We start from the raw sequence: 288,358 nt of genomic DNA, 5'->3' as shown, positions 1-288,358 counted from the left end.
TACATGCCATATACTTTGTAATGAAACTTTATCCCCAGGAAACAAAATTGCCATCACTGCAGCCAACACTTATAGCTCTGAGAATGGTCTTAAGAACTAATAGAAGATAATAATAGTATTAATAATACCCTGCATGTGTTGAGTGCTTTATAGTTATAAACCTCTTTTGCCACTGTTTTATCCATTATCTTCACTATAGCCCTGTGGGACAGATAGAGCATCTGAGACTTGGAGAGATGACCTGATTTGCCCAAGGTCATAGGGCTAATAAGAGGCAAACTTAAAACTCAAGTGCAGTCTAGTTTTTTCCCAGGATGACTGAACTATTACTCTGAAGTTATTGCTTCACTTCAGGGATAGGAGATATGCAAAAAGAGAATATTGCAATGTAAACCCTCATAAGGTTTTATTTGAACTATTATAAAGAAAAAGAAGGCCACAATTCTTTCACTATTTACTGTTTCTGCAAATGATCTTCCACAGATTCAAGATTTCAATCAAGCAATTTTGTATAAGAATACTTATAAAGTAAAAGCCTTCTTATTAAATACAGTCAGGGCCAGTATTAGATTGTTGATTCAAGAAGTCAATGAAAGTATGAAGCCATTAAGATATAATAAATACTTTAAATATTTTATTTTGGTTTAAAACATATAAATGCACAGTTTTTACCAGTATTTTAATGTGGAGCAAAAAGCATGCGTCATCCTAACTGTATGCCTTATAACAAACCCACCTATATTTATCACACACAATTTCCAGCTTCAATACATTCAATTGGAAGCAAGAACTGAAGGACTTAAGGGGGAACTGGATTTGCCTAGGCTCAAAGTATTTCCCCGAGAAATATATTACCTAGAAAGGAAGGGTAGAGGCTTCTCAGTGGAGAAAGGCCACAGACACTACTGATAACAGTACCAGGAGTTAAGATACATGGACATCAGGCACCCTGGATGTAATGCACTAAGCAGGGCATTATCTCCTCTGTGATATTCTTGCCCCAAATACATAACCTCAATTAATTACAAGAAAACATCAGACAAACCCAAATTCTACATCCTACAAAAAAATCTTATCAGTTCTCTTTAAAAGTGCCAAGGTCATAAAAGACAAGACTCAGTAACAGTTACAGGTTGAAAATTAAGGAGAAATAACAGCTTAATGCCACATGGGGTCCTGGATTGGCTCCTGGAACAGAAAAAGGAAATTAGTGGAAAAATTGGTGAAATTCCAATAAGATCTGTAGTTTAGTTAATAGTATTGTACCAATCAATTTTAATTTCCTGGTTTTGTTCATTGTACTATGGTTATGCAAGATTAACACACTTAGAGGAAGCTGGGCAAAGAGTGTACAGGAACTCTCCATACTATTTTTATAAATTTTCTGCAAGTCTAAAATTAGTTTCAAAATTAAAAATTAAAAACAACAAACAAAACACTTGCAAAGCAATCTGATTGCAAACCAGTGAAAGGCCAAAATCCCGAAAGAAGAAGAGGCAAAGAATAGGAATAAGCAAGTCATAAAAGGAAAGGAAAAACATGGATAGCAGCAAAACATCAAAGAGGCTCACTAGTAATCAAAGAAATGCAAATTAAAACAATAAGATATTCTGCCTTCGAAGTGGCACATTTGTTTTAATCTATACTGTTCAGTACTGAGGACATGGGAAAAGGTACTCCTAACCACTACAAAATTGGTATACACTTGTTTCAGAGAAATTCAAAACACTTAAATGTGTATATCCTTAGAATCAGCATTTCCACATCTGAGAATTAATTTTCAAGAAATAAATAGGCCAAGAATACCCGGGTTGTTCACTGCAGTATCATTTATACTCGTGGAAATTAGAAACAACCGAAATGTTCAGCAGTAAGGAATGGTTACATTTATTATGATGTGCACATAGAATATTATGCAATGATTTTAATAATTTACATTCATTGGCATGAATAGACATTTCCAAATTATTATTCTGTGAAATATGGTTACAGGAGAATATTTATGGTAAATATCAGCTATAGTACAATTTATAGTATAAAAAATGTATGTGTGTATATGTAAATGCATAGAAAATTGTGAGGAATAGGTATATTCTGGGTTAATTTTATTTTCTTCTTTTTTCCTAGTTGTGTATTCTACATTTTTTACAATTAACATACAGTGCTTTTGCAATAAGGTTTGTGTTTTGTTTTGTTTTATTTACTTCATGCCCATCCAAACTTCATTTATACTTCAGAGTGCTCAGGTTGTATGAGGAGGGTCACTAACTCCATTCAGTGAAGGGATGGAAGACCATCTATGGAGCAAGACTGCATTCTTGGGAACTGTCACTAGGTGGTATATACTGCTTCTCTGGCAGATATTCAAGAATTTATTTGCTACATACACTTATTGTTGTGACCCCAGAGATGATAACCGACTCCCATATTTTTTCTTCCATTTAAAAATTATTTTATCTTCCCCAAAAACTCTATTAATTTAATAACCAGATTGGTTCATTGCTTTACAGTACTTTAAACACCACAGGCATCAAGAAATGTGTCTTGAGTTAATAAGGCATAATTAAAATGGAAATGACAGAAACGTCAAAAACTGAACAGCTACTTGACATCATTTTGTTACCTCTCTAAACAAAGGTAAACTGGTTTCATGAGGGCTTTTAATATCAGACTCTGCATTGTGAATCTACGTAAAAAGGAGAGAGGGGGAAGCAGATGTGGCTTAAGTGATAAGGCTTCTGCCTACCATATGGGGGGACCCAAGTTTGATCCCTGGGGCCTCCTGGTGACAAGAAGAAGAAAAAGCATGCCTGCACAGTGAGCCAGTGCCTGTGCAAGTTAGTCACACAACAAGATGATGACACAACAAACAAGAGACAAAGGAATCAAGGTGAAGCACAGCAAAGACCAGGAACTGAGGTGGCACAATTGACAGAGAACCTCTCTCCACATTCGAGGTCCCCAGGATCGAATCCCAGTGAATCCTAGAGGAGAAAAAATGAGAAGACCAAAAAGAGAAATAGATACAGAAGATCACAAAGGGAATGGACACAGACAGCAAAAACAGCAGAGGAGGGGGAGGGTGGGGGAGGGTGGGGGAGGGGGGAAGGGAGGGGTGGGGGAGGGGGAATAAATAAATAAATCTTAAAAAAAAAAAAAGGAGACAGGATCAGCATTTTCCAAGTGTATCCAGAGCCCTTGTTTAGAAAGCATCTTTGAAGGAATTGCATTCCAAGGAATAGGATCTGGGGAATGCTGCCCTAAACATCTGCCTGTCTGGTTCAAATGTAATCACCCTAGGGTCAAGCCATCTGAAGTTTCAATCTTCTTCCCTCCTTGCTGTGGACTTCGTCTTTGCTGTGTTCCCCACAGTTTTCAAATTCCCCTGTTGGCAATCGCTATGAAGTTGCCAGCCATGTGCTGAGGTCTGTCAAATATGAACTCACTGTACTTAGAGCCCTTCTCTCTGAATGGCACTAGTCTCATTGCCGGTGTTGATTCAGTCGATCCCTTTCCTAGTCACAGCTGATTCCAGTCTGAACCAAACAACGTAAAGGTAAGAACACACCTACTCTCCAGCTTCTCAGTTTTTCTGAGGTAACAAAATCCCACTTCCCTGGAATGCCTATGAAATAGAGCTAAGTTGATTTACTGCTCATCAAGGCAACGTTGAAAATGTCCTCGTTATCTAAAGAAAAGAAAAAGTCAGTCAGAAAGATAGGACATATCTTACCATTACTGAAAAAAAATGGTGAAAACAAGTCATTGTTATTGTCTAGGTTCCTATTTGTTTCTTCCACTAAACTGTGAACCCTTTGGGAATAGGAAACCTGTAGAGTTCATCTCAGTTCCCCCCATATCTCAAATGATACCTGGAACATTACAAGCCTTATTAAATGTTTGGAGAATGAATAAATTAACCCTTGAAAAAAAGAGCAATGATCTGTTAGTAAAATTTGTTTCTGATAACATCAGAATTAAAATCCCTGGATTCATATATGATAACATTAAAATGACTTGCTCATTCATTCATTCACTTATAAAATATTAAGTATGTTCTGTTTTTCAGACTCTGTGAGGATACAAAGATGAACAAGAAATAATTCTGTCCTCAAGAAGTGCACAGTGCAGTAGATAAAAATAACTTGCCTTTATTTAATGCTCCTTCAAATCCTATCATTTGATATTCATAATAAACTAGTGTGGCAGATACATTTCCTATCTCCTAATTTTTTAAAAGTAATGGGTAGATTCAAAATAATCCATATAAAATATGTATAAGGTGTAAAGTACAATGACACAACAAGTTCCTGTATAGATACCACCCAATTCAGGAACAAGAATATAAGCATTATATTTTAGGTTGTCTGTTTCCCTTTTCCTTCCCTCTAAAAATTTTGTCCCTTGTTTTTTATTTTTATTTATTTTTAATCATGGTTTGTTGATAAACAATATTTTTTTGTACTTGTGCATGCTTTTGTACTTTGTTCAAATGGAAACATACTGGAAACATTACTTCCGCTCCATGTTGTAGTTTTGCCTTCTACATGTAAGTCTTTAATCCACATGGATTTGATTTTTATGTATGGTGTGAGATAGGGGTCCAATTTCATCCTTTCCCATTTAGATAACTTAAAGTTTCAGCATTATTTATTAAAAAGCAAATCCTTTCTTAACCATTTCCAGTGTCATCTCAGTCATAAATTACAATTTCATTTTTGTCTTGGTCTCTTTCTGGGCTCTCTTTTCTATTTCACTGGCCAATTTCTGTAGCCAAGCAACTAATTCCAGACTATCTGAAGAAACAGAGCTTTATAATAAATTCTTAATTTCTGATAAGGAAGAAGTCCATCCTATACTTCTTATTTAGGATTGCTTATCTAAGTCCTTTGCTTTTTCATATAAATTTTAAAATCTGTTTGTCATATCTCCTTTTCATTTATGATTGAATTGAACCTCAGACTGTCTCATGGTGAACTGTGGTGAAACCCAGGTTTAAACTGTGCCTTCTAACTGCAAAACCAGGGCTCTTCCTATGTAGGACACTGCATTTCAGATAATATACACTTTTAAACATCCCTATCAAAAATAAATGCATACAACTACCTCAAAATCTATTATGCAATTAACTCATCCTCAAAGACACATCAGAATGTAACATTCCTTAAAATAAGGTGTTCCATGGGCCCATGCAGAAGTTCTTTGTATTGTATACTTGTGGCAAGACTGCTAGATGTTCATTCAGTATCTATTCATTCTCCCTTACTGACAGAACCTTTATTTTGTTGGGAGGAGAGGGTAAAGTACCTGGCTAATAAAAACCACATTTCCCAGCCACATTTGTAGATAGAGGTATCCATGTGTCACAGTTCTAGCCAAAGATATATAAGCAGGTGTTTAGAAGGAGGGAAAGAAAATTTCCTTAAAGGGGGATGGGCAGACTTAGCTGTCATGTACTCTTTTTACCCTTTGCATCTTTGTATTTTCTCCTTCTTCTATCCTGAAATATAGATGTGATGGCAAAAGCTGCAGCAGCCACTTGCATTTGACCACAAGTGAAAGACCAAAAGGCATTGCAACAATCTTGGAGACCTGACATCCTTGAGCCTCTGTATCATTTCTGCCTTCCTCAAGACTTTTTTATCTTGGGAAAGAAAAATAAACCTCTGTCTGACTCACGCCACTGTTATTTGGGTTTTTTATTACACACAGACACATTCCATCCCTGCTTGATATAAGAGCAATCAAATAGTACATTTGCCCTAAAACTATATTAGCATATGGTTATCTCTTTCATGGTAAATAGTGCAGAATTTTAGGGTTCAATTGGCCATGAAGACAAGGCTCTTTTCCAAGGCAGAGAGGAAGCTCTACCTATAGGTTCCTGCTATTCACAGTCATGCACAAATGGGTCAGCCTCCTATTGAAGTGCAAATATATGCCCCATTCAGACCTCCACCGTTATCCAACCCACACTCTCAATTTCAACCATGCTTGAGTTTGAATTATGTGACTCCATTTTAATAAAAACATATCAACATTCACATGCTTTTCAACATACTCAAAGATAGGCAGAATAATAAAAGTCAGTTAGCCCAATTTCCTTTGAAATACATGTATATTTCACATGTATTTCAGGGAAATACATGTGTATTTCATATGTATTTCAGGGGTGCTGATGCAAAGTACCAGAAATCTGTTGGCTTTTATAAAGGGTATTTATTTAGAGTAAGAGCTTACAGTTACAAGGCCCTAATGAGTCCAACTCAAGGTGCCATAAAAGGTACTTTCTTACAAAAGTTCTCTGTCATGTGTTAAAGAAGATGGCAGGTGATCTCTGCCTGGTCTCCCTTCCTTCTTCCTCTTAAGGCTCCACGGACCCAGCTTCTCCCGATCTCAGCTGTAGGCTGCCGTAGGGCTCATTTCTTCCCAGGCATTCTCAGCTGCTCAGGGCTCTGGTCTCTTCAGCTGCTAACTATCGACCCAATGGCTTGACTCTCCCCAGGGCTTTAGCTGTTTAAGCCTTCTCCTTTCTGTTACACGGCAGAAATGAAATGACCAAGTTCTCTCCTCTTCCATGTCTATGGATCTCTCTCTCTCTTCCTGTATCTTCTTCTGTGTCTTCTTCCATGTGTCCTCTTGAGTGAGTGTCCATTTATATTAGCCTACCAAGGGGGTGGGGACTTAACCGGAGTCATGCCCTACTGATGTGATCAAATCAAAGCCCTAATCTCAACATAATTTAATAAAAGACATATTAGCTGGATCTAATACAATCAAAGGGTATCACACCCAGAGGAATAGATTCGTTTACAAACATGATCTCTCTTTTGGGGATTCATAAATAATCTCAAACTGCCACAACATGCAAGCACACTTGTCTGTCATTCTGCAAACACTGAGTGAGCATCTAGCAAGACTTCATGCTAAAGGTTGGAAAGGATTCAGAGACAGAGACAAAACTCTATTTCCTGTTATGAAAGAGTTATAATCTAGTAAAGAAAACAGGCTCACTTGATGATTCCTCCTTCTGATGTCAGGATAAGAGACTGAGTCAATGGGAGCCTGTTCCTTTCTCCCAACTGCCACAGGCCCAGAAATAAAGAATTGTGGCAATATTTTGCTTATCTCAGATACCAGAGAGTATCTATTTCTTGAGTTTTATGTAAAGGATCTCTGTTCTTTTTTATTCCTATGTGCTTTATTTTGTATACTGTGTATCCCCATTTAACATGTAAGTCCCCAAATCCTTTAGAAAGAAGAGAGAGAAAAAACTAATTTATATGATATTGTGAAAAGACTATTGGTTTTGGAATCACAAATATTGGTTCTAAGATTCAAGAGCTATGCACTTTGACAGGTGATATAAACTCTCCAAACATCAAGGTTTTGTTCCCCCACAAACTGAGTTTAAATTCACTCATTATGCAGGGTTAGTGTGAGGATCAAATGATAAAAATGTATATAAATTTTTAAAAAACAATTCATGGAATGTGTATCAGGTACAACCACTGTTCTAGGTACAATGAACAAAAAGAGACATTCTCTGCCCTCATTTAGATATACCATAATGGATGAAAAATAATAGACATTTATGTTAGTGACGATAGTGAAAATGTTAAAGGAGAAAAATAAAGTAGGGTCTGCAGCTGTAATTATCATCTGAATTGTAGATAGGGAAGTAGGGAATAGGAAGTGCCATTTTTGATAGGCTGGTCAGGAAGGAGTATCCTCTGAGCACAATTCTGAATGAACTGAGGGAGTGACCTTGTAGATAGTGGAGGAAGACTTTTCCAGACAGAGACAGAAAGACAAAGCCCTAGAGGCTGGATTGTGTTTGGCCTGTCAAGTACCCAATAGGTGTCCAGAGCATGATAGTTCCTTTGCAACAGTAATATTTCCAACTTCCTACTCTGCAACAAAGTTGCACCAGCACTCTGTCTCCTTTGTTCTGAACTCCCATACCACAGACCTCTCTCTCTTTCATCCTTCTTCTAGCTTAAGCCTAGATTCACCCCACAAATGCTTAAAGTGTCCTTTTATTTAACTTAACACATACTGAGAATTAAATATGTGTTGAACATTTTATTATAAACAGTTTGCTCCTCTTACATTATTTCATCTTCGTGAAAATCCTGGGACATAGTTATTATGTTACAAATGCAGAAACAGCTTAGCGTGGTTAATATGGTAAGGTTCACATCAAAGGCTGAGTTGGAATGTAAACTAGGCCAACTTATGTTTATATCCATTAGATCAACCACTGTCCTATGCTGCCTCCTTGTTAACTGAAGCAGGATTCTGAAAACTTCTGATGAGTCACCTTATAATATTCTTCTTTAGGGAAAATCAATTTTCCTAATGGAGTGATTCCCAGCCCCAGTCTTCCAGAATTTCTAGGGTGCCAACATTCCTCCTTTATTCATTCAAACTCATTGAGCATCAACCATGTGTAAGGACTGCGCAAGGTTCTGGGGATAGAGAAAGCAGCTAAGAGAGGGTACAGTTCTACTGAGCCAAAGGATATCAAAATACTGAAAAAGAAATGTATTTGCTACACTTTAAGAGCAAGGGGTATCATATAAATAGAATAATAAAAATAACTATAAATAGACCATTAACTACCAAGGAACTCCATTGCAAAAAAAATGAAGTTGTAAATCACCTAAGGAAGAGACAGAGTCTAAAGCTAATGTTGTAGGTAGTCTGCTTCTGTCATAATCAGATCTCATTTACTGTCCTCAAGAAGAGTTCTCTCTACATTGGATCTTCAAGCATCCTATCAAAAGAACTAAAGAGCATTAGATCCAAATTTGTCTTTATTGTATGAGGGTTTCCACGCTATGCACATTTTTATTGCCTGGGGTTTGAGAAGTTGCAGACTAAATCTCATAACCTATAAAATGTATAATGTATTTAACTTAGAGTGAACTTACTCTTTCACTTCCTGCCTGCCTCACCCTTACTGAAGTTTCACCTTCCCCCTTTCCTCTATGTATACTGGGCTCTTTGTGCCTTTGTGAGTGAGCAGTTAGCAAGCACCAAGATTGTATTAACACTGTTCTTATGTCCCACAGAAGATTAAGTCTTGTCCTTCATCTGCAGACTGCAGGCTGGCAAACCAAGGAACACTCAAAATATCATACTGTTATGCAATGAATTTTATGGAGTTTAAATGATCCCTAATGACTTTGGAGAAGGGAAATCTGAGCTAACACGACCAGTGCTGTGGGATAGGAAATTTTGTCATGATGGAAATATTCTTTATCTGTGCACTCTGATACAGTAGCCACTAGCCATAGCTATTGTGTACCTGAAATATGGCTAGTGTGGCTGAAGAACTGATTTTTAAGTTCATTTAATTTTAAGTCATTTAAATTTAAAACCCGCGTATGGCTGGTGGCTTCCATATTGGTCAGTACATACATACGTACAAAATAAGAAAGACTTCCATTACTTTTAAATATTTTAACAGCATTACAAGTGCTAGAATTCTTTAACTTTTTTCATAAAACAATAATTTTGTAATCTCCTCTTAGGGCTTCTACTGCTAATAAAAGTGGCAGTGATTTGAGTCATTGTAAAATTGCATTTTCTTCTTGAGTGGCAATTGCAGATTTTACAGCCTAGTTCATTAGTGCCACCAGAGCTAAACACTGTACTTTAAAGTGTTTATATTTACTTGTGCAAGATTTTGTGGCAGGAAGAGCTTAGTATTCAAGGTGAGGCTCCACCTCAAAAGCAGAAAAAGCATCTCAGATGATGAGCTTTTACAGAGCAAATCAGACATTACATTGTGGTCAACCCTCCATCTGACCAAAGTTCATGAAGAAAAAGAATAGCATGATACAGCAAACAGTAGACAATCCAAGATTACTAATAGCTCAGACATGCTGCTTAATTTGTGAATGTGCAACTAGGTAATTTTTGCTTTTTGTCCCAGAAAACTCTTCATCAGGAAGATTGCCTTACACAAATATTGAATTGTCTGGGCACATGCCAACAACATCTGGGTAGAAGAGAGATTCTGTCTAACCTAAGAACTTCCAATGAAAGAATGTACAAAACATACAAACCACAAGTTGATAATGTGGAGGAAGAGAGATCTGTCACCATAACAGCTTATTTGATTGTTTACGGGATATGTAAGTGGTACTCAAAGTTGCAATTCCAAGACTTGACACATGCCTTTATGTAGTAGACATTCAATAAACGTATTGATTGAACAAATAAATGAAAATAATGAATAAGTGGAATGAATGAGTGACTGAATAGATAACCAAGGGATTCCTGTTTCAGCCTAAACTGGACCTCCACCTATTTGGGCACATCAAGAAAAGTTATGGGATATTACTCCAGAATTCTATTTATATGAGGGCTTGAGAAATAATTCTGCTAAGAGAAGTGTCATGCACATCAATTTGATTCAGTAACAATGTTTCAGTCATCAGGGAACAGAAGAATGATTTTGAGTGCATCAAGGTTTTGTTACTCAGAATTGTCTTCCATCCTAACCCTCACAGGCTTACTGTGAGTCCTAAGGAAAGAAGAAGCTGTGTGAAAACACTTGATTCATTAAAATGTCTGTTACATATTGAAAGCCCTCATTAGTGTTTAATAAGGACCAAAGAATTGAGGGTGGGCTGATCTTTATGACATAGTACGTTGGCACTGGTGGCTTTAGTAGGTACCAACAGCTTTAGCATCAATGACAGGCAAAAGGCTACACCAACAGCTTTGTAGCAATAGCTTTGAGACTGACTAGAAACTACACTTGACACAGACTTTAGTGCTTCAAGGTAGAGACGAGTGGAAACATCAGTTGTGAAACGCTATAGTTTCATGGATTTCCAAAGTGCCCATAGCTGAAGACCAAAAGGATGTTCACAAAGTTGAAATGCAAACTAAAGAGTTTCAGAAGTATTGGGGGGAAATTTTGTGGAAGTCCATAGATAGATGGAGGCAAAAGATTAAAAAATATTGTCTGTTATTATCATTGTGCCCATATGTTGATGTTAACAAGGAATGACACACCTAAACACTGGCAGGGGCTATTAGTGGCAGTTACAGAATCCCCAGGGTTGAGCTAGGCATATAGTCATAAGGAAAAAAAAAAAAGACTACATCTCCCAGTCTCCCTTGTAGCTATGTATGACTATGCAACTTGTTTCTAGCCAAAGGAATGTGAACAAAAGTGAAATATGCTCCCCAAAGACATTTGATAATGATTGGAGACATTTTTGGTTGTTACAACCAGGTATGTGTTGGTGGGGGTGAGGGTAAATGGTGCTATTAGCATCTAATGGGTAGAAGCCAGAGATGCTGCTAAATATTCTACAATGCACAGGACAGCCCCCATAGCAAAGAATCATCCAGCCCAAAATGCCAGGAGTACCCAGATTAAGAAATCCTGGTATAGAGGGAAGAGACATCTCCTCCCCTCCACTCCCCCTTCTGATTGGATGGAATTAGGACATGGTAGTGATCCATGTTGGACCATAGAGATGGACACCACATCCTAAATATGTTAGAGCAAGATTTAAAAAAGTGCCTGGTCCTTATAACTTCACAGTGCAAAGGCACCATACCATCTCACACTTTAAATGTGAGTGAAATAACCTCCTATCTTATGAAATCTACTGGTTATTTTGAGTCTTTGTTCCATGTGCCTGAACTTGTATTCTAACCAACATAGAACCTAAACTTTACTGTAAAAAGTCATAGTCCTTCCAGATGGACTGCCAAAAGAGAAAGAACCAAGAAATCATGGATGGCAGACATCTTTTGTTTCTATATAGCATCCATAACTGCATTCATCTAGTAGAACAATATATTTTGGGTAGCACCATTCTTTGCATGTCTACTGCGTGGAAATGACCCCACTCTATGGCTCTAGGGTAGATACTGATTGACTTAAACTAAACATCACACCCTCACCTCCAACTTTCTTACTGTGGTGACTGAATCTGGGAAAGAGAAGAATTCACTCTCCCACTGGATTTTGTAGATGAAGATTTAAGGCTTGGAAATGCTGCAACATTTTGTCTCATTAAGGAACCCAGCCCAACGATGAAGCTGACACACAAAGGAAGAGTGTTGAGAGATGATGAGAAGTCCATCATTTGATTCCCAGATCAAACTGCATCTATGACAAGCCCTACCTCTGGTTCTTTCAAATACATGAATCAAAAGAAGTTTTGCTTACACCAGTTGAGTTAGGTATTCTGTCACTTGCAACTAAAATATTCCTCACAAACAAATTTTTGTAGTAGAAAAAAAAATCTGATAGGAGAAGGTTCACTTTTAGAACATTTTCATTTCACACAGGGGTTAGGACATCACCTGAAAAGGTTCCTGCAGCAGGAAAACAATAACAGAAGTTTTGCCATTGCCTGATGTATATGTATTAAGGGTAGTGGGTATGGAGAGATTTGAATCATGTATGTTTCTTAGTATATGTCTCTTAGACTTTAGAAGTGCATTAGTGCCTTCATACATGACATATCCACTTCTATTCACCATATCTAACTGACCCATGCATTGAAATAATCAGACTGAAGAGGGATTATATTTTCCTTTTTATTGTTATTCTCTGTGATTAGTTGTTAGGCAAGACTAGAGATATTTAGCAATCATTCTAATTATGTTCAATTGCTCAATTTCCCTAGCAATCCATCATAAACTTGTCAGTCCTAGTAGATAGACGCTTGTGTTTGTGTTTCTAAACCTCCACTTTAGTAGCCCTTTTCTCCTTGACTTCAGGTTCCTCTTTTCTCTAATCATTGACTAGGAATTTATTTCATGCTCAACTAGGTACTGTCTTCAAGGAAATCTAGAAAACGACACATGATTTCAAGACTCAAAGCTATACTTCTCTAATAGAATGTTAGCAAGGAGTCATGGCAAGTTATACTGGCAATGACTTCAGGCTGGAACCAAATCAGACTGAGTACATTCATCTCAATGACAGAGTTTTATCTATCTCACTGTCCTGTATTGTTTTAAGTATTATTCAGCCTCTGGGGCTATTCTTGATATCCATGTATTAGTGTCATGTTGATCCTGCTCTAACCTATACTCCATGGTATTTGCACAACACCATCTATTTTACTGAATGATTGATCAAAACAATGAAAAAAAAAAGACAGACATGAGATGAGGCAGAATCTAAGAACTTCCCAACTCAGATAGACTATTATGCTCTTTGAAAAATAGACCCTTTATATTCCAGAACATTTCTCTATAATGTGAACTACAAAAGTCATATAGTGAAGGTCCACGTGTGAGTTATATAGGGTATACTCTGAGTCACAGTGAGTGGGAACTTCAATCCAGCCCAGACTCTACTTACTGAAACCATTAGACTCAACACAGGGCTGTACCTGCCCAGAAGAAGAGGCATTTTTTTCCTAATTCATCCAGTCAGCAACCATCTTTTCCTAATTCATGCTAACTATATCTAGTTATCTTACTATTTCCCAAATAAACAAATGATTCTAAATTGCTTTTAACAAATACATGCTAGAGGAAAGCAGGTATTTTCATCTACTATCATGAAAATCCTTTTTCTTATTAAATTATCTTAAGCAACTATTTAAAAGTAACACTAGACTGGTGTTTAGGATACCTAGATGGAGTCCCAGCTCTGCTATTTAATAGCTGTGTAACCTAGAGAAATTTACCTAATCTCTCTGTGTCCCAGTTTCTACTTCTTTAAAATGAGAAGGGTTGGGTATATTGGAATCGGTTGTATTGATAATTGTGGTGTTTCAATTCAAAGTTTGTCTTTTAAAAAAAAATGGGATCTTAGTTTATTTCTCCAAAAAGATGGCTTGTTAAAAAAACAAAGAGAACTGATGGGGATGGTACAAATCAATGCTCAGACTTGAGGCAAAAGAGTAACTGCAAATAGATATACCTCACACCCTTCACGCATCAAATATTTTTATGGAACTGGAGAACACATTGTTCATAAATAATTTGAGTCAGAGCTTCTCACTTGGCAGAGTGCTGCCTTGAAATTTTTGTTGAGTTACGTTTAGTCTTGCCTCAGGACCTTTACATACAATATTCTCTCTACCAAGAGCATTCTCTCTCTTCTCTTTGTCTTGCTATTTCCCCCAGATCCTTCAGCTCTTTGCCTAGATGTCACTTTTTGTGGAAAACCTTCCCTAACCTACACCACCCAATCCAACCATCCCACAACTCCTGATTCTTCTCAATGATAGCCTTTATCAATCCAGACTTAAATTATTGTATATTTACTATTTATACAATGATATTAAGTTCCATGAGGATAGGAATCATATCTTTTTATGCTAATATTAAACACTTAGTATATATTTATTGAAAGAAAAGAGGCAGACATGGATGGATGGATGTACAGGAAGAAGGATGAATAGATTAGTACAATGATTCTCCTTATGGTAGTACTTTGCAAATCTGAAAGACGGCAGGCTCACCTACAGTAGCATAGCATTTTTATTTTTTTGAAGTATATACACATCTATTAATTTATTTTTTTGTCTTTATTTTTTTCACATCTATTAATTTATATTACCTTTTGAAGTGAGAAAGGAAACAAAGGAAGATGCCTCCTTTAAAATATGAGTATAAAAGTTGTTTCAAAGACAAGAAAGTGCAGTTTCAAGTGACCTAAGCAAACAGAGCTGAAACAGTAATCTGGCTTTCTGAAATCTAACTCTGTATCCTTTCTGTTAATCCACACTGCTTTTTAAAAAGGCTTTGAAGCTCAAGGGCTCAAGTACAAAGGAAAGCAACTGAGAACCCAAGTAGTACAACTCTCCAACTACAATATAAACTTAATCTACTTCCATCCTAAAATCTTTAGTCGTTTTCATTAGTAAAAATGAAGATTTACTTAATAATGTTATCAAGCAAATAAATTAAGTAATTGACTATGACCAACCTGTAAACTAATATGATTGCTTGGATGATACACAATTGCCATGTGTTTCACATATGATTGCTTTCTAAAGGATTTTGGATTGTACTTTTGATTAATTGTACTAATTCTTGGACTTAGACTCAAACTAAGAACTGGGTTATTCTTAGGGCCCTTTCAAGTCCTTTATAAACCTTCTTTGGAGGTCTTTAACATGACTTTCAAAACTGAAATTAGTTTTCTGCCTAATCCCTTAGAGACCAATGCAGTGAATTTTATCATGCCATGATGATTAAAAATGCTGAAATGAGTCATGATATAATTAGGGATTTCTTTGTCTAAGTCAAGCCCCATGAACTACATCTAACTCTGGTCCATTTTATAAAAACCAGTCCATTCTTTCTTATGCTTGAGACAAATTTTTGCAAGGAGCCATGAGAATCACATAATTTCAGATACATTTATTATTTAAGCAACTTTTTTTTAGGTAAATGGTGGTAAAGTATCCCAGGCAAATTTGGCAGCTTTTGCAAAAACATAGTAGGAGAGAGCAAGGAATACTCTGCAAACACATAGGAAAGCAAGTACAAATGAAACACATGTAACAAAATGAAGAAACTTTTACTCTTTTAGCAGCTGGTACAGTAATTCTTCTATGAGAGCAACAATAAAATATTTTTGAAGAAATATTTGAATAAATTACTTGGGATGGGAGGTGAGACCCCAAAAGACATGTTCAACTTATAAATGATGGTCACCGAACACCATCTAAGAATGGGATTTGTAAACAAAAGGACCTCTTGTTTTGTTGAGCACTTCGATGTTTTGGAGCATGTACATTTATTAACAGGAGTTGGGGCAGAGCCAAATTTCTCAGTATGAAAAAGAGGTGACTGTGAAGAACTGGGGACTAACAGACTAGGAAGGCTACAGTAGGGGGAAGATAAAGACAAAAAAAAAATCGTAGGAGTGCCATAGCTGAGAAGGAACTTTGGAGAAAAAAAAGGCCATTGATAAATTGGGGGTTGTTACTCTACCATGTGTGATAGAATATCCCTACTAATCTTCCATGAATTCTGTGTTGATTACTAAGATTTTTGTGCAAGAAGGGAATGTGAAGAGATGCAAGAGTTCTATGTTTACATGGGTGTAAAGTAAAAACAAAGGCTGCTTTTGTAGAGAGGGCAGCTGACATCTGGGCTATACAGTTGCCTTCCTTTGTACTTGAGGGGAAGGTACCAGGGCAATATCAAAATTTACAATAAATACATTGACCAACTATATTGACAGAATAAAAACCAAGAGAGTTCATTGTCTCACTAGTCAAGAAGAGACAATGTTTGAAGGAGGATGCAGTCAGTGTCACCTGTAACAAAGATATCAAGTACGATAAAGTCTGGAAATTATCCTTTCGAGTTAACAACTAGGTCATTATTGATCTTGATGAAAGCAGTTTTAAAGAAATAGTAGCGGGAAAACAGATGAGAAATAAATGGAAGATAAGAAAACAGAGATAAAGAATAACAACACTTCTTTCAAAATGTTTCATAGAAGGTGAGATATAAAAGGAGTAGAATGAGGGAGATGTGGAGTTGAGTAAAGAAATTTATGATGAATATTTTACCCCAGGTCCTGTAGAAAGCAAAGCCTGAAGCAAGGATTGAAGCACTGATTCTTTATTTGTGAGATGCAAGCCCAGGAAAATGAAGTTGAGGAAAAGAGGAAATGATGCAAGGAGAGATACAAAGCAATGACAAATTCCATTAAAGCACTGATTGCCACTTCATAACGAGCCACAAAGAAACACAACAGGTGGCTCTACAGGCCAGTATTTGCAGGCCTTTTTCAAAGGGCTGTAAGACTAAATCACATGGCAAGGTAGACTGCTAGACTGCACAGGGGAAAATATTTGGAAATTTATCTTACCCGTTCCTACTCTCCAATCTCATTGGCCAGTGTTCATCCCATGAGGAACTTACTCCTTCACATTTTCAGGCTACATCTTCTGACTGCTTGACCAACATCAGGAAGTCAAATTCCATGCACTATTGTTTTGTTGTTCTTGTTTTAAAATCCGAATCTGAAAACAGAAGGGCAACCTGGCAGAGAGGGCTCAGTGCAGGCGCCTCAGGGGCCATGCAGACCTGAGGCTCTAATTCAGACTCCAGATCATTCAAGTAGCTCAGCAAAGTTGCTAGCAATGGCAATCCTGACAGCACAGTCCAGGGGCAGACAGTGCCTTGGTAAAGAAAGTAATCAGAGGAATCTGAGAAAGTATCTAAGGTTTGTGGTCAATACAGTAGAAAATATTTAGCACATTTAAATGCCTTGGGAATGGGATCACTAGAGAGAAAGAGGTTGAAGGTATGAGAAAGGATGGAGAGGTTTAGGTGATAAGGAAAAAATAGGTGTAGATAAAATTCTATGTTTATGCAAAAGTAATTGCGGTCTTGCATTGTTGAAATTTGCCGTTTGATATTGGCATACATTCTTAAATAAATGTGATTATGTTATAAATTCATTTTAATGTGCATTTATTGCTCTATGTTATTTTGCTAATGACATTACTTGCTGTTTATTTTTTATTTATTTTAGACAATGGAAATGATAGACAAAAAGCAAATTTGAGCAATTTTCTTATTTGAGTTCAAAATGGATCATAAAGCAGCAGAGACAACTTGCAACATCAACAATGCATTTGACCAGGAACTGTTAATGAACGTACAGTGCAGTGGTGGTTCAAGAAGTTTTGCAAAGGAGGTGAGAGCCTTGAAGATGAAGAACATAGTGGCCAGCCATTGGAAGTTGGCAACAACCAATTGAGAGCAATCATCAAAGTTGATCCTCTTACAACTACATGGAAAAGTTGCCAAAGAGCTTAACGTCCACCATTCTATGGTCATTTGACAATTGAAGCAAATTGGAGAGTGAAAAAGTTTGATAACTGGGTGCCTCATGAGCTAACAGAAAATTTTTAAAATCATTGTTTTGAAGGGTCTTCTTCTCTTATTCTACAGAAAAACAATGACCCATTTCTCAATCAGATTGTGACGTGCAACAAAAAGTGGATTTTGTACGACAAACAGTGACAACCAGCTCAGTGGTTGGACCGAGAAGAAGCTCCAAAGCCCTTCCCAAAGCCAAACTTGCACTAAAAAAAGGTCATGGTCACTGTTTGGTGGTCTGCTGACAGTCTAATTAAAAACAGTTTTCTGAATCCCAGTGAAACCATTACATCTGAGAAGATGCTCAGCAAATCAATGAGATGCACCAAAAACTGCAATGCCTGCAACCAGCATTGGTCAACAGAAAGAGCCCAATTCTTCTCCACAACAATGCCCGACAGCCCGTCACACAAACAACGCTTCAAAAGTTGAACGAAATGGACTATGACATTTTGCCTCATCTGCCATATTCACCTGACCTCTAGCCAACCAACTACCAATTCTTCAAGTATCTGGACAACTTTTTTTCAGGGAAAATGCTTTCACAACTAGCAAGATGCAGAAAATGCTTTCCAAGAGTTTGTGGAATCCCAAAGTATGGACTTTTATGCAACAGGAATAAGCAAACTTATTTCTCATTGGCAAAAATGTGTTGATTGTAAGGGTTCCTATTTTGATTAATAAAGATGTGTTTGAGCCTAGTTATAATGATTTAAAATTCATGGTCTGAAACTTCAGTTTCTTTGTACAAACCTAATAATTTGAGGGAGTGGATGTGGCTCAAGCAGTTGAGTGCCTACCTCCCACATAGGAAGTCCCAGGTTCAGTTCCCAGTACCCTCTAAAGTAAAAAAAATAACACAACAGACCACAAGCAGGCAATGAACAAAAAACAGTGAGCACACAGATGAGAGAGCCATCTCAGGGCTGGGGAGGAGGGAGGTAATTTGATAGGAAAAGTAAAAGGAGATTACAGTTTCCCCTCATAAACTATCTCAAAATTCCTTCAGTTCTTTAGTGCTAAACTCCTTCAAACTATCTGGGGGTGGGGGAACCAAGAGAAAAATCTACACTCTGTTACACTAAGCTTGAGCTTCCTCTCCCTTTAGAAATCATATGAAACACAAAGGACTTTTTGTGCAGGGACAGGGATGTAAAGTGGAATAAGGGCTTATAATCAAATTCCTCTGAAAAATAACAACCAAGATAACATTTTTAAGGGATAAGGAATGGTATATTCCAATTCCCTGGAAGTTTTTCCTTTGGGAAAATAATTGGAGAAGCTAGAAGTATGCCATGAAGTAGGCCTTTAGAATTTCAGTCAGACGTGGGTATTTATCTTATTTTGTCTCATTTGGCTATATCTGCTAAAACTACATAAGCTTTTGAGACATGATTTCCTCATCTGTAAAATGAAGATAATAATTGTTTCGGGAAGCAGATGTGGCTCAAGCAGCTGAGTGCCTGCTTCCCAGATGGGAGGTCCCAGGTTCGGTTCCCGGTGCCTCCTAAACAACAATAACAACAAGCGAGCAAACGAAAATACCAACTCAGGGCAGCCAATGTGGCTCAGTGGTTGAGTGCTGGTTTCCCACATACAAGGTTCCGGGTTCAACCCAGGCCCCCAGTACCTCAAAAGTAATGATAGTAATTGTTTATACTTCTTAAGGTTTGTAAATTCAATGATATATGATATGAACACATTTAACATAGTACCTGAAGTGTCCTACCCATTAATGTTTATGGAGCCTAAAGCTATGTCATTGGGATATAATGATGAACAAGTCACAAATCTCTAAACTGGATAATCTCATTGTAGAGGTAAGAAGCCAAAGAGGTGCATTCCCCGCTTCTGCCCCAGTCTTGCCACCCTAGCTCTAAACACATAGAAATTCTGGACACAATTTAACAAAAATATTTTAATGCGTAACTAAATTGCAAACAAGAAAGGAGATTTTCTTAAGTGTTAGAAATAAAGACAAAATTCAAAATAAGAGCAATGAATGGCGATTAAGGCCTAAAACCTCACAGGGTAATTAGAAGAGGATAGAAACCAGAAGTCTGGGTTTTAATACCTGCTTAGAGGAGTGGGTTCCAGGTCACAGGGAGCTGGACCTGAGCTACCTGAATGAAGCTAGGAAGACTACAGGAGGTGTGGCATAGGGTCTAAAACAGGTTCAACAATTAGCTAGGGGATCAGTGCACTCTTTGGGGCCATTGATAGAAATTCTCTCCTAAAAGATATTAAGCCCTGGGTCTAGGCTACATAGGGGCATGTGGTCTGAATTCTATTACCTTAAGTGGTAAGGCAACCTAGGTTAAGAAATTGACATTAAAAACTTGGTCTAAAGCAGATGGAACCCTTAAAGCTTCAGCAAAAGCAAAATTGAAACTGTTTATAGGAATCCTTCCAGGAACCTGGACTCCCATGAAAAATATCCCACAGGAAGAAGCAATTCACATGAAAAAAAAAACAGGATAATTTTTTTCCCTCAAAGAAGTAAAGAAAAAAAACAACTGAGGGAGATTTCAAAAATAGTCATATTTAGAATTTTCAAAGAGATAAAGAATATAAATAAGGCAAGAAAAGGAGTTTGTTTTTTAAAGAAAGAACATATATCTTTTAAATAATGAAACAGAAATTCTGGAAGTGAAAAATATAATTACTAAAATTAAATAAATAATGAATGAGTTGTATTGCAAATAGACACAGTTAAAGAGATAACTGATGAATTTAAAGATATAACCTAGAATACCATAATGCAGCTTAGAGAGAAAAAGATACACAACACATAAAAGCTGGGTTAAGAGTTGATAAACAGGAAGCAGACATGGCTCAAATGATAGAGCATCCGCCTACAATATGCGAGGTCCAGGGCTCAAACCCACAGTCTCCTGGTCCATGTGGTGAGCTGGCCCACGTGCAGTGCTGCTGCGCGCAAGGAGTTCTGTGCCGTGCAGGGGTGCCCCACACGCAAGGAGTGCACCCCGTAAGGAGAGTTGCCCAGCGCCAGAAAATCACAGTCTGCCCAGGAGTGGTGCTGCACATATGGAGAGTTGACGCAACAAGATGACACAACCAAAAAGAGACACAGATTCCTGGTGCCACTGAGAATACAAGTGGCCACAGAAGAACACACAACAACAGGGGAAAGGGGAGAGAAATAAATCTTTAAAAAAAAAAAAAGAGTTGATAAACTCCAGTATTCCAACTAAAGGTAATGGAAATGTCCAAAGAAAGGCCAGTGAGAATGGGAAAGAGGAAACATTTGAAGAGAAAATGGCTGAAAATGCCCTAGACTTGAAGAAAGATCAATGCATCAAACACTTCCTAAACATGACTTTAGTGTGTATCTCAGACCTACCTGTCTCAGACTTACCTCATTCTTTCCTATCATGTTCCAGCTACTGCTGTGGCCACGAACTTTATTCATGTACACTTTATTACACCTCCCCTCATACCATGCCACACACCTCTCACCTGCTGCCCTGGGCTTCCATGTTGATATTAAGGCACTAGATGCTATAGTACCCTGCCTGGCACCCATAAGTGCATTACCCAGAAATGTAGGGGAGTTAATACTCCAACAAGTGAATATTTGACATTGTTTTTCCTCCACCATCCACTTACTTTCAGGGCCAGGAACCCAAGGACATATTTCATGGTGATAGACCTCTAGCCCTGCACCCTCCGTCACATCACCAAATGGCCAACACAGTAGGCAGGGAAGTATTGCTGGAAGCCATTCCCATACTGGGATGGCTAGCAGTAACTTACTATACTCAGAAATGGCTGTAAACTACACAAATATACCCAACTAACTGATTACCCAACTCAACTTCCTCTTAGCCAGATCCCCAAGACACCTACAGCATCACCCAAATAGAGGATAAATGTGAAGAAGTGGAAGTCAAAGCAGAAAGACATAGTGATCCTAACCAACTGGAATTAGCACTCTACCTTTTCAGATTTCACAAAAGCACATGACAATGTGGCCACTTTGAGGACCCCATGCAAGTGAGAACTTAAGCCTCATTAGTTTCACAGTGCTGATGAGTGACCTAGTTAGTGACCTTACATAAATACATACTCTCAATACACAACATCAAAAACGAGCACCACAAACACCACCAGGCAGCATTTTTTCTTCTGAGGTTTAGGTTTTATCCAGTAATCCCAATACATCCCATCCCACCAGAGACCAGGGCTACCATACCCATGTAGATCATGTCAACGGACATTTAACTATTTCAGTCATTCTTCTTTTTGTACTATCTATTACAATAATTGCTGTAAACCCCTCCATTCCACTTGAGACAAATAGTGCTCCTTGAGCTTTGGGGACTATACAGAATTCCTGATCTTGATCAGAAAGGGAAAAAAAAAGGATACATTCTTTATTACTTGATTTTACCTTTGATTGAAGAACTTTCTGCTACACCACAAGGGTGTTACAGTCTTCCATGTTTTCAATTAAACATGATTTTATTCTCAAAGGGAAAGTTTATCATGATTTCGTATTTTTTTTTCTTTTTTAAGCTTAAATTATTTCCATGAGATCAACTATCAGTGTACTGGAAGTCCTGATGCTCAGTATGCAAAGTCCTGGGTGAATCAACTCCAAGTCCAGCATTGAACTAGGAAAATCCCCTTCCTGTTGGTTTTCAGGGTCTGAGCTTTGCAAGTTACCAGAAGTAGGAAGGGAGGTGGGAATATGCTTTTTTCTCTGTGAACCTTAGAGAAGACAATAGGGAAGATTTCTTTTCCTTCTAAATCCATTAGGGGGAAGTGTGTGTGTCTCAAGTGATAGAGTTTCCGCCTACCATATGTGAGGAACTGGGTTTGATCCCTGGGGCCTCCTGATGAAAAAGAAGAAGAGAAAATGTGCTGGCACAGTCAGTCAGTGCCCGCGCGAGTACTGGCGTGGTGAGGGCAAGTGCCCACATGGTAAGCTAGTGCCTGTACAACTGCCCTCATGGTAAGCCAGTGCCTGCATAAGTGAGTCATACAGCAAGATGATGACACATCAAAAGAAAGATAAGGGGAGAGTCAAGGTAAAGTGCAGCAGAGACCAGGAACTGAGGTGGCACAATTGACAGGGAACCTCTCTCCACAGCAGGGTCTCCAGGATCAAATCCCAGTGAATCCTAGAGAAGAGAAAATGAGAAAAGAAGACGACACAGACAGCAAAAAAAGCAGGGTAGGAGAAGGGGAAGAGGGAAAAATCAATCAATCAATCGATTAATCAATCAATCTTTTAAAAAGAAAATAAATAAATCCCATTAGGGAGTGGATGTGGCTCAAGCAGTTGCGCACCTGTTTCCCACATGTGAGGTCCCAGTTTCGTTCACAGTGCTTCCTGAAAAAACAAAAACAACAAGCAAAACAAATGAGAAAAACATATCAGGGAAGTTGATGTGGCTTAGTGGTTGTGTACCGACTTCCCACATTCACAAGGTAACAGGTTCAATCCTTGGCCTCGGCACCTAAAAAGAAAGGGAGGGAGGGAGGGAGGGAAGGAAGGAGGGAAGGAGGGAAGGAAGGAAGGAGGGAAGGAAGGAAGGAAGGAGGGAGGGAGGGAGGGAAGGAGGGAAGGAAGGAAGGAAGGAAGGAAGGAAGGAAGGAAGGAAGGAAGGAAGGAAGGAAGGAAGGAAGGAAGGAAGGAAGGAAGGAAGGAAGGAAGGAAATCAATAAAATTCAAATCCACTGAAGATGCTGATGACCTGGTAGCCTCAGAAAATCTATTTAAAAAGCCAAAAATTGGGAAGCGGACTTGGCCCAATGGATAGGGCATCTACCGTCCACATGGGAGGTCCATGGTTCAAACCCCGGGCCTCCTTGACCCGTGTGGAGCTGGCCCATGCGCAGTGCTGATGCGCGCAAGGAGTGCCCTGCCATGCAGGGGTGCCCCCTGTGCAAACAGTGCATCCCATAAGGAGAGCTGCCCAGCACAAAAGAAAGTGCAGCCTGCCCAGGAATGGTGCCGCACACACGGAGAGCTGACACAATAAGATGACGCAACAAAAAAAGAAAGAAACACAAATTCCCGTGCCGCTGACAACAACAAAAGAGGACAAAGAAGAACATGCAGCAAATAGACACAGAGAACAGACAACTGGGGTAGGGGGAGAGAAATAAATAAAAATAAAAAATCTTAACAATAAATAAATAAATAAATAATAAAAGTCCAAAAATTCTGCATGGAATCCCAGTCTTTATATTCCCAGTGGAAAGTATAACTTGGAAAAAAGGGTTACAAGACAAAATCCCCAAGGAGGTGCCAAACCAAGGCACAAAACAATTTTTCCTTTATATCCTCTACAATCTCTATAGCAAGAAGCCTCCTCCCTTTCCCAACAGAAATTAATCCCAGAAATTACTTTTCCTATGGTACTGAGATATTTCCATCCCATAGTCCTGTTTTTTTCCCCTTGTTCCTAGGAAAAAAAGAGAAAAAAAGGTTCATGTAAATGAGACATGAAGAGATGGGTAGAAGTGTAGAGTACTAAAGTAGTATATTAAACTCATAGAGGCACCATCAAAAATGAACTTTTTCTGGTGAAAGAAACTGAATTGTAGTCATTTGTTTTTCCCCAAATCTTAACTGACTTCCTGGATTAACCAAGGATCTTCATTCCCTCTCTGAAACATAAGACTTATGTAGAAGGACATTGAACCACCCTGACTAGTAGGTTATATTCTACTATACCCACACACTTTTCCCACTGGGGAAGTTTGTGCTGATCACAGATCAGGTGTGGTATGTTTCCATTATTCTAATTGTTTTATTGAGTTAAAATATTGTATACGGGAATGGTTGTAGCTCAGTGATTAAGCACCTGCTTCCCATGTACATGGTCCTACGTTCAGTCCCTGGTACCTGCGTAAAAAATTTGTGTAAACTAATGAAGTATGTGTGAGAAAAGAGAAATTTTCTCAAATTATGAAATTTAAGCTGAATGCTTTGTTAAGACTAATCAAGACAGTCATTTGTACAAAGCTGTCAATGTAAGTGCAGGTAAAACAAACATAAAAAACTAGGAAACAATCTCAAAGGTTACTACACTAAGAGTACTTTGCAAGTATATTTAAATTTTTGTTCTTTGAAGAGACCAAAGCAGGAAATCATAGACAACACATTATGGTTATGGTTGAAGCAAAAAAGACAACTTAGAACACCAATGAGTAGATGCATATTTAAAAAAATAAAACAAGGTCTCAGCACAATGGTAACACATTGGTGTATGCATGCACATTTGTAGGTTTGAACATAAAATAAATCGTTTTAAACTCACTGATTGATTACTAGCCTCAAGGGGTTTTCACTACACATCATTTCCATGCTGTGTTCCTTCGTTTCCCATTGCCTACCCAATAAACTCTAAATGCAGAAGTGTAGCAGATTCTACATTTCTACCCAACCTAATTTTCTGTTTTTATTTTCTAGCCCTATGCCCAATTGGATTTATCATTCTCTAGACCCATGCTGTAATTTTAAACTCATGCTAGTCTCTTTAATTGGAAGAACAAAGGAAGGAAGGGAAGGAAAAAGGAAGGGAGGAAGAAAAGGGACCATTGGACGGCAGGAAGAATCTCCAGTGACTGGCTTGAGGTGCTGGTGGTTTCATCCAACACTGCTGCCCCCAGAGCATCTGTCCTCCCACTTAATTTTAGCTACTCCACTTACGTAAAACTCTATGGATTCACTGTGACACACTACAGTGCTAGTTAGTAAATGTGGCAATGTAGAGAATGCATTACTACATGAAAGAGTTACATAAATTATAGCATATGGAAAAAAGCAGAATTCAAAATACTGTTAGTAAAACATACACAACTAACCTTAAGAAGAACTAAAAAGAAAATATGTAATTTTGAGTGATGTAGATAGCTGGAGTTCGTTTGACTCATTTTATAAATTTGCTTAAGTTCACAATAGAAAGTTATAAACATATACAAAGTATTCTACAATAGGACATTAGTTGTAAAGCTAATATAGGGAAACTAAAGGGTGCTGCACAGGAAAGGAAAAGACAAGACCCTCTATTCGTTGGCAACCAGCTGAGTTCCAACCTGGGAGTTGGAGAACAACCTACAGACTGTGTGATTTCATAACAATATTCTAAAATAACAAATGTGGAGGTGTTTTAGTCTTCTTCACTTCTCCACTCCTGATGCAAGAGGGAATTAATAATTTGGTGATTTTCTCACTTGTTTGCATTACTTTTCTGCCCTAATTTTATTTTTTTCATCTATTCAATTTCTTAAAATTCCTTTAAAAAATTAGTTATAAAAATCCCTAATCTAGAAAAGACCATGAATGATTATCTTCAATCTCCTTCTTTTTAAAAACGTATTACATAATGCTATCCCAGGCAGATGAAAACCTATGTTATTTTTAAAATCTCTGAAAGAAAAGTTTCTACAACCTCCCAACTCTCACTGTCAGGAAATTCTTCCATGTATAATCTAAGTCTCTCATGCTGCTGTTCAAATCTGTTGCCACTCTGCAGAGCTAAGTCAATGTTGAGAACAGCTGGTCTTCAGACTCTATGTAGAAATTCTTCATTTGACGCCACAGTATTAGGGGGAGATTGAATTTTCATTGTAGCTTTGATTTGGTCCTTAATTTATATCCTTCACCAAACTGATTGAGCCCATTTCCCAGAGAGTTCATTCATACCCTTATCTGTACTCCCACAACACTTTGTGTCTCTCCTAGCACATTATCCCAATTTAGTGTAGTTATATGTTTGCATGACTGTCTCCGCACACCTCTTCCTGTCTTATTTGTGTGTCTACCTCTGTAACTGACAGTAGTTCTGCAATAAATAACTGCTGAATGAATGAGTGAATGAAGTAGCATCCAGGTAATGTTTTTATTCCCCTAACCATTCAGACATGGTTGTGGCTATCGTGTTAGCTATGTTCCTTTGGATAACAACTAACAGAAACCAACTCTATTAGTTTGAGCAAAGACAGAATTTATTGGAAGAATACTGGAATATCTTATAGAATCTAAGGAAAAATTAAGACTCATATTGCATATTGACTAGAGCAATTCCTTCCCTCCAGAGCATTGTGATGAGTCTCAGATACCAACAACTCCCAATAACACTGTTTCCTTCTTGCAACATTTCCAGTTCATGAGAGAGAGAAACTCATTGATCCAGCTTAGATCAGGTGACAGACCCAAACCAATAAGCCATAGTCCAGGGGACAATTTCCTGGCACAGAGATGACTGTCAGGGCAGGGGTGAGGAAAGGATATAATTGTATATGTGGGCACTCCTCAAAGAAGGGGGACCATGCTAGAAAGGGCGACCCCAAGAGTTGCTTCCTGCAAACTGCTGTTGATCCCTCAGGCCCAAACGGATGATTTCTTGTGAGGATGTCACAGAACTGGATAAACAAGATAATTCAACCTTACTTTTTTTTTGTTTATTTTTTCTTTAGGCCGTCTGGTACCAAGATTTAAGAAGATAAAACCTGTCTTACTAAGTTGAAGTATAAATTTCCTTTCAACTATAGATTAGTGCATAAGCTAATGACAAATATTATAACAAGATTTTCAGTACACAGAAAAATCTTTCACAAGTTCAGTGCACTTTGTATGTTGTTGAACGGATAGTGGGAACTTAAGGGACTGAACTGCAAGAAGCAGACAGGTGGTGACCAAACCCCATTCTCCTTATTCCCCCTAACAATTGGCTCAGGATGCTTGCAGCATCCTGTCATGAACTTCCTCAGGAGGACACCTGCCAATAAGACTCTGAAGAAGAGAGAGGAACAATAGGTCATCTACATTAAAATACTTTGCAATAACTCAGCCGTTTTCTATTTAAGTTGGATTATTTCATATGACTTCTCTCATTTCGTAATTGAGTTAAAATTGATAAATTAAAATGGCCACAAATTCTTTATAGGTGTTCTTATTAAGAGGAGGAGTCGATTTTCCCACCCCTGAATCTGGGCTGGCCTTGAGACTTGTTTTGACTGAGTGGGGAGGAAGTGACATTGTGTGAATCCCAGGCTCAGGCCTCAAAAGACCTTGTGAACAGGCCAAATAAGAGAGAATCTGGGGAACCCAAAGTTTCAAGATCTTTGTTGCATAGAAATAGATAATTGTCAACCTACCCAGACAGCAGGTTTCAGGCTCTAATACGGGGATAGGAAAACAACAAGGCATTTATATTAAGTATATATCTCAAAATATTCCTTTCTTTTTGTTTGGTAAGGCACACATCTATCATCTTTTTTTTTTTTAAGATTTATTTATTTCTCTCCCCTCCCCCCCCCACCCCGGTTGTCTGTTCTCTGTGTCTATTTGCTGCATCTTCTTTGTCTGCTTCTGTTGTCAGCGGCATGGGATTCTGTGTTTCTTTTTGTTGCGTCTTCTTGTTGTGTCAGCTCTCCGTGTGTGTGGCACCATTCCTGGGCAGGTTGCACTTTCTTTCGCGCTAGGCGGCTCTCCTTACGGGGCGCACTCCTTGCGCGTGGGGCTCCCCTACGCAGGGGACACCCCTGCGTGTCAGGGCACTCCCTGCATGCATCAGCACTGCACATGGGCCAGTTCCACATGGGTCAAGGAGGCCCAGGGTTTGAACCGCGGACCTCCCATGTGGTAGACGGACGCCCTAACCACTGGGCCAAGTCCGCTGCCCCTATCATTTTATTGCTTAAAAAATGTTTGTTTTTTTAATAAGTATATTTATTTAACCATTAAATTTATAAGCAAGTTTAGTTTCCTAATATGTGGGACTAATTTTCATACTTAGAATGTGGCTAATCCAGGCTCACTCTTCTCCATTTACTTAAGGCATTCAGGCAGTCTGTAAAATCTTCCTGAGAAAATGGAAGACCATTTTCAAAACTTCTGCTACTATTTTTGCATCATTTATTAAGAGAAATAAACTTATGTTTTATGTTTCCAGTTCTGTTCTCCTGAGTGAGTTATCTGAAAGTTAAGTGGGTAGTTGAAATCTATGTACCATCTTGCTGGATGTGGAGATTTGGCTTTGTTCCACTTCATCTTCCCAGACTTCCTGATTTGGAGATCTGTCACAGGCCCCTGCTGTGAGATCTTCTTTATTCTGTTTTCTTTTTATCTTTACCCAGAGACTTTCAAGGATTCTTCTTTGTTCTCCCATTTCCATAGTTACTTTGGTATTTGAAAATCTTCCTATGCCTCCTCCTGAAGTTCTTAGAGAGAAGAGTTTACGGATTCTTAGTTTGCATATAGAATGAGAGCTGGGATATTTAATTAGCACAGAAGCCAGTCTAGAAATTCCCATAGCTGCCCGTATCATATGCCCTTCTACACTCATTATTTTTACTATATTTTTTCTGTTTCTCAAAGACTAAATCAGTCACAATTTCTTGTCTAAAAAAAAATGTTCATTTTTTACGGCTCTAACCTTTTATTTACTGTTATTCTAATACACTTATTGTTCTTTGGTCAGTTTCCAGTTTCTGATTTTCTCCCCTCCCATGTAGGTTTTCTACACCTGATTTATTCCACTCCCCTTCACTAAGTGTAGCCTCTCGTTTTACCTCTGGAAAGAGATAGTGATCACTCTAATAAACAGTAGGCAAAAAAGCCAAAGACTATGGAACAAGAGTTATAATGTATTACTTTAAGAGCTTTCTTTGGTTCCTACTGTTTCTCCAGGCACCAGCACACCACAGAACCAGCTGCCTCTAGTCACACTCACCACCTGACATTCTAAAAGAAATAATGCTGCCCTGGTATGAAGGCAGTAGGGTGGAGGGGCGCTTCAGGAGAAGATGGGAACACTATTGACAAAAAACATGAAAAAAGAGGTCTTCTTGTTTTTTTGTATACAGTTTACATGGGGGAGGGAGGGGGAAGAGACAAGCCTTTGACCCCATTCAGTCAAAATGTACCTACTGAGCACCTTGATAATACAGTTTACATCTGCATGTCTTAGTCTCCAAAGTGTTTCACATAAATTATCTCATGTGCCAGGTAGATAGGCAGATAATACATGAGTTATTGTACACAAAAGAGCTTAAGCTTTAATAGTTATATAAATATAAGAAATCATTATTTCCATTTTACTTACAAGGAAATGGGGTCGCCAAGATAGACCTGTCAAATCTGATCTGTCTGGACTTCTGACCATTCTGAAACTTTGCACCGCACAGCTGGTCTGTGAGTCTCCTCTGTGCAAAGCAGGAGGAATAGATGGCATTTTTTTTTAACTTGAAACAGTTTACAAATCAGCTGTGTAGAAACGCCATTCACATAAATGAATGAATAATATTATATTATCACCATCAATATTATTTCCAAAGGTAACACTTACGTAGTACTTGCCAAATGTCTGCCATTGTTTTATATGCAATAACTGATTGAATCCTCTAAGCAATCTTGTAGATAGGCATTTTTTTTTTAAATCCTCAAAGTTACATGAGGAAATTAAGGCACAGAGAGATTTGGTAACTTGCCCAAGGTACCCAGATAGTAAGTGGGTTTGAACCCCTGCCTGGCTCCAGGTTCTATATATGTGGCTACTATAGTCTACTGCCTTTCTACAAAGCAATGGAATACATTCCATATTCATGATTAATTATATAATGAGTGTGATAGGGTGTCAAGGAGAGTTTTAATCAAAGAACTAGTATAGAACAGAAATCCAGGGTAAGAGTTACTAACTGTAAATATGGAAATATAGAAAAAGAAAAGTTGTGCTTGGCATTTTCAGGAACTGCCAATAAAACCAATCTGCCTAAATCAGAAGATTTATCTAGGGGCATAAAGGATGTTAAAACTGTAGTTTTAGGTACAGAACCAATTGTGGCTGCTCTACAAGGAAAAACTGAGTCTGGACTCAGTAATGAAGAATGGGAACCATGGGAAACAATGAGACCCAAAGACTTTTCAGTAAGGGGCTGAAGTCCTCAAAACTTTGTTTTCCTGTTATAAACAGAATAGAGAAGGGAAGAAACAAGATCTGAAGAGAACTATTAAGAAACTATTGCAAAGTCCCAGCATGAGGTAATAAGGGACTGAATTAGAGTAATCTGGAGGGGGAAGGAAAGACAAAAGACTCTAACCAACATGTACAAAGAGAACTAACAGGACCTGGGGACTGACAGACAAGGAAAACGAGAGCAAGGGAAAGTCAAAGATGACTAGAAGCCTAGAAGCTTCCAAGACTGTTTTGTTTTGTTTCAATCTTCCAAGCCTGTTTGAATGAGAAAATAATGCCATTTATAAAAACAGGGATGCTTGGAAGGAAGCGGAATTGGACAAACATTCAGATTTCAGCATACTAAATTTGAGGTGACCAGAAGCCATTTAAGGTGAAACATCCATGAGTTACTTAAATATTTATCGAACCCCTACTTTGTGTGATGGCAATGTGCCAGCACCTTGAAATACTGCTGTTATGTGACACCCTACCTTCATGGAACTTGGAGTCTAGCCTGGGCAGTTAGAGGATTAAACAGATTAGAAAAAAGGTCAGAGACAGAGTTGAAGATTTGGAAACCAACAGATTAGATGTGGTAACTAGAACCAGAGTGCTGGCCTATAATTGCTCTCTCTTTTTCTCTTCCCCTCCCCCATCCCCAGTGGGGCTCTTTTTAAATTTAACCTTCTAAGAGATTTGGTTATTTCCATTTAGTCTGTCACCCCATTCAAATGAATTACCATGCACAGTTGTTTTTCTTCACAGATAATTAAAATAAAAAATGCTTACTTAGGAACCACAAAGAAGCAAGAAAGTATTGCAAGTCAAGCTCTTGTTTGAGTTTGCTAAAGCTAGGAATGACCAGTCAGAGCCAGCATCAAAAAGAGGAAAAGAGACAGAAATAAGAGAGTTTTTAAAAATTCTGAACAACGTTGCATTTGCTGGTTGATGAGATGTGGCTTCTGGTATTGGCCATGCAGGCCCGCAGGCCAGTGACAACGATGGGCAGTTCCCACCTGTGCATGTTGTTGGGCCTGGGGCTTAGTGTCGAGCAGAGCAACCAGAGACTTGACAGGCTAGAGGCTGCAAACTGGGGCCTGAGGACTAGATGTGACCCAAAGGTTTGCTTTGCTTGGCCTAAACAGTCTTCTTTTAAACATTAAGCCAATATATAAAATTCAGGTTTGGAATTTGGAGGTTACACCTAAAATCAAGATTTCGGGTTGTTCTTGAGAAATCAGAGCACCTGTCAACACTAGGTCGGCTTTTCTGCCTGGAAACATTGGGCTGGCGTTATCAGATCTCTCCCTTTTAGACACTACCCACCCGTCCCTCACACAAAAAATACTTGTCTACCTCGAGTATCTTATTCCTTTATGTTCTGTTTGGCCCCTGCAGGTATTTGAATTTAGAACCCCTCAATTATGTGGTTCTCTAAGGAAGCTCAGCAAAGGTGCTTGCTTGCAGGAGATCGTAGACCAAAGAACTGTTGTCCCATCTTAAACCTCACATACCAGGAGGAATAAAAATGGAAGTAACCAAGAAGGGGGTCCTTTCCTTACTAGGGGAAAGGGATTTGGCCGCCTTGATACCATGGGAAAGGTATTTACATTTCTGAACCTCATTTCTTTTGTAAAATGACGCCAATAGGATCTATCCTGAAAAGTTGTTGACGACATTTAGATCATGCTGTGTAAAACCCTTAGTACAGTGTCTGACATTTAATAGCTGCTAAACAAATAATGAAAATTATTATTATATTTGTGAGTCTTCTTTCCTGAGGAAACCACAAACTTGAGGTGCAAATACAAGCTGTTTATTTCATGTATTTTATTCATGCCTGTCTATTGAACACCTACTATGGATTTAGCATTCTACAAGCCTTAGAATCATAAAGAAAAATCAACATTGCTCACGTCCTGAGGAATTCCTAGGTAAGAAGTAAAAATGTTAAAGAAAAGTTTATTAGAAGAAGGAAAGTGTTTCCGAATAAAGTAGAAGACACCATCCGAGAAGAAAAATTAGAAGTAAAATACTGAGAAGAGACACAGGAAATATAAGACTCAAGTCAAGAAGAGGGTATATGGGGGGGGGGGGGGGGAGTTATAAAAAGATGAGAGTGAAAGAATAAAGTCTCGTTCCTTAGATTATGTGGAAGTGGGCTTTCTGGAAAGATATATTTCATACTCTGTGGAATAATGAGCATCCACAATATTACTGTAATAACTAATTCTTACATAGCATTTGCTTTGTGCCAGGAACTAGTCTAAGTGCTTTACACATATTGGTTGCTTTAATTTGCAGACAACTTTTGAGTTAAGTTCTATTATTTCCATTTTACAAATGGAAAACTTTAAACTAAGGCTCACAGAGGTCAGTAATTTGCCCAAAGTTTTTCAACTATTAAATGTTGGAACTGGGATTTAAAACTAGGCACTCTGGCACCATAATCCATGCTTTTAAGCACCTGAGGTATGTTTAAGGGGAACATGCAACTGAATCTTGGAAAACAGGAGGTTTTTTTCATACCAGAAGGCTATATATGATGTAGCTCCAACATGGCCAACCCAGTGTGTAATCTCCCGGAATATGTATTCAAGTAGACTCATGGAATCTCTCCTTCAGCTTCTTCTGATCAATTTAAATGGGCCAAGATTTCCTATCAGGAAAGACTGACACCAAATGACAGTTTTCAAGTTCTGAGGAGGAAATTAGACCAGGGGCAAACCTAGGAGCAACACATTTCTGCTTTCCAGGTGAAGGATGAAATTCTCAGAAGGAAAGCAGATTTTGGAAAGTGAGTGACTGACCATACATACTAAGTTTCAGAAGTTGATTTGAGTTGCTGATACAACTTATGATATTGCAAACAAGAGGGAATATTTCACTGAGACAGGGAAGCAAGATTCCCCAATAGCTTGCCAAACCGATACTTGCCTCTTGGCACAATTCAATTACACACCAAATCAACACAAGGAAAACCTACAAGTATACAAAATGAAATAAAAATAATAGTAGGAAATTTTTATTGAGTACTTATTCTGGGTCAGCTATTGTTCCAATTGCTTTCCAAAGAGTATCAAACGTAACCTCAGAGTTCTGTGAAGAGGCACTATTATTTTCATTTCATAAACGAGGAAACTGAGACACAAAGGTCACACAGCTGATAAGCACTGGTATTAAGATCTGAACTAGGTAGCCTGACAGAGAGTCCATGCTCTTAGTCACAATTTATTAGATTCAGGTACACATGTAATCTTGATTCCTAAATATCTTTTGATTGACTAGATTGACATTTTGCACCCAACTCAGAGCATTTTTCAGGTTTTAATAAGGCCTGAGTCAAAAACCCATGCTCTCATCATGGTGTTTGTAACTAGCAGAGTTATTTTATGGGTATGAGAGTGGTTGAAAGGGAAAGTCTAAGGTCATGTGTATTACTAAAAGGGAAGCTAAAAACTAACATGGGACTGTATAAGATAGTAAAACCTCATGTAAAACACAAATAGTGGTGATATTATATACATAAGACTCTTTTTACAAAATATAAATACAAATATACTAAAAAGAAGGAAAAATAATAGCAGCTATGTACAGCAGGGGAAGGACAGAGAGATTAAGAGGTGATGAGTTTGGTTTTTGCTTATTATAATTATTATTATTGGAATAATGAAACTGATTGAAGTAATGAATGCACAAATATATGATTACATCGAATACCAATGATTATACACTTTGGATGGATTTAAGCTTTATTAATATATATCAATAAAATTGATTTGTTAAAAAAAACATGATTTTATGAGGAGAGAATTCTGAAAGCTACAAGAGAAAAGCAATGTACAAGGAGTCTTAATTAGGTTGAGTACAGATTTCTCATTAGAAACCTTGGAGACAAGAAGATAGTGGGTTGAAATACCTAATGTGTTGAAAGTAAACACCGTGAGTTAAGAATTTTGTATCTGGTGAGACTATCAAATATGAGGGAGAGATTAAGATATTCTCATATACACAAAAGCTGAAGGAGTTCATTACCACTGGACCTGCCCTACAAGCAATGCTAAAGGAAATTCTTCAGACTGAAAGGAAGGGACTCTAGACAGTGGTTCAAAGCATCATAAAAAAATAAAGACCTGCAGTAAAGGTAACCGTTTGGGTAATCATAAATGCCATATTATTGTAGTATATTGTTTAGTATGTAACTCTACTTCTTACTTCTTACAGGTGGTAAAATGTAAATGTATTAAAAGTAAGGACAAACCTATGTTTTTTGACATACAGTGTATAAAGATATAAGTAGTAACAAGCACCAAAAATGGTAGGGCTGGGAGGTCTAAGTTTTGGTTCCTGGTGCCTCCTAAAGAAGACAAACAAACAACAAGCAGACAGTGAGGAGACATCAAGCAAAAAATAACATAAAATAAAATACAATGAGCAGACAACAAGAAAAAACAATGAGCAGAAAATAAGCATACAACCATCAAAATAAATAAATAACAATGAGCAACACAATAAGCAAACAATGAGCAGACAATGACCAAAAGCAAAATAAGTAGGGAACAGATGTGGCTCAAGCAGCAGAGTGCCCACCTCCCACATAGGCGGTCTCAGGTTCAGTTCCCAGTGCCTCCTAAAGAAAAAACAAAGACAATGAACAGACAACAAGTACAACCAATGAGCAAGAACAATGAGCAAACAGATGAAGGAGCCATCTTGGGGGGGGGGTGGAGGTGGAGAGGGGTATAGGAAAATATATGTGCATCTTATTGAAGTTTAGCTGGTATCAAAACAAATATGATTGTTCTATAATTAGGATGTTAAATTTTAACCCCATGGTAACCACAAGGAAAACAGATGAAAAACATACATGGATAGAAATGAGAAGACACTCAATATAATAAAAGTGGGCATTAACAGACGTGAGAAGCAAAAAAAAGTATAAGACTTACAAAGGTTAAATAGCAAAATGGCAGAAGAAAGTCCTGTATTATCAGTAGTGACTTTAAATGTAAATGGATTAAATTCTCAAGTCAAATGGCAGAGACTGGCAGAATAGATTAAAAAGCATGACCCAACTTTAGGCTATTTGCAGGACATTCATTTTAAATTCAAAGGTACGGGTACCTTTAGGGTGAATGGATGGAAAAAAATATGTGATGAAAGTAGCAACCAAAAGAGAGCTAGTCTGGCTATATTCATATTGGATAAAATAGAATCCAAGTAAAAACCAGTAATGAGGGACAAAGATGGTCACTATATACTGATAAAGAGGACAATTCAGCAGAAGATGTAACAACTATTAATGTATAGGCACCTAACATTAGAGCCCCAAAACATATACCGATAGAATTTGGAGGGAAAAATTGATAGCTCTAAGTTACTACTAGGAAACTTTAATACATCACTCTCAATAATGGATAGAATATCTAGACAGAAGATCAATAAGGAACTACAGGACTTGAATGGTACACTAAACCAATTAGAACTAACAGACATGTACACCCAATGAAAACAGAATACATATCCTCCCCAGTACACATGGATCATTCTCTAGGGTAGACCATATGTGGGTCACAAAACCAGTCTCAATAAATTAAAAATATTTAAATCATACAATGTATATTCCTGGGCCACAGGGGAACAGACCTAGCAATTGTTAACAGAGGGGAAAATGGAAAATTCACAAATATTTAGAAATTAAATAATATACTCTTAAACAACCAAAGGGTTAAAGAGGAAATCAGAAGCAAAATTAGAAAATCTTCTTGAAGTAAATGAAAATCAAAATACAATTTTCCAGAACATATGGGATTCATTGAAGGCAGTGCTGAGAGGAAATTTATAGCTCTAAATGCTTTCATTTAAAAGAAGAAGAAAGACTTCATTCAAAGACCTAGACTCAAAACTGGAAGAATTTGAAAAAGAAGAGCAAGCTAATCCTAAAGTGAACAGAAGGAAGGAAATAACAAAGATTAGAGCACAGATAAATGAAATAGACAATAAACAAACAAACAAAAAAACAATAGAGAGAATCAACAAAACCAAAAGTTGGTTCTTCGAAAAGATCAATAAAATTGACAAACATTTACCTAGACTGACAAGGAAAAACAAGAGATGATAAAAACAACTAAAATCAGAAATGAAAAGGGGAACATTACTACCCACCCTACTGAAGTAAAAAGAACTGTAAGAGGATACGATGAACACCTGTACACCAATAAATTAGTTAACCTGGATGAAATGGACAAATTCTTAGAAACACACAAACTACCTACACTGACTCTAGGAGAAATAGATCTCTCAACAAGTCAATTACTAGTAAAAAGATTGAATTAGTACTCAAAAGTCTCCCAACAAAGAAAAGTCCAGGACACAGGGTAATTCTACAAAACATTCCAAGAAGACTTAACTACAACTCTCCTCAAACTCTCCCAAAAATTGAAGAGGAGAGAATACTCCCTAATACATTCTATCTGGTCAACATTACCATCATACCAAAGCCAGAATAATATACCACAAGAAAAATAAAACTATAGGCAAATATCTTTTATGAATATAAATGCAAAAATCCTCAACAAAATACTAGCAAACCAAATCCAACAGCACATTAAAAGAATTCTACAACACGATCAAGTGGGATTTATCCCTGGTATGCAAGGTTGGTTTGTGATAAGAAAATCAATTAATGAAATACAACACATTAACAGAATAAAGGAGGGAAAACACTTGACCATTTCTATTGATGGAGAAAACTCATTTGACAAAATCTAGCACCCCTTCACGATAACACTGAGAACACTAGGAATAGAAGGAAACTTCCTCAATATGATAAAGAAGGTATGTAAAAAGTCCAAAGCTAAAATCCTACTTAAGTGAAAGACTGACAGCTTTCCCTCTAAGATCAGGAAGAAGACAAAGGTGCCCACTGCTATTCAAAGTTGTACTGGAAGTTCTTACCAGGGCAAATAGGCAAGAAATAGAAATATAAGTCATCCAAGTTGGAAAGGAAGAAGTAAAACTTTCCCCATTTGCAGAGATTATCCTATATACACAAAATTCTGAAAATTCCACAGCAAAGCTCCTGGATTTAATAAATGAATTCAGCAAAGTGGCAAGGTACAAGATCAACATCTCAAAACCAGTAGTGTTTCTATACACAAGAAAGGAACACTCGGAAGAAAAAATCAAGGGAAAAAATTCTATTCACAATAGCAACTAAAAAGAATCAAATATCTAGGAATAAATATAACCAATGATGTAAAGGACTTGTACACAGAAAACTACAAAACATTGCTAAAAGAAAGCAAAGAAGACCTAAATAAATGGAAGGACATTTGGTGTTCATAGATTGAAGAGTAAATATTGTTAATATGTCAATACTATCCAAAGCAATTTATAGATTCAATGCAATCGCAATCAAAATTTCAACAACCTTCTTTGTAGAAATGGAAAGTCCAATCATCAAATTACTAGCAGTTGGGAAAATGCAAGTCAAAACCACAATGAGATCATTTCACACTTGTTAGACTGGCCACTATTAAAAAGTCAGAAAACTGTAAATGTTGGAGAGGATTTGGAGAGGTAGGAATGCTTATTCACTATTGGTGGGAATGTAAAATGGTACAGCCACTGTGGAGGACTGCTTGGCAGTTTCTAAGGAAGTTGAATATAGACTTGCCATGTGACCCAGAAATACCAGTATTAGGTATATACCCAGAAGAACTGACAGCAGTGACACAGACATCTGTACACTGACGTTCACAGTGGCGTTACTCACGCGGCCAAAAGTTGGAAACAACCCAGGTGTGGCAGTTTGATATTATTTATGAATCCCCCCCAAAAAAGATTATGTTTGTGAACTGCTCTGTTCCTCTGGGTATGATACCCTTTGAATACATTAGATTCTGCTGACACGCCTTGATTTAATGGCCTGTTAAGATTAAGGTTTTGGTTTAACCATGTCAATAGGGAGTGACTCAGGGTTGAATCCCCACCCCTTGGTGGGCTGATATAAACAGACACTCACTGAAGAAGACACACAGAAGAAGAGAGAACTTTGTCAGTTTTGATCCTAGAGCCCCAGGGAGAGAAGAACCACTTACCTGACAGTTTGCAGCTGAAGAGAACAGAGCAGCTGAGCAGCTAAGAAGGCCTGGAAGGAAATGAACCCTATGCCAGAGAGTCATATAAGAAGCCCTGAGAAACTTTGAAATTGTCCACCATCTTGCTTCAGACGTGGCATGACTTTGGTGAGCAAGCAAGAGTTGGACTCTTTAGGGCCTTGTAACTGTAAGCTTTTATCCCAAATAAATACCCTTAATAAAAGCCAACAGATTTCTGGTACTTTGCATCAAAACCCTTTTGGCTGACTAATACAACAATGTCTGACTAATATAACCCTTTTGGCTGACTAATACAACTGATGAATGGATACGCAAATTATGGTATATATACACAATGGATTATTATGGCGCTGTAAGAAGGAAAAAAGTCGTGAAGCATAAGACAAAATGGATGAACCTGGAGGACGTTATGTTGAGTGAAGCAAGACAAAAACAAAAGGACAAATACTGTAGGATTGTTCTATTATGAACTAAATACATTGTGTAAACTCATGGAGTTATAATTAGAATATAGATCACCAAAAAATAGAATGAGGGTAGAGAATGGAAAACAGAGGGTTAATCTGTACAGAATTGGTTAAAAGGTTGCTTGTAAATTTTTGGAAATGAATGGAAAAGGTGAGAGCACCTTTATATAAGAGCAGAGCTATTATAAGGGTATGACTGGTTGAAAGGCAAGGCCTGAGGACATGTGTATTACTAGAAGGAAAGCTAAAAAATGTAACTAGGGACTATTTAACATAGTGAAGCCTCATGTAAAATGCCAATATGGGTGACATGGCACATGTAACAATATTTTACAAAATATAAATACAAATATACTTGAGAGAAGGAAACAGAATAGCAACTATGTACAGAAGAAGAAGAAGCATAGAGAGATTTAGAGCTAATGAGTTTTGTTTGTTTGGTTGGTTAGTTTTTACTTATTATTATTACTACTGTAATAATGAAAATGCTCTAAAAATGATTGAAGTGATAATTGCACAAATATGTGATTACACTGAATACCATTGACAGTACAATTTGAATGGATTTATGCTTTATTAATATATACCAATAAAATTTTTTTGTTAAAAAACAGCATGGCATTGGCACAAGGGCAGGTATATAGACCAGTGGAATAGAATTGGGGGCTCAGAAATCAACGCTCACATTTATGGCCAACTGATTTTTGGCAAGGGGGCAAATGGTGCTGGGATTTCATTTGCTAAAAAGCCCCTACCTCACAACACCATATACAAAATCAAATCTAATGGATCAAAATCCTAAATATAAGACCTAGAACTACTATCAAGCACCTCAAAGAAAACATAGGAAAGCATCTTTAAGGCCTTGTTTAGGCAATGGTTTCTTAGATTTTGACACCAAAGCACAAACAATGAAAGAAAAAATAAATGGGACATCACCAAAATAAAACTTTTGTGCCTCAAATGACTTTATGATTAAAATAGAACTATGACCTACACTGAGAGAAAATATTTGGAAACCAGATATTCAATAAAAAACTAATATCCAAGATATATAAAGAACTCCTTCAACTTAACAACAAAAAGATAAATAACCTAATCAAAAAATAGGCTGAAGATTTGATAAGATATCACTCCCAAGAAAATGTACGAATCGCCAGAAAGCACATGAAAAGATGTTCATTGTCATTAGCCATCAGGGAAATGCAAATCAAAACCACAATTCGATACCATTTCACACCCATAAGAATGACTGCTATTAAAAAAACAGTAAATAACAAATGTTGGAGAGGATGCAGAGAAATAGGAACATTCATTCATTGCAAAAACAGTGTGGCAGTTTCTCAGAAAGTTAAGTACAGAACTATCACATGACTTGGCAAATATACTACTAGAAATATAAACATCCAAAAGAACTGAAAGCAGGAACTAGAACAGGTATTTGCATACCAATGTTCATAGTAACATTATTCACAATTACCAAAAGAAGGAAGGAACCAAAGTGTCCCTCAACCAGTGGATGGCTAAGTAAAATGAGATATATATATAAAATGGAATATTATTCAGCCATAAAAAAGAATGAAGTAACGATGCATGTAACAATGTGGACGAACCTTGAAAACATCATATTGAGTGAAACAAAAAGGCCAAATATTGTATCATCTCACTGATACGCAAACTTACAGTCAGAATCTAGAATATAGGTTACCAGGGAACAGGGTTGAGGATAGGGGATGGAAGTTATGGCTTCAAATACATAGGATTCCTATTGGGAATGATGGAAATGTTTTGGTAAGGGATGGGGATGATAGTAGCACAACATTTGTATGCAATTAACAACACTGAAATATATATCTGCATATGATTACAAAGGGCAATGTTAGATTGTATATATGGTAACAATATTTTTTTTTTAAATCCATGGAACTACACTACGTAATGAATCCTAAGTTAAACCATGAACTTTAATTAATAGTACAATTATAAAAATGTGCTATCATAAATTATAACAAATATTCCACATTGGTGCAAGGGGTTTGTGGTGGGGTGGTATATAGGAACCTTGTATTTTATGCACAATTTTTCTGTAAACCCACAACTTCTCTAATAAAGAAAAAGTAATAATTAAAAAATAAAAAACACCCATACTTTTAAACATGGAATGGCGGATCTCACTATTATCATTTATCTCCTACTAAATCAGACTAGACCTAAAATTTCTTATATTGTTAGGCTGATATATAGATATGGATATGATATAAGAAATAGATATCAATGTTGATGTTATTTCCTAGACTGGTTGAGGAAGAAAAAATTATTTGAAATTTGAATTTGTTAACAGATATGACCTTAGGACTATTTAGATTTATTAAGTAGTGATGTTTCCTTTTCATGCGCAATGATTTTCCATTAATTTAAGTGACACAACAAGACTGTGAGTCTATTAAGTTTGTTTTACTAAAGCAAAATTTGAATAAAATCTTCAACGTGAAAAAGTAAAATCTCTTTAAAATCATATAATGGTTCTCCACTAGATGGAGCAACTAAATTTTAAATTTTTTCTCTCATGGCAAACTTTTAAGCTTGTTTTGAATTTAGTCCTGATCTTAGGTAACTTATTTCTTCAGTCCTCCATTATTTTTTTCTTTATCAAATGTTTAGAAGTGTGTTATAATCTCTATCAGGGAAAACTGAGTAAAAGAAAGTAACTAACAGTGCATCTGATGCTTGTAAACATAAGACTTAGTGAGGCAAAAGTAATCTAGAAAATACTGACCATAAACAAATTAGAATTCAGGATTTCAAACAAAATAAATAAGAAACTCAACTTAAATTTTAATAGACATCACAACTAAATTAGCTGTTTTCTTATCTCTTATATTTCAATCAATATTGTTTTCTTATTTCTTATATCTCAATCAATATTCAGATCAGTATTTCTTATTGATCTGCTATCTGACAAAGTGAATCATATAGTCAATCCATGAAAAAAGACCTTGGACCCATCAGAATAGGTGTCATACAGTCCATATGTAAATGGCCTCTATTTAAGCATGAAACAGCAAATATCCTGGCTGGAAGAGCCAGGATGATGCTTGATAGTGTGGTTCAGGAAATACAAGTTTGGGGCTATTGATTTCTGCACAGTAGGGGGTGTTTTTGTCGACTATAGTGAAGTTTTTTCTTCCCAGAACAATCATTCATTCATTTTTTAAAAAATGTTTCATTCATTTAATAAATATTTATTGAGACACTACCATGGGCTAGGCATCATAAACTCTGCTCACTTACATTTCAGAGATAGAAGACATAATAAATATATCACACCCACACCAAAACATCCCACAAGAATAAAGTTTTTTGAATTTCAATTCAAGCTCATGGACCCCTGGTTAAGAACCCCTGCTCTAAACTGAATGACGACAGAGACATTTCTTTTAGCCACTACTGACCAAGGATGTCACCACTTTCCAGACATAGAATATAAAAGATCAACATCAGAACCACATGGGACATTGTTTAAAATTTACCCAGCATCATTATGTCTGTGTTAATTAACTATTTGTAAGTTATATGCTCATATTCCTGGTTAAGTCATTTTCATCTAATTTTTTTTGCAGTCTCTCTGAGTACTTGAATTCAAGAACACTTTTGTAAAACATTCGAGTTTTCTGTCTAGACAGATCATTGGAATCAAGTTTCTGTTGATCAGAGCAAGCAGTTCAGGTAAGTAGGCCCTCTTAACAGAATGGTTCCTTATTAAAGCTTTTTCCTGCGGAATACGACAGCTGTTCTAATACTCAAACATTTAACTCATAAGCTAGTTAGTTAGGTATTCACTCAAAGACCATTTAAATTTTACTTTAGAGTCTGAATAAACTTGATTTTCTTGTTTCCAAGTCTTTAGCAGGTATGAAACTTTTTTAAAATGAGAAAGAAAATAAACATTTACTGAGCATTTTTATGTCACTTAATTCTCATGATAATCTTGTGAGATAAGTATTATCCATCATTTTACATGTGAGAAAACCAAGGAACAGAAAGGTTAAGTAACTTTCCTAGGGTTACATGGCTTTTGTAGGCAGTCCTGGGGTTTCTACCCAAATAGCCTGACTCCAGACTCACTCTCAGAACCTCTAGCTATACTGAAGAGCTGCTGACTGGCAGGTCCATAGATAGCAGCAAGAAATGACCATTGCTAATCTGACAGCAAAGGTGAGGTGAAATATGAAAAGTAACTGAACAAATTCAAAATATACAGCAATCTGAAGTCATTTAAAACACCATAAACTGCTCTATACTTACATACATATGTTTCCAGATTATTCAGGACACTTCAGATTTTATGTATTTACTGCTATGACCCTCTTTTGGAACACTTAAAATTATCCAACCGTTTTTCTTAAATTTTAGTACAGGAAATACAGTTACTATGTCCAAGCTTACTTGGCATTGAGTACAGTTGGAACACTTAAAATTTTCCAACTGTTCTTAAATTTTAATACAAAAAATATAGTTACTATATCCAAGCTTACTTGGCATTGAGTATAGTCTAGCAATGGTAAAAATAGAGCTCAGGGGCTAAAAGACTATGTCTGAATGCATCTATATGCAAGGAAGAAATGGCATGGGCTCTAAGTTCTTTAAGAGTCATTTGTGTCCCAGTTCCTAGGGACCATGATGTGATGTAAGGGGATAGGATTTCGTCCAATGGGAGACAGAAAAGGTACATGCAGATGGCCTCTGCTGAGGGGAAAGCTTAGAGCAAAGACACCAGAAATCTCGCTAAGATGGCAGGGCATGTGTGCCACCCCTCCAGCTTAGGGACCAGGAGAACGAGAGTGACTGGATATGTGGGTATGCCTGCTAAGGAGCCAGTTCTCACAGCCAGTCCTGTGGGTTAGACCGGACTGTATGTCTCAGATGAGGAGAGGTGAAAGCTATGATAACACAGCCCCCCCCCCCCCACACACACACACCCCTTGTGAGACAAATGGAAACAAGAGAACACTGGTGTCCTACTGCCTGAGATCAGCATCTTGAGCTAACTTTTCAGGGTGAGTCTTCCTTTTACCCAAGGTAGGAAAAGAGTTAGAAATCATTTTGGGAGCTCTGCCAACTCCCTACAGGAACAGTTCAGCATATAGCTGGTGCCAAGAGAGTGGGGTGGTGCACAAATGAAAACAGGTTTTAAGATGCCTGAAGCTAATACAATTTGAAGGTAAATTTTAAAGAAAAAAATAATACAAAATTATGAACACAAAACAATTAGGTTCAAAGGTGAATATTAATGGAGCGGGAGTAGTTAAGCAGTTGAGTGCCTGCTTTGCATGTACGAGGTCCTTTGTTCAATCCCCTATACCTCCTAAAAAAATTGAGTGAATATTAATTTAGAATGAGAAAAGAAATCAATAATAAATTACAAATTTTGAAAAGTTGACAGCCCCAAATCCAGAGAAATAGCATGACATTTTACTAATTAATTTTATAATAAATACCTTTTTCCTATATTTTTGACTGTATATTCTCTGATCCTCTCTATTACAACCATTTTGTAATATTTTCTCTAGAGAGCATCGAGAGATTTTTCCTCAGGAAAAAATCATCAAAATTTTTTTTTTCAAATTTACTGATAGATTAGAAAAGTTTCTTTCAGCTTTGCAACTCACAATTTCCAATGTCACTTTTAGGACTGTTGTCAAATTTGGAAAATCTCTATCAAGGGTCTCTCATAAATCATCTGTAAGATTTCAGGACAATTCAAGTTTTCTTGGCAGGAATTATTGTAAAGTACTCTTTCAATTGGCATTATATATATATATATATAGTTATATATATTGCTTTGGCCTTGGAAACAGCCCAGGCAGGTGGTGGGCCTTGAAGCTTAAGCTTCAATAACTTCATGATAAATTCACCTCTGTTTAAATGGACAATTTCTAATGCAAATTTGAGAACCTGTAGAAAGTTGAGTGGAAGGTATTTCTGTGATGGTGATAACTGCTAGCTGCAGTGAAATACTCCTGCAAATGGCCATTTGAAGATTTGGGGAGTCACTTCTAGGCTCAGCAACTGGGCCACACAGTATCAGCAACAACTCAGAATCTTTAGTTGAAGGTTAAATCTATGTGGCTGCAAGGTAAAAGAGGAATCATGTGAATTTGAACAACACAACTCTATAGTGATAATGGCCTGAACTATTCCAGAGTACTGCCCATAGGGAAAATGTACACATTCTATTTCCTTTCCCAAGATTTGACTCCTTAAGAAAGGCTTATTAAAAATGCAGAAGACAGAAGAGAGCATCATCATAGGTGGTTTTCAAAAATCACTTTACCCACTTTAGAAAAGACTTAGGAAATATAGCGTTGGAATTGATGGTATTTGATATCACATTGTATGGACTTTGTAATCAAGGGGACTTGGAATCAGACCTTATCTTCCAACTCCAAAATTTATTAGCTCATGGCTAATCTTGTTTCATCTATACTCCCAACTCATACCCAATCCCCTTCACCTCCAGATTATTTTTAAAACAAATTCTGTACATGAAATTCTTTCATTCTGAAATATTCTAGAACATACCTCTAAAAGGAAGGACTCTTTAAAAATAATAGTAACCATACTATCACTATCACACTTCTAAAATTAATATTGGGGAGTGAATGTAACTCAAGTGGTTGAATGTCTGCTGCCCATGTATGAAGTCCCGGGTTCTAGTCCTAGAGCCTTCTTAAAACAAAAGAAAACTAATGAAAAAATCAACTTTCATTGGGAAGCAGATGTAGCTCAATGGTTGAGTACCTGCTTGAACCCCTGGGTTCAACTCTGGTACCTCCTAAAAAAAAAAGTCAATTTTAATTCTATAATACTGTAGTCGTTTGGTATTATTCATGAATTCCAAAAATAGATATTGGATTATGTTTGTAAACTGGCCTGTTTGCACATCAGATTGTATTGGATTCAGATTAAATGACTAAGGCTTTGACTGGGTTACATCTGTAGGACCAAGGGGGCAGGGACTCACAGATAAAACTACATGGCAGGGAAGCAGACTTGACCCAGTGGTTAGGGCATCCATCTACCACATGGGAGGTCCGCGGTTCAAACCCCAGGCCTCCTTGACCTGTGTGGAGCTGGGCCATGCGCAGTGCAGATGCACACAAGGAGTGCCGTGCCACGCAGGGGAGTCCCCGCGTAGGGGAGCCCCACGTGCAAGGAGTGCGCCCCATAAGGAGAGCCACCCAGCACCAAAGGAAGTGCAGCCTGCCTAAGAATGGCACCACCCACACGGAGAAATGACACAACAAGGTAACACAGCAAAAAGAAACACAGATTACTGTGCCACTGACAAGAACAAAAGCGGACAAAGAAGATGCAGCAAATAGACACAGAGAACAGACAACTGGGGTGGGGGAGAAAGGGAGAGAAATAAATAAATAAATAAATAAATAAATAAATCTTTTTTTAAAAAACTACATGGCAGAGCAGAGGAGTTAGTTGAAGGTTTTTTGTTTTTTTTTTTTGTCCTTATTTATTTTTTTAAATATTACATTCAAAAAATATGAGGTCCCTATATACCCCCCACCCCCCTAGTTGAAGTTTTGTTGCTGGAGTTTTGATGTGGAGCCTGGGGAAGTAAAGATATGGAGAAGGAGGACACAAAGGAGTTTTGAGCTGAAGCCCAGGAAGTAAACACACAGGAGAAGAACACAGAGGAATAGAGACAGCTCCACAGACGCAGCAGAGACCCCAGGAGGAGAGATAGTCTACAGCTGACCTTGTAGAGAGAAGCAAGCCTAAACCTGGAGAGAATTGAGCCCTGGGAAGAGAGACAGAGCCTAGAAAGCCTGATGGCCTACAGCTGATATTGTAAGAAGTTGGGACCACAGAGCCTTAAGAGGAAGGCTGAATGTCGGCAGCCATCTTGCTCCAACACATGACGACAGACTTTGGTGAGGGGAGTAACTTATGCTTTATGGCCTGGTATTTACCTCAGATAAATGCCCTTTATAAAAGCCAACAGATTTCTGGTATTTTGCATCAGCACCCCTTTGGCTGACTAATACAAACATCAACGAATATCTAACCCTACACTTCTCTATTGATGACAAAAACAAAAAACAAAAACAAACACACACAATGAACTGACAGTGGAAAATATTATATTTAAGTCTTGGTTTTGCCCAGCATGTGACATTAATGGGCCTCTATCCCCCCATTTGTAATGAAATGTTTACTGGTACTAAATTAACAATAACGTTAAAATCTATCAATGAGAATTCAGGAAGTTTTAAATTTTCTGAACATAAATCTCTCTATATTTTCTCATAAAATGAAACCAAAATCTCTAACCCACAAGAAACTGCAGCCTGACTGAATGTTCATTGTAATCAGTTTCTGTTGTAATTTATAAACTACCAGAGTTGAAGGTGGTGTGATGTCCTCCAAGTATCCTTCACTTTGTGTATTTATAAGGCAAGAAGTCACAAAGTGGCTGTGGCCAATTCCAGCTGTTCCTCAAGCTCTAAGACTCCAGCACTCATTTGCTTACCTTACTCACTATTGGCCTTCTGGGTCAATGATAAGTCCTTCCCAGCTACAAAATATGTGAAAAAATTATTTTATACTTTAGTGGTTTTGTATTTTCCTTTGTATGGGTCTTACATATTTCTTGTTGTTTCTAGGTATTTTATGTAGTTTGTTGCTAGTGTGAGTTCTCCAGAGAAACAGAATCAGCATAAGAGATTTATTATAGGAATTGGCTCAAGCAACCATGGGGATTGGCAATTCTGAATACCATAGGGCAGGATAAAAGTTGGAACTCAATGAAAGTTATGTTGAATTCCCTAAGAGATGTGGGCTGATGAATTCCCTAGGAGAAGTGGGCTGACTGAATTAGAGATAGAAATTCTTCTGACTCTGAAATCATCAATTTTCTGTTTAAGGCTCCAGCTGATTGGATGAGGACACTCCTCTCATTGCTGAAGGCACTCTCCTTTGTTGACTGTAGATACAATCAGTCATAGATTAAATCAATATACTGGTAATTAAATCCATCTATGAAATATCCTCACAGTAACAATCAGGCCGATGCTTGCTTGAGCAAATAACTGGACCCTGTAACCTAGTCAAATTAACCAAGAGGTGAGATTCCTCCCCTCATGTTTTCTTAATGATTTTTGCTGGTATATAAGTAAGTTGTCACTGTAAAAACCAGGATGAGAAAATAGCAGGGATTTTCTCAAACACTTCCAGTAATGTGTAAGGTGGTATCAGAATTCAAAATGATCTCGGATGATTAGAGAAGTGTTAGAAGTGAAAAAAATAGTGTTCAGTGGGGTGGGTATAACAAAACAACAAGAACAAACCAAATTTCCGAAAAGGAAAGTCAGAAAGGGACCAGATTATACAAAAGTATGTTGGCAAAAGATATAAAGTCAAAATTAATACTTAGCTAATCATGAATGAGCAAGGAAGCATGGCACTTTTTTCTGACCTGTTGTATTAGTCAGCCAAAGGGCTGCTGATGCAAAATACCAGAAATTGGTTGGTTTTTACAAAGGGTATTTATTTGGGGTAGGAGCTTACAGATACCAGGCCATAAAGCATAAGTTACTTCCCTCACCATAGTCTATTTTCACGTGTTGGAGCAAGATGGCTGCCGACATCTGCAAGGGTTCAGGCTTCCTGGGCTCCTCTGCACTCAGTTCCTGTTTTCTCCGAAGGACAGCTATAGACTATGAGGCTCTCTAGGCTTTGCCTCTCTCCACAAGGTCAGCTGTAGACTATCAAGTGAATGGCTCTCTTTCCCCAGGGCTCCAGCTTAAGACTTCAGCGTCAAACTCCAACATCAAAACTCCAACATTAAGAGCCCCCAGCCCTGTCCTTTGCCATGCCTTTTATCTGTGAATTCCCACCCACCAAGGGGTGGGGACTCAATGCCCTAATTATGCCCAATTAAAGCCCTAAAAATAACTCAATCTGGCCTTGGTACAGATCAGATTACATACATAACCCAATATCTAATTTTGGAATTCATAACTATATCAAACTGCTACACCTGTAAAATTGGAACCTGGCTTGAAAGGACCATCAGGCATGCTCCCTTTTGTGTTCAGTGTTAGTGAAACCCCTACCTTGCCACAGTCTGATACTGGCAGCCATCATTTCAAGAGAAATGTGGAGAAAGTAGAACGTAGCTGATGTGAGGACTATAAAGATGATTACAATGTTAGAAACAAAGAATAAGATTAGAAGAAGGCATTGTAGAAAGGAAGAAAAGATTCTTTAATAACAGGGCAGTGACCAACACTGGCCATATACACAGATGACAAAAGAAGATGAAATATGCATAACCGGCAACATGAAGTCATGCCATAATGCCAATGGTTTTGGACATAGGTTTCTTCATCGTTAAAATGGGTTAACATGTGAAGCTGCCAAATTCCCTGTTATAGAAGTGCGATTTATTCATTTTTTTAATCTGCTGCTCTAAGAATACTGACAATTTAAGTGAGCTCAGGCTGTGGCTAAACTATCCCCAGCTAAGACGATAAGAATTGAACTTACTCCTGAAAGCAAACAAAAGGACTCTATAGCCCAGGTACTGAGCAGCTGGGAGAGCTTAGACTTTGTTTCTTCTTACAGGGCCTGGTGGAAGAGAGGTTCAGGGTTTTTATACCCAGAAACCATCCAGGTCTAGACTCTGGTGCCTGCTGTGTTTCAGAAAGAAACGATAAGGAGAAGTGATTTAGAAGGAAGGTAAGGCTCTTGTCAGATCAAAAACAAACCTCTTAACCAGCTCAGAGAACTGGCAAGGAGAAAATTCCAAGCAGCTGAGAAAGAATCCTCTAGGCTTTTCAAATTGATGCTGCTGTGAAAGGACAAATTCACTTAAAGAGGTTTGGGACCAAGGTATCCAAGTTTAAGGTGAATATAACCTCTTAGAAATTCAGAATTGGTGAGGAAAGACAACAGTAGTGTAAAGCCTAAAGAATTATTCCATGCTCCATTTTTATAAAAAAAGTATGCCTCTTATTTTATTAATGGTGTATTGAGAATTACTAGAGAAATGGCTCCTCAAACTTCCCTGGGTCGGTACTGATATTTTTTATTTCTTTCATTTTTAGAACCCTTTGATGACCATTACCCAATTTTTGTATTACCAGTATATATTTTTTCCTTTCCCATAATCTTTTAAGTTCTTTTATAATATGCCACAATTTTTTCTCACCGTAGACTTAATTTACAATTCATTTCATTTATACTGACTGCTTCCTATTGTCTTAAACTGAACTTAATCTTATGAAAATTGCAGCCAAATCTGTAATGGAAACTGACTCTTCCTAAATTAGTTACATTATTCTTTTCCCATTTTACTATAATATACAGTTTCAGTGGGAAGCAATGTAATTGGGAAGGCTGGATGGCCAATTTGGAATACATGTTAAAGAGTAGTCTAATACTTAGAGGAGTAAGCCATACCCAGAATAGCTATAGTAAGGGGCTTGGGTTGGTAAGAGGTGCAACAGAATTCATGTTTCCATCTTGTCTACAGAGCAGTATTACTTTTTCCCTTCCATTTTTGCTTTCAAACTTTTTAGGATATGTGCCTTATAATACCAGATTAATACTGACATGAGTAGTAGAGAGAAGCCTTTCTAGTTTATTCTTCCTGCAGAGAGAATGGACTTTCACATGGATAAATTATAGGATAAGTCAATATATCCTTTCTGCAAAGATAATGGCACAGTTTTGCTTATGTTCACAGGTGGTTCTTGGTTTGGTCTGCTTTAGGCTTTAATAGCTTTCAAAACATTTTATGAAAGCCCCAAATTTTACAATTGATAGACACTAATGAGATCTTTTCTTACGGGACATTTTTAAATGATGAAAATAATGTGACAAATGATAGATCAATGAAATCTAAACTGTTGGACTTGAATCCCAAGATTTGGCATATAATTTTCATTACTTTGAAAATAAAACTAAAATGGTCAGGTTTAGATAAAATAACAGTTACAAAATAATGCCAAGCATTTACAGTGCTCTTTGAGAAAACATTGAACACATTTTATAAGTGAAGTAAAAAGCAATATTTTGCACAGAGTAGACACTCAAGTCAGCCATATATTTGTTCCTTTATTAACCTACTGTGTCAGAAAATGTATATGCCGGTGAGACAAAAATAAACATTACTCATTTCCTGCCTTCCAGAGTTCATGGCCCAGTTAAACGATAAGCGTGTAAATAAAATAATCACATGACAATGATAATACTACCTTAGAAGTCTGTACAAAGTACTCTAAGAGCTAAGAGACTCACTGGAGTTCACAGAGAGTTTGAGAGAAGATGACAAATGAACACAAGGTGTGAGTGTTGGCTGGGTGACACATAGGCAGGATTGGCAAGAGATTATTACTCTGAAAAGCCAGATAAAGAGCCTCAGATGTCATGCAAATGAACTGAACTTTATCTGGGAGGTAATAGGGAGCTACCTTAGAAAGGGTGAGAAGATCTGATTTGTCTTTTAGAAACTTACCTCCAATGGCAGTGTGAAAGATGGATTAAAGAGGAGGTGAGACTAGAGACAGGAAAGCCTTTTAGGAGACTACGTCAATAGCCCAGAAGGGATGACAAGTATTTAAACCAAGGCAATGGCAGAGAGGATTATGAGAAGAAAATGAATATGAGAGATATTTCAACAGGACTAGGTGACTAATTAAAACATGGAAGTAAAGACAATTCTGAGTTTTCTGGCTTGATCAACCAGGTGGCTTGTGGTGCCATTAACTGAAGTAGATAGTACAGAAGGAAAGGCAGATTTGGAAAAAATGATAATAATGAGCTTAGTTGAAAGTACATGGAGTTTGAGGTACAAGTAGAAATTTCCAGTAGTTCATTTGAAAAAGTTGTGCTGCTAAGGATAAAGGGTTGAGCAGGGTATACATATGTACGTGTAGATAGTAGCTTAATTAATGGGAGTTGACAAGTGGGCCCATGTGTGGAAGACTGGTTCTCAACTGTTTTCCAAAACAGCACACATGAGATGTACATCACAATCACATTGGTAACTGTGGCAATATAGTGATTACATAGAGATGTGCTCTCAACACTCTTCCCCTCTGAGTGTTAAGAAGCAGGATAAATAACAGAATCCTGGTGAAAAGCAACACTTTAAGCACAACTGCTCAAATTTCAGCGTGTGTAAGAACACATATTGGGAAGCAGACATGGCTTAACGGATAGAGCATCTGCCTACCATATTGGAGGTCCAGGGTTCAAATCCAGGGTCTCCTGGCCCATGTGGTGAGCTGGCCCATGTGCAATGCTACCATGCACAAGGAGTGCCATGCCACACAGGGGTGTCCCCCACATAGGGGAGCCCCAAGTGCAAGGAGTGCACTCCGCAAGGAGAACCACCCTGTGCAATAAAAGTGCAGCCTGCTCAGGAATGGCGCAGCACACACGGAGAACTGATGCAGCAAGATGACGCAACAAAAAGGGACGCAGATTCCTGGTGCTGCCGAGAATGCAAGTGGACAAAGAAAACACACAGAGAATGGACACAGAGAGCAGACAACTGGGGGACGGGGAGAGAAATAAATAAAATAGATCTTTAAAAAAAAAAAAAAAAGGAACACACCTTGAGCTTGCCTAGAATGAGGATGCCTAGGTTCCACCCACAGGGATTTTGATTCAGTGGTTATGGGGTGGGGCTCAGGAAATTGCAGGTTTAAAAAGCAGCTCCAGGTGTTTCTTATGTATCCTAAAATGTGAAAACTTCTTTTGGAAAGTCTAATAAAAAGAAGAAAAAAGTTGCCAGAATTTTGCATATGTGAATTTTGCCTTAAAAAATGACCATGTGTTTAACTGGAATCAGATTATTTCTTTTGTTTTCATGTTCATGGTTTTAGTCAAAACTTAGAGATTATTTTCCCTGGCAAAGTTTGGTATGGTGGCTCCATGACTATGAGGGAGACAGGTTCCTTCGTCTTTCTGATTTGTTCTCTTTAGCATATGGTCTCCATTCTAATGGAGCAACCTCTTCCCCTTTTTTTAAATGGGGAAGAGACTCTAACAATTTGCTTCAGTTCCCATCATTCCTTAATACCTCCCAGACACTGAGTTCTGTGCCAGTTGTCATTTTTTACCAACTCACATTTCTGCCTTTCTTACAAGAGTGACTACTTCACTCATACATAACCCACATAGTCCCTGGAGGCTTTGCTATTCAGGTCCCTGATCAAAAGAGAGAGAGGGACCTCTACATCAATGCATCCCTGCTGAGCTCAAGCAAGAATTCTAACCTATCCTTTCCCTCAAAGCTGCTGGGGGTGGTTCAGGAGATAGGCTCACAAACAGTAATGTTCTCAACTTAGGGGTCACGGGACAATGTATCTACCTGTTATGAAGAATATCACAGGTAATTTCTTACCAAAAAAATAAATGTACTTCTAAAGTTTGCTAACAGTATTTTTTCTTTTTTTGAGAAGACAATGCCATCTCTATACTATCATTCTCTTCTTATATTCTTGTTTGCTTTATAGAATGGGAAAAAAATTATATTCATAAACATCACACATGTGGACTTCATCCTTTATGTGGACTTCATCCTTTATGTAAAGCAGAGGTAAGATGTTGAAAATGTAATCCCAAAGCAAATAGACATTAGGACAAAGCTTTGAATGAGATAGGGAGTGGAGACCAAATGTCATCATTAAACATACAGGTGATTTCACTATTCATGTTAAGTGCCAAATTGATTAAATTGGGAGACAACTGGTGTCCTGTGTGACCTTTAGCAGTCTTTTGGGAAAGGATGTCCCTTATAATTAGAAGAAGGGATTGAGATGCAGTTTGCAGTGTTGGAGGATAGGCAGTGGGGTGGAGGAGGGCTGTGGGCGTGGGGGGAAGAGAAGGATCTATCTCTTTCTGACATTATGGTCCACTCTGATGATTCAGAAGGAGCAAGCTATAAACAAAGGGGATCTAGGACTAAATGAGAGATCCATACCAGAAAACTTACTGCCAGATATGTGGGCTCTGCTACAAGAATTGTAGTGAGTAGAAAAACAAAAGTAATCTAGGTACCCAGGATAGCTGCTAGCTACATATAAGGAAACGATACCAGCTAACAAAAACATGTTGCTTAGAACCCAAAGAAGAATTTGATGCTAGTGTTGTCAACATTAAGTAGATCCCAGCAGTAGAAAATGGTGCAACTGATTTTGTAGCAGTAGCTCATCAAGACATTCTAAGTGATTCAGGAGAATAATTAGTGTGATATATTAAGAGTCGAGAAGATACCTGGGCCCTTGACTGGCGAAGTGGAGTAAAAAAAAAAAAAAGGGATGGATGGAAGAAGTCCTAATGATGTAATTACCAGACAGGACTTGGCAATTGGCAGTGAATGAGATGGGAAAGGGAGTAGAGGTAGATGTCAAAAATCACTTAATCATTCTGAGCCTTGTTAATTACAAGAATTAAGATACTCTTCATAGAAAAAAGGAAACTTGAAAGACTAGCTGAAGAGGAAAGGTGATATGTTCAACACTAGAAAATTTGACTTTGAGGTGAAGGTGAGATCGTCAAGTGGAAATATTCAATAGGTAGTAGGAGAGGTGAGGCTGAAGTTAATGAGGGAGGTCAAGATTAGATTTGGGTATTATCTCTGCAGTGATGTTGGTGGAAGCTGAAAGAGTAAATGAGAACTCCCAGGGAGGTGAGGGCCAAAGATTGAGGTGTGAAGATGTATTTTCCCTTGTTCCTACATATTAATCTTAAATATGTAGATTGAAGATATACATTTATTGCCTTGAACTGGTGATCACTTATTGCCTCTAATCTTAGCTCCAACACACTCAGCAATACTTGGTTTGAATTTGAATTTCAAAAGACTAGTTCAATCAAGAAATTTTTAAATGCCAGGGAATATTTGTAAATAGCTCCTAACTTTATCATAGTGTTATAAATCTAAATCTAGAATCAGGTCATTAAAATTTAAGATTGCCAAAACTGAAAAAACAGGTGGGCTTTGTATACCATTTTCCTTAAATGTATTCTTAGCATGTTTTTAAATAATTTAAAAATCATCTAATTCTTTTTTTATTTTTATTTTTTTAAGATTTATTTTATTTAATTCTCTCTCCTTCCCTCCCATCCCTATTGTCTGCTCTCTTGTGTCCATCCGCTGTGTGTTCTTCTGTGTCTGCTTGCATTCTCAGCAGCACTGGAATCTGTGTCTCTTTTTGTTGCATCATCTTGGCTGCATCAGTTCTCCGTGTGTGCGGCGCCACTCCTGGGTGGGCTGCACTTTTTTTGCGGGTGGGGGGCAGCTCTTCTTGCTGGGCGCACTCCTTGCGCATGGGGCTCCCCTACAAGGCAGAAACCACTGCATGGCATGGCACTCCTTGGATGTGGCAGCACTGCGTGTGGGCCAGCTCACCACACGGGTCAGGAGACCCTGGGTTCAAACCCTGGACCTCCCATATGGTAGGCAGACGCTCTATCACTTGAGCCACATCCACTTTCCGAATTCTTTTAGTTTTATAGTTTTAAAGTTAAACTAATGAAATATGTCTTTTGAATACTTTTAGAGTTTAGCACATTGTGTAAGCCAAAATACCTATGCTAATATTTAATTGTATAAAGAACATTATGCAAATGTTTAACAGAATAAGGAAGGAAGATGTCATTATTAATGATTTGTGAATGTAATTAGAAATGAGTAATTAGGGAAAATACCAGAGTAATAGAGTATACTTCAAAAGCTGTATAAGGGGATATGAAAATAAGCCCTTTATAAGCACTTTCCACACCAGTACAATGTACATGTGGTGTTCCTTCCTTTGAGAATGATTTGAAATGAAAAGGCAGGGATAAAAAGATCATAATGATCTGGTAGCTCCTTTGAGTAATTTTAATATGAAATGCTATATCATATCTACCCTGCAGATGGTGTCCCAAATCCTATTTTCCCAGTTCTGCCTCATTCTTCTTGTTTGGTTCTTATTAATGTGTTCTGCCTCTACCCACTAATAAGTGGAATTTGGTGTTCATAGTTGGGTCAGCATTAAGAGAGCATAACCTCTGGAGCTAGACAATTTTGAATCCTGGGTCTGCCTCTTACAGCTTTGTAACCTTGGGCAGTTCACTTAACCACTCTGATTCTCACTTTCATCACCTATAAAATTTAACTGGTAGTAGTACTTGCTTTATAGGGTTGTTGGGAGGATGGGACAAAAAGTTAATAATTATAAAGCACTTCTAACAGTACTTAACATAAATGTTAACTGCTATTATTATTTTAGATGCAAGACATATATTTGATCCATGTAAATACACATGCATGCGTGCACACACACACCTCACATGCACCCCCACAAAACATACACAAGTTATCTTTTGTCATATATTACAGCTACACCCAATAAATATCCTGGCCAAGGCGAACAGGTAAGGTAGAAAGATAAGCTTCATTTCAGACTCAGACAGTTGAACTGAGAGGTTAAAAATAGTATAGGTTCCTATAGAGAGAAGTAAAATTAAATGTGTGTTTTATTTAACTTCTAAGGTCTACTGTTGTTTCATCATCTTTGTTCTTTACTGTTTTTCTGTTGGTGGCTCAATTACACAGATGCCAATACAGCCAGGCAGAGAAATACAAAACAGGTAAAAGCAAAACATTAGAAAGGTAGGGGCAATTTAAATTAAAGGGAGAGCTCAAATTTAAACTTCTTGACTGAAATGGAAATGAATTTCCTTTTCTGTACCTTGACTGATCATATTGGTCAGATTCTCAAGATAATTCAAGTTAGAAATCAAAAGGGACCCTAACACACTCTCTTGATATTTACGAAAACTGGACTTGTTTCACATGTAAATAAGTTGACAATGGCCAGACAGGGAGATTTGAATAAGTCATCCAATTAATCCAATTTAATATATACATATGTCTGAAGATTATTTCTTATTTTCAATTTCTAAATGTAGAAAATCAGATACTGATGTAAATTTGATTGTTAAGGGTATAGATTTTAATAAAGGAAGAATTTTGTAATTGATGGGGAATAAGTGGAGTTGCTTTGGGGAAGAGGTTGGATTTTAAGGTTAGGATTGTTCCTTTGAGATGGGTTGGATATAAATCACCTTAGCATTATGAGTCTTAAAAATGATATAAAGATAGTGGAAAAATCCAAACCCTGAAATGAATTGATACTCTAGCTATGGGATATTATCCTTATTCCACTTTATCTGACTTTACCTGTTGGTTTCAAGTAATTTCTGGACAGGTGGGGTAGAGAAGGAGGTGAGTAGGGGAGGACAGGGGGCCCATGGCAGAGGAAAAAATGATAATGTATTGAAAACCATACTTTGGCATTGAGAAATATAACTACCCAGTTATCTACGAGGTATCTTCATTAAAGAAACCACAGCAATGTCACAGCAAGAATAGAGAGAATGAATATGTAGAAAATCCTAATGATCACACTTCAGATCTTTCCCAGGAATGCCCTACCCTTCTTTCACTGACACTGCCTTCAGCAAAGGATGTCCTGTAAAAACTGCATACAGATAACTAATCAAATCTTTAACACTTTTAATAAGCTTTGTTTTTTATAAAATTCTTTATGGCTTCTGGCCTCATTTACCCTTTAAAGAAAAACAAATGAGTTGAATATATCATTACAGCTAAGAATTTAAAATTTTTTAGCATTTAAGTCATAGGAGAAGGACTAAATTGAGACCAACTCTTGACATGGTACTTAGGGGAAGAAAAACAGGTGCTAATGAAAAATGATTCATTCAGAACTGCCATTACTAAAATTATTAGTCTACATCATGAACCAGTGGGAGGAGAAAAATATTTCTGAAGGTTAATGGTTTTAGAAAAATAGGTCAAATTGAAAATTTGAGGTTATATAAAATCTGTTAAATAATCAAATGCTGTAAGACATTATTTGCTTTATTATTCTGTTACTGTACTCACCTAATGACAAACTGTGAGGTTGAAAGATTAAAAGAATCAGCTAATCAATTGGTTGTTTTAAACAAATTTGACTGAATTTTAACATTATCTAGTTACATTAAATGATATCTAAAGTGAATTTCAACATAATATAGTCACAGGCTAAATGATATCTTTAAAAATTACTAACAAAAAGAAACAGAGGGTAGCAGGTACAGCTGAAGTGGCTGAGCGCCTGCTTCCCATGTATGAGGTCCTGGGTTCAATCTTCGGTCCTTCCTAAAAAAAAAAAAAGTAACAGAAATGAGTGTTTACTTTTCCTATTTTTTAATAGACTTGTGTCAACTTTCATTTGTCTTGATACACATATTGATGAATATATTATAAAGTAATACATTTCAAACTTGAATATGGTTTGGTCCATATCAAAGATTACAGTACAGTTGATTAATGTAAGATACTTTATCAACTGACTCAGTACAAAGAGCTATTTTTGACATGTGTGCCTACACAGTCAAGAAGGCATTTCTTTGTGCAAATAATTATTTACTCCAAATGCAGATTTAACCAGCACAAAAAAATAGTGAAATATGATATTGATAATACAGATAAGTAATCAATGAATGTTTACGAAGAATTTATAGTAAGACAAATATAACCTAGAACAAAATCAAAAGCATGTCATATTCTTTTGGATAAAAGAAATCCTTAAAATATATTTATACCTAAAATAGCTGGTATACTATTATTATTTCAACAATACTACAAACTTCAATAAATACTCAATTTAGAAGGTTGGTGATTTCCATTCTTTATCTTAGTATAAATAGTTCTTAGCTTTCCATTCTTTGCACATAAAAAATAGGAAGTGTCTTTTTATGTAGCTAGGGAGCTCATGAGAAAACTTGAATATCTTTTTTACAGTTCCAATTTCAAGTCAATAGATTAAGTGTCCACACTGTTTGCCACTGTCACAGGTGTCTAAATTGCTTCAGAAATATTTACCAGATTGCTTTACAGCAGGATAACACAGTTTGAACCACAGTTTCTTGAATACATCTTGCTGAGAACTTATCCAAATGATGAATACAGCTGAAGCATAGTATTTGAATCATCCACATTTTCCTCTAATAAAGAAGAACTTTAGGAAGCTTTATTTGTGGTAGGCAAAACAGTAAAGCAATTGAAATGTGGATCTTATACTGTACACCATTCAACCTGCTTATGTCTGTGTGTGGTGATATTTTTAATATAAAATTTCATTTGGTGATAGATTACGGTGAAACAGTAAAAGCAATACACTGATCATGTGAATTACAAGTACATAAAAATTAAAATGCAAATGACTGTAATATTCTTTTCCAAAATAGCAACTTTAACAGCAAGACTTTCTTAGGAATCTTTTTAAAGTAACATATTTTAAAGTTGTTTTTATATTTTATAAGTACTTTTAACTAGCAGTTCTTATCTTTAATTAGAAAATATGCATCTTTTCAGCCACATCTGAATAAGCAGTGTTAGATGAACATGAACATGAAAAATGGGTATACATATATATATACACACACACATTATAAATAAAAATATTATCTACTATAAATTTAAAATATCAATCAAACAAGTTCTCATCAAGTAGTTTCTACTCATAATGAATATACATACTTCCAGATGCTATGGAGATTACAGAAGTCATGTATTTTTTTCACTCAAGAAGCTTAAAATCTACTTAAGAAAACATAAGAGTGAAAGTAATTGGGAACTAAGGTATGTAGTTTGCAGATATTACCTCAGTCACTTGTAGGCATTCCATATGTAATGTCAAAGGAGTGAATGAATTGGAAAAGCTAAGCTTTGTTTTTACTCACTAGATTTCAAGAATTTGAATATTTCAGAAAAATTCCATTAATGGCATACCTATCTAAATGTCCAACTAGGATTATATGTTCTGATTATCTTTTAAAAAAAAAAATTCCACCCACCCAAACAAACAAACCATTTTATTATGCTCACAAATTCTGCAGTTTGGGAATTTGAACACAGCAAAGCAGGAATGGTTTGTCCCTTTCTGTGTCATGTCTGGGGCCTCAAATAGTTGATTTTAACAGCTGGAGGTGACTTGAATGGGTTGGGATTGGAATAGCTGGGACAAGAAGGTCTAGTACCAAGATGGCTTCTTCACTCACACGTCTGGTGCCTGGGTGGGGATGACTGGAAGGCTGGGCTCAGCAGGGACTGATGACCTGAACATGTACATATGGCCTCTCATGAGGCTTTGGCTTCTCACAGAGTAGTGGCCATGTTCTAAGAAGGTTCAAGCTGAGAGAGAGTGTTCTAAGAGAGCAAGTGTTTCAACGTAGAAATACTCACTGTAAGCATCAAAGAATTTGACTTTTATTAAAAAATAAACTGCCATTTGAATGGCAATGAATACAGTTGACTTAGGCCCTACAAAATCTGACAGCTACAAATATGGAGCTTGCATTTTAAAGCCTGAGAGGTAGAATACTTGATTGATGACAAATATCAGTGACTAAAAGTTCTATGTAATGAGTATGAAAGAATTTCAAAACAAAAATTATGTGATGGATACTCTGAATTGTCCATCAAAATCTACTCTACCCTTCTTCTACAGTAAAGGAGGTGTGGCTAGGCACATGACTCTACAGTTACATTACATTTTTCAGCCTTACTTAAAGCTGGGTGTGGTCAAATGACTAAATTCTCACTAATGGAATGTGAACATAAATGATGTATGGTAATTCTGAGTCTGGGCCTTAAGACATTGGACATTTAAGTTCCCTTGCTCTCTTTTCCTTCTCACAAGGTATATCATGCAGTTGAGAATAATGCCCAAATGGACAGCAGAGCTATAAGATAAAAGCAACCTGGGTCCTTGGATGGCCTCATGGAGCAGAGCCAGCCTGATAACCTGGACTGCTTACCGTGGGCAATCCTTGTGTGTGGCAGAGTAACATACTTCAGTGTTCTTTAAGTAATAGTATTTGGGAACCCCTTTGTTAAAAAATTTCAGCTTTTCCCTATTTCAGATGGTAGATACACATTATTGAAAAATAGTTGGATGCTGAAGAAATTATGGCAGGGAAAGCAAGCTCTCGGTCCACTCCACCCTCAAACCATTTAAAAATTTTGGTATGATTGATGCTACATCTTTTGTATGTATTGATTTTTATTACCCTTTTACAGTTGCAAAAGAAGTTTACCTGAAAGGAAGCACAGTATTACAAGGGTTATATTTTCCATAAACTTTTTCATACCTATATTCCTTTTTCCTTTTCAACAGAGACAGCCAGGAGTTTTCATTCTCCATACCAACATTTTACCTGAAAAGCCTAAAATCTTGTAATTATTTTGGCCATGGTAGTAGATCTTATGCTCTGGATGCACAGCAAACACATTCTCATATTCACATGTAGAGAAACTTTACTAACCCAGACATCAGAGACAAGATTGTGTTTATTTCACCTGACTTTGCCAGTCAGGTAAAATAAATACTACTGTAATTTGTTTATTGCATACAATCATAAGTGAGGAAATGCTAGATTTCAGTTAGAAGTTAGAGAAAATAAAGATGGTAAGTTGATTTTTTTCAATTTAAGCTCACAGACCCCCTGGCATCTTTCCACAGAACTTGAGGGGTTTGTGGACACCTGGTTAAGAACTTCTGCTCTACGAGATCTTTTTAGGGGGTCTGCAAAACTGTTTTCATAATAATACTAAGACGTTACTTGCTGTTTTTACTCTCATTCTCCCACTGTATAAAGTGAGGTTTTCAGAGGCTGTTTGACATTGGATAAAGCCATCACTCTGGTAGCTAATGAAATGGGTTTTTTTATATTTTTGTTTTCTTTTTTATTACTTCAAATACATACACCTCAAAAAGTTACCATTTATTCAATGATTATGTGGCAAGCTATAGAAAATTGTATTCTCTGGTATCCCTTTTAAGAGAACATTCTGGTTTTTGTGGAAGAAATTTCCAAATAATCTTGTTTGGGAAAACACTGCAAATCAGTGAGACATGAGTATGGTGAAACTGTAACAGCCTGTGAAAGGAGTAAGATTTGCTTGCTTGCTAATCTATAGAAGATGAAGGATCAGGGCAAAAAGTATTCTATAATATGACCCCTCTTAAATCTTTGGTAAGGTTAAAACTCATGAAATGCTTGAGGACAGTGGATTTTGGGGGGTAACTTGTCATGGGTTGAGCTGCAGGCCCATATCAATATAGACAGATGGGTGGGGATATGTCTTATCATATGAAACTTGTTTGAATGATATTTTAAGGCAAAAGACACAGATGGGTGGGGACATGTTTAAAGGCATTTGAGGTAGGAGAAAGAAGCAGGCAGGCAGGTGTAAATAATATGCCAGAGAGTCCCAGAAATTGGACTGGGGAAAACAGAGACTTGATTTTAGAGTCTATGAAACTCGACATTCAAGGCAAGTTTACCTAATTTTCTGGGACACAGAAGGTCCCTAGCTGATAGCTTAAAATATTTCTGTAATATATACATACACACAAGCATACACCCAGAATGTCTACCATAAGAGTTATTACAGCAGGCCATGTATAAGATACATGGACCCTCTCATGTGTCTTTAGGTCCAGAAGAAGAGCAATATTATATACAATAGCTTCACAGAGAAGAAATTTATTAATATGTATCCAAATAGATGTAAACAAAGTACCCTGGGATGGTTCCTGCCCAGCTTAGTGTATACTTATTGATTATAATTTTTATATTTGCTGGTGTCAGGACCCTTTGGGAACAATAAGTAGACTAGATAAAGAAGTCAAATGAAAGAGTTAAACTGTGCTGCTGGTTCTATCTACTTTTATCCAAAAGCCGGAACAGTGGTGTTACTTTTTCTTTGATGGTTCTCACCTTGGTTTGATACCTCAATTAGAGATGTTTGCTTGAAAACACACAAAGATTTAGCAGGAGTATACAGGGAACCTTCAAACCGAGACTATTGTAGTTGTACTCCCCAGAGGACTAGAGCCAGTAACGGTTAAGACATCAGGAATCAAGTCTCTTCATTCTTCTACCATTGTGGGGCTACATGGTCCTTTCTCTCTGCTTCTCTTTAAACATCACTAGTTTCTCCCGTCTTTTAAATTGATCGACTTATCTCCATTTCCACTACCATGACCCCTGACCAAACTACCAACCTTTTTTTTGACCTGGATCCAAAACGCCTCCTAATTTTTCTCCCAATATCCACTTTTGCCCATTTCCAAACCCTTGTTCTTCTAGCAACAAGAAAGATTTGTTAAAAATGGAAAATTTATTCGATGGTTTTTCATATCTCCTTGGATAAATATAAAAATCTTAAACATGGCATGGAACTGGATTACTATTCACCTTTATAGGTGCCTTTTATGGTGGTGCCCCTCTCTATCAGAGGATTAGACAGCCCTGCCTTGTTGATCTCATGCATGGCCAAGTTTTGGCTGATGAAAAGTGAAAAACATGAGTAAAAGCTTTAAGAACCAATGTGGGACTTACCACTTTTCTTTGCTTTCTTACGTGACAATGTCCAGACAGGTTGTTTTGTCGACCTGAGACCAGAGTAAAGATGACAAGCTGGGCATGTAGCATGAGAGAGAAAGAAATCTTATAGTAGGTCACTAAGATTTTTAGAATCATTTGTTACTTGGCATAACCTAGCCTATCCTAAGCAACATACAGGGCTATGGGCTCTTGCTTCTTGCCCCTTCTCTTTGCTATAGCCCCATTGGTCGTTCAGTGCTTATACAAGTTGCTCCTTCCTACCTTAGAACATTCACCTACATTATTCTCTTTTCTTGGAAAGTTAACACACATTTTTGCCCAATTAACATTTACTTGCCAGTGAGATCTCAGCTTAAGGGTGAAGTACTCAGGAAGGGACTATCAGACTGGTGTTCAAAGTACCCTGGATTAACCTTCATTGCCATTTTATATATCTGTGTGACAATCTGAGTTGTCTCTTTCACTGAACTATAAGTTACATGAAGACAGAGACTAGGTATGCTTTGGTAATCATTACATTCCCAGTGACAGGAAGGAATTATTTTCTCTTCCCACAGAGTAGCTTTTTCTCCTTCTTTGTGCATATGCAGAAACTGGACACCCTAGCTCCTTGAACCACAACCCCACTCTAGGGCCAGTGAATGATCAGCATCCCAATATTATATTTTCAAATTCTTGGAACAAGAATCTTATTGGCCAAATTTTGATATGTTCTATCAGTGAGTCAAATAGAATCGACATGGCTGTAGAGTTCTTCTATGGGGATAAGGGTAATTCTCAGAGATGAGGTTGTGAACTGAACAGACATCCCCAAATAAGTATCTGCTACAGTCACTATGTCCGACTCTAGTCTTCTGTGGTTTTTTTTCCTCCCCCCCCCCCCCCCCCGCCTTGCTGTTTTTGCTGTGTCCATTCACTGTGTGATCTTCTGTAGCCATTTCTCTTTTTGTCTTCTCTTCTTGTCTTACTCCTCTAGGATTCACCAGGATTCGATCCTGGGGACCACTGATGTGGAGAGAGGTTCCCTGTCAATTGCTCCACCTCAGTTCCTGGTTTCTGCTGCACTTCACCTTGATTCTCCCCTTTGTCTCTTTTTTGTTGCATCATCATCTTGCTGCATGACTCACTTGTGCAGGCACTGGCTCACCACGTGGGTACTCGGCTCACTGCATGGGCACTTGGATCGCCATGTGGGCACTGGCTCACCACGTGGGCACTCACATGGGCACTTGGCTTGCCACATGGGCACTCGCATGGGCACTCAGCTGCTGCACAGGTGCTCAGCTTGCCATGCGGGCACTCAGCTTGCCCCGTGGGCCCTCGGCACACTGTGTAGGAACTCACACGGGCACTTGGCTCAACACGTGGCCACTGACTCACCACACAGACATGCTTTCTCTTCTTTTTTCTCACTAAGAGGGCCCAGGGATTGAATTCAGGTCCTCCCATATGGTAGGCAGAAGCCCTATCACTTGAGCCACATCCGCTTCCCTTTTGTGTTCTTGATTTTAGTTTAATAACCTTGTTCTCAAAGTTATCCTCATAAAAAGTACAAGGGAATACACAGTCTATATAAGGGGTCTTTTAAAGAAGAAAACAGTAGCTCTGATTCTGTCTTCCTGTGTTTTCCCTCTCTTTAGGGACTCTTTTACTTTACCATTGCTACTTTACTCTAATTTCTTGGGGATAGGTGGTTCACTCTTTTAACACAAACATCAACAGTAACAACAACAACAACAACAAAAAACCTTTCCCTTGATTCTCCTTAATACTGTTCGAACAAGTAGAAAATTTCAAAAACACTTTATTAAATATAAAGAACAAAAAGGAAATAATGCAAAGCAATATAAACCATGCAGCTCATAAACTAAAGGGTTCTGATTTTGCCTAGATATATAGTTCTTGTCTGATTTCACATGGGATCTCAAGGAAAAGAGGATCCATATCATCTGAATATCTGAATGTCTGTTCCTCAACATGACAGAAAACCAAAAATATACAGTGATGTTCAGCTCTACTGGGATATTTCCTATCATATTTTATCTGTCAGTTGCAGTAATTTCTGTATGTTTGGGCATTTCTACTTCCTAATGACTTCCAAAATGTGTATGAAAAATTTAAAAGGTACCTGAATAGTTAGTGATACGATTCAGGTATTTCAATGTCTTTAACTTCTTAAAAGGACTCTTGTTAAAACAAACTGTATACATACTGTTAATATAAATTAGAACATAACTTGAGATAAACTATCCTTAGGATTCCCTAAAACATTTTTATTTTTTATTTATTTCTCTCCTCTCTCCCACCTCCTGTTGTCTGCTCTCTGTGTCCATTTGCTGTATATTCTTCTTTGTACACTTGCATTCTTGTCAGTGGCACCGGGAATTTGTGTCTCTCTCTGTTGTTTCATCTTGCTGCATTAGCTCTGTGTGTGTGCAGCGCCACTCCTGGGTGGACTGTGCTTTTTTTCGCGCAGGGCAGCTCTCCTTGAGGGGCGCACTCCTTGAGCATGGGGCTCCCCTACATGGGGGACACCTCTGCGTGACAGGGCACTCCTTGCATGCTTCAGCACTGAGCGTGGGCCAGCTCACCACATGGGTCAGGAGGCCCTGGGTTTGAACCCTGGACTTCCCATGTGGTAGGCAGATGCTCTATCAGTTGAGCCAAATCCACTTCCCTCCCTAAAACATTTGTAAACAGGGACTGAATACAACTTATCAGAATCAACATATGGGTTCCCACTGAAACTTTTTCAAGTGTGCTTCAGTCTGATAAGTATGATTATGTCATACTTTTTTTTCCTGAACAGAGATTGTGAGCTGGGTAATAGCATTATTTATTTATTTATATTTTTGGGTAGTAGCTTTTAGATTTACAGTTTAAGTAACATTTTACAGATTGAACAGTTCTTATATTGTGTTGACCTTCCTTTTGTGTTGATATTACCACAGCATAACTAATTTCAGAAATAATTCCTATAACGTTAAAATTTTTGTTTACATTTACATGTGATATATAAATTGAAAATATTATCAAAACTTGTTTTAGCAATAGAAATATCTAAAGTTTTAAGTCGTTGGAGGAACCATTATGCTTTACGTCGATTTAAATGATGTTTCTATTTTGGAGCTGTTCCTAAAGCAGCATGATATAGCTTAAAACAATCATGCAATTGGCAATTAGGTGACTTAGGTTCCAATTTCCATCTCTACTGCTAATTTATGATGTAGACATGATCCTAATTAAACTCTGACTTATTTTTATTATTTATTTTACCAATAACAGGCTGACATTCTCTTCTAGTTCTAATATTCCAGGTTGCTAAAATGTGAACATTTTCTCTTATATCTAAATTTTGAAAAAAGAATGCTGATTCATTTTATTCCTAAGTCTTTGAAAAGGTAAGTCTTAATTCCATCAGTATTAAGCACCTTCTATGTGCACGTCACCCTTCTCAAATCCCTTCTGGAATAATTCAGGGTAAAAATAAACAATGTATATTTGCATACATTGCTCCCCACGTCACCCTTCTCAAATCCCTTCTGGAATAATTCAGGGTAAAAATAAGCAATACATATTTGCATACATTGCTCCCCTATCACTTTATGCCTACCATTAAAGTTGTTTGGACACAAGCTTATTTCTCCAAAAAGACTCCCCAATTACTCCAGGGACAAGGACTCTCTCTTAGTCATTGCTGTAACTCCAGGGCCTAGCTCTTAGTTATCACAGAGGGTAATTATATCCTAGTGTCTCCAAATGCTGTCTTTCATGTATTTTAATTATCATTTTCAACAATGGTAATTCATTAACCACCTTACATGGAATGTAACTGTCTTAGTTTTCCAGCTGCTATCACAAATACTACACAATGGATTGGCTTAAACAACAGGAATTCATTGGCTCAGTCTCAGAGGCCAGAAGTCCAACTCAAAACCTAGAATGCTTGCTTCTTCCAGGGCTGGGTAGCGTTCTGGCTGGCAGGCAATCCTTGCATTCTTTGGCTTTCTTATCACATGGCACAGTCCTCTCCTGTGTTCCCTTAACTTCCAGCTTCTGGCTCCCACCCTGTGGCTTTCTTTTCTACTATGTCTGAATTTTTTCTGCTTATAAAGCACTACAGAAACCTGGATTAAGGCTCACCCTCATTCAGTTGGGCCACACATTAATTAAAAATAACATCTTCAAAACGTCCTATTTACAATGGGTTCATACCGACAGAGGCAAGGATTGAGAACATGTCTAAATTTGGGTTCAACATACCACAGAAAAAGTACATGATATATTTAAGAAGTATGCCAACTAATGCCCCTCATGTAGCTCTAGATTCTAGAGAAGCCCTCCGAGTAGTTTTTTAAACAAAGTCAAAGTACTTAAGCCTCAAATAATCAAAAGTTAGGCAGGTGCCTAGAATATTCATTCACAGCTCAGATAAAATCAACCTGTGTTGGAAACTTTACTGACATTCTTGAATACTACGGTGTCATCTTAAAAGAAAACCCAAAACTTTCATTGCTTGGTTCTATATTACTAAATAGATGGGTTAGCTTGACCGTTTACTACACCCAGGAAGGTTGGCCCATTTCCATTCCTGGACATTGGTTCTGTTCCCCTTTCATAATTCCTCCACCCCCAAATTCAGCTTAAAACAATTCAAGTAGCCAGCTAATTAAATTCTGAGCTAAGTAGAGTTCTTTGGCCCAATCCATAGCAATTCAGCTCTTGAGGAATAGGCATCTTAAAGGCTGTACATTAAAAATTGTCAGAAGATTGCGAGCAGCTAACATTTCTTGAAAAGTAGAGACCGCACACCAGTTTAGCCAGCTGAGCACCTTTACTGGTCCGCAAGACGCGCTAGGGGTGGGGCAGAGAGAAGGCGAAGATTAATAGCTCGGGTTGACAGCGCGGCGGAGGAGGGGCAGGGAGGGTTAGAAAAGTCTGAGAAAGACTCAAACTTCGGCAGGAAAAGAGAAAGTGGCACGGGGGTGGGGGAGAGAGCGAGCAGGCTCCCGAGTTCTAGCTTACAGAGGGGTTAAACACTGGAGGAAAGCGGGCGGGCGTCTTCCCCCTCTCCCCGCCTCCCGGGAGTCCCGAGCTCACGCCTCTCCCTCATTTTCACCCGGGAGGGGTCTAACGGCTGCCCTCGTCGCGGGGCAGAATCAGAAGCCGCCCCACCCCGCGCTCTTCTCCTGCCCTCGGGGTCTTCTCCGCTCCTCCCCCACCCCGCCCGTCGAGGGGCGGGGCCATGGCCGTCACGTGCCCAGGCAGCCGCCAAGTGAAGCCGCTTTTGCGACGCGGTGACAGCCAAATGGTGCGACAGGAGATACTGCAGCCGCGGCCGCAGCGCCCCGCAAGGAGAGAGGCTTGAGGCGGCTCCTAGCTTCGCCCAGGAGGAGCGGCTGAGCGCTTAGTCCCGAGCGGCCGGCCGTGGGCGGGCAGCAAGGGTGAGCCCTCCACGAATCCTCTCGCTCCCCGCTGCTCTCTCTGATGAATCGGACGCAGTAAGCCGCGCCTCTAATAGGGGCTGCGCCTCCATGAATCCCTAGTTTTTTGTTTTTTGGTCCCCCCCCCCTTTCTCTCCCCGCTCCTCACTCGATCCGGGGTCCCGTCCCGCCTTCCCCCTGCGGCGGCCGCGTCCAGGTGCGGAGTCCAGAGCGGAGTGCAATGGCGTCCAACCCCGAGCGGGGGGAGATTCTGCTTACGGAGCTACAGGTAAGGGCCGCAGCCAGGGTGGGAGGCGCCAGTGGATGGGCGAGGGAATAAGTCTGGCCGAGAGAAGCTGTGCGGTCGTCGCGCCCCTGGCCCGCTAAGTGCGGAAACTCGGGGATGTCACTCGAGAGCTGCTTCCTTTGGGAGCCTGACCCTTTTCCCCCGCTGGAGCCCCGGCCTACTGACGCTGCCGCTTAACTGTGATTCTACCAGAGAGGACAGATTTTGCCTATTTCTGCTGGCTGCGTGCAGCACGGCTGCAGCCAGGGTTTGCTCTCAAACGGACCCGGAGCGGCCAGCTCACCGCCCCCTCCCTAGTGTCAGAGCCGTCTGCAAATGCCCCCGCCGCCCCCTCCCTCCTCCGGGCGGGGCCCTGCCTTTCCCCCAGTACACTGCTTCTTAAACTCCTTTGAATGGCTCTTAAGCTGTTTTCTCGTCGCTCTCCTTCCCCTCAGCCTGTGCACAAAGGCGCCCCCGTAACTTGCAGCCCACATAACAAGTTTTATTTTTTAAAGCGAGCCGCACCAAGTGCTTGCTTCACTTTATCAACCCTCTTTAGGCGACTGTCTCTCCTCCAACATGAAGACAGCCTTGTTTTCCTTTTTCCTTTATGCTATCAAGTCATAGCTATATAGTCCCTCTGTAGGCTTCTCCCCTGCTCAGATCCGGAAGCTCAGATGCTGATGCTTTTCAAACTTTCATTTTCCCTCCGGTTTGAACATCAGAGAAACTGCAGAAGTTGTTTACAAACGAGAGAGCGGTCGACTAGGGAAAATATTGGGCACCACATGCCTACACGAGATGAGAACAAAATAGATCCCTTAATTAGTTAAGTCCATGTCGGGCAGCAATATTATTCTTTCCCACTTTCACCTAAAAATTTGATGATAATTTCTTGCTGTTAAAATGAATTTTTGATAGCTCCCCATTTAAGTTTGGCGTTCTGTGCGGTCAGATGGAAGTTTGAAGGCATTGCTGTAATACTTGATATTTCCTTCACAAAAACAGATTACAACCAAGAAACAGGAATGCACTGTTGCAAATTTGGAATCTTTTGAAATGCAAAGCCGGATTTTATATCATTGTAAACGTTGCTATATAGCATTTTAGTTACTTTTAGCTTTTTATAGCAGGTCTGACAGCCTACCACGTTTGCTGAATGAATAGAATTTATTTTATTAGTATACATGAGCTTTTGAAATGAAGATGGTTGAGATGCATTTAAAGTACTTTGCATTGTCTAGTTTCGAAACATGAAAAGCATACTTTTTGGTTCTGAGAAAAAGCAAAAGTGACCAGAGCATTTTTATTTTGAGTAAAGTGGCTTTAGAATCATAAAGTGTTTGGTATCCTTTAGAAACTTACTTGGGCACTGGAACTGAAAATATATTTCATGTGTGTTAAAATATTATCTAAGCTCAATTTTGAAATAATTAAAAATGATTTTAAAAAATTGGATCAAAGTAAGGAAACACCTAATCTAAAGTAAGGCCTTAAACTAAATTATAACCCCTTCAAAAACGAATGTTCTTATTATTACCTCATAGTTTGTCATGTATATCCAGGGCATTTTTCTTGGTTTATTTGACTCCCAGTTCTAATAAAAGTTATTGCATTTAAACTTTATCATGCTTGTTAAAATATTGAGAATAATATTTATACCAGTACTTGAGATAAATGGTGATAAAATTTGTTTCACTATGTCAACTACTGAAGCATTTTATTATGTCATTTGTTCATGAAGCTAGTATATAATAACCAAATATTCATTGAACTTGTTTTGAGGACCAGTTTCTCTATGGCTTCTAAATTGTGTGAATTCCTTTAGATTAAAGTGTTCTTAGTGTCTCTATGCCATATAGATTTTAAGTAATTAATCAGTAAGTCTATGTAACAGTTTAAAATGTTTTCAATAGTTAAAAACTGTTTGCCCTGTCTTGTCTCAGGAATACTCTTCTCAAACTGAGAGTTGCATATGATAACTGAATTTTAATGAAATTGATACTTCTTATTTATTTAGAAACAGTATATATCCAAAATGTGATTATTTTTCAAATTATGTTTTAAGGAATATAATGCAGAATTTGAAATACTCTATTACTTGAGCTGAAATTGGCTTATTAATAACTTTTTGTTTTAGAAAGACAAATCTAAGAAAATCTGAAACTGAAATACTTTGTTTTTAGATATTGTAATATTTATAATGGAATAATGTTTGTAACTTGCTAATAACGTAGGAAGTTTAATCAACAGTGGAGCATTAATAAAATACACATAGACTTTGGCTAGAGGATTCAAAATGTAAGGAGTAGTATTTGCTATAGTACAACTAAAAATAGGGTTTAAAAATGTAAATTTAATTGGCAACTTCTAATATTAATCTCATAACTAATTTGTTGTGTGCTAGTCTCTTAATTGTTTATTTGATTTGAAGTTTAGTGGGACACTTAGATACTTTCGTGAAACCCAAAATGGTGAAGTTCATTTCCAAGGAAACTGGATTAATGAGAATTATCAAGAATATCAAAATGAAAATTTTGGCTTCAAAGGTAGTTTTGTAGGATGTAGAACCAAATATTGAGCAGCATAATACCTTTTTGCTTATTGGAGCTTCATCTTCATCAAAATGCCTAATAAAATGTTGGACTAGGAAACTTAAATTCCATACCCCACAGAATTTGTTTATTGGAGGTGACTTCCTCGAGTGGATGGTTGAGATAGTTAGCCTAAAATTACAGGAGATAATTTCAACAAACATTTATTGTGTACCAAAATTGTACTGGAGGACAAAAATAGATAACAAGATACAGTTTTTGCTTTCAAAGAACTAAAAATAAAGTACATATAACATTTATTGATTATTTGCTACGTATCAGACACTGTATTAGTTATTCTGTGTATACCTTAGTTGATCTTCACAACAATCCAGTAAGGTGGGTATTTACGTTTTGCGGATAAGGAAACTAAGTTCAGTAATGATGAATAAATTGCCCATGGTTAGACTCTAAATCTGAATTTGAACTGAGGTCTGTATATGTTCCACTATACCATTCTTTAAGTTGACACAGTTGTGTGGATTCTTAAATGTTTTGCCTTCCAATATTGTAATTATGTGAACTTTAAGAAATTGACTAAGGACGTAATGAACTAATTAACTTTAATATAAACCTTACATTTCTTGTTAGATCCCTCTCTAACAGGGAACAATGATTTTCATATTCCATTTGGTAGTCTAAAATTTAACAGTGCTTTATTACTGAGAATAAGATATGTAATAGTCTACAAAGAAAACAGTATAAATAATTCTTTCCAGATTTTCTTCATTTAACAGTTACTGTTTTGGAGACATAGCAAATATTTCCAAAAATATTACAGGAGATTTAGCACATCTCTATAAGCTGTCCATAGGATAACCTTTGATTTAAAATTTTAAGTACATGGCCATCCTAGCAATGTGTTTGGCATTTAGTAGGTGTCCAATAGAATGATGAGGCTCCATCTAGAAGCCTTCAGCTAGGATGAAGAATGTCTGTTTACTATTTTAAGAGAAGTTGGTTATAATCATTGACATAAGAAATTTTATAGTTTTCTTTAATTTATGTTTTTCATTCCTTCTAAAAATATTTCCTGGTAGTACACAAAAGGATTTCTACATCTTGTTACGTTCAGCTGTTCAGCACACTCGTATTTTACTCATTTGATGGGCTATTAAGAGGTGGCATCTAAGTAGATATTAGTGAAAGGACTAGAGTTGGAAGAATTAAGGTTTTTTTGGGTGATCTAAAGGGTATGTGGCATAAGAAGGTAGAAAGGGTGGGTAACACTGATTTTATAGGTTTTTCAAATTATATTCATTGTGGGAAATTGGGAAAATGCAGAAAAGCACAAAACAAAAGTTGCTCATAATTCCATTTCACTCAGAGACAACTGACAAACTTTTTCAACTGAGAGAACTCTTGGTGTTTTGAGTCGATTTCTTCATTTCCTTCCATTTTTTAAAATATTACTTATTAGAGTTTTGAAGAAAAATGATATTCAGAGAGTAATAAGATAGAAATAACCTATTCAAATTTCTTCGCCACTGATTCTATTTAAGTTGCTCTAATTTTATTTTGACTTTGAGACAATGTTTTGAGGTTCAGTTAAGCAAAGTATAGAGTACAGTATGGATTTAGAATAGGCAATAATGAGACTTAGCAACAACTCTTTAAGAAATTGACACAAAGTAATTTTTCAGCTCAAATTTCATGATTGCTGCTCTCATGCCTATAGTAGAGATGTAGTTCAAGTCTCATTAGTGTAGTATAGTTCAAGTCTCCTATAACATCTACCATCCACCTATAATCAGTATTGAAATAGGGAGAGGTAGGCGCACCTCTGAGGCATTATTTATTCACTCCAGGGCTTAGCATCTGATTCCTTGGGTACTCCTCTTTCTGCTCTTCAAATTTGGCAGTGGTAAGTGTTGGAAATTGAATCTTATCCCTCCCCAAAAGGCACACTCAGGTCCTAATCCCTGTCCTGTGGGTGTGAACCCATTTGTAAATAGAACTTTTAAAGATATTAATTATGGAGTGCCCAAACTGAATGAGGGTGGGCCTTAATCCAATATGGCTGAAGTCCGAATAAGCAAAGGAAATTGGAAATAGAAAGAAGCAGCCATGGGGATCAGCCAGAAGCTGGGAATCAGTAGAACTTAGGAGAGAAAGGAGAAAATGCTGCCATTTTTTTCACCATGTGATCGAAAAGCCAAGGAACCCCAACAATTGTTGACCAGCCAGAAGATACTGAACCCAGGAGGAAGCAAGCCTTCTAGCCTCTGAAACTGTGACCCAATACATTTATTTTGTTAAACCAGTATATTATGTGATAATTGTTTTAGCAGGTACAAAACTGAGTATAATTTTTGGAAATATCTAAAAATGTGGAAAGAGCTTTGGAATTGGGTAATGGTTACAGGCTTTGAAGAGACTGTTGATAGAAATATGAGTCCTAAAGAAAATGATGAATATGTTATTGGAAACCAGAGGAAAGGCAATCTTTGTTATAAAGTGGCAGAGAACTTGGCATTTTTAGTTCTGATATCAGATGGGAAGTAGAATTTGAGAGTGACAAACCTGGATATTAAGCCAAGGAAATTTCCGAACTAAGTGTAGGTGATATTTCTTTGTAGTGAGAGGAAAGAGATCTAAGCTTATCTCTGTGTGGAAAAGGCTAGTCTACCCCTGCACTTGAAGAGGCCAGGCCATCTGCCTGGTGCCTGGAGGGGGTGGGCCTTGTACCCTTTATTTGGTGAGAGGGTCACCAACCCAGTGTTCAGAGGCGTTGGGATTTGTGTCCCAGCAGTTGTGGAGAGCCAGGCTGCCATTCCAGTGCTCAGAAGGGTGGGCCTTCACTGCAGTGTTTGAGGACAGCAGTGGCCACTGTCCTCCATCAGGCATGGACGTCAAAACATTCATCCATAGATGACTCTCAGACCTTGAAATCTAATGTTGTTTGCCTTGCTGGGTTTTGAACTTGTTTGGGGCCTATGACCTTGTTTCCCTTTCAACTTCTGTCTTCTGAATTGGGAATGTTTATCCTATGCCTGTCCCACCATTGTATATTGGAATCAGATAACTTGTTTTTTAGGTTTTATAGGTCAACAGACTGAGAGTAATTTTGCCCCAGTTGGGTCATAACTGCTTTTAATGACAATTGTGTTTAGCATTATTACTGAAATGACTTAAGGCTTTTGGGGATGTTGTGATGGAATGAATGCATTTTGCCTGTGGAAAGAACATGTCTTTTTAGGGTCCAGAGAGCAGAATGTTGGGGAATGAATCATGTTCCCCACAAAAGCATGGTTAGGTCCCAAGCCCTGGTCCTCCATTTTCAAGTAGGACCTTTGAAGTTGTTATTAGTTAAGGTGTGCCCAAACTGCATGAGGGTGGGCCTTAATTCAATATGGTTGATGTCCTTATAAGCAAAAGATATAGGACACAGAAAGCAGCAGCCACGGAGAGCAGCCAGAAGCTGCAAGTCTACAGAACCCAAGAGGGAAAGGAGAAGATGCCACCGTGTGCATCACTATGTAATGGAAAAGCCAGAGAAGCCCGAAGATTGCCAGCCAACCAAAAATATGAACCCGGGGAGGAAGCAAGCCCTCTAACCTCTGAAACTGTGAACCAATAAATTCCTATTGTTAAGCTAACCTGTTCTATGGGATTGGTTTTTGCAGCTAGGAAACTTAATACAGTAAGTTTCTACCATCCATCAGGTTAATCCTATGTCTTTTTTTTTTTTTTTTTGGAGTTACCAGGGATTGAACCCAGGACCTTGTACGTGGGAAGCAGGCACTCAACCACTAAGCTACATCCGTTCCCTAATGAGAGTTAATTTTTTCATTTGTTTGTTAGTTTTGATTTTAGGAGTTACCAGGGATTGAACCTAGCACCTCATACATGAGAAGCAGGCACTCAACCACTTGAGCTACATCCATTTCCCCCAAGTCTACTTTTAGACAAATGAGAAGAGTGGAGTAGTGGTTTGGAGAGATAAATAACACTCAGAATAATGTCACTTCTCTACGTATAAATGATACTTGATTGGAACAGTTTATTTTGTATTTCCTTGTAAAATGTACTCTGTTGAACAATTATCAGATATCTACTCCATTATTTCAAAAACCACTTTTACTTTAACTGGAGTAGATCAAAACCTTTGGCATTTAACATGATTAACTTTGATTTACTGCAGAATTCAAATTTGGCAGCAAGTTAGAAAGTTGAAAACCAAGATTTAAAGAGACATTTAAATTTTGAGTGGGAAAAACATATTAATGAAAATGATGTAACTTCTTATATCTTAGAAATGCTGAGAAAACATTTATCTTGATACAAGTGTAATTTCTTTAGATTTTATCTAATGAAATATTATTTGAAACTAGCCTTATTATCATGTTTGATTTTTTTATAGTCCCACAAAAATTAAATTTAACATTATATACATATTATCTGTAAGAAGTGAAGAACAGGAAAGCCTGGGAGGAATGTACTTGAGGATGACAAAACACCTTAGACTGGAAACTAAGTGTTGGTTCGTCACGTTATAAAGTTGAGCTGATAAATAAGAAATAATAGATTCTGTTATTAGGATTTATTTTCATTGAGCAAATTTCATGCAGTTTTTGGAGTTTTTCTTTTAGTGCATGTTTCAACCACGTGCACTACATTGAATTAATCATTATCCTTAGCTGATGACACACCCATATTGGTCCATGTATGAATTCTTTTGATCCATTCTCTCTCTCTACTTACCTACCCACCTACCTATCTACCTACCTATTGTAAGTACCCATGTACTCTCCTGTAAAAAAGTTCAGACCTTTGTTTTCCTCCATCCCATCCCCCTAGTGCCTTCTAGTCAACCAGTTTTTCATTAAGTCATCTTCCCCCTTTGGGTATTTGGATATTCATCCACTCTCTCCTTGTTGGGCATTTAGTTTTCAGATTTTCGTAATTGAGAACAATACTGTTATGGACATTCTGTATGTTTCCATTTGTACATTTGCAGGAATTTCTCTTAATTATGTATCTAGAGGTGGAGTTGCTAGATCAAAGGGTAGGTGCTAAATTTTAGGAACTGATGCTGAACTTCCAATGTGGTTGCATTAATTTTCCAGTGTGGTTATACCAGGTAACACATCTGCAGTATATGAGAGAGAACTGGATCCTTTAGTTATCCATCTTCTCTAACAATAATGTCTTAAAATTTTACAGATCAAAAACGTGTAAATGGTCCCTCATTGGGATCTTAATTTGCATTTCCCTTATCATCACTGATATAGAACATTTATTTTTGTATTTACTGGCCTTTTATATTTCATCTTCATCAAAATGCCTCTTCATGTCTCTTGCCTATTTTTCTATGTTTTTATTGATTTTATAAGAATTCTTTATATTCTCCCATGTTAATCCTTTGCATATATTGTGAATGTCTTCTATTGGTTTGTAACTTGTCTTTTCACTTCCTTTTGGGATGAGGGTGGTATGTGGGAGGGATGTTTTAAACATTTTACCTTTTTTGGCAAACATTCAAAAAGATTTACATCATTATGATCAACAAGCCTACATTCAATATTTTACATTTAGTATAGAATGTATAAAGTTATACAGTTTTTATCCAGTGGATTTATAAATTATCTAGTTGAATATCTTAGTGGGGCAGTTTGAGATTATTTTATGAATCCCAAAAAGAGAAAGGTGTTTGTAAACTAACCTAGGACCTCTGTGAGTGATACCCTTTGATTGCATTAAATTCAATTGAGGGGGGTCTTTGATTAGATTACTTGATAAAATTGCTGTAGGGCTTTTTATTAGACAATGTCAGTAAGGCATGACTCAGTTAAGTCCCTGTCCCGTTGTTGGGTCTGATATAAATGAACACTCAAATGGAGTTAGAGCTCTTTTCATACTTTGATCTTGCCATGTGATGGAGCATAAACCGCTGAGGCCCTGGGAAGAGGTGAACCATTTGCCTGATAGCTTACAGCTAAAATTGGGAAGATTGCAGAACGGCCGAGACTGATATTAGGCAGCCTGGAAAGAAACAAGCCGTGTGCCCAAAGAATAGGACTACAGAGTCGCTTAAGCATGGAGCCCAAAGAAGCTGGGCCCACAGAGCTCAGGTGGGAAAGGCTGAAACCTGGGCAGAGACTGGCAGTGTGGCTCCATGTGGCAATATACCAATAGCAACAGTAACCGACTTTGGTGAGAAAGCATCTCTGATGGTGCCTCGGTGTGGACTTGTCACGGCCTTGGAACTGTAAGCCTTTGCCCCAAATAAATCTCTTTATTATAGCTAACAGATTTCTGGTTCTTTGCGTTGGCAATCGTTTGACACACTTAATACACTTAGAAAGCTGTGTAAAGTATTATATCACTTAACAGCACATACTAGGCAATCAAATGTTAGTTTGACTGAAAGAGTGATTTTTTAAGCAAGGAAATAGTGAAAATTATATATATAAATAGTTCATCAAGTGCTCATTGTTCCCACTCCATATTTCTTCTAAGAAACGACTTAGAATTATTATTATTATTATTATTATACATTTGAAGGTCATTCTACTCAAAGAACCAGATTTTGTGAGCCCCATATTCAGGTATTTGATAGCTCATTTAATAAAGTACTGTGGAGTAAATCAGAGTTAATATTGCAAGTAAAATAAATTACTGTCTTGCACAAATTTCCTGGTATTTACAAACGTAGAATCCTAAATGCAATTTTGTCATTGCTAAGGTGTCTTTTGATGAAAAAAGTTCTTAATTTTTCAGCCTTTGCTTTTAACATAATTACTTTTTGGACCTTGTTTAAGGAATTGTTCCCTGCCTTGGTTCTAAAAGATAGTCACTTATATTTTCTACTAAGAGTTTTGAAGTTTTATTTTTTACATTTAAATCCTCAGTCCCTCTGAAGTTGATTTTTGGATATGGAATTAAGGTCTGAGTTATTTTTTATTAGTTAAAATATTATTTTGAAGTATATATAAAACTTTTTATAATATAAATTTAAAATAGAATATTTTTCAGCTTTTAGGACGGAAACACTTGTGAAGAGCCATACTTCATAAATTTTAGCAAGTTTGAAGTTAAGGTTACATTATACTAGTTATAAATGAACTATAAAGTTATCCTTAGCCAGAGATCTAGTAGTTCACTTTTCCATTATTATAGCAGTTTGTGTGTTGTGTTTTATCTCCTGAATCCTTGGGTCAAAAAAGTGATTCTTGTCTTACATCTCGTTGCCTCCCTATCACATTCCCCACAGTTCGATGGTTCAAACCTTTTATATTTTCCCTAAGTCTTTCAACCTACTCCTGTATTCTCAGCAAATCACTCACCTAGTGACTGCCTCACCAAATGATAGATGGTATTCCACAATGTGAGTTTCCTTCACTTTTCTTCTCTTTACAATTTCAAGTTTTAAATACCCCTTTTCCTCCAATTTTAAGAAAAAAAATTTTCACCTTCCTAAGGCTATGCTTTCCTGACTTATGCTTCCTTTGGAATACCATGCTTGCTCTTTTGTGGAATAAAGCTTTCATTCTCCTCAGGGTTTTCTCCTTTGCCTAAAGATAAGCTCGTTTCTATTATATTCTTTATTTCTGTTTTCCCTTCAAACTTCTTTCTTTTCATCTGCACACTTCTTTAAAGAAATTTCTGCCTTGGTTTCCTTTATTCTCTACCATTACTCATATCCGATTTCAGTGTTTTATGTTGAAATTATTCTCATAAAAGACATAAATGACCATTTGCTCCTTCTAATCTTTACAGGTATTTGATAATGCATCATCTTCCTGAAACTCTCTGTTTAAATTAAACTTTGTGGACACTGCACAAGATTGGTTACTTTCCTTTCATTATTTCTGCTTCTGTTTGCTATTCCTTTCTTATGCTTGCTCCTTTCCTAGCTTGACTGTTTCACCTGTCTCTACCCTATTTCGCATCTAATTTATCTTTCTGATTAGCCACAAGAGTTTGATCATTTTGTCAGGGTTAAAGGGAATAGAAACCCATTGAGCTTAAGCAAAAATTGGAGCATTTATTGGGAAGCTTACCAGGACATTCACTTAACCAACGGATAGCCAGATCCCAACAGTACTGAACAGGAAACTGGAGCCTTTATTTCTCTCTAGGACTACGTGTTCTGTCATCTCTTCATATTTAATTATTTAAATTGCTTTATATTTCCTCATATACTGATTCTCTTTGCTGTCCTTACATGTGACCCCCAATGGCATTTCTATCTCCCGAGTTTACAAGTTATCTCAGACATTCAGTGGCGCCTTACTACCTGTGGGATGAAGTCCTCATTCCTTAACTAGTCATTCAAGGCTGGCATTGTTGTAACCTTAAAATGCCTTTCATTTTTAACTTGTATAGAAGGAGCCTATTTTTCAGGTACCCCATTGTTAGTAATTTTTTCTCATCTAGACTCTTGCTAGTATATCAAGTGGAATGCCTCGTTAACACCAATTCAGATTCTACTTTTTTTTAACTTCTTATTTTTCTTCACCAAAAGTTAAGTTGGATATTTTCTATCTCATGATGCTTACATAGTACACTGTGCTATAGTAGTTTGTGTCCTACCTCATTTTATCTACTAAGCTGTATGCTTGAAGTCTTTGAGGAAAAGGGCTATAAATCTTATCTTAATCTTTTACCTCTTTAATCTTGAACATAATAACTTGTACATAGTAGATACTCATTGTTGAATAAATAAGCCTCATGTTTGAAAATCCCCAAATTTTACATTTACTACATTAAACTTTTTTCCTGTTGTTTTGGTTTTTCTGAGAGAGCTGTTTTACCTTGATGTTCCTTAAGTAGAACCATTTTATAGGTATATAATTTTAAGTTTATCCTTAAGTCATATAATAATTGAATTCCGCATCCCAGATTGAGAACATTCTTTTTTTTTTTTTTAAGATTTATTTTATTTATTTATTTCTCCCTACCCTCTCCTTGTTTGCATTTGCTGTGTCTGTTTGTTGCATTCTGGTCTTCTTTTCAGGAGGCACCAAGAACTGAACCCTGGACCTCTGATGTGGGAGGGAGGTACCTAATTGCCTGAGCCACCTCTGTTCCCTGCTTTGTTGTGTCTCTCATTATTTTTTCTTCGTGTCTCTTGTTGAGTCATCTTGTTGCTTCAGCTTGCTGCACATGCCCCTTGCATCAGCTTACTGTCTTACTTGTCTTCTTTAGGAGGCACTGGGAACCAAACCTGGGACCTCTTACATGGTAGGCAGGAGCAATCACTTGAGCCACATCCGCTTCCTTGATTGAGAAATTTCTCCTGGAAGAAGGAGTTATCTCTAGACACAAGTTAAGCAAGTTATAATAATAAAAATAATAACTAATATATATCGATGCTATTTCATTTAATCCTTAAAATAACTCTATTTAAAGTAGGGCTGTTATCTCCATTTTATAGACAAAAAATCTAAAAGTTTGGAAAAGCTAAATAAAAACTCTATGGTCATACAATCTACCTGAACCGACATGCAAATCCAGGTCTGTCTGCCTTGAGAGAACAAATTCCTCCTAACCCTAATACCAGGGGTTCTTAGCCATGGATCCTCGGACCTCCGAGGGTCTGTGGAAAGATTTCAGGGGGTCCATGAGCTTGAGTTGAAAAAAATCAACTTTATTTTCTCTGACCACTGTTAATTGAGTGAACTCTTACCTAATACTTTAGTGCCTATTTCCTTATTTGGCATTTTTCTCTGTCCCTCCTTTCTCCACCCTTCATCCCTACTCCGGTAACCAAAGCATATCTTTTGTTTGCTCAGGTTCTTTCACTTTGTACAGCATCCCTTATATCTTTCCTTTCCTTCAATAATGTCAGTACATAACCTTTTCACTAGGATTGTCATAGTTGACTGGCTAATTCATCGAAAGGCAATTTCATGCTGAAATCTTACCATCAAGTTCTAGATAAGATAGGCTTGAACCCACAATTTTATACCTGTGGGACTCCTAAGCCTCCCCAAAATTTCTGTGTTCCTAGGGCAGAGTACATATAAGTCCTTGTGGCATCCTCTCCTTCTGGGTTCCTCTTTCTATACAGGTTATAGAAGCATAACAGCTGGTTTAAACAAAGATATCCACGTTTTTCTTAGTCCTTTCTCCCATAGTGCACCAAATTTCATATCCTCTGGCTGGCTCCTCTTCACCTTTATGTCTCTTCTTCAACCCCTTTCTTATTTTCTCTAGGAACTCCTAATTCTCTCACTCTAAGAAAGAACAGTTCAGCTCCCTCAAATACCCTCTCTCAACCTGCACAACCAGGTTCATCAACTGTTCAGCAAACAAAAGGAATCATTATTTAGTATGCTCAGTTATCCTTTGATATAAAAATTATGGTTGGTTTGGCAAATTACTAAAAGCTGTTTAGTGTCCTATTCTCTTAGGAGCTATGAAGAGGAAGGATTATTTTATCTCCTAATGAGACTGTTTCAGTGGAGAATACCTGTTCTGGTAATAAAAATATTTGACACTATCAATATTTGATGTGTTATCATTTTGGTCCCTAAATAAAAGGAAGTCTCATTAGGTTAAAAAGTATATCTTTTTAGGGAAGAGATTTAGCTCAGTGGTTGAGTACCTGCCTCCCATGTTTGAGGTACTGGGTTCAATCCCTGGTTCCATTTTAAAAAAAAGTTTATACATTTTTAAAAATACTTAAATGTCTTATAACCACTGAGTCTGGGCCAGTGCTCATCATAATGATATGTTCACAGTAAGTATAATATGATATGAATATGTATTCTATCTATATATGTTGATTTAAAGTTGCCAACTTTAAAGGATGAACTATCCTCTATTCTTAAACTTTCCTCCCTGTCTCCTTCCCTTCTTTCCTTTCTGCTTCTCATCCCCATCTCTCCTTCCTCCCTCCCTCCTTCATGTTAAAATATACTCTCTCTTAAGAAATGATGAGGATAGTAGTACTATCCTAACTTAGCAAAATAAAAAATCAGTAATCTTATATATGTTGACCAAATTTCTTTTTGGAAATTTTACTGTTTACTAAATTCAAGGTCTAGTTGAAATCACTGGACTAGGAGGTAACTCAAGATTGGGAATTATGCAGACCCAGGTTTAAATCCCATATTTGACTTTGTGTGGATTATTTCACTCCCTGAGGCCAGTGTTCTTTACAACAATGGGGATAATATCTGGCTCAGAGGGCTGCTGTAGGTATAAAAAAAAAAGATGTACATAAAGTGGCTGGCATATAGCATTTAGTAATCCTTCACTGTCAGGTTTAAATTTTACAGTTACTTTATTTTTCATTCAATTCTTAAGTTATGTGCTTGATGGACTGGTCTAAATTGGGCATAAAAGACCTAGAGAACTGATGATAATTCATAGGTTAAAATTTTTTTTCATTTCTCTTTCCTCTTATGTTTCATAGAATGGACAATGAGGAAAGCTGAGAGGTGTGGATAGTTTGATCATTGTCTTAAATTAAAATAATCACATGCTTCACCTAATCCCAAAGCAAGTAGAAGGAATGAAATAACAAAGACCATAGCCAAAATAAATGAAATTGAGAACAAAAAAACAATAGAATTAGCAAAACCAAAGTTGGTTATTTGAGTTGATTAACAAAATCGACAAACCCTTAACTAGACTAAGAAAAAAATGAGAGAAGATGCAAATAAATGAAATGAAAAATGAAAATGGGAACATTACTACTGACCCCACAGAAATAAGAGATCAGAAGAGGGTACTATGAAAAACTTTATGCCAAAAAACTAGACTGGTATATGAAATGGAAAAATTCCTAGAAACGTACAAACAACCTACACTGACCCTAGAAATAGAAAACCTCAACAAACTGATCACAAGTAAGGAGATCGAAACAGTTATCAAACTCCTCCCCAAAATGAAAAGCCCAGGACCAGACGATTTCACAGGTGAGTTCTATCAAGCATTCAAAGAAGATTTAATATCAGTCTTACTTAAGTTCTTGCAAAAAAATGAACAAGAAGGAATGCTTCCAAACTCATTTTATGAAGCCATTGTCACCCTAATACCAAAACCAGATAAAGATACCATGAAAAAAAGAAAATTGTAGATCCTTTTCTCTAATGAATACGGATGTAAAACTCCTCAACAAAATACTTGCTAATCAACTCCAGCAACACATTAAAGAATTATTCATTGTGATCAAGTGGGTTTTATATCAGGCATACAAGGGTGGTTCAACACAAGAAACTCAATCAGCATAATACACCACATAAATAAATAAAAGAAGAAAAATCACATAATTTTATTGATTGACGCAGAAAAGACCAAAGATGTTCTGTGTTGATAATGGGGGTGTATAGATAAAGTGTGCCTCATGTATGCTATGGACCATGGATGATGGTAATAGTCTGATATTATCTTATAAACTGTAGCAAATGTTCCACCATGGTGTGGTGAAGGGGTGGTGTATGGGAATTCTACACACGTGCATGATTATTTTGTAAGTTCACAACCTCTGTAATAAAAATATATTTTTTGAAAATAGGGTGGCTTGGGGGAAAAATATACCAACTGCCAAATGTAAGATAAGGATTATAGTTAGTAGTAATATTTTGAGGAGGCTCTTGCATAGTTTGTAACAAATGTTTCACAACAGTGCAAGGTGTTATAGAGGGGTGATGTATGAGACCCCTGTATGATGTTATGCATATTTATTTTGTAAGTTCAAAATCTTTACTATGTATTTTTTATGTGTGTTCATGTATGAATGATATACTTCAATAAAAAATTGTATTTAAAAAGAATATGCTTCAATATATGTAAGAATGAAGAAATCATAAGTTGATATGTGAAGAACTTTTAGAATTGCCTTTCATAGAGGAATTGTGGCATGTTGTTTGTCAGGCTAAATATGCGTGATAGGAATTTAATTGTGGACACATTTTAAATAATAGTAATAAACATCGAGTTATACCACAGTTTAGTAATTTCATGGAGCAGCTTAAGTTCAGATCCTTATTTTGTCCTTTCCCACAGCCTTTTGAACTATTTATAAATTCTAATTTAAGATTATTTATCATCAGAGTCAAGAATCGTCCTGCATATTTCAGTATTAGAGAAATAGATTTGTGATAATATATTTCTGAATATTAATATCAACTCTTTATTTGAATATGCTTGAACTTTTATATGTAAATTATAATAACTGCAATTGCTTATTATATAGCATAATTGAAGTTGCATTTTGTTGCTATGGAAATCTTATCTTTGCACTCCAAGATCAGGAGAATGTTCCTTTTACTATAAGATTTTGTTCTAGAGTATATTTTCAGTGTATCAAAACTGTATAGGATTCTTATATACAATTCTACACTTAACTTTGTTTTTTTCTTTTAAGTATGGTCTTCTAACTTAGAGACATGCTATATAACATGTATTATGAAATGGAGAACCTTAAATATCAGATCTAAAGAAATTATTGGGATTTTCAAACATTTTTCCAAATTTCTAAGAAAGCAGACCTTTCCTTTTTTTTTTTGAGGTTGGCAAACTGGTGTACAATTGTTTTGTTTCAGAATGGTACAGTGATAACTATAAAGAAGTAACTAGTATTGGTTAAAATAAAGGTACCTCATAGAAATAAAAAGAATCATGTTGAAAAAATACAAATAGCAATACTAATAGTAATTTCACTCTGTATTTGTGGAGTATTTCTGAGTTATAAAGCACTTTTACCTTTATTAGTTCTCTTACTTCTTAAAAGACCCTGTGAGTTAGGGATGGGAGGGTTGTTCACAATCTGTGTCTGCTTTAACCAGAACTTTCATCTTCTGACTCCTATTCTTTTGTTTTAATACTCTCCACAATTCCATTATTATCAACTTTAAGGTTGTATTTTTTTCCTTTGTTATAACCAAAAAATGGTTAAGATCTTCAAAGGTATGTTAAAAGTGAATGTGAAAAATGCCATTTATTTAACAGAATAAGTGAATACAGTCACTTTTCATTTTTTATGGTAGTTGTATTCTATAAAGTCACCATAAACATGTTTTAGCAAATACTGAACCATTGTTCCTAGGTGAAAATACGGAGGGTTAGGTCCTTGCAAACCTGTTTTCACAACATTTTTTTTCAACCAAGCAATACATAACCTTGATTTATGTGTATTTCTGTTTAAAGATACCTTATTTACTATGTCGTTGCTTCATTAACATTGAACTCACTGCCAGTAGCACCATAACTCATACCTGAATCAAACTTATCTAACTTACATATTTTCTCTGTAAGGCACATCACAGCCTTCTTGCGCTTAGGAACCCTAGACATTATTTCATCACTATGCTTGGGGACCATTTTAAACAGCTAAATCACTAACACAAAGCACAAAAATGTGAAATATACTGTTTATAGTATGAGATTTGAAGCATGAAGAACAAAAGTGAGAAAATACATGTGTTTACAAAATGAGAGTTGAAACATGAAGGGAAAGCAGTTTGCCTTGTTCATCCTCAGCTGGGATCATGCATATTGTGTGACTCAGTTTTTCACCACCTGCATATATATATCCGTAAATAACCCAAAAGCACTGTGAACGTTAATTTACAAATTTGGTAAGTAGGTGAGTTTGCAAGTACAGAATCTGCAAATAATGAGGATCAACTCTATATAATTTTTGCCATCTAGTTGTGCACATTCCTGGTTGTATCAGAGTTCTTTGACAGTTAATGATTACAAAAATATTCTAGAGGTACGATGATTGCAACAACAGTGCTCTGCAACTTCCAAGTTTAACGTGTGTATTGGTCAGCCAAAGGGGTGCTGATCCAAAATACCAAAAATCTGCTGGGCGTTATAAAGGGTATTTATTTGGGGTAGGAGCTTAGAGTTTCCAGGCCATAAAGCATAAGTTACTTCCCTCACCAAAGTCTATTTTCATGTGTTGGAGCAAGATGGCTGCCGACATCTGCAAGGGTTCAGGCTACCTGGGTTCCTCCCTTCAAGGATTTTGCCTCTCTCCGGGTTCAAGGTTCCTTTTTTCCTGGAGCTTGCTTCTCTTTCTTCTGTGTGCTTACTTCCTGGGGCTGCAGCTTAAGACTTCAGCATCAAACCCCAACATTAAAACGCCAATGTTAAGAGCCCTCAACTCAGTCCTTTGCCTTGCCTTTTATCTTTGAATCCTCACCCACCAAGTAGCGGGGAATCAACGCCCTAATGATGTGTCCCAATCAAAGCCCTAGTCATACCTCAGTTATGCCCAGGTACAGATCAGATTACGAACATAATCCAATATTTATTTTTGGAATTCATATCCATATCAAACTGTGACACCATGGTATAAAGCTTATGTAAAATTTAAATATCATTTAAGAGGGACTGTACTAATGAAGTTGGATGATATTTCTGTATTTATAAATTAATACTTTAAGTTAAATTGTAAATTATATGTAAGTTAGAAGAGACTGAACATGCTATGCGCTATGTAGCCTCACAGATGATGGATGTAGATGCATGAGATGCTTAGGACACTGAAAAAATAGTCATGGTTTATATCTTTTAATAATATCCTCTCTCATGTTAAAGTTTAGTTTGTATTTTTTTCCAATTTATGGCTGTTTGTGGAGGGGTAAGGATTTTATAGATGAATTGTTTTAAATACAAATAAAAGTATTTTAAAAGCCTAAGAATAGGTGGCAGACTTGGCCCAGTGGTTAGGGTTTCTATCTACCACATGGGAGGTCCGCGGTTCAAACCCCGGTCCTCCTTGACCCGTGTGGAGCTGGCCCACGCGCAGTGCTGATGCGTGCAAGGAGTGCCATGCCACGTGGGGAACAGCCCCACGCGCAAGGAGTGCGCTCTGTAAGGAGAGCCGCCCAGTGCGAAAGAAAGTGCAGCCTGCCCAGGAATGGTGCCGCACACACAGAGAGCTGACACAAGAGGACGCAACAAAAAGAAACACAGATTCCAGTGCCACTGACAACAAAAGGAGCAGACAAAGAAGAAGAGGCAGCAAATAGACACAGAGAACAGACACCCGGGGTGGATGGGTCAGGGGGAGGGGAGAGAAATAAATAAATTAATTAAAAAAAAAAAAGCCTAAGAGTAACTTCATTTTATAAGCTCTTTTCTACTCGAGCATTTAACAAACTTTTCTGAAATATTTTGTTGCAATATATTAATACTCTTAGTGTTTATAGCATTTGGGAACTATCTGTATATTCAGATTTATGAGGAAAAGGATAATCTTTCATTTTATCTATGTTAATTTTATCCTTCTTCTTCATGCATTATTTCTTATTGACAGTGGTAGTCTCATATCTTATCCCTAGTTTTTCTTTGTTATGTGTTTTACAGCCTGAGATCTGTACTTTTATTATGCCCTTTCCCTAAAACAGTCTTATCTTCTAAGGAAGTTAAAGTAACTGTACATACAATTCTATTTTTTGGGCTTTATTTTTCTTGTTGCTCAATATATGATACAACAGTATTGTAATATTGTCCAGCTATGTTGCCAGTGCCTTAAAAAAACCACAAACATAAGGTACTCCATAATTCCTCCTTGACTTTGATTTTGTCTAACTTTGTGGCTTCCTGAAATTGTTCCAATATACTCTTAATTAGATCCTGAAGATGTAAAATCCCCAGCTCTTGGATATGGCATGATTCTTTATGAGGTTACTATAATTGTTTTCATATATATATATATATACACACACACACACATATATAAACTTTTATATATATATAAGGTATATATTATATGAATATATAATTGTTTATATAGAGAGAGAAGTTGGGAGGTTACAAAACAATCATGCAAATCTTGCAGAATTCCCATACGTCATCACATCACCCCTCCACCAACAACTTGCATTTGGAACATTTGTTACAGATTATGAAAGAACATCATCAAAATATTACTATTAGCTATGGTCCATAGCTTACATTTGATATATTTTTTGCATATACCTCCCTGTTATTAACAGTATGTATTACTATTGTACATTTGTTATAGTTCATGAGAGAACCCTCATATTTGTACTCATACTTGTTCTTGATCCATCACATGGTTCACTGCGTTATCCAGTTCCAGGCCTTGTATAATCCATCCACGGTGTACATTCAGCGGCTGTTACTTTCATCACAGAGTTGTGCAGTCATCACCTCAGTAAATTTGTGAATATTTTACTTCATCCAAAAGAACAAAATCCCATACCTCCCTATTTAATGATCTTTGGCATTGATATATTAATAGTACCTTTTTTTGACATTGAGGCAAGAATATTAAAATATTGTTAACTATAGTCATAAATTACATTAATTGTATTTTTTCCATGCATCACCATAATCTTACCACCTTGTAATAGTGACATACATTTGTTCTAGTTCAGAGAAGAATATTGATGTATTTGTGCTTTTAACCACAATCCTCATCTACAGCAGTTCTATATCTAGCTTTCTGAGGAAACACCAAACTGTCTTTCAAAGAGACTGCACCATTCTACATTACCTGTAACAGTGAAGGAGCGTTCTATTTCTCACATCTTCTCCAGCACTTCTAGTTTTCTGTTTTTTTAATAGTGGCCACTCTGTGAGGTATGAAATGATACCTCATTGTAATTTTGATTTGTAGTTCTGTAATAGTTCTGTTGAACATCTTTTCATGTGCTTTTTGGCCATTTTTAATTCCTCTTTGGAAAAATGTTCAAGTCTTTTGCTTATTTAATTGGATTGCTTGCCTCTTTATCGAGTTGTATGATCTCTTTATATAAAATGGAAGTCAAATTCTTATCAGATATGTGGTTTCCAAATATTTCCCTTCAAAGTATTTCCTGCAAGGCCAGTCTTTTGGTTACAAACTCTCAGTTTCTGTTTACCTGTGAATGTTCTAAACTTGCCGTGATTTTTGAAAGGGAGTTTAGAGTATTTACAGAAGGATGGCTGACAATTTTTCTTGCAGTATCTTAAATATACCATACCTATGCCTTCTTGCCTCCGTGATTTCTGATGAGAAATCCACATTTAATCTTATTGGGCATCCCTTGTATGTGATGAATTGCTTTTCTTTTGCTGCTCTCAAAGTTCTGTATTTGGCATTTGACCTTTTGATTAGAGTATATCAGAGTAATTCTATTCAGATTTATTGGGGTTGGGAGTATGCTGTGCTTTTTGGACATGGATATCAATGTCCTTCAATAGAGTTAAATTTTCTACCATTATTTCCTCAAATATTCCTTCTACCCTTTTTTCCTCTCTTCTCCTTTTGGGACACTCATGACATGTCTGTTTGCACGTCTCTTGTTGAGGCCCTATTCAATTTTTTCCATTCTTTATCTGTTCTTTTGTGTGTTTGTTTTCAGAAGCCCTATCTTCAGACTCACTGATCTTCTGCTTTTTCACATGTGCTGTTATATGCTTCCAGCCTTGATTGTGCCTTTCCTATAAAATCTGCTATTTTTCTATGTGTGCTTTCAAATTCTTCATACTCACCCAGTATCTTCTTGGTATCCTTAATTGCTTTGCCACCTCATTTAATTTATTAAGGAGCTTTGTTTGAACATCTGTATTTAGTTGTCTCAACTCCTTTATGTCATCTGGGTGTTTAGTTTGTTCCTTTGGTTCGTTTCTTCCTGTTTCTTTGTGTGGCTTATACTTTTTGTTGGTGTATCAGCATCTGATTTACTTAATGTATTTATTCTAGGCTCTGTTTCTTTTAGTCTAGGATTCTTTATTTTGTTTTGTGCCGCCATCCCTCTTGGATACTTGGTTCAGCTTATTTTGGAACTTTACATTGACTTGAGTTTAGCCAATCTGAATTTTTTAGCTCTTTTTCATCTGTTTCTTGCCTTTTTTCCCTTTCAGGCAGAGTAAGAGCCAGGGATGAGGTTGGTAAAATGGAGGGTGACGTTGCTAGCATTACCCCAGGAACTGATGAAGTTCTCCTACTTTCCTTTCCTGTCTTTTGTTGTCTGGAAAGACTGATGAAGCTCCATGCCCCTTCCTACCCTGCCTGGGGCAGGGATAGATCTGGAGGTGTGGGCAGTAAACTAAGTTGTGTGGGCCAAAGTAGACCGCAGTTGCCCAGAAGACAGATGAAGTACTGGACCCGCTCCTTCCTTGCCTGGGGTGGGGCTGAAACCACAGGTGTACACTACAATCTCTGTGTAGACTGAAAGTGGCTGCAGTTGCCCAGAGAGGCCGAGGGAGTACTGTCCCTCCTCCTGCCCTGTCAGGGGTGGAGTTGGAGCCATTGCTGTGACCAAAAATCTAGTCTGTGCAGGCCTAAGGCAACCACAGTTGCCCAGAGAGGCTGAGGAAACACTATTCCTCCTCCTACCCTGTAAGGGGCATGGATGGAGTCACAGGTGTGCACAACAGTCTTGTCCATGCAGCCTAAAAGTGTTCGCAGTTGCCTGGAGAGGCTGAGGAAAATACCACCTCCCTTCCTGTCCTATTGCAGGTGGAGATATAGCCACATGGGTGCCCAAAATCTAGTCTGTGTTAGCTGAAAGTGACCGTTTCCTGGAGAGGCTGATGCAGCTCCCTCCAGGTTCCTCCCTGCTGGAGGTGGAGCTGCTGGAGCCCTGGATAGGGCAGCAATATGACCTAGGTAGAAAGAAGCAGGTGCCTATAGTCCCTGTGATTTTCAGTCAACCCCACCTCTCCTCATGCCGGGGCTGGAGTTAAAATGGAGGCTACCAGCCTCATTCTGATTTGGATAGTTTCAAACTTTAACTGTACTCAGGACTGAACTTCAGCCAACCCAATTTACTAATCAATGGCTGAAGATGGGACCAACCTTCTCTTCCTCTTCCTTTTTTGGAAAATGAAACTTACAATTCCAGTCGGGGAATAGCTCCCAAGGCATTTTGCCCCACCAGTGGGGATGGACACTGGCCCCTGGGGCCTGAATCTTCACTGCAGATGGGCATTCCCCTTTTTCCTTTCTTCCAAAGATGTTGCAGGATGCTCTTCTGTTCTCCTGGGCCTCCCAAACAGCTGATTTAGATAGCTCTGGCTGATTACTAACTATACTGTAGGAAGAGCTGACTCTTGAAGCTCCTTACTCTGCCACCATTTTGCCCTTCCTCCCTCTAATTTTTTTTTAAAAAGCAAATCTGAAGTTTCCATCTCCAAGAAGCACTTACTTTCCTATATTGGTATATATTTCCACTTAGCCATTCTACAGAAATATCAGTTCCATCAAATCATGATGCTTTTCTTTTAATAAATATAGCATAATTGGAGGTTGTTATACTTAGTTGTGCTCATTTGATAGTCTGTAACTGCATTGTCCAATATATTAGCCACTAGCTGTATGTAAATATTAAAGTTTAAACTAGTTAAATAAAATTTAATTTCTCATCTCTGTTTGGCAGTTCTGGATAAGGAATGCAGGTCTATCTTAATTGCTTGAATTTAGAGAAGACACAGTAGAAAAAGCCCTTGTAGATTATAGGAATATTTTATTTACATTTGAATAAGGTAATTTATTAGTTTTGTTTACAAATTCATTAATCTGTTTTAAAAATGCATTTTTGTAGTGATATGTGAGATTTTTATTCACACTCTGACTGGAAAGTGTTAATATACTTTCTGCTGGATGGTTTTCAAGTGAAGTAAATATAATGTCTTTGAAGTTAAGGGTATTAAACAAAATATTGTACATTTCAAAGGTTTCACAGGCAAAGTCCGTGTTTGAAGTCATATTGTTTCCATCATTCTCTTAGTTAAGACCATATGTTTTCATTACATTGTTTTTAGAAATTGTGGTGATTAGTAGTAGTTTGTCCAGTTTTTTCATGTTGAGATCTTAAAACATCCTTTTTAAAAAAATCAGTATTCTTAAGCATTTTTATTCTCATTAAGATGAGATGAGGTTCTTTTTTTTTTTTTTCTTTTTTTTTCTTTTTTCTTTTCTGGTAGTCTCAGATTCTGTCTTTTGGGAGCATGAGGTGTGGGGGGTATGAGTTATGTGTGTGAAGGGTTCTTTTTATCTAGTTTGCATGATTTTATTAATACTAGTTTGTCGACTTGTTTTAAAAATTACTTTAAAAAAGATAATATAAAGTCATTAAAAAGATGTTTTTAAATGCTTGAAACTTTTTTAAATTCTAATCATTATATTTAATAAGTTATTTTAACTTGCTTGAGCTTGAGAACTCATTTAAATCTAGCATTTTATAAATTTTTAAAATGTGTTAAAATTCCTTGAGTATATTATTTGAAAGACTTTATGCCAAAGAATAAAAATCCCTTATTTCTAAGAATAATTTATATATTTCTTTTCAAAAGGATATAGGGGGAGATTGATCTAATCTCTTTTATCTTTCTAATGACTTTTTATATCAACTTTTGACTGTTCTTGCAGTAACATAAAAACAATTTGCAATTAGAACTAATAGTAAGGTATAAAAACTAGGCTGTTTGTCCTGTGTATAAGAAGCATCTTTTGAATAGGTATTGCTTTAGACTAAATTATTGGAGTTAAGCTAAGAATTATTGGAGTTCAGTTAGAAAGGATACCAGTTCATAATCTGTTTCTCCGTAAAACTCTTTTTCTGTTACTAACATGGCTTTTTACAGTTACAATAAATGAACTGGTGTAATAATGAACAGTAGTTGGAGCTTAAGAAAGTAGATAAAGATTTTTTAAATCTACTAAGTGAAGACAGGAAAAAACAAAGCAAAACAAGAAGCAAAAACCCAGTATCTAAGAGGGTAAGGTAGATAAAAATAGAAGAGATATTTTCTCAGTGTAAAGGCTGCTATACAAATAGAAATAAATAACATACATTGAGTTTAGGGAAAAGTTACCAAACCAGCATTTCCCAGTTATACAACTTGAAAACTAAACATTTTTAAAAATCTGATATTTGCAAGTTTTTTTTATTTCTGAGCAAAAATATAATTCATTAACTCAGCCAATTTGAATGCCTATTGCCTACCTGTTATTATAAATGAATTGTGGTAGAAAGTGTCATGCAGTTAAATGACTTGATTACAGTAGTCTCCTGAGAAACTTTTTTTTTTTTTTAACTTCGAAAGCTGCATTTTTAATATATGTATATCTGAGAAAGTCACCTTGAAGGCAGTCAGTTCTTACCATCCAGGCATTGTCCACTAGACTTTGCCAACTAGACGCCAAATGAAAATTCTTATTAGAATCTTTCATTTGTAGAAAAAGAACAGATTAATTAAGGCCTTGCATTATTTAAATATATTGTATATTGAAATGAAGCTATTCTAAGTATACTACTGTAGCTTTAGAAAACTGGTCTAAGTGATTCCTTAACTATATTAAATAGAAAATAAAACTTAAATGTCTATAGAGCAGAGATTACAACTGACATGCCTTTCGGTCTAGAAAAGTAACATGATTCAGTGAAGTAAGTGTGTTTAAGTGATATACATATATTTTGTGAATGGCAGTGACTCTGCAAACTAATTAGTACTTAAGAAAGCAGCTTGTGGCAAAAACTTCTCAGGTATGGTCATTTGCTTCCATGTGGGACCTGATTGCCTTCCTCCCCCATTTACTGAAACCTTTATTTTATTCCACAAGTGTTATATAACTGCAGCCTTATAAAATCTTAAAAGCGTACATAAGAGTTAGGATGTGAAAATCCTCCCGAAGCTTTCCTCCCTTCTCTCTCCCTCCTCAGACAAAATCACTATTAATAGTTTGGACTTTATTTTTCCAACTCTCTTTCTATAATTATTTAAATATATATATGTACAGATATACATAAATATTTTACATAAGCAGAATCACCATAAGTTGTTTAGCCTTCTCTTTTCACGTAGCAATATATCTTGGAGAGCTTTCCTTTTCCGTACTTTCAGGTCTATCTCATTCTTTTTGTTCTGTTTTGCTTAGCCTGTTTTTTAAATTGTAAAATACATGTAAAATCATTTTATCAGGCAAATGGCTCATCATCTACCTAGGCCCTCTACCATGTCTAATGAGCTGTCTCTCTCCATCTGTGTATCTTCTCTGTGTATCTACTTCTGTTGTCTTGATTGAGCATCCGTTTATATAGCCCACCAAGGGGGTTGGGACTCAACCCTGCAAGTCCTAATTTTAATTTAATCAAGTAAATCTAAAGCCTTTGAATTTAAATCAGTCAAAGTGTATCATGCCCTAGGAACAGACCAGTTTATAAACCTAATCAATATCTTTTTTGGAATTCATAAATAATATCAAACTGCCACACCATGCTTCTCCACATTCTTACCACCTTGCAATAATAATGTACATTTGTTCTAGTTCATAGAAGGATATTCTTATATTTGTACTGTTAGCCACAATTCTCATCCATCTCCGGGTTCACTATGTTATTCAGTACCAAGATTATTCTCTAGCATTCTTTCAATTGAAATTACATCCCTATACTACCCTTTTCAGCCACAGTCCCGTTTGTAAACCAGCTACATTTGTTCTACGGTTATCAACTCTTATTTCCACACTTTTACAGTCAAATTAATTAAAACTTCTACTTACATTAAGCATCAGTATACCATCTCAGCCCTCCTCTAATCTCATATTAACTGTGCATTTACTCTTCATATATAGTTCGTATTAATGAGACCATACAATATTTGTCCTTTTGTGTCCAGCTTATTTTACTTAGGATAATGTCTTCAAGGTTCAGCCATGTTACCATACGTGTCTCAATTTCATTTCTTCTTACAGCAGTGTAGTATTCCATCATATGTGTATACCACATATTGTTTATCCAGTCATTGGTTGATGGACACTTGGGTTGTTTCCATCTTTTGGCAATTGTGAATAATGCCACTCTGAACCTCGATGTGTAAATGTTTGTGTCACAATTTTCAGGATCAGAATTTCTGGATCCTATGGCAGTTCTGTATTTAGCTTCCTGAGGAACCTCCAAACTGTCTTCCACAGAGGCTGCACCATTTACATTTCTATCAGGAGTGAAAGAGTGTTTCTATTTCTCCACATCCTCTCCAGCACTTACTGTTTTATGTTTTTTTAATAATGACCATTCTGTATAGTGTGAGATATCTTTGATTTATTAAATCTTTTATTTATTAATGTAGTGTATTATGCTGACCATTTCCTTGTGTTGAACTGCCCTTGCCTGCTTAGCATAAAACCCACCTGATGATGATAATTCTTTTAATGTGTTGTTGGATTATATTAGCAAGTATTTTGTTGAGGATTTTTGCATCCATATTCATTAAGGAAATGGGTCTGTAATTTTTTCATAATATCTTTATCTGGCTTTGGTATTAGGGTGATATTGGCATCATAGAATGAGTGTGGCAGTATTTCTTCTTGTTTAGTTTTTTGGAAGAGTTTGATTAAGACTGGTATTAAAATCTTGTTTGAATGTTAGAACTCACCTGTGAAACTGATTCTGGGCTTTTCATTTTGGGGAGTTGTTTGATTACTATTTCAATCTCTTTACTTGATTTTTTTTTTTGAGGTATCTCTTTCTTTTAGGGTCATTGTAGGTTGTTCATACATTTCTAGGAATTTTTCCATTTCATCTTCATTTTCTACTTTGTTAGCATACAGTTGTTCATAGTTCCTCTTATGATCTCTCTTTTATTTCTGGGGGGGTCAGGGTAATGTCCCCATTTTCATTTTTTATTTCTTTTATTTGCATCTTTCTTTTTTTGTCAGTCTAGCTATGGGTTTGTCAATTTTGTTAATCTTCTCGAAGAACCAATTTTTAGTTGGTTCTTTCTCTCTTTTTTTGTTCTCAATTTCATTTGTTTCTGTTCTGATCTTTGTTTATTTCATTCCTTCTGCTTGCTTTGTACATAGTTTGCTGTTCTTTTTTCTTGTTCCTCCTTTGTATAGTGAAGTTATTGATTTTAGCTTTCTTTTTTAATGTAAGCATTGAGGGCTATACATTTCCCTCTCGGTACTACCTTCCCTGTATACTGTAGGTTTTGATAGATTGTGTTCTTGTTTTCATTTGTCTTGAGATATTTGCAAATTGGTCTTACAGTTATTCTTTGATCTGCTGATTGTTTAGCAGTGTTTTGTTTAGCCTCCATATTTTTGTGAATCTTCCTTTTTTCTACCTGTTGATTTTCAGCTTTATTCTATAATGGTCAGAGAAAGTGCTTTGCATAATTTTGATGTTGTTGAATTTTTGAGATCTGCTTTGCCACCCAACATGGCCTATTCTGGAGAAAGGCCAGTGAGCACTTGAGAAGAATGTATGCTGTTTTGGGGCTCCATGTTCTGTATATGTCCATTAAGTTTAGTCCATTCATTATATTATTCAAGCCCTCTGTCTTTGTTGATCCTCTGTCCAGATGTTCTTTCTCATGCTGAGAGTGGTGTACTGAAGTCTGTTATTATGATACATCTATTTCTCCCTTGAGTTTTGTCAATATTTGCCTTATGTAATTTGGGGCACCCTGGATAGATGCATATATGTTTATGATTACTGTTTCTTCCTGGTGAATTGCCCCTTTTATTAATATATAATGTCCTTCCTTGTCTCTAATAACAGTTTTGCTTTAAAGACTATTTCATTGCTGTGAGTATAACTATCCAGCTTTTGTTTTGGTTACTACATGTGTGGAATATCTTTTTACGGCCTTTCACTTTCAATCTATTTGTGTCTTTGGGTTTAAGGTGAGTCTTGTAGATAGCATATAGATGGTTTGTGTTTCTTTTCCATTCTGCCAGTCTCTTTTGATTGGGGAGTTTAGTCCTTTAACATTCAGTGTTATTACTGTAAAGGCAGTTCTTCACCCATTTTGAGTTTTTTCTGTCCTATTTTATTTTCACTCTTTTTATTCTTTTCAGTTATTTTTACTGATATAAGCTTCATTTCTAGACTTTCTTCCAGGCCTCTCTGTCCTGTCTGTTATTTTCAAGCTGTAACACTTCCTTAAGTATTTCCTGCAAAGCCTGTTTCTTGTTTACAAACTCTCTCCATTTCTGTTTATCTGTGAATACTCTAAAACTTGCCCTTATTTTTGAAATACAATCTTGCCAGGTATAAGATTCTTGGCTGGCCATTTTTCTCTTGCAGTATCTTAAATATACCATACCTATGCCATCTTGCCTCCAAGGTTTCTGATGAGAAATCAACACTCACTTTGATTGCATGTCCCTTGTATGTGATGTATCACTTTTCTCTTGCTGCTCTCAGAATTCTCTCTTTGTCTTTGGCATTTGACATTGTGATTAGTGTCTTGGAGTCAGTCTATTTGGATTTATTCAAATGGGAATGGTTGTGCTTCTTGGACATGGATATCTATATCCATGTATGTAAAAAGACATAGCATCAGCCCCCCTCCTCCCATGCCAGGGTGGCGATTGACCTTTTGGAGTGCCCAACAGTCTAATCCATGTGGGCCAAAAACACCTGCGGTTGCCCTGAGAGGCTGAGTGAATACTGTTCCTTCTGTCCTTGAAGGATTGGGAATGGAACCACAGGTACTCAACAGTCTAAACCGTGCAGGTCAAGAGTATCTGCAGCTAAGTGGAGAGACTGAGGAAACACCAGCGCCCCCATCCTATTGGGGGTTGGGGGGTGGAGCCACAGGTGCCCAACAGTCCAGTTCCCACAGGCCAGGAGTGCCTGTAGTTGTATGGAGAGGCTGTGGAAACACAGCTCCCCTCCTACTGTGTTGGGGATAGGGGTGGAGCCACAGGCACCCAGCAGTCAAGTCCTCATAGGTCAAGAGTGCCTGTAGTTGCCCAGAGAGGCTGAGGAAATACAGCTCGCCTCCTCTCCTGCTGGAGGTGGGGTGGGGATGGAGCTACTGGTGTCTGACTATTCAGTCTGTCTGGACTGAAACCACCTGCAATTGCCCAGAGAGGCTGTAGAGACACTGGCCCCCTCTTGTCCTAAAAGGGGTGGAGGTGGAACACAGGCACCCAACAGTCCAGTTTGTACAGGCTAAAAATGCCTGCAGGTACCCAGAGAGGCTGATGAAACACCAGCCCCCTCCTATCTAATGGGGGGAGGGGTGGAGTCCCAGGTGCTCAACACACCAGACATTGCTGGCCGAAAGCACCTCTAATTGCCCAAAGAGTCTGAGGGAATACATCTCCCTTCCTCTCCTATAGGGGGGTGGGGATGGAGCTAAAAGTGTCCATTTATCCAGTCTGCGCAGGCCAAAAGCACTTGCCATTGCCCTGAGATGCTGAGGAAACACAGCTCCCCTCCTATCCTTCTGGGTGAGGAATGAATCCCTAGGTGTCCACGTGTCCAGTCTGTGCTGGCTGAAAGCACCTGCCATTACCTGGAGAGGCTGGTGCAGGTCCCCCAGTTTCCTCCTTGGCAGAGTTGGGGCTGGAGCTTAGGCTAGAGCTGGGTGGAAAGAAGCCGGTCCCTGTCGTCGCTGTGATTTTCAGTCAGCTCCACTTCCCCTCGTGCTGAGGTTGGAGTTAAAATGGTGGCTTCTGGCCTTTATCTGACTTAAGTTCAAACTTTAGCTGTTCTTAGAATTAAACTTTAGCCAACTGAATTTACTAACCAGTAGCTGAAGTCAGTGACCAACCATCTCTTCCTCCTGTGTTTTTGGGAAATGGAGCTTCCAACTCCAGCCTGGAATAGCTGCCAAGGTGGCTTGTTCTGCCAGTGGAGGATAGCCACCAGCATCTATGGCACAGAGTATTCTACTCACAAATCTTCCTTGAGGATGGGCAGACTCCTTCCATTCTCTCAAGGATGCTCTCTGGTCTCCTGGGCCCCCCAGATAGGTGCTTTATTTAGCTCTGGGTGACTACTAACTACCCTGTAGGACAGACTGACTCTTGGAGCTCCTTACTCTGCCACAATCTTGACAAGACAGTTTTTGTGTCGCTCTTTCTTCTTTTTTAAGGTAAGCATACAGAGCTAAAAGTTTGCCTTTAAGCACTGCCTTTACTGCATGCCATAAGTTTTGGTATGCTGTGTTTTCATTTTCTTTCACCTCAAGGTATTTTCTCGTTTCCCTTATATTTACCTGTTTGACTCGTTTTTTAATAGTGTTTTCTTTAATGTCCACTTATTTATGAATTTTCCAGGTCTCCCTCTTACCAATATCTAGCTTCATTCCTTTGTGGTTGGAGAAGATGCATTATATGATTTCAGTATTTTTAAATTTATTGAGACTGGTTTTGTGATATGACCTATTTTATAGTATGATTCATTTGCACTAAAATAGAATGTGTATTCTGCTTTTTCTTTGGTCGTGTATCTGTTAGGTCTAGTTGGCTTATTAGTATCATTCAAGTCCTCTGTTTCCTTATTGACCTTCTGTCTACATATACTATCCATTATTGAAAGTGGCATTTTGAAGTGTTCTACTAGTAATGTGGAATCATCTATTTCTCCCTTCAGATGTGCCCACATTTGCTTCAAATATTTTGGTGCTCTGATCTCAGTTGCGTTTATATTTCTAGTTTTAATGCCTTCTTGTTGAATTAATCCCTTTGTCAGTATACAGTGTCCTTCTTTGTCACTTCTAACAGTTTTTTACTTTGGTCTGTTTTATTTGATATTAGCATAACTACCCTGGCTTTCTTTTGTTTACCATTTGCATGATGTATTTCTTTTTGCCCTTTCATTTTCAACCTATCTGTATGTTTAATTTAAAGTGAGACTTTTATGAACAGTATATAGTTGGGTTATGCTTCTTTATCTGTTCTGCCAATCTCTGCCCTTAGTTTGGGGAATTTAATTCATTTACATTTCAAGTGCTACTTATAATGCAGGATTTTCTTCTGCAGTTTTCCTATTGGGTTTTTGTAAGTTTTATACCTTTTTTTTCCCCCCTCAATTTTTCTATTACTGCCTACTTTCTTATTTATTTGATCTTTTGAGTAATTCATTTTGAGTCCTTTCTCTTTTTCTCTGTGTTTTTCAGATAACTTGTTTTGTTTATTATTTTTTAATTTAACATACTAATTCTATAATAATCTCATTTGATTTAATATCCAGAAAACTTCAATAGCATACTAACTATCCCTATCCCCCACTTTTTAATTTTTCTTGTCACATTATATCTTTATACACTGTGTGTCCAAAACCATAGGTTTATCACTACTTTTTGTGCATATTAGATGCTGAAAGAAGTAAAAAGTAGAGTGACATACTAAAAATACAACAGTACTGGCGTTTATTATTACCTATGTGATTCCCTTTACTAGGGACCTTTATTTCTTTATTCCTCCTCAGTCTGTTGGCTAGTGTTCTTTACTTTAAATCTGAACAATTCCCCTTAGCATTACTTATAGGGGAGGGCTAATGGTGATGAATTCCCTCTGCTTTCATTTGTCTGGGAAAGGCTTAATCTCTCTCTCTTTTTTTTTAAGATTTATTTTATTTATTTATTCCCCCCACCGCCACCTTTGTACTCACTGTCTGCTCTCCCTGTCTGCTTTTCTTCTTTTTAGGAGGCACTGGGAACTGAATCCAGGACCTCCCATGTGTTTGGGAGGTACCTACTCTCTTGAGCCGCTCTGTTCCCTGCTTGTTTTTGAGTCTCTCATTGTGTCTCCTTGTTGCATCATCTTGTTGTGTCAGCTCACTGTGCCAGCCCATCATGTCAGCTCATCTTTTTTAGGAGGCACTGGGAACTGAACCCAGGACCTCCCATGTGGTAGGCAGGTGCCCAACTGCTTGAGCCACCTTTACTCCCCTTTGATTTTTAAAAAAAATTTACTGAAATATATCACCCACACACAAACATACACAAACAATAAGTGTATAGTAATAGTTATGAACTTATAAAACAAAAATACGTAACATCATATGGGACTCTCATAACTCACCCTACCACCAACACCTTACATTGTTGTTAAACCTTTTTAACTAATGATTAAAGAGCATTGTCAGAATATTACTACTCACCAAAGTATTTTCCACCAACCTCCCCTATTATATCTTTGTGTCATTTATATATGAACATACATAAACAATTAAGTGTATAGTAAAAGTTATGAACTTAAAAAGCAAACATGCATAACATCATATAGGCGTCCCATACATCAACCCTCCAACACCTTGCATTGTCATGAGCTATTTGTTACAAATTAAGAAAGAATATTGTCAAAACCCTACTACTGATTATCTTCCTTATCTTACATTTGGTGTGTTTTTCCCCCAACATACCTTATTATTATTTTTAAAATATATTTTTTATGACAGAAATTGTAAACTTTTAAAACAATCATGCACATATGCAGAATTCCCAAGCAACATCCCTCTATCAACACACCACACTGTGGTGGATCATTTTTACAGTAAAGATAATATCATCTGATTGTTACCATGCCCATAGTATACATTTGGCCCACATTTTCCATACTGCCCCATTATCAACACAATACATCTTTGGCATAGAGGCAAGAATATTATCATTCTACCATACTACCGTACTACCATTTTCAGCCACATCCTTATTTATAAACCAGCTATTACTATTTTTACTACCCATTCTATACTTTTCCACACTTTTACAGTAAAGCTAATTAAAACTTCTACATACATTAAACATCAGTTGTCCATCTCAGTCCTTTTCTTATCTCCATTAAGAATCCACCACCTACTACCGGGTCTTGAAGGTATTTTCCCACAATTTCTTCTAAAAGTTTTATGGTTCTTGCTTTTTGTTTTTAGGTTTTTGATCCATTTTGAGTTAATTTTTGGATAAGATGTGAGATAGAGGTCCTCTTTCCTTCTTTTGGCTATATGTCCAGTTCTTTCAGCACCATTTTGCTGAATGGACTGTTCTGCCCAAGCTGGGTTTGACAGGTACTTAAAAATCACTTGACACTACATGTGAGGGTCTGTTTCTGAGCTGTAAATTTGGTTCCATTGGTCTATGTATTTGTCTTTATGCCAGTACCATGCTGTTTTTTACCACTATAGCTTGGTAGTATGATTTAAAGTCTAGAGATGAGGGTTCACTTTTCCTTTTATGATGTTTCTGGCTAATCAGGACCTCTTACCCTTCCAAATAAATTTGCTAATTGTATTTTCAATTTTTTTTTAAATGCTGGTAGAATTTTTATCAGGGTTGCATTGAATCTGTGTATCAATTTGGGTAGAATTGACATCTTAATGATATTTAGTCTTCCAGACCATGAGCATGGAATGTTCTTCCAGTTATTTAAGACTTTTTTGATTTCTTTTAATATTGGGTTGCAGTTTTCTGAATACAAATGCTTTACATCGTTAAGTTTATCCCTGACTACTTGAGTTTTATCTGTCATATTTTATTTTCACCACTCTTTTGACACTTTTAATTACTGTCTTTGATATAATGTTCATTTCTAGACTCTCTTCCAAGCCCCTCTCTCCTGTCTTTTCTTTTCAGGCTCTAGCACATCCTTTAGTGTTTCCTGAAAATCTAGTCTCTTGCTTAGAAATTCTCTCAGTTTCTGTTTATCTGTGAATATTCTAATCTTGCCCTCATTTTTTGAAGGACAGTCTTGCTGGATATAAAATTCTTGGCTGGAAGTTTTTCTCTCCTATTTTAAATATATCAGACCACTGTCTTCTTGCCTCCATGGTTTCTGGTGGGAAATCAGCACTTAATCATATTGGGTATCCCTTATATGTTATGTATTACTTTTCTCTTGCTGTTCTCAGAATTCTCTCTTTGTCTTTGGCATTTGACATTCTGATTAGTATGTGTCTCGGAGTTGGTCTATTCGGATTTTTTTCTGAGGGGAGTACTGTGTGCTTCTTGGACATGGATATGTCCTTCAATAGGGTTGGGAAATTTTCCACCATTATTTCTTAAGATATTCTTTCTGCCCCTTTTCTGTTCTCTTCACCTTCTGGGACACCCATGACATGTATGTTTGCACACCTTTTGCTATCATTTAGAGATCTTGTTCAATATTTTCCATTCTTCATCTGTTATTTTGTATGTTCACTTTCAGAGGCCATTTCTTCAAGCTCACCAATCCTTTCTTCTGCCTTCCCAAATCTGCTATTATATGATTCCAATGTTCTTTTAATTTTATTTATTGTTCCTTTCAGTTCCATAATATCTTCTATTTTTCTATGTATGCTTTCAAATTCTTATTTGTGCTCATGCAATGTCTTCTTAATATCCTTATTTCTTTAGCCGTCTCATTGAATTTATTAAGATTTGTTTGAGCATCCACAATTACTTGTCTCAACTCCTTTTTGTCATCTGGAAGCTTATCTTGTTCCTTTAACTGGGCCATAGCTTCCTGTTTCTTGGTGTGGATTGTAATTTTTTGTTGGTGTCTTGGCATCTGGATTCCTAGAGTATTTTTTCTGGGTTCAGTTTTTCTGTTTAGTTTAGGGCTTCTTTCCCTTTCTCCTTTGCTGGTTGTGCAGTAGGAGTCAAGGATGTAACTGATGCTATAAACTGTGGAGGCTTAAGCTGCCCTCATTACCCCAGGGACAGATGAAGCTTCTCTCAACTTTCTCTTTTCCCAGAGGTAGGAATGGAGTCACAGTTGTGTGGAATAATCCAAGTTGTGCAGGCCTAGACTGTAATTGCCCAGAGAGACTGATGAAGCTTCATGCGCCTTTCTCCCCTGCCTGGGGCATTGCTGGAGCTACAAGTGGGGCAACAGTCTGTCCTGTGCAGGTCCAAGATGACTGCCGTTGCCCCAGGAGACTTAATTATTCAGTTTGTGCCAGCCAAAGGTACCCTTAGTTATCTGGATAGACTGGTGCTGAGCTAGCCAGCCTCCCTGCCAGAGGTGGGACTGAAGCCTAGGTTAGGGCTGCAGGCTGATCCAGGTGAAAGAAACCAGTTCCTACCATCAGTGTGCTATTTGGTCAGGCTGGCTTCTCCTCAGGCTGTGGGTGGAGTCAAAATGGTGGCCACTGGCCTTTTTCCGACTTGGACAAATTCACACTCCAGCTGTTCCTAGGGTTATTCCTTAGCCATCTGAGTCTACCAATCAGTAGTTGAAATCGGCAGTCAACTGTCTCTTCATCCCGTGTTTTTGGGAAATGGAGTTTCCAGTTCTGGTCACAGAACAGCTCCTGGGGTGGCTTGCACCACCAAAGTAGGACAATCACTGGCCTCTGCGACTTGGCTGGCAATTTCCTGGAGAGGCTGGCACAGGTCCCTGCAGCTTCCTCCCTGTTGGAGGTGACACTGGGTCTTAGGCTAGACCTGCAATCTGATCTGGATGGAAAGAAGCCAGTCCCCACCAGCCCCAGGATTTTCATTCCGCCCCACTTCCCCTCGTGCCAGGTGCGGAGTTAAGATGGTGGCTACCAGCCTCTTTCTGACTTGGACAGGCTCAAACGTTAGCTGTTCTCGGGATTATACTTTAGCCTGCTGAATTTTACTCATCATTAGCTGAAGTTTGTGCCCAACCATCTTTTCCTCCCCCGTTTTTGGGAAGTGGAGCTTTCGATTCCATCACCCGAGGCAGCTTATGCCTCCTGTGGAGGATGGGCACTGGCCTTCGTGGTGTGGAGTGCTCTACTTATGAGTCTTCTCTGCAGATGGGCAGCCTTCTTCTTCCATTCCTTCACGGATGTGGCAGGATGCCCTTCTGGCCTCCTGAAGCTCCCAAACAGGTGCTTCAGGTAGCTCCAGAGAGCTCTGGGTGTTTACTAACTGCCCTGTAGCAGGAGCTGACTCTAGGAACTCTACTCTGACACCATCTTGCTGTCCTGTCTCTTTGATTTTTGAAAGAGTGTTTTGCTTGATAAAATATTCTTGTTAGACACAATTTTTTCAACACTTCATTTCATTCCACTGACTTCTTATGTCCATGGTTTCTGATGAGAACTCAAATTTAATCTTTTAAGGGCTTCCCTGTGCATGACACTTTGCTTCTCTTGTAGCTTTTAGAATTCTTTCTGTCTTTAACACGTGGTAGTTGAATTATAATGTGTCTGCATTGATCTCATTGAATTTATCCTGCTCAGGGTTCATTGGTTTTCTTGAGTGTGTACATTTATATTTCATTGAATTTGGGAAGTTTTCTCTTATTATTTCTTTGAGTATCCATCTGCACCTTTTTATTTTTTCTTCTCCTTTTGGGACTCCTTTTGGCATGCTTGATGGTTCCCCACAGGACTCTTAGGCTCTTTTCACTTTTTTTTTTTTTTTCCCCTCCTAAATCTGAATAATTTCAACTGTCTTATCTTCGAGTTCACTGATTCTTCTTTGCCAGCTCCAATCTGCTATTAAAATTTTCTAGGGAATATTTTAATTATTGTGGTCTTCAATTCCAGTATTTCTGTTTGGTTCCTTTTGAAAATTTCTATCTTTTAGAAATTCTCATTTTGTTCATTTATTGTTTCCCTGATATCCTTTACTTCTTTCTCTGTGTTTTCCTTTAGTTCTTTGAGCATATTTAAGATCATATTTTTAGAGACTTTGTTATGTCCAAAGTCTACTTCATTGATTGTCGTGTTGTTTCTGCCTCCTTTAAATGGGCCATTGGTTTCTTTTTCTTTGTCTTATAAGCTTTTATTGTTCAGGGGTTATTGTAATGCTTAAATGTGTTAACTGTGGAATTCAGTCTCTGAGGTGTCCCTTATTTTTTTATCCAAATAGTGATTTGACTGAAATTTCCTTGCCTGCCGTGAGCTAACAAAATCAAACAAATCGATGGTAAAAACAGTTATAGCCACCTTTGCAAATTAGTTGTGTTTTGGTTGTTCTTCTTCAGATTTTAGCCCTTATACCAGGGAGATCAGCCCAAGGTGAACTGCAGAGGGTTCTTTCTGGTCTTTTTGAGCATGTGTCTTATCCTGGGCATTTGTTTGTGGCATTAGAAATTCCTTTGTTTACAGGATCTGAATGCTTCCCTTTTTCCTTTGAAATAGACTTCCCTCTCTCCTGGGTACTCTCTTGTACATCTTAAAACTGGAAGTCCTTTGCCCCAGGCTGCTGATTCTATTGTTTCTTATACTGCTTTAGCTCTCAACACTGCTTCAGCTCTCCCCACTGCTTCTGTGTTTGGGGAAGTTCTGGGATGGTGAGTCAGAGATGGGTGTCCAGTTTCATTGCTTCAGGCTGCCACCAGATAGATTGGCTTAGACATATATGCACTCCAATATGTGCATAAGAGTTAGTCTGCTTCCCACACTGAGAGTTAAGCTGCCAACACACCAAGTGGGGGAAAGGTTGTGGGAAGGGCCAGTAAGAATGCCACAAGCTTTTCTTACCTTTTTAAAGTTTCGTTTTCTTGATTCAGTGCTCGCCCAGTTTTGCAACCCCTTACCTGTGTTCCAGAGCTCTAAAGAAGATTCTCTGACAGTGTTGGCTAGTTGTTTAAAGATTCTGTGGGGAGTGTGGAGCTGGCCCATGTGCAGCCCTGATGCGTGCAAGGAGTGCCATGCCACTCAGGGACACCCTGCGTAGGGGAGCCCCACGCGCAAGGAGTGCACCCCGTAAGGAGAGCCACCCAGCGGGAACGAAAGTGCAGCCTGCCTAAGAATGGCACCGCCCACATGGAGAGGTGACACCACAAGATGATGCAACAAAATAAAGACACACAGATTCCCGTGCCACTGACAACAACAGAAGTGGACAAAGACGCAGCAAATAGACACAGAGAACAGACAATCTGGGTGGGGGTGGGGGGGAGAGATAAATAAATAAATAAATAATCTTTTTTTAAAAAAAAAAAAGATTCTGTGGGGAGAGGGAGCCCTGGAGCACCTCATGCTGCCATTTTGGGTCAAATCTTAATTTTCCTCTTAATTTTATTAAGAGGAAAAGGTGTTCTAGAAGGACGGTATAGTGGGAACCAAATGATTGCAGGCAGGAAATTAAAGCAAAGTTTTTCATTCAGAGGGTGTGTAAAATCATGTCTTTCATTTTTACATATTTTGGCAGGCAAATTATTTGATAATTGAAGTTGGCTTTCATTTATATGCCAGTTCTAAAGCTTGGTCAACAGCTTGAGAAGTAAGACATTGGAAAAGATGTAAAGAATGTAAATTTTTTATGAATAGCTATACCTCCATCCATCTTTACTCTTTTTACTTGAAAAAATGCACATTTCATCTTTACTGTAAAATTTTTTAGTCGGTTATGTTTTCTTTCTAGTATGATAAAAGATAATTTAAGCCAAGGAGCTACAGGGTAAAGGAATTGAAGGCTCTCAACTGCATATTTTTTGCGAGGTATCCTAATTTCATTTGAAAATCTTTTTTTCTGTTTAATTGTTCTTGGGTCTTTTCTTTGGGAGAACTATTTTGCAATGTGTTTGAAATATTTTGTATTCTCTTCATTGATAAGCCTATTTAAAGGGAAGATTTCTTTATGGGTTTGATTAGGGAAGTCTGACTAATGATGCTGTGATATTTTGCGCTAAATAATTTTATAAATTTAAATATACTAACACCAAAATGTCACCTTGTAAGAGAAAATTTTCTTGACTATCATACATAAAAATAGTACCTCCAACCTTATCTTCCATCAATATGTATCAGCCCTTCTCCCTCATTTGTTTATTATGTCTGTTAAACCAAATAAAGCAGTTATTACTTTATGTACCTGATACTTAATGGGCACTCATTATTCTTGCCTAATCTTCAGTTAGGGTGAGCAACTAAATTTACAGTGAGAGCTACTTGAAAGTGGTGGTGGTGGTTTTGTTTTAGTTTACGTTAATCTAATTATTTTCCTGTTTTATAAAGTCTAAAGTATACAGTTAGTTTTGTGACTTAAAGTACTGTTTATTACTAATAGTTATTTTAATACCATCTGTGGAGCACCTGTTATGGGCAAGGTATGTGCTGAATATTGCCAAATTCACATCAGGTTTTTTAAAATTATAACTGTTTTAGAGATATGAGCCCCATTTTTCCCTACTCTTTCCATCCTACTGTCCTTTCTTCTTATTCAGAGAAAAATGTGTTACCTGAATAGACCTCACTGCAACCTCTATTCTTTACTATATTTAAAGAGACACATATTTAACAAATAAACTCATTTTAGTTGCAGTATAATATTGCATTGTGTGCAAGTATTTTAAATTTGTTCATTTTCATAATGATGGTTATTTAAATTGGTTATTTTTTTCTCCTGTTAAAAAGAATGTTATATTCAACATTCTTCTGCATTTGTATATATATTTATAGTTTCTAGTATAATTTAGAAATATAATTGCTGGTTCAAAGCAAATGTGTATCTTCAGTGTAACCATATATGGATTGTCAAATTGCTCTCCAAATTATAATTCCTCTTTCTCACAGATTATATTTTAATTTTTTCTTATAATTTCATCATGAAAATATTTTTCGTATTATTTTAGTTGCATCTCCCTCTTTTATACAGAGGGTTGGTACTTTTTAATGTGCTTATTGTTCATTCTGGAGTCTTTTCCTGTGAATTATATGACCATTATTTTCTAACCAAAATTTTTAAGGAAAGCAGCTCCAATGTAATTTCACATTGTTTTAGCCCTCTAAATAATGGCAAAAGTAATACATGTATAAAGTATATTTGAATTGCTAGAATACTTGGGTTTATAATTGCTCATTTTCTTTTAATGCATTTTTTTTTTAATGTTTTGTATTTTGTAGTCCATTTATTGGGCAGTATTTGGTAGTATATGGGAAAGAGATTGCCATTTGGCTACATTCAGTAGCATGACTAACACTAATACTGATTGCCAATCTGGGGACGGGGTCTTCAAGTTATTCGTTATTAAGTGTCGCCTTAATACATAATACCTTAGTGCCATTATATAGATCTGCAGTGGTGGCTTGTTAATCCTCTAACTTTGGTTTTTGTAGTTGAACCTGTAAGACCTGTAGTTCTTGTGTTATATGAATAAAAATAAGGAAACCAGTTATGGGTATTAACTGGTTTTCTGTGGGATCTTGTTATCTAACCCCACCCATAGTAAAATAGATTATTTTATAAACTTTGTTTCATTTAGTAGTAAGGAATGAAAGAACTCAAAGTCTTTGTAATTATTTGTCTTCCTTTGGGGTACTGCTTATACCAATGAAAAAGTTTGCTCTTCATTTTGGTATATATGATCTGATCTGATGAATCTGATACAGTAACAAGTCATACTTCATTTTTACTAATTCTAGATTGTGTTTAAAAATATATTCAATCATATTGTAATGCCTCGTTGGGGAATGAAGTGAGTATTCCAAATAAATGAGTCTTAAACTTTTAAACATAGAAAACATTGATTTTTAAATTTGATTTTTGAAAGTAAATACATTTAGGCAATGTACATTACATTTTGATGCATGATTATATAGATGATACATAAAAAATTCAACTTTTGATTGAGATATGTAGTGCTCCTTAGTTCTATACCAAATGGTTTGTTGTGTTTTTTTTTTTTAAGATTTATTTATTTATCCCATGCACCCCCCCCCCCCCCCCTTCTGCTCTCTGTGTCCATTCATTGTGTGTTCTTCTGTGTCTGCTTGTATTCTCATTAGGCTGCTCCAGAACGAATCCTGGGACCTTCCAGAGTGGGAGAGAGGTGATTACTCTCTTGTTCCACCTGAACTTCCTGTTCTGCTTCTTATTTTCTCTCCTCTGTGTCTCTTGTTGCATCATCTTGCTGGGCCAGCACTCCCGCGCGGGGTGACATTCCTGTGTGCGCCGGCACTCTGCGTGGGCCAGCTTGCTGTGCGGGCCAGCTTGCCCTCACCAGGAGGCCCTGGGCATCGAACCCTGGACCTTCTCTATTGTAGATGGGAGCCCAAATGGATTGAGCCACTCCATTTCCCCCAAATGGTTTTTATATTATACTACAGTGTGATTCTGTCTTTTTCTTCTTCATTTCTCAGTTATTACTTCTCAGTGTGTCAACTTTCAGCAGTCATTTCTCAATTCATTCAACAAATATATATTGAGCACAAGCTATACTCAAAGTATTATTCTAGAGCTTGGTCACATAATAATAATGCTCAGAATGTTTAATATGATAAAAATATTTGTTACCTTCTCTCATGAAGTTCAAAATCTGGCAGGGGAAGACAAGTCAGTAAGTACTTATACAAGTAATTGTTCTAAAAGATGAGTGGGACTTAAACTTATCCCTTCCTGAACTTCATATTTGTCATCCTTTCTTTTTCTCCTTATTAGAAAATTTGCATCTTGTAATAATAGGCTCCTAGTGGTAGGCGTTAAGTTAATTCCTTTATATATTTATTTGAGTGCCCCTTTTTTATATGAGTTTAGTAGGCTGATTGCATACTATATTAATCAGCCAAAGGGGTGCTGATGCAAAGTATCAGAAATCTGTTGCTTTTATAAAGGGTACTTATATGGGGTAAGGGCTTTAAGAATCCAGTTTGAGGTACCACAAGAGGTAATTTCTCACCAAAGTCAGCTGACACATGTTGAAACAAGATGTCAGACATCTCTTGCTGTTCTCTCCTTCCTCCTTCCTCTTGAGGCTCCGTGGGTCCAGCTTTTTCTGATCTCAGCTTAGGCTGGCATAGGGCTAGTCTCTCAGGGCTTCCTATATCAGTCTGGCATAGGGCTCATTTCTTTCCAGGCCTTCTCAGCTGCTCAGCTGCGAACTATCAGGTAAGTGACTCATCTCTCCCTGGCATTCCAGGATCAAAACTGACAGTTTGCTTTCTTCTTTTTGTGTCCTGTTGAGTGAGTGCCAGTTTATATCAGCCCACTAGGGGGGTGGGAACTTAAACTGAGTCACGCCTTACTGACATGGTGGAATCAAAGGCCCTAAGTTGATTTAACCAAGTAAACTTAAACCCTTTGAATTTATTTTTTTTAAAGATTTAAAAAAAATTTTCTCTCCCTTCCTCCCCACCCCCAGTTGTTTACTCTCTCTGTCCATTCGCTGTGTGTGTTCTTCTGTGTCCACTTGTATTCTTGTCAGTGGCATTGGGAAACTGGCTCTTTTTTTGTTGTGTCATCTTCCTGTGTCAGCTCTCCGTGTGTGCAGCGCCCGTCCTGGGCAAGAAGCACTTTTTTCATGTGGGGCGGCTCTCCGTACGGGGTGCGCTCCTTGTGCGTGGGGTCCCCTACATGAGGGACACCTTTGCGCAGCATGGCACTCCTTGCGCACATTAGCACAGCGCATGGGGCCAGCTTACCACATGGGTCAGGAGGCCCTGGGTTTGAACCCTGAACCTCCCATGTGGTAGGCAGACGCTCTATCAGTTTGAGCCAAATCCACTTCCCAGCCCTTTGAATTTAATACAGTCCAAAGGGTATCACACCAGAGGAGCAGATGAGATTACAAATATAATCCTCCTCTTTTTTAGGGATTCACAAAAATAATCTCAAACTGCTACACATACTAACATACAATTTAATAAAAACATTTCTGGGGAAGTAGATAGAACGGGGAGGCAATAAAATGTGGATCAGTTAACCTGATCTGACTTGGTATCATGGATATATTTTTTGAAATGTCTGACAGAGTGAATGAAGTACATATTCTTCAAGCAGTCCTCCCTATGTATTGTTTCTCTCAAATGCATTTTTTTTTCCTATCTGGTTGCATCCTTGTCTTTTTGCTGTGTTGCTTTGCTGCACCTGGGCCTGCATCTCCTCATGCCGGTCTGCGATGCCTTTTTTCTTGTTTTTACCAGGAAGTCCTGGGATCGAACCCAGGTACTCTGTATGGTAAATGGGAACTCAATTACTTGAGCCACAGATGCTTCCCTCAAATGCATTTTTGACAAATATGTAAATGCTAAGGAGTATGAGGTTTAGCTTTTTAAAAAGTAACTGAATGCCACTCTTTTTTGTTGTGAGTTGACTATAATTTCAAATATCTTACAAACAATACAACTGTGGCTAGGGTTAATTAATTTTCTTTTATGGAAACTGAGGAACCTCACTGGGAAGGGTGCCTAAAGGAACATCCCTCGAGGAGATGAGTCCCAGGATTACTTTCAGGATGAGCTAAAATAGTTTGTAGTTTGATTTTTGTGCCAAAGTTTATAAGCTAGGATGAAACTTTTCCTCTGAGGGTTGGAATTGACCAGGTTGGAAAATCATCAGGAAAATGATTTTCAAGCTGGATCTTTAAAAGAAGTGCTGTAGGTTGCAGCACTGACTAAGGTATAGAGTTTTGATTGCCTTTAGTGAGTAGTGTGTGGTTTCATAGCACTGAAGGGAAATGCATGTGGGAAAGAATGGTATGAGATGAGTCTGTAAAGGTGGATTAAATCTGATTGGGAAGTGTAGTATGTTAAGGAGTTGGTCTCAATCCTGTAGCAAATTAAATTTTAAGCTAAGAAAGATTTTATTGGATTTGTGTTTAGAATGAAAATTCTTTTGGCAGTATGGAGGTTGATTGGGTGGGGTAGTTTGAAAACAAGTAGACCAGTTAGAAGCTATAGCCTTTCTAGTCCAGAGTGAATGAGGATTTAAACCAAAATACTTGTATTTGGAAAGGAATCTTTTTGGCAAATATCAAGGAGACAGCATTAACCTTATTTGGCAATCATTGGATGTGAGGCTTGAGGAAGTAAAATGCCTCCAAGTCTGCTTGTTTAGATAGATAGTTATTCCATTATTCAAAATGGAAATAAAGAACAGAAGCAGATTAATATTTTGGCATGATAGTATTCCCTAGTAGAGAACAATTCAAGTCATAGCTAGAATTCTTTTGAATTTAATATCAACAACCTTTTACCTTACCTAGACTGGATTTTTTAAATCATTTATTTGTTTAGTAAATGTTGAATGTTATTGTATCACTTTTCTAATTTTTACATTTCACTTTCATTTATTTTTGGTTTAATGTAGCCAATATATTTTATACGAGTAGTTAATGTATAAGCTGCAGAGCAACATACTGAGCAACATACTGAGGCTTATATGTTAGCTGAATGTATTTAATGTATAGCTACAGAGAAAAATATCAAAAACCATGTGATTGATACCTCTTATTTTGTTAGATAGAGGGCATGAAGTTTCACAATTCCTCATTTCCTTCTTCCAAATAGTTACTTTCCTTCACTTTTTATGCTCAAAGACAAGTGCCTTATGCTTAAAGCTGTAAAACAAAACAAAAACAAAATCTGCTGTCAGGAAACTTTTTCTTTTAGGGTGAATTTATCTTACTAATAGTTCTGCAAAATTTATATTCTAAGCATCATCATTAATCATAAATCAATATTTTTTCTTCAGTCATTAAGCAAACAAGAATGGATAGGGTGGGAATGGAGGATCACCAAATGCTTTTAAATTGCATCTTTGAAACTAAATTACAGAAAAAAGCACATACCTGAATTATGTGTGAGAATAGCCTTAATAACTATAGATATAATGATAGTGATAGAGATTGAGTTTCATACATATGTATACTCTTATTCCATTACTTCAAGAGATACATTTTCTACATATTCTTTTCTAGTTATTATAAAGGCTATAGAGAAGAGACACATTTGACTCTCAAGGAATCTTTGAGGATATAAAATTTATAATAGAAGATAGATAGAAAGCCATAGGAGAAAGGAGAACATACTTGTAGAATCAGAAAAGGCATCAAGAAGCTGGTATTTGGGCCAAATCTTGAAAGATTACTACTTGGACTTTTTTTTGGAGGGAAAGTTTATTACATTTCAGATAAAAGAAAGTGAGTATTGTCAGTGGTAAACAGTACAGTTTTGTCAGTCAATTCTACTGGGGCAGTGTGGTTCTCAAACTTTTTTTCAGGACTTGAATACAGTCTTAAAAATTGTTGAGGAACCTAAAAAGCTTTTGTTTATGCAGATTATAGCTACTGATATTTACCATATTAGAAATTAAAATTGAGAATTTCAAAACATTGATTAATTTAAAAAATAGCAAACCTTTTTACATGCTAACAAATACTATATTTTTATGAAAAATTTTAAAATCACTTAGAGCATTGTTTTAAATTTTGGCAAATCTCTTCAATATCTGGCTTAATAGTGAACAGCTAAATTCTTATATCTTCTAAATCAGCCTTATGATATTTTGGTTTTGGTTGATATATTGGAAACATCCTCAGCCCACAGAGCTATGTAATTTTTAAATGGAGAAGTATTTTAATAGATTTTCAGTAATTGTGTCATGCTCTGATACCCTAATGCTAGTTTCTTAAAGGTTGACTGAACTTTTGATACTCTGCTACATTAAAACCCAGTAGCCTTATCTTGCACTTAAAATGGTTCTTTTCTCCATACATGATTCAGGAACATCATGTACTGGACATTTGAAAAATTTTAAATTACTGTGTTAAGTAGACCTTCCAGATTGACACAGTTCATTGTATAATACCAAAATCACATTAGTTAACATTGCTACCACTCTTAATAAGAAAAGCCTTTAAGTGTTGGAAAGCTGTTAACAAATACAGATTTTCCATAATTTTACTTTTCCCTTAAAAGCTTGAGTTTTCTCATTGGCAGTATTATGCTATCACTTATTTTCCTTGAAGTAAGAAGCTCATTTTGTTCATTTTCAAGAAAGTTTGTCAAATACCCATGTCTGTATAACTATAGTTTGTTTTTCCTTTGTTCATTCAAGTAAAAATGATTTTCCATTAAAAAAAAAAAAAGTGATTATTTCGAGCACTCAACTTAAACAATCACATAAGTGCTTTTCCTGGAGACAAACATGCAATTTTGAATTTTGATGTGTAGCAGATGTGCTTAATGAGCATTTCTTTATCAAATGGAATATAAAATAAGTGTTTACGTTTATTTATTAAAATATTAATAAAATTAATATTTTTTACTACTTTATCAGAGACATTGGAAATTAAAATGGGCTTTAAATTTTTTAAAATTTTATTTTAAACTGAAGGCATGGCAGTGAAATTCAGTTGAGTACTAGCATAATTTGGCATCACTGACTTGATTCATGCTAAGGTACCAGATTTTATACAGTGTTGCTTTTGTATCATTAGTGTAACAATAAAAGAGAAAAATAACATATTTGTGTCAGACTATGAAAATAGTTTTGAACTCGAAAAGTTTGACCCTAAAAGGATCCTGGAACTCCCAGGGCCCTCTGGCCCACACTTTGAAAACTGCTGAATTAAGATAATGAAAGAAAATAGACACAGACAATGCCAAATCACCATTAAAGCAAAAATTGTTAGCAGGAGTCAAGAGTGACATATTAACATAATATAAACTTTGAGCTAAAATTTGAACCTATGTTAGGAGCATATAAACTGTCTAAAACTGTTATTGAGAAAAAAATTATACAGGTTTAGGAAAACTAAAAGCACATGACCAAATGTAAACAATCATTACTTGAGCCAAAATGTAGCCTTAAAATTAATGTTTATTAAAATAGTGTATTATAGTGAGTCTCTTTCTTACATGAACTTTAAAAAAAATATTAGACTGGGTTTCAAATTGAACTATATAAGGTCCAGATACACATACTCTTTCTTTCACATGCTTATTTTCACAACCACAGCCTTGTCTTTGAATATGTTCGAGAGATCTTGCAGAGGGAATAGAAAATGGATGTGTGTTATTAAACATCTGATTGGATGTAGAGGGCAAGGGAAAAGATGGGGTAGAAATTGAATTCATGGGGTTTAAGCTGAATGAATGAGAGATTTTAGTATCATAAGCAGAACTAGGGAGAAGATTTGGGAAGGCAGATGAGGTGTTCATCTTGAGGCATGCCAAGTTTCAAATCAACAGAACATGTTAAGTAGTGATGTATATCTGGGGTTAGAAGTGTGGAACTAGTTTTTGGAATCAAGGTAGAGATGCACACTTTGGAAGTTATTGGGTAGTTATTTGAATCATGATATTACATAAGTTAGAGACTGAATATATAAGTGGCAAATTAGTACAAAATAAGAGTGATTATTTTGAAGACGTGGTTAATTGATGGAGTTTTCCTAGAAGTGGGTTACTATTGTCTCTAAGGATCTATACATTATGGATTGTTAGGAAGGAGAAAATTTTTGTAGGCTTTTCCCTCTCCTCCCCACCCCCATTTTATACTTAGTGTATTGAGGGAAAAAGTTTCCATAATTTTCCATACTACATAATTTTCTTGTTTCTTTAATTTCTATGTCATGATACTTTTAAAGTTATTCAAATTCCTCATCATTTGAAATATAGTTGCACTTACTATGAGGTTGGTGTACAAGTAATTGTGGTTTTGCATTGTTGAAATTTGCTGTTTGATATTGGTATGCATTCTTAAATAAATGTGATTATGTTATACATCGTTTTAATGTGCATTTCTTAATTTTCTTTGCTAATGAGTTATTACTTGCTGTTTATTTTATATTTATTTTAGACTATGGGAATATTAGACAGCGAATTTGAGCGATTTTCTTACTTGAGTTCAAAATGGGTCGTAAAGCAGTGGAGACAGGTTGCAACATCAATAACGCATTTGGCCCAGGAACTGCTAAGGAACATACAGTGCAGTGGTGGTTCAAGAAGTTTTGCAAGGGCAAGAGCCTTGAAGATCAGGAGTGTAGTGGCCAGTCATTGGAAGTTGACAAGGACCAATTGAGAGCATTCATCGAAGCTGATCCTCTTAAACTACACAAGAAGTTCCCGAAGAATTCAAAGTTGTTCGGCATTTGAAGCAAATTGGAAAGGGTGAAAAAGCTCCTTAAGTCGGTGCCTCATGAGCTGACAGAAAACAAATCGTTTTGAAGTGTCATCTTCTATTATTATACACAACTAACAATTTCTTTTTTTTTTTAATTTTTTAAAAAAAGATTTATTTATTTATTTATTTCTCTCTCCTTCTCCCCCCCTCCCCCACCCCAGTTGTCTGTTCTCTGGGTCTATTTGCTGCGTCGTCTTCTTTGTCCGCTTCTGTTGTTGTCAGCGGCATCAGAATCTGTGTTTCTTTTTGTTGTGTCATCTTGTGTGTCAGCTTTCCATGTGTGTGGTGCCATTCCTGGGCAGGCTGCACTTTCTTTCGTGCTGGGCAGCTCTCCTTACGGGGCGCACTCCTTGCTCGTGGGGCTCCCCTACTTGGGGGACACCCCTGCGTGGCACAGCACTCCTTGCGCACATCAGCACTGCGGATGGGCCAGCTGCACATGGGTCAAGGAGGCCCGGGGTTTGAACCGCAGACCTCTCTGTGGTAGACGGACGCCCTAACCACTGGGCCAAGTCTGCCGCCAACTAACCATTTCTTGATGAGATTGTGACGTGTGATGAAATGTGGATTTTATACAACTGGCAGTGACCAGCTCGATGGTTTGGACCTAGAAGAAGCTCCAGAGCACTTCATAATGCTAAACTTGGACCCAAAAAAAGGTCATGGTCACTCTTTTGTGGTCTGCTCCACTACAGCTTTCTGCATCCCAGTGAAATCATTACATCTGAGAAGTATGCTCAGCAAATTGATGAGATGCAACAGAAATTGCATGCCTGCAGCCTGCATTGGTCAACAGAAAGGGCCCAATTCTTCTCCACAACAATGCCCTATTGCACGTCGCACAACCAATGCTTCAAACGTTGAATGAATTGGGCTATGAAGTTTTGCCTCATCTGTCATATTCACCTGACCTCTTGCCAACTGACTACCAGTTTTTCCAGCGTCTTGACAATTTTTGCAAGGAAAATGCTTTGCAGAAAATGCTTTCCAAGAGTTCGTTGAATCCTGAAGCCCAGATTTTTATGCTATAGGACTGAACAAACTAACTTATTGGCAAAATGTGTTGATTGTGATGGTCCCTATTTTCATTAATAAAGTTGTGTTTAAGCCTAGTTAAAATGATTTAAAATTCATGGTCTGAAATGGCCATTCCTTTTGTACCAACCTAATAGTTTAGGGGGAAAAAAATAAATTGAAACACAGTTTCAGAATTTCCTGTAGATCTTGTAACAAACTAGTGACAACTATGCCTAGAATTTAGGATATCTAATTACTAATTTGTGTCTGTAACTTTGTCTCTATGTCTGTCTCTTTTCTTTCCTCTTTTCCCTCTCTACTCTCACTGTTCAATGTTGCCTTTAGTATCCCACCTTTGGTTAGTCAATGTAGGCATTTATGGTTGAAGACATGTCTAGTTTCTGTTTGGAAGTGTGTGAAAGCCTGAGATTTACCCAAGCTGTTAATTGAAATAGTGATGATTTTTAACTATATTTTTTATTGAGATGTTATTTTTACCAGTGTTAATTTTAGTTATATTAAATGTGAGATAAGATAGGGCTGAAAAATGATTTCCATATTAATGAGATGTTTAAAGCATAGGCATTAAATCATAGATTCTTAAATAGTTTTGGATATAAAATTATTTATACTTGGTATAGATATTTGTAAACCTGGTAAGAGAAATGTAAACATAAACATGTTGGGGAAATTATCTTTTAACTTACATTTTTTTCTTCAGACTCCATAATTCTAGTGCTAAGATGAATAAACTTTAGTGCTACTTTATGGGTTTACAAAATTATTTGTTTGACATATGATATTTTATGGGCTTAAAATTATATCTTTTTCACAATAGAGTGATTACATTTTTAAACAAGTTATATTAAAGTCAAATATGCTTCTATAAACTTAGATCTGAGCCACCAACTCATAGGAAGACTGGCTTGCTCATCTTTGTATCATTAGTGGGTAGAATTCCATTTTAAAAAGCAAACCTGCACACTGTATTAGACAAATGGTATATAAGAATACCTATATGCCAAAAACTGAAATTATAATTTATATCTGGTCAGAATATATATATTTTAAAGATTTATTTTATTTATTTCTCCTCCCCACCTTGTTGTTTGCAGTTGGTGTCAGCTCTCTGTTTCTGTTGTGTGCTCTCTTGTGTCTGCTTTTCTTCTTTTTAGGATACATCAGTACTTCCCGTGTGAAAGGGAGATGCCCAACTGCTTGAGCCACCTATACTCACTGCTTGTTTTGTCTCTCATTGTGTTTCTTTGTTATATTTCCTCATTGTGTCATCTTGTTGCATCAGATTGCCATGTCAGCCCTTTGAGTCAGCTTGCTTTCTTGCTCTTCTTCTTTAGGAGGCACCAGAAACCAAACCTGGAACTTCCCATGTGGTAGGCAGGTGTCTAACTGCTTGAGCCACATCCATTTCCCTGGTCAGAATATTTTAACCTACACCTGTCCCTTCTCATGTGTGTTTTCATTGTACCTTATGGAATATGAATTTTGTAGGAGGGATTTGTTTGTAGTTATGATTATTATATATTATATTACTACTATAAAAATTTGTCAAGAGAACTAAGCACACCATATTCTGAATTATTAAGAATGTAATAATGTATGTGACCATTTCAGGTGGGTAATCAGGTTATAAATTATTGAAATTATTAATATATACCATAATATATGAAGTATTTTAAATTAAGGTTGTAAGTCAGAATTCATTTCTTAAGACATCAACTTTTGGTGAAGATCTCTCTAGACTCTTCCTTCAACACTATATCTGTGCTATTTTAATTATTATATTCTGATATATTAAGTTTTGTGACACCAGCTTTACAATGTAAGAAAAATGAATGAAATAATACTAAAAATGTAATTAAGTAATGGGATACTGCAGTTTAGGAATTAGAAAAGAAACTTAAGTATTATTTGGATATAAATTTAAATATACTTTTAATATTTCTCATAATTAAAATATATGCAGTAACATGACGTTTGGACTTAAAAATTCTTTACATGTTTTGAGAAAATGAAAATAGGACAATTTTAGAAATCGAGAGGCAGCTACCTTTTAGCTTCTCATTTCTAAAGAGAGGACTGTCCCATTCCTTCAGGAAATTCTTCAGCCGTCCACATTACTTCCCCAATAATGAAATATAAGTCTTTACTATTAAGTAACTCTCCTTTTATTTTTGTATTATAAGATATTACAGACTTACCAAAAGATGTAAAGAATAATAAATGCTATTATATTTACTACCCAGCTCAAAAACTAAACATTACCAATACAGTTGGTTGAAGCCTTTGTATACTTCTCTCTGGAATTTCCTCCCTTCCAGTTTACCCGTGCCCAACTGCTGCACTGAATCTAGTATATATCATTTCCATACCAAAAATTACTCCTTGTTGAAATATCTGGCTCTGAAATCCTTGTGCTAATTTTAGATATTTTCTTTGTGTCTTCAGCAGACAAAAAAAGGTCAATGTGAAGAACAATGTAAAGGTTGAACTTGTTTTCCTAAACCACATTTATATCCAATTACCAGTATAAGACTTGATTGCTTGCTAATTTTTAGCTTGTTTCAGGCAGGTCACTTGTATGCTTTATTATTTTTAGTTGCTAATAGCTATAACTTATTCTGTATTTGACTAAATGGTTTTACTACCTTGGGTATGTTCTTTTGTATTGTCCATATACTTTGCTTCTTGCCTTCTCCATACCAAGTTATGAGTAACGGACAACTTGCTTTTCTATGTCTTCTACTTCATTAATAAAATAAAACTTTTAACAAGATCCCAAAGTTTTATGCATGGAATATTTATTCTGTTGAAGCAGACAATTATTGTATGCCTGGAGCAAGTTTAGCATTATGCTCTGGGAGGAGCAAAAGAATTATGTGAGCACTCCTATCTCTATTGCTTACAGTATAAAACTTCACTGGATAAAGGTTTATATATTTTTTCCATGTTGATATCCTCTTACATCAGCACCATTTATTGAAAAAGTCCATTCTTTCCCTGCTGTATATCACAATGGTTCCTATGTATAAATCAAGTGAACACACACACACACACACATACACGCTCTCTCACATACACACCTGTTTCTTATCTCTTAATATGTTTCCATTGGTTTATTTGCACCAATATCAAAATGTTTTAATTACTGTAGTTTTATGATAAATTTTAATGTTGAATAGTATCTCCTTCATCTTTGTTTTTCAAGATACTTTTATTTTTTTTCTAGATCCTTTGTATAGCTCTAGAAATTTTAGAATCTGCTCAAAATTTCCATTAAAAGAACTGCTTTTAAAATTTTATTTTAAATGCAAATTTATGAACTTCATTTATGCCTTCAGATCGCTGTCCATGGAGGGCTTACTATAGAATTTAAAGAGATCTTTGTACTTTATAATGGTAGATATTTAACTGTTACCTGGAATATGTTGAGACTATTTCCTTCATTAAGGTTAATATTTTTAAATTTTTCTTTATGAAATAACTTCAGATTTACAAAAAAAGTGACAAATAGTTTCCCTGTACCCATGACCTTATATCTTATATAACTGTAGTAGTACAATTTTCAAAACCAGGAAATTAACATTGATATTATACTATTAACTAATCTACCAAAGTTATTTAAATTTTGCCAGTTCTACTTATGTCTCGTTTTTGGTCCTGGATCTAGTCTAGTATAACACTTTGGGTTTAGTCATTGTGTCTCCTTAGTCTTCTCCAATCTGGACCAGTTTCATGGTCTCTGTTTTGTCTCTCGCAACCTTGACCCATTTAGAATACTGGTCAGTTTCATTGTTTCTTTTGTAGAATGTCCCTCAATTTATTGTTGCCTTATGATTAAATTCAGATACTGCATTTTGGGCAGCAATACCATAGAAATAATCTTGTGCATTTCTCAGTGTACATATGTATCAGTACCTGCAGTGCTAATTTTAATCACTTGGTTTGAGGTCATATCTGACATTTCTTGACTATTACAGTCTTTCTCTTCCCCTTCTTCCCTTTCTCTTTGCTTCCTTTCTCCCTCCCTCCTTTCTTTATGTCTGTCCTTCCATTCATCTATCCTCCATCTATCACTTTATAATCCTAATTTGGTTGCATTTTGTATACTTTCAAATAATAAAAACATCTCTGGACTCATCTTTGTAATTTTTTCTCTTTATTTCAGTTGATATAAGCCAAAAATTTGTCATCATGCTTTACATAGATATGTTTTCTATGTTGTCTGTACTCAATTATTTTTTAAAATATCTATACCTCTTTAGCATATATGGAAGTTTTTGTGCTTTTGATCTCTAAGCCTGACATAAAATATAATTTTATACCCATCTTTTCTTCATTTTGATATCCTATTACCTTTACTTACTTTTTGGCTGTGATAAGTAATAATGGTAACAGTTTTTAACTTTCTTGATAATTAAGTAAGTGGTAAGTCCTAGATACTGTAGTAATGAATGTAATGAATGAGTGTAATGAATTTGTATCTTACTAATTTAATCATGTTAATAATTCTTTGAGGTAAATGGCATTGATTTAATTTAAATGTTGAAGAAACTGAGGTTTTTGAGAAGTTATGTTAGGTAATGTGCTCAAATTCAGAGTTTAGTAAGTGGTAGAGCCAAGATTTGAACTGGGAGCCAAAAGCTCTTAATTGCCTTGATATACTTAAAGGTTTCATTATGTTGTTAGAATCTTTTAGCTTTCTCTTTCACAGTCTCTGTCTCTTCCTGAGTCTCTTATCCAAACTTTTCTCTCTGTCTCTGTGCTGCTTTGTCTCTGTGCTTCTCTGTCTTTGTCTCTATATTAATGTCATCCTCACATCCAGAATTTCCACATACTTCCAGTATGCCCCTAGGAAGTGGTATCCCACTGACTATCTTTGAGCTAAGGGAAATGACTTTTAACCCACATTTAAAAGGTGAACGAAAAATATATAAGTAGCCCTTAAAGCTTTGCACTCTTTGTTTTTAAGAGTTTTAGTTAGAGTATATTGGTCAGGTATGTGTAACTAATTATTTCTTTTATTGTTAGAATTGCAGATTCAGACAAGGGCTTGCATGTTTTATCTCCTAGAAAGTTCAGGATGGGGAAGGTTCAGAGTAAGGAAGGAGGCTTCTTCGTATCCAAAGGTATGAGAACATATAGAATCTAGACACTAAGATAGGTTTGTTTCTGTGATTGAAGAGTTCTGCTTAATAATATTTTGAAGTTCTTTCTTTTTTAAAATGGTTGATTTTATATAAAGGGGTAACCTAGGATGTTAACTTATCAAGGTCTTATTTTACACTGTTATTTGAATATGGTGTATTTTTCCAAAAGATCTTTTTGCATAATAGGCTCCCAAGAATAGCTAGAAGGTAACTGATAGACAGGAGGCTTGGCCTACAGGGCTTCTGAACCTAGGATGCTTAGATGGACCCAGGCATCTGTAAATCCTTTGAAATTTCCTTTCACTGTGTGTATCTGTGTTTGTTATGTACATATGAATATTTGGAAGATCCATTGCTTTCATTCAGATACTGAGTGGGTCTGTAATCCATGCCTCCCTGTTCCCTACCCCACCACACAAAAGTTTAAGAATCAATGCCAGGGAAAAACTGATAGAACTAATTACTGGAATGGTGATCACATAGATGTTCCTAGAGTCATTGGTAGGTCCTAGTACCTGATAATGAGCCCTCTGGTTTAGAATATTGACAAGGTAAAATTAAATCTCTTTTAAGCATATTATGTTCTAAGAATTTGGAATGGGGAGGTAAAATGAAGAAAAATTCATTTGTTAAATAGTCATTAAAAGGACAATTACTAGGAATATTCAGATTTTACTCACTGTATAATTTTCTTTTATGCTTCATTATGTGTGCAACGTAATTAAAAATAATGATTTGTGATTGAAAGTACTTTGCATTCTTTAAATGTGAGAACTGGCTTGATTTCTGACTCTAGCTGTTTATGCTTTCTGATAGCATTTTTTTTCTTTTTGTCTACAACTTTTTTTCTAACTTTTTTTCAGTGGGGGTGGGAGTTGAGTTTGTATAAGAAGTATTGCTATTCTACCTATGAAACTTTGAAGATTATTCATTTTTAAAATTCCTTTAAAATATTTACTGATCAATACTCTGTGTCTGTCATTGTTGGGGATACAGAAGTGAGCAAGACAAGGTAATCACAGAGAACTTGTGTTAGCATCTAGCAGGAAAGACATTAATAAATAACAGTAAGGTGTGATAAGGGTTTTGATAGGGAACATGCCTAGGTCTGTGGATTATCTGATAGGAGCACCTAACCAATATAGGCAGTGTCAAGGATGGCTTTTCTCCTGAGAAGTTATTGAGAGGAAAATTGTTCCTTTGAATGTTTGTGAGACATCTGGTTTTTGTTGCCTCGTTTCAGTGTATTATTGCCTCATTTCAGCTGTAATATTCTTTTTTAGCAATATTATATTTAAACAATACTGATGGAATTTTATTATTTGAAATATACGTATTTGTCCTTGCCTTTTTAAACACAGAATACTAAACATTGCCTCCTACATAATATAATGCTTTCTAATTTCTTATCACTTTCTCTTTTTTCTCTTTTAATACTCATATTAATCCTGGGAAGTAGCCATTATTTTTCCCATTTTACATAGCAGGAAACACTTGGAACCTTAAGTTAGGTAACTATTAAGTGTTAAGGGCTAGAACCCTTGTTATTAGGTTTCTAGTCAAATGCTGTTTCATATTGTTACATATAATTAAATAGTTTCTTGATTATATCCATTAGTTCTGCTGCACAGTTTGCCTTCTGGACCTTGTGTGGCGTACCCAATTAATTGCCCTTCCATGACACATAATCCCAGGTATTTATGTACTTAAATTCTTAGTACAAATGTCTCATGTTTGTTGTCATCTACTGCTGGTTTTCAGTTATAATGTTGTGCTTGTATACCCTTTTTTAAAAATTCATCACTTCTAAGTGACTTTGTCCTGAGAAAACTGATAGCGGAACTCATTAACTTTGTGTATAACATTTTGAAAAGTGACTCTAAACAATGTTTCAAGGGATTCTTGTATGAATAAAGTTGTCATTCTAATCCATGAAGTTTGTTTTACATACCATATCTCTCTATATACACATACATGTATATACTTATATTTGAGAATAATTTACTTTTATTGGAAAATAATTTAAAACACACAAAATGTTGCAAAATTAGTGCAGAGACTTTCTGTGTGCCCTTTACCATCTTTCTCTAGTGATAACATTTTACATAACTACAGTGTGTTAATAAACTAAGAAATTGGGAAGTGGAAGTGGCTTGAGTGATTGGGCTCCCACCTCCCACATGAGATTCCTGGTTCAGTTCCCAGTGCCTTCTAAAGAAGACAGTGAGGCGGGGGACTTGGCCCAGTGGTTAGGGCATCCGTCTACCACATGGGAGGTCCACGGTTCAAACCCCAGGCCTCCTTGACCTGTGTGGAGCTGGCCCATGCGCAGTGCTGATGCTCTCAAGGAGTGCCCTGCCACGCAGGGGTGTCCCCCGCATAGAGGAGCCCCACACGCAAGGAGTGCACCCCGTAAGGAGAGCTTGTGCCCCGTAAGGAGAGACGCCCAGTGTGAAAGAAAGTGCAGCCTGCCCAGGAATGGCACCGCACACGCGGAGAGCTGACACAAAAAGATGATGCAACACCACTGGATGGAACGTGGGAGAGTGTGGGCTGTGGTGTGGACCACAGGCCATGGGGTGCAGCAATGCCCAGAGATGTATTTGCCAGATGCAATGGATGTGTCATGATGATGGGGGAGAGTGTTGCTGTGGGGGGAGTGATGGGGTGGGGGCAGTGGGGGTGAGTGGGGACCTCGTACTTTTTGAATGTAATATTTTTAAAAAAAATAATAAATAAAATAAAATAAAATAAAAAAGACGCAACAAAAAGAAACACAGATTCCCATGCTGCTCACAACAACAGAAGTGCACAAAGAAGACGCAACAAATAGACACAGAGAACAGACAACCAGGGTGGGGGTTGGAGGGGAAGGGGAGAGAAATAAATAAATAAATAAATAAATAAGACAGTGAGCTGGCGTGACAGGCAGGAACAGCAAGCTGACACAATAAGACGACACAACAAGAGACACAAGAAGAAAAACATAATGATGAGGGATACAACAAAGTAGGGAATGGAGATAGCTCAGCAATTAGTCACTTCCCTCCCACATCAGAGGTCCCGAGTTTGGTTCCTTTTGCCTCCTAAAGAAACAAGGTGAACAGACACAGCAAGTGCAAACAACGAGGGGGTGGGGAGAAATAAATAAATAAAATCTTCAAAACAAAACAAAAGAAATGGAAGTTGGTGCAGTGCAACTCACTAAACTACAGACCTTACCAGATTTTACCAGATTTATATGCATATATAGTGTTAGGTTATTTAGTCATATGTGTATTAATTACCAAAAATTTAGCTGCTTAAAGCACACGTTTGTTATCTTGTAGTTTTTGCAAGTCAAGAGTCCAGTTACAGAAGCGGATTTGGCCCAATGGATAGGGCATCCGCCCACCACATGGAAGGTCCAAGGTTCAAACCTAGGGCCTCCTGACTGACCCATGTGATGAGCTGGCCCACGGGCAGTGCTGATGCATGCAAGGAGTGCTGTGCTGTGCAGGGGTGTCCCCTGCATAGGGGAACCCCATGCGTAAGGAGTGTGCCCCCTAAGGAGAGCCACTCAGCTGTGAAAAAAGTGCAGCCTGCCCAAGAATGGTGCCGCACACAGAGCTGACACAACAAGATGACGCAACAAAAAGGAGACACAGATTCCAGGTGCCTCTGACAAGAATACAAGTGGACATGGAAGAACACACAGTGAATGGATACAGAGAGCAGACAACTGGGGGGGGTGGGAAAGGGGAGAGAAATAAGTAAGAAATAAATGTTAAAAAAAAAAAAAAAGAGTCCAGTTACTTCTTAATTGATGCTTTACAAGGCTATATATAATCAAGGTTTCGGCCAGGGCTGGGTTCTCATCTGGCAGATCAGCTAGGGAAGGGTCTCCCTTCCAAACTCATACAGGTTGTTGGCAAAATTCATTTCCTCATGGCTGTAGAAAGTTAAAGTGCTGCTTCTTCAAAGCCATCAAAAATGAGAGAACTCTAATGCAAGTCAGCTAGCACATAGTCTTATACAACAAAATAATTATAGGAATGACATCTCATCTCGTCATCTTTGCCACATGATTATTTTGAAACAAGTCACTATCCCCCCCATACACACATTGAAGGAGAGAAGATGATAAGATGATACAAGGGTATAATACCAGGAGGCAAGGATCAGGGGACCCATCTTAAAGTCTGTCCACCACAGCATGTATGGAGTCATGCAATTACCAAAATAATCAGGATATATAACCCTAACACTTGTCAAACATAGATTGTTCTCTATCACTCTATTTTGTCCTTTTAAGAATTTATATAAATGGAATCACATAGCTTGTAATCTTTTCACAATGGCTCTTTTCACTCATCTATGATATTAAGCCTATTGTAGTTAGGTACTTTTTATTGCTGAGTAGTAGTCCATTTTATGGATATACCACAATGTGTTTATCCATTTACCCATTGAAGGACGTTTGGGTTGTTTCCAATTTTTGGCTAGTACAAATAAAACTACTATGAACATTTGTATATAGGTTTTTCAGTTGTGGTTTTATATGTGTATGTATGTATGTATATATAACATTTGTCATTTCAACCATTTTTAAGTGTACAATTTTTTGGCATTAATTACTTTTTCAGTATTGTGGTACCATCACCACCTTCCATCACTGAAACCTCTTCATCACTCAGAAACTCCTCACCCATTAAGCAGTGTCACCCCATAACCCTCTCCCTGCTAGGTCCTGACAACTGCCAGTTTACTGTCTGTCTCTGTGAATCTGCCCATTGTAGACATTTCAGATAAGTGGAACCATATAGTATTTGTCTTTTGTGTTGACCTATTTCACTTAGCATAAAATTTTCAGGGTTCATTTATCAATGATGTAGCATATATCAAAACTTCATTACTTTTTATGACTGAATAGTATTCCATTTATATATGGATATTCCACGTTTTGTTTATCCATTCATCCTTTGATGGGTTACTTCCACCTTTTGGCTATTGTGAATAATGCTGCTATGAACATTGGTGTAAAAGTATCCTTTGGGTCCCTGTTTTCAATTATTTGGGGTTTTTATCTACAGGTGAAATTGCCAGGTCATGTGATAATTCTGTGTTTAACTTTTTGAGGAACTGCCAAACTTCTCCACAATGGCTGCATCACTTTACATTCCCATCAGCAATATATGAGAGTTCCAATTTCTCCACACCCTTGCCAATACTCATTATTTTCTATCTTTAATAATAGCCATCTTATTGAATATGAAGTGGTATCTCATTGTGTTTTTAATTTGTATTTCCATAATGTTTTGTGATGTTGAGCATTTTTGATGTTGAGCATCCTTTCATGTGTTTATTATTCATTTACATATCTTTAGAGAAAAGTCTTTTCTAGTCCTTTGCCCATTTAATTTGGTTGTTTTTGTTGTTGAGTTTTAGGAGTTCTTTATATATTGTAGATATTAAGCCCTTATCAAATATAATTTTCAAATATTTTCTCACATTCAGTAGGTTGTCTTTTCACTTCTTGATCATTTCTTTTGGAGGGCAAAAGTTTTTAATTTTGACCAAGTCCCATTTATCTGTTTTTTCTTTTGTTGCTTGTGCTCTGATTTCATAGTTAAAAATCCATTACCTAATACAAGGTCCTGAAGATTTTCACCTATGTTTTCTTCTAAGAGTTTTATAGTTTTAGCTCTAGTATTTGTGTTGTTGATCCCTTTTGAGTTAAATTTTGTATATGGTATGAGGTAAAAGTCTTTCATTCTTTTGCATATGGATATTCTGTTTTCCCATCACCATTAATTGACAGGACTCTTCTCTTCCCATTGACTGGAATTGGCACCCCTGAAAACCAAGGTGTGTGGAATTTTTTTAGAACTTGCAATTCTATTCCATTGGTCTATATGTCCTTGTGCCAGTATTACACTGTTTTCATTATTACAGCTTTGTACTAAATTTTGAAACCAGGAAATGTGAGTCTTCTAACTTTGTTCTTCTTTTCATGTTCAGTTTTGTCTTTTTAGGGTCCCATATGAATTTGATCATTGGCTTTTCCACTTCCTGCAAAAAAGACTGCTAAAATGTTTTTTGGGATTATGTTGAATCTGTAAATCACTAGGAAATATTGAGCTCTGGGCTATGTATAGGTTTTTGTTTAAATCCAAGTTTCCATTTACTGAATATTCTCTAAATATTCATGAGTATAATTGTTGGGTTGTATATAGTTAAATGTATATTTAAATTTATAAGAAACTGCCTGTTTTTCAAAGTGCTTGTACCATTTTATATTCCTACCAACAATGTTTAAGAGATACACTTGTCATGCATATTTGTAGGGATTTGGTGTTGTCAGTAATTTTAATTTTAGCCATTCTAATAGGTTTGTATTTGACACTTACCATTGTGGTTTTAATTTGCTTTTCCCTCATGGCTACTGATGTTAACCATCTTTTTATGTGCTTCTTTGCCATTTGTATATCTTCTTTGCTTGAAAAGTTTGTTCAAGCTCATTTTCTAAATTGATTTTTTTCTTATTGCTCCTTATAGAGAGGTCTAGGTAAGTTCTTGTTGCATATGTGATTTACAAATACTTTCTCCCATTCTATCCTGCACATTCATCCTCTTATTAGGGTCTTTTGCCATGCCAAAGTTTTAAATTTTTATGAAGTACAATTAGTGTATGAAATGTATGAAGTACAAAAGTTTTTTAAACTTTTTTTCTTTCCCTCCCCCCTCCCCTACCCTGCTGTTTTTGCTGCCTGGGTCCATTCACTGTGTGATCTTCTGTATATATTTCTCTTTTTGTCTTATCTTCTTGTCTTTCTCCTTTAGGATTCACCTGGATTCAATCCTGGGGACCTCTGATGTGGGAGAGAGGTTCCCTGTCAATTGTGCCACCTCAGTTCCTAGTCTCTGCTGCACTTTACCATGGCTTCACTTGTACGGGCACTGGCACACCACACAGGCACTTTGCTCACCATGTGGGCACTCGCATGGGCACTTGTGTGGGCACTCATTCACCGTGTGGGCACAGCTCACTGCGCAGGCATGCTTTCTCTTCTTATTTCTCACCAGGAGGCCCCAGGGATCGATCCTAGGTCCTCCCATGTGGTAAGCAGAGACACTATCACTTGAGCACATCCGCTTCCCAGTGTGTTTTTTTAAATCATGCTTTTAGTGTCAATACTAAGAATACCTTGTGTTCAAATTTTTCTTTCTTTCTAAAAGTTTTATAGTTTTCCTTTTTTGCCTTCAGACCTATGATCCATTTGAGCATACAGATGCTATGCAGATTCTGTTAGAATTTACCTAAGTATTTAATTTTTGGAGCAATTATAAATGGCAAATGTTTTGGTTTCTATATATTCATTATGATTATATAGAAATATAATTGACTTATTTTAATAGATTTTACTTTTAGAGCTGCTCTAGAATTATAGAAAAATTGTGCAGAAAGCGGGTTACTCCCATATACTTATGCTCAGTTTCCCGTTAATAATATCTTGCAATAGTATGGTGCCTTTGATAGACTTGATGAATCAATTTTGTTACATTATTATTAAAGAACATCCATAATTTACATCAGGCTTCACTCCTTGTGTTGTACAGTGCTGTGGGTTTTAACAATGGATACTGTCATGTAACGACCATTGTATTTTACATCAAGGAAAATAACTTTACTGCCCAAAAAATGTACCATGTTCTACCTATTCATCTTCCTTCCCCTTCTCCTGAATGCCTGGCAACCACTGATCTTTTTGCTGTCTGTCGTTTGGTCTTTTCCAGCATGTAATATAGTTAGAACTTTTTCAGAGTGGCTTCTTTTACTTAGCAATATGCATTGAGGGTTCATTCATGTCTTTTTTGTAGCTTAATAGCTCATTTCTGCTTATTGCTGAATCATACTCCGTTGAAAGAGTGTACTACAATTCATTTACTTCTTGAAAGATATTGTAGTTGCTTCCAGTTTCTTGCAATTATGAATAAAGATTCTACATATCTGCTCATTTGAGTAAATAACTGCAAACAGAATTGCTGGATCATGTTAAGCATATATTCATCTTTGTAAAAATTTATCAGAGTCTTCCAAAGTGTCCATACAGTTTTGCATTCCTATCAGCAGTAGTGAGTTCCTTTTGCTCCACAGCCTCCTCAGCATTTGGTGGTGTTGGTGTTTTGAATTTTAGCCATTCTAATATGTATGTAATAGCTCATGTGTCTAGATTCATTCTTTTACGAATAGGTGTCCCCTTGTTTCATCAACATTCCTTGAAAAGACTGTTTTCAACATTGAATAGTCTTGCTCTTTTATCAAAGATCATTTGGCTGTATTTGTGTTGTTCTGTTTCTTGACTATTTTGTTCCATTAATCTCTTTGTCTCTTCTTTCACCAATATCACACTGTCTTGATCACTGTTTTATAGTAAGTCTTTAAGTCAGACAGTGCCATGCCTCCAATTTTGTTCTACAGAATTGTTCTGACTATTCTGGGTCTCTTCCCTTTCCATACAAACTTTCTGATACCCAGTTTTTTGATACCCACAAAATAACTTGAATTTTGATTGTGATTGCCTTGAGTCTATAAATTAAGTTGGGAAAAATTGATTTCTCAATAATATTAAATTTTCCTAACCGTAAACATGGAATACGTCCCCATTTATTTAGGTTTTTTTCTTTCATTATAGATTTGTCAAGTTCATTGTACAGATCTTATATATATTTCCTTGGCTTTATACCTATTTCATTGTTTTGGGTGCTATTGTAAATTGTTTTTAATTTCAAATTCCAGTTGTTCATTGCTGGTATAAGAAAGTAATAGAATTTTGTATGTTAACCTTGTATTTGGCAACCTTGTTGTAATTGTTTTATTAGTTCCATGATTTTGTTGTTGGTGGTGGTTTTCTGGTATTTTCTATGTAGAAATCATCATCTGCAAACAAGGACAGTTTTTATTTTCTTGTGCTTTGCATCTAATTGACTTTTTTTTTGAGCAAAAGATTAGATTATTCATTTTGTATCTTCTTTCCTAATAGATGCATTCAGTGGTATAAATTTCCTTCTAAGCATTGCATTTTCTACATCCCCTAAATTTTGGTAATTTATATTTTTATTTAGTTCAAAATATATTTTAATTTCTCTCAAAACTTCTTGGACCCAAGTTTTAATTAGAAATGTGTTGTTTAATCATGAAATATTCTGAGATTTTCTGTTACTGATTTCTAATTTGATTCTTTTGCAGTTTGGGTGCATATTTTACAAGGTTTCTATTCTTTTAAATTGGTTAAGGTGTGTTTTATGGACTGGAATGTGTTCTGTCTTGGTGAATGTTGCATGTGAGCTTGAGAAGAACATGTATTCTGCTGTGTTGGATGATGTATTTTATAAATGTTAATAGACCCAATTGATTTATTGTACTGTTCAGTTCAGCCATATCCTTACTGATTTTCTGCCCATTGGATCTGTCAGTTCTAATAGAAGCTGTTGAAGTCTCCAATTGTGACAGTTTTTCAGCACATACACATTCAGGATTGTTAGGTCTTCTTATAGAAATGACCTCTTAACATTGTGTAATGATCTTCTTTATCCCTGATAATTTTCTTTGCTCCAAAATCTGCTTTATATGAAATTAATATGTCTATTCCAGCATTTTAAAAATGTGTTAGCATTGTATCTTTACTCAAGTGAATATCATGAAATGGGTTGTCTTAAACAATGAGAACTTACTCTCATTCTCTAGCAGTTTTGAAGCTAAAATAAAATCCAAATCAAAGCATTATCAGGGTGATACTTTCCTCCTGAAGACTCTGGCATTCTGGAGCTGGCTGGATATTTTTCTTGACTCCTCTGTTAAATGGCAAAGACACGTGGTGGTGTCTCCTGGTCTCTCCCTTCTCTTCCTGATTCTGTCGATATTCAGCCTCTTGTTTCCTGTGGCTTTCTCTCCTGTCTGAATTTCATTCCACTTATAAAGGACTCCCGTAATAGGATTAAGACGGGTCCTGATTGGGCTGGGTCACACCTTAACTGAAGTAACCTTAGTAAAAATCCAATTTTCAATGGGTTCACATCCACAGGAATGGATTAAATTCAAGAACATGCTTTTCTGGGGTGCATACAGCTTCAAACCACCACAGGGTCCCCCTTTGTAGAGATCCAGTTTTCTCAGCACCATTTACTGAAGAAGACAAATCTTTCTCCATTAAGTGGATTTGGCACCCTTGTCAAAATTCATTTGGCCATAGATGTGAGGGTTGATTTCTGAATTCTCAAGTCCATTGGTCTATATGTCTGTCTTTATGCCAGTACCATGTTGTTTCAGTTACTGTGTCTTTTACAAGATGGTTTTGGCTATTTGTGGTCTTTACCCTTACATATGAATTTAGTTGGGTTTGTTTTTCACGGGTGCCAGAGAGAGAGATACTACAAGGGGTGGGGGGACGGTCACAAGCAGCAGGTGGGGAACACACAAGCAGAAAGAATGGGACCCATGAGCCTGTGTTTTTATTGTGATTCAAGGTTAGAGGCTAGTAAATTTCCAGCAGGAGTCAAGGATTGATTAGTATTTTAGTTTGCTAGGCTGCTGAAAGCACTTACCGTAAAATAGGTTGGCTTTTAGCAATGGGAATTTATTAGCGTACAGTTTTGTGACTGAGAAAAATATCCAAATCAAGCCATCGTCAGGGCGATGCTTTTTTTCCCTGAAAAACTGGCTCCTTGTAATCCTTGAGTCCTCTCCCATATGTCAACACACTTGGTGGCATCTGTTGGTCTCTCCCTTCTCTCCCGGGTTTTGTTGCTTTCTGCTTCTTGATTCCATGCCTTGCCCTCTCTCTGTCTCTGTATTCTTTCTATTTATAAAGGACTCCAGTAAGATTAGGACTCATCTTGAATGAGGTGGGTCACACCTGACCTGAAAAAAAAGGTCAGGTGTGACATCATCAAAAAATCCTACTCATAGTGGGTCCCACTCACAGGAATGGATTAACTTTTTTTTTTTTTTTTTTTTTGAGATATCTGGACCTGGGATTGAACCTGGTACCTCCTATGTGGGAAGCCAGTGCTCAACCACCGAGCCACATCAGTGCCCCTGAATTGGTTTCTTTCTTTGTTTTGCTTGTCGTTTTGTCCTTGTTTCTAGGAGGCGCACCGGGAACCAAACCTGTGACCTCCTATGTGGGAAACAGGGGCTCGATCTTTAGTGCCACATCTGTTCCCCTGGATTAACTTTTAAGAATGTGATTTTCTGGGGTATATACAATTCCAAACCATCACAGTTAGTTTAAAGCAAACATGTGAAAAGGGAGAGGTGCTAAGGTTCTAGGGTGGTGGAAATGGTTAGCTTATCATTTGGGACTAGCTGTGGGTTTTGGGTGAGGTTTGTGGATGGTTTGGGTGGTGGGGTTTGGGCTCTGGGGGCATTTATGCTTAGGGCTGGGAAGCTGGTTATTAACTAGGCCAGATGTCATTGTCGAGGGAAGTGTTTAATCAAAATAAGAGGGATGTCAAGGTACCACACACAAAATTTTGATAGTTGCAATACTTGTGTTGAAACTCTCTTGCATTCGTAGCATAAATCTCACTTGATCATGGTATATAATTCTTTTAACTAGTGTTGGATTCAGTTTGCCAGTATTTTGTTGAGGAATTTTGTGTCTGTATTCATGAGGGATATTGATGTATATTATTATTTCCTTGTGGTATCTTTATCTAGCTTTGGGTATACTAGGGTGGTGCTGGCCTCATATAATGAGTTAGGAATTGTTCCCTCCTCTTCGATTTTTTGGAAGAGTTTGAGGAGGATTAGTGTTAAGATTTAATAAAATTCATCATTGAAGCCATTTGTCCCTGGACTTTTTTTGTTCCGAGATTTTAATTAATGATTCAAACTCTTTACTTGTTATGGGTCTGTTTAAATCTTCTATTTCTTGAGTCAGTGTAGGTAGGTTATATGTTTCTTAGAATTTGTGCATTTCATCTGGATGATCTGATTTGTAATTGTATTCTTTTCATAATATTCTTTTCTAAACCTTTTTATTTCTGTATCATCAATAGTAATCTTCCTTTCTTTTCCATTTCTAGCTCCTTGTTTCTTCTCTAGCTTTTTCTTGTCAGTCTAGCTAAAATTTTGTAAATTTTATTGAAATTTCAAAGAACCACCTGTTGGTTTTGTTAATTCTTTCTTTTTTTTTAATTCTGTATTTCCCTCTGATCACTGCTTAGCTGCATATGTTTTGGTATGTCGTGTTTTTGTTTTCACTTGCTTTAAGATGTTTCCTAATTTCTCTTGTAATTTCTCTTTTGCATTTGTTGTTTCACTTCCACATATTTTGACTTTCCCACTTTTAGTATTGCTTTCTAGCTTCTGTCTATTGTTTTTGGAGAAGTTACATTGTATGATTTCAATATTTTTAAATGCATTGAGACTTGTTTTGTAACCTAACATATGGTCTATCCTGGAAAATGATCCATGTCACTTGAGAAGAATGTGTTTTTTGTTGTTACTAGGTTATATGTTTTTTAGGTTTAGTATGTTTGTAGTGTCATTCTGGTTCTCTGTTTCTTTATTGGTCTCCTGTCTAGATGTTCTATCTATTATTTACAGTCTTGTATTACAGTCTTTTAATGTAAGACTGTCTTTTTATCCCTTCAAATCTGCCAATATTTGCTTTGTATATTTTGGGGCCTTCCTGTTTGAGACATATATATTTACTATTATTATCTTTTAAAGATTTAGTCTTTATTTTATTTATTTGCCCCCCCCCCCCCCCAGTTGTTTGCACTTGCTGTCTGCTCTCTGTCCATTCATTGTGCATTCTCTGTGTCTGCTTGTCCTCTCCCTAGGAGACACCAGCAACCAAACCTGGGACTTCCTATGTGGGAGAGAAGCGCCCAATCATTTTAGCCACTTCCATTCCCTGCTTTGTTGTGTCTCTCATTGTGTTTCCATCTTGTGTCTCCCCATTGCGTCATCTTGTTGCCTAGGCCCACCACATCAACCCATCAAGTCAGCTTGCTGTCTTGCTCGTCCTCCCTAGAAGGCACCAGGAACTGCACCTGGGACCTCCCATGTAGTAGGTGGGCGCATAAATGCTGAGTCTTATCTGCCCCACTATATTTGTAATATTTATATCTTCTTGATGAATGATCCCTTTTTTCATTATGTCGAGTCCCTCTTGGTCCCTTGCTACAGTTTTGGACTTAAAGTCTCTTTTATCTGGTATTAGTATACCTACCCCAGCTCTCTTTTGGTTACTGTTTGCATGGAATAATTTTTTTTGTCCTTTCACTTTCAATCTACTCATGCCTTGAATTTAAGGTATCTTTTGTTAACAACATGTAACACCATTCTACCAGTCTCTGCTCTTTGGAGAGTTTAATCCTTTTATATTTAATGTAGCTTCAAATAAAATAGGACTTTCTTCTGCTATTTTGCTATTCAGTTTTTTTAAGTCTTACACCTTTTTTGTCCCTCAATTATTCCCTTACTGCTTTCTCTCATATTTATTTATTTATTTATTTTAGCGAACTGTTTGGAATCCCTTCTCATTTTCTTTTGCATATATGTCTTTTTTATATTTTCTTTTTTTACCATGGGGCTCAAATTTAATACCCTAAGTTTATGATAGTCTCATTGGTTTAATAACTTCAGTAACATATGCAAACTATGTTTCTGTAGGCCTCTGCCCCCGCCTCATTGTTGTGCTTGTTTTAAATTATATCTTTATACATTGTATGTTCCTAATTATAGATTTATCTTTAATATTTTTAGTAGAGAAGTTGTGGGTTTACAGAACAATCATGCATAAAATTTTCATATACCACCTTATTAGTAACACCTTGCAATGTTGTACATTTATTACAGTTGATTAAAGCACATTTTTGTAATTGTACTGTTTAACTATATGACTATAGTCCAAGGTTTAGCTTAGGTTCACTGTTTGTGTTGTGCAGTTCCATGGAATTTTTAAAAAAATTTTTATTCTTGTACTGTATTTACAACCTAACACTTTCCATTTTAACCACATTCAGATATATAATTTAGTGCATTTAGTTATGTTCACAATGTTGTGCTACCACCACTACCATCTATTACCAAAATTTTTCCATCTTCCTAAATAGAAACTCTCTATATTTTAAGCTTTAATTTCCTGTTTTCTACCCTTATCTCTGTCCTCTTGAAACCTATATTCTAGATTCTGGACCAATTAAGCATGCATTGTCTCCTCATTCCCTATTCTCATCTCAGCCTCTGGTAAACCTGTATTCTAGTTTGGACTCTATGAATTTATATATTCTAATTATTTCATATTAATGAGGTAATGCAGTATTTGTTTTTTTTGTGTCTGATTTATTTCACTCAACATAATGTCTCTAAGGTTCATCCATGCTGTTTAATGTATTAGAACTTTATGGCTGAATAATTTTCCATTGTATTTCTATACCATATTTTATCTGTTCATCTGTTGATAGACACTTGGGTTGCTTCCATCTTCCAGTAATTGTGAATAATGACACTGTGAACATTGATGTACAAATACCTGTTCTGGTCTTCTGCTTTCAATTCCTTTGGGTGCATACCTGTCTACAAAGAAGAATTGGGTATACAGGTCTGTATGTACACTCAAGGTAGAAGCTTATCATACTGCTTTCAAGTTGTGTTTATTTTATTCAGAGTTCGCTTAGTTACTTCAATCTTAACTCCTTTCCAGAGCTCTGAGGAAGATGCGCTGCCAGTTTTTCCTAGTTGTTCTAAGTTTCTGTGGGACATCGGAACCCTGGAGTATTTTACGCTGTCATCTTGGTCTATCAAATGTCCCAGATTACATTTAGTTGCCATGTCTCCTTAGGTTCCTTTTGACTGTAAAAGTTTCTTAGAGTTTCCTTGTTGTTGATGATCTTGACAGTTTTGAGGTTACTTGTCAGGTATTTTGTAGGAAGCCACTCTTTTGGAATTTATCTGATAATTTAACAAGGGAAAAAGAATATATAAAATAAAACCAAATTTACTAGGGGCACCCCCTGGAATAAGAATGGAAACCTGACTAATTAGCTTCAGTTTTATGGTATGAAACAAGATTATTTGGAGTATCAGCATACACGAGTACTTGCCAGGAACATCAGTCTTGATACTGGAACAAAAACATACATAGCTCTGGATTTGCAGTTATATTACTAAATTACAGTGATAAAATCTGAGGTTTCAGACCAGGGAACTAGATGTATCATATTAGGTAGGGCTCTTTGATTTGTAATAAGAGAAATCCAAATCATACTAGCTGAAGCAAAATGTAATTGGTTGGCACTGGAACTAAAAAGTTCAAGGTATATAGGGTATGCTTGTTTTAAAGGATTGTTGGGTTTAAATGTTCAAGCTATATCCTTAAGTGATCTTTTCTCTTTAATTCTCATCTTTGTTTTTTTTCTCACTTAGCTTTGTTTTCTGGCTCTCTCTAGTATAAAAGACACTCTTCTCTCCAGTAGCTTTAAACTTTTCATGGTTTTTGCAACCGATGTTCTCAGGAAAAGGGCTTCTGTATCCCTGAAAGAAGAATCTGAATGGTCCTCTTTTTCAGTCACATGCTACTCACAGACTAATCATTAAATCTAAGGATTGGATACTGTTGTTGATATGCAGTTTATGCCTTCCTTTGTGGCAGGGATAGTGGTCCTTGAATGTCACCCCACAGAGTCAAGTGATACGTAAGAACAGTTCAATGGGAATGAAAGGGAGTTTTAAAAGAAAAAACGTATCTATTAAAATAGTTAATAATTTTATTTTTGTTTTTTTAAACCAGAGGACTGTTGTCTCTACCCATATCCTTCTTAAAGTTTGGATGGTGGTGGGGAAGGAATTAAGCAGAAAAATATATTTTTCTTTTTCTAGATAATGATAATGTTAATACTAACATCCCCATCTCTCAAGTTAGATTTTTATACTTTTATTCATTGAGAGTTAATAAAAAGTAATTAATAATTGTACATAAAGTGGCCGGTTGGAACTACTGTCACCTCTTGCATATATTACTGTAATATTCCTTCTGTCATGTGTCTGTTATAGCATAAAAAACAAAACTTAGTGACTTAAAACAACAACAATTTGTTATTTCTCAGGATTCTATGGGCATACTGGATGGTTTGTCTGCTGGTCTCACATGGGCTCTTATTCAGCTGCATTCAGCTGGAGGCTTAGCAGGACTGGAATGTCCACTATGGCCTTGCATGTCTGGCACCTCAGCTGGAGTGGCTGGAACAACTGGAGTGCTGTGGTTCTTTTCCACATGGCCGCTTTCCATTGGTCTCTGTCATCCTCCAGACCTCTCTCTCAAGCAGAATAGCCTGGACTTCCCTTATATAGCAGTTGGATTTTCAAGAGTGAAAACAGAAGCTATGAGTCATTTTGACACCTGTGCTTAGAACTCCTTGAATATTACCATAATGTCATTTCCACCACATTCTGTCGATCAAAGCAAGTCATCTCACCCATAGTCAGGGTGGAGGGGACTACAGGACAGCATAAATGCAAGAAGGCAGGATTAATTTGAGGTGATTTTTTAAGAATTCACCACAACCTCATAACTGGTTTCCCTGCTTTTCCCTGTCCCCTCAAATCTTCTCTTATTCTTGCAGGTCAGACCCGTGACTTCTTTGCCTTAGTAAACCTGGCTCTGACTCCATTGCATTCAGAGTAAAAGTCAAAATCTTTATATTGGCCTATGAAACCCTAGGTAAGGATTTTTTTTTTTAATCTCAGAAACAAGAAATCCAAAGGACTTGTATCACAGTTTGGTAAGCTCATCAAAGTTTCAGGTTCTTGCTCTTTTTCTCCTCTGCTATCCTTACCATGTTGGTTTTGTCTGGTTTTAGCTTCATTGTAACAAGATGACTGTTGTGCCTTCAGGCATTGGGTGTGCATTCCATTTAAACCAAAAGGGAGAAATGGAAGCTTACCCCCAAATCCTGAGCTTATTTCTCATTGACCAGAATTTTTATGTGATTATGTCTAGCTGCAAGAGAGTCTGGTGAAGTGAGAATTTTATCCGTGTACTTTGTTGCATCTAACAAAATGGGAGTTTTCTTAATTAGGATAATGGGAGGGATACCTATTGTATAGGCAGTTTTATTTATTAAGAAAGATGTTTGCATGTCTTAATAAATTGAATACCTGAAATAAAGAGGAGCACATCATTTTTGTTTTTATATTCACATAGCTTAGCACTTAGTGAATGTTTTGAATAAATGAATTTTTTTAAAAAGATAGGAGTGCCAAACACAATATTGCATATGAATAAACAGGCACAGAGAGGGGATAACATACTTGGGTTGCATAGCTAGTGACAGAGGTTTAATGTTAGAATAGCTTTTTTGCTTTCTGTTGGGAGAGCACTCTTCTGAGAGACAGTTCAGATTAGAGTAAACATAAGAGAAGAAAAAGAAACATGTCCTATCAGTATCCCTGGCTTAAGAAGTATAATATCCATTGGTTAATGCAAAATAATCAGGGCAAAGTATAGTTCAAATAGGGAAATGGATGTTCCAAAGAGCTCCTCTGAGAAGGCAGTATGGGGTAAAAGCACCAAAATAGGAGTCAGGAGACTAGTATGCTCATCCCAGCCATGTCACTGACTTTTCTCTGTGACCTTAGGCGAGTTCCATAGCTGCTTTGAACCTGTTTTCCTCAAAATCAAGGAAGTTAGACCAAATGATCTTTGAAATTCCTTCTAGTTAAAACAATATGTGACTCATTGTACCCTGTGAGTTTTTAAGGGTACTCTAACATTTCTTGGCATCTGTCAGGTCAGACTGTTTTCTATTTCTTAAATGTAGAGAAATAACAGCTTTTTCTCGTCTTCTCTGGGAACTTTGCCAATGAGGAATAAACATCTCCTGTCTCTCCCTTAAATGAAGCACTTGGTCACAGGTGACAGATTTTCTCCTCATTTTGTTATTTGAATCTAGTCTTGTTCTTATTTCAGTATTTTACTTAATTTTCCTGTGAGTTTGTTGAAGTGTAGTAAATTGAAAATGCTATGTTTTAGTCTAAAGAGCAGAATTTTATTATTTCATAAAATAAAAATAGTATTTATCAAATACATAGTAACACATTTGTATATGTGAAATACTTGGCTTGTAAATAATGTCTAATTATATTAGAATGTAGTGGTCTCATCCCTTGCAGCCAAATTGTGTTGGCTAAAAATAACCTAGTTAAATAGCAAATATACTGTACTACAAAATATCATTATAAGCTCTTTTACATTTGTCAAAATTGAAATAGGGTGAAAGTTAGTTTTGGTTTCTTTTAAATAATACATTTTCCTCCCTGTCTGTAATAGAGAGGCTGTGCATAATCCTTGCTAAAAAAAGTTTAAATATGGAAAACTTTGAAGAAGCAGCCATCTCTCTTAATTTTTCTACCCAAAGATGATTAATAATATATTAATCTGTTTCCTTTTGGTCTTTTTTTAATTCATATTTTAAGCATAATTTGCAATAAAGCTGTGCATATATGTGAGTATGTTAGGATGAACATACTGCTGTGGAATAATAAAGAGAATAAAGAGAAACCTTTCCAGGCAGCAGATGTGGCTCAAGCTGTTGGGCTCCCTTCTTCCATATGGAGGGTCCTGGATTTGATTTCTGGGGCCTCCTAGTGAAAAGCAAGCTGGCCCTCATGGCACAGAGAGCTGGCACAACAAGATGATGCAACAAAAAGAGACTGAGGAGAGACAGAGACACAAGAAACCGGAGAGCTGAGGTGGCTCAGGCTATTGCATGCCTCTCTTCCACATCGGAAGGTCCCAGCATCGGTTCCTGGTGCCTCCTAAAGAGAAGACAGAAGACAAGCAGACTCAGAAGAATGCGCAGCAGATGGACACAGAGCAAACAGCAAGCACAAGGGGGGATGGGGAATAAATAAATAAATCATTTTTTAAAAATTAAAAAGAAACCTTTCCTTATTACCTAGACTATTTGACATTTTGTTATGACACTTTCTTAGCTTCATGAATTTGCCTTTTCCTGTGAGTTGATTTAAAGCTCCTGCTCTGGCTAGCACAGGACCTCGCACATTTTATTGTTTAACTTTAAACAATCAAAAAAGTACTGCATTGACGGCCCTCAAAAGGAATGAAGTCCTGATATATGGTACATTCATAGATGAACCTGGAAGCCATCATGTTTAGTGAAATAAGCCAGACACAAAAGGACAAATATTTTATGATCTCAATTTGATGAAATAATTAGAATAAGCAAATTTCAGAGTCAGGAATTAGATTATAGGTTACAATGGATGGGGGTGGGGAATTGGGAGTTATTGCTTAATTAGTACAAAGTTTCTGTTTGGGGTGATGGAAAAGTTTTGGTAATGGATGTTGGTGATGGTAGCATAATGCTATGAATGTAGTTAAGACCACCTGAATTGTGTTTGGATTTGACCTATCTGATTGAATGACTACCTTAAGGATGTGGAAATTTAAAATATACTGTAAAATAGGTGGGATTAATCATGAAAGATTTCTTGAAATATTTTTGAGCAAGTATTTGGTGATAGTGGACTTGGATTGATAGTGAAGGAATTAAGGCATAAGAAAGTTATGGTAAAGAATGTAAACAGCAAAGTGTTAGATTAACTTGGATTAAGATGGTGATTTCACAGGTGAGAGGTGTGAAAATTATGAGGTGTTTTTTTTAATTTACAGATGGTTGGTGGAAGATCCTGAAGCTGTTGAGTATAATTTTCTGCTCAGGATTTGTTCATGGGTTTCTTCTTTTTTCCCCCTCACTTTTATCTCCATACCTTTTGAGTATATTAATGAATTTTAATAAGAGTTTGTGATTTGAAGCTGCATGGAACTGCTCTGTTCTGAAAACATGAAAACGGGTATCTACTGTTTACTTTAGGGGAGGCATGACATTTTATAGAGTAGAAAATGATTGCGAGTGGTGATGAAAGTTTTAAACTTGGAAACAAATATAATGTAGATGTAGATAGTTATTAAAAGCTGTAACAGAGTCTACTGAGACAAAGTTATCACTGAAGATTTTTCACTGGTTAAATAGCTATTTAACTGAAACTAATTTAACTTGCACTGGTCAAGATTATTTCATTGCCTAGTAGTGATTTCTGAGATTTAGGATATAATTTGTTTTTATTATTTTTTTATGGTAGAGATAATTTAATAAATGAACATTTTCATTTCAGTTGTTTCAAACACAGGAAATTATATTTTCCAATAACTTTGACAATTAATATTGCACTTAAAATTTGTAGTAGAAAGTACTGTCATATTTCCTTGTGCTGGCAGAGGGCATTTGTTTATCTTAAATTATTAAATATATTGTATATTAATTTTTAAAATTTTTAAATTTTAATGTATTTAAATTATTAAATACATTGTATTTTTCCTTTCCAAAGGTATATGAGCCACATCATAACAAATTATGAAAGTAAAATATGGTTAGTAAGAAAGACAAAAAATTAGACCTATGAATAGGAAGAAGCAGCAAACATATTCTTCTTAAGAGCTAGTATAGTTGCTATGATTGAATATCAATTTTGTCTTTGAGCTTCCTGAAATATTAATTATCTGTTAGGAAAGGGAAAAATGAGTTCCTCTGCAGTGACAGATTTTTTTTCTGAATTCTGAAAAAATAAATAATCTAATGGATAAATAAAAAAATAAAACTGCAAGGTTTAGGGCAGGCCCATAAATTGCCAGTGGTCTTTGGGTGATCAGATAAGAAAAGGGATAATTGTTTAAATAAGATCCACACTATCACAGCACACAGAAGAGGCAATGAATTTTAAGGATGGACATGGGCAGGAAATTCTCCCCCAAGAAGAATTATGGTGAGTTTTGAAACAAAGTAGAAGTTGACTGGGTTAAGAATGGATTTGGAAGAGATAAAGAAGGAGTGAAAGGTGGTCCATCCCAGAGGTGCACCATGCACAGTGGCAAACCCAGAGAGTATGTGTCTCTTCAAATAAATTTCCATAATTTGATAGGATTGGGATTTAGAGAGCAAATTAAAAAGAAATAGGAGTTGACGTAGGAGTTGACATGTATTCAAAGGATACACATCAAATTAGAAGCCATTTTCATATGAGTTTCTTTTAACACCTTTAAAACTTCGTACCACTGTTCCCAAACTCAGCAGACTCTCACGGTGCTGCAGAATATTTTAAAATTTTGAGGAAATGCTCTTTGTTTGTTGGACTCCATGTGAACTAACTGGAGACAATGAACAATTTCAGTATTAGATCATTCTACATCCCCTTTGCAAAGCTATGTTTTTGACAGTTGCTGTGAAAAATCAAGTACTATGCAAAAAACAAGGTAAAACAGTAAATGAGGGTGGTAGTGTCCAATCTGAATCCAAGTTTTAAGAAATTATGAAATACTCAGCAATCAGACACATTCCATTAGTAATTATAATGATTAAAGAATGAAATAAAAAGTTCTTTTTTCCTTCCAGTTTTTGTATTATTTCAAATGGCTACTAATTGTTATAAGTGTTTATTAAGTTATTTGGATCTTACTACTTAATAAATGGAACTGTTAAGTGTTTCTTTTGCCCCATGGGGCACAAGGGAAAATTACTGCAACTCTAAGGTTGCCATAAAGCAAGAAATTTTGAGAACCTCTGACATAGTAAATACTATTAAAGTTCAAATTTGTGAAAGTAATTAATGTTCTGTAAATGATCTATATGTGATGTTTATTTACATGTCTATAAGGATAGAAATAAAAATATCTAGAGGAATGCAATTAGCATAAACTTTTTTTATCTGAGTATTTGATTTAGTCACTCTTTAGCTGAAGCTAGGCAGTAGGAATTTGAAGCTTTACTCTGAGAACAGTCATATATGCTATTGTTTTTAATAGCCAGCCAAGGATGATTATAAACTTTGGAAACTAAATAAATGGGTGGTAGGACTTAAAATACATCATAAATATTGAAGGGAAGCAGAGTTGGCCCAACAGTTAGGGCGTCCGCCTACCACAATGGGAGGTCCATGGTTCAAACCCAGGGCCCATGTGATGAGCTGGCCCATGCGCAGTGCTGATGCGGGAGGAATGCCTTGACACGCAGGAGTGTTCCCGACGTTGGGGAGCCCCACCCACAAGGAGTGTGCCGCAGAAGGAGAGCCGTCCAGCATGTAAATAAATAAATAAATATTGAAAAACCTAGCTCTGTACTGGCTGAAGAAAATCATTCTGCATCTGTATAGATAAAATCTAAATTTTAAGGCTAACTTAACCTAAGATCCATGGAATCTGGAAATTTTACATACATAATGGGAAATTTTCTTCTGTTATTTATTTTTCTTTAAATCCGTTTCAAAGGAGTTTTTGGTTCTAAAAAGGTTGAGAACAGATTTATAGATTACTTCATTACCTGATGTGTCTGAGGAAAAGGATAAATTGGTACTAACCATTACCTTGCTTTTCCCCATATTTGCATGATGTATTTTTTTTTAGAGATTAAAAATTATATGCGAAGGGCATTTGTGCCAGTATTTAAATGGAACTTACTTGTATGCTGTGATGAATTTCCAAAGTAATTAAAGAAAATCTTTTAATTGATTATGGCTAAGCTTCAAAAGATGTACATAAAGGGTATACAATGAAATGGAAGTCTTGCTCTTTTGTTTTTTGTGTGTTTTAGAACTTTAAAAGTTAAAGGAGTAGTATAGAAATGGAGTTCAAAATAGTCAATTATATACAAATAACTTGAACAGAATTTTGTTTATTTTAAATGTAGAATAGATGTGCTTACCTGATTTGGTTTTCATTTTAAGATCACCAGCTATACTATGTATTACCCTAGCTTCTAATTATATACTTGTAATGATGTTTTTATATTGAGTCAACAACATTATCAGTTATCAGTTAGTGATGAAATTTCTAATTGGAAGCCTGATGTAGTCTCTCAAACCCTAATGCATTTGATTCACTAAATAAAAAGTGGTCAGATAGGGTATTTCAATTTGAATGTATTTGTCAAATAATGCTAATTAGTGAGTGGTCTGAGTTTTTGAACTTATGATTTCTTGTGCTTATAATAAAGGTAAACAAATGGTTAGTCTATGGAGTAAGGAGAGAATTAAATGTAATAAAAGACTACCTTATGCTGAACCCCAGTTTTATTCTTACGCTGCACTAACATTTACTGAGCACCTACCTTGCCTAAAGTCCCATATGTATGCATTTTTTCTTCTAGGGGGATTCCCGAAGTCTTTTATTTTCTGAGAATGTGAGTGCTGTTCAAAAATTAGACTTTTCAGACAAGATGATGCAACAGAAATTGGATGATATCAAGGATCGAATCAAGAGAGAAATAAGGAAAGAACTGAAAATCAAAGAAGGAGCTGAAAATCTGAGAAAGGTCACAACAGATAAAAAAAACTTGGCTTATGTAGACAACATTTTGAAAAAGTCAAATAAAAAACTAGAAGAACTGCATCACAAGCTACAGGAACTAAATGCACATATTGTTGTATCAGATCCAGAAGATTTTACAGGTATAGTATAGATGTTTATATTGTATATTAATAAGTGTATCATTTTTCAAACAGTAAGTATGATGACATGTATAAGATTTAGTTTTTCTAAAAGTATAGACAACTTTTTTCTTCTATGGTTAAGGTCTTGTTTATATTCTGCTCGGAAGTGCAGTGAGTTGATGGATATGAAAATGGAAATGTTTACTTAGAGATGAGTAACTCTGCTATATACCCTCCTACTCTCTAGCAGTAGGACATTACTTAATTATTTTCCAGTAGTAATATTTTGTATTGAGTCAACCACATGCTCTTACCTGATTCATCCTTGAGATCAACAGCACGAGTTTGCTAGATGACTTTTTAAAGTTAAAAGTGCATTTGACCAAGGGATATTTTTATTCTTTACAAATATAATCAAACCTGTGACCTTTGTTCTTTGTACTGTAAGCAGCTAAATTAACAACTAAACTACCAGACATACTGCTGAAAAAAAAAAAAAATGGAGGTAGAGGTAGGAAGAGAAATAAGCCAAATATTCCTTTCCTTTCTTTTATTTCTCCCTACAGATATGGAAAATATAAAGAGAAAAAATTACCTATAATCCCAGTACTGCATAATTTTTAAACAATGCAATTAACAGATTGCTTGTTGTTGGAAATTTTTCAATACTACAGGCAATAAGCATGAAAAAATGATGTCTCCTCTCTCCACCCCAGACCCTCTCCCTAAAAATAACATTACTAATTTTTTCTTGTATATCCTTCAAGAAAAAAATTTAAGTGTTTGTGCCAGAATCCAGCTGTCTGTATATGCATTCTTTCTAAAACTTTTCACATAAAAAATCATACTCAATGTACTGTCCGTTGCCTTTTTTCCACTTACTAACTTCGGAGCACTTTTCATATCAGCATGTACATACATATAAGGATTTCATAACCTTCTTTGTTCCTTGGACCCCTTTGCCAGTCAGGTGAAAACCACAGATCCCTTACTAAGTCCATTCTATTCTGTGTAATGTTTAATAAATATATCATACCCACACCAACCCAACCCCACAAGAATAATGTTTTTTTGAATTTTCAATTCAAGTGCACAACCTCCTACAAAATTTCTGTGGACCCCTTCCGAGTCCATGGACCCCAGTTAAGAACCCCTGATGTAAGTGTACCTTATTTTTAATAACTGCATGTAATTTGTCATATGTATGAGCCATAATTTTACAGTCTAAGTGATGAACACCTAGATTATCAGGCATAAGTCTTTTATAATCTCAGATGTAATTTTGAAGTTAATTTATAATACCATTTAACATATATATATATATAAAAATCATTGAAGCTTTGTTTATTTTATGCCACATTTTAAAAACTCAGTTATTTATTAAATTTTCTTCCCCTAGCAAAAGCCTCTATATTTGTAGATCCACCTTATTCTTAAAAGATTAAAGGTCTTTAATGTCTCCTTCAAGCATAGCTTTTTGCTACAAATAGCAGATTTTTTAAAGCTCTAATTAATTCCCTTGGCCTAATTATAAATTGCTGTAGTCACTGGAGAGTCTCTTATAGGCATTTAGCTTGATCTGAAGATTCAGGGCCTCACTGACCATTTCCTTTTAGGCATTTAAGGGCACAGCTTAACAATTTGATGGCTTGTCTACTGATAACCAGCTGGGCAGCACCACCCCAGCTTAGTATTAGACTCATTTCCTTATAAACAAAATTGATCTTATACTCTGGAGTAATTGATCTGAAATTACATGCTGTAGTAAATTCTGTTCAAAGCCCAACTTCACATCATTATAATACTTATTAAAGGAAGTCTCCAAACCTTGATAAGATATTTTGCATGCATATACCTAACTCTACTCCATTTGCTACTATGTCTAGTGCTTTAATTTATATCAGATTCTGAGGAGAGAGCATTTTTGTCCATGTATAATTAGACCTTTTCTCTTTGTCAAATTTCCTAATTCAGTTATTTTGTCTAGAAGTAGTATCATAACATCTGGGAAGTTTCTCAGTTTACTTAGATCATTCACAGTAAGAATGAAAATGCCATTGCCTTCCTTTTGAAGACAGTGGGCCCACCTGTACATGGTTAGTTTCTTTTTTACCTCATTTTCATGGAACCATGATAAGTGTTATAAAGTGATAGTCCCATATGAACTAATAGTTTTGTCGTTGCAGGGTTGATATCTTTAGGACTAAGAACCTCACATTAACAAACTCAAAATTGCAGAAAATATTTCTGACATTCATGTTCTTGATAAAACTTGTTGTAATGCATTACTTTCAACACCTGGGACTTAATGTAGGCCTTTCATTTGGAGATTCTTTTTGTAAGAATTTCAACTTTGTGAGAATAATTGAATCTTAAAAATGAAAGAAACTGTAGATACCAACTTTCTTATTTTAGAGCTGAATTAAAAAGAAGTAAATTAATTTTGCTCAGAGTCACAAAGCTAGTTAAAAAGAACTCTTCCCAACTCTTCATTTAGTATTCTCTTACCCACGCTTTTAAAAATTACATTGTAAATGGAGATTTGTATTATGAAAATGCCGTTTTTAGCAATACTGTATAAGCATAGCAATAGCCTGTTTTGTTGGAACTCCACCAAGCTCTACATTTTTTGCCCATTACATCTTTAGAAGAGGTCTAAAATAAGAAACAGCACTGGAGCTTTAAATTGTTTGTTTAGAAAAAACATTTTTCTCCTCACAGAATACCAGTAAACTGCCTTGTGATTCATTGTAATGTAGAAGAATTTTTACAATACTACAAGTAACCCATTCGGTTTCCTCTAATTCCTTTTTTAAAATTAACATTTTTGAAGGATAAATTACAAATGATAAAGTAGACATATTTTAAGTGAACAGTTTGATGAGTTTTAACAAATGTCTTCATCCAGAACATTTCTGTCACTGCAGTGGTTGCCCTGTACACCTTCCCAGTTAATTTCCAACTTCCATCCCAGGCATTTGGCAACCACTGGACTACTTTCTATCACTTTAGATTAGATTTGTCTTTCCAAGAGTGTCACATATAAAAAAATGATTTAATGTCAAATTACTATTGTACATCAAAAACCAATTTGGATATCACTATGATACCTTCTCTGACTTTCTCCAGTTATCTTCTCTCTTCTACTTTTGTTCATTCATTGTTGTATTATGTCAAATCATAGTTTATTTCTGTACATGTTTATATCCCTTACTAAACTCTATGCTCCTTAAGGGCAGGGACATATTTTCATTCATCTATATTCAAGGCTTATTAAAGTACCTGGACCATAGTGCTTAGTTGTATCTCAAAAAGATGGCAAACTAAAATCTGTATTAGTTTTCATAATTAATACAAAAGCATAGCTTATGTGCCACTTAAAACATTTAATAACTTAGGGGGCAAAGCCTTAAATAAAAGTTTTAGGATAAAGAAATGTAGAAACTTTCTTTATTGAACCATTATTAATACTGACTTTCAAAAAACTGGAGGGCATATATATGAAATATAACTTTTTACTGTGGCTTCTTAATACTTCAGCACTTCAGTTTGTTTGGAGTGAAGTTAACAAATTCGTTAAAATTTGAATTTATCAAGAAATTAGTTCTCTTTGCAAATAGCATATTCATATAACTTAGTAATTTTTTTTCCTTTTTTCCCTCGTTATTGATTTGACATCATTAAAAACAACAGATAGGATTGAAGGTAGTTCAACATTAGTGTTAAGTCAGTTTTCCATAAATAAAATGTTTTACCATGTGCACTAAGAGTAAATAAAATGAATTTCTTTTAGACTGGGTCTGGTAAGCTTCAGGGACATAGGGCTTTGCTTTCAGTTCTCTAAAGTGTGAGCAGATTAGTAGCAAAAAGTATTATGTCTTGGAGTTACATAAGCAGAATGAGTGACTAAAGGAAAGAGGGACAAGATTTAAGTCAACCTTGCATGAACGATTACTGGTTAAGTAGTTGGGCGGCCTGCTCTTATTTCATTTACCTGTGCAGTAATTAACTCTATTAATCTTTAGTTTCCTTTTGTAAAATAATTTTTATCAGATCAACTTTAAGTCTTTTAACTTTAAAACTTTCTAAAATGTTGCTTATGATAATGTTAAGATTTGATCATTTGGGAATAGCATTTGTAAAGTAAATATATTCATTTCTTTCTTGTAATCAGCGTTATTGAGATATAATTCACATACCATACAATTTACCCATTTAAAGTATACAATTCAGTGGTTATTTTAGTATATTAATAGATATGTAAAACCATTACCAAAGTCCATTTTAGAACATCTTTATCACCTCATGAGAAACTGTGCGGTTTAGCTATCATCCCCATTTCCTCTCCCCCACACTAACCTAGGCAACCACAAATCACTTTCTGTTTATATAGATTTCCAATCTATTCTGTACTCATATGAATGAATCATATGTATTATTTTGTGACTGGCTTCTTTCAATTAACATGTTTTCAAATTTCATCCATGTTATAATATATATTAGTACTTTAAAATTTTTTTAAAAGACTTATTTATCCCTCCACCTCCCGTTGTCTGCTCTCTATGTCCATTCACTGCGCAATCTTCTATGTATGCTTGTCTTCTCTTTAGGCAGCACTAGGAACCGATCCTGGGACCTTCCAGAGTGGGAGAGAGGTGCTCAATCTCTTGTGCCACCTCAGCTCCCTAGTCTGCTGCATCTCTCATTGTCTCTCTTCTGTGTCTCTTTTTGTTGTGTCATCTTGCCAGGCCAGCTTGCCAGCATGGGCCAGCACTCCACATGGGCCACCTAACCACAGGGGCCAGCCTGCCACCAATGTCCCCAGGAATTGAACCCTGGACCTCCCACATGGTAGCCACATGTGGCCCAAATCACTTGAGCCACATCTGCTTCCCTATATTAGTACTTTATTCCTTTTTTGACCCAGTAGTATTCCATTGTATGTATATAACACATTTTGTTTATCCACTTGTCCGTTGATGGAATTTGGGTTGTTTCCACCTTTTGGCGGTTATGAATAATGCTTTTATAAACATTTGTGTACAAGTTTCTGTGTGGATATATGCTTTCATCTCTCTTGGGTATATACCTTGAAGCAGGATTGCTGGTTTGTATGGTCACTCTGTATTTTGTCTTTTGAGAAACTGTCAGCCTGTTTTCCAATGTGTTTTCCATTTTCCATTCCCAACCAACCATGTATGGGGTTTCCTATTTCTCTGCATCCTCACCAACACTTACCTTGCCTTTTAATTCTAGTAATCCTAGTGGTGGGGAGTGATATCTTATTATGGTTTTGATTTATATTTCCACGAAGGCTAATGATGTTGAGAATCTTTTCATATACTTACTGTCCATTGTATGTCTTCATTGGAGAAATATCTCTTCAGATATTTCTTTGCCCATTTTTAAATTGGGTTTTTTTCTTTTTTTTAATTTTTGAGTTGTAAGAATTTTTCTGTATTCTAGTTGTAAGTCCCTTATCAGATATTTGATTTGCATATATTTCCTCCCTGTGGGTTATCTTTTCACTTTTTTGATGGTACCCTTTGAAGAATAAAAGTTTTTAATTTTGATTAAATCCAATTGTTATATATTTTTTCTTTTGTTACTCATACTTCCATTGTTATTGCTAAGATCATGTATATTTACCCCTATGTTTTCTTATAAGAGTTTTATGCTTTTTGCTCGTGTTTAGTCTTTGATCTATTTTTATTTTTACATATGTTGTAAGGTAAACGTCCAATTTCATTCTTCACATGTGACTATACAGCTGTTCCAGTGTTCAGTTATTCTTACAAGGAGTAATAGAAAGGAAATTTTGATATTCTATTAATGTCCCTGACACTTGAAGTTCCCTATTCACCTTCTGTATCCTTGAAGAGTAGTTTCATGGGGTATTAGAGTAATCTCACTTGAAAATTATAAAAATATTGTTAGTTGAGGCTGAACATACCTTATGAAAAAAAGGTTACTGGATTTTTGTAAAATGGATTAGCAGTGTAAGCAACAATTGACTCCTTATATTACATTAAGAAAATGTATATTATATATATAAAAAATTTTTTGAAAAGAACCAGTTATCTAAATCTAGGATCTTAAGTTTATCATCCTTATAGAAGAGGATAAGAACATTTCCTGTATTTTATTGTTATAGCTAATAATTTATACAGTATAATCCCCCTCAGTTTTCATCTCATTTCATTTTCTTGTGCCTCTTCCCATTTCCATCTTCTTAAACTCCATTAAACTTAGATTGGCTTTTACCTATTGATTTTGTGAATGTTTTCTTTAATATCTAGAATATCCAGGAGAGAAGTTGACATTCGTGCAACTATTATAATGGTATGGGAGTTTTTGGAATTAACCTTGGTGAATTATTCTATACTCCTTGATGTAACTGTATTGAGGAAAGTTTTCTTTCCTAAAGTTATAGTTTATTAAACCTCCCTTGAATAAGTAAAATTGAGAATTTTCTTTTTCATTGTTACCTAGTCCACCTAAAATGTGGCATAGAAATTATAGTTCAATTTTATGTAGTGAATATAATTGTGAAGTCTGTAATCTAGAATGTTATGTAATTTTAGTGTATTCTTTGTTTGTGGTTTATTTCTATTTCTATTTATTTCTAGATTATTTCTGTTCTTTATTACTGACTTTGAAGTAAACATGTTTTTTATTGTGCTGTGAACTTTTTTAAGCAAAGGACTGCTACTTATACCATTAGGAAATCAAATCACTTCTAACAATCCTGGACGTAGTTTCTTCATCTTCAAAATCAAGATTACATGATTTGTATGTACTTAATAATTGATTGTTTGATATGCTTTTTTAAAAGTTAATATACAGTAAAATTTATGTTCTCGTGTATATGTGTGTGTGTGTACCATTCTGTGAATTTTAATGTGTAGATTTGTCTAACCATTACTACAATCAGGATAAGGAACAGTTCCATTATCCCAGAAATATCTCTTTGCTATCTTTTTGTTGTCATACTCCAACCTTCCCCCCCATATCCCCTGGCAACCCCTGATTTGTTCTCTATTACTATTGTTTTGTGTTTTTAAGAATTTTAACAAATATGTAACTTTTTGAAACTGACTTCTTTTACTCAATAATGCCCTTGAGATTTATCCAAATTGTTGTAATGTTAATAGTTCATTCCTTTTTACTGAGTAGTAGTACATTGTATAGATACACAACAGTTTGTTTATCCATTCACCAAAAACATTAGGGCTGTTTCCAGTGTTTTGTTAATTATCCATAAAGTTGCCGTAAACATTCATGTATAGGTTTTTGTATGAATATAAGTTTTCAGTTCACTTTGGTAAATACTTAAGAATGGATTGCTAAGTTATATGGTAAGAAGATGTTTAACTTTAGAGGAAGAGCTCAGATGTTTTCCACAGTGGCTGTATCATTTTTCATCCCCACCAACAATGTATGAGAGTCCTAGCTGCTCCACATACTTTCCAGCATTTGAAATAATCAGTGTTTTTTTTTTTAGTCAGTTTAACAGGTATGTAGTGGATGATAATATAAATTATTATAATCAGAGGGAGGAAAGGAAAAAATATGCAGGCCATCCTAAGGAGAATTTTTAAAAGAACTGTGCATACCCTAGTTACAAAGTTATATACAGAATGAAGACGTCTTCTCTACAGGAAATGCAATATACAGTTATCAAACATTACAATGTAATATAACGCATACAGGCAGTTCTGATCATTTTAATGCCTAGGTTGCTCGTTTCATCTTTTAAAAAGTTACAAGCCACAATCTTATCCGTGTCTATTTTTGTAGTATTTTGAGAGATCTAAATCAGATGTTATACTAATTATAAAATAATTTAAGCAAAAGTATTTCCATTGATGATCTGACAAAGGTCGTCCTGTAGTACACAGAAATAACTGATTAAGCATCCATTAATGATCAGTGAGCATACATTAAAGTCTGAGCAGTTTCTAAATGGCCATGCAAGGTAAGCAAATGTGTTATTTAAATAAGAAATTTGAGCTGTAGGGGAATTATAAACAATGAACCCAACTGTAATACATGGCAAGGGCACTGGAATAGTTTATTGTTTTTTGTTTGTTTTTTAGCTTTTTATTTTTGAACAATTTCAAACTTACAAGACAATTATAAAAATATTAAAAACCCCATTAAAGAACTCTAACATATCGCAGTATACCCAAGAGAACCAGATCCACCATTTTTAACATTTTACCACCTTTGCCATATCAAGTCTATCATCTGATTTCTGAACATTTGAAAGTAATTGCACATATCACTTTGAACACATCATACCTCCATGTACATTTCCTCTGAATACGGATAGTCACATAATCACCTTAAATGTAGTTATCAAGTTCAAGAAATTTAACATTGATACAAAGCTTACATTCTATATTCCAGTTTTTAAATGTCCTTATATTGTACTTTTGAGCCCTGGTCCTGTAGGTGTGAGCCCATTTGTCAATAGGACCTTTGAAGATGTTTTTAGTTAACATTATCCCCAAACTGAATGAGGGTAGGCTTTAATCCAGTATAGCTGATGTCCTTATAAGCAAAGGAAATTGGACACAGAAAGAAAAAGCCATGGGGACCAGGCAGAAACTAGAACTCAGTGAAACCTGGATGAGAAAGGAAAAGGTGTGCCGTGTACATTGCTGTATGATGGAAAAGCCAAGTGTATTAGGGTTTTCTAGGGACCCAGAATCAACAGGAGATATCTGTAAATAGTATGAAATTTTATAAAATTTTCACATGACCATTGGGATACACAAGTCTAGATTCTGCGGGCAGGTTCCTTTATGAGTTCCTGGAAGACATTGCCTGCCATAGACAAGCTGGGAAATTCTCTGTGAATGCTGTAATCACTTCCCCTTTTAAGGCGTTGAACTGATTGGATAAAATGTCACTCATTGCTAACGGCAGTCTCCCTGGTAGTAGATATAATCAGTCATCTATGTAGTAAACTCACTGATGAACTGAAGTCCATAAATGTCCTTGTATTACAATTAGCCCAGTGCTTGCTTGACCAAACAACCTCATCAAGTTGGCACATTAGCCTAACCATCACACCAAGAACCCCAAAAGTTGCTGACAGCTGGAAGAAGCCTTTTAGCTTCTAAAACTGAAACAATAAATTCCTGTTGTTAAGCCAACCCATTGTATGGTATTTGTTTTAGCAGCTGGTAAACTTAAACACTTCTATTCCTGGTTGCAGAATTTGATGATTTGTTTTTTTTTTTTAAGATGTATTTAATTTCTCTCCACTTCACCCTTACCCCGTTGTCTCCTGTCTGTGTCCATTCACTGTGTGTGCTTCTGCATCTGCTTGCGTTATCCCGTGGCTCTGGGAAACTATGTCTCTTCTTTGTTGCATAATCTTGCTGCATTAGCTCTCCATGTGTGCGGCGCCACTCCTGGGTGGGCTGTGATTTTCTTTTTGCACACGGGACGGCTCTCCTTGTGGGGTGTACTCCTTGCACATAGGGCATCCCTCTGTGGGGGCGCCCCTGTGTGATATGGCACTCCTTGTATACAGCAGCACCACATGTGTGCCAGCCTACCACATGTGTCAGGGGGCCCTGGGGATCGAACCCTGGACCCTCCATATGGTAGACAGACACTCTTATCAGTTGAGTCACGTCCACGTCCTGATTTGTTCTTTATATATTTAGAAATTACGTTAGTGAATTAATTATATTGATTGGCTTTCAAATATTAAACTAAATTAGCATTTCTGGGCCAAATCACACTTAAGACTATTTTCACTTCTTGTGTCAGTTTTGTGATTACAATCTTGTCCATTTCATCCATTGTTAAAGTTCATATTATCCCTTTTATCCATTTAATACCTGTAGGATCTGAAGTTATGTCCCCTTCTTCGTTCCTGATGTTGGTAATTTGTCTTCTTTCTTTTCTTTGATTTGTCTTGTGAAGTATTTTATCAATATTCTAATCCTTTCAAAGAATCAGCTATTGACGCTCAGTCCACTTGGTTACATATTTTTAAACATTTCTTTTTTACTTTTTGGTTTTCTTTTTTATTCTTTTTAATGGTCCAAATAGAATATTTTTGTGAGTGTTACATATGTACTTGAAAATAATGTTATTTTGAAATTGTTATAAATATCTGTTAGGTCATGTTGGCTAATAGGTTTGCTTAAATGTATTTTCTTAGTTTCCTTTTTTCCTGTTTGTCCTCTCTTACTGAGAGAAGTGTTTTAAAAGCTATTATAACTGTGCATTTTTCCATCTTTCCTCTTATTTCTGTCAATTTGTTCTTTATATATTTAGAAACTATGTTAGCATGTCCCTAGGGTATTTACATTTGGCTATCAAGTGAATCCTTTTCTCATCATGTGGTGTCCCTTAGTGTTTCAAAGTATATTGTATTCAATTACTATACATTTAATTTATATTTATATTTGAATTAAAGCACTTATTTTATGACCAGTATGAAGTTTTGTCTTTTTTTTTCTTCCTTTTTTAGGAGGTACTGGGGATTGAACCCAGGACCTCATGTGTGTGAGGCAGTCACTTGACCATTGAGCTACACCCACTCTACAGTTTTGTCTTTTTTAATCCAATCTTAGAATCCTTTGCCTTTTATTTGGAATGTATAGTGCCTTTATAATTAATTTGATTACTGATTTATTGGGTCTAAGTCTGCCATCTTGCCTTTTTTGCTTTTTGTTCCATTCCTACCTTGGATTAATTGAGAAATACCTTGGTATCCCTAGTTCTTGTATTTGTTTTCTTAGCTATACCTCTTTGTTTCAGTTTTTTGGTTGTTTTTCTGTTTTTGTTTTTTGGTTGTTTTTTATTTAGTGTTTGAGTTAATGATTGCAATATGTATCTTTTACTTCTCATAGACTAGCTTAAATAATGTTCTACAACCAACTTCACAAACAAACAAACAAAAAGAGTAATACACATCAATATTCTGCTTGGATTCTATGAAAACTTCCCTCTATTTTGTCTAGTTTTTAATGGTGAGATACTAGCTACTCTGTCATGACTAGAAATAGAAGTACTTATTCGTCAAGAACCACTTCTAATATTAACACCTCAACAGAAAATAATTCTTTCTGACTCTAGATAGAACTTATTACCCCTTATATATGCTATTGTGTCTTCAGCATACCTATGCTATTTTACTTACCATATAGTTTTGAGTTATGGTTTCTTAGCATGTTCTTCATTTTGTGTAATTTTTCAAATTTAGTTACATAGTTTTAAATACCAGTGTATTATCCATTTAAAGTCAGCATTTATCTGTAGTAGCTTTCCTTCTTTCATTCCTGGTATTCTCATTTTTTAATTTGACCATATTTCCAATGTTTCCATGTTATTAACCTACCCTTCAAAAAAGAAATGCAGCTTTTTTGGTATGTGTTTGTTTCTGTTTTATTACTCTCTGCCATAAAGACAGTATATCCTTTTTCAAAAAATCTTTGGATTTATTTTACTATTTTTTCTCTGAGACCAATGCTTAATGCTTTAAATTCACTGTTTTCTTTTCTAATATATGCATTTAAGATCCATGAATGTCACCTAAATATGCTTTAGCTGCATCACGTTTTGATATATAATATTTTAGTTATCATTCAGTTCCAGAATACTTTCTAATTTCCATTGTGTTTTCTTTGATCAATAGGTTATTTAAAAGTGTTTCTTAATTATTAAACATAAGGTAATTTTCTAATTCTTTTAGTTATTGCTTTTGAACTTAATTATATTGTAGTCCTTTGAAATTTCCTGAGATTTGCACAATAATCATATATCAAGTTTTTAAAATGTTCTTTATGTGTCTAAATGGAAAGCATATTTTCCACTTCCTGGGTGCAGTATTCTTTCTATGTTTATAGGTCAAACATTTATTTTGTGTTGTAATGACAAAATCATTACTGGGTTTTTGTCTGCTTATTCTATTAATTACTAAGAGCATTGTGTAGAAGGTAGATTTGCTAAATTATTTTTTTTTAACAAATCAGTTTTGTTGATACATATTAATAAATCTTATAATTCATCCAAAGTGTACAGTCAGTTGGTATTTGGTATAATCGCATAGTTGTACTTTCATAACTTCAGTCATTTTTAGAGCATTTTCATTGTTTCAATAATAATAAAAAACAGACAAACAAGAAAATTCTTCTCTCAATCTCTCTGTTTCCCCTGCTGTACATAGCTGCTATTTCTGGCTATTCTTGTACAATTATTTATTTACTTATTTATTAAGCAGTTTTACTGAGATATAGTCACATATGATACTGTCTATCCAAAATGTATAATCAGTGACTTTTAGCATAATCACAATGATGTGCTTTCATCATGACAAAATATTTTAGAACAATTTCATTACTCCAAAAAGAAAAACTGCACACCACTTAGCATTCCTTACCCAGCCCTACATAACCACTAATCTGATTTCATCTTTATAAATTGATTTATATTTACATTTTATATAAATAGAATCATACAATATATAGTACTTTGTGTCTGGTTTCTTTCACTTAGCATAATTTTTTGTCTGATATTAACATTTGGTAGTATCAACATATATTTGTTTAGTTTCAAAGAAAAATGGTCTTATATATGCAGTTTTACCTATACTCATATTTCACGTGCAGTTTTACTATGCAGTTCCATGTTATATGTTTTAGCTTTCCTTTTAGTGATATATAAATGCATGTCCTTAAACTTTCCCTTTAAACCACTTTCATACCTACATAATAGTACTGCTAGTTAGAAACATTATGTTGGGCTTTCACCTTTTCTGTTCATTTCCAAAGATTAACATAGGTCCTTTTTACCAATTCTACACAAGTTAACCCTCAGATTTCCGTTGTCTAAACTCATTGTATTTTCTGGTGACCCAGATACAAGTTAGTGAGTCTATGAGATTACACAATTTATTTAGTTCATAGTAGTGCAATTTATACAATGTTTATCCTTTTGCGTCTGGCTTGTTTCACTCAATGTAATGTCCTCCAGGTTGATCCATGTTGTCATATACTTCACAACTTCATTGCTTCTTAAGCTGCGTAATATTCCATCATGTTATACATCACAGTTCATTTATTCATCAGTTGAACACCTGGGTTGTTTTCAACTTTTGGCAGTCATGAGTAAACTGTTATAAACATCATTGTGCAGATGTCTGTTCGTGTCATTGCTCTGAGTTCTTCTGGGGATATACCCAGTGGTGGTATTGCCGAGTCAAGGCAAATCTATATTCAATGTCTTTAGGAAGTGCCAAACAGTCCTCCATGGAGACTGTACCATTCTGCATTCCTACCAACAGTGAATAAGCATTCCTCTCTCTCCACATCTTCTCCAATACTTGTAGTTTCCTCTTTTTTTAATAGTGGCCATTCTCATAGTTATGAAATGATATCACATTGTAGTTTTGAATTGCATTTCCCTAACTGCTAGTGATGTTGAAGATTTATTTTTATGTGGGGTTTTTTTGGTATTTGTATTTCTTCTTTAGACAAATGTTAATTCAAGTCTTTTGCCCATTTTCTAATTGGGTTGTTTGTCTTTTTATTGTTGCATTGTAGCATCTCGTGATATGGCTATTAAACCCTTACCACATATATGATTTCCAAATATTTTCTCCCATTGAGTAGGCTGCCATTTTACCCTTTTGACAAAGTCCTTTGAGGTGCAAAACTGTTTAGTTTAGAGGCAGTCCCATTTACCTGTTTTCTTTTGTTGCATGTGCTTTGGTTGTAAGGTTCAAGAAATCACCTACCACAAGGTCTTTAACTTGTTTCCCTGCATTTTCTTCTTGTAGTTTTATGGTCCTATCTTTTTTATTTAGGTCTTTGGTCCATTTTGAGTTGATTCTTCCATAGGGAGTGAGATAGGAATCCTTTTTCTTTCATTTGGTTATGGATATCTAGTTCTCCCTGCACCGTTTGTTGAAGAGACTAATTTGTCCCATTGGCATGACTTTGGTAGGTTTGTCAAAAACCAGTTGGCCATAGAGGTGAGGATTTATTTCTGGACTCTCAATTCTGTTCCACTGATCGATGTGTCTGTCTTATGCCAGTACCACATTGTTTTGACTGCTGTATCTTTGTAATATGTTTCAAGGTCAGGTAGTGAAAGTCCTCTCATGTCATTCTTGTTTTTTAGAATGTTTTTAGCTATTCAGGTGCACTTTCCCTTCCAAGTGAATTTGGTAATTGCCTTTTCTATTTCTCAAAAGTAGTCTTTTGGAATTTTGATTGGTATTGCATTGAATCTTTAAATCTGTTTGTGTAAAATTGACATCTTCACCATATTTAATCTTCCATTCCATGAACATGAAGTGCCTTTCCATTTGTTTAGTTCTTCATTGATTTATTGTAGCACTGCTTTTGTAGTTTCTTTATATAGGTCCTGTAATTCTTTGGTTAAATTGAATCTTAGGTATTTGAGACTTATTGCTACTGTAAATGGAATTTTTCCTGATTTCTTCCTCAGATTGTTCAATGGTAATGTATAAAAATATTACTAATTTTTGCATGCTGTGGTATCCTGCCACTTTGCTGAACTCATTTATTAGCTCAAGTAGCTTTGTAATAGCCATTTAAGAATTTTCTAAATGTTGGATCATGTCATCTGCCAGTAGAGCTTTTACTTCTTCTTTTCCTATTTGGATGCCTTTTATTTATTTATTTTTCTTGTCTAATTGCTCTAGCTACAACTCGTAGTTCAATGTTGAATAACAGTGGTGACAGTGAACATCCTTGTCTTTTTCCCAAACTTAGAGGGAAAGCTTTTAGTCATTCCCCATTGAGTACAGTGTTGTCTGTGGGATTTTCATACATGCCTGTTTTCATATTGGTGACTTTTCCTTGTATTCCTATCTCTTAAAGTTTTTTTTCCTTCTTTCCCCATTGTCTGCTTTCTGTGTCCATTTGCTGTGTGTTCTTCTGTTTCTGTTGTATTCTCATTAAGCGGCTCTGGGAACCCATCCTGGGACCTTCCAGAGTGGGGGAGAGGTGATCATTCTTTGTCACCTCAGCTCTCTAGTTCTCTGTGTCTCATATTGTCTCTTCTTTGTGTCTCTTTTTGTTGTGTCATCTTGCTGCATCAGCTCTCCATGTGGGGGGCACCGCTCCTGGGTGGGCTGCACCCCTTGTGTGGGGGGCACTCCTTGCACGGGGGGCACCCCTGTGCGAGGCAACATTCCTGCGCACAGCAGCACTCCACGTGGGCCAGTTTACCACATGGCCCAGGAAGCCATGGGTGTCGAGCCCTGGACCTCCTATATGGTAGGCAGAAGCTCTGTCAGTTGAGCCACATCTGCTTCCCTAAATTGTTTTTATCAAGAAAGGATGCTGGATTTTGATGAATGCTTTTTCTGATTCGTTTGAGATGATCATGTGTTTTTTACCTTTGATTTGTTAATGTGGTGTATTACATTAATTTATTTTGTGATGTTGAGCCACTCTTGCATACCAGGAATAAATCCCACCTGGTCTTGATATATAAGTCTTTTGATAGGTTGTTGGATTCTTTTTGCAAGTATTTTGTTGAGAATTTTGACATCTATATTTATTAAAGAGATCGGTCTGTAATTTTCTGTAGTGGCTTTTGTCGCTTAGGTATTAGGGTAATGTTGGCTTCATGAGATGTGTTGGATAATTTTCCCTCCTTCAATTATTTGAAAGTGTTTAAACAGGATTGGTGTTAATTCTTCACAGAATGTTTGGTAGAATTCACCTGTGAAGCCATCTGGTCCTGGATTTTTCTTTTTTGGGAGATTTCCGATCACTGATTCAATCTCTTTACTTGTGAATGGTTTGTTGAGTATCTGTATTTCTTGTAGTCAATATAGGTTGTGCATTTCCAGGAATTTGTCCATTTCATCTAAGTTGTCTAGTTTGTTTGCGTACAGGTTCTTGTATCCTCTTATGAACCTTTTTATTTCTGTAGGGTCAATTGTAACTTTGCCTCTTTCATTACTGACTTTATTCATTTGCATCTCTTTTTTTCTTTGTTAGTCTACCTAGGGCTTTGTCATTTTTATTGATCTTTTGGTTTGTTGATTTTTCTTGATGGTTTTATTTTGTTCTCAATTTCATTTATTTCTGCTCTAGTCTTTATTATTTCTTTCCTTCTGCTTGCTTTGGGAATGGATTGCTGTTATTTTTCCTAGTATCTCCAATTATTCAGTTAGATTTTAAATTTTAGCTCTTCTTTTTAAATAAATTTATTTCTGTCAGTTTTACTCTATATTTTTGTGGCCATGTTATTGGGCACCAATAATTTTGAATTGATATGTCTTTCTAACAAATTGAACTTTTTCTCATGATTCTTATCTCAATCTTCATGCCTCAAGTATCTTTTCTCTGTTATTAATATAGTTTGGAATCTGGTGCTAGTGTCTAGGATATCTTTTTTCCATCCTTTTACTTTCAACTTTTATATATCCTTATGTTTTTAGATATATCTTTTATAAATGGCATATAATTTTATTTTATTTTATTCATTGGTTTTTAATAGATTTTATTTTATTTATTGGTTTTTCCCAAACTAACATTCTCTCTCTCTTACCTAGATTTAGTCCATTATATTTAAATAAATACTGATATCCTTTGAGCTTTTATTTAATATCTAATTTTGTGCTTTCTATGTTTCTTCTTTCTCTTGCCATCCTTTAGATGTTTATTTTTAAAATTTGTCAGCCATTTTGGAGATTGGAAATTATGTACTCTTTCCATGTTATTATTTGTTAAACTTAGCACATCATGCATATTTACCAATGACTATCAGTGTTAATTATTATTTTTACTTAATCTCAGACAGTTTAAAGGCTGTAGAACGCCTCCATTTACCTATATCCAAATTTGTATATTGTTGTCTCAAATTTTATTATTTTTTTTAGAGCCTTACATGACTTTTTATTTGTTGTATGTAGTTGTTAATATAAGTCATTAATTGTTCTAAGTTGATTAAGTAGGTTATTAAATTTGAGTTCAGATGTGGTTACGTAAGACACAGTCAGGGAGCCAGAAGCAATAATGCATGAAACAAGATAGAGCAAAGAGGCCCTGACAAAATAGGTGTTGGGGTAGCACAAACATAATGGAGCCTTAGGACACTAACATATTAGCCACTTTCCATGTTCTTTTTTCCTTTATTTTTTATTTTTTTACTTGTTTGATTTTTTTTTTTTTAACTTTTCCTCCTTCTCAAAACGTATTTTCACTAGGTATATAATCTAAGGTTTGTAGTTATATTCTTTAATATAAAGAAACTACTGTATTAGTCAGCCAAAGGGGTGCTCATACAAGGTAACAGAACTCTGTTGGCTTTTATAAAAGGTGTTTATTTGGGGTAGAAGCTTACATTCACAAGGCCATAAAACATAAGTTAACCTCTCACCAAAATCTGTTGCCATGTGTTGGAGCAAGATGGTTGCTAGCCTCTGCGAGGGTTCAGCCTTACTCTTCCTCCTAAGGCTCTGTGTTCCCAGGTCCTTCCATTCTCAGTTGTAGGTTAGCATAAGGCTTGTCTTTCTCCCTGGGGTTTGTTTCTTTCCAGGCTTTCTCAGCTATTCAGGGTTCTGGTCTCCTCAGGTGAATGACTTTACTCTCTTCCCAGGGCTCCAGGGTCCAGAACGCAAACTGTCTCCTCTGTCGTGTCATTTTCTCTTTGAGTCAGGATGAGGACTCAGTGTCCTACTGATGTGCCCGAATCAAATCCCTAAGCATAATTTAATGAAGTAAAAGGGAAACCTCTGAATTTAATGCAATCTGATATGCCCAGAACAACAAACTAGTCTACAAACAATCCAATATATGTTTTTGGAATTCAAAAACAATGCAAAACTGCCACATTCCACCCTCTGAATTCCAGAAAGACATTACTATATTAAAAAAAACAAAAACAACTTAAATCAGTAACAATGCTAAGTAGAAAATCGTATCACAATCAGTTTATAGAAATGCAATTTGTCTTGAAGCAAAGTCCTGGCTGGTTGTAGACCTCTGCAACTTAAAAAACAGTTTATGTGCTTCCATTATACAAAGGGACAAAGGATAAGCATTTGCATTACCATGAGAAATTGGGAGGGAAATATGAGTCATGGGTCCTCTACAGTTCCATAAACCTGCAGGGCATACTTCATTAGATTTCAAAGTCTGAGAGTCATTTACTTCTTTTTTGTTTGTTTGTTTGTTTTTATTTATTTATTTATTTTTTAATGTTACATTCAAAAAATATGAGGACCCCATATACCGCCAACCCCCTCACCCCACTCCTCCCACATCAACAACCTCTTTCACCATCATGGGACATTCATTGCATTTGGTGAATACATTTTAGACCACTGCTTCACCACATGGATAATGGTTTACATTGTAGTTTACACTCTCCCCTAGTCCACCCAGTGGGCCATGGCAGGACTTAAAATGTCCAGCATCTGTCCCTGCAGTACCACCCAGGACAATTCCAATTCCTGAAAATGCCCCCACATCATATCTCTTCTTCCCTCTCCCTGCCCTCAGCAGCTACCTTGGCTACTTTCTCTACATCCGTGCTACAATTTCTTTCATTACTAATCACAATAGTTCCATAGTAGAATATCAGTAAGTCCACTCTAATCTATACTCTCTTCCTCCATCCTGTGGACCCTGGGATGGTTCTGTCCACTCCACCTCTATATCAAGAGGGGGCTTAGATTCCGCATGGATGATGGATACAATCCTCCTGCTCTCAGTTGTAGGCATTCTTGGCTCCCTGATGTGATGGTTGACCTTCTTCACCTCCCTGTTAGCTGGCCACGGTTAGTCCAGTAAACCAGAGGGTAGGAGTTGCAAGTCTGCCTAGGTTCGGCCTGGCTGTCACCTGGACAGTCTAGAGATTCAGGTCTCCTGAGTATACACCAACTTCAGCGCCAACCACATTTACTTCTAAGGCCTCATGAAAGATCTCTTTAGCATCCATATTTCCACCAACAGTCTCTTCAACAGTCTCAGCAATCTAGGCCTCTTCTATCAAGCATCTCAAAATTCTTCTAAGAAATACCTCTTATTCATTTATAATACCATTCCATCTTTTTGGTATTTACAAAAGCACTTCCCCACTCCTTGGTATGAAATTCTGTATTAATCAGCCAAAGAGGTGCTGGTGCAAAGAATCAGAACTCTGTTGGCTTTTATAAATGGTATTTATTTGGGATAGAAGCTTACAGTCACAAGGCCATAAAGGGTAAGTTACTTCCCTCACCAATGTCTGTTGCTTCCTGTTTGAGCAGGATGGCTGCCAGTCTCTGCGAGGGTTTAGCCTTCTCTAATATTTGTTTTTTGAATTCATGAACAGTGCCATACTTTCACAACTATCATTCCACTGTCATTCATCTTTCATTGTAATGGTGGTAAAGTCTATTAATAAAACACCAGACTTTGCAGGATATCTTTTATTTTTTTTATCCCATCCTCCAACCCCCAGTGGTTCCCTCATCTGTCTGCTAGTTGTCTGCTTGTCTTCTTTTAGGAGGCATGGGACAGTGAACCCGGGACCTCCCATGTGGGAGGTGAGTGCCCAACCACTTGAGCCACTTTGGCTCCCTGCTGGTTGCAGTGTCTGCTTGTTGTGGTGTCTGCTCATCCTCTTTAGTAGGCACTAGGAACTGAACCTGGGACTTCCCATGGTGGAGGTAGGTGCTTAATTGCTTGAGCCATATCCGCTCCCTGAAGGGAATATTTTGAAAGTACCCTTTCTCTGGCTACTCTTAAGATTTTCTGTTTGTCTTTAATTTTCTGAAGCTTTACCTTGAGGTATCTAGATGTGGACTGTTTTTTTCCCATATATTTTTGTTTGGAATTGATTTGAGTTCTTGAATCTGTGAATTATCTTTGATCTGTTCTGAAAAATTTGCAGTCATTATCTCATCTTATATTGTCTTTGAATCATTGTTTTTTTCCTCTTCTTTGAAACTATAAGAATGTCTTAACATTTCTTTCTGCCCTCAGTTTCTCAGCCTCTCATTTTCCGTATCTCTTACCCTTCCTTAAGTTTAACTTTTTTTTTAGTACTTATTCTCTTTTCATCTGTATCTAATCTGCTCTTATACTCAGCCATTAAAATAAATAAGAACAAGTCCCTGTTCTCAAGATGCTTATCAAAGAGAAAACAGAACATTATAATATAGATAATACATATTTCAATCAAGGAAAGCAAGTATACTTTGAAGACATCCTAGTGAGATACCTGATCAGACTGGAGGATGGTTAGAGGTTTCCTGGAGGAACTGTATTATGAACTAAAATGTTAAAATAACATTTGTCATATGGCTTTTATGAAGATTAACGTGTTTATATCTGTAAAGCACTTAGATCAGCCCTTGCATTTATTATGTTGAATATAAATGTTAAAGTATTATTATTTATTATTTTACATCAGTCTCTAACATAGTATCTGTGTTTTTGTAAATTTATTAACAAATTGATTGCATGTTCTTGAACTAGTGAATTTTTGAAATAGTAGAAGACCTAGAAATGAAATATGTTCAATAAAATCAGTTAATCAGACCACCTTATATTGCAAAGGAGAGAAAGGAACCCTGAAGCACAAAGGGTAAGTAACTTGGTGGTAAGACAATTTTTAGATTACCAAACAACTTATCACCTGAAGCAAATCTACTATTGCTCTACCACCCTAGTCTTCTAACTTGTTTTTGTTTTGTTTTGTTTTTTTAAGTAAGGGATCTAGTGTGTTATAGCACAAAATAATGAAATTCAATATGAAAAATTTTAGTTACATGGTAGAATTATTAGGTTTTCAACAATAATAGGTTATCTAGAACAATTAGAAGGTCCTTTTCTTTTAAAAAAAAAATAGGAACATTATGGTATGCTTTACAACAGGGGTTCTTAACAAGGGGTCTGTGAGCTTGAATTAAAATTCGAAAAAACATTCTTGTGGGGACATGTTGGTGTGGGTGTGATATATTTATTAAATAATACACAGTATAATGTGGACTTGGTAAGTAGTCCGTGGTTTTCACCTGACTGGCAAAGGGGCCCATGGAACAAAAAAAGGTTAAGAACCCCTGCTATACAAGAAATCATGGACTTGAAAATTTGGTCTTTTTCTATTGTTCCACATCAATTTGATATCAGTCCAATCTTTGAAACATGTTCCATTGTGATTGGAAAGTCTAGTAGTAGAAAACAAAGTGTGAAAGTTTGCATGCTTATGCTTAAGTTTTTAGTACTTGTTGTATAGTTTTAGTATCTTTTGATCATTTTATAAAGAATTACCTTTGTGGAATTTGTATTTAAAAATACCTTGTTCTCTAAGTAATCCAGTAATAACTACAAAATTTAGTTAAATTGTTGAATTGACTGGTGTTTTAGTTTCTTTGTTGCTAAAGCAGTACCATGCAATGAGTTGGTTTAAAAAGTGGGAATATATTGGCTCATGGTTTTGAGGCTTGGAGAAATCCAAAAGTAAGATGTCATTAAGGTGATGCTTTCTCCCAGGAGACTGTGGCGTTCTGGGACTGGCTACTGGTTATCCTTGGTCCTTGGTTTTTCTATCACATGACAGTGCATGTGGTAGCCTCTCTTGTCTTCTTGGTTCCATTGACTTCCAGCTTCTGAATGCTCCCTATGGCTGGCTGTCTCTGTGCCTGAATTTCATTCTGCTTATAAAGGACTTCAGTAATAAGATTTAGACCCATCCTCATTCAATTGGACCATATCTTAAATAACCTTATCAAACTGTCCTACTTAGGATGGGCTCACACCCACAAGAATGGATTCAGAACATGTTTTTCTGGGATACATAGTTCCAACCTACCACAGCTAGTCAGATTCATTTGATATCATTTAAAAATAATCTTGTTCGAAAACTGCTTGGGCATAATCTAGTTCAGCTTCCCCCTCAATCTAATGATTTCTGTGGTATCTCTGACAGATGATCCTACAACTATACTTTGAATATTTCCTATGCTTGAGTTGCTTTCATTGTTGTATTATCTGAAAGCATAAGGAGATTACATTTAGGTGACTTCATGCTCATCTCGAATTCCATAATACTCTGTTCTTGGAAAATTTAAGGCCCCAATTTTTAAAAATAAGTAATTTTAACATAATATCTAATTTACAGATTGTCCAAGGACTCCAGATACTCCAAATAGTGACCCTCGTTGTTCTACCAGCAATAATAGATTGATGGCTTTACAAAAACAATTGGATATAGAACTTAAAGTAAAACAAGGTGCAGAGAACATGATACAAATGTATTCAAATGGATCTTCAAAGGTAAGTACAGTAAATAAATGTAAGTGCATATTTTAAATTATTCACATACCCTAGGTGAACTGATATATGAATGAGAAAATACATTAATGAAATAATACTTTTTTCACTTCTGTGGTGTGAAACCCAATCCAAAGTTGCCACAAATATTAATTCTTTTTCACTTAAAAGGTAACAAATCATATCCAAAAGTGGATATATTTTAATATGAAACATAAAATAGTATTATATATGAAATATAAAATAGTATTATATATATAAAATAGATTATATATGAAAAAGTTACATGAACTCATGATATTTTATGGTCTCTCTATTAGTTTGGATATATGCTACAGAATTTATTATTTTTAGTTGTATTTTTTGAGCCATAGGAAAGCACATTAATGTGTTATAAGAATTTTATTGCCCAAAGTTATTCCATTAAAACTTAGTGTTTATAAACCTGGATTTGGTATTTATTATAGTATTACATAGAACAATGAATCCTTATTCTCTATTAGATTAATTTGAAGATTAAAAAAAGCCTGATCTCATTTTATCCAAAGCTAGTGAGCTTTAATTGAAGTTTTAAGGTTTATCTACAGAGAGTCTGAATGAAATAATATGATTTAAAAGAGAATTGATGCAGTTTGGAAGCCAGATTCTTTACTTACCTTTATATTTATTTTCTTACAATAGATAAGGGTTAGAGCAGACATTTGGAGTCAGACAAATCTGTGCTCATATTTCAGCCTTCTACTTACCAGCTCTTGGTCCAATCTCTGAGCCTCAGCTCTTGCTTAGGTATGATTAGGATACTCATAACTACCTTGCAAGATTGTATGGCTGTTGTAAGGATTACAGGCCATTTTTGTAGCACATAGCTCAATAAATTTTGGAATTTTTGCTGATATTAGCTGTCATGAATTTTCATTTTAGATATGTGAGATTGAGTGTGATGCTACCTAATAATGCTTTAACAGCTTTTTATTACAGGTACCTCAAATCTCTATTAAGAATCAATTGAAAGTATAGTAATTTCCCCCCTAAAAATGCGCATAAATGATTATTTTACTTTGCATCAGTTTAATACTAGATTAAGAACATTAGATCTATTAAATTTTATACAAATTGTAATATATAAGGACTTTTGCCATCTGACCCAGCACTACTTTATAGCTTTATTTTATTTGAATTCTCTGAAGCTATTAAACTGTTGACCACTCCTTCCTTATTGATACTCCTTTCCCATTTCCCTTCAAACCATGCTGTCCTGGTTCTGTTCCTATTTCTTTGACTATTTCATCTCCGTATCCTTCCCTGGATCCCTTTTTTAACAACATTTAAAAGTTAAAGTTCTCTAGGGCTCTATCCTTGGCCTCCTTGAACTTTGTATAGTGTCTTCACGAACAATTGCTTCAGCTAGTTTGCATCCTGCCAGTGTTCCCTGTAATCTCTAAAAATCCAGAAATCTGGTAGCCATTTTTTATTCTTCCCACATCAAATTCTACATAATAAATATCACAGTCTTTAAATACACCTAATAATGAATGGCTTTAGAATAATTTTAAAAGCAGCTTTTTAAGAAAAAAGGAAAATACCCATCAGTTGATGCTAACATTTTGAGTTTTGTTTTATTTTGTTTTTTAACATTTGGATAAGTTCCACAATTCCCTTTTTCCTTATGTAACTACAAATGCCTGGAAATTAAATAGCTTTTCTTGAAAGTTAACCATAAGCTTTTGTCAGTACTTGAGCCATGATGGTCTTTTACAACATATGGTTCATTCATATGATCTCCTAACTTTGAAAATGCTGTGGTATTTTCTGAGAGATTTAGCAATAGTTACTGCTTTTAATAAAATTAAAAGTGTACTGATTTTAATGAAAAGAAGGAATATTTAGAGGTAATTCTAACCTTAGTGATTGCTTGGACTAGATCTGTGGGTTTGGGGGGATTGGATATGAGTATGTAATTCCCAGGTGAAAATCAGTGTTATGAGGAACCATTGTTACCAATTGCAGTGTGCCTTTTTTCTTAGGTATGAAGAAGCAGGAAAAAAATGTTGAAAATACGAAACCAGATTATCCAGAAGTTTCCTTTCAACCTAAAATTCTGTAGTTTTAATAATTTCTAACAATTCTTAGAAAGGTGTGTTTATTATAACTTTATTGTATCAACTCATTTATTTTAATGATCCTTTCTTCTAAATCAGTGCTTCTTTATTTTAATAGATATGTCAAATGATTTTAAAATAAAAGTTATTAGGTATTTTGTTTCAGATGAGGAAGAATTTGAAATCAGGGCCGGGAGTAGGGGATGGGGATCTTTCCTTAGAGCCCTGCACACCTCCTGCCCACCCCAAATTAAATTTGGGAAAATGTTGAAAAGAGAGAAATGTTGTGTATATATTCTAAATAAAGTTGTTTTTGTTTAAAGATTATACACCATATTTCAAAAGGATATGTTTGCTGCTTTTACAGAAACAACATTTGTTGCTAATTGATGTTATTTATATGATATATTTGATAGGATATTATTTCATTAGCTTTGAACATTTATTATGGGGTTATTACTTTAGGTAGAGTATTTTCTGTGCTATTTAGTACTGACCTTAGGATTTGGGGAATTTTCATTTTTATTAAGTATTATTTGGGGCCTTTTTATTTTTATTTTTTTTATTTTTTTTTTTTTTAAAGATTTATTTTTTATTTATTTAATTCCCCTCCCCTCCCCGGTTGTCTGTTTTCTGTGTCTTTTTGCTGTGTCTTGTTGTCTTGTTTCTTTGTCCGCTTCTGTTGTCGTCAGCGGCACGGGAAGTGTGGGCGGCGCCATTCCTCGGCAGGCTGCTCCCTCCTTCGCGCTGGGCGGCTCTCCTTATGGGTGCACTCCTTGCGCGTGGGGCTCCCCTACGCGGGGGACACCCCTGTGTAGCACGGCACTCCTTGCGCGCATCAGCACTGCGCATGGCCAGCTCCACACGGGTCAAGGAGGCCCGGGGTTTGAACCGCGGACCTCCCATGTGGTAGACGGACGCCCTAACCACTGGGCCAAAGTCCGTTTCCCCCTTTTTATTTTTTAAAGCAAATACTTTATTTCAAAACTATGAATGCAAAGCATTATGCTGAGTGTTTTCATATTAAATTAATTCAGATTCTGCCCAATGGAGTAAGGCTTTTTAATCTTGATTCGGTGGATTTGTCTGGACCTTGTTCATGAACCCCTTGAAGTTAAAGGAAAAGCAAGTGTATATATTGACAAATGGAACAGTGAGAGTGCCATAGATTTCACCATATTCTCAAAATGGTCTGTAACACATAAAGATTAAGAACTGCTCTAAATTGAACAGAGAAATGGACATACTAAAAGTAAAACAAATAGATAACTTTACCATAACCATAGCCCCAAAATATATGGGCTCTTGACATCCTAGTAAAAAAAAGAGGCCTTTACTTGGTATGTACTTAGCATATAGTATTCTTCTTTCAAGAGAGCCACTATCTAAAAAGAAAATATCATGTGTAAATAATTACAATATATGATAGTGGTATGTCCAAGTTACTTTGGAAACACAGTGGAGAAAAATGGCTTAACTGCCAAAAAAATAAATCATTTGTCATAAGATTTGAAGGGTGATTTGGAATTTAAGAAGGACTTACTTTCTAGGTATGATGGTCTGGGTAGACCAATGCAAGATTGGGATCTGTGGAATAGCTTGGCTTGTTCTAATAAATGGAAGTGGTTTGGAATGACTCTAGCAGAAGTTTTCAACCTATTTCTTATTCAGTGTATCTGAAGAGAAGTAGAATGTACTTCTAATAGAACAGTTGTCAGCTGTTATCAGTGATTTTCAACAGAAGGCCATACCCTCATGGAGAAACAAACCTGAATGTTCAGAAAGGCACATGTAGCTTACGGAAAAGTCTCCACTTGAATCTAATAGGACATTTTCACCTTTCCCTCCAGAGAACTTTCTGTGAGGCATAGTGAGAGGTATAGCATAGTTGAAAGACTAGATTGTAAAGTACTGGTATCCTATCTTAAAAGATGTGGGCAGCTGCTAAAAGATTTTTTAGCCAAGGAAATACTATGATCAGAGTTAATTTAGAAAGTTCACAGCCATCCTTCTCAGATTTTAAGAATGAATTAGAATCTCTTAATTAAAATAAAAAGCTATTGGAAAATTTTCTGTTTTTACCAGAATGCCCATTTATCTGTTCCCGTGGAGCTATAGTTATCATAAAGTTATCTATTTTTTTTTTCTTTCAGTATATCCATACGTCTTCAATTTAGAGCAGTGTTTCTTAATCTTTTTGGGGTTAGCTCTCAGCAGCAACATTGATTTTCAGAGTAATCTCTTAGCACTTGATATGATACGTTGAAGAAATGTCTACCATTCATATATTGAGGTGACAAACCAAGCCATTTAATGAAAATGTAGGATTTTTTCCAGCCTCTTGTACCATCTTTCTTTCTTTTACATGCATAATTTTTCATAGCTTTTCCTTATTTGGAAATACCTTCTCATCTACTCAGTCTCCCAAGCATTCTTACTCCCAACCCATCCTCCAGTCTTGGCATATCCCAGTCTTATATATATTTTCAAGGGCTGTGTAACCTTTCTGAATTCCCACAGCTAAAATTCATCCCATACCCCCCCTGAAGTTCTTTGGTTACTTTTAGCTTTCTGATGCATGTAATCATCTGAATTTCCTCCTCTGTCAAAACATAAGCTTCAGAAAGTAGCATCCTGATTGTTAAATCTTTGTATTTTCCCTGGATTGGACAATATTTAATATACAGGCAGTAAGTCGTAAATATTTGATAAATTAATTGGCTTATTTCTGAAAGGGGTATATATATATGTGTGTGAGAGAGAAAATATGTGATGTAATTGTTTCGTCATAACATCCCTCTATGAGTTGTAAAACAAAAAGCTATTTTTTATTTAAAAACTATAAAATTTATAAAGTTATTTTCATTTATAATTGCAGAATGTTGGCAATTTCTAATACAGTTAGCACATGGAGTGCTAATTACAAAAAGTTAGTTCTTTGACTAGTCTGTTTGTTGAACCATATGAAATTACTGGGTTTTTTTTTCAGCGAAAATAGTCAAATATTGTCAATTTCAATGGTTCAACCTAATAAATATATGTGCTTTATATATATATATAAAAATCTTCCCAACGTCAATCAGCATAAAGACAATGTTTTCCCAATAGTTAGCCAGTTCAGAACTTTCACATCTAACTTATCTCTTGCCTTGCACATATTAGGTATTCAATAAAAATCCATTGAATGCCTGAAAGCATAAAAACTGTCATAAAATTCATTGAATGCTGGAAAACATAAAACCGACAATGTAGTAACTATAAATTGCCTGTGATGAATAATATCCCAAGTCAGTTTAAAAAGTCTTCATCATGCTTTGACATATGTGCAGATCTTTGAAAAAAATCTCACTTTTAAAATGAAATAGAGGGACGCATATGTGGCTCAACTGATAGAGCGTCCATCTACCAGATATGTTATTTTTATACATGTAATTCAGTGTGTAAATTGGTACTAAAGGATTTATTGAGCGTTTTGAAACTGATACCTTAGTTTGAAATCTAAATACTTATTAAAGAACAAAATCTGACTAAGAGCCCTTTCTTACATAACTGACCTTTGAAACAGGAAAGAAATGGAAGAAAAACTCATAAATTTACTAATTGTTTTTTTCCTCCCCTGTATATTAACCTGAGTTTGGTATTTAACAGAATATATTTCAGGGCACTTTCTTTTTCCCTTATATAATATCTGTCTTCTAAATATCTCCATCTTTCTTTTTATTCAGTTATTATGTAATGGATGTGTCTATTTGATTTATTGAAATGATGTTACCTGCCCAATGATTGTGTCTTAGGTGCTAGTTTTGAGTGCCCTGGAGGATATAGGTTGATTGTATACTATTTTATTTTCAAATCAGTACTGATTACCTTAGTGATAAGAGTAGAGATATTTAACTGATATGCACAGATTGGCTTTTCTTATGAATGTGTGCCTTAACTTGATGCTTAGTTTTATCTATCATTCCTTTTTTGGTGGATAAATGTCTACCAAATTTTGGCAACTCATTTAACAAAACAGGAGATGGCATTAACTCTCTGACACTTCTCAAGTGAAATTTGTTTCTTTTTCCTGTGTTAGTTTACTATGGCTGCTGTAACAAATTATCACAAATTTAGTGGCTTAAAATAACTCATTTATTATTTTACCATTGGTAATTAAGAAGTCTAAAATGGATTTTGTTAGGCTGGAATCAAGGTAGCAGCAAGGCTGCATTCCATTATGGAGACTCTAGAGAAGAACCTGCTTCCTTGTTCTTTATAGCTTCTAGATCTACATTCCTTGTTTCATGACCCTCTTCCTCTGTATTCAAAGCCAGCAACAACAGGTCCATGGCTTCTCATATCCCATCACTTTAACTTCCTCTTCTGCCTCCTTCTTCTGCATTTAAGGACCCTTGTGATTATACTGGAACCAGCTAGATAATCTAGAGTAATCTCTGTATTTTAAAGTCAACTACCCTTAATTCTGTCTGCTACCTTAATTCCCATTGCCATGTAAATTAACATATTTGTAGGTTCCTGGGATTAGGATGTAAATGTTTTTGGGGATAGGGCATTATTCTTGCCAGAATTCCTAAAATAGTTTTGTGTCAGTCAAATTCAGTGTGACTAGAAGTAATCTGAGGTTTGACAGTAACATCATTTCACTTAATTCAGAACCCTTCTTGAAGTCTTAAGAGATAAAAGAATTTTATTCAGTATAACTTCTCCCCTAGCTTTATTAAAGTCTCATATTTTGACATTCAGGATTGCCTAGGGATCCTTCAAAAATCTCATCAACAGTGTTTACAATTGCTGTTTCCTACCTCGTTTATCAGAATTTAAGGGAACACAAAACTACCTATGATTGTTTTTATTTCTAATTTGCCCACAAATGTGAAATTCCATGAAAATTTAACTGACCTGCTATGAGGGGAAAAGCGACTAGCCCAAGTACAAAAGTACTTGATCATGGTAAAGGAAAATTCCTTATTTTGTATAAAACAAGTGTAGATTTGGGTCTCCTTTTTTTTTTTTTTTAAGTAATAAGATTCAATTCCTTTCTCTCAATTTTTCTTAGCTTATGGAAATACTTTGTACATTTATTGTCCTGTAGGTTTGATGACTCTTTTGTTATAAATCTATCTACTAGGTTTTCTTGGTTTACTAAGCTCCTAGGAGAAATACCTACACAATGGGTTGGTTTAAATAACAGAAATGTGTTGTCTTATGGTTTCGGAGGCTAGAAGGCTTGCTTTCTCCCTGTAGCATTCTGGTGCTGACTGCTGACAGTCCTTGGAGTTCCTTGGTTTTCCTGTCACATGGTGATGTCCTCTCCTTTTTTTGCTCCTTTGACTTCTGGGTTCTCTTCATAAGGCCTCCAGTACTCCATATTATGGCCTACCCTGCTTCACTTGGTCACACATTAGCTAAAAACAACACCTTTAAAAGATTCTACTTACAGTATGTTCATACTTCCAGGGATGCAGATTAAGAACATGTCTAAATTGGGGGTACATATTCAATCTACCACAATAATAAAATATATTCAGTGTTTGTTTGACTCTGTTTTTTACTTGAGGCTATTATTTGATATTCTTTAGAAGTGATGAAAATATTTCATTTGTCCCTTTAAATGCTTACAATTTCAAACTTTTTTTAATAGGATCGGAAACTCCATGGTACAGCTCAACAACTGCTCCAGGACAGCAAGACAAAAATAGAAGTCATAAGGATGCAGATTCTTCAGGCAGTTCAAACCAATGAATTGGCTTTTGATAATGGTGATGGAATAGAGATAAATTTGCATTCTTCTTAATAATATCAAGTGACAGATAGGCCTATGTAGGAAAGAGGCAGTAGTTCAGAATTAAAGTTGGGAACTGGGGGTGATAGGCATTATATTTTTTAAACTTGAATTTTACACTCTTCACATTGGTTGCGTGCCTTCAAATATTTGGCCCTCATGTTTCAAGAAGATATTGACCTAGAATGTACCTCATCGTTTTAGTGGATCAAATATTTATCAATGCTTTTTTTAAAAAAGTTTTTTTCCTGTTTAGAATATGACTTTGTTTTAAAACAGTTTTTCCTTTTTTTCTTCTTCCAATTCTAGAGGACTTCTTTACAGCTAGTTGCTAAAAGTAGGAGTAGAAGCTATTTCAGTCTTGTGATGTTAAGATATTTGGATATCTGTGGTTCTAAAATCTTTTCAGATTTGTAGTTTAATTGTATGATGACTAAATGGAAGGATCTGAATTTCAACATTGAATCTATTAAATATAACTTGTGTTATTGCTTTACAGGACTCTCTTTTCTTTTAAATTTCATTTAATAATTGCTTTTTAAAATATTTTTAATCACTGCATATTGAAAAGTCAAATAAATGATTCAATTAAGGTTTTGTGTTTTTCCCATTCTAGCAAAACCTGTGATAAGTCCTCTTGAACTTCGGATGGAAGAATTAAGGCATCATTTTAGGATAGAGTTTGCAGTAGCAGAAGGTGCAAAGAATGTGATGAAATTACTTGGCTCAGGAAAAGTAACAGACAGAAAAGCACTTTCAGAAGTAATTTTAAATAAAATTTTTAAATTGTAAAATAAATACATTATTTTTTTTAAATGGGATTATTTAAATAGTAACAATTCTCTTTTTTCCTATTCAAGGCTCAAGCAAGATTTAATGAATCAAGTCAAAAGTTGGACCTTTTAAAGTATTCATTAGAGCAAAGATTAAACGAACTTCCCAAGAATCATCCCAAAAGCAGTATTATTATCGAGGAGCTTTCACTTGTTGCCTCACCAACACTAAGTCCACGTCAGAGTATGATATCTACACAAAACCAATATAGTACACTATCCAAACCAGCAGCATTAACAGGTATGTAGTACATATTGTGATTGTGTGTGTGTGTGTGTATTTTTCTACACATCTAGCCCTGGTTCAATAAATGAAAAAAAGTGTGTACAGAATTTTTTAAAGTTTGTGACAAAACATATGTAACATAAATAGTTACCATTTTAATGATTTTTAAGGTATACAATTCAGTTGCACAGCATTATGGTGCAACCATCACCACTGTCTAGGTCTGTAACATTTTCATCACCTTAGAAAGAATCCTGTGTTCATTAAGTAGTCACTCTCCCTTCCCCCTACCCTCTGGCATCCACTAAGCTTGTGTTCTTTCTCTACAAATTTTCCTATTCTAGATATTTCCTATGAATGGAATCATACAATATGTGGCCTTTTGTATCTGGCTTCTTTCACATATATAGTGTTTTCAAGTTCATCCATGTTTTATCATGTATCAGTACTTCATTCCTTTTTATGACTAAAATAATATTCTGTTTTGTGACTATATACTATCTTCTGCTTCTCTAATATATGAATGGACATTTGAGTTTTCACCTTTTGATTATTTTTAATAACGTGCTATGAACATTTGTGTATGACTTATTTTTTCGAACATCTGATTTATACTCTTGGAAATAGAATTGCTGGGTCATACGCAATTTTATGTTTAACTTTTTGAGGAACTGCCAAACTGTTTTCTATAGCAATTACACCATTTTACATTCTATCAAGCTGTGTACAGTGGTTCCAATTTTTCCACATCCTTGTCAGCACTTATTTTGTGTTTAAAACAAAATTTTTTTTGTAGCCATTGTGGGTGTCAAGTGGTAACTTACAGTTTAGATTTCTATATCCCTGATAACTAATGATGTAGAATATCTTGTCATCCGTTTTTATTAGCATATTTGTATATCTTCTTTGTATGAATGTCTATATAAATTTTTGCCCTGGCCTCTTTGTAGTTGAAATATTAAAAGTTCTGTATTTATTCTGGATATTAAACCTTTATTATATCTTTGATTTGCAAATATTTTCTCATATTCTCTGGGTTTTCTTTCCACTCCATCTTGTCCTTTACACAAAAGTTTTAAATTTTAATAAAGTGCTATTTATTAGGGTTTTTTTTTTTCTTTCTTTGGTTCATTTGCTTTTGGTATCATGTTTAAGAAACCATTGCCAAATCTAAGATCCTGAAGATTGGCCCCTATGTTTTCTTTTAAGAGTTTTATACTTTTAGGACTTATATTTTAGTTTTTTGATCTAAAATATATGGTATATATGTATATGGTATATGATGAAGGTCCAGCTTAAGTCTTCACATGGGGATATCCAGTTTTCCCAGCACCATTTGTTGAAGAAGCTATTCTTTCACCATCAAATGGTCATGTCATCCTTATCAAAAATCAATCAGCCATTAATGTGAGAGATTATTTTTTAACTTCCATTCATCTACTTGTCCATCCTTAGACTATGACCACACTCTTTTGAAGGCTTTGTAGTAAATTTTGAAATTGGGAAGTGCAAATCATCCAGTGTTCTTTTTCAAGATTGTTTTGGCTATTCAGGGCCTCATGCAATTCCATGTGAATTTGAGGATCAGCATTTCCATTTCTTCCCAAAACGCCATTGGGATTTTGATAGGGGTTGCCATAAATTTACAAATTGCTTTGAATTTTATATTGCCATCTTAACAATATTGTCTTCCAATCCATAAACACAGTATGTTTTTCCATTAATTTAGGTATTCTTTAATTTTTTCCACAATGATGTGTAGTTTTCAGTGTTATGTCTTGTATCTCCATAATTAAATTTATTCTTAAGTATGTTATTCTTTGTGATTCTATTGTAAATGAAATTGTTTTTCTTAATTTCATTTTCAGAAAATGCAAGTTCTGCAACTTTGCTGAATTCGTTTATTAGCTCTAAAAGTATTTTTTGTGAATGCTTTAGAATTTTCTATGTATAAGATCATGTCATTTATGATAGAGATATTTCTACTTCTTCCTTTCCAATTTGATTGCCTTTCATTTCTTTTTCTTGCCAATTACTTTGGCAAGAATTTCTAGTACAATGTTAAATAGAAGTTACATAAGCAGGCATCCTTATCTTGTTCCTAACCTTAGTAGGACTATATTCAGACCCACCAATGAGTTTGATGATAGCTGTGGGTTTTTCATAAATGCCTTTTATTATTTTCAGGAAGTTCCCTTCTTTTCCTAGTTTGAGTATTGTTATCATGAATAGGTGTGAGATTTTCTCAAATGCTTTTTCATGTGTTTTTTTTTTTCCCTTTCTATGTATGAAAGTGGAGTAGTACATTGACTGATTTTCATATGTTTCATATGTTTATAATCCTGGGCTAAATAATTAGTCACAGTACATATGCTCTTTTGAAAAAATCAGTTTTATTGAAATATTCATAAACCATACAATCGGTGGCCTCTGGTATAATCAGAGTTGTGCATTCATCACTTCAATCAATATTAGAGCATTTTCATTACTCTACCAAAAAAGAGAAAAGAAAAACAAAAATCACAAAGCCAAAAACAAACAGAAAAAAACAACCTTACCCATTAGTAGTCACCTCAATCTTTCTATCATTCTCCTGCCTTACATAATTGCTAATTTATTTCTATCTGTATAACTTATTTGTATTTGCATTTTGTATAGATGGAGTCTAACAATATGTAGTACTGGGTATCCAGTATTCTTTCACTTAGTATACTTACTTTTTTTTTAACCAGTGATGGAAAGTTCTTAGTATATTACTTTATACTACTGTCTATAGTTTGCTTTGATTGTATTTTTGCACAAATAAAACCCTGATATTAACATCTTGTAGCATTAATGTACTGTTTCAGAGGAAAACATTCTTATATATTCACTAACCATATCATTTTTCACAAGAGGGTTCACTGTGCTGTAAAGTCCTATGTTCTGTTTTTTAGCTTTCCTTCTAATGCTATACACAACCTTAGACTGTCCGTTTCAACCACTTTCATGCCCGTATATTAGCACTGCTAATTATAAACACTTGATGCACTTACACCATTTCTGTTCATTTCCAAAGATTTACAAACAACCTTTTAGCCAGTTCTTCCCATATTAAACCTTCACTTCCATTCTCTAACCTCATTCTGTTTTCTGGTGACTTAGATTCCAGCTATTAACTCCTTGGATTTGCTTATTTTATTCTGTTCATAATAACAAAATCAAACAGTATTTGTACTTTTGTGTCTAGCTTGCTTCACTCAACATAATGTTCTCCAGGTTCATCCACGTTGTTATATGCTAAATGACTTCATTTCTTCTTACAGTGAATAATATTCCATTATGTGTATATACCACAATTTGTTTATCCATTCCTTAGTTGTTGGACCCCTGGATTATTTCCATCCTTTGGCAGCTGTGCATAACGCCACTATGAACATTGGTGTGCAGATGTTTGTTCATATTCCTGCTCTCAGTTCTTCTAGGTATATGTGCAGTAGTGGTGTTGCTGGGTCAGGTGGCAGATCTATCTTTAACTTCCTTAGGAATTGCCAAACAGACTTCCACAGTGGCTGTACCATTCTCATTCCCACCAACAGTGAATAAGTGTTCCTATCTCTCCACATCCTCTCCAGTGCTTATAGTTTCTGTTTTTTTTTTAAAATAGTGGCCATTCTAGTAGCAGTAATGATATCTCATTGTAGCTTTGATTTGCATTTCCTTGACAGGTAGTGATGTTGAACATTATTTCATGTGTTTCTGTTTCTAAAGATTTATTTATTTCTCACCTACCCACACCCCCCTGTTTTGCACTTGCTGTGCCTGTTCCTTGTATGCTCATCTTTTTTTTTTTTTTAGGAAGCACTAGAACCAAACCCAGGTCCTCTCATGTGGGAGGGAGGTACCCAATCACTTGAGCCACCTCCATTCCTGCTTTGTTGTTTCTTTCATTATGTTTCCTCCCTTTGTCTCTTTGTTGTATCATCTTGCCATGCCAGCCTGTCACATCAGCTCACTGTCTTGCTCGTCTTCTTTAGGAGACACCAGGAACTGAACCCAGGACCTCCCCTGTGGTAGGCAGGAGTTAAATTGCTTGAGTCACATCTGCTTCCCTCATGTTTGTTTGGTGTGGTTTTTTTTTTGCCATTTTTATTTATTCTTTAGAAAAATGTCTATTCAGGTCTTTTGCCCATTTTTTAATTGGGTTGTCTTTTTATTGTTGCATTGTAGCATCTTTTTTATATATCATGGATAATAAACCTTTGTTAGTTGTGTGATTACCAGATATTTCCTCGCATTGAGTAGGCTGCCTGTTTATCTTGTTCACAGAGCCCTCTGAAATACAAAAGTGTTTAATTTTAAGGAGGTCCCATTTATCTATTTTTTCTTTTGTTACTAGTGATTTGGGTATAATGTTTTAAGAGGCCACTCCTTTACAACATCTTGAAGATGTTTCCCTACTTTATCTCCTAGGTAGATAAAGTTTTGGTCTTGGTTTTTTATATTTAGGGCTTTGATCCATTTTAAGTTGATTCTTGTATAGGGAGTAAGGTGGGGGTTCTCTTTCATTTTTTTGTTATGGGTATCCAGTTCTCCCACCACCCTATATTGAGGAGACTGTTATGTCCCAGTAAAGCGGACTTGTTAGGGTTATCAAAAATCAGTTGACCATAGAGGTAAAGGTCTATTTCTGAACTGTCAGTTTGATTCCATTGATCAATGTGTCTATCTTTATGTCAATACCATGCTGTTTTGACCACCATAGTTTTATAATATGATTCAACGTCAGGAAGCATGAGTCCTCCAACTTTGCTTTTTTTTGGATGTTTTTGTCACTTTGGGTCTGCTTTCCCTTCCAAATAAATTTGGTAAAGTAATTGACTTTCCTTTTTCTATGAAGTAGGCTGTTGGGCTTTTGATTGGGAATGCATTGAATCTATAAATCAATTTGTGTACAGATGACATTTTCGTTGTGTTTAGTCTTGTACCTTTTTTGTTTCTCAATTCTTCCCTTACTGACCACTCATATTTACTTGATTTGTGTAGTCAGCCATTTAGAGTCTCTTCTTTCTTTCTGCATGTATGTTTCATATATATTCTTAGTGCTTGTTATGGGTTTATATTTAATATCCTAAATCTATGATAATCATATTGATTTACTACAACTTCAATATCATACACAATCTATGTTCCTATACCCTTCATCCCTCACCTTTTTGTTGTACTTGTCATGTATTAAGTCTTTATACATTGTGAGTCCAAAACCATAGATTTATCATTACTTTTATGTGTTTACTTTATAATTTATAACTTTATAACCTACAAGAAGGAAAGTGGAATTATACACTAATAATACAAATTATAATCCTGGTGGTTATAATTACCCATGTGGTTAACTTGACTGGAAATCTTTATTTCTTTATGTCTCAGTCTCATCTTTAGTGTCCTTTCCTTTAAGTCTAAAGAACTCTCTTTAGCATTGCCTACAGGGTATGACAAGTGGTGATGTACTCCCTCAGCTTTTGATTATTTGGGAATGTCTTAATTGACCCCTCATTTTTAAAAGACAGTCTTGCCAAATATAAAATTCTTAGTTCGGTATCATTTTATTATCACTTTAAATATTTCTTCCCACTGTCCTCTTTCTTCTATTGTTTTTTGTTTGTTTGTTTGTTTTTTCCTATCTGGTTCCATCATCAACTTTTTGGTACATTGCTTTGCCATGTGGGGGCCTTTGTCTCTCCATGCCAGTCTGGGACGCCTTTTTTTTTTTTTTCTTTTTTTTTTTTTACAAGGAGGTCCTGGGATCAAAGTTGGGTGCTCCATATGGTAAACAGGAGCTCAGTTGCTTGAGCTGCAGCCACTTCCCTCCTCTATGTTTTGATGAGCAGTTTGCACTTAATGTTATTGGGACTCCCTTATACATAACCATTACTTTTTTTTGCATCTTTCAGAATCTCTTTGTCTTTGGTATTCATTAGTTTGATTTTTATGTGTCTGACCATGGTTTTCTATGAGTTTATTCTGTTTGGTATTCATTGCACTTCTTGAATGTGTGTATTTATGTCTTTAGTTAAATTTGGGAATTCTCCTGCCATTATTTCTTTGAATATTCTGTCTGTCCCATTTTCCTCTTCTGTGGGACTCCCTTAATGCATCTATTGGTACCCTTGATACTGTCACGTGGGTCTTTTATTCTTTTCATTGTCCTCTTCCTGAGCCTGAATAATTTCAATTTGTCTATCTTCAAGTACACTGATTTTTTTTCTCCTGCCATCTCCAATCTGTTTTGAAACCTTCAAGGAAATTTTCTTTTCAGTATTTTGGTCTTCAATGACAGTAATTCTTTAGTTTCTTTTTATAATTTCTTTCTCTCCATTGAGCTTCTCATTTTGTCCATTCATCTTTTTCTTGATATCTTTTTTTCCCAGTGTTTTCTTTTATCTCTCTTAACATCTTGAAGATCTTTTTTTTTTTTTCTCTTTTTTTCTTTTTCTGGTCATCTTTGTTGATGTTTTCTGAAGTTTTATCTTGTTCCTTTGAATGGTCCCTCATTCTTGATTTCTTTGTTTTGTATTCTTTTGTTGTACACTGCACATTTAAATATTTTAATGTGATAGCTCTGGAATTTAGTCCCTAAATTGTCTTTTCCTTAAGTTTGTATCAGTTAGCCATATAACAGATTTCTTTGAGTGCCAGGACCTAAACTAACAGTCCAGCACAGAAACCCTTTTCACAGTCTTTGCAAATCAGGTCAGTGTTGGCTGGTACTACATTTCATAATCTAGTCCTCCTACCAAGAAGATCAGCCTAAAATGATAACAGGGGGTCCTTTTTGTCTTTTCTGATCATGTGTCCTTTGCTGGGTATGAGCACCTGGTTTTAGGAATCAGAATGTTCCCTCTACTCCCTTTGAAATAGACTTTCTCTCCCACTGGATTACTTGAAGCTAGTAATCCTTTGCCCCAGGCTGCTTCAATTTTAGTATCTTTTACAGTGCCAAAGCTGTCTGTAAGCTGCTTTTGTGTGCAGGGCAAGCTCTGGCATGGCAAGCCAGAGACAAGTGTCCTGGATCAGTCCTTCAGGCTGCCACTGAAAGAGTGGACCCAACATATAGTTACTCCAGTATGCTGATAGAGATTATTCTATTTTCTCTGGGACAGAGGCAGTGACATATAATGAGAGTGCATTTGGGCTCCACACCATTCTGGGAAGGCAGTGGGGGAGACTCCAGCAAGGGCACCATGAGATTCTCCTACATTTTTTTTTAAGATTTATTTTACCTTTTTATTTCTCCTCCTCCTGTCCGCCCCCACCCCCCATTGTTTGTGCTCACTGCCTGCTCTGTGTGTCTGTTTGTTGTATGCTCTCTGTGTCCGATCACCATCTTTTTGAGAGGCGCTGGGACCTTCCATGTGGGAGGGAGACACCCAGTTGCTTCAGCCACATTCACACCCTGCTCATTGTGTCTCCTCATTGAGTCAGCACACCTCGCCAACCCATCATGGCAGCTTGCTGCCTTGCTTGTCTTCTTTAGGAGGCACCAGGAACCAAACCTATGACCTCCCATGTGGTAGGTGGGTGCCCAACAGCTTGAGCCACATCTGCTTCCCTCTCTTACAGTTTTTAAGTTGTATTTTCTTGGTTCGGTGCTCACCACGTTACTGCAATCCTATTTTCTGAAGCTCTGCGAAAAATGGCTTTCCCACTTCAGTGATTCTTAGGGCAAACAGAACCCAGGAACGTTTTTATGCTGCCATCTTGGTAGATCTGAAGTCTCCGTATTTATTTTTACTGCTATATACTTCCCTACAAATATTATGTTTGTGTTGCTGCATAAATTATTACATATTGTGTTCTCATTTTCACTGAGATTGAAACATTTTCTCATTTTTCTTTTAATTTTCTCATGGCTTAGAATTGTGTTATTTAGTTTCCAATATTTGAATATTTTCCAGATTTTTTATATCAATTTAATTTCAGTGTTCTTATAGAACATATTTTGTATGACTTGAGTTCTTTTATATTTATCATTTAAGACCCAGAATATGGCATATCTTGGTGTTTCTATTTGCTTTTCTGAAGAATATATGGCTGGAGTGTTTTATAAATTTGAATTAGTTCAAATTGGCTGATAGTGTTGTTCATGTTTTCTCTATCCTAGTTCGTTTTCTTCCTTCTTGTTTTATTGTTTATTGAGAGAACAATTTAAATCTCTGACTATAATTTTGTATATTTTATTTCTTGTTGAAGTTCTGTTATTTCTTTGTGTGCTTTGAAGTTTTTTATTAGTTGAATAAACATTTAGAGGGAAGCGGACTTGGCCCAGTGGATAGGGCATCCGTCTACCATGTGGGAGGTCCGCAGTTCAAACCCTGGGCCTCCTTGACCCATGTGGAGCTGGCCCAGGCGCAGTGCTGATGTGCGCAAGGAGTGCCATGCCACGCAGGGGTGCCCCTGTGTAGGGGAGCCCCACACGCAAGGAGTGCGCCCCGTAAGGAGAGCCGCCCAGCATGAAAGAAAGTTCAGCCTGCCCAGGAATGGCGCCACACACATGGAAAGCTGATGCAGCAAGACGATGCAACAAAAAGAGACACAGATTCCCATGCCGCTGACAACAGAAGTGGACAAAAGAACACGCAGCAAATGGACACAGAGAACAGACAACTGGCGTGGGGAAAGGGGAGAGAAATTTTTTTAAAAATTTAGAATTGCACTAATCAACTGATTTCTGTATCATCATAAAATGACTTTCTTTTTCCTTGAAAATATTCTTCTAAAATCTCTGTCAGTTACCAAAGCCACTCCAGTTTTTTTTTTTATTTTAGCATAGTTTATCTTTTTCTATCCATTTACTTTTTTTAAAAAATTAATTTATTGAAGTATATCACTCATACATAAACATACATAAACAGTAAGTGTATAGTAATAGTTGTGAACTTAACAAAACAAACATATATAGCATCGTACAGGACCCTCATAACTCACCCTACCACCAATAACTTGGATTGTTGTTAAACCTTTTTAACTAATGATTAAAGAGCATTGTCAAAATATTACTACTAACCAAAGTATTTCCCCCAACCAACCCTATTATTATCTTTATATCATTTGTACATGAACACACATAAACAAGTGTATAGTAAAAATTGTGAACTTACAAAGCAAACATGCCTAACATCATACAGGGGTCCCGTACATCAACCCATCACCAACACCTTGCATTGTCTTGAGAACTTTGTTACAAATTATGAAAGAAGATTGTCAAAATCTTACTACTAATCATAGTCCTTATATTTGTTGTGTTTTTTCCCCAACCCACCCTATTATTATTTTTTTAATATATTTTTTATGATAGAAGTTGTAAACTTACAAAACAATCATGCACATGTGCAGAATTCCCAAACACCCCTCCATCAACACACCACACTGTGATGGAACATTTGCTACAGATAAGATAACACCATCTGATTGTTACCATGCCCGTAGTGTACATTTGGCTCACATTTTCCATACTGCTTCATTATCAACACAGTACATCTTTCACATAGATAAGAATATATTATTACTGCTAACTACAGTCCATAGGTCTCTCCAGCTGTATTTTTCCTATGCTTCTCCATATTCCCAACACCCTGCGTAGTGATGTACATTTGCTCTAGCTCACAAAGGACACTCTTACATCTGTACCATCAACCACAATTCTCATCCACCTCTTGGTTTACCATGCTGTTCAGTTCCTAGATTATTCTCTAGCATTCTATCAATTGGCATTTCATCCCTAGACTACCATTTTCAGCCACATCCCCATTTATAAACTAGCTGTTACTCACTATGTGTTACCATCCACTTTATACATTTCCACACTAAATGTATACGTTAAAGCTAAATAAAACTTCTACATACGTTACACATCAGTAGTCCATCTCAGTCCTCCTCTTACCTCCTTTAAGAATCCACCACCTACCACCACGTCTTGAAGGTATTTTCCAAGTAATTTCTTCTAAAAGTTTTATGGTTCTTTTATTTTTAGTTTTTTGATCCATTTTGAGTTAGTTTTTGGATAAGGTATGAGATAGGGGTCCTCTTTCCTTCTTTCCACTATGGATATCTAATTCTTTCAGCACCATTTGTTGAATGGACTGTTCTGCCTGAGCTCTGTGGGTTTGATAGGCTAGTCAAAAATCACTTGACCACACATGTGAGTGTCTCTTTCTGAACCATCAGTTTGTTCCATTGATCTATGTGTCTGTCTTTATGCCAGTACCATGCTCTTTTTACCACTATAACTAGGTAATATGATTTAAAGTCTGAAGATGAGGGTTCACTTTTCCTTTTTATGCTGTTTCTGGCTAATCAGGACCCCTTACCCTTCAAAATAAATTTGGTGATTGTGTTTTCAATTTTTTGTTTAATGCTAGTGGAATTTTTATTGGGATTGCATTGAATCAGTATATCAATTTGAGTAGAACTGACATCTTAATGAGATTTAGTCTTCCAATCCATGAGCATGGAATGTTCTTCCAGTTATTTAGGCCTTTTTTGATTTAACATTAGTTGCACTTTTCTGAATACAAGTGCTTTACATCATTAGTAAGTTTTTTCCTATTTGAGTTTTATATGTCATATTTTATTTTCACCACTCTTTTGATACTTTTCATTACTTTTATCTTCATTTCTAGATTCTCTTCCAGACCTCTCTCTCCTGTCTTTTCTTTTCAGGCTCTGGCATACCCTTTAGTATTTCTTGAAAATCTGGTCCCTTGCTTTTAGAAATTCTCCCAGTTTCTGTTTATCTGTGAATATTCTAATCTCATCCTCATTTTTGAAAGACAGTCTTGCTGGATATAAGATTCTTGGCTGGAAGTATTTTTCTTGTAGTATCTTAAATATATCAGAACACTGTCTTCTTGCCTCCATGGTTTCTGGTGAGAAATCAGCACTTAATTTTATTGGGTATCCCTTTTATGTTATGCATTGTTTTTCTTTTGCTCTTCTCAGAATTCTCTGTCTTTGGCATTTGACATTCGATTAGTGTGTGTCACGGAGTTGGTCTGTTCTGATATTTTCGGATGGGAGTATGTTGTGCTTCTTGGATATGATTATCTATGTCCTTCAGTAGGGTTGGGAAATTTTCTACCATTATTTCTCAGACATTCTTTCTGCCCCTTTTCCCTTTTCTTCTGGGACAGCCATGACATGTATGTTTGCATGCCTTTTGCTGTCATTTAGTACTCTTAGACCTTGTCCAATTTTTTCCATTCTTCATCTGTTCTTTTTTATGTTCACTTTCAGAGGCCGTTTCTTCAAGCTCACCAATCCTTTCTTCTGCCTCCTCAAATCTGCTATTATATGATTCCAATGTTTTTTTAATTTCATTGAGTGCACCTTTCATTCCCATAAGATCTGTTTTTCTGTGTATGCTGTCAAATTCTTCTTTGTGCTCATCCAGTGTCTTCTAAATATCCTTAATCTCTTTAGCCATCTCATTGAATTTATTAAGGAGATTTGTTTGAGCATCTGTGATTAGTTGTCTCAACTCCTTTATGTCATCTGGAGGCTTATCTTGTTCCTTTAACTGAGCCATAGCTTCCTGTTTCTTGGTGTGGATTGTAATTTTTGGTTGATGTCTTAGCATCTGGATTACCAGAGTATTTATTCTGGGTGTAGTTTTTCTCCTTAGTTTAGGGCTTCCTGTCCTTTCTCCATTGCTGGTTGTGCAGTGTGCAGTTGGAGCTAAGGTTGTAATTGGTGCTATAAGTTGTGGAGACTCAAGCTGCCCTCATTGTGCCAGGGACCAATTAAGCTTCTCCCAAATTTCTTCTTTGCCAGGGCTAGGGACAGAGTCACAGCTGTGTGGAATAATCTAAGTCGTACAGGCCTAATCTGTAGTTGCCCAGAGAAACTGATGAAGCTTCACACCCCTTTTTCCCTTCCCTGGGGTGGGGGAGCTGCAGATGTGGGCAGCAATCTACACAGTACGGGTCCAAGATGACCGTAGTTGCTCTGGTAGTCTTCCAGTTTTTAGTCTGTGCCAGCCAAAGGTACCTGCAGTTACCTGGATAGGCTGGTGCCGGGTCCGTCAGCCTCTTCCCTGCCAGAGGTGGGGCTGAAGCCTAGTCTAGGGCTGCAGGCCAGTCTGGGTGAAAGAAACTGGTCCCTACTGTCACTGTGATTTTCAGTCCTGGCTTCCCCTCAGGCTGGAGGTGTAGTCAAAGTGGCAGCCACTGGCCTCTTTCTGACTTTGGCAGATGCACACCCCAGCTGTTCCTAGGGTTATATCTTAGGCAGTCGAGTCTACCAATCAGTAGCCGAAATTGGCAGCCAACTGTATCCTCCTCCCGTTTTTGGGAAATGGAGCTTCCAATTCCAGATACAGAATAGCTCCTGGGGCAGCTCGTGCTGCCTGAGTAGGATAATCACCGACCTGCAGCTTGTCCAGTAATTATCCAAAAAGGCTGGCACAGGTCCCCGCAGCTTCCTCCTTGCTGGAGGTGGCACTGGGGCCTAGGCTACAGCTGCATTCTGACCTGGATGGAGAGAAGCTGGTCCCCACCAGCACTGTGATTTTCAGTCTGCCCTACTTCCCCTCATGCCAGACGTGGAGTTAAGATGGCAGCCACGGCCTCTTTCTGACTTGGACAGTCTCAAACTTTAGCTATTCTCAGGATTATACTTTAGCCCTCTGAATGTACTCATCAGTAGCTGAAGTTGGTGCCCAACCATCTCTTCCTCTGCCGTTTTTTGGAATTGGAACTTTGAATCCCAGATGCAAAACAGCTCACAAGGCAGCTTGTGCCTCCAGTGGAGGACCGGCACCAGCCTCCATGGCATAGAGCGCTCTACTTATGAGTCTTTTCTGCAGATGGGCAGTGTCCTCCTCCCGTTCCTTCAAGGTTGTTGCAGGATGCTCTCCTGGCCTCCTGGAGCCCCCAAACTGGTGCTTCAGCTAGCTCCAGATAGCTCGGTGTTTCCTAAATGCCCTGTAGCAGGAGCTGACTCTAGAAGCACCTTACTCTCCATTGTATTCCTGGTTGTCTCTATCCATTTACTTTTAACCTACTTTTCTCTTTATATTTATAATGTGTTTCTTTTATGTGACATATAGTTAGGTCCTGCTTTTTCATCCATTCTTGCCTTCTCTAGCTTATAATTTTAGTCCTTAGGCCATTTACTCCTAATGTGTTTAACAATATAGTTTAAGTCTGTACTATTGTGGTTTTTCCTATTTGTCCAATCTATAATCTCCCTTTTCTTCTTTTTCTCCCTTCTTTTGCCATGAATGTTGTATGTATTTCTATTTTTGTATAACAGATTACCTCCAAAATTTGGGAATAATACTTATTGTTAACTCATTAAACAATGCTCGTTTTTAATCTCACAGGTTTTTTTTTTAAGATTTATTTTTTTTTTTTTTAATTTTTTTATTTTTTATTGACTTTGTAATAATATTACATTAAAAATATATATGTGAGGTCCCATTCAACCCCATCCCCCCACCCCCCCTCTCCCCCCCCCAACAACACTCGTTCCCATCATCATGACACATCCATTGGATTTTGTAAGTACATCTTTGGGCACCTCTGCACCTCATATACATTGGTTCACATCATAGCCCATACTCTCCTCCATTCCATCCAGTGGGCCCTGTGAGGATTTACAATGTCCGGTGATTGCCTCTGAAGTACCATCCAGGGCAGCTCCATGTCCCAAAGATGCCTCCACCTCTCATCTCTTCCTGCCTTTCCCCATACCCTTCGTCCACTATGTCCACTTTTCCCATTCCAATGCCACCTCTTCTATGTGGACATTGGATTGGTTGTGTCCATTGCACCTCTATGTCAAGAGGAGGGTCAGATTCCACCTGGATGCTGGATGCAATCCTCCCATTTTCAGTTGTAATCACTCTAGGCTCCATGGTGTGGTGGTTGTCCTTCTTCAACTCCATCTTAGCTGAGTGTGATAAGTCCAATAAATCAGATTGTAGGTGCTGGAGTCTGTTGAGGCTCAGGATCTGGCTATCACATTGTCAGTCCAGAGATTCAAATCCCCTAAATATATCTTAAACCCCAACATTAACTGCACCTCCAGCACATTGGCATGAAAGTCTTATGAAGGGAGATCCCATCTGAGTCCAGATTCATCACACATAAACACCATTTCCAAAGAGGGGCCATCTGCCCTGGTAGTTAACCCCATCGGCCATGACCATAACTCCCGTGGGTCTCTTTAGCCCTCAAAGGAACCAATATCTGGGGGTTGTATCTGCTTTATCTGTCTCTCTGACTCTGCTCAGTTGTGCATGAGGGCAATCCTTCTGCCAGCCTCCAGACTCTTTTTTAGAAGCTCGTAGCCATATAAACTCATTTCTCCTTTCCATTTCCCCCTTACTTTAGGTCAAACAGCATTTTAAAGTCATGGTATTTTATGTAGACATGGATATTCTGCTGATCCGCATTGAACCTTCCGTATAAGGTCATTTTCCAGTTGCATCATCAGTTGGTAGTTGATAGTGGTCCCTCGTTGCCAGGGAGGCTCATCCCCGGGTGTCATGTCCCACGCTGGGGGGAAGGCATTGCATTTACATGCTGAGTTTGGCTTCGAGACTGGCCACATTTGAGTAACATGAAGGCTGACAGAAGGAAATTCCCAGGCACAAAGTTGCTCTAGGCCTTGTTATTATTTTGGGTTTATCAGCTCACAAGCATAGTCATTAGTATCAGGGGCTCACTGTTGAACCCTCACTCCCTCCCGGTCCCCACCACTGTACCTGGGAGACTGTCGCTGCTCCCCTAGGGACCACGACAGAGCACCACTGGCCGGGAACCCAGTACCCCCCCTACTGTGGTTTTTAATTGTTGCCACTATGAGTATATCCAAACATTACCATGCACCCTGGACATATGTTCTGTACAGCTCCCTGTCAGTCATATATCATCTGTCATTGGTATCCCATACCAGTATCCCTCCATTGCCATTGTTGAAACACTCTGTGATCCAGAACTCCCCGAAATTTGAAGCCCAATATAATGTCATGGTCCCTTACTAGGGAATGGCATATAGCGATGAGTTTAAAGGATAGATAAAGAACTTGGATAAAGTTAGATAAAGAACTTAGATAAAGAATGTTGACTTGAAAAAATTCCACATCCTATTTTTTCTTTTTTTTTTCCCCCCCCCCCTAATTATTCAGCTTTTCTTCACAGGAGTCCTAGACCACAGCAATGTATATATATAATATACAGCACTCCCACACATCCACCAGAAAACCTTTTCCCTTCCACAGTGATACTCTTACGCCCTATTCATATCATATTTACTTAAAGTGATGTACAGAGTCTGAGACATTAGCTTTCTAACAAGGTGACATCTGTATTTACATTATGGTGCATACTTTAGGATACACAGTTCTTTACATTTTTAGTTATCCTATGTTTTACATTATGGTTTACATTATCAGTCTGTCATCTCCTATATGTCATCCTTGTGTACTCTCAAGAAACTCCTCTCTTACCCCCCATTTACTTTGGTTCCACACATTTAACGTCCATTTTCCCTTCCACCTTAGTGCCCTCAGTGATAGCCAACCTCCGTTTCCTGAGGAGCCACTTCCAGAGATAGATGGAATAGTGTTCAGGGCCTAACTTGCTCAACTGCCCCAATGCCCTGGGAGCCACCCTTTCTCTCGAGGGATACAGTTCCCTCTATTGGATGGCATTAGTCCTCCCCAGGATGTGGGTCCACCCCCACTCTCACTACTTGGGTTTCTACCCCATGGTGTCACCCACTCTGGCAGAATGAGCATTTAGACATTCCCCAGGAGCCCGTCCTGCATCAGACCCTCCCCTCCGAGCATTCTAAACAGGTAACCCTCTTTATTATATTTTGATATGATTTTCTCGGCATTTTACTCTCCACCAACACCTGACCCTCTCCTGGTTCGTATGCTACCCCTCCCTCCCCCCACTTTTGGGCAACGTTACCCACCCGTCCCTCCCCAGCCACCCTCAAACCCGCAAAGCCCCAAGCAAAGGCAACCCCTTGCCCCCCTTTTATCTCTTCTTTGTGTTCATACTTACCACCATCTCGTCTTAAATTCCACCCCTGCAGACATCGGCTCATATCCTTCCTCCACCCTCCGATTTCCTGCAAGCCTATCGTTCAGTCTCTTGCTATCTAGGGCAGCTTGGTTATTTCATATCATTGAGGTCATGTAGTATTTGTCCTTCAATGTCTGGGTTACTTCACTCAACATAAGGTTCTCAAGATTCATCCATGTTATCACATGTGTTTGTAGTGTGTTTGTTCTTACAGCCGAGTAGTATTCCATTGTGTGTATATACCACATTTTATTGATCCACTCGTCTGTTGATGGGCATTTGGGTTGATTCCAACTTTTGGCAATAGTGAACAATGCTGCTATGAACATTGGTGTACATATATTGGTTTGTGTTCTTGTTTTCAGTTCTGCTGGGTATATTCCCAGCAGTGGTATTGCTGGGTCATATGGCAAATCTATGGCTAGTTTTTTGAGAAACCGCCATACTGTTCTCCAGAATGGTTGGATCCTTCTGCATTCCCACCAGCAGTGGATGAGTGTTCCCCTTCCTTCACATCCTCTCCAGCACTTGTATTCTTCTGTTTTTTTCATAGCTGCCAATCTTATGGGTGTAAGATGGTATCTCATTGTGGTTTTGATTTGCATTTCCCTGATAGCTAGAGATTTGGAACATTTTTTCATGTGCTTTCTTGCCATTTGTATTTCTTCTTCGGAGAAGTGTCTGTTTAAGTCTTTTTCCCATTTTTTAAATGGATTGTTTATCTTTTTATTTTCAAGATGTAGGAGTTCTTTATATATGCAAGTTATAAGTTTCTTATCAGATATCTGATTGCCAAATATTTTCTCCCACTGTGTGGGCTCCCTTTTTACTTTCTTGACAAACTCCTTTGAGGTGCAGAAGGCTTTAATTTTGAGGAAGTCCCATTTATCTATTAGTTCTTTTGCTGTTCGTGCTTTTGGTGAGATATTCATAAATCCATTACCTATTACAAGGTCCTGTAGATGTTTCCCTACACTGCTTTCTAAGGTTTTTATGGTCTTGGCTTTTATATTTAGGTCTTTGATCCATCTTGAGTTGATCTTTGTATAAGGTGTGAGATGGTAATCCTCTTTCATTCTTCTACATATGGCTATCCAGTTCTCCAGACACCATTTGTTGAATAGGCCACTCTCTCCCAGTTGAGAGGGTTTGGTGGCTTTATCGAATATTATGTGGTTGTATATGTGAGGTTCTATATCAGAGCTTTCAATTCGATTCCATTGGTCTATATGTCTCTCCTTATGCCAATACCATGCTGTTTTCACCACCGTAGCTTTATAGTATGTTTTGAAGTCAGGTAGTGTGATTCCTCCAATTTCGTTTTTCTTTTTCAGTATGTCTTTGGCTATTCGGGGTCTCTTTCCTTTCCAAATAAATTTCATAGTTAGTTTTTCTAGTTCCTTAAAGAAGGCTGCATTGATTTTTATTGGGATTGCATTGAATGTGTAGATCAATTTTGGTAGGATAGACATCTTAATAATGTTCAGTCTACCTATCCATGAACAAGGAATAGTCTTCCATTTATTTAGGTCTTCTTTGATTTCCTTGAACAATCTTGTATAGTTCTCAGTGTATAAGTTCTTTACCTCTTTAGTTAAATTTATTCCTAAGTATTTGATTTTTTTATTTACTATTGTGAATGGTATTTGTTTCTTGATTTCCTCCTGATCTTGCTCATTATTGGTGTACAGAAATGGTACTGATTTTTGCGCATTGATCTTATAACCTGCGACTTTACTAAACTCATTTATGAGTTCTAGAATCTTCGTTGTAGATCTCTCAGGGTTTTCTATGTATAGGATCATGTCATCTGCAAATAATGAAATTTTGACTTCTTCCTTTCCAATTTGAATGCCTTTTATTTCTGGTTCTTGCCTCAGTGCTCGAGCAAGTACTTCTAAGACAATGTTAAATAGGAGCGGCGAGAGTGGGCATCCTTGTCTTGTTCCTGAGTTTAGAGGGAAGGAGTCTAGGATTTCTCCATTGTAAACAATATTGGCTTTAGGTTCTTCATATATACTCTTTATCATGTTCAAAAAATTTCCTTGTATTCCAATCATTTGGAGTGTTTTTATCAAGAAAGGGTGCTGTATTTTGTCAAATGCTTTTTCTGCATCAATAGATATAATCATGTGATTTTTTTCCTTCAATCTGTTTATATGGTGTATTACGTTGATTGATTTTCTTATGTTGAACCATCCTTGCATACCTGGGATGAATCCCACTTGGTCGTGGTGTATAATTCGTTTAATGTGTTGTTGAATACGATTAGCAAGTATTTTGTTAAGTATTTTTGCGTCTAGGTTCATTAGAGAAATTGGTCTGTAATTTTCCTTTCTTGTGATGTCTTTGTTTGGCTTTGGTACTAGGGTAATGTTGGCATCATAGAAGGAGTTGGGTAATGTTCTTTCTGTTTCGATGGTTTGGAATAGTTTCAGCAGGATTGGTGTCAGTTCTTTCCGGAATGTTTTATAGAATTCACCTGTGAAGCCATCTGGCCCTGGGCTCTTCTTAGTTGGGAGATTTTTAATAACTGATTCTATCTCTCTGCTTGTGATTGGTTTGTTAAGATCATCAATTTCTTCTTTTGTCAATATGGGCTGTTTATGTATTTCTAGGAATTTGTCCATTTCCTCTAGATTGTCATTTTTGTTGGAATATAGTTTTTCAAAATATCCTCTTATGATAGTCTTTATTTCTGTGGGGTCAGTGGTGATATCGCCTTTCTCATTTCTTATTTTGTGTATTTGCATCTTCTCTCTTTTTTTCTTTGTTAGTGTTGCTAAAGGTTTGTCAATTTTGTTAATCTTCTCAAAAAACCAGCTCTTGGTCTTGTTTATCTGTTCAAGTGCTTTCTTATTTTCTATTTCATTTAGTTCTGCTCTTATCTTTGTTACTTCCTTCCTTCTTCTTCCTGTTGGGTTACTTTGTTGTTGTTTTTCTAATTCCTTCAAATGTGCAGTTAGTTCTTCAATTTTTGCTCTTTCTTCTTTTTTGATATATGAATTTATGGCTATAAACTTCCCTCTCAGTACTGCTTTTGCTGCATCCCATAAATTTTGGTATGTTGTGTTATCATTATCATTTGTTTCAAGGTAGTCATTGATTTCTTTTGAGATTTCCTCTTTGACCCACTGTTTTTCTAAGAGTGTGTTGTTTAATTTCCAAATCGTGGTGTGAAATCTGGGCTTCTTTCCCTTGCAAATCTCCAGCTTGACTCCACTGTGGTCAGAGATAATGTTTTGTATGATTTCAATCTTTCTGAATTCGTTCAGCCTTTCTTTGTGGCCTAGCATATGATCTATCTTGGAGAATGATCCATGTGCGCTTGAGAAAAATGTATATCCTGCTGTGTTTGGGTGTAGCGATCTATATATGTCTATTAGATCGAGCTCCTCTAATATACTATTCAGATGTTTTGTTTCTTTGGTGATTCTCTTTTGAGATGTTCTGTCCAGAATTGATAGTGGTGTATTAAAATCCCCCACTATAATTGTAGATGTATCTATTCTTTCACTTAGTTTTTCCAGCGTTTGCCTGACGTATTTAGAGGCACCCTTGTTAGGGGCATAGATATTTATGATTGTTCGATCTTCTTGACAGATTTTCCCTTTGACTAAAATGTAGTATCCTTCTTTGTCTCTCACAATTGTTTCACATTTAAAGTCTATTTTGTCTGATATTAATATAGCTACTCCTGCCTTTTTTTGGTTATTGTTAGCTTGTATGATTGTTTTCCAGCCTTTCACTTTCAATCTCCATGCGTCTCTGGGTCTAAGATGTGTCTCTTGTAGACAGCATATGGATGGGTCATATTTCCTTATCCAGTGTCCCAGTCTGAATCTTTTGATAGGTGAGTTTAATCCATTGACATTCAGTGTTATTACTATCAAGGAATTATTTGTGTTAGCCATATTTTGATTGGATTTGTGTTTGTCATATTTTGTTTGTATATTTTTTTTTGTCTTTTTTGTTGTTGTTGTTGGTCTTATACTCTCCTCCAACTTTGCCTTTCCTGTTTTTTCCTTTCTTCCTGCAGAACTCCCTTTAGAATTTCTTGAAGGGGAGGTTTCTTGTTGGTATACTCTTTCAGTTTCTGTTTGTCTGCAAATATTTTGAACTCTCCATCATGTTTGAATGCTAGTTTAGCTGGATAGAGTATTCTTGGTTGGAAATTTTTTTCCTTTAGTACCTTGACTATATCATACCACTGTCTTCTTGCCTCCATGGTTTCAGAAGAGAAATCAGCACTTAATCTAATTGAGCTTCCCTTGTATGTGATGGTTTTCTTTTCTCTTGCTGCTTTTAGGATTTTCTCTTTGTCTTGAGCATTGGATAATTTGACAAGTATATGTCTTGGGGTGGGCCTGTTGGGGTTTATGACTTGTGGAGTGCGCTGTGCTTCTTGGATATGTACATCTGTCTCTTTCAGTAGATTTGGGAAGTTTTCAGCCATTATTTCCTGCAACACTCTTTCTGACCCCTTTCCCTTCTCTTCACCTTCTGGAATGCCTATAATACGTATGTTTGAGCGTTTTGCATTGTCATTCAGGTCCCTAAATCCTAATTGGATTTTTTCTATCTTCTTATTGACCCCTTCTACTATATGTTTGATTTCTGATGTACTGTCTTCCACATCACTAATTCTCTGCTCTGTCTCTTCTAGTCTGCTGATATTTGCTGCAAGTGTATTTTTGATTTCTTGAACTGTGGTGTTCATTCCCATCATATCTGTTATGTTTTTGCGTATGTCTGCAATTTCCCCTCCAAGTGATGTCTTCATGTTGTTAACCTCTTTCATTACTGCATCAAATTTGTCGGTGATAAATGTTCTGAGATCTTTCATTGCTTGTGCCAAGTTTTGCTCCCCTTCGTGATTATTGGTTTGTTGATTGGATTCAGCCATGTTTTCCTGATTATTGGTTTGGTTCGTAGATTTTTGTTGCTTTCTGGTCATCTCTTTATTTTGACGAATTTAATCAGTTCCTTAGCTTCTTTGTCTGCTCTTGGAGGTTAATTAGTTGTTATTTTTGCACAGGTGTTATATCTTCTCTTTGTCACTTTTTTCTTCTTATTCTAGTTACTTGTTGTTGGTTAAGTTCACTTTAGAGGAAAGTATTAGTGTTGGGGAAAGGCAATTGTGTAAGCAAGGGAAAAGTGTAAAGTTGTATTGGTGATGTATGTTAATAAAGCAGGAATATGAGATCTGGAAGGATGGAGGTTAGATTCATGTAGATTGTATAGGGTTATAGCTGTAGGTAGAGTACCTTTTATGAAGTTGATGACTGAATTTGGGAGGAATATGGTATGAACTACACAGCTATTGTTTTCATGAGAGAGGGAAAAAGAAAAGAAAGGTAATAGTTTCAAGAGTGGATAATAGACAGAAAACAGAACAAAGGTATTAGAAATTAAGAGTTAGACACTTTGTGGATCAAAGAACGGGAGGTGGGGGGTGGAATATAGGAGAGACAGTAGATGATAGTGGATATCAAGATGCAGGGGAAGGGGGATAGTGTAGGTAGCCTAAATCAGTTCACACAGAAATGAGGCAGTGGAGGATGGGAAAACCCAGCAAATGTGAGGTGTTCCCTGTAGCACCTATTGTATACTTGAATTAAAGTAAAAATAAGTGGAAGATGAGGGACAAGAGGGAAAGAGAAAACCGAAAAAATAAAAAAAAAAAAAAACTAATTATAATAAAGAAAAAAGAAAGGCAAGAAGAAAGGAAGAAAGAAAAAGAGGATGGGCAAACGGTGGGGAACGGATAGGGAGAAGAGAGATACAGGTACACACGTGTCACAATTGCAACACTATCTAAAACAACAACTTCCCCCCGCTTTGCCCTAAAACCCCCCCGTCTGTCTGCCCAAATGGGTCTGCAAGCACCTCCCTTCCCACAAACCCCCAATAGGCCGCCCAGGGCCCACGAACTCCCCAGTACTGCAGATGCTCAAAAAAAAAAAAAAAAAAAAAAAAAAAAAATTTAAGTAAAATTAAAAAAACAAACAAACAAACAAACAAACAAACAAAAAAAAACAAAAAAAACCAGAAACCCCTCCGCAGGCCCGGCTCCGCCCGCCGCGGAGGCTTGGACCGGCTCTGCCCGGCTCCTCACGCCACCTTGGCCTGGCCTGGCTCCGCCCAGCTCCGCTCGCTACAGCGGCCCAGCCGGCTCCGGCATCCACCTCCCGCCACCGCGGCCTGGACCGGCCCTGCCCGGCTCCGTACCCGCCGCGGCCTGACCCGGGCCCGCCCGGCTCCAAACGCTACCGCGGCCCGCAGCCGGGGCCTGAACCGGCCCCGCCCGGCTCCAAGCGCTACCGCGGCCGCAGCCGGGGCCTGCACCGGCCCCGCCCGGCTCCAAGCGCTACCGCGGCCCGCAGCCGGGGCCTGCACCGGCCCCGCCCGGCTCCAAGCGCTACCGCGGCCCGCAGCCGGGGCCTGCACCGGCCCCGCCCGGCTCCAAGCGCTACCGCGGCCCGCAGCCGGGGCCTGCACCGGCCCCGCCCGGCTCCAAGCGCTACCGCGGCCCGCAGCCGGGGCCTGCACCGGCCCCGCCCGGCTCCAAGCGCTACCGCGGCCCGCAGCCGGGGCCTGCACCGGCCCCGCCCGGCTCCAAACGCTACCGCGGCCCGGCCCGGCCTGGCTCAGCCCCACCGAGCGGGGCTAGATGCCTCGTCTCCGCCTACCCAAGAAGGGAATCCTCTGCAGGTAGCTGGGATCTCCGTGTATATTTCACAGACGAATCCTCTCTGTTACCTTTCCTCCAAATCGATGTCCAGACACCTCCGGACCAGCAAAAATCCCGAAACAATCCGGTCCCAAAGAGTCTCCAACGCCGCCCAGCCGATTCCCTGCAGAAGACTCTAACAGGGATGTTCACTCAGCCGCCATCTTGCCCCCTCCGATCTCCAAGATTTATTTTTTATTTCTCTCCCCTTCCCCGCCCCACCCCGCAGTTGCCTGCTCTCTGTGTCCATTCGCTGTGTGTTCTTCTGTGTCTGCTTGTATTCTTGTCAGTGGCACCCAGAATCTGTGTCTTGTTTTGTTGCTTCATCTGGCTGCGTCAGCTCTCCATGTGTGTGGCACCATTCCTGGGCAGGCTGCAGTTTTTTCACCCTGGACAGCTATCCTTACAGGGCACACTCCTTGTGTGTGGGGCCTCCCCTACGTGGGGGACACCTCTGCGTGGCATGGCACTCCTTGCACGCATCAGCACTGCACGTGGGCCAGCTCATCACACAGGTCAGGAGGCCCTGGGTTTGAACCTTGGACCTCCCATGTGGTAGGCCGACGCCCTATCCACTGGGCCAAATCCGCTTCCCTCACAGTTTCTGTACATCAAGAATCTGAGCACAGCTTAAATAATTCCTTTGCTTCATTGTCTCCCACAAGGTTATAGTCAAGGTTTTAGCCAGGGCTGAAGATCTGAAGATTTGATTGTGGAAGGATCTGCTTACAAGCTCACTCACATGGTTGTTGGCAGGTTCCGTTCTTTAAGGGCTATTTGAGGTCCTCAGTTCCTCATTAGTAGTTAGTTGGAGGCTGCCCTGAGTTTCTTATTATTTGGAACACTCCTACTTCTTTGGAGCAAGCACATCAGAACAGTGAGAGAGTGCTAGGGGAGACAGAATTCAGTATTTTGTAACAATCACGGAATAGTCTATCACTTTTGCTGTATGTTCTGTTACAAGTAAGACCCTAGAGCTAGTCCACACTCAGATGAAAGCAATTACATTATACCAAGAGGTGAGGATTACCAGGAACTATATCAGAAACTGCCTTACTACAAGTATTTTCTTTTTATTCCATTTTATCTCCTTTGAGGTGTATTACCTCTAACTCTTTTTTTCTTTTTTTGCCATTTCAGTATTATAGTTGCTGTATGTTGTGTAGTGTAAATACCTTTTCACCTTCAAGTGATAATATCCTGCTTCACAAATAGTATAAGAATCTCATAATAGTGTAGTTTCCTTTCTCTCCTCCTGACCATTCCATTATTGCAAAATGTTTTACTTCTATATATGGTATAAACTCCGTAATGGAGTATTACTTTTGCTTGGACATTTACTTATTTTAAAGACATTTAAGTCCTAACAAAAAATTACTATGTATTGACCCATGTAGCTGTCATTTCTGGTATTGTTCATTCTTTTGTGTAGATCCATATTACATAAATTAGACAGCCTCTCTGCTGTCATTTATTTTCTATCTTAAAGAATTATGTTTATAGTTCCTATAGTGCAGGTCTACTGCTGATAGATTGTTTCTCCATATTTGTTTGAAATGTCTTTATTACTGAAATTTATTTTCAGTGGGTTTAGATTCTACAGTCATGGTTTGCTAGTCGTTTTTTTTTTTTTTTTTCCCCTCCAGTTCTTTAAAGATGTCGCTTCTCTGTCCTCTTGGTTGCATTGTTTCTGATGGAGAAAAGTGGTGCTCACTGGGACGCAGAGACTGATAATTGCAGGCAGAAGGTTTATTGAGAGCTCTCCCAAAGGAGGGGGTTTGAAGAAATAGACTTCAGCCCGCCCCAGGATAGGGGGGATTTGAATTAATATAGCACATCCCTAGATGGGTTATTGAGAGTTGGTGGGAGGGGTCAAGTGTCCAAGTAAGGTGTAGGAGCCAATAGGAAGCCCTAAAGGTGAAATTTTTCCCTTGCATGGCTAGAGGGTCATGGGTTAGGGAGGTATACATTTTTGGAATGCTGGAGGAGCAGGTGGTACTTTGATCTGGAGGGGGTGAAGGGCTCTATCACTTTGTTCCCATCTCCATGTGGTTTCTTTGTTCAACCTTTGGGGGAACTTTCACACACACAGGCTATGTGGTTTGGGGAGGACTTGTCTTTCCTTAATGCACATCATAGGGAACTGAGTCACAGCTTGTTAATTATTGCAAACCTAGTAAGGGAGAACCTCTGACAGTGTCTAATGAGAATACTGCTACCATCCAAATCTTAGTATTTTGTATGGATCATGTCATGTTTCTCTGGGTGCTTTTTAGATTTTCTCTTCATCACTGGTTTTGTGTTTTTGTGTTTTTTTCTAATGTCTTACACGGTGCTTTCTATATTTTTATTTTGTTTTTTAAAGCAGCTTTAATGAAATACATTCACATACCACACAATCCATCTAAAGTGTACAGTCAATGGTTTTTATATAATCAGTGTTGTGCATTCATCACCACAAAAAATTTAGAATAATTTCATTACTCCAAAAAGAAAAATTCTCTACCCCTTAGCAGTCACTTCTCAATCCCTCTAACCTTTCCCAGCCCTGTATAGCTACTAATCTAATTCTTTCTTTATAAATTAATTTATATTTACATTTTATATAAATATACTTTGTGTCTGGCTTCCTTCACTTAGCATGATTTTTCCCTAATAACATCTTGTAACCTTAATATACATTTGTTCAGTTTCAAAGAAAAAGTCTTATATTTGCAGTATTACCCATTTTCATATTTAACATGAGTTTTTACTGTGCTATGCAGTCCAGTGTTACCTTTTTCTTAGCTTTCCTTCTAGTAATATACATGGCCTTAGACTTTACTTTTCAACCACTGTCATGTAATAGCATAGCTAATTACAAGCACTAAGATGTGCTTTCACCTTTTCTGTTTATTTCCAAAGATTAGTGAACAACCGTTTTACCAATTCTGCATGGGTTACCCCTCAGCTTTCAGTACTCCAACCTCATTCTGTTTTCTGGTGACCTATATTCGAATTATCAATTCCATGAGTTTACACACTGTATTTAGTTCATAGTAGCACAGTCATACATTACCTTTTGTGTCTGGCTTGCCTCACTCAGCATAATGTCATCCAGGTTCATCCAAGTGGTCATGGATTCATTTATTCTTACAGCTGTGTAATATTATATCCGTGTGTGTATACCACAGTTTGTTTATCCATTTATTGGTTGATGGACACCTGGGTTGTTTCCATCTTCTGGCAGTTGTAAATAACACCACTGTAAACATTGGGATACAGATGTCTGTTCGTATCACTGCTATCAGGTCTTCTGGGTATATACCTAGTAATGGTATGGTCAGGTCATGTGGCAAATCTATATTCAACTTCTTTAGGAACTGCCAGATACTCCTCCAGAATACATTCCAGCCAACCCTGAATAACCATTCCTGTCTCTCCACAACCTCTCCAACATTTGTAGCTTTTTGTCTTTTTATAGTGGCCGTTCTAATAGGTGTGGAGTATTATCTCATTGTAGCTTTGATTTGCAATTTCCCTAATTGCTAGCCATGTCAAACACTTTTTCATGTGTTTTTCAGCCATTTGTATTTCTTCTTTAGAAAAATGCCTATTCAAGTCTTTTGCCCATCTTTTAATGGAGTCATTTGTCTTTTTTATTGTTGCATTGTAGCATCTTTTTACATATGGATATTAAACCCTTATTGGACATGTGATTTCAAATATTTTCTTGTATAGAGTCAGCTGCCTTTTCACCCTTTTGACAAAGTCCTTTGAGGTGCAAAAGTGATTAGTTTAGAGGAGGTCTCATTTATCTATTTTTCTTTTGTTGCACTTGCTTTGGGTATAAGGTCCAAGAAACCATCACCTACCTCAAGGTCTTTAAGATGTTTCCTAACATTTTCTTCTTATAGTTCTATGGTGCTGTCTTTTATATTTAGGTATTTGATCCATTTTGAGTTGATTCTTATATAGGGAGTAAGATAGGGATCCTCTTTTCTTTCTTTTGATTATGGATATCCAGTTCTCCCAGCACCATTTCTTGAAGAGACTGTTTTGTCCTGTTAACATGGCTTTGGTAGATTTGTCAAAAACCAACTGGCCATAAAGGTGAGGGTTAATTTCGGGACTCTCAGTTCTATTTCACTGAGCAATGTGTCTGTCTTTATGCCAATACCATGTTGTTTTGACCACTGTAGCTTTGTAATATGTTTCAAGGTCAGGCAGTGAAACTCCTCCCATGTCGCTCTTCTTTTTTAGAATGCTGTTGGCTATTCCCTTCCAAATGAATTTAGTAATTGCCTTGTCTGTTTCTCTAAAGTAGACTGTTGGAATTTTGATTGGTATTGATATGAATCTATAAATCAGTTTGTGTAAGATTGACATCTTCACTGTATTTAGTCTTCCAATCCATGAGCATGGACTGTCTTTCCATTTGTTTAGGTCTTCATTGATTTCTTTTAGCATTGTTTGTAATTTTCCACATGTACATCCTTATACTTCTTTGGTTAAATTGATTTCTAGGTATTTGAGTCTTTTTGTTGCCATTGTAAATGAAACTTTTTCCCAGATTTTGTAATATTCTTCAATAGTAGTGCAAAATAGTAGTGTACAAAAATATTACCAGTCTTTGCATGTTGAATTTTTATCCTGCCACTTTGCTAAACTCATATATTAGCTCAAGTAGCTTTGTCAAAGCCATTTCAGATTTTTCTAAATATAGGATCATGTTTTCCATGAATTGAGAGACTTTTACTTCTTCTTTTCCAATTTTGATGCCTTTTTTTTTTTCCTTGTCTAATTGCTTTAGCCAAAACTTCTAGCACAGTGTTCTATAACAGTGGTTACAGTGGGCATCCTTGTATCTTGTTCCCAGTGTCAGAGGAAAAGCTTTCAATATTTCTCCCTTGAGTATAATGTTGGCTGTGGGTTTTTCATAAAAGCCCTTTAATGTATTGAGGAATTTTCTTTCTATTCCTATATTTTGATGTGTTTTTATCAACAAAGGATGTTGGCTTTTGTTGAATGCCTTTTCTCCATCGATCAAGATGATCATGTGATTTTTTCCCTCCGTTTGTTAAAGTGGTGTTTTACATTAATAGATTTTCTTTTGTTAGACCACTCTTGCATTCCAGAAATAAATCCCAGTTGGTTGTGGTGTATAATTCTTTTGATATGCTGTTGGATTCTATTTGCAAGTATTTTGTTGAGAATTTTGGCATCTATATTCATTAGAGAGGTTAGTCTGTTGTTATTTTTTTTCTTGTAGTGTCTTTATGTGGCTTTGGTATTAGGGTGATGTTAGCTTCATAAAATGTGTTGTGTAATTTTCCCTCCACTGCAATTTTTTTAGAAGAGTTTTAAAAGAATTGGTATTCTCAAAATGCTTTGAGAAATTCACCTGTGAAGCCATCTGGTTGTAGACTCTTCTTTGATGACTGATACAAGCTCTTTAAATGTGATTGGTTTGTTGGAGAGTTCCTGTATTTCTTTTAGGGCCAATGTAGGTTGATTGTTTCTAGGAATTCATACATTTCATCTAGGTTGTCTAGTATGATGGCATAGTTTCTTGTAATATCCTTTTTATTTTTTGAGGTCAGTTATAACTTCTCCCTTTTCATTTATTATTTCATTTATTTACAACTTCTCTCTTTTTTCTTTGTTAGTCTAGCCAAGGGTTTGTCAATTTTATTGATTTTCTCAAAGAACCAGCCTTCAGTTTTGTTGATTTTCTCTATATTTTTGTTCTCAATTTCATTTATTTCTACTCTAATATTATTATTTCCTTCCTTCTGCTGGAGAAAGATCCATGAGCACCTGAGAAGAATACATAATCTGCTTTGGGATGTAATGTTCTGTATATGTCTGTTAGGTCTAGCTCATTTATCACATTGTTTAATTTATCTGCCTTCTTGATGTTCTGTCTGTTTTTTCTATCTAATGATTTGAGTAGTGTGTTGAAGTCTCCAATTATTTTTTTTTAAAGATTTATTCATTTATTTTATTTCTCTCCCCTTCCTCCCCTACCCCGGTTGTCTGTTCTCTGTGTCTATTTGCTGCGTCGTCTTTGTCCACTTTTTTGTTGTCAGCGGCTCGGGAATCTGTGTTTTTTTTTGTTGTGTCATCTTGTTGTGTTAGCTCTCCGTGTGTGTGGCACCATTCCTGGGCAGGCTGCACTTTCTTTCGCGATGGGCGGATCTCCTTACGGGACACACTCCTTGCGCGTGGGGCTCCCCTACACGGGGACACCCCCGCGTGGCACAGCACTCCTTGCGCGCATCAACACTGAACGTGGGCCAGCTCCGCACGGGTCAAGGAGGCCCGGGATTTGAACCGCGGACCTCCCATGTGGTAGATGGACACCCTAAACACTGGGCCAAGTCTACCACCTCCAATTATTTTTGTAGCAATGTCTATTTCTTCTCTTAGTTTTGCCAGAGTTTTCCTCATGTATTTGGCATATCCTGGTCAGATGCATAGATATTATGACTGTTACTTCTTCCTGGTGGATTGTCCCTTCTGTTAATATATAATGGCCTTCTGTATCTCTTACAACTTTTTCGCATGTAAAGCTTTTTTATTCTGTTATTAGTATAGCTACCCCTGCTGTTTTTTTGGCTACAGTTTGTAATGGATTATCTTTTTCCAACCTTTCACTTTAATTCAGTTTGTATCTGGGTCTAATGTGAATCTCTGGTAGGCACATATGGATGGCGCCTGTTTTTTTATCCATTCTGTCAGCTTATATCTTTTGGTTGGTGAATTTAATCCATTCACATTCAGTGATATTACTGTAAATATATTATTTACTTCCACCATTTTATTCTTTGGTTTTCTATGTCGTATCTTGTTTTTGTCCTTTTACTCTTTTGGTTATCCTTTCTGCTATTCTTCCCTTCAACACTCACTTCCAAAGGTCGATTCTTTTTACAAACTCTCTTTCTGTTTATTTGTTAATATTTTAAACTCATCTTCATATTTGAAGGACAATTTTGCTGTATAAAGAATTCTTGGCTGACAGTTTTTCTCTTTCCTTTTCTTGATTATGTTATAGCATACCACTGCCTATTTGCCACCATGGTTTCTGATGAAAAAATCCACGCTAAGTCTTACTGGGAATTCTTTGTATGTGATGGTCTGCTTATCCCTTGATGTTCTCAGAATTTTCTCTTTATCTTTGACGTTTTGACATTCTGAGTAGTATGTGTCTTGAAGTAAGTCTATTCAGATTTATTCTGATTGGGGTATGCTGTGCTTCTTGGATGTGTAAATTTATTTATTTCTTGAGAGTTGGGAAATATTCAGTCATTATATCCTCAAATACTCTTTCTGCCCCTTTTCTCTTCTGTCCTCCAACTGCAACTCCCATGACAGGTATGTTGTTGAATTTTGTGTTATCATTGAAATCCCTGAGTCCCTGCTCAATTTTTTTATTCTTTTCTCTCTTCAGTTTCAGATGTCCTGTCTTCCACATCACTTATTCTTTCTTCTGTCATTTCAAGTCTGCCGTTGTATGCCTCTAATGTGTTTTTGATCTCACCTATTTCGTCTTTCATTCCTATAACCTCCGTTATCTTTCTTTTCAGGTTTTCAAATTCTTCTTTGTGTGCATCCAGTGTCTTCTTTATGGCCATTATCTCTTTAGACATACTGTCTTTCAAATTACTGATTTGACTTAGGAGATTTATATGAAACTTCTTGCTTAGTTGTCTAAAATCCTGTGTCTCATCTGCGGATCTGATATATCTTTTGCTTAGGTCATTTCTTCCATTTTCTTAGTATGATTTATAATTTTTTGCTGATGTTTAGGCATCTAATAATGATGGTGAGTTCACTGGAGGCTTAAATTCTCTCTTTTATGGGTATTTAGTGGTAGGAGGCTGTCACTGCCATTCTTTGATTCTTGGTTCAACCTGTTGTAGGTCTTTAGAATTGTCCCTGTTTGTTGCTCAGACTCAGTAATGGGTTGCAGACCTGCTCCCAAGGGCCTTGGGGAGAGAGGCTATAAAGGCCGAAAAAATCCTATTACTTTGTTTCCACTCATGCACTTCCTTTATCTGCCAGTAGATGGCACTCTTTGGTAGTCCTCTCACAGCAACAGTGTGGCAGAGGATTCTGCTTCATGGCTATTCAGAGCCTTGCAATTCAACTTTCTCAGAGGCTGTTCTCCAAACTTTGCTGGCAGACCCTCTTCTTCCAGGGCAGAAAATAATTCTACTCACCTCTGCATCCTCAACAACCTCTCCTGGTCTGAAGGGAGGCTGATTGAGAGGGTCTGATCTCTTTAGTCCTGGCTGGCTCTTTTTGTCTAGTAATCCTAACATTCATGTCAATTCTCAATTGTTTTTCATTGAGTTGATTTTTTTTTCCCTCTCACTATGGATATTTTCCTGTTTTTGATAGACAAATTCTAGGATTGATCTCTGGAGACACTTGCCCTTGTACAATTCTCTCCCCTGTAAACATGATGCAACATCACCCCTGTAACTGTAGTACATTATCTGGCAGAGGGTACTTTGCAGATGTTTTTAAGGTTATTAATCAGTTGAGTTTGAGTTCATCAAAAGGGCAGCTGCCTGGGTGATCCTTATCTAATCACCTTTAAAAGCAGATTTTCTCTGACCTGTGGTGGAAGGGAAAGTCAGTGGGATTTGAATCAAGAGAAGGATTTGATATGCCATTGATCACTTCAGGGTGGAGGCCCCAGCATGTTGAGGAATGTGAGTGGCCTCTAGAAGGTGGAAATAGCCCCTGGCAGCTAGCCATCAGGGAAACCTTAACCTCAGACCTCTTAACTACAAGGAACTGGATTCTGGCAACAACCTAAAGGAGCTTAGAAACCATTTCTTCCTCAGAGTTTTCAGATAAGAACCTAGCCTGCTGACACCATCATTTCTCCCTTGTAAGATCTTGATTAGAGTATGCAGCCAAGGCCACCCAGACTTCTGACCTACAGAACTGTGAGATAATAAATGGGTGTTGTTTTAAGCCACTAAGTTCATGGTAATTTGTTATACAGCAATAGGAAATTAATGTACTGTGTTGTCATTGATTTAGATGCCAGACATTGTGAATTTTACCTTGTTGGGTGTTGGTTGTTTTTGTCTTCTTTTAAACATTCTTGAGATTTGTTCTGGGTTATAGTAAAGTTACTTGGAAACAGTTTGTTCTTTCAGGTATTGCTTTTAAAATTTATTATGAGGGATCAGAGTAGTGTTTATTCTAGTACTGCTATTCTCTGCTCCTGCAGCAAGGCTCTTGTGGTTAATTTTCAGTGCCCCATGAATTACAGTGCTTTCAAGACTGGCCAGTAGGAACCGATATTATTACTGCCTGTAGGTGCTGTTTCTGCCAGTCCTTTTAGGTGCTTCTTTCTCTTGACTTAGGTTGTATCTGAATAGGCATGTGCTGACAGTACTTTGCTGAATACTCTGTGGGAGTACTTTCTACAGATTTCAGGAGTTTTTTTCCTCAGGACAGCTTTCTCCTTTTCATTACTCTGCCCTATGACTTTAGCTGCTTAGTGTCTTTGAACTTCAGTGTTGTCTCTTCAAGTCAGGTGATCTACATGGCTCTGCCAGAGTTCCCCTTCCCTGAATCCTGGAAACTCTCAAGACATAAGCTGGGGCAATCTTAGGACTCATCTCATTTGTTTCCCATCTCTCAAGGATCATTGTTCTTCATTGACTGATTCCAGTGTCTTTAAAGCTGTTGTGTTTTTGTTTTCTTTTTCATATATTTTGTCTGATATTTTAGTTATTTTAGTTGGGTAAATCCAAGTCCCTCCTACTGCTTCTTGATTTGAAACAGATGTCCTTCCAGTACTTTTAAATAATTTAAAACTTTAAATAAAATTGTTTTAATCATTTAATTTAAAAGAGACAGCTCTTACCAGAAATACTCTAACATTTTATGCTATGTGCAATGTTTTATTGTTAATACTGAAGCACAATTTGTTTTCTATTATAGTAAGTCTAGCCCAAATGATGACAAAGCCATATATCCAGATGTTCTAATTCATGGTTACTCATTTCTACTTTGAATACCTTTAGTATTTATTTGCCTAAGGAAATCGCAGTTATTTTATACTTAATTGCAACTCATAATTACTTAGATTAACTAAACTATTAGAATGAAAACCTAATATCAATTTTTTTTTAATTTTTTTATTTTTTATTGACTTTGTAATAATATTACATTAAAAATATATATGTGAGGTCCCATTCAACCCCACCCCCCCACCCCCCCTCTCCCCCCCCCAATAACACTCGTTCCCATCATCATGACACATCCATTGGATTTGGTAAGTACATCTTTGGGCACCTCTGCACCTCATATACATTGGTTCACATCATGGCCCATACTCTCCTCTATTCCATCATGTAGGCCCTGTGAGGATTTACAATGTCCGGTGATTACCTCTGAAGCACCATCCAGGGCAGCTCCATGTCCCGAAGACGCCTCCACCTCTCATCTCTTCCTGCCTTTCCCCATACCCTTTGTCCATTATGTCCACTTTTCCCAATCCAATGCCACCTCTTCTATGTGGACACTGGATTGGTTGTGTCCATTGCACCTTTATGTCAAGAGGAGGCTCAGATTCCACCTGGATGCTGGATGCAATCCTCCCATTTTCAGTTGTAATCACTCTAGGCTCCATGGTGTGGTGGTTGTCCTTCTTCACCTCCATCTTAGCTGAGTGTGGTAAGTCCAATAAATCAGATTGTAGGTGCTGGAGTCTGTTGAGGCTCAGGATCTGGCTATCACATTGTCAGTCCAGAGATTCAAATCCCCTAAATATATCTTAAACCCCAACATTAACTGCACCTCCAGCACATTAGCATGAAAGTCTTATGAAGGGAGATCCCATCTGAGTCCAGATTCATCACACATAAACACCATTTCCAAAGAGGGGCCATCTGCCCTGGTAGTTAACCCCATCGGCCATGACCATAACTCCCATGGGTCTCTTTAGCCCTCAAAGGAACTAATATCTGGGGGTTGTATCTGCTTTATCTGTCTCTCTGACTCTGCTCAGTTGTGCATGAGGGCAAACCTTCTGCCAGCCTCCAGACTCTTTTTTAGAAACTCGTAGCCATATAAACTCATTTCTCCTTTCCATTTCCCCCTTACTTTAGGTCAAACAGCATTTTAAAGTCATGGTAAACAAGAACCAGTTTATTTCTGGGGGGAAAAAAGCCTGTAAAGGCCTTTTTATGTTAACTACATTGTTATTAAACATAACTGTTATTCACGTAGTCAGATTTCCTTGTTTCTAATTTCTGTGTGTTTATTGCAATAGTTATAATTATTTAGTTTCTGTATTAGCCACATAAATTTGTAATTCTTCCATGTAATAGAAGTAGAAACAAGTATTTAGATGCACAAGAAGTTTATATAATTTGTTTTGTTTTATGCCCTACAGACAACTTTTGCAAGTGCTGTTCTTTTCTATAAAATTTCCTATGGTTGACCTAATTAAGAGTTTTTGTTGGGTTTCTCTAATTAATAAGGAAAGATGATAGTTACCTCACAAATCCTTATTAGAGAAGAGTTTTTGTTCTTTTAGCAGATCATTTTTTTCTGTTTCTGAATATGTAACTGAGACAAAATTAGTTCTATATATTAAGAATATTCTTGGGAAGTGGACTTGACCCAATGGATAGGGCGTCCATCTACCACATGATTGGTCCGCAGTTCAAACCCCAGGCCTCCTTGACCCGTGTGGAGCTGACCCACTCACAGTGCTGATGCATGCAAGGAGTGCCGTGCCATGCAGGGGTGTCCCCGCATAGGGGAGACCCATGTGCAAAGAATGCGCCCTGTAAGGAGAGCCACCCAGCATGAAAAAAAGCTCAGCCTGCCCAGGAATGGCGCCAGCACACACGGAAAGTTGACGCAGCAAGATGACGCAACAAAAAGAGACACAGATTCCCGTACCGCTGACAACAGAAGCAGAGAATGAACACAGAGAACAGACAGCTGAGGCGGGGGTGGGGGGGAGGGGAGAGAAATAAATAAAAATAAATCTTAAAAAAATATATATTCTTATGTATTATTTGTTTATGCCAAAAGGTACTTTGGAAGTTCGTCTTATGGGCTGCCAAGATATCCTAGAGAATGTCCCTGGACGATCAAAAGCTACATCGGTTGCACTACCTGGTTGGAGTCCAAGTGAAACCAGATCATCATTCATGAGCAGAACGAGTAAATGTAAAAGTGGAAGTAGTCGAAATCTCCTAAAAACTGATGACTTGTCCAGTTCAGTAATCTGATTTTTTAAATAAATTAATTAACAAGTTTAAAGGCCAATATAAGGGACTTAGCAATGGGGACAGAAAACAATGGGAAGAGTCACTGTTGGACAAAAACTTTAAAATTTTGATTTACAAAAATTAATTTTAAAATATTCAGAGCTATAATGTTGGGGAAGCAAAAGGCAACAAAATTTACTTTATTGAAAATACATTAGAAAATTGAATGGCATGTAGCTTGAATTGAGTAAAATATTAATCATCTGTCTTTGTGCCAACCTAAAGGTTTTACAGAGGCTATAAGACTTTTACTTCTTATATGATCATATTTTGATTCTTTGAATACTTTTGTGACATTTCCAAACTATCAGTGAAATTTTGATAATAGCACTTAGCCACTCTACCAAACATGTTTACTGGAATAGTAGGCCAGTATCCTAACAATAAACTGAAATGGGGTGGGGAGCAGTATATTGCAAGAGGGTCATGAAACACTAAAGTATAATTATAAACTATGATATAAATGTATAACTGGGGTGTGTATGTGTGTGTGAGAGAGAAAGACAATTCAACCTAGTATAGAGTACAAAGGTGAGATGTCTGTGCTTTCCCAAGTATAGAGAGGCATTAGGAAAAAATATGAAAATAAAGAATTGTTTAAGGCAACAAGCTCTATAATTGTAGTTCTAGAGAAGAAAAAGTGAATAACTGATACCGATATACACATATACACCCACACACATATATATAGATAATGTGGAATGCATGTACTGGTCACTTGTTTGTCTTTCAGCTCCATTCTAGTAGAAGCAAAATAGTTATTGTGTTTTTATCCAACACCAAGGACAATTCAGACATGTCACTATGTTTAAATATACCTAGCCATTTTAGATTCCAAGGCTTCAGTATTGATTATGAAAATCTTTATTTTTTTGAAGAGTCATGAGACTTTTTGCTATTTAACAGTGGTACTTTAAAATTGTTAAGCAAGTTAATAAATTTTCATTGCAGATGATGTTTGTGCTGTTTTGAAGCTAGATAATACTGTGGTTGGGCAAACTAGCTGGAAACCCATTTCCAATCAGTCATGGGACCAGAAGTTTACACTGGAACTAGACAGGGTAAGATGATAAACTTTTTACTTAAATTTTCATTTTGTATCTAAGTTTTATTTTGAAGAAACTTTTCATTAAGTTGTTTTATTAACAGAATAAAGGAAGAACTTAAGTATCTTTCACATTTATGATATGATGAGTTATTCATAAATCTACTTTATGATACAGGTGAATATCAGTTTACTGTAGTAACTTTGATTTGGTTGGTGTTAATCTAAAGGTTGAATGCAAGGTGAGATCTAATAGTGAAATATACTTAAAAAAAAATAACACACTATCTAACAACTAAGGTGAGTCTTCTAACCCACTATTTATAGGTTGTATTCTCAAAGCTGGATTTTAAATGAGTGATTATACTCAGTCACAGTCACCAAGCCCTTTGTGTTCTAGTGACTTTCGTCACTGATACAATTGACTAGGGTCCAATCTGTGGCTGTAAAACTCATCAGAATTTATCTTGGTCCACAGTAGATTCAGATCCATGACACTATTATTTTAGATGCTAGTGTATCCATTGGGATGTGGGAAGAAAATATTAAAATATCTAAAAAAATAGGAAAGAAATTAGGCTTTTATCATTTAGTTTTTAAATTGATAATATATTTGTCATTTTAAAAATTGCATGTATTAGTGAAAGCAGGTTCACAGTGCTTAATGATGATGTGAGCTGTGAAAATGTTTTGGTGATCACTGCTCTTGCCTCTACTTTTAAAATGTTTTTCTATCCTTACAACCAGCATCCTATTTCAGGTCCTATCATTACTTTTCTTGGTTCAGATACTAGCACTGCTACTTATACATTGAATATACTTGAGCAAAATACTTAACCTTTTCTGTATACCAATTTCCTTATTTTTAATACTGTCTTCCTTACTGAGGATGTGTTAGGATTAAATCCATGTAAAAATCTTAAACGAGTGGTAAGAATTTGTTGATTTCAGCTATTTTTACTAAAGTAATCTACTAATTGACTTCCATGTGTCTGACTACCAGACTGATCTTCATAAAATACTACTTTTACCCCTCATTCATTCTCTGGTCTAGCATCATTCATTTAATCATTAAATATGATTCATTCATTTAATCAACAAATATTCATTGATATATACTTTGTTCCAGGTGGTAGATTAGCAGTGAATAATATAATCAAGGTTTATCAAGGTTCCCCACAAAGAACTTAGATTTCAATGCATTTTCACTATTTATCTGATTAATTGCAGTCTTTACCATTACGTCCACAACTGTCTAAGAGTCCACCACCTCATTTCCAAAATATATCTCTATTTTGATGGTTTTCATTTAAAAATATATTAAGACCTTGAATGCTAGGCGAAGCTGTTTAGACTTACTGGTAGTGGGGATGGCAGGAGGTGTATCAAAAATTTTGATCTTGCAATTTGTATGAAGGATGGGTTTGAAGGAGAATTGACTAAAGGCCTATAAATTGGTAGGGAGCTACCTCAGTAGTACAACTATAAGATGATGAGAGCTTGAACTAAAATGTGGCAGTAGGAATAAAGGGATGTATGTGGAAAGTGAAGGAAAAATCAGTATGACAATGATTTCACAAAAGTTAGGAAAGATTAATTTTAGAGAGGAATGAGTTCAATTTAGCTATTTTTTAGCAATTAAATAATGATATGAGGGCAGAACTGGTTAAGTGAATAGAGAAGTCATCTGCTTAGAAATCATAGAAAACACCATCTAAGTAGATAAGATGCCCACAAATAATTATTGAGCACCTTATATGTGCCAGGCAATTTATACAGTATTGGGTTTACAGAGATAATATAAAAGAACTCCTTGCTGCAATGGAACTATTAGGCTGCATAATTACTTATTTTATCTTCTGTGCCAAGCACTATTCTAGATGCTGGTGATTATTTATCAAAATAGATAAAGTTACTATACTTATGAACCTATATTCTAATGAGGGGAGATAAACAATAAACAAGTTTTTAAAAATCTACAAGTGTTATGAAGGAAACTGGTTTAAGGGATTGGGTGGGGAGGTGATATACGTTAGATAGGGTAATTAAGAAAGCTTCTTTGAAGAGCTACATTTGGCCTGAGAACTGGTGGGTGAAAATGAAAAATTATTGTATTTGCAAAGATCCAAGGAAAAAGTGATTTCAGCAGAGGAGATAAAATGTGCAACCTGCCTGAGGTAGGAGAAAGCTCATTGTAGCCAAAAATAGGAGAAGAGCAGAGGTAGGTAGGTACCAGATTATTAGGGACTTTATAGGCTATGAATTGGAAGACAGTTGAAGGGATTAGGGTGATGATGGCTTCATAAAATGTATTTGGTAATTTTCCATCTTTTTCACTTTTTTGGAAGAGTTTGAATAAGATCAATATTAATTATTCTCAAAATGTTTGGTAGAATTCAACTGTGAAGTCGCCTGGTCCTGGACTTTTCTTTATTGGAAGATTTTTGATGACTGATTCAATCTCTTTACTTGTGAATGGTTTGTTGAGTTCCTTTATTTCTTGTGTAGTCCATTTAGGTTGTTTGTGCCTTTTTAGAAATTTGTCCATTTCATCTAGGTTGTCTAATTTGTTGGCATACAGTTTCTCGTAATATCCTCTTAACGATCCTTTTTATTTCTGTGGGGTCAGTTGTAACTTCACCCCTTTCATTTCTAATTTTGTTTGTTTGTATCTTCTCTCTTTTTTTTCTTTGTTATCGAGCTAAGTAAAGCTTTGTCAATTTTATTGATCTTCTAAAAAAACCAGCTTTTGGCTTTGCTGATTTTCTCTATTGTTTTATTTCTTCTCAATTTCATTTATTTCTGCTCTAATCTTTGTGGGGTTTTTTTGTTGTTGTTGTTTGGTTTCTGAACTCTTTATTCTTCTGCATTGTTCCATTTATCTATCTTTACACCAAATACCACACTCTCTAATCTTTGTTATTTCCTTCTTTCTGCCTGCTTTGATTGGTTTGCTGTTCTTTTTCTAGTTTCTCCAGGTGTTCAGTTAGGTTTTTTATTTCAGTTCGTTCTTCTTTTTTAATAAGGCATTTAGGGCTATAAATTTCCCTCTGAGCACTCTCTTCACTGTATCCCATATGTTTTGATAAGTTATGCTCTTGTTTTTATTCATCTCAAGATGCCTACTAATTTCTCTTGCAATTTCTTCTTATATCCACTGATTGTTTAGGAGTGTATTGTTTAGCCTCCATAGATTTGCAGATTTTCCCTTTCCACCTATTATTGATTTCTAGGTTCATTCCATTATGACCAGAGAAGGTGCTCTGTATAATTGCAGTCGTTTTAAATTTATTTAGACTGTTTTGTGGCCCAACCTGTGATCTATCCTAGAGAAAGATCCATGAGCACTTGAGAATATAACCTGTTGCTTTGGGATACAGTGTTCTGATCCAGCTCATTTATCACATTGCTCAAGTTCTCTGCTTCCTTGTTAATTTCTGTCTAGTTGTTATGTCTGTCAACTTTTAAGCGGTATCTGAGGAACAGGAGAAGAAAGAAAGATTTGCCAAGGAGAGAGAAAAAACTGAGTTGGATTAAGTCACACCTAGAGCATTCGTTATATAAGATTGTACAGTGATGACCTGATAGAATAGTGAGATGATGAAAATTACATTACAATTGAAGGAAAGCGGGATTTTAAGCCTATTGAAGGAGATTTAACAAAGATTTGGTAACTGTCAGAAGTTAAAAGGAGGAACAGTGGAAAAATACTTAGTCTAGGGACAGTATTGAAGTATCAATTTGTGTGTCAACTCTAATCGAATGGTAGTAACTTTCTGGAGCTCATTGTTAAGGAAGTTTCCTGGGGAAGGTCCTGATTTTCAGAAGATAGTACACTGATCAAGTAGTAATGTGTGCTAAATGCTTGATGAACAGGCAAACTATGACCTGTATGCTACATGTTTCTTCTTTAGATTAACTGTATCCTTTCTGACTGTGGAGGACAAATCAGAAGTCAATGGATGACAGATTTCATTCCAACACAAGGAAAAATAATACGCTGATAAATTCACTCCTATAGGAAATAATAAGTTCTCTTTTAATAAGGTCCAACAGGCAACTTGTGTGAGAGACTTTAATGGAACTCTTATATCAGATAAAAGTTACATTTCTAAGATTTTTTTCATCTCTGTATTTTCTCCTAGAGGGCATAAGAAGAACCGAATTTGTCATATACTATAAATTAGACTGATAAAATTCCGTCAGGTACACCGGAAAGAGAAATACAGTTGGGTTGTTAGTATATATAGGCATTATCTTCATGTACTGCTATATTTGAGTCTTCTTTCTAAATCGTCTGAAATTAGATATTTATGACCATAAAATGTTTCTTTCTGTTCCTAGTCATTTTTTAAATATAATTTTTAATTTTTTTAAAAAACTTAGATTACATAAATGTTACATAAAAAAATATAGGGATTTCCCATATGCCCCACTCCCTACTCCTGCCACGTTTTCCCTCATCAACATCCTTCATTAGTGTGGTACATTTGCCACAATTGATGAATACATCTTGGAGCATTGCCACTAAGCATGGATTATAGTTTTGATTGTTACTCTCTCCTGCACATTTTTGTAAGTTTTTAAAAGATACACAGTGGCCTGTGTCTGTCATTGCATTGTCATTCAGGACGATTCCCAAGTCCTGAAAGTGCCCCCAAATTACACCTATTTTTCCCTCTCCCTCTCCTCACCCTCCAGTGGCCACTGCCTCTATATCAATTATAAGAGTTCTTCCATTGCTAGGATCACAACAAGTCTACAGTAGAACAATTGTAAGTGTACTCTAGCCCACTGTTCATTAACTAATCCTGAGGATTCAGGGATAGTGATACCCACTCCACCTCTAATTGAGAGGGGGCTTAGATACAATGGGGCAGATAGATGGGACTGTCTTGCTTGCTGTTGCAGACCTTGTTCCTTGAGATGGTTGTTGTCAGTCATCATCTCCTTATTAGTTGTCCTGAATGAGTCCAATGAACTGGAGGGTAGGTGTTGCAAATCTTTTGAGACTCAGAGCCTAACTGGTACATGGAAAACCCAAAGATTTAAGTGTCTTGGACATACACCTGTCAGCTCTACTACTGACTACAGGTTCAAATAGAAGGGACAGAAAAGCCATGTGTAAGTAAACCACTATTGAGTCCAACTCTGTCACAGTGGGGAGCATAAATTCCAAAGTAGTCCCCATTGACAGGGTGCCAAACTCCTGAGCTGTCTGCCCTGCCTATAGTGTCTGGATATCTCCAGAGCCTTTAGGAGCCCCACTGTTTGAGAGAATTTTTACCTTGGCAGTCAATGAGTTCCTGCTGAGACATGCATAAGCGTAACCTCTTGTTTCCAGTCATTTTTTATGTGGATAATAGGTTTGCTGTAACATTAGCTTTGAAACTAGAAAGATTTAGTTATTAGTGCATCTGCTACTCATAGCTGTGTGATACTGGGCAAGTTATATAACCTTACTTAGGAATGTTCATTTTACTATACCTAAAATGGGAATAAAAATATGCTCATAGTGCTGTTAGGATAAAAACTTCAGTAATATATAAAATGCCTTGTAGTACCTGGCACATTACAGCCACTCAGTGGTATTAGTCCCTTCTTCATCCTTGGATTTGATGCTATTTGACTATGAATTTGAGTATAATGAAAGGGCATTTAGGTATGAGAGAATTAATTGTTTGAATGTAATTTTGTTTCATTTAAGAACCTATTTAAAGTAATTATAGGATTTTTGAAGTAGGATATGAACAAAATTAACTTAAGAGACAGAATTATTGTTCCTCTATGTATGCTACAAGTGTTAGAGGGAAACTGACTGGCTAGAAGTTTTCTCTTTTATCCACGTTATTGTGTGTGTTGGTTTGGAACTTATGTACCCCAGCAAAAGCATTTTCTTAAAGTTAATTCATTTCTGTGGGTGTGATGCCATTTTAAGACCTTTTGATGAAGTCATATTCAGTTAAGGTGTGACCCACCTCATTCAGGATGTATCTTAATCCTTTTACTGAATTCCTTTATAAACGGAATGATAGAGTGAGAGGAAGAGAAAGCCACAGGAATCAACAAGCTGAAATCAACAAAACTAGAAAGAGAAGGAAGATCGCAGCAGGCATCACCATGTGCCTTGTCTTATGGCAGAGGAGCCAAGGATTGCTGGTAGTCAGTCTTCAGGAAGAAAGTATCGCCTTGATTTGGACATTTTCATATACTCAAAACTGTAAACTAATAAATGCCCATTCTTTAAGTAAACCCTTTTCATGGTATTTCCTTAGAGCAGCCTAGGAAACCAAAACAGATTTTGGTACCTGGAATGCAGTGCTGCTATTGCAAATAAGAAAAATGTGGAAATGGCTTTGGAATTGGATAATGGGTAGAAGCTTGGAAAATTTTGAGGCACTCAAGAGGAAAGGCCTAGATTGCTCAGAAGAGACTTGGTAGAAAAAAAATGGATGCTAAAGATACTTCTGATGAGGCTTTGGAAGAAAATGATGAATGTGTTACTGGAAACTGGAGGAAAGGCAATCTTTATTATAAAGTGGCAGAGAATTTGGCAAAATTTAGATCTGATGTCAGATGGAAGGTAGAATTTAAAGAGTGATGAATCTAGTTATTCAACTAAGGAGATCTCCAAACTGAGTGTGGAAAATGTAGCCAGATTTCTCCTTGCAGGTTAAAGTAAGTACCAGAGGAAAAGGATAAGCTGAGAACTGAACTCCTGGGCACAAAGAAACCAGAAATTGATGATTTGGAAAATTCTGAGCTTCCGGAAAGAGAGTCCCCATAAAGTAGTGTTCCATGTGAGGGTTTAACTGATCATGGAAGTAGTTAGCAATTTCCATGGAAGTCAAAATTGGAAATGGAATTATCCCAGAAGGATTTGTGGAAAGTTTACTTGTCTGGTGGTTTGGACTCTTGTGAACTACATGTAAAACCGACAGGTTGTTTTTCTTTTGCGGGATCCATATGAATGGAACAGCTGCCAGCCTGGACAAAAAAGGAACAGATTTAAGGAAAAAATCACTTCAAGTACAGATCCGTGGAAGCTGAAGTCTGGGCCAAAGATATCCTCTTGGGCCAGGAGAGTAAGCCCACCTATGTGTGGAAAGGGTGGGTCTGCCCTGGCACTTGGAGGGGGCAGGCTTTCCACACCATTTTTCAGAAAGAGTGCTGCCATTCCAGTGTTCTGAGGTTGGAGCCTGTGCCCTGAGGATTGTGGAGCGTTTGGCCACCATCCAGATGCTTGGAGAGATTGGAGCCTTCACCCCAATGTTTGGAGAAATCATGGCTGCTGCATGAGCACTTTGGAGGGGTGCCGCTCCATCAGTCCCATAGCACAAAATATTATGCCATAGATGACTCTCAGACTTCAAAATCTAATGAAATGTGCCCTGCTGGGTTTTGGCGTTGTTTGGGACTCATGATCCATTTTCCTTCTAATTTCTCACTGTGGAAATGGAAGTATCTGTACTATGCCTGTCCCTACTTTGTATAGTGAAAGCAGTTAACTTGTTCTCTAGGTTGCAGAGGTCTACAGATGGAGGAAAATTGTTCCCCAGGACACACCACACCTATAACTGATTTTGATAAGATTTTGTACTAAGTATTATTTCTAAAATGACTAAGGCTTTTGGCATGTTTTGATGGGATGAATGTATTCTGCACATAGAAAGAACATGTCTTTTTGGGGTCCAGAGGGTAGAGTATGTTGGTTTGGAATTCTGTGTACCCCAAAAAAACATATTCTTAAAGGTAATTCATAGCTGTGAGTGTGAACCTATAAGTAGTATGGTTTGATGAGGCTATTTCAGTTAAGGGGTGACCCACCTCAATTTGGATGAGTCTTAATCTTATTAGTAGAGTCCTTTATAAATGGAATTAATACAGAGAAAAAGCTACAGAAGCAAGAAGCGTACATCAATGAAATACAGAAGAGAAATGCTACCATGTGCCTTTCCATGTGGTTGATGAGCCAAGGATCAGCAGCAGTTAGTCTTCAGATGAAAACATTGCCTTGCTTATGCCTTGACTTGGTTTTCCTGGATTCAAACCATAAGCAAATAAATTCTCATTGTTTAAAACAAGTCATTTCATAGTATTTGCTTGAAACAGCCTAGGAAACTAAAACATTCTGTTAAGTGTTTATATTTAAAAGAGCACGTAAAGGTAACTATTTGTCTTGCTATCATTTTATACTTGAGGAAACTGAGAATCAGGTTAGTTGGATATTAATAAAACTTAAAACTGGGACTAGACCTTCAGTATCCTAACTTCTAAATGATGTTCTTTTTCCATGGGAATTTAAATAAGATAGGAAGATAGCAACATAGAAATTGATGAAATCCTGGAAGAGAGGAAACAGTTTTTAAATTACCTAAGCCGCAAGCTGAGAAAAGTAGAAAAACTTGTGATAAAAATTCATTGGTTGTTCTTTACTTTCACTTATAATCTTCATCTAAAATTATTTTCTTCTCTGTGGCATCAAGCATTCTTTCTACTCTGGGGTTATATTCCCTTTGAAACTTGGGCAACACTGAATAACTAAATAAAGCTATTCATCCTCAACCTTCTAGGGTCCTGATATAATTTAATTATTAACTTCTCTTAAGCCAGAGACCACATTCCCTGTGATGTTAACTCCTTTACTTTACATAGTACATTTTACTTTTTCATGTGCTTTTTAATATTTTATCACTTATATGTAATGTATACTGTTTCCAGGGAATGCTCACTTTAAGCTGACATGTTCACATCTAACATTTTGCCTCAAATGTCAAGTTTTGCTTTTATGGCATTCTAAATCTAAGGTATCTGTACTGTTTCTGTCTTTTTCAAGATACAGAGGTTCATGGGATTTTTTTTTTTTTTTTTTTTTTAAGAATTGTAAGGTGCTTTAGAAATGATTTATTATATTCCTGGGAGCTTTCGGGTTCTGCAGAATTTTCTCACGAGGCACTCTAGAGGGGTAATATGTAAAGAGGGATAGCCAAGCAGTTCCAGAGATACCCCAGCCTTTTGTTTTGTTTTGTTGTGATGTTCTGTGTAAAATGGCAATGGAATTAAAAAAAAAAAAACGACTTGAAAATTGCTAATGCAATCCAGCCCCTTGGATTTTACAGATAAGGACGTTATAGCCCAGGGATTAAGTAACTAGCCCAAGGTACAATTCAATATTCTTTTGAAGTCTACTGACTACCAGTTTTGTGTTCTTTTTATTCTTATCGTGATTATCCTTCTTGTATTTCCTTATTAAATATGCAAGCTGTAAAATATCTTTTTCCCTGAAATCCCTCAGCCTTCCTGTTTTCAAGTTGCATCTTCCCATCAGAGATTGAAATAAAAGACAGGATGGTACATTAAGCTCCTAATCTAACCCCTTCTTTTTCACATATCCTTTTGAATAACCTCAGAGAATAGAGAAAATTCTTAATCAGTATTAGAAATAGAGGCGGGCTCTGTCCTTAGAAATGAAACTTAGAACAATTTTATCAGGTTTCAATGCAGTTAAAAGCAGAGTGGTAAAAAATGTTGTCTAATCTCTGGGATAGTAGGGACTAGAGGACATAATGGAAGTGAGAGCCAGTAAAAAAGGTAGAAAAGGTAGTAGGATTAATGGATTGGGAATAATATTGGGATTGAAGTATCATTGATGTTGAGGAATTAGAGAGAGTAAGCTGGGATGTTAGTGATGGTCAGAGAGAATGATGCAAACAGTTGAGACTGGGATGACTGAGGTAATTGGTATGATGGTATGACATCAGAGTGAGAGTCTGAAGTAGGATAGAAGACAAGATTATTAGAAAAGAATTCAAAGGATTCTTACTATTGGCTTCTTATTTTCAAAAATTATCGACATCACATTAAACAAAGTTGGAATTTAACTCTCAAACCACCCGTATATATATATATATTCCTATTCTTATTCTCCCAAATAGTTAGATTAAATCAATAATTCATGTTTGTTTGTTTTTTAAGATTTATTTATTTTATTTATTTATTTCTCTCCCCTCCCCCCCCCACCCTTGTTGTCTGTTCTCTGTGTCTATTTGCTGCATCTTCTTTGTCTGCTTCTGTTGTTGTCAGCGGCACGGGAATCTTTGTCTCTTTTTGTTGCATCATCTTGTTGTGTCAGCTCTCCGTGTGTGTGGCACCATTCCTGGGCAGGCTGCACTTTCTTTCGCACTGGGCAGCTCTCCTTATGAGACGCACTCCTTGCGCGTGGGGCTCCCCTACACGGGGGGACACCCCTGTGTGTCATGGCACTCCTTGCGTGCATCAGCACTGTGCGTGGGCCAGCTCCACACGGGTCAAGGAGGCCCAGGGTTTGAACTGCGGGCCTCCCACTTGGTAGACGGATGCCCTAACCACTGGGCCAAGTCTGCCATCATGTTTATATTATTATGACTATATATAAATATTGTTTATAAATGACCCATATTCTGAACTATAATTACATTTCCTTTTTGGTACCATTTTCTTTTTCGTTCTTTGGGCTATAATTGCATATTTATTTTGGTTTTTGTTTTGTTTTGCTTTGCTCAGTCTTCTATGTACCTATCATTTATCCCCGAAGTTTTACAGAAGGACTCTGAAACTCAACTTCTATCTAAGCAAATTTGTCTGGTAATCAGTTTCTTCCCCTCCCACCCCCACCCCCCCACCCCCCACCCCCGGAGAGGACATTCTGCTCCAATTTTTTTATTTTTTTAAAGATTCATTTTTTATTTACTTCTCTCCCCTTTCCCTCCAGTTGTCTGCTCTCTGTGTCCATTCACTGTGTGTTCTTCTGTGACCGCTTCTATCCTTATCAGCCGCACCAGGAATCTGTGTTTGTTTTTGTTGCGTCATCTTGTTGTGTCAACCCTCTGTGTGTGCAGCGCCATTCCTTGGCAGGCTGCACTTTTCTTTTGCACTGGGTGGCTCTCCTTACGGGGCGCACTCCTTGTGCGTGGGGCTCCCCTACACGGGGGACACCCCTGTGTGGCATGGCACTCCTTGTATGCATCAGCACTGTGCACAGGCCAGCTCCACACGGGTCAAGGAGGCCGGGGGTTTGAACCACGGACCTCCTATGTGGTAGGCGGACACCGTATCCATTGGGCCAAATCCACTTCCCTCTGCTCCAATTTAAATGGTTGACACAGTTTTCATCATGGGACTCCACCATCATCCTGAGAATCCCATTTTTGTGGGTTAGATCACTTGAACCTTAGATCACTCCTTCATCTTTCTTGCTTTACTTCCTCATTTTGTTAGGATCATATCCTCCATTTACATGCTGAAGAAAGGGTGAGAGTGAACGTTTTCTAAGTCTTTAATGTCAGAAAATATCTTAATTCTACATTTGCACTTGGCATATAGAATTCTAGGTTGGAAATCGTGTTCCTTAAGAATTTTGAAGAATTGTGAATTGTTATCTATCTGCAGGGTTATGGTGACAATTCTTTGTCTCCAATTTCTAATCTTTTTTTGTGATCTTTTTTTTCCTAAAATATTTTAAGATTTTCTCTCTCCAGGGTCTTGAAATTTCACTGTGGGTACATTTAGTGTGGCTGGTTTTTTTATTTGTAGTGGGTTTTATTGACACCTTAAGTTTGAAAACTTGGGTGCTTCAGACCTGGGAAATTTTCTTATTTATTTGGTAATTTCCTCCCCTCCATTTCTGGTGTTCTTCTCTCTTACTAGTTGAAGTTCTTGGATTGATCCTCTGGTTTTCTTATCTTTTGTCTGTTGTTTTCTGTCAGTTTTCCTTTTCCTTCTTTCTGGGAGATATTGACTCCTTTAACAATTTATATCTGATTTCATATTTTTAATTTCAAAAAGTTCATTCTTGTTCTTTCTCCCCCTCTTTTCTTTTTTTTTTTTTTTTCCTCCAATAGTTTACCTGTTTTTCTCTCAAGGACAAAGTATCATTTCTTACATTGTTAAGGATACCATTTTAAATTTTCTTCTCCATGAATTGTCTCTGTTTTTTCTGAGATCCCTGTTATAGTCTCTGTATGCCATACTACAAACTGAGTCAAATATCTGGCCATCCTTGGCAGTCTTAAGAATGGAGCATTAGAAAATTGCCTCATGTGCTGCTTTTCCCTCAGCACATCCTGAGTTAGTTGAGAAAGTCAAAGACATAGCTAATAGAAAATAAGATATCGTCTACATTACTGAAAAATAAGCTGATATTTGGGAGTGTAACTAGGTTTGCAGCAACAGTAGGGTTATGCCCAGTTACTCGGATAACTATTGGCTCCATCCCATGTAAAACTTAAGACATGGAGTTGAAGAGCAGCCGTATGTTTCCATTCAACAGACTGGCTATCAAGAAGAAAAGGGAAGAGGTAGTTAGGTTATTCACATCCAGTTTCTCCCCCAAACTCTTCTATCAGGTAACTCACTCTGAAGGGTGAATAAAAGCGTCGAGATAATAGACCTAAATGTTTAGGAAAAATGGGAATATTATTACTCATAGAAACCTTGGGTATGAGAAAGATGCTTTCCCTGCTCTGAAAGGATAGAAATGTATGCAACGTATTTTTAATTGTGATTAAGGCATCGTAATATAGTAGAACAAACTGTAAAATAAGAATGTAAAGGTATCATTTAATTTATTTCTTCCATGTACGAGCTGTCTGTCATCAGGCATATTGGTGCTTTTTCTTTTTAACTTGTAAGGCAGATAATAATAATACTCTTTTTTTAACATTACTTTGCTGCTTCCAAGTTCTACTAGTGTCAAATGACAATTAGTATCCTCTGAGGTTATATAACTCCTCTGAGACTGTGTGAGCTCTAAGTTACTGTCTACCATTCTTTTCATCTCTATCATCTTTTGACCAGCAGCTATTTTATGATACTCATTAAGGACTTCGGTTCATCTTCACTCCAAAATAGCTGGCATTGTGGGAGATTAAAAGAAATTGTTTGTGTGTGTATGTATGTATGTAAGTAACTAACCCATTACATACCATAATTTCAAACTTCTTCAGCCCTAGTGTACTTTCATTCCTGTGCCATTTAAGCAATAGATTTTGCTGCACCTCTGAAAATCTTAAATTCAATACTATATACCAAACTTTCCCTGATCTCTTATTCCCTAAATGAGATAACTACATAAAACACCTAGAGTAATACCTTACACGTATTGGTTATGTAGGAGGTGATAGCTCTTGCTATTATTGTTACACCTAGTTTTACTTCATTATTGCCACAAAGCTAGGTGTTTAATCAAATATTCCCATTCCCTTGATTCTTCTCATTTCTTTCATGCTATCAGCCCATTCCAGATTTCATTTCTTTCTCTGTTTTCCTTAAGACCAGTGTTACCCTGAGCCATTTCCTTATTGATACCGCCAAAGCATTCCTCCTCATCCTTATGTCACACCTATTGTAGAAATGCCCAAAGCAAATTAGTTCTACCATCTATATTGTGATCTTCTAAATGCTGCTGAAATTAAGTATACCTATTGCTATGACTGCTTTAGGGATGGCATAAGGAAACTAACATTCCAAGAGTTTTAAAAAGTAACTTATCTCAGGCCATACAGCTAGAATGTGATAGGGCCTGTAATCTACACATGGGTCTGGCACCAAAGCCAAATCTATCTGAAGCCATAGCTTATGTTCTTCATTCTAGTTGGATACTGTATTAGTCAAGGTTCTCTAGGGAAACAGAACCGACAGGAAATACCTGTAAATAGTATGAGATTTTATAAAATTGTCTCACGCCACCTTGGGGATGCACAAGTCCCAAATTCTGTAGGGCACACTGGAAGCCAGGGACTCAGATGAAGTTCCTTGTTGAATTTCCCAGGAGATGCTAGCTATCTGAATTAGAGATGGGAATTCTCTTTCTGAATGCTGAAATCACTTCATCTTTTAAGGCTTTCCACTGACTAGATGATATATCACTCGTTGATGGCAATCTCCTCAGTTGATTGTAGTAATAGATGTAGTCAGCCTTCTATGCAGTCAACTCATTGATGATTAAAGTCCATGAAGTGCCATTGTATTACAGTTAACCAGTGTTTGCTTGACCAAACAATTGGGCACCATTACCTGGCCAAGTTGACACATTAGCCTAACCATAACAGCTCCCTTTTCTCTATTTCCAGTCCAGCTTTTTGCCAGTGTGGATTTTCTTAATTATATATCACAATACTAATAATAATAACCAATATTTATTAAGCAGTCACTGTGTATTGGCTTGTATTAACTTAATTCTCCAACAAACAGTAGAAGGTGGATACCCTTATTCATATCTTACAGATGAGCAAACCAAGATATAGAAAGGTTAACTAACTTGCCCTAGGTCACAGAACTAGTAAATGGTGAAGATAGGATTTGATCTCATTTGTTGTACAGAAATTTTATTGTGTGTCCAGGTGTCAGGCCTGATTCTAGATTCTAGAGTCCTTGTTTATAACTACTATATTGCCTGATATGACCTGACCTATGTCCCTCATTTTAAACTCTTTAGTGCTAGTCTATTACTTGTAAGTTAAAGATAAATTCCTTTGCAAAGCCTTCATGACCTGTCTTCAGCCTTATTTCCCAAAGTTTCCTCCTTATATTCTAGGCTTTAACCATATTGAATTATACCCCATTCTTAGAATATGCTGTATACTTCTTTGGCATTTCCTCCTTTAATCTTGCGACTCATCTTTCAAAATGCAATTTAAACAGTTCTGATCTTTTCTGATCATCTCCCTTAGAAAAAAATTGATCAGCTCCCCCTTTTGTGTAATTGCATATTGTATTATTAATAATTATTACTCTGTCATACACTACTAATACCATTCAATTGGCAGTATTTATGTACATTTCTGTCTCCCCAGCATAACTGTTACCTACTTAAGTTGCTTATCTTTGTATCTCTATCACAGTAGATACTTAGTAACTATTCATTACGTATAATTTGAATAAAAGCAAAGAAATGATGCAAAAACAACTTAAAAACTAAAATGCAGGGTTCTCAACCTCTTTTTTCCCTTTGTGTGTGTATATGTGTGCACACACTGGATCCAGATCAGGCCTCCTCGTAGAGAGTTCTAGAGCATCATGGTTTTCTTCTTGGCAGCCCTTGATGCAAGCCATGAGGCCTGTCATTTTACACACGCCCCAGACAGAGGCCTGGTTTCATGAGCACAGTGTAAGTCACACAGTAGATGCTCAGAACATGCAAGTCAATGCCAGATACCTGGAAAGTGGAAGCTAGTGGTAGCCAGATCCCCAGGTCCAATGCCTTTGGTGTCCCAGAGTGCCCTCTGCCAGTTGTTTCTTCTTAAGCATGTACACTACTCAACTTCTTTTTTTGTTTTGTTTCGTTTTTTCAATTGCCTTAATACACCTGATGGACTTGACACACTCTGATGAATACAGAGATTCCCAAATAATGATGAGATACACATCACAATCTTAGGAGAAAGAAGCATAAATATTTTTTACTTTTTAGCACCTCTCACACAACTGAAACAGATGTCATTTTCCATGCTTCCCTCATATTAAAATTCACTGCTCTTTTTAAAGTACAGTATAGGCATTTTAGCTTTTTTCTACCACTATTAATTATTAATGTTCAAAGCCTATATTTAGAACTGTGAGAAATACAAAAGAGCTAGAAGTGTTCCTTTCATAAAGGATACTATGGTCTGATAGGCTAAAAAAAAGGTTTGGAGCAAACTAAACTGTTAAATTGTTTTTCAGAAGCTTAGGGAATATTTAGATAATATTTAGATAATATATTACAATGTTCAAAGTAAATGGTGAAAATAAATAAGAATTTGAAAACATGAGCATAGAATGAATGCTAAGCAAAAAACTGTAGGCAAAGTTGAAAAGAACCAAATAAAATGAAATTATATGATATCAGGGTTTTGCTTCAAAATATGGGATTGGGGGGGAGGTAGATTGTTGAAACCAGGTGGGAAGGAAAACCAAATAGCACTTTAAAAAATAGTAAATATAGCACATAAAATTGAAAGCTAGGGAAGCAGATATTACTCAAGCAGCTAGTCTCCCACCTACCACATGGGAGGTCCCGGGTTCAGTTCCCAGTGCCTCCTAAAGAAGATAAGCAAACTGTGAGCTGATGCAACAGGCTGGCACGGTGAGCTGACACAAGTTGATGAAGTGAGATGATGCAACCAAGAGACACAGTGAGGAAACAGGATGAGAGACATAAGTAGCAGGGAACAGAGTTGGCTCAAGCAATTAGGTGCCTCCTGTCCGCATGGGAGGCTCTAGGTTTGTTTCTCAGTACCTTCTAAAAAGAAGATGAGCAGACAGTGATCACAAACAATGGAGAGGTGGGGTGGGGAAATAAAATAAATCTTTAATAAAAGAAAATTGAAAACTACATGAATGGGTTAAAAATTAGAAGAGAGAGTTTGTGACTGGAAATGAAGAAGTTGCCCGGACTGTAGCACAAATAGATAAAAAATATGAAAAGCTAAGAGAAATGTGAACCACTGTGTGGAGTTCCAGAAGGAGGAGATAGAAGGAATGGAGCAGAGGTAATGTCTAAAACAGTAATAGCTGAGAATTTTCTAGAATTGATGACAAACATGAATCCTTAGATATGAGAACACAAATCCCTAGAAGAACAAATTTAAAAAAATATATCCATATGTAACACTCAAAGAAAGAATTGTGTGCTGGATTTATTTAAGAAAGACTTTGTAAAGGACATGGATGTTTAATTTGGCCTTGATGAAAAGAGAATGTGTGTATTGGTGTGAGGGAAAGAATAGTAGGAAATCTTATATAACAGTACAGGTTTTGGTAGGGGAATCAGATGTAAGATTAGAAATAGGAGCTATACCTAATATATATGTAAAGGCACAGAAGCAGAAAAGTGTATATAATAAGTTTGGACTAATAGGAAGACTGGAATTTTCTATGGGATATGAATTGACATGGGAAGCACTTGAAATTATCTATTATAGCATAACTATTATTGCACTTCATAGTTTCTATCATGATTGTTTACTTGTCTCTTTCCCTATAAAGAGAGCAGAGTTACCCACATTTATAGCAGGCAGACTCTTTAAGCAAAGGTCATGGTTTTATATTCTTCATCGTCTTGGTCTCCTCTGTGTCTCTGTTTCTCAAGCTCTGCAAAGATCCCAAAGTTCCCCTCTTTATCTCATTTGTTCCAACAAGAGAATCACCCTCATTGGACTACTAAATGAAAGCATTTATTACTATTTCTTGAGGTTGTTGTTTTCTGTTTGCCCCCAGTAGATTCTATTATCCTGCTTTCCATGTCCTACTCTGCCCAGGTAGCTGTGGCCCAGTAATTTGTTGTGCTCTGGCTTCCAATGGAAGGCATTATCAGGAGATCAGAGGGCCTTGTCTTGGTTTTCACGGTGGTACTTTGGCATGGTCAGCTCCTGTTGGGAAGTCCCATGAGTTTACTCATCTTATTTAGTTCACGTTAGTGAGAACATACAATATTTCTCCTTTTGTGTCTGGCTTATATCACTAAACATAATGTCCTCAAGGTTAATCCATGTTATCATATGAGTCCCAATTTCATTTTTTCGTATAGTTCATTATTCATTCAGTTGAATAGTGCTCCATCATAGTATATACCACATTTAGTTTATCCATTCATCAGTTGATGGACCCTTGGTTATTTCCATCTTTTAGGAATTGTGAACAATGTTGCTGTGAACATCCGTGTACAAATGTCTGTTTGCATCCTTGCTCTCAGTTCTTCAGAATGTATTTTTAGTAGTGGAAGTGTGGTGTTGTAAAGCAACAGTTCTGTGTTTAGCTTCCTGAGGAACTGCTAAAATGTGTTATACAGAGGCTATACCATTTTACATTCCCACCAGCACTAAAGGAGTGTTCCTATTTTTTCCACATCCTCTCCAGCACTTGTAGTTTTCTGGGGGAGGGAGACAGGTGTTTGTTTTTTGTTTTTTAAATAAAGCCATTCTATAAGGTATGAAATACCTCATTGTAGTTTTGATCTGCCTTTCCCTAATAGTTAATGATGTTGAGTATTTTTTCATGTGCTTTTTGGCCATTTGTATTTCTTCTTTGGAAAAATTTCTGTTCAAATCATTTGCCCATTTTTTAATTGGGTTGCTGGTCTTTGTATCATTGAGCTGTAATGACCACTTTATATAACACGGAGATGAGACCTATGTCGGATATGTGGTTTTCAAAATTTTTTCCCCAATGAGTAGGATGCCTTTGCACCTTCTTAACGAAGTCAATTGTTTAATTTTGAGGAGGTCCCATTTATCTTTTTTTCTTTCATTGCTCACATTTTGGGTGTAAGACTTAAGAAATCACAACCTACCACAAGGTCTTGAAGATGTTTCCCTACATTTTCTTCTAGGAGTTTTATAGTTGTCACTCTTACATTTAGGTCTTTTTTTTTTTTTAAGATTTTTTTTTTCTCTCCCCTTACATCACCCCCCACCCCCCCAATTGTCTGCTCTCTGTGTCCATTCGCTGCATGTTTTTCTGGGACCACTTCTGTCCTTATCAGTGGCACTGGGAATCTGTGTTTCTTTTGTTGTGTTATCTTGTTGTGTCAGCTCTCCATGTGTGCGGCGCCATTCTTGGGCAGGCTGCACTTTCTTCCCACTGGGCGGCTCTCCTTATGGGGCGCACTCCTTGTGGGTGGAGCACCCCTGCGTGGCACAGCACTCCTTGCATGCATCAGCACTGCGCATGGGCCAGCTCTACACAGGTTAAGTGGGCCAGGGGTTTGAACCACGGACCTCCCATGTGGTAGGCGGATGCCCTATCCATTGGGCCAAGTCCGCTTCCCACATTTAGGTCTTTGATCTGTTTCGAGTTAATGTTTATGTTAGGTGTGAGGTAAGGGTTCTCTTTCTTTCTTTTAGCTGTGGATATCCAGTTCTTCTAGCATACTTTATTGAATAGACTGTTCTGACCCAGCTGCATAGGTTTTGATAGCCTTTTCAAAAATCACTGACTGTGTATGTGAGGGTCTATAAAGTCAGGAAGTGAGTAAAGAAGTTTGTTCTTTTTAAAGACAGTTTTGGCTATTTGAGACCCCTTACCCCTTCCAAATAAATTTGATAATTGGCTTTTCCATTTCTGGGGGGAAAAAAAAGGCTGTTGGAATTTGGGGGGATTGCATTAAATTCACAAATCAGTTTAGATAGAATTGACATCTTAATGCTATTTTCTTCCATTTCATGAACACAGAATACTCTTCTATTTATTTAGGTTTTATTTGTTTCTTTTAGTAATGTTTTGTAGTTTTCTAAATATAGATCCTATATGTTCTTGGTTAAGTTTATTCCAAGATATTTGATTCTTTTAGTTGCTATTATAAATGGAAATTTTTCATCTGACTTCCTCTTCAGGTTGCTCATTAGTAGTGTATAGAAATGCTACCAATTTTGTATATTAATCTTGTATCCTGCCACTTTGCTGAACTCGTCTATTAGTTCTAGTAGCTTTGTGTGAATTTTCCAGGATTTTCTAAGTATAGGATTATATCATCTGTGAATAGCAAAAGTTTTACTTTTTCCTTTCCTATTTCTGTTTCTTGCTGAATTGTTTAAGCTAGAATTTCTAGCACAGTGTTTACTAAAACAGTGGTGACAATGGGCATTCTTGTCTTGTTCCCTGTCTCAGCAGGAAAGCTTTCAGTCTTTCACCATTGTGTACAATGTTAGCTGTGGTTTTTCATATATGTAGTTAAACATTTCGAGGCAGTTTCCTTCTATTCCTATATTTCAGAGTGTTTTTATCAAGAGAGGATGCTATATTTTATCAAATGCCTTTTCTGCATCAATCAAGATGATTGTGTGATTTTTCTACTTCAATTTATTAATGTGGTATATTACACTAAATGATTTTCTTGTGTGGAACATCCTTGCATACCTGTGATAAAACCCACTTGATCATGGTATATAATTCTTTAATGTGCTTTTAGATTTGGTTAGCAAATATTTTGTTGTTCATTTTTGCATCTATATTCATTAGAGAAATTGGTCTGTAATTTTCTTTGTGTGTGTGTGTGTGTGTGTGGAATCTTTGGTTTTGGTATTTAGGGTGCTGTTGGCACCATAGAATGAGTTCAGTAGTGTTTTTTCCTGTTCAGTTTTTAGAAAGAGTTAGAGCAAGACTGGTATTAGCTCTTCCTTGAATGCTAGGTAAAATTCACCTGTGAAGCCATCTGGTCCCAGGCTTATCATTTTGGGGAGGTTTTTGATGACTGTTTCAATCTCATTACTTGTGATTGGTTTGTTGATGTCTTCTATTTCTTCTAGGGTCAGTAAGAAAGGGTTGGTAAGTTTTAGGTTATTATTCCCTCAGGTATTTTTTTCTGCCCCTTTTCTGTTCTCTTCTCCTTCTGGGACACCTATAACATGTATGTTTATGCTTTTTATGTTATCATTCAATTCCCTGAGACCCTGTTCCATTTTTTCTACTTTTTTCTCTTTCTGTTCTCCTGTCTTTTCAAGTTCACACACTCTGTCTTCCATCTCTCTTATTCTATTCTTAGCCAATTCAAATCTGCTATTATATGCCTTTAATGTATTTTTAATCTCATCCATTGTCTTTCATTTCTATAAGCTCTGTTACTTTTCTTTGCAGACTTTCAAATTGTTCTTTATACTCATGCGGTATCTTCTTAATATCCTTTATCTCTTTTAGGAAATTTATGTGAACATCATTGATTTGTTGCCTTAAATCCTGTTTCTTGTCAGGATTTTTTATTTGATCCTTTGGCTGGACTGTATATTCCTGTTTCTTATATGGTTTGTAATTATTTGCTGATGTCTAGCATCTGTTTATATTGGTGAATTTACTCTGATGGTCAAATTCTCCCTCTTGCCTGGTGGTTTTGTTTCATGTCTCTTATTTGATTTTTGGTTCAACTTATTTTAAATCTTTAAGATTGTCCCACTTAAGTTATCAAAACAGGGCCAGGGGGGCACAGATTAGATCAACAGAGCCTGGGACATGAGAGACTCCAAAACGTATTTTTACTTCTCACAGTTTTCTCAAGTAGCACTCTTTGGCGAACCTTTCCTTGGATGTATGTCTTTCAACCTCTACTCGCTGGTTCTGGTCTGGCCAGAGCTGAGATTCAAGCTCACCAAAGAGAAACCACTTTATACCCTCCCCCACAGTCTTCCTTTTCCCAGGGAAGGAATTTTCCCTCTTAGTTGGCTGCAGTAAGCCATGAGTCTTACCTAGACTTTTCACCTTGAAGGTGGGAGTTAGGTGCTGTTTCCTGCCACAGGGTCTAGTAACTCATGGTTTTCACTTCAGCCTTTTTGTATCTCTGTCCCTCTCCTTCTTGGATAGTGTACAAAACTCTCTTGGTCTTCAGACTCCCAAGGCAGCTCCCTTGAACAGCTTTTTGCCCTCCCTCTGTTTTTCTTGTCAGAGACTTGAGCCCTGTCACCCTACTTCAATGCCATCTTCCCAGAAGTCTCTGTTGTTGCTTTTAAAATTTATTTATTCTTAATTGTGATAAAATATACATAAAATAAAAATTATTTTAACAATTTTAAGTTGGCAATTCTTTGAAATTAACTACATTGTCACTACTGTGTAACTTTCACCACTGTTTCCACCCTATTTTCATCATTTTAACCAAAACTCATATCATTGAGCAATACAACCCATTCCCCTTCCCACTACCCTTGGTAACCGCTATTCTGCTTTCTACATAAGTATTTCACATAAGAGAGACCATACAATATTTTCCTTTTGTGTCTGGCTTATTTTACTCAGCATGCCTTCAGTGTTCATCTACATTGCAGTATATACCAGTGCTTCGTTTTTTTGTGGCTGAATAATATTCCATTGTATGGATATAACACATTTTGATTATGCAGTCGTCTGACGGATACTTGGGTTCCACCTTTTGGCTATTGTGACTAATGCTACAGTGAACAGTGATATACAAATGTCTCCCTGCTTTCAATTCTTTTGGGTATATACCTAAGAGTAGCTGTATTAGTCAGCCAAAGGGATGTACCCTTTGGCTAAGTACCAGAAATCTGTTGACTTTTATAAAGGGTATTTATTTGGGGTAAAAGCTTACAGTTACAAGGTCCTAAAGAGTCCTTACCAAACTCTGTTGCTACGTGTTGAAGCAAGATGGTGGGCAATATCTGCTAGGGTTCAGCCTTCCTTTTCCCTCTTAAGCCTTTGTGGTCCCAGCTCCTTCCAATCTCAGCTATAGGCTGGAGGGCTTGTTTCTCTTCCTGGGGCTCAGCTGCTCTGTTCTTTTCACAAGATCACCTGTGACCTATCAGGTGAATGGCTCACCTCTCTTACCTGGGCTACAGGATCTTCTTCCATGTCTATGGAGCTCCCATCATCTTTTTTCACGTGTCTGCTTCTATGTTTCTTCTTGAATGAGTGTCTTTTTATATAGCCCACAAAGGTGGCAGGGACTCAAACTGAGCTGCCCTAAATACATGGTCAAATCAAAGCCCTAATCTTAACATAATTTAATCAAAGACTTCTCCACTGAATCTAATACAATTAAGGGGGTCTCATACCCAGATGAACATACTACTTTACAAACATAATCTATATCTCCTTTTAGAATTCATAAATAATATAAAACTACCACAGTGGAATTGCTGGATCATATGGTACTTCTATGTTTAATTTTCTGATGAACTGCCAAACTGTCTTTCCACAGAGGCTGCACCATTTTATATTTCCTACCAACAATGTATGAGGGTTCCTGTTTCTCTCTATCCTCACTAGCATTTGTTCTTTTCCATTTTTTTTTAAACACTACTCAACCTAGTGGGTGAGAATTAGTATCTCATAATAGTTTTAATTTGCATGGTTAATGATGTTGGGCATCTTTTCATATGCTTACTGACTATTTGAATATCATCTTTGGAGAAATTTCTATTCAAATCTTGGTCCATTTTTTAATTTGGTTGTTTGTCATTTTTTGTTGAATTGTTGGAGTTCTCTATATTCTGGATATTAAGCCTTTATCTAATAAGTGGTTTTCATAGATTTTCTCCAATTCTGTAGGTTGTCTTTTCAATTTGAGGCAAGCATCAGGGGTTTTTTTAGCAGTAGCACAGTTAAGTGATGCCACATGGATGAGGGTAATCCAAATGATTGAATTTATGAAAGGGAAAGTTTCTGTGGTCCATCATCTGAATACATAACTAAGAACGGTTTTCAATTGTGTTTTCTTTATATAAAAATAATACCTTAGCTGGGGACTGTCTGAATATAAACGTTTTCCGTTGAGTTGAAATGTATAGGTTTGTTAAAATGACATACAATTTGGAAACATTACAAAATGCTTTTTAAAGTAGTGTAACCTTTGTATGTTATATTTGTTTGCTGTATTTGTACTTTGTTTTTCATGATGTTTTATTCAAGTGTGTGTCCAGTGATGTCTTTACTGTTTTCTTTATTATCTTAGTCACGTGAACTGGAAATTTCAGTTTATTGGCGTGATTGGCGGTCTCTGTGTGCTGTAAAATTTCTGAGGTTAGAAGATTTTTTAGACAACCAGCGCCATGGCATGTGTCTCTATTTGGAACCACAGGGTACTTTATTTGCAGAGGTAATAAATATGTTTATTAAATATGCATAACTACAATTGAAATTATGTAATAGTATGCTATAGCAGTGGAAAGAGTATTAGGCTGAGAGACAAATGACTTGAATTCTTGGCTTGACTCTGCCACTGACGAGGTATATGAGCTTGAGACAAACCATTTATTTATCCTCTCTAGGTCTGTTTTCTCATCTGAAAAATGAGGGGGTTGGACTAAATTATATTTAAGATTGCTTTAAACTTTGAAATCCTCTGAGTTTAGTGAATTTTATGAACTGTGAGCTAATGCTATTTTCATGTCAACTTGGATTTTCTTTACCACAGGTTACTTTTTTTAATCCAGTTATTGAAAGAAGACCAAAACTGCAAAGGCAAAAGAAAATTTTTTCAAAACAACAAGGTAATTATTAAGAAAGTTTCATTAAGAAACTTTTCAAGCATATACTAAGTAGAGAGAATAGTAGAATATACCATCATCCAGCTTCAACAACAGTCAGCTCATGGCCACTTTTGCTTCATCCATATCTCCATCCATCACTACTGCCTTCTCTTACTTGAATGTCTATCCAGGCATCATATTGATTCATCCAAAAATATTACAGTTTTTATCCTTAAAAGATAAGGATTCTTCTTTAAACATTAATCACATATCTTTTCTAGACTTACAGATAAAAAACTAACAATTCCTTACCTATTTATTTTTAAAACTATTTATGCTATTATTCAATAACCTTTAAGAACTAGCTAAGAACTAGGTTGTTTTTGGGTTTTTTTAGTGACAAATTTTGTTAGTTCTTCATAAATTATGAACTTATGTATATATTAAAATCATGGCTTTTGGTAATACATAAAGAAATTACTTATTCTATTTTCTTTATTCACTATATCCACAGGCAAAACATTTCTCAGAGCTCCTCAAATGAATATTAATATTGCCACTTGGGGGAGGCTTGTGAGAAGAGCTATTCCTACAGTAAATCATTCTGGCACCTTCAGCCCTCAAACTCCCGTGCCTGCTACAGTGCCAGTGGCTGATGTACGCATCCCTGAACTAGCATCTCCAGCTAGGTATATGTCTTAAGATTTTTAAGTATCACTTACAGAAAACGTTTATTGTAGCATTCTTACATCTTGGTTACTATCAGTGTATTAAAGTTTTTTCCCCCCAAGTATTTTGAAATTAGTGCTCTGCTTACTTAAAAATGTTCAGTTGTTTGCTTTTCTAAAGCTATTTAGAATATGTACTTTTGTTTACCACTTTTGGTGAAATACTTCTATCTTCTACAAGTGATTCTACAGTAACCAAATTGGACTTTGATCTTGAACCTGAACCTCCTCCGGCCCTACCACGTGCTTCTTCCCTTGGAGAAATAGATGAACCTCCTGAATTAAGAGGGCTGGATACACCAGGACAGGCAAGACATTTAAAACATTGTATAATTCCTTTTCACTAAATGAATCATCAGTAAAAGCACCATAGTGCATAAAGTAGTATACAGTTCAATTAATTAAAAATTGCCCTGCAAATGGTGTATTTATGTTTCTTATGAGTGGACTTTTCTCAGCTAAATTGACCAAATTGTCAAGAGAATTTTGGCATACAATTTTCATTAGCCTCTTGATGCTCCTCAGCCAGTAGAGGTGGAATAAGGCACTTAAGCTAAGGAAGTATAGGAGCATGTTTGACATTGGACAGCCTGGTGCCTGAAACATTATTTATCTTCACCCACAATATCATTTTGTTATTTGAATGTATTCACTGGGCAGCCAGATAATCTATTTCCTAAGTTTAAAAAATGATTGTACTTTGTTAACATTATTTCTCAGGATTCATTGAAAAATATGTGTACGTTTTCCAAATTTTACTCCTTACTAATATTTATTTTGACATTTAAACATTTAGTACATAAGTTGTTTTCTGAATGTTTGTAATGATTTAATGAGTATTCAATATTTTGCAGGATTCAGAAACTGCTTTTGATATTGAGAATGACAGAAATAGTATAATTCCAACATCCCAATCTGATTATGAGCCTGATAGTCCTCATTCAGGCCTAGAATATAGTAGTATTCGAGAACTTGAGGATAGAAGGTAAAGAATATATATAGTGTTTTGCTACCATCTATTTGGTCCTGATCTTTGTTTCCTTATTTTTAATTGAAATTACTATTTTCAGATCTCAGCAAAGGTTTCAGTTTAATCTACAAGACTTCAGATGTTGTGCTGTCTTAGGTAGAGGGCATTTTGGAAAGGTAATCTTTTGAAATTTTAAGAATACCTTAAAAATTAATAACTCGACTGGGAAATAATGATTTTAATTTCATTTCAGGTACTTTTGGCTGAATATAGATACACAAATGAGATGTTTGCTATAAAAGCCTTGAAGAAAGGAGACATTGTAGCTCGAGATGAGGTAGACAGGTCAGTTTTTTAAAAATGAAGGCATTCATTTTTCTGAAATTGTAAGTTAATGTCTTGGGAATTGATTGATATATTGCAGCAGCAAAACTTTCTTATTTCTTACTAACGAATTTGTCTATACTTGACATGAAGTAGGTATTTCGTGTTCATTTTGGTTTCTTTCTAGCTTCCACCCCTCTCCCACTTCTTCTGACAGTTAACTGGTTAGTGGATACCAGAAAAGCATGGTGAAATGTATAGTCTTATCTTATAAAGTTTTATATATTTTGAGATAAAGTATTTATGTGGAATAGGAAACATTACTCTTCTGTTGTCATATTGAGGCTATATCCTGTTTCATCTTAAGGAAGTGATAAAATGTGATTTACAGATAATTTGCAGTTAGTCAAATGGTGAACTTAAAGTAACTCTTGAATCAGCGATGTGACAGAAGAAAAAAAGTGTGTGTGTGAATGTGCATACATGCATGTGTATTTTTTGTTGTTGTTGAAGTGTACCTATATTTATTTTTTCTCTCTCTCTTCTTGAAATCATATATATTTTTTACAGTAGCATTCTTAGTCTTCTGGTTTAATAAATGCAAATTGATTGAATAGCATTTTTATATATAATTTTTTTTTAAGGAGGTACTGGCAATTGAACCCAGTATCTTGTACGAGGGAAGTAAGTGCTCAACCACTGAGCTGCTACATCTGCACCCCAGTAAGAGTTGGTTTTTTGGTTCATTTGTTTGTTAGTTTTTAGGAGGTACCGGGGAATGAATCTGGGACCTCATACATGGAAAGCATGTGCTCAACCACTTGAACTACATCCACTCCCCTATATAATTCTTAAAATTCAAGGGCTTTGGGGATAAAGCTTGTAATTAAGTTAGAAAATATGCTTTTTTAAAACATGGAATTATATAACATGACATCACATTAGACTTTCATTTGATATTTGGAAGAAGTATCTTTCTTACACCATGTTTCAGTTTCCTACACTGCTCAAAGCAAATACCATGAAATGGGTTGGGTTAAAATATGGGAAATTACTCACTCATGGTTTTGAGACCAGGAAAATTTCCAAGTCAAAGCATCATCCAGGCAATGCTTTCTTCCTGATAATTGATGCTTTCTTCCCAGTGACCAGATGGCGGCTATCCTTGGCTCCTCTGTCACATGGCAAAGCACATGGCAACAACTGCTGGTCTTTCCCTTCTCTTCTAGATTTCATTAATTTCAGCTCCTTTCTTCCATGGCTTTTTTTCTCTGTCTGAATTTCATTCTCTTATAAAGGACTCCAGTAAGACCCATCCTGATTGACATGGGTCACACCTTAACTGGGGTAGACTAAACAAAAACATATAGTTGTTCACACCCACAAAAGTAGATTAACTTTAAGAACCTGTTTTTCTGGGGTACGTGTCATTCCATGCCATCACACACCACTAGGGACACCTATTGATATTTAATGGAAGCCAGTTCTATATAAAGAAGAGCCCTGGACTGTGAGTGAGAAGACTGACTTCTCGTCCTGATTATTACTTCTTATCGATTTGACACCAGAACATTTCACTAAACCTATCTGAACCCATTAATCTACATGTTGTTGTTTTTTTTCAAATCTTTTTTGGTAATACTTGCCTTACTGGGTTATATTAAGTATTAAGTATTTAGTGCTGTGTGTGTGTGTGTATGCTAAATTGCTCCTATTAGAGTATTTGACATCAATATTAATGGAAAATATTTAGATTAAGACAGATCTTAAGATTGAGATTTTTTCCTTTATGTAAAAATCTTTTTTTTTTTTTTTCAGATTTGCCTATGTATTCTTTACCTCTTTTTCTTTTTTACTGTTTCTCACACACTTTGAGTACATCAAAGTAAACTCTTTCTTGATACCTAAAACTACTCAGGATTTTGTAGGATATTTATAAAATATTGTGAATACAGTATTACATGTTTGGAGTTATGTTTTTATTTTACATAAGCAGATGTTCAAAGCAGATCTTTAACTCTACCTTCAGTCTATTTATAATTGCAGTAATTGAAGGGTCAAGTGTGTTTCTTTCATTCCCAGTCCTCAAGTGGTAAAATAATGGTAAACTGATTATTACCTCTATTAATCCTGGTGCTTTATATGATACATTGTTACTGTTTGAGCCAAGTCTTTGTGGGAAAACACTCTTGAAATAAATCTAAACAGAATATGTAATATTAATATCATATTAAAAAAGAATAGCCAAATGAGAGGATGAAGTTTTGCCAAAACCTAAGCCATTACCCCTGCCATAAATGAATCCAGCCTTGGAGGAAAGTTGGTTAGTGATCCTTATATAATTTAGTTTTAAATCCCTATACTTTTTAAATTCCAGTACTTTTAAGTAATAGGGAACTGGTAAGTAACAGAACTGGTAAGAAAATAGGAAAACAAAAAATTGGGAGTGAGAAATGAAACTCATTCTTTAGAGAAATTTGAGGGAAGCAGGAAGAGTACAAATTTAATAATAAAAACAGCAGCATATTTTATAAATAATATATACTTATTACTTGCACATCTAAATAGTAAATAATTCAAACTAAGGTATAACTAAGCAGAATCCTTTATATTCAGTACCTGTTTCATCATTTTAATTCAATGTTATTGCATATTAGTGGTTTATTTTTCTAAAAAGATGTCTCTAAAATACTTGATGGTTCTTTTCTATAGTCTAAATTTTCTGTCTATAATCTACATCAGGGGTTTTTAACAAGGGGGCTGTGAGCTTGAAGTGAAATTCAAAAAAGCTTTATTCTTAAAAAAAAAAAAAGCTTTATTCTTATGGCTACACGTTGGTTGCAGGTGTGATATATTTATTAAATAACACAGTATAGTGTGAACTTAGTAAGAGGTCTGTGGTTTTCACCAGACTACCAAAAGGGTCCATGGAACAAAAAAGTTTAAGAACTCCTGAAGATTATATTTTTTTATTTAGAAAATTGTCTTCTTTATAAATCGTAGAAAATTTCAAATCAACCTCTTTTTAAATGAACTCAAATTATGGATTAATTCTGAAGTAAAGCCTTGTTGAAGCAAGATGGCGGCCAATCTTGTGAGCATTCAGCCTCCCTTTCTCTCTTAAGGTTCTGTGAGCCCAGCTTCTTCTGATCTCATCTGTAGGCTGGAGGGCTTATTTCTTTCCAGGCCTCCTTAGCTGCTCAGGCCTCTGGTCTCTTCAGCTGCAAACTATCAGACGAATGGCTCCTCTCTCTCCAGGGCCCCAGGATCAAATTCTCTCCTCTGCCATGTCTGTGGAGCTCTCTCTAATTCCCTGTATCTTCTCCTGTGTATCTACTTCTGTCTCCTTGATTGAGTGTCCTTTTATATAGCCCACCAATGGGGTAGGGACTCAACCCTGCATGCCCTAATGGTGTGGTCAAATCAAAGCCCTAATCTTGATTTAATCAAGTAAACATAAAGTCTTTGAATTAAGTCAGTCAAAGGTATCATGCCCAGAGGAACAGACCAGTTTAAAAACATAATCTATATCTCTTTTTGGAATCCATAAATAATATCAAACTGCCGCATACACCATTTACTCGTTCAACACAGGTCTAAACTAACACCTCTCATTTGATGTAATGTTTCTCAGTGACCAGCCTATCCAGTTGAGAATTCGTGATTCACCCATACATGTAAACCATAGACAAGAGACTGTCATCTACTTGAGGCCAAAACAGCTTACGAGTTTTGTCTAATTTTTTCTGAATGTTTTATCTACATTACCCGAACTTTAGTTTGACTTTATAAACCAGATGTTTGTATCCATCTTGCAGATATTGCCTAAAGCAATTTTTAGAATATTATTTTCTTATAAAATTTAAATAGTAATAAAAATCAAAACTATTATTTTTTCTTTAATCTTCTGAGTTTATTTTTAATAATGTCTTAATTCATAGTAACATTTAGAAATTTCCAATTAAAAAAAACAAAAATTAGACGTAGATGTAATCCAAAGCTTTAAAATCAATTACACCTTTCTGTTTCTGAGTTCGTATAAAATTAAAAACAGATTGTGAGAAATCAGGGAGTAGGAGTTCATCTAGACTGACAATATTAAGGGAAGTTGAAACACCCCAGTATATCATAATAGCTGCATTTACTCTCAGTATTTAAAACTGAACAGGTTTTATTATGTTACTTTTTAATATATTATTATATTAATATAGTATTTAAAAATTCCATGCTGTATCTACATAATAGGTAGACAACCAAAATGTTTTCAAATTTATGTTTAATGTTTCAGAGTCATAAACAAAGTAATCTGGGTACCCAAATAAGTATTTTTTAAATTAACTCTTTTTAAAATGACCCTAAAGGAAGGAGAATGACTGTTTCCCTCAAACATCAGGGTTTGAGTTTGACATTTTGGAATAAACAAAAAACCAAACCCTAAGCAAGTATTATGTTTGCCCTTGACCTGTAAGTTTGAAATTGTTTCAAAATAAAAAGTTTACAAAAAAAGTAAGCAAACTTTTCTTTTTAAACAAATAATGTCAAAAGTATGTCTATTAGTGTCTTTAATCAAGTACTTAAAAACAAAACAAGTTTTATCTGAATACTTTTAACCTAATGTTCTTTTACTTTAAGTTTTAAGTCAAGTTTATTTACTATGTATTTTCAGGGGAAGGAGAGTTGAGCAAAATTAATTTTCTAGAGTCATTAAGTTAGACTGCTATTCTTTGTAGCCCCCAGTTGTAGTTCTTAGAGGCAAAATCTGTAATTGCTATAGATTTTTCTATACTATTATAGGAAAATATCATTCTCAAGGAGGTTCCTTGAAATATTGCTGTAGAATTTTCTATGTATCCTCTTTATTTAGTCAGCTTTCTAAGTTAAAATTTTATGCAGCATGAAACCAGTTATATCTTGACCTCTCAATTGTATTTTATATGATTTTAAAAATTGAATAGTGTACCTTAAGAATTATAAATACTATCCTTGAAATTACCTTGGCCACAAACTTTAAATTTTTTAAATTATGCTTCAGGTTGCTAAGTTCTCTGACCAATTCCTGGTAACTTTTCATAATTTACCCCTAATTAAACTCTTTCTATTAACTATAACCACTAGCCGAATGCATTCTCATCTCATACTATCAATGTAAACTCCATAATCTTTATGGCATACTAATCATATTTTAGTTTTCATCAAACTATTTCACTTAAAATATTTTTTTGTCTTTATTTTTTTAATACTAAAAATTATTTATATCAAGTAGCCCAAAGTTTTCATGGCATAAAAACCAAAACTAACATACATTTTTAGGTTTAAAGTTAATAATGGCTAAAAATTTTGCTTATTTTAGGATTTAGCTATTTTTAAAGAATGTGTTGTTTTCAACTAGAGCTTTTGTAAAAGCATTGAATTTCAAATGTTTTCTTTTACAGCCTAATGTGTGAAAAAAGAATTTTTGAAACTGTGAATAGTGTAAGGCATCCTTTTTTGGTGAACCTTTTTGCGTGTTTCCAAACCAAAGAGCATGTTTGCTTTGTAATGGAATATGCTGCCGGGGGGGACCTAATGATGCACATTCATACTGATGTCTTTTCTGAACCAAGAGCTGTGTGAGTATCCTTTAGACATTTTTCTGAGTTTTTCCATGTTGTAGTTTGCTGAAGGCTGCCAATGCAATATACTGGAAATGGGTTGGCTTTTATAATGGGAATTTATTATGTTAAAAACTTACAGTTCTGAGGCTGTGAGAGTGTCCAAATCAAGGCATCATCAAGAGATGCTGTCTCACCAAGTTGCAGCCTCTCAGGGTTTCCCTATCTCTTGAGCATTTTTCTGTGTGTGAGGCTTTTCTTCCTCCATTTATGAAGGACTCCAGTGAAAGGATTGAGACCCACACTGCGTCCTGCCCTACTGAACTGATCTAATCAAAAGTTCCCATCTGCAGTAGGTTTACATGCATAGAAACGGATTAAGTCTAAGGATATGATCTTTTGGGTCCACCCAGCTTCAAACTGCCACATTCTCTGACTGATTTCTCTCTGGAAAGGAAAAGTGCTCTCTGTGAATTACAGATTTTTTTTTTCCTATGGAAATTAGACCTTTGCAAGGAGGATTGGAACTCCTTACATGCCTTTTTGCTGTATATAAGTGTATTTATTCCATTGTTGATTTTAAATGTTTTATGGATTACCCTAAATCACACTTGATAATTTATACAATCTGGGTTCATTTAATAAAATTTCTTTTTTGTTTCCTATTAGGTTTTTTTTGTACCTTAGGAATGCCATCCAGGCTCATTGGCTTTTAAATACAAACTATCTTCTAACATCATTAAGTAAAAATAGAAAGTGCAGAAGAGTCTGTATCATGTATTTGTTTAAAATTTTTGTATTTGCATTTTTAAAAGAATATACATTGTTATTGTTTGCATGTTATTTTGAAAGAATGCAAAAGAAACTTAAGTATTTATTGCCTCTAAGAAAAGCATAAGTTTTCACTAGAAAACCTTTGTAGTTTTTGAAATCAGTATCATATGAAGATTTTACACATTCGAATAAAGTAAATACTGACAAATACCTAAAATATATATATTTCCCCTATTATTATCCCAGTTTTACAACTCTTAAATTGTGGAGCTAGGATTTGAACCTAGGACAATGCTCCCAAAAGCTGCACCTATATGCAGGTGTTTCCAAATTTATTTCTCAAGTTCTGACCACTTCCCTAAACTTCCAGCCAGCTCTAATAATATTCAGCAACCAACTTCATTTTTCCATTTGTATAGTTTACTAAGTTTCTCTCATTTAACATCTCAAATTGAATTCCTGATTTTTCCCATTAACTCTCCAATCTGTCCCACCACTCCCCAGGCCCACTACTCTTCTTGTCTTCAGTACTATCTTCTGATGTGGCAGTACCATCTACAAGTTGTTCAAGCCAGAACACAGTCGTTCTTGATCTCTTTTTCTCTCACATGCAATATCCAAGCCATTAGCAAGTCCAGTCAACTCCACCTCTAAAACATATCCCAAATCTTCAAAGCAGTATTAAACTTTTTGTTGGATTTACTCTTGAATTTTCATTCCTTGTTTATATTCTGCTGAAATTGCAGCTGACGTTTATTTAGCTCTTTTACTTTCACATCTTTATCTGATTCTCATCATAACTATTAGAGGGATATAGAGCAGACAGTAGTCATACTGATTAAACTTTCAAGTTTCAGGTTAGGAAATAAGGGCAAAAAAGAGGCAAAATATGAAAGTAGTAGAGGGCTACTAGTAATTCATTCCCTGAATAGTTAGAAATTAAAACAGGGCATCTAGACTATGCCTAGTCCTGTGTTAACACCAAGGGAATTTGTTTGCATTTGTTTTGATTTTTATTGGGATGTAAAATGCAGTTCTACCTTAAGGAACTTTTATTTTTGTTGAGAATACAAATGATACACAAATGAAACAGTTAAGCCCAGTGAAATGCAAGCATAAAATGCTACGTTGCAATACTCAAAAGCTGAAGTACTTCCCTGTCATTGTTCAAGCTCATCTGACTGAACGTCATTTTTTTAGATCCCTTCATGAGCACTCTTATCTAAAATGCCTTCATACTACTGGCCTTCAAATCAGGTCATTCTTTTCTATTTCCTATTTTATTTTCTTTTTTAAAGATTTATTTATTTATTTACTCCCCCTAACCCTACCCCCGTTCCTTTTGCACTTGCTGTCTGCTTTCTGTGTTCATTCGCTGTGTGCTTATATGTCTGCTTGTCTTCTCTTTTAGGCAGCACCACGAACCTATCCTGGGACCTTCCAGGGTGGGAGAGTCTCTTGTGCCACCTCAGCAACCTGGTCTGCTTATCTTTTATCATCTCTGCTCTGTTTCTCTTTTTGTTGCATCATCTTGCTGCATCTGCTCTCCATGTGGGCCAGGTCTCCTCAGGCCAGCTTGCCTTTACCAGGAAACCCTGGGAATCGAACCCTGGACTTCCTATATGGTAGATGGGAGCCCCATTGCTTGAGCCACATTTACTTCCCTCCTGTTTTATTTTCTTCATTGTACTTTATTTCAACCTGGAATCGTCTTAGTTATTTTTTACAGTTTTATTGTCTGTCTCCACTCACTAAACAGAGGTCCAAGGATCATGTCTATCTTGTTTACCAGTGAAGCACGTAGAAGAGTGCCTAGCACATAATACACAATCAGTGGATTTTTATTGCCTGAGAGTATAAAATCAAAATTAGTTTGATTCCTAACTTTGCTGTTTTCTAGCTATGTGACTTCAGACAAATTAGTGAGATTCATTTTCTGCCTCTGTAAAATGTTTATCTTAAAGGCTTAATTTGAAGATGAAATAAGCTAATTAATGAAACTATTTTAACACAGTACCTGACACATATTAAGCACTTAGTAAAATATATCTTTTAAATAATACACCCAAATTATTTGTGAAGTTAAGTATAATCAGGGTAGTCTGTTTACAAAGAAAGAAATAAGAAATCAAGGTATTCTTATACTATTTGGAATATTGTTTTGCTATCAAAATTAATCTGCTAAAAACTTGTTTATAAAATTAATTGCCTTAAGCAGTTTTAGAATAACATTTGTTTTGATAGTCTTGAGCTAACTCCTTTAAAACTTTGCTAAGTATTTATGTAAAATCTAATGTATAATCAAATATTTTTTAAATAAATCCAAAACACAGCTATATTATCAACTTGTATATATAAATGCATTCTGAAAATTCAGAAAAACGTTCATAAAACAGGTAAGAGCAGTTATCTCTATGGAGAATAGTGGGTTTGGGGAGAGATGGATAGATGGGTGAATGAAATAGTGAACTTTAAAGGGAGTGTTATTGTGTATATTTGTAGAGAGAACATTCATTACTTGTATGATTAAGAACTAATTTTCCTAACTCCTTCCATGCTAAAAGTAGTTCTGTATTTTTTTTATTCATTCATTTTTTATTCCCTCCTTATTCAGTAAATCTACCATATATCTGGTATTATGCTAGGCATTTAGACTATAATACTGAAAAAGAAAAACATGACCTAGTCCTAATATTCTAGCTGGACCCAAGTTTTCCTGGGATTCAAACATATATCCAACTACTAGATCTCTCTGTCTGCCTCACGGGCAATTCAGAGTCAACATATCAATAGCCACTCATTTTCTGTTAAAAAAAAAAAAAAAAAAAAAACTTTACTACTTCTATTTTCTTTACCTATTCCTTCCACTAAGAAGGAAGCCTTGAAAATCATCCTCATTTCCCTCTCCCTCATCCTCTACAGTTAATGAGCCACCAAGTCCTATAATAATTTTTTTTTTAACTAGGAATGTTTTTGTTTTTATTCATTTTTTTGAAAAATATTGCATTCTAAAAATATGAGGTCCCATTCAACCCAACCGCCCCCACCCCCCACTCCCCCCACAGCAACACTCTCTCCCATCATCATGACACATCCATTGCGCCTGGTAAGTACATCTCTGGGCATCACTGCACCCCATAGTCAATGGTCCACATCATAGCCCACACTCTCCCACATTCCATCCAGTGGGCCCTGGGGGGATCTACAGTGTCCCGTAGTTGTCCGTGAAGCACCACCCAGAACAACTCCACGTCCCGAAAACACCTCCCCATCTCATCTCTTCCTCCCTTTCCCCGCACCCAGCAGCCACCATGGCCACCCTTCCCACACCAATGCCACATTTTCTCTGTGGACATTGGATTGGTTGTGTCTATTGCACATCTGTGTCAAGTGGGGGCTTAGATTCCACATGGATACTGGATGCAATCCTCCTGCTTTCAGTTGTAGGCACTCTAGGCTCCATGGTGTGGTGGTTGACATTCTTCAACTCCATGTTAGCTGAGTGGGGTATAATAATTTTTAAGTTTCTCTTTAATCCAACTCTCTACATTGGAAGTTCTTATGATCTTTGATCTAGATTATCATAATACCTTATCTGTTCTTTTCCCCATTGCCGTTCTTTATCTACTTATATATACGTCAACTTCACTCTACTACTACTAGAAAAAAATCCTCTCTGAAACATAAATCTAATCATTACCACCTGATTAAAATGATTTTATTCTGTATCACTACGAAAAGAAATTTCAGTAATTATAATACATTTCAAGGTCCTTCACAACCTGACCCCAGCCTGTTTTTATAGCCTCATCTCCCACTACTTTTTCCCCACATATACATATTCTTTACTTCAGCCACACCAAACTTGTTATTGCTAGTCAAATATGTAATGCCTTTTATACTTGTATTCCTTTTTATATTTTTATCTTTGTTTGAGAAACGCCGTGTATTTCTCCCAGAATACTTCTACTCTATCCTTCTACCCTAATGGCACATTGTAATTCTTCATACAGAACCAGAACAGATCTCCCCTATGAGGTTTCAGTGACTCCATAAGACAAAAGTTAATAGCTTCCAATGTAGAGACTGTATTTTTCTCACTTTAATTTCACCCCAATATCTAGTACAATGCCTGACATATAGTAAGGACTAAATAAATATTTGTGAGATTAATTATCCAGAGACCTACTTTGAAGCATAAAGATATAAACTGGGATTCAAAAGCAGTGAAAGTTATTAAATGTCTTTCAATTTAATTCTTCAAACAGATTTTATGCTGCATGTGTAGTTCTTGGGTTGCAGTTTTTACATGAACACAAAATTGTTTATAGGTAAGTAAATTTTTTAAACTACTTCATTCCTGATCCTCTGCACATTCCCTAATTAAAATACCTAAATTAGGAGCTGGCCTTTGACAACTTAATTCATCAACAATATTTATCCTAGTGAACATTTATCATTCAACTGATCCACTTCAGAAAACCTCTCTAGACCAGTACTACTTCAGAATGTGTGTCCATGATAAAATAAATAGCTTGTGCCTAAATGTAAAACAGCGCATTATTTCCTTCATTAAGAAAGTCTCTCTGAGAAGTAAACTAAGCAGTGTATTTAATTACATAGCTGATTTATGTACTGGCAACAAGCTTATTAACAAATTGTAGGCCAGTTAAAAATAGTTTGTGGCGGAGCAGCCAATCTATGGGCCACACTTTGAATAGTATTGCTCTGGACCAGACAAAGTATTGGATTGAGTAACACTACTCAAGACCAAACAAATTATGGGAAGACCAATAAGAATCAGGAGACTACAAATTGGATTTTTTCAAATTTCTAACAGTATTTCCAAGGTTGGTATATTTTACTCAAAGGATAAAATGTTTTTCAATTAGTTTAGTTTGCAGTCAGTTAATATGGATGGATAGTTTTTTATTTTGAATTAACCTTCTAAAGGTTAAATCTGCCCCATGACACTTTATTTACTATTAACTTGACAATTCTTTTTTGTGAATACTATATAGATAAACTTCAAACTTAGTTCACACTGAATTATCACAAATTATAAATTTATAAAACCTAAGTTAAAAGTACTTAAACTCTTTCTATGCTAGATAGGTAGATGATCAGATGAACAGAGGGAGGGATGATGGATGTTCATTCCTTTTTGTAATACATTTGTGTTTTCTCTATAATGGGGGAAATTATTCAGAAACTCTATTATGCTGAGCTATAAACTTGCCAAAAGGAGAAAAACTAATGTTTGTAATTCAGTATTTAAGTCTCAAACCATAATCTGTAAAACCAGTTTTTAGTAAATACAAAGTAGGACTCCTGTTGAAATGGTTTTTTTGCTACATTATCCACTGATTTTATTGTTTCTCTCATTTTGCACTTTTCATCCTTAACAGAGATTTGAAATTGGATAACTTATTGCTAGATACAGAGGGCTTTGTGAAAATTGCTGATTTTGGTCTTTGCAAAGAAGGTAATTGAATGTTTTAAAGTTTCTTTTCTAATAGATTACTATTCCCTTGTGTTTTGATAGTTTTCAACTTTGTCATTGGAAAGCAAAATGTATTTTTAACTTAATTCTCCAATAAGAGATTGTGAATTGTTGATGTGACCTAAATACCACATTACTAAGACTTCATCTTTGAATATGAGTAAGAATTTATCTTTGAATTGAGTATACTAAGATTTCCAGAAATCTTAGTATAAACTGAGATTATCTTTCTGTGATAAATAATTTTGTCACTACTCTTATACTACTATTTAAGCATCTAATTGTTCACTCTGCTGGGCCTATACAGAATGAATTATAAAGGACTAATAACTTGTCTCCAGCTTCTTAAAAATTTTAACATTCTTAAATAGAAAAAAAAAAATACATGTATATATATTTATATATATAAAGAATGTGTTCTATATATCAAAAGTAAATAAATAACAGGGGATATTTGAAATCACAGGTAGCATAAGAAAGCATAAAGTGGCACCAGCCAGTCCTAAGTTTTAGTCTTAGCACTGCCCTTTACTATGTATCTTTGGACTGGTTACCTTTAACCTCTTTGAGTCTGTTTCCTTAACTATAAAATGGATATAAGCACTCCTGTTTAGGAATACTGTGAGAATTAGAGGTAAGTATCTGTCACAATGCTGTTTATTATCTGTCACCTACCCCCTCTACACTGGTGGTTTAACTTCGTCTCCATAGCACATAGCGTAGTGCTTAGCATATCATAAATATTCCACGAATGTTCAATTAATAAGTAGTTGAATAAATGAATGAATGAGCTATGTAAATATGTGTCAGCCAAGTACCCATTGACCTCCTAATTGCCGGATCCAGAAAAAGTTTTTTTCTCTTATCTTCTCTGTATTGGACACTGTTGATTTAAATGCTTTTGTTACTCAGAGTCTCCCCTTAGCCCACAGCTTTTCGGTCTAGTTTTTAACTATTTAGACAGTTGATTCCTAAATCTATTATTTCCTTTCCTATGAGTTCCAAACATATATATTCAACTTATCTATCAGACAGGTTTACTTGAATAGTCAATAGGTACCCTAAATGTAATACAAACAAAATAGTTTTCCTCACATAGTCTAGTTATTAGTTGATAGCAACATAATCCTCTCATTCTCCCAATTAGAAAATGTGAAATTGTCATGGACGTCATTTACTTCTCACTTTCTATATCCAGTTATTTATCAAATTCTGTTGATATTTCCTCCCAAATACGTCTTAAACATATCATTTCTCCTCTTTCTGCCAACTGTCTTCTTTTGACAGGACTACTAAAATAGCATCCTAACTGTTCTTTCCTGTCTCTACTTTTTTTTCTCCCTGAAATCAATCTACCATGCTCTTGGTAAAATATTAACATGGCCCATACAAATACAGGTCTAGCCATGGCACACCCCTGCTGAAAATCTTTCAGTTACTAGCAGTTTTCTTTCCGATCTGCCTCTCTACCACTCTGCACTGATCTCTTGCTGCTCTCTCCCTAAAACTTTCTCCTCTAGCAAGAGGCAACTGTTTGTAGTCTATGTCTATCTACCACTATCATTAATCTCAATGAAGGATGGGGTCAACTCATTATAAAATTACCAAAGTATATCTTTTTTCCTCCAGTTTCCTATAAGTTCCTTAAAGAAAAGAATTATGACTTACTCATCTTCGGGTTTCCATCACTTAATGCATAGTTGGTACACAGAAAATATGTATTGAACAACCAGACTTATTATGTTCTTCATAATCATAAAAATTTACATAGTAGACTATAATAATAACAGCTAACAGTTGTTAAACACTTTCTTTGTGTCACTTGCCATGTGCTTCATCTGCATGATCCCTTTTAATCCTCATAACAATCTTATCCATTTACAGCCAAGGAAACTTAGGCTTAGAGAGGTTAGGTAACTTTGCCAAGCTCTCACAACTAACAAGTGGCAAAGCTGGATTTATACCCAGGTCTTTTATGATTCCAGAGCCTGATATTAATCAATTCCATGGAGTTTTTCCAATTTGAAGTCCTATCTAATTTGGCCTGCTTTGGTAACTGTAATACTATTGTATATGTTTGCCTTTTAAAATTTAGAATTGAGAGTTTTTCTTTTCTAACGTAACAGATTTTATAATATTACTACAAACAAGACAAAGCAAAAATTTAACTTTTTTCCTAATCTTGACCAAGTCACTTAAAAGTCTTGTGTAGAACTTATATAGATATATCAACTCTCTTTTTTAAAATAATATTTTATTAGTACAACAATATGATATTTTTTTAAATTGCCAAAAAATATATATCCTTCCTTCTTAATGTAATTGTCATTTATGCCCTTCAAGTCTTGGACCATAGGTATACAAATTCATTTATGTTTCTGAGTCTTCATGTGTGCATTCCTTTTTGAACTTAGAACTAAAGCTTTTCTTTCAAATTTTTATAACACTTTGGAATACATGGAGACATTATCTTCAATAAATAGAGTACATTTTTGATTAACTAATGATATTACCAAAGTATAAGGAACATGTTTGCAAATCAGTTAGCTAAACTATTAACCCCATATTCTTATATTATAGGACACATTTGGTCAACTCTTGATTATCCAGTGGTTTGCTTTTTGGTGTTTTCCAAACTATACTTTATGTTATTTTTAGAATGAACTAAATAAACTTATTTAAAAGGTTGAATTGGAAAGGTAAAAACTGAAGCTCAAAATCAGTTCATTTTGTTATGACTTCTTACCAACCCTTGTAAAGTAATGACAAGGAAAAGAAAATAAGTGACTGACAGGAAGCATTGGAATTTTATTTATTTATTCTTACTCATTAATTAGATAGTAGAGTTGCTATTGCACAATTTTCTCTATACCAGTCCTTACCATTTTCTTTAAAAAGACTTATATATATGTATGAATTTAGTCTTCACAGACAAATGCACAGCTTTTAATTTAACTTCTTTTTATCTTCTAATTATTATGCTACATTTATATAGAAAGAAATTAGATTTTTTTTCTGTTAACAATTATTTAACTTTTTCCTTTTTCAGGAATGGGATATGGGGATAGAACAAGCACATTTTGTGGCACTCCTGAATTTCTTGCCCCAGAAGTATTAACAGAAACATCCTATACCAGAGCTGTAGATTGGTGGGGTCTTGGTGTACTTATATATGAAATGCTTGTTGGTGAGGTAAGCAGTATAAAATAGGTGAGAGCGAGCCGAGTAAAGATGATTGAAAGAATAAAGTGTGTCATTTGTAAAGCCACCTCATATGCTCTGGCTTAAGTGAAACTTAAGTTTTTATTTATGTATACTAAAATAGGCTATGCTTCCATAATGCCTTCACTGTCTTCTAGATGGTTATATGATCTGTGAAATGCATTACCAATGCTTTGAAAATAGTTCCTTTTATTTCAGTTTTGCCATGGTTATGTTATATTGTTTTGTTTTGTTTTTGTTTTTGTTCTTATAGAAGGTCCCAGGAATTGAACCTGGAATCTTGTACAGTCAAAGCAGGTGCTCAACCACTGAGCTACACCTGCTCTACTGTGGTTATATTTTATGATTTTAAGACATAATATATAAAATTGATCATTTCATAGGGAATAGACTAGCAGGAAGACTTAAGAAGAAGAATGTACACTGTAACCTGTAAAGTCACCAATCTGTATATTGGTCGGAAATAAAATGTATACTACAAAAATGGTAGAGCAGAATCAAAAAGTTTAACCACTTTTTCCCAAATGTTTTCTATAGGTTAACTTGATGTAAATTTCTGTAGAAACATAATTGTATGTAGAAATTGTTACCATTTAAGAAGAAATGATATTAAATAAAGCAGTAATAAGGCACTTGACTAGCTAATCTATTGTATTATAAGTTATTAGAAATGATGAATTAAGATAGACTCGGGAAGGGAATAAATCTTTGACAAGTAATTGAAAACTACCAGAGGGACTCAGTGATCTGGAGATGCAAGAAAAATTATCTTATGTAATTTTTACATGTTAATTCATCCAAATAGACAGCCACTTTTGTTATGTAAATGGGAGTGAATACTCGGGAAAACAAATAGCTAATTAAATGGTGGTAACCATGTGCTAGGCACTATTCTGTTTTATGAATAGTAGCTTATTTAATTTTATAGCAGTTTTATGATGTCGATACAAGTCCTTTCCCCATTTTCATATACATAAATGGAGAGAAAATCGGTTAATAACTTGCCTAAAGTTCCTCAGCTCCCAAGCGGTGGAGCTGGAATTTTAACCCTGGCATTCTGACTTCAGAACCTATTTCTAAGCCATTATGCTTTGCTACCTGCAAGGTATGCTGTTGAATCCACACAACCATGTTTCTGTTCTTTAGACTAGCGGTCCAAATCTGAAATCCTTACCCCCTATTTAGAAAAGCTGCTGTCTGGTGTTTTGGGGTAGAAAGATTTATTTTAGGTCTATTCCATAGAAGTCTTTACTTTCTGAAAGTGCCAGAAGTACTCATAAAGTTTGTTTCTGTAAAATGGAATACTTAAACTCCTTGCTTTAAAAAAAAGATACATCCAGGTAGTTTGTAATTATTTGTAATAATAGATAACATTAGATATAAACTTTACCTAAACCTCACTTTTATCACAAACAAATGTGCATATCATCTCTAATATGCAAAATGAATTTTAAGCAAGCATATGATTTTTGGTAGTTTAAATATTTAATTGCAAACTACCTGGATGTATCATGCATTTTCTTCTTTTTTTTTTTAAGATATATTTTATTTATTTCTCCCCGCCCCTCCCCCCCGTTGTCTATTCTCTGTGTCCATTCACTGTGTGTTCTTCTATGTCCTCTTGCATTCTCGGTGGCACCGCGAATCTGTGTCTCTTTTTTGTTGCATCATCTTGCTGCGTCAGCTCTACATGTGTGCGGTGCCACTCCTGGGTGGGCTGTGCTTTTTCACACAGGGCAGCTCAATTCAGGGCACACTCCTTGTGTGTCGGGCTCCCCTATGCGAGGTACACCCCTGCGTGGCAGGGCACTCCTTGCACGTGGCAACACTGCACATGGGCCAGCTCACCACATGGGCCAGGAGGACCTGGGTTTGAACCCTGGACCTCCCATATGGTAGATGGACACTCTATCTGTTGAGCCATGTCCACTTCCCTATTATGCATTTTCAAGTTAGTATTTATATACTTTTACTAGTTTTAAGGACTGGAAAGACACCAAGAGTAAACTAATGTGCCAGGTATTCTTTCCCAAAAAAGAGTGAAGATATCAGAAAATACAGAAATGACCCTTGGGAACTGGAGTTAGATACTATGAATATTGACCTATGAACAGACTATTGGGTTCTTTTTATATGTGCTTAAGAACACATTTGTCATCCTTCTGTTTTAGCCCTGTTCGCTTATATTTGTAGAAACAAGGTATTTTAATATTTTAACAAATATGTAGATATCTCTGCTATTCAGAGACTTGCAGAGAGACAGTTTTCAAAGTACAGAATTGACTAATCAAATAGAAGCCAACAGCAACCTGTATTAACAAAGTCCAAATTAAAAACTGAATGGACTGGGAGAGAGTGTAAACTACAACATAAGCTATAATCCATGCTGTGTAGCAGTATTCCAAAATGTACTCATCAAATACAGTGAATGTACCACACTAATGAAAGAAATTGCTGAAGAGGGAGGAGTAGGTGGTGTGGGGAGTGGAGTGTATGGGAACCTCATATTTTTTAATGTAACTTTTTGTGTGATCTATGTATCTTTTTTAAAAAAAGATAAAAAAAAAACCTTGCAAAATAGAATTTTCCCCTAACTTGCTGTCAGTCCCAGAAAGAAATTAGATTGTTCTACATAGTAAATATTTTGCATGAGTGACTGAACATATAGTTTTTTGGTAACTGAAAGGTTTGAAAATTTCTTAATTACAAGGAATAAGATTGGAAGCTCAGCCTAAGGAAGTTAGGTTCTGAATTCAACTATACAGGTTCCTCAAGTCAAAGATCCTTCCCTTTCCATTAATTTTGCTTTCTGCTTGGCTCTTTCTTATTCTTTGATCCCTTAAGGGAGACAGGCAGCCAAATCAAACCTAACAAGGTAAGGAAGCCTATATTTCTTCAAGAGCCAATGATAAATAGGGTTAGAGTTACTGAATTCGCTTTACAACTTTTTTCTGTCATTTTAAAGTATTAAATGATACCTGGACATTTGTTTCCTGAGATATGAAAATAATTAAGCAGACTGTAAGCCATCTGAAATTCTGAGGAAATATGTCACATTTAATAGCCACGTGTTCAACATAGTTGAGAGTTTATCCTTTTGTGAATCAAATGGTTATACTGAATATAATGTAACTGCTTTTTTTTTTAAACTCATGGTCATTATGAGCAATGATTTCCATATGGTGCTTATTGAAATGCACCAAGAGTTATTGTGCTATATAGAACATTAAATATGCCTGGAAATGTGTGCTTTCTGAGTTCTTCAGTCTACTTTTTAAAGTTTTCCAGTCTAATTTTCTTGACACTTATGTCTTGGTGCCATCATTGTACCAATCTCTAATTCTTTTTTGCAACCATTAATTTACTTTAAAATCCAGAGCACATCCTTAACTACTCTATATGCACAATCTTTGTGCTTTTTTCTATAGTATCACTTATTACTATATTTAACTTACCCATTTTCCTCTGTCTTTACAAAAATTGAGCTGCTTGACGATTCTACTATCTGAATATTCCCCATTGTCTAGTAGGTACTCTAAATATTGACTGTCTGGCCAGATAGATAAGTGACTGGAATGAAATGGACTAGAGCAGAATGAAATGGAATGGAAAGAAATTAAATGAAAAATGAAATGATATATGATATGACAAGTTTGCTAGAAGGGACTATAAAATAAGTTTAAAAGAGATGTCAGTAAGCATATGGCGTAGCATCTGAGTAAAGGTAAATACCTGTTGGGGCTTCATGAAGCCCTTTTTATGTTTGTAGGTTTGGTGGGTTTGGGGTGGAAGGAAGTCAACCCCCTTCCCCCTCCCCCACTGTCTCATTCTTCATTGTACTTTGGGTAGGTGTCATTTTAATATATTGAAACTCATTTTAACTCACTCAAAGATATTTCTTCCAGTCTCCCTTTCCTGGTGATGATGAAGAGGAAGTTTTTGACAGTATTGTAAATGATGAAGTAAGGTATCCAAGGTTCTTATCTACAGAAGCCATTTCCATAATGAGAAGGGTAAGAATCAGTGGTTTGTAAACTACTTAAATCTTTTATATATATACAAGGAAATTTCCCAGTAGAACTTTAGAAGTTTTTCAGTTCATAGATGTTTCATGGTTCAGACAGACACATACAAGAGCTATATAAATCTTTGAAATTATGAGAAGCCTTATAGTGAAATTCTGGTTTTATTTTAACTTTTATACTTTACATTATGTTAGCTGTTAAGAAGAAATCCTGAGCGGCGCCTGGGAGCTGGTGAGAAAGATGCAGAAGATGTAAAAAAACACCCATTTTTCCGGGTTAGTATGAAAATTTAAATTTTTTGTGACAATGGAACACTTAGGAATAGGAAATTAAACTGGTCATTTTGTGTTTTGTGATCCAGCTAATTGATTGGAGTGCTCTGATGGATAAAAAAGTAAAGCCACCATTTGTACCTACCATTAGAGGACGGGAAGATGTTAGTAATTTTGATGATGAATTTACCTCAGAAGCACCTATTCTGACTCCTCCTCGAGAACCCAGGATACTTTCAGAAGAGGAACAGGAAATGTTCAGAGATTTTGACTACATTGCTGATTGGTGTTAAATTACCAGACACTGTGAAACCACGTAGACTGACTCACAAGAAGACCTCTTAAGAATAGCAACCCTTTATTTGCTCTCAAAAGTACTATTCCAACACCTTCTTCAAAAGTGGCTTCTCAGTATATTTTCATTGTAAATTTGAGCACTGGAAACAGTTTCATGGAGTTTAAACAGAGTGAACATCAGCCATGGAAAGGTTCATCACAAATGAATACTTTTGAATCAATAGTCTATTTTTTTAAAAAGAAAGAAAACACTTCTACAGTACCTAGCTTTGTCATATGTCTGCCTTAAGTGGAAGAAAGATTAATCAGTTAACTTCACTTAGCTGTGTTTTACAAAAAGAGAAAAGGCTTGGAATGCTTATACGATTCACAGAACAATTCTGTTTGAATAAGGCAAATGCTCTTATTTTCTTAAATGACTTTAAAATCAAAAAATGTAGTTATAGTTTGAGCACATTTTGGGCTTGACTTTTTTAAAAAGCAGAATGAATTGATGCCTTGTTTATAAATTTTCTATATTTATTAGGAGAAAATGTTTTTATTGCCTTATCTTTACCAACCATGTAACAGAGCCTCATAGCTTACCAACAGAGCTACTTGCCAAACAATTTTTTTGTTATAACAATTCAGAGACAAGCAGAAACAACTAAACATCAGCATTGACTTAAAATTTTAAAACTGAAAACTTCTGATCACCTGAACCAAGATAATATATTACCTGTATGCATTCCCAAAGACTAGACACTCATGTATGTTCAGTCATGCTTCTTCCAAAATCAGTGAGTTGATTATCCCCTTTTTGATATTTGTTCTACACTTATCAACTTAGTTCATCTTGTTCTTGTGTCTGCTGTAGAAGGTAATTATGTCTTTGTTAAACCATAGGGATTATCATTGTATACATGCTGTGAACATGTATATGTATGTGCAAGTTGTAATGTATTTTATGTTGTAGGCTTATTATTTAATTTCACCACTTCTTTACTTTTGTCAGTGGCCGAGCAGACACCTCAGACTCCAGCATTTACATGAAGTGCATTTGTATATTTTAGGCCACAGGATCCAGGTTTTATATTGGCAGTTTCTGAGGGTAAAAGCAATATATTGTAACAGAATGTATAAATATTTTTGATAAAACAGTCTATATTTTATAAAATTATTATAACACTAAAGCTGTACCTCAAAAGTCTTAAAAATAATTTGATCAAATACGTTTTATAACTCTTCAGAGGGACCGTTTGTGGCTTTTAAAAAATACTCTTACAGGAAAGTCTTTTTACCAACTTTGACTTTCCACTTGCTGTGAGGTGTTTTTTTTTCCCCCTCTAAGTCTATGACTTCACTGTTTTTTCTTAGTTCAGTAGTAACATCTTTGATCCTGTGCTTAGCATGTTAGGGTCATTATACCTCAGGAATACCAAGTTGTTAACTAACCATATTGAATTAACCATTTAATCACACTGAGCTCATCTCTTTAAAATTAGTTTAGTTTATATCCTATGAGAAAGATGAAAGTACACTGATATTAGACAGTTGAGTTAAAAACATTTATAAGTATTTTAGCCTTGCCTAGAATATGTTGGAGTGTTTTTGTTGTACTCTGAAGAACAATTAAAATTGTCCAGAGAGAATTCATAGTACCTCTGAAATTGATTATTACCCAACATCCTAGGGGAAAGTCCTGTAGAAATAGCGAACAATATACTATGTAAAGTTATTTTTAAATTTTAGTTAACTTCCTTGGCAAAGGAGAATGGAAGAATTTAGCTTAATTGTCTTTTTAATTTAAACAGTGTTAACATTGAAAAAAAAACACTAAATACTTTTGAGGTACAGTTTGCTCACTTTTTTGGTTCTAAATATTCATAGAAAGCAATGTCTAAAATAGGCTTTTAGCGTTTAAAACTGACATAGCATTTTGTAACTACACTGTACAGAATTTTTTAATTGAAGTCAATCACTAAAAAAATTAGAGCAGGGTATATTCATACAATTAAGCTGAAAAAAAGCACTAACTTTTCTGTAGTTTTAAAAATATATATATTTTTAGTCAGATTTCAAATTTTAAACTATAGAGTGTAAATATATTTTGCTATTACTGTATGTGTAAGTGACTGCTCAAGCACTTTGTAAGGAAATTAGGACGTTTTAGAATGGTACACTATGCATTCAAATGAAATGTGCCTTTATGTTATTCTAAAAAAAGTGTTTTGCAGTCATGAATTACCACAAATGCACAAATTAAAGTTTGAATAGATTGTAATTTGTAACTTTGGTTTTAATTATTATTTCCTTTTAGAAACTTGCTTTTGATCAAAATTTGCATTATCTTTGTTCAAGATCTCAAAGACTAATTAACTTCAGTTAGTCTTCTTGCAGATACTTTTTGTCCTGAGGAAGGGCTAAATTGTGAAGATTCGGAGCAACTTGTCCACTGGGGAAAATGAGGGAAGTTACATTCTACTCTGTATAGTTAATAGCATCTTTCATTCAACAGATATTTATGGAATTCCTACTTTGTACTAGACACTGAATAGTGAGGTGAAAAAAGGCAACAAAGTCCTCGTAAATGAAGAACAGTATGCATTAATGTGCAGTAATGCTATCTAAAATGCAAACAGTAGTATATGTACTTTTCTTTTGTTTGAGGTTAACTTATTTTACTTTAAAAGCCGAATATTCCAAAAATGCAAATTAATGAAACAATATTCACCATTGTATAGTCATCTCATAAAAAAATTGTAAATGGAGTATTTGGGGAATACAGAATGATCCATGCTATCCCTCTAACACAAATTTATGATCATAATGGAAATTGCCATTAGATACTGTGTAAAAGCTACTTTGTAGATTCAAATCTAAAAACATTTTTGGAGGCAATCTTCCCAAAGCAACTAAGGATGAATATGGGAAAGCCAAAGGAACAAATGCCAATCCATGGATCATACTCTTTAATTTAGAGTTCTTACTTACTTGTCATCCGTCTTTTGAGATGTAGTATTTCTCTTAGATATTGGCCTTATACACTTATCTGGTTCCAGACTTAGCAAAAGTTATCATTAAATTATATACATATATTTATATTTGTGTGTGTGCATATAATTAGAGGTAAGTTTCAGGTGTTTTGTTTTGTTTTGTTTGTATTTAAGGAGGTACCGGGAATTGATCCCAGGACCTCGTACAAGGGGGCAGGTGCTACATCTGCTCCCCAAGAGGTAAGTATTTAAATAGCTTCTAAATTTAAGTGTCAAAACTTTCTTCAGACTGAAAGGAAAGGACACTAAACAGTGGGTCAAAGCCGCATAAAATATAAAGACCCGAGGGAAAGTTATCCATTTGGGTAATTATAAATGCCAATACTCTTGAATTGTATTTTTTGGTATGTAACTTCTTAGTTCCTACTGGTGCTTAAATGTAAATGCGTAAAGATAATGATAAATCTGTGGTTCTGGACATATAATATACAAATATATACGTGGTAACAAACACAAAAAAAATGTGGGGTACAGAAATATAGGAAAGTGTAAATGGATTAAACTCCAGTCAAAAAGCAAAAATTGGCAGAATAGATTAAAAAAGCATGACACAACTATATGCTGTCTACAAGAGACTCACCTTAAATTTATAGGCAGGTTGAAAGTGAAAACATGTGGAAAACTGTACCAGACAAGTAGTGATGAAAAGGGAACTGGGGTAGATATACTAATATCAATTTTTAAAAAACTTCATCTCTAAAACTTTTGAGAGACAAAGACAGTCATTATTTACCAACAACAGAGCCTCAAAATATATGAAGCAAATACTAAGGGACTTGAAGGGAGAAGTTGATTGTTCTATTTTGGTAATAGGAGACTTTAGTACACCACTTTCAATAATGGATAAAACATCTAGAGAGAAGGTAAATAAGTAAATACAAGACTTAAACAATACTCTAAACCAACAAGACCTAAGAGACATATATAAAACACTTAACCCAACAACAGAATACACATTCTTCTTGAGGGCGCATGGATCAGTCTTCAGAATAAGTATGCCTTCGGTCACAAAACAAGTCTCAATAAATTCAAAAATATTTGAATCATCCAGTATATCTTTTCTAGCCACAATGGGATGAAGCTAGAAATCAATAACAGTGGGAGAAAAGGAAAATCCATAAATATGTGGAGGTTAAACAATGTACTCTAACAAGCCATGGGTTAATGAGGAAATCACAATGGAAATTTAGGAAATATCTTGTGGAAGATGGAAATACAACATACCAGAATTCATGGGATGCAGCAAATGCATGGCGAGAGGAGAAATTTATCGTTTTAAATGTTTACATTCCAAAAGAAGAAAGATTTCAAATTAGAGACCTAACTTCAAAATTTGAAGAACTACAAAAAGAAGAGCAAACTAAACCCAAACTGAGCAAAAGGAAGGAAATAAGGATTCGAATGCAGGTAAATGAAATAGAGAATTAAAAAAAAAAAAAAAATTCAGATGATCCAAAAAGCCAAAAGTTGGTTCTTTGAAAATATCAATAAATTTGACAAACCTTTAGCTAGACTGACAGTAAAAAAGAAGACACAAATAACTAAAACCAGAAATAAGGGCAACATTACTACTGACCCAACAGTGAACAACTGTACAACAACAAATTAGTTAACCTAGATGAAATGACAGATTTCTAGAAACAGACAAACTACATATACTGACTAAAGAAGAAGATCTTAAATCAACTAGTAAAGTGATTGAATTGCTAGTCAATAACCTAGTGACATAGGAAAGCCTAGGACCAGGTGGCATCACAGGGGAATTTCCTAAACAGTCCATGAAAAATTAACACCAATCCTTCTCAAATGCTCACCAAAAAACTGAAGACAAGGGAGCACTCCCTAATTCATTCTACAGGATCAGTATCACCCTCATACTAAAACCAGAAAACAAAGATAATTACAGACCAATATGTCTTGTGAATATAGATGCAAAATAATAGCAAACAAAATTCAACAACACATTAAAAGAGTTATGCAGGGAAGCAGATGTGGCTTAACTAGATGGGTACCTACCTGCCACACGGGAGGTCTCACTGCCTCCTAAAGAAGACAAGCAGATGCCTTCACCTGCCCCAACAAGCTAGACACCACACCTGCCACAGTGAGCATAGGCCTAAATGAGCAGATGCCACAGGTCAGCTGACATTGCTGCTCACAGGGAGTGGATGTGGCTCAGATTGTTGAGCACTCCCCACCTATGTGGGAGGACCCAGGTTTGATTCCCTGTGCCTCCTGGAGAAGGCAAGCAAACAATGAGCAGACGAGAGAACTATGTAGGGAAGAAGGGGATAAAAATCTTTTAAAAAAATGAGTATGCAAAATGATCTTATAAAGAAAATCAATTAGTATAATGTACCACATTAAGTGAATGAAAATAAACACAGGACTTGTCTTAATTGATGCAGGAAAGGCATTTGACAAAATCCAGCTCCCCTTTTAATCAAATGATTAAACGCTTAGAAAACTAGGAATTTTAATTTTCATGATAAAGGGCATTGTGGCAGTTTGGCATTGTTTATAAATTCCAAAAATAGTTACTGGATTATGTTTGTAAACTGGTCTGTCAGAAATATCACTTTTAATTGATTAAATTATGATTAGGACTTTGATTGGTCCACATCAGTACAGCATTAAGTCCTTCCCCAAAATGGTAAAGGACAGAGTTGGGAGTTTTTGAGCTGGAGCCTGGGAAGTGAACACACAGGAGAAGAACACAGAGGAACAGAGATCGTTCCTTAGACATGGCAGAAGCCCTGTGGAGAAAGATGGAGCCGTTCACCTAATAGTCTACTGCTGGTCTTGTGGAGCGAGCAAAGCAGCTGAGCACAGAGAGAAATGGAACCCTGGGAAGAGAGGAATCCAAGAAGCCTGAACTCTTAGCAGACATTAGCAGCCATCTTGCCCCAACATGTGGCAATAGACTTTTATGAGGGAAGTAACATATGCTTTATGGCCTGGTAACATTAAGTTTCTATCCCAAATAAGTACCCTTTATAAAAGCCAACAGATTTCTGGTTTTTCACATCAGCACCTCAGCTGACTAATACAGGGTATTTATGAAAAACCTATAGATAACGTATCTAATGGTGAAAGACTGAAAACTTTCCCTCTAAGCTAGGAGCAAGACAAGAATGCTCACTGTCACTAGTGTTATCCAATATTGTAATGGAAGTTCTAACCAGAGCTTAGGCAAGAAATAGAAATAAAAGGCATAAAAGAGTATGGAACTCAGCCAAATCCATCTTGAAAAAGAAAAGTTGGAGAACTCAACTTCTTGATCTTAACTCTTACAACAAAGCCACAGTAATCAAAACAGTATGGTACTGGCACAAGGACAGTCATGAAGACCAATGGAATTGAATTGAGAGCTCAGATGTCAACCCTACATTTATGGACCACTGATTTTTGGAAAGGAGGCAAAGACTAAATTGGAAAGGAATTGTCTCTTCTACAAATAGTGCTAGGAAAACTGGGTCTCCATTTGCAAGAGAATGAAGGGTGGACCCCTGCCTTACACAAATATACAAAATCAACTCAGAATGGGCAAAAGACTTAATATAAAGCCCGAACAACTGTAAAACTCCTAGACAAAAACAGGCAAAGTATCTTCAGGACCTTGTGTTAGGCAATGATTTCCTAGATTTTACAACCAAAGCACAACCAACAAAAGAAAAAATTAACAGGGCCTCATCAAAATTAAATTTTTCTTTTGCGTTTCAAAGGACTTTATTGTGAAAGTAAAATAACCTAAAAAATGGGAGAAAATATTTGGAAACCACATATCCAATAGGGTTTTATATCTGTAAATATAAAGCAATTTTTCAACTCAACAACACAAGACAACCCAATTAAGAAATGTGCAAAAACTTGAATAGACACTTCTCCAAACATGTACAAATGGCCAAAGCCATGAAAAGTTCTAGACATCATTAACCATCAGGAAAATGCAAATCAAAACCACAGTAAGATACCATTTCATACCCCCTAGAATGGCTACTGTTTGTTGTTGGAGTTTTTTTTTTTTTTAAAGAAAAGAAAAACTGTTAAAGAGGATGCAGAGAAATAGGACCACTCATTGATGGTGGGAATGTATAATGGTGCAGCTGCTGTGTAAGACAGTTTGTTTCTCAGAAAGTTGAGAGTTACTGTATGACCAGGCAACTCCCCTTCTAGATATATATACCCCAAAGAATTGAAAGCAGGGACTTGAACGGCTATCTTCACACTGATGTTCATAGCAACATTATTCCCAGTTGCCAAAAGATGAAAGCACCCCAACTGTCTGTCAGCTGTAAAAAGGAATAAAATCATGGTAAATACAACAACGTGGATGAACCTTGAGGACATATTAAGTGAAATAAGCCAGGCCCAAAAGAATAAATACTGTATGATCTTGCTGATATGGATTAATTAGGATAAGCAAACTCATAGAGTCAGATTTCAGTATATAGGTTACTGAGACAGGGTAGGGTTCAAAACAGTGAGTTAAGGCTTAAAATATAGAGTTTCCAGTTGGGAAATGGAAAAGTCTTGCTAATGCATGCATGGTTGTGATGTTAGTACAATATTGTGAATGTAATTAACAGCACTGAATTATATATTTGAATATGGTTAAAAGGGAAATTTTAGGTTGCAGATATGTTACTTGGATAATTAAAAATAAACATGAAACTACATGACAAAAACAGTGGACCCTGTGTTAAACCGTGGACTGTAGTAATAGTACAGTTATAAAAATGTGTTTTCATCAATTATAACAAATGTACCACACCAAAGCAAGGTGTAAATAATAGGATGGTATATAGGAATCATGTATTTTATGCATGATTGTTCTGTAACTTCGCTTATTTTCTAATTAAAAGAATGATTAAAAAGTTCTCCAGGTAGCCCTCCTCCACAGTCAAACTGGAGCAAAATCCTGGAGGGACTAGTGCTTTAGTTAACCTAAAAGGTGAGGATACTCAGAATTGAAGCTGATAGTGGACACCACAGAGTAGGAAAGCTTAGGCTAGAGCAGCAGGAAGTTGGAGAGGAGCCAAAATAGCAAGGAGCTGGTTTTGTACAAGCGGAGAGCCAGAAGAAGTGGAGTTACTAATGATCAATTTCCTGTGGGAACACCACTGTGGGGATAATAAACCTTAGAAAAGCAGCAAGACACTTGTTCTGTGCTAAAATCCTCTAGAGTTCGAGTCCTGTTTTGCAGAATACCCTTTTGCTGTCAGCAGAAGCAAATACTCTGTAGGAAAGTTCTCCAGGATGCCACCATAGGATTCCCACAGATTGATATCAAGTTCAAATAATACACTCTTAAAGGTCAAACACATGAGAGCAAACCACCTTGAAGGAGAGCCATTAGGAAAAATTAAATAAAATTAGATTCTTGTCTCCCAAAGATTGTAAATACTAGAATTCTCAGATATACACTATAGAATACTTATGTAAAATGTTTCAATAAAATTACCAGGATAAACATGTAAATGAAGTTTCAAAGAAATTAACATTTTAAAAATCCAAAAATGGAAGATAAAACTCAGAAACTCAGTGGAAAGGTAAAACAGAGCTGAAGAGAAAATTAGAGAACTGAAAGATATAGCTGAAGAAATAATCCAAAATAGCTCGATGATGGAAATATGAAACCTCTGAAGAGTGGAGACAGAAAAGACTGTAAGAAGAATGGAGGAGAGATATTTAAAGATATAATGACTGTAAAATACCAAATGAAAAATATCCCAAAAGTATAATGTTCTACAGAACACAGAAAACATCTGGAAACCACACAGGGAGAGGATTAATTTGTCTACAAAGGAAAAATACACAATAGCAATAATGGAAGTCACTGTGGAATGTTATCTTCAGAGTACTGAAAAACTGTCAATCTAGAATCAGGGTGATATTGTTGTTGCCCTATTTCTGCATACATTGAAGACATACTGTCTCTTTGGCAAAAGCAGCTTATTGGTGAATAGAAATGAAATACACGTATGTTTCTTAGGTTGACCATAGGTTTACACGGTTGGCTTGGATTTAAGAACTATGATGCATCCTAAACAGTCAAATCGTAGCTATGGAATCATTTAGTGTAGTGAGATGTACACAATATGAAAAGCAGAAATTGAGACCAGCAGAAGGATATTAGACTCAGCTCTATTTTCATACTTGCTCTGAAAGATAGATTCATTAAGAGATAGCTGAATAAGAGGCAAGACTGGTTACACTATTTAAATTTGTTTTTCTCTCTGTGTACACATGTATGCCATGTAGGTATGGTTGGATTTGTGTAAGTTATACCTGCTTTGTGATGTGGAATAACCTGCTTCTCCTTCAAATATCACTACTTGACCTCTCCCAGCAGGAACACATAAGCAGAGAGCCAAAAAATCAGGATATCAAGTTCGCCATCTTGGTTTCAGGCTTCCTGGAGCATAGAACTGTTCGCTAGAGCAGTTCAAATTCTTTCTAGGCCTTGATGTTTTCCTCTCCTATTCAGATCTACTTTATCACTTGTGTCTCTTCATGTATTTACAGCATCTCTGTCTTCAAGCCATTGCCTGCTTGTGATAGTAGTATCAGATTTCTTGTCTTCTATAAGTACAAGAGTAATATTTTATAATCTAAGTAGCTTCACATCTGTGATCTCATTTAATCCTCAAGACTACCTCTATGAAGTTGCCAAAATGATTTTAAATTAGACCAGTCAATAGTCTACTCCCCCCCAAAAGTAAAATCAAGATAGATTAAACATTTTTCAAAAATATTTGTTTCTTATGACATATGGATATAATGCAACACAATAAAAAAAATGCAAACCAAATGTAAACACTATGCAAATGATATGAAAATGCTGTATCTCCTTATCTAACCACTGACTAATCTGAAGAGTGCATGAAATATTTAAGAATGTAATAATTAAAAAGAATGGAGTTTCTGTGGAAACAGTAAGTACTCTTACCTTTTACAAATGTGAAATTTATGTGAAATTAATCCCAGTACACTTATCTCTGACCATCAAAGTGCTTGTAAACTGCTTAGTAGACTTCCAGAGATTTGTAGTGATCTATACACTTTAAGAGAGATGTGTGGCTTTATTTCTCATTTATCATTACTGGACTTATCAAACACAGTGCTCTTTGGATAAAGTAAATAAATTGCAATCCCATTTTTAAGGGAACCTTGATGCCTCCTTGGCACCTGCTTTTCCTTTACACACTGATTCTATTGCCTTATTCCATCCTGCTTTTTTTTAAAAAAAATGGTGTCAGTGTAATTAGAGCAGATAAAAAAATACAGCCATATGGTTCTGTGCACATTGGCATATTACAAAGTTACCAGAAATCCATAGTCTCCCTCAGCTTTGCACATTCAGAGATCTGTATCAGCTCATAGAATGATTGGGTTCTGAATTAGTTAGAATATAAGTTCTGCTGTGTGTAACAAAGCCAAAGAAGAAGATACATTGAATAAAGGAGAGGTTGGTGTGACTGTTCTAATTACAAGGTTGTCCTGGGACTCAGACTTATTTTAGCTTATTTCTCTACCATTTCTAGGTTTTCTTTGGTCTGCAGTCCAAGATGGCTCACATTCACATTCCAGTAAGTAGAAAGTAGGAAAGAGGGACAACCCTTTCCCATTACTGGCATGACATCACTTGTACTTTGATCCCATTGCATAAATTTGCTGCAAGAATGGCTTACACAAAAAAACATTTCTTACATATGCACTATTAACCATACTCCCTTTTCACAAGAGGTTTCATTACACTATTCAGTCCCATATTTAACTTTTCTTCTAGTGATGTACAGGATCTTGGACTTTTCCTTTCATCCTCTATCATAACCATATATTGCTGCCTAATTACAGCATAATGTCCTCAAGGAAGCGGACTTGGCCCAGTGGTTTAGGGGCGTCCCGTCTACCACATAGGAGGTCTGCAGTTCAAACCCCGAGGCCTCCTTGACCCGTGTGGAGCTGGCCCATGTGCAGTGCTGATGCGCACAAGGAAGTGCCCCTGCCACGCAGGAGTGTCCCCCGCATAAGGGAGCCCCACGCGCAAGGAGTGCGCCCCATAAGGAAAGCCACCCAGTGCAAAAGAAAGTGCAGCCTGCCCAGGAATGGCACTGCCCACACGGAGAGGTGACGACAAGGTGACGCAACAAAGAAACAGATTCCCGTGTCGCTGATAACAACAGAAGCGGACAAAGAACACGCAGCAAATAGACACAGAACAGACAACCGGGGTGGGGGGGTGAAGGGGAGAGAAATAAAATCTTAAAAAAAAAAAAGATTCATCCATGTTTTCATATGCTTCATGACTTCATTTCTACTACAACTGAATAATATTCCATTGTATGCATATATCACAATTTCTTCATTCATTGGCTGATGGACACCTAGGCTGTCTCCAGCTTTTGGCAATTGTGAATAATGCTGCTATGAACATCAATGTGCAGATGTCTATTTGTGTCCTTGTCTCAGTTTTTCTGAATACATGCCTAGTATTGCTGAGTCACATGGCAGATCTATATTTAACTTCCCTAGGCACTGCACAATCTTCACAGTGGTATACCATTCTACATTCCCATCAACAGTGAATAAGCATTCCTATCCACATTCTCTCCAACATTTGTAGTTTTGGGTTTTTTTAAAAAACATTTCTCTCCCCTTCCCCCACCCCATTGTCTGTTCTGAGTGTCTATGTGCTGCGTGTTCTTTGCCCACTTCTGTTGTCAGTGGCACCAGGAATCTGTGTTTCTTTTTCTTGCATCATCTTGTTCCAGCACTCCGTGTGTGCAGCACCATGCTTGGGCAGGCTGCACTTTCTTTTGCACTGGGTGGGGCGCGCTCCTTGTGCGTGGGGTTTCCCAACGTGGGGGACACCCCTGTGTGACACAGCACTCCTTGCGCACATCAGCACTGCACGGGCCAGCTCCACACGGGTCAAGGAGGCCCGGGGTTTGAACCATTGACCTCCCATGTAGTAGATGGACACTCTAACCACTGGGCCAAGTCCACTTCCTTCATTGTAGTTTTAATCCCTAATCTCTTAGCAATGTTGAACATTTTTCTTGTGGGTTTTTTTGTTTTGTTTTGTTTTTTATTTTGGTGTTTTGTTTTTTACCATTTGTGTTTCTTCTCTGGAGAACTAAGTCTTTTGCCCATTTTTTAAATTAAATTTTCATTTTTTAAGTTGTTGCATTTTAGGGTCTCTATGTATCATGGATATTAAATATTTATCCAATATGTGATTTCCAAATATTTCCTCCCATTGAGTTGGCTACCTTTTTTTTTTTTAAGATTTATTTTTTATTTTTCTCCTTCCCCCCCCCCCACCAGTTGTCTGCTCTCTGTGTCCATTCACTGTGTGTTCTTCTGTGACCACTTCTATCAGTGGCACCAGGAATCTGTGTTTCTTTTTGTCGTATCATCTGGCTGTGTCATCTCTCCATGTGTGCAGCATGATTTCTTGGGCATGCTGCACTTTCTTTCGCACTGGCCGGCTCTCCTTATGGGGAGCACTCCTTGCACGTGGGGCTCCCCTACACAGGGACACCCCTGCGTGGCACACAGCACTCTTTGTGCGCATCAGCACTGTGTGTGGGCCAGTTCCGGGGTTTGAACCGCAGACCTCCCATGTGGTAAGCGGACACCCTATCCATTGGGCCAAGTCTGCTTCCCGAGTTGGCTACCTTTTCACCCTCTTCACGAAGTGCTTTTGGTGCAAAAGTAATGAATTTTGAGGAGGTCCCATTTATCTTTTTTCTTTCTTCATGTTTTGGGTGTAAGGTTTAAGAGACCACCACGTACCTCGAGATCTTGAAGATATTTTCCTAATTTATCTTCTAGGAGTTTTATTGTCCTGTCTTTTCAGTTTGTATCTTTGATCCATTTTTAGTTGATTTTGTATAGGGAGTGAGATAGGAGTCATCTTTCATTCTTTTGGTTATGAATATCCAATTCTCCCAGCACCATTTGTTGAAGAGTCTGTTCATCCAGGAAAAAAAATGGACTGGTAAGCTTATCAAAAAACAGTTAACCATAGAGGTGGGGGTCTATTTCTGGACAGTTAATTCTATTCCACTGATCAATGTGTCTATGCCATTTCCATGTGTTTTGACCACGGTGCCTTTGTAGTTGCATTTAAAATCAGAAAGTCCACCGACTTCTTTCTTTTTAAAAGATTTATTTTTATTTTTATTTATTTATTTATTTATTTTGGCTATTCAGGGCCCTTTCCCTTCCAAACATTTGGTAATTTTCTCTTTCTGCAAAGTAGGCTGTTGGAATTTGTATCTGAATTGCATTGAATCTGTAAATGAATTTGGGTAGAAAAGACAACTATGTTCAGTCCGCCAATCCATGAATGTGGAATGTTCTTCCATTTGTTTAGGATTTATTTAATTTCTTTTAACAATATATTTTAGTTTTCTAAATACAGTTCCTTTATATCCTTCATTAAATTTCTAGATCAGGGAGTGTGAGTCCTACATTACTCTTCTTTTTCAGTATGTTTTTAGCTATTAGGGTCCCTTTTGCTTCCAAGTATATTTGGTAATTTTCTATTTTTCTAAAGTAGACTCTGGGGGCAAGCAGATGTGGCTCAAGTGATAGAACTTCCACCTACCAAATGGGAGGACTTGGGTTTGATCCCTGGGGTCTCCTGGTGAAAAAGAAGAGAGTGTGCCCATGTGACAAACCAGTGCCCATGCGAGTGCCCACATGGTAAGCCAGTGTCCCACGCAAGTGAATCACACAGTAAGATGATGACTCATCAAAAAGAGAGACAGGAGTAGAGTCAAGGTGAAGCCCAGCAGAAACCAGGAACTGAGATGGCACAATTGACAGGGAGCCTCTCTCCCCATCAGAGGTCTCCGGGATCAAATCCTAGTGAAGAGAAAATGGAAAGAAAAGACAACACAGCAAAAATAGCAGGGTGGGAGGACGGGAGGGGGGGAATCTTTTTTTTTAAAGGCTGTGGGAATTTTAATTGGGATTGCATTGACTAAGTTTTGAAAAGATTAACATATTCACAACATTTAGCCTTCCAATCCATGAACACAGAATGTCTTTCCAATTGTTTAAGTCATCTTTGATTTAACTTTTGTGGTTGTCTGAGTAGAGGTCCTTTACATATCTGGGTAAATTAATTCCTAGATATGTGAGTCTTTTTGTTGCTATTGTAAATGAAATTTTTTTATTATCTCTTCAAATTGTTCATTACTAGTGTATAGAAACACTACTGATTTTTGAGCATTGATCTTGTATCCTGCCACTTTGCAGAACTTATTAGCTCATGTCATCTGTAAATCATGAGAACTTTACATCCTCTTTTCCAATTGGATGCTATTTATTTCTTGTCTTGCTCTAGCTAGAACTTCTAGCACAATGTTGAATAACAGTGGTAACAGTGGGCATCCTTATTTTGTTCCCGATCTTAGAAAGCTTTCGATCTTTCTCCATTGAGTATGTTGGCTGAGGATTTTTCATATATGCCCTTTATCATGCTGAGGAACTTTCCTTCTATTCCTATCTGTAAAAGTGTTTTTATCAAGAAAGGATGTTGGATATTGTCAGATACCTTTTCTGCATTGATTGAGGTGATCATGTGTTTGATTTTTTCCTTCAGTTGGTTAATGTGGTATATTAGTTTGATTTTCTTCGTTGAACCACCCTTATATACCTGGGATAAAACCCACTTGATTGTAGTATGTAATATGCTGCTAGGTTCTATTTACAAGTATTTTGTTGATAGTTTTGCATCTATGTTTATTAGAGAAATTGGTTTGTAATTTTCTTTCTTGTAGTATCTTTATCTAACTTTGGTATTAGGGTTATGTTGGCTTCATAAAATGTGTTGATAATTTTCCTTTTCAGCATTTTGGAGGAGTTTAAACAGTATTGTTAATTCTTCTCAAAATGCTTGGTAGAATTCACCTGTGAAACCATCTGGCCCTAGACTTTTCTTTGTTGGAAGGTTTTTGATGACTGATTCAATCTCTTTAAATTTGATTGGTTTGTTGCGTTCTTGTATTTCTTGTAGAGTCAGTGTAGGTTGTGCATTTCTAGGAATTTGTCCATTTCACCTAAGTTGTCTAATTTGTTGATACAGAGTTTTTCATAATATCCTCTATGATCCTTTTTATTTGAGTTTTCATTTCTGATTTCATTTATTTGCATCTACTTTTTTTTTCTGTTAGTCTAGCTAAGGACTTGCCAATGTTATAGATTGTCTCAAAGAAGCAGCTTTTGTTTTTTTTAAATCAATTTTATTGATACATAATTAGTAAAGCATACAATCCACCCAAAGTGTTCAGTCAATGGCATTTGGCATAATCACATAGTTATGCATTCAGCACTTTAATCATTATTAGAGAATTTTCATGATTTCAATAATAATAAAAAACAAATTCTTATCATTTCTTAATTTTTCTATGGTTCCCCTGATGTAAATAGCTGCTAATTCTGACTACTCTTATATATTTATTTATGTATTTTAAAAGTTTTCTTGAGAAATACATACTATAATGCCATGCAATCTATCCAAAATGTATAATCAGTGGCTTTTAGTATAATCACAATGTTGTGCATTCATCACCCAAAACATTTTAGAACAATTTCATTAGTCCAAAAAGAAAATTTCCACACCCTTAGCAGTCACCTCTCAATCCTTTCTCCTTCCACAGCCCTACATAACCACTAATCTAATTAGCCTTTTAGTTTCATTAAGTGTATATTAAAATTGTGAAGTTGCAAAATAAACATGCGTAACATCCATACATCACCTCTCCACCAACACTTTGCATTGTTGTGATACATTTATTCCAAATTATACAACAGCATCGTCACAATATTACTTTGGTGTATTTTTCCCCTAACCCACTCTATTTTTTTAATGAATTTTTATCACAGAGGTTGTGAACTTACAAAATAATCATGCACATGTGTAGAATTCCCATACAACACCCCTTAGCCAACACACCACACTGGTGGAATATTTGTTACACACTATGAGATAATATCAGATTATTGCCACCAATCATGGTCCATAGTGTACATTTGGCATGCTTCTTATATCCCTCAATACTGTACATGTTTGGCATTGATGCAAGAATACTACAGTATTACTGTTAACCACAGACCATAGGTCACACCAATTGTATTTTTTCCATGCTTCTCCACATTCCCACCACCCTGCAATAGTGAGGTAAATCCGCTCAAGCTCACAGAAGGACACTCTTGCATCTGTACCATCAACACAGTTATCCACCTCTGGAGGTTGTGTTATTCAGTCCCTAGATTCGCCAGTTTTCTTTCAATTGACATTTACTATCCCAGACTACACTTTTCAGCCACAAGCCCATTTATAAACCAGCTGCTGCTCACTATAATGTGTTACCATCAACTGTCCATTTCCACACTTTTACAGTCAAGTTAATTAAAACTTCTGCATACATTAAGCATCAGTAGTTCTTCTCAAGCCACCTCTTATCTCCTAATAATCTATACTCTAGACTTCCACTCCATGTGTTTATTCTTCATATTTAGTCCATATTAATGAGACAATATTAGCTAAAGGTGTGCTGATGCAAAATGCCAGTAATTGGTGGATTTTTATTAAGGATATTTATTTGGGGTAGAAGCTTAAAGTACAAGGCTCTAAATAGTCCAACTCAAAGTACCATAAGAGGTACTTTCTCACCCAGAGTCTTGCCATGTGTTTGATGCAAGATGGTGGGTGATACCTGGAAGGGTTCAGTTTTCCCCTCCCAAGTCTCCATGGTCCCAGCTTCATCCAGTCTTAGTTTCAGGCTGGGACAAGTCTCGTCTCTCCTGGGGCTTGTTTCTCTCTGGGCTCATCTGCTTTGCTCTCTCCACAAGGCCAGCTGTAAACTCCCAGGTGAATGGCTCATCTCTTCCTGTCACCTTGCCATTCCAATGTAGCCTTCTCATGTATCTGCTTCTCTGTGTACTTACTTCCCAGGCTTCAGAATCAAAACTCCAACTATTCCCTCTGCCATGTTTTCTCTGTGAGTCCCACAGTGGGGACTCAACATCCTACTGATGTGTCCCAAACAAAGCCCTAGTCATAATTTGATCAAGTAATAGTGAAACCTCTGAATTCAATACAATCTAAGGGTATCACTATCCCAGAGGAACAGACCAGTTTACAAACATAATCAGTATTTCTTTTTTGGAATTCATCAATAATATCAAACTGCCATACCCTGCAATATTTGTCTCTTTTTGTCTGTCTTACTTCACTTAGTATAATGTCTTCAAGATTCATACAATTTCATTTCTTCTTACTGCAGCATAGTATTCCATCATATGTATATACCCAAACCCACTTGATCATGATGAATAATTCTTTTAATGTGTTGTTGGATTCAATTAGCAAGTATTTTTATTGGATTTTTGCATCCATATTCATTAGAGAAATGGGTTTGTAATTTTCTTTTTTCATATTATTTATCTGGCTTTGGTTTTGGGGTGATATTGGCTTCATAGAATGATTTTGATAGTGTTCCTTGTTTGATTTTTTGGAAGAGCTTGAGTAAGATTGGTGTCATATCTTCTTTGAATGCTTGATAGAACTCCTGGGCTTTTCATTTTGGGGAGTTCTTTGATGACTGTTTGAATTCTTTATTTGTGATTGGTTTGTTGAGGTCTTCTATTCTATGGTCAGAGTAGGTTGTTTTTACATTCCTAGGGATTTTTCAATTTCATCTACATTGTCTAGTTTTTTGGCATACAGTTGTTCATAGTATCCTCTTATGATCTCTTTTATTTCTGTGCAGTCAGTAGTAATGTTCCCGTTTTCATTTTCAATTTCATTTATTCCATCTACTCTCTTTTTTTCTTTGTCAGTCCTTGTTATTCTAGCTTGTTGATTTTGTTAATCTTCTCAAAGAACCAGTTTTTGGTTTTGTTCTATTGTTTTTATGTTCTCAATTTCATTTATTTCTGGTCTAATCTTTGTTATTTCATTCCTTCTACTTGCTTTCAGATTAGTTTACTGTTCTTTTTCTAGTTCCTCCAGCTGTGTGGTTGGGTCGTTGATTTTAGCTCTTCCTTTTTTAATGTAAGCACTGAGGACTATAAATTTCCTTTTCAGCACTGCCTTCACTGCATCTCATAGGTTCTGATATGTTGTGTTCTTACTGTCATTCATCTCAAGATATTTATTTATCTTGTAATTTCCTCTTTGAATCACTGATTATTTAAGAGTGTGTTGTTTAATTTCCATATGTATGTGAATTTCCCCTTTTTCTGCCTCTTGTTGATATCCAACTTAATTCCATTATGCTCAGAGAAAGTGCTTTCTATAATTTCGATTTTGTTGGATTTGTTGAGATCTGCTTTGTGACCCAACATATGGTCTCTCCTGAAGAAAGATCCATGAGCGCTAGAAAAGAATGTATATCCTGTTGTTTTGGAATGCAATGTTCTGTATATGTCTGTTAGGCTTGGTCCATTTATCATATTACCTAAGTTCTCTGTTTCTTTATTGATCTTCTGCCCAGATATTCTATCCAGTGCTCAAAATGGTGTATTGAAGTCTCCAACTATTATTGTAGAGATCTCTATTTCTCCCTTCAATTATGCCAGTGTTTGACTCATATATCTTGGGTCATCCTGGTTAGGTGCTTATTTTTATGACTGTTATTTCTTCCTGGTAAATCATCCATTTTTAAATATGTAATCTCCTTCCTTATCTCTAATAACAATTTTGCTTTTTAAAGTCTATTTCATCCAATATAAGTATACCTACCCCAGCTTTTTTGTTTGTTTATGCATGGGTGGGATATCTTTTTCCAACCTTTTACCTTCAATCTATTGGTATCCTTGGGTCTAAGGTGAGTCTCTTGCAGACAGCATATACATGGCTCATATTTTCTTATCCATTCCACCAGTCTTTGTCTTTTGATTGGGGAGTTTAATCCATTAACATTCAATGTTATTACTGTAAAGGCAGTTCTTATTTCACCCATTTTGACCTTTGGGTTTTATTGGTCATTTTATTTTCACCACTCTTGTGACACTTTTAGTTACTGTTACTGAAACAATTATCATTTCTAGACTCTCTTCTAAGCCTCTCTTTCCTGTCTCTTCAGACTGTAACACTCCCTTTAGTATTTCCTGCAAAGCTGGTTCATTGTTATAAACTCTCCCAGTTTCTGTTTATCTGAATATTCTAAACTTGCCCTCATTTTTTAAAGATAATCTTGCTGGATATAAAATTCTAGGTTGGCAGTTTTTTTCTTGAGGTATCTTAAATATATCATACCTCTGCCTTCTTGCCTTCTAGGTTTCTGATGAGAAATCACTTATTCTTACTACATACCCCTTGTATGTGATCCATTGCTTTTCTCTTGTTGCTCTCAGAATTCTTTCTTTGTCTTTGGCATTTGACATTCTGATTAGTATGTGTCTCAGAGTTGGTCTATTCAGATTCATTTGGATGAGAATACATTATGCTTCTTGGACATGGATATCTGTGTCCTTCCGTAAGGTTTGGAAATCTACCATTATTTACTCAAATATTCCTTCTGCCCCTTTTCCCTTCTCTTCTCCTTCTGGGACACCCATGACATATATTTGCACAACTCTTGCTATCATTTAGTTCACTGAGACCCTGTTCAAGTTTTTCCATTCTCCATCTGTTCTTTTGTATGTTCACTTTCAGAGGCCATGTCTTCAAGCTCTCCATTCCTTTCTTCTGCCTCCTCAAATCTTCTTATGTCCCTCCAGTATATCTTTAATTTCATTTATTGCACCTTTCATTCCCATAAGATCTGCTATTTTTCTATATATGCTTTCAAATACTTCTTTGTGCTCACCCAATGTCTTCTTAATATCCTTACTCTCTTTAGCTATCTATTGAAATCATTAAGATTTGTTTGAACATCTATAATTAGTTGTCTCAACTCCTTTATGTCACCTGGATGCTTATCCTGTTCTTTTATCTGGGCCAAATCTTCCTGCTTCTTGCTATGGATTGTAATTTTTTGTTGGTGTCTTGGCATCTGGCTTACTAGATGTATTTATTTTGGATGCAGTTTCTCTCTTTAGCTTGGGGGTTTCTTGAATTTTCTCCCTTGCTGGCTGTGTAGAGAAGCCAAGGATGTAGCTGGTGCTATAAGCTATGGAGGCTGAAGCTGCCTGTGTTGCCCCAGGAATTGAAGCTTCTCCCACCTATCTCCCCTGCCAGAGGTAGGGATGGAGCTGCAGCCATGTGTAATCCAAGTTGTGCAGGACAGGATCATCTGTAGTTGCCCAGATAGACTGATGAAGCTTCAAGCCCCTTCCTCCCCTACCTGGGGTGGGGATGGAGCTGCAGTTGTGGGCAAGACTCTATGCCATGCAGGTCCAAAATGACTGCAGTTGCCCAGGTAGGCTGGTATAGTACTGCTGCCGCCCCCCCACCACCACCACTGGGGGTGGGGATGGACCCTCTGAAGTGTTCAACAATCTAATCCATGTAGGCTGAATACACCTGCAGTTACCCTGAGAGGCTGAGGGAGTACTGTCCCTTCTGCCCTTTAGAGGGTGGTAACAGAACCACAAATGTCCAACAGTTAAGTTTATGTAGGTCTGAAGTGCCTACTGTTGCCTGGAGAGGCTGAGGAAACACCAGCCCCCTTCTGTCCTATTGGGTGGTGGGGGTGGATCCATGGGCACCCAACAGTTAAGTCCCTGTAGTCCAAGAGTACCTGCTGTTGCCCAGAGAGGCTGTGAAGACACTAGACTCTTCCTATCCTATTGGGGATGGGGATGGATCCACAGGCATTCAACAGTCCAGTCTGTGCAGGCCAAAATTGCCTGCCATTGCCTGGGAAGGCTGTGGAAACACCAGCCTCCTCCTTTCCTACTGGGGGCTGGATGTGAATCCACAAGTACCCACCAATCCAGGTCGTACAGGCTGAAAGCACCTGCTGTTGCCTGGAAAGGCTAAGGAAACCCAGCTCCACTCCTATCCTACTTGGGTGGGGATGGAACTACAGGTTCCTACTATTCAGTCTGTGGGGGCCAAAAGCACCTGCAGTCACCCAAAGAGGCTGGGCAAACATAGTCCTCTCTTGTACTATTGTGGGTGGGGGTGGAGCCACAGGTGCCCAACAGTCAAGCTTGTGCCAGCCAGAAGCACCTGCAGTTGCCTAGAGAGCCTGGTGCAGGTCCCTCTTGCTTCCTGCTGGAGGTGGGCATGAAGCCTAGACTAGGCCTACTATCCAATCTTCTTGGAAAGAAGTCAGTCACTAACTTCATTGTGATTTTCAATCATCCCTGCTTCCCCTCATGCCAGGGGCAGTCAAAATGGCAGCTACCAGTCTCTTTCCAGCTTGGACAGGTTCAAAGTCTACCTATTCTTAGGATTATACTTTAGCCAGCCAAGTTCATCAATCAGTAGCTGAAGTCAGTGGCCAACCATCTCTTCCTCCCCTGTTTTTGGGAAATGCAGCTTCCAACTCCAGCCGTGGAATAGCTCCTAAGGCAGCTTGCACTGCTAGACTAGAATGGGCACTAACCTCTGTAGCATGGCCTGTATTTTCACAGAGAAGATGATGCAAGTCCCCCCAGCTTCCTCCCTGCCAGAGGTGGAGCTGCAGTTTAGGCTAGAGCTGCAATCCAATCTGGGTGGAAAGAAGCTGGTCCCTATGAGCACTGTGATTTCAATCAGCCCCACTTTCCCTAATGCTGGAATGAAGTAAAAATGGTGGCTACGGGCTTCTCCCTGACTTAGACAAATTGAAACTTTAGCTCTTCTTAGGGTTATACTTCAGCCAGCCAAATTTATTAATCAGTAGCTGAAATTGGTGCCATACCATGTCTTCCTTCCCCAGTTTTGGGAGACAGAGCCTCCAAATCCAGCCATGGAATAGCTCCCAAGGTGGCTTGTGCCACATGCACCAGCCTCCATGGCATGGAGTACTCTATTCATGAGTCTGCAGACAGGCAGTCTCCTCCTTCCATACTTTCAAGGATGTGGCAAGATATTCTTCTAGTCTCCTGGGGCCCCCAAACAGGTGCTTTAGATAGCTCTGGGTGACCACAAACTGCCTTGCAGGATGAGCTGACTCTTGGAGCTCCTTACTTTGCCACCATCTTGCCACTGGGAAACTCTTGTTTTTGTTGTTGTTGTTATTCTCAATTTCATTTATTTCTACACTAATCTTTGTTATTTCTTTCTTTCTCTTACATCAGGATTAGTTTGCTGTTCTTTTTCTAGGTCCTGCAGGTGTTCAGTTAAGTCCTTGATTTTATCTCTTCTTTTTAAATATAGGATTAGGGCAATAAATTTCCCTCTTGGCACTGCTGTATCTCATAAGTTTTGATACACTTTGTTCTCATTTTCATTTGCCTCAAGATATTTCTCTTACAATTTCTTCTTTGACCCACTGATTTCTTAGGAGTTTGGGTTATTTAGCCTTCAAACATTTACACATTTCCATTTCCCCACCTATTATTAATTTCTAGCTTCATTCCAGTATGATAAGAGAAGGTATTTTGTATAATTTCAATCTTTTTATATTTATTGAGATCTATTTTTGACCCAACATGTGCTCTACACTGGAGAAAGACCCATGTGTCCTTGAGAAGAGTGTATAACCTGCTGACTTGAGGTGCAATGTTCTGTATATATCTGTTAGGTCTAGCTTGTTTATCATATTGTTCAGGTTCTCTGTTTCCTTGTTGTCTTCTGTCTAGTTCTATCTATTAATGTGAGTGGCATGTTGAAGTCTCCAACTGTTATTGTAGAGATGTCTATTTCTCTTTTCAGTTTTGCCCAGAGTTTGCCTCAAGTATTTTGGGGCACACTGGTTAGGTGCATAGACATTATGACTGTTACTCCTTCCTGGTGGATTGTCCCTTTTCATTTTGTTGCTGGCTTTCTGTGTGTCTTATAACATTTTTTGCATTTAAAGTCTCCCTTTAAATGCTCAACCACTGAGCTACACCCACTCCACTCTATTGTGTTTTTTATGTCACCTACTGTGTCTTTCATTCCCATAAGCTCTGTTATTTTTCTTTTGAAGTTCTTAAATTCTTTTTGCCTGCCCAGTATCTTTTTTTAAAAAAGACTTATTTATTTCTCCCCCCTCCTCCCACCATTGCCCGCTCTCCATTTAGCTCCCCTTGCTCTTGTTCTTGTTGTTGTTGTTACTGTTCTGTGAAATATCTTTTTCTTCCCTTTCACTTTCAGCCTGCTTATATCTCTGGATCTAAGGTGAGCGTCTTGTAGACAGCATATGGATGGCTCATGTTTTCTTATCCATTCTGTCAGCCTGTCTCTTTTGACTGGGAAGTTCAATCTATTCACATACAATATTATTACTGTAAATGCATTATTTACTTCCACCATTTTATTCTTTGACTTTCATATTGTTATATCTTATTTTCACCCGACCTTTTACTCTTTTGGTTATCCTTTCTGATAGTCTTCACTGCTACACTCTCCTCCAAGCCTCTCTCTCCTGTCTTTTCCTTTTGGGATACAAAACTCCCTTTAATGATTCAATCAGAGCCAGATTTCTGTTTATGAACTCTCTTAGTTTGTTTATTTGTGAATATTTTAAACACACTTTCATATTTGAAGGAGAGTTTTGCTGGATAAAGAATTCTCAACTAGCAATCTTTCTTTTTCAGAATCTTAATTATATCATAGCCCTGTCCTCTCACCTCCATGGTTTCTGATGAGAAATCCACACCATGTCTTACTGGGCATCCCTTTGTATGTAATGGTTTGCTTCTGCTTGCTACTTTCAGAAATTTATCTTTATATATATCTTTGGCATTCTGCATATTATGTGTCTTGGGGTAGATCTATTTGGCTTTATTCTCACTGGAGTATGCTATGCTTCCTGGACAGATATATCCATGTCTTTCCTGAGACACTGAGATTTTCAGCCATTATTTCCTCAGATACTCTTTCTTCTACTTTCCCTTTCATGTCTCCTCTGGAAATATCATGTTTTGTGCTATCATTTAACTCCTTGAGCTCCCTGAGCCCCTGCTCAAATTTTTCCATTCTTTTCTCTGTGTTCTCTCCCTTCAATTTCAGCTCTTCTGTCTTCTTTATCACTGTTTTTTTCTTCTATATTTCAAATCTGCTGTTGTATGCCTCCAAAGTGTGTGTATGTGTATGCGTTTAGAAGGTACCAGGGATTGAACCCAATACCTCATATATATATAAAACAGGTGCTCAACCACTGAGCTACACCCACTCCACTCTATTGTGTTTTTTATGGCACCTATTGTGTCTTTCATTTCCATAAGCTCTGTTATTTTTCTAATAAAGTTCTCAAATTCTTTTTGCCTGCCCAGTATCTTTTTTTAAAAAGACTTATTTATTTATTTCTCCCCCTCCTCCCACCATTTTCCACTCTCCATGTCCATTCGCTGTGTATTCTTCTGAGTCTGCTTGCATTATCAGGAGGCACTGGGAAACTGCATCTCTTTTTTATTGCATCATCTTGCTGCATCAGCTTTCCATGTGTGTGACATCACTCCTGGGTGGGCTGTGCTCTTTTCATGCAGGGCGGCTCTCCTTGGGGAGACATGGCATGGCACTCCTTGAGCACAGCAGCCCTGTGCGTGGGCCAGCTTACCACACAGGTCAGGTGGCTCTGGGTATCGAACCCTGGACCCTCCATATGGGGGATGGATGCTCTATCAGTTGAGCTGTGCCTGCTTCCCTCTTTTATTTTTAACTGTATTTTTAAGTTTTAGATTACAGAAAAGTTATTTCAAAAATACAGGGAATTCCCAAATATCCCAACCCCTCCCTCTTTAACTTCTTCCCCTATTAATAACATCTTTCATTGGTGTGGTACATTTGTCACAATTGATGAACAAATATTGATGCATTGCTATTAACCATGGTCTAGTTTACATTATGGTTTTCACTTTGCACTGTACAATTTTATAGGTTTTGAAAAAATGTATAATTGCCTGAATCCATCATTGTAATATCATACAGAATCATTCCAGTGTCCCAAAAATGCCCCATGTAGACCTCTGTTGATCACTATCTTTATATCAGTATTACAAATTCTTCCATTACTAGAATAATAATAAGTCTACTTTGGTCCATAGTTGCATTCCCCCCTTCCATTGTCTTCTTGATGTCCTTTATCTCTTTAGCCATATTTTCTGTCCACTCCTTGATTTGATTTAGGAGATTTGTATGAACATCATTGATTAGTTGTTTCAAACACAGTTTTTTATCTGGAACTTTGATTTCTTCCTTTGCCTGAGTCATATCTTCCTTTTTCTTAGTATGGCTTGTAATTTTTTGCTGATGTCAAGGCATCTGGTTATATTTGTGTGTTTACTCTGATATTCTATTTCTCTTGTGTTGGAATTTAATAGTGGGCGGCTTGTGTTACCACTGTCCTTTTTTAATGTTAATTTTTTTTAAGATTTATTTTATTATTTCTCCCCACTCCTCACTATTTGCCTTTGCTGTGCCTATTCTTCTTCCTTGTTTCTTTAGGAGGTACCAGGAACTGAACCCAGGCTCTTTGGTATGGGAGGGAGGCACCTAATTGTTTGAACAACCTCTGTTTCCTGCTTCGTTGTGTCTCTCATTGTGTTTTTCTTCTTGTGTCTCATTGTGTCATCTTGTTCCATCAGCTTGCTGTCTTGCTCATCCTCTTTAGAAGGCACCAGGAATCTCTGTTCCCTGCTTTGTTGTCTCTCTTAATGTGTTTTTCTTCTTGTATCTCTTGTTACATCAGCTTGCCATACCTGCCCATCATGCCAGCTTGCTATCTTCTTTAGGAGGCACCAGGAACCTCCCATGTGTTAGGCAGGAGCTCAATCACTTGAACCACATCTGCTTCCCTATTATTATTATTATTTTAGGAGGTACTGGGGAAACCTGGGACCTTGTACGTGAAAAGCAGGTGCCCAACCACTGAGCTACACCTGCTCCCCTCTTTGATTCTTGGTTCAACTTGTTCTAGGTTTTTAGGATTGTCCCTGTTTATTTGCTTAAATCAGGGTCATGGACCCAGTAATGGATTGCAAACCAGCTTCCAAGGGCCTTGGGGAGTAAGGCAGTAAAGGCCCAAAAAAGCCTCTTTTATTTACTTTTATGAGTCCTTGCATGCACTTTCTGCATGCAGATGGCACTCTTCAGCAGACCTCTCTGCTCAACCCTGGTTGGAATGTGTACACTGAAACTCCACCACAGGGTTGGCAGTGCAGAAGAAGTGTGATGGAGAACTAACTCTCCCTCAGCGCCAAACCTTGCTAAATCAAACTTTCTCAGAAGCTGCTCTACTCTCTAGACTGGTTGCCCTCTCCTTTTTCCTGGGTAGGAAATAAATTCTGTGTTGTTGGCAGCCAGTCCCAGTCAGTAGTGAAGGTCTCTGAGCTCAGGTCTCTTTGATCCCCTGCCACCTCCCAGGGCAGACGTTGGCACGGCCCCACGTGGACTGGAGGACTGGGACTCATGGGACACAGCAGACCAGATTACTGCCAAAAGCTGGGTTGGCCACAGGCTGCATCCCTCTCTCACAGGTGGATCCCTGCGACCCCCTCCCATCTAGAGCTGCCAGCCAGAGGCCAGAGGCCTTGATGCTGTCTGCTCCAATAATGGGAGTGTTGGTGCCAGCAGCTGCAGCTGCAGCTTCTGCTCACAGACCTTACTGTCAGACCTTTTCTACATCCCTTTCTCTTCTCAGCAGGTCTAGCCCTCCACTAGTTTCCTAGGCCCTAGAATAGATATCTGCACAGTTTCTGCCTGTCTTCTAGCTATTTTTCTGGGAGATAAGTGAGTCCTGTCTCTCTAATCCTCCATCTTCCTACTATAATCTCCCCTAGGCATCTTTTTTGTTTTTAATGATTTATTTTTTATTTATTTCTCTCCCCTCCCCCCATTGTCTGTTCTCTGTGTCCCTTTGTTGTGTGTCCTTCTGTGTTCGCTTGTATTCTTGTCAGCGGCATCCAGAATCTGTGTCTTTTTGTTGCATCATCTTGCTGTGTCAGGTCTCCATGTGTGCAGTGCCATTCCTGAGCAGGCTACACTTTTTTCACGCTGGGCACCTCTCCATATGGGGCTTACTCCTTGCCCATGGGGCTCCCCTATGCAGGGGACACCCCTGGGTGGCATGGCACTCCTTGTGTGCAACACTGTGTGGACCAGCTCATCACAAGGGTCAGGAGGCCCTGGGTTTGAACCTTGGACCTCCCATGTGGTAGGCAGATGCCCATCCATTGGGCCAAATCCACTTCCCCCTTAGGCTTCTTAATAACCTCCTAACTATTCTCTTAATTTTCAGTTTTGTCTATCTACTGTCTATTCCCCATACAGTAGGCAGAGTGATCCTTTGAAAATGCAAATTTTCCACTGGTTTCTCACCTCTTTAACTGTAAAATGCACTCACACTGGCTCATAAGGCATGATATGGTGCAACCTGCCTTTCTGGTCTCATCACATTCAACCCTGGCCCTGACTCTACCCTCTTGTCAAAATAACCTCCTGTCTAGTCTATAAATACACCAAGCTCTTTCCCACCTTAGGGCCTGTCATAGTTTGCGAGGACTGCTGAAACAAATTCCACAGACTACTTGGCTTAAACAACAGGAATTCATTGTCTCTCAGTTTTGGAGGCTAAATATCCAAAATCAAGATGTCAGCAGGCCATGGTTTCTCCTAAATATGTAGCATTCTGTAGCAGCTTGCTGGCAATCATTACTCAGTCTCTGCCTCCATCATGTGGCCCTCTATCTCCTGTCTCCTATTCCTACTTGCCCAATTTCTTCTGCCTATAAGAAGGCCCACTCTGATTCAGTCTGGCCTCACCTTAATGAATAGCATCTTCAAAGATCCTGCTTATGAATGGATTCACATCCACAGGATTTTGGGTGAGGTTTGAGCATTTTTTTGTGGGGAACATGATTCAGTCCATCACTAAATATTCCCTGTTCCTGAAATGCTATTTCTCCTGATCCTTGCATGGCTACTTAGTGATAGTCCGGTCTCAGCTTCAATGTCACTTCTTCATATGGTAAGACTCCAACTCATTGCTCTGAA

General features: G+C 36.7%; 1 protein-coding gene across 3 annotated transcripts; it reads left to right on the top strand.

Moving 5' to 3' along the window:
• Positions 1-69,136: 69,136 nt before the first annotated feature.
• Positions 69,137-262,554, top strand: PKN2 (protein kinase N2). Of its 3 annotated transcripts, none has more exons than XM_004483583.4 (22): positions 69,137-69,597; positions 146,996-147,296; positions 169,401-169,555; positions 177,296-177,413; positions 178,053-178,198; positions 178,297-178,510; positions 213,365-213,550; positions 214,555-214,664; positions 238,062-238,205; positions 238,524-238,599; positions 239,093-239,267; positions 239,488-239,614; positions 240,161-240,291; positions 240,377-240,452; positions 240,530-240,621; positions 246,033-246,209; positions 251,234-251,296; positions 252,374-252,450; positions 255,518-255,660; positions 259,596-259,703; positions 259,910-259,990; positions 260,077-262,554. In XM_004483583.4, exons 1-22 carry the CDS (start codon positions 69,550-69,552, stop codon positions 260,278-260,280), a joined length of 2,952 nt encoding a protein of 983 aa, XP_004483640.1. In that variant the 5' UTR covers positions 69,137-69,549; the 3' UTR covers positions 260,281-262,554. The 3 variants fall into 3 exon arrangements, with proteins under 3 accessions (XP_004483640.1, XP_058159199.1, XP_058159198.1); XM_058303215.2 differs by having other exon boundaries at positions 69,202-69,329; XM_058303216.1 differs by lacking the exon at positions 238,062-238,205 and having other exon boundaries at positions 69,169-69,597.
• Positions 262,555-288,358: the final 25,804 nt, after the last annotated feature.

Source organism: Dasypus novemcinctus, chromosome 9 (assembly GCF_030445035.2).
Source record: "Dasypus novemcinctus isolate mDasNov1 chromosome 9, mDasNov1.1.hap2, whole genome shotgun sequence".
In the NCBI taxonomy this organism is placed as follows: Eukaryota; Metazoa; Chordata; class Mammalia; order Cingulata; family Dasypodidae; genus Dasypus; species Dasypus novemcinctus.
This window is presented reverse-complemented; position numbering and strand designations above follow the sequence as displayed.

What these genes read in the sequence shown, in the direction of transcription:
- PKN2 (XM_004483583.4), top strand. Translation starts at nt 69,550, where the DNA reads ATGGCGTCCAACCCCGAGCGGGGGGAGATTCTGCTTACGGAGCTACAG. An exon ending in CGAGAACTTGAGGATAGAAG is followed by an intron (nt 240,292 to 240,376) that starts GTAAAGAATATA and finishes TACTATTTTCAG; the next exon opens with ATCTCAGCAAAGGTTTCAGT. An exon ending in AAAAACACCCATTTTTCCGG is followed by an intron (nt 259,991 to 260,076) that starts GTTAGTATGAAA and finishes TTTGTGATCCAG; the next exon opens with CTAATTGATTGGAGTGCTCT.